This window comes from Corvus hawaiiensis, chromosome 11 (assembly GCF_020740725.1).
Source record: "Corvus hawaiiensis isolate bCorHaw1 chromosome 11, bCorHaw1.pri.cur, whole genome shotgun sequence".
Classification (NCBI taxonomy): Eukaryota; Metazoa; Chordata; class Aves; order Passeriformes; family Corvidae; genus Corvus; species Corvus hawaiiensis.
In genome coordinates this window covers 17,113,712-17,381,894 of record NC_063223.1, presented here as the reverse complement: position 1 = coordinate 17,381,894, position 268,183 = coordinate 17,113,712, and the positions used below count along the sequence as shown (strand labels likewise).

General features: G+C 50.0%; 16 protein-coding genes across 29 annotated transcripts; 9 read left to right on the top strand and 7 right to left on the bottom strand.

Moving 5' to 3' along the window:
• The first annotated feature begins 7,182 nt into the window (after positions 1 to 7,182).
• On the top strand, positions 7,183 to 19,712 carry SEMA3B (semaphorin 3B). Of its 4 annotated transcripts, none has more exons than XM_048315949.1 (18): positions 7,183 to 7,346; positions 14,063 to 14,190; positions 15,056 to 15,213; positions 15,295 to 15,357; positions 15,446 to 15,565; positions 15,640 to 15,733; positions 15,822 to 15,941; positions 16,271 to 16,416; positions 16,508 to 16,622; positions 16,699 to 16,768; positions 16,853 to 16,997; positions 17,106 to 17,325; positions 17,415 to 17,506; positions 17,680 to 17,721; positions 17,816 to 17,973; positions 18,085 to 18,140; positions 18,219 to 18,358; positions 18,447 to 19,712. In XM_048315949.1, the coding sequence occupies exons 1-18, from the start codon at positions 7,198 to 7,200 to the stop codon at positions 18,885 to 18,887; spliced, it is 2,457 nt and encodes an 818-aa protein (XP_048171906.1). In that variant the 5' UTR covers positions 7,183 to 7,197; the 3' UTR covers positions 18,888 to 19,712. The 4 variants fall into 4 exon arrangements, with proteins under 4 accessions (XP_048171906.1, XP_048171907.1, XP_048171908.1 ...); XM_048315950.1 differs by lacking the exon at positions 7,183 to 7,346 and adding an exon at positions 7,502 to 7,892; XM_048315951.1 differs by lacking the exon at positions 7,183 to 7,346 and adding an exon at positions 11,651 to 11,840.
• Positions 19,713 to 20,112: 400 nt separating this feature from the next.
• LOC125331670 (2'-5'-oligoadenylate synthase 1-like) lies at positions 20,113 to 22,351 on the bottom strand. The gene is made up of 6 exons (XM_048315953.1): positions 22,066 to 22,351; positions 21,602 to 21,896; positions 21,347 to 21,522; positions 21,023 to 21,264; positions 20,800 to 20,935; positions 20,113 to 20,715 (listed from the first exon to the last, which is right to left on the bottom strand). The coding sequence occupies exons 1-6, from the start codon at positions 22,258 to 22,260 to the stop codon at positions 20,212 to 20,214; spliced, it is 1,548 nt and encodes a 515-aa protein (XP_048171910.1). The 5' UTR covers positions 22,261 to 22,351; the 3' UTR covers positions 20,113 to 20,211.
• A 2,836-nt stretch (positions 22,352 to 25,187) lies between these two features.
• Positions 25,188 to 28,913, top strand: IFRD2 (interferon related developmental regulator 2). 2 transcript variants are annotated; one of them, XM_048316186.1, is made up of 12 exons: positions 25,188 to 25,221; positions 25,364 to 25,480; positions 25,573 to 25,657; positions 25,789 to 25,913; positions 25,994 to 26,151; positions 26,384 to 26,434; positions 26,777 to 26,946; positions 27,060 to 27,165; positions 27,392 to 27,529; positions 27,662 to 27,790; positions 27,865 to 27,960; positions 28,102 to 28,913. In XM_048316186.1, the coding sequence occupies exons 1-12, from the start codon at positions 25,194 to 25,196 to the stop codon at positions 28,180 to 28,182; spliced, it is 1,284 nt and encodes a 427-aa protein (XP_048172143.1). In that variant the 5' UTR covers positions 25,188 to 25,193; the 3' UTR covers positions 28,183 to 28,913. The 2 variants fall into 2 exon arrangements, with proteins under 2 accessions (XP_048172143.1, XP_048172144.1); XM_048316187.1 differs by lacking the exon at positions 27,060 to 27,165 and having other exon boundaries at positions 28,102 to 28,193.
• Positions 28,914 to 31,420: 2,507 nt separating this feature from the next.
• Positions 31,421 to 34,185, bottom strand: HYAL3 (hyaluronidase 3). Its single transcript, XM_048316086.1, has 3 exons — positions 32,219 to 34,185; positions 32,022 to 32,111; positions 31,421 to 31,870 (listed from the first exon to the last, which is right to left on the bottom strand). The coding sequence occupies exons 1-3, from the start codon at positions 33,113 to 33,115 to the stop codon at positions 31,517 to 31,519; spliced, it is 1,341 nt and encodes a 446-aa protein (XP_048172043.1). The 5' UTR covers positions 33,116 to 34,185; the 3' UTR covers positions 31,421 to 31,516.
• Positions 34,186 to 34,278: 93 nt separating this feature from the next.
• Positions 34,279 to 36,503, bottom strand: NAA80 (N-alpha-acetyltransferase 80, NatH catalytic subunit). Of its 2 annotated transcripts, none has more exons than XM_048316090.1 (2): positions 36,251 to 36,503; positions 34,279 to 35,070 (listed from the first exon to the last, which is right to left on the bottom strand). In XM_048316090.1, the coding sequence occupies exon 2, from the start codon at positions 35,060 to 35,062 to the stop codon at positions 34,343 to 34,345; it is 720 nt and encodes a 239-aa protein (XP_048172047.1). In that variant the 5' UTR covers positions 35,063 to 35,070; positions 36,251 to 36,503; the 3' UTR covers positions 34,279 to 34,342. The 2 variants fall into 2 exon arrangements, with proteins under 2 accessions (XP_048172047.1, XP_048172046.1); XM_048316089.1 differs by lacking the exon at positions 36,251 to 36,503 and adding an exon at positions 35,930 to 36,244.
• Positions 36,504 to 38,156: 1,653 nt separating this feature from the next.
• RRP9 (ribosomal RNA processing 9, U3 small nucleolar RNA binding protein) lies at positions 38,157 to 41,696 on the top strand. The gene is made up of 15 exons (XM_048316017.1): positions 38,157 to 38,237; positions 38,365 to 38,447; positions 38,715 to 38,833; positions 38,914 to 38,987; positions 39,101 to 39,142; positions 39,331 to 39,457; positions 39,651 to 39,775; positions 40,003 to 40,095; positions 40,195 to 40,295; positions 40,405 to 40,539; positions 40,702 to 40,764; positions 40,842 to 40,987; positions 41,083 to 41,162; positions 41,305 to 41,378; positions 41,469 to 41,696. Exons 1-15 carry the CDS (start codon positions 38,157 to 38,159, stop codon positions 41,572 to 41,574), a joined length of 1,449 nt encoding a protein of 482 aa, XP_048171974.1. The 3' UTR covers positions 41,575 to 41,696.
• A 114-nt stretch (positions 41,697 to 41,810) lies between these two features.
• GRM2 (glutamate metabotropic receptor 2) lies at positions 41,811 to 52,408 on the bottom strand. Its single transcript, XM_048315992.1, has 6 exons — positions 52,305 to 52,408; positions 48,804 to 49,424; positions 46,207 to 47,044; positions 44,445 to 45,508; positions 43,372 to 43,546; positions 41,811 to 42,868 (listed from the first exon to the last, which is right to left on the bottom strand). Exons 2-6 carry the CDS (start codon positions 49,260 to 49,262, stop codon positions 42,795 to 42,797), a joined length of 2,610 nt encoding a protein of 869 aa, XP_048171949.1. The 5' UTR covers positions 49,263 to 49,424; positions 52,305 to 52,408; the 3' UTR covers positions 41,811 to 42,794.
• Positions 52,409 to 54,734: 2,326 nt separating this feature from the next.
• Positions 54,735 to 94,192, bottom strand: TEX264 (testis expressed 264, ER-phagy receptor). The gene is made up of 6 exons (XM_048315692.1): positions 94,115 to 94,192; positions 93,133 to 93,200; positions 91,679 to 91,970; positions 86,104 to 86,325; positions 62,415 to 62,586; positions 54,735 to 55,567 (listed from the first exon to the last, which is right to left on the bottom strand). The coding sequence occupies exons 3-6, from the start codon at positions 91,955 to 91,957 to the stop codon at positions 55,254 to 55,256; spliced, it is 987 nt and encodes a 328-aa protein (XP_048171649.1). The 5' UTR covers positions 91,958 to 91,970; positions 93,133 to 93,200; positions 94,115 to 94,192; the 3' UTR covers positions 54,735 to 55,253.
• A 13,318-nt stretch (positions 94,193 to 107,510) lies between these two features.
• Positions 107,511 to 131,212, top strand: RHOA (ras homolog family member A). The gene is made up of 5 exons (XM_048315724.1): positions 107,511 to 107,618; positions 124,719 to 124,876; positions 127,598 to 127,718; positions 128,955 to 129,085; positions 129,946 to 131,212. The coding sequence occupies exons 2-5, from the start codon at positions 124,721 to 124,723 to the stop codon at positions 130,117 to 130,119; spliced, it is 582 nt and encodes a 193-aa protein (XP_048171681.1). The 5' UTR covers positions 107,511 to 107,618; positions 124,719 to 124,720; the 3' UTR covers positions 130,120 to 131,212.
• Positions 131,213 to 134,733: 3,521 nt separating this feature from the next.
• Positions 134,734 to 135,667, top strand: GPX1 (glutathione peroxidase 1). Its single transcript, XM_048316209.1, has 2 exons — positions 134,734 to 134,976; positions 135,089 to 135,667. Exons 1-2 carry the CDS (start codon positions 134,734 to 134,736, stop codon positions 135,437 to 135,439), a joined length of 594 nt encoding a protein of 197 aa, XP_048172166.1. The 3' UTR covers positions 135,440 to 135,667.
• Positions 135,668 to 140,130: 4,463 nt separating this feature from the next.
• USP4 (ubiquitin specific peptidase 4) lies at positions 140,131 to 180,587 on the top strand. 4 transcript variants are annotated; one of them, XM_048316191.1, is made up of 22 exons: positions 140,131 to 140,274; positions 140,400 to 140,557; positions 140,806 to 140,936; positions 144,375 to 144,501; positions 145,009 to 145,154; positions 145,352 to 145,413; positions 157,892 to 158,035; positions 158,678 to 158,795; positions 160,025 to 160,198; positions 160,803 to 160,961; positions 161,755 to 161,979; positions 163,535 to 163,618; positions 163,986 to 164,080; positions 173,008 to 173,199; positions 173,741 to 173,826; positions 174,699 to 174,914; positions 174,991 to 175,061; positions 175,388 to 175,503; positions 176,002 to 176,151; positions 176,823 to 176,926; positions 177,994 to 178,082; positions 178,204 to 180,587. In XM_048316191.1, the coding sequence occupies exons 1-22, from the start codon at positions 140,168 to 140,170 to the stop codon at positions 178,303 to 178,305; spliced, it is 2,856 nt and encodes a 951-aa protein (XP_048172148.1). In that variant the 5' UTR covers positions 140,131 to 140,167; the 3' UTR covers positions 178,306 to 180,587. The 4 variants fall into 4 exon arrangements, with proteins under 4 accessions (XP_048172148.1, XP_048172149.1, XP_048172150.1 ...); XM_048316192.1 differs by lacking the exon at positions 157,892 to 158,035; XM_048316193.1 differs by lacking the exons at positions 173,008 to 173,199; positions 173,741 to 173,826; positions 174,699 to 174,914; ... (4 more) ...; positions 177,994 to 178,082; positions 178,204 to 180,587 and adding an exon at positions 169,613 to 169,727.
• A 1,197-nt stretch (positions 180,588 to 181,784) lies between these two features.
• EMC3 (ER membrane protein complex subunit 3) lies at positions 181,785 to 187,002 on the bottom strand. The gene is made up of 8 exons (XM_048316195.1): positions 186,791 to 187,002; positions 186,651 to 186,708; positions 185,790 to 185,883; positions 185,020 to 185,124; positions 184,253 to 184,334; positions 184,022 to 184,101; positions 183,342 to 183,424; positions 181,785 to 182,032 (listed from the first exon to the last, which is right to left on the bottom strand). Exons 1-8 carry the CDS (start codon positions 186,943 to 186,945, stop codon positions 181,904 to 181,906), a joined length of 786 nt encoding a protein of 261 aa, XP_048172152.1. The 5' UTR covers positions 186,946 to 187,002; the 3' UTR covers positions 181,785 to 181,903.
• A 47-nt stretch (positions 187,003 to 187,049) lies between these two features.
• FANCD2 (FA complementation group D2) lies at positions 187,050 to 223,687 on the top strand. Its single transcript, XM_048315468.1, has 44 exons — positions 187,050 to 187,131; positions 188,330 to 188,419; positions 188,579 to 188,713; positions 189,312 to 189,379; positions 190,100 to 190,203; positions 190,708 to 190,771; positions 191,556 to 191,608; positions 192,579 to 192,657; positions 193,325 to 193,449; positions 194,796 to 194,883; positions 195,825 to 195,929; positions 196,621 to 196,721; positions 197,213 to 197,321; positions 197,893 to 197,928; positions 198,312 to 198,455; positions 198,721 to 198,855; positions 199,151 to 199,282; positions 200,411 to 200,518; positions 202,393 to 202,502; positions 203,023 to 203,083; positions 203,772 to 203,897; positions 204,701 to 204,774; positions 204,863 to 205,003; positions 205,965 to 206,065; positions 206,370 to 206,485; positions 207,886 to 207,994; positions 208,494 to 208,592; positions 209,524 to 209,633; positions 209,838 to 209,984; positions 211,101 to 211,217; positions 212,047 to 212,175; positions 212,371 to 212,486; positions 213,992 to 214,105; positions 214,666 to 214,793; positions 216,115 to 216,214; positions 216,943 to 217,065; positions 217,818 to 217,911; positions 218,464 to 218,535; positions 219,385 to 219,423; positions 219,872 to 219,946; positions 220,135 to 220,209; positions 222,625 to 222,771; positions 223,293 to 223,376; positions 223,464 to 223,687. Exons 2-44 carry the CDS (start codon positions 188,353 to 188,355, stop codon positions 223,551 to 223,553), a joined length of 4,350 nt encoding a protein of 1,449 aa, XP_048171425.1. The 5' UTR covers positions 187,050 to 187,131; positions 188,330 to 188,352; the 3' UTR covers positions 223,554 to 223,687.
• On the top strand, positions 223,577 to 226,029 carry BRK1 (BRICK1 subunit of SCAR/WAVE actin nucleating complex). Its single transcript, XM_048315477.1, has 3 exons — positions 223,577 to 223,729; positions 223,828 to 223,910; positions 223,988 to 226,029. Exons 1-3 carry the CDS (start codon positions 223,612 to 223,614, stop codon positions 224,012 to 224,014), a joined length of 228 nt encoding a protein of 75 aa, XP_048171434.1. The 5' UTR covers positions 223,577 to 223,611; the 3' UTR covers positions 224,015 to 226,029.
• A 100-nt stretch (positions 226,030 to 226,129) lies between these two features.
• On the top strand, positions 226,130 to 243,225 carry TMEM40 (transmembrane protein 40). Of its 6 annotated transcripts, none has more exons than XM_048315471.1 (15): positions 226,130 to 226,976; positions 230,716 to 230,770; positions 231,096 to 231,302; positions 234,259 to 234,315; positions 234,919 to 235,058; positions 235,623 to 235,776; positions 237,129 to 237,236; positions 237,748 to 237,801; positions 238,674 to 238,709; positions 239,728 to 239,760; positions 241,147 to 241,212; positions 241,495 to 241,566; positions 241,647 to 241,721; positions 242,400 to 242,462; positions 242,914 to 243,225. In XM_048315471.1, exons 4-15 carry the CDS (start codon positions 234,267 to 234,269, stop codon positions 242,931 to 242,933), a joined length of 870 nt encoding a protein of 289 aa, XP_048171428.1. In that variant the 5' UTR covers positions 226,130 to 226,976; positions 230,716 to 230,770; positions 231,096 to 231,302; positions 234,259 to 234,266; the 3' UTR covers positions 242,934 to 243,225. The 6 variants fall into 6 exon arrangements, with proteins under 6 accessions (XP_048171428.1, XP_048171430.1, XP_048171433.1 ...); XM_048315473.1 differs by having other exon boundaries at positions 226,130 to 230,359; positions 231,112 to 231,302; XM_048315476.1 differs by having other exon boundaries at positions 226,130 to 230,359; positions 231,096 to 231,298.
• A 1,712-nt stretch (positions 243,226 to 244,937) lies between these two features.
• Positions 244,938 to 267,157, bottom strand: TKT (transketolase). Its single transcript, XM_048315469.1, has 14 exons — positions 266,927 to 267,157; positions 262,062 to 262,179; positions 260,627 to 260,740; positions 259,860 to 259,957; positions 258,025 to 258,216; positions 257,099 to 257,217; positions 256,002 to 256,195; positions 255,309 to 255,473; positions 254,542 to 254,698; positions 249,949 to 250,079; positions 248,826 to 248,909; positions 248,564 to 248,657; positions 246,834 to 246,956; positions 244,938 to 245,231 (listed from the first exon to the last, which is right to left on the bottom strand). The coding sequence occupies exons 1-14, from the start codon at positions 267,031 to 267,033 to the stop codon at positions 245,044 to 245,046; spliced, it is 1,884 nt and encodes a 627-aa protein (XP_048171426.1). The 5' UTR covers positions 267,034 to 267,157; the 3' UTR covers positions 244,938 to 245,043.
• Positions 267,158 to 268,183: the final 1,026 nt, after the last annotated feature.

Sequence of the window (268,183 nt, the reverse complement as noted above, 5' to 3'; positions counted from 1 at the left end):
CCTTTTCCAAGGTCTGTCACCCCTAAACAACCTCCGGCTCCTCTGTCCTGCCCGACATTTACTTCAGAGGAAAATTCTGAGGGTCCACGCTTGGGAGTCCACCCACCTCCCACGCTGAGCTGCAAACCCAGCCCAGCTGCTGTGCATTGGCAGAATGGCTCCACACGCTGCTGGAAGGTTTTATTTGTGTTATGCATATCTCTCATAAATCCTTGCGAAGCCTTGGGCAGCCTGGGATGAAAGCAGCTTTGCCAGCCAACAGTGAGCGTCGCCATCGGGAGCAGAGGCAGAAAACGTCCCCTCGCAGCAGCGGCACCCTCTCGCCTGGACATCGAGGGATGTTAAATATTCAGTGGCAGCGCTGCCCTCACGCTCCCGGCAATCCCGCGGCTCCTGTTACTGCCGCTCTCCTTTGGCTGCAGACATACATCCATTAACTAATTTCTAATAACAGCAGCATGCGTAAGTGCTGAACCAGCGCTGGCTGGCACGCCGGGGGAGTGGAGGCAGCCAGGTTTGGCAGTGTGACGGGGGAGCCAGAGGCACCCAGAGGATGGGCATGGCTGGCCTCAAACCATCCGCTTAACCCTTTCCCTGCTCTGGTGAAAGCGGGCGCAGCCACGTGGCACCTGTGGAGAGACGTCCCGGGACGGGCAGCAACGCGGCTCACTCACCAGGGCTGTAAAAGGCGGCCAAGAGCTTCCGCCCTGTGAGCAAACACAGCACGGGTGCTGTGTGGGGACAGGCAGTGTGGCCGCATGGCATGGGGTGCAGCGGGGTAGCATGCTGGAGGACCTGTGGGAAGTGACTTGGAGGCTGTCTGCTCCTTCCCAGCCTCCAAATGCCCTTCTCCTTGTATTGGCACAAACGCAGCCGTGTCTACTTTTTACTGTGCCCTCTCTTGTCTGGTATGTGACGCCCCTCTCCAGTGTTCCCACTTTCCGGGTGGGCAGAGGACATGGGCTCCACCGTGCCAAACTGAAGCTTTGCAGAAAATCAAAGCAGTGAGGAGAAGAGGAAAAGAGAGCGAAGATGTCCCCAAAACCTCCCAAAGCCTGTCCCAGCATCCCGCAGTGGGCACACAGTAGCTGCAGGCTCGTGCAGCCGAGCTGGAGACATAGTGAGGAGCCATGAGAGGGGTGGGCAAAGACCCTGCTCTCGAGCCCCTGAGCCCTCTGGTCAACAGTGCTTCCTCAGGCAGCTCCAGCCAGTCTCCCCAGTGGCTCTGGTGGTGTCAGGGCTCCAGTGGATTGCAAAATTGCAGTCGTGTGGTTTTCTCCAGCTGGCTGGAAAGTTTGACGCTGGATTCCCGTATGTGAGGAGCCTTCAGGGGAGCACGGCACAGCACGGCTCATCCCGCCAGCAGCATCCTGCCTCACCAATGGCAGGGAGCCGAGTGCCGTGCCAGAGCCCTCGTCCTCAGCACACCTCTGTGGGGTTTGCCTTCTCACCATTCCCCCCAGCCAAAAGCTGTCCTGTTTCTTATCCTTCAGCTGTGCTTCGAGACTGAAGATTTAAGTGAACCCATAAAACCCCTCAGCCTCAAACATCCCAGCACGGACAAGGCCAGCCCAGGACCCAGGCACAAAGCAGTGGGTGCCATGTATGGCTGGGGCACGCTCTCCTTGTCACGCTCAGCTTCCTCCCCCGGCCCCTGAGCCGCTGCCTGCTGCTGCCTGCCTCTGCCCGCTGCTCCCAGAGCCCAGATGGCAGGAAGATAGGGCAGAGATAATGGTTAGATTTGCAGCCCAAGCAGTGTTCCCACCGCCACCACCGTGACCTCTCGAGCGAGAAGTCTCCTGGAGATTGCCCTTTCCAGGAAGATTCCAGTGGGTGCCTCCAGTGCCCATCACACATAGGGGCCAGCACACAGAGGGGCTCCAAGACCCCCACTGCTGTCTTGACCCCATAACCATGAAGTGAGTGAGGCACAAAAGGAATGCTGATTGTAAAGAGCAGAGGGATGCCTGTGGCCAGCAGCATGGGCTGGGTGGACTCCAGAGTGACACCCGAGGCCACGTCCAGGGCTGGAGCCTTCCTCCCCCCCACCCTCCCTCCACAGAAGCACCCCGGTGCTGGTGGCTTGTGCCTGGACATGGAGGTGGCGGGGAGCAGCTGGTGGCCCGTTCCCTCGCCCTTGACCGCAGCCTCCCTCGCGGCACATGCTGTCATGTGGCAGGGCACAACAACAACACGGGCTAATTGGTTAATGTGATTTCAAAACATGATTTGCAATTATAACTCACCAGAGAGCATTCAATGATCCCGCACATCGGAGAGTGGGTTTTTCTCCTTCGTTTGTTCCTGGAACCTCGAAACCAATTAACTTTACAGAAACCAGAAGCAAAGCGCTGCCCAGCAGACCTGAAGGGTGGGTTATCTCTGCCTCAATCACCTCTGTGCCAAGCCACAAGCTGGGAACCAAGGACTGGAGGACATTGGATAACCCTGATGCTTCTCCCTGCACCACTGAGGGGTTTGGAGGGACCTACACAGGCTCCCCCAGCTCCAACCCAGCAAGCACCATGGCTGCTTGGGAGCACTTGAGGGCAGGAGGATGCTCTGAGCCCTAAGATGTGGGAATAAACTGTTCCTGTTGGCATAGGGAGACTGTCCCTTCAGTCCTCTCCAGAGGTGCTGGCACCTCCTGGCAGCCTGCTCATCTCTGCCACCCAGGCAGGACAGCCATGTCTCCACTGTCCCCACTGGCAGCACCCACAGCCCCACCAGGGCCAGGAGCTTTGTTTCTGTGGGCTGACCATCCTGCAGCAAAAGCTTAAATGCCATTAAGGTAATTAAGCAAGGACTTAGCAAGGACTGTAATGCCTTTAAACGCAACTCAAATGACTTTCAAGCCAAACAAACCCAAGTAGCCATGATGCTCCTGAAACATGCAGCACCCAGTGCCCAGCTCCCCTGAGTCTTGGCTTGTTTCTCCAGTGTCCCCAGCTGCTGGGCTCTGTTGCTCCCCACATCCCACTGGAAAGCCAGGCATGTAGCCAGCAGTATTTTTACTCTTGGGTGGGCAAAGAGATGTTGGGTGCCATCAGCTGCTGGAGGGATGATCTGGCAACTATCCCTCAGGATGGTGATGCAGCTCCACTCTGCTGGGGGACCTCTGCTCACAGGACCTGAGTCTCTCTGGGCTGGGAGCTGCCTTCCATCAGCTCCCCAAGCCTCGGGGTCCTCCATCCCACAGGGAGCTCGGCATTCCACACTGCAGCCACCCAGGCTTCCTGAGGACAGGCAGGGAGCTCAGGCAGCTGCCAGAACCTCTGAGGAGGCACAAGGCGATGCCAGCAGTGCAGCATGAGGCAGTGGAAGGAAATGTGGGGCAGTGTTGAGGGGTCTCCAGTCCCTGGGGAGGGGGCTCTCCTGTTCATCTCCAAGCTTCCTGCAAGCTGTCAGGGAGCGTGGAGTCGGCTGGGAGGCCCCCAGGGGATGCCAGGCATAATGCCCAGGGCCTGGGCAGCAGGGTGGCAGATGGCTGGGGAGCTGGGGACCAGGGAGCAGGGGAGGACCGGGGACACCTTTCAGCCCAGACAACTGTAGCATCCTTGTTTAGAGTTATTTATAACTGGGCCAAAAACGGAGATGTGGCCACAGCTGTGTCCCTCCTCTCCCCGGGGCGCTGTGGTCAGTCCAGAGCTGACCAAGGAGCAGATATGGTCCCTGCAGTCCCCGTGAAAGGGCAGTCTGCTCCAGCTCCCTACGGAGGCACCCATAAGGCTGTCCTGAACCTCCACACTGGGGGGTGTGACTGTCACTCCCAGGGCCAGCCAGTCCACCACAGGCTCCTGTCGGGTGTGATCCAGCCATGAGGAGGAGAGAGGATAAAGGCCCTTTCATGGCCCATCAGGGAAAAGGATTCAGTGAGAGAAGCACAGAAGGACGTGCTGCTGCTCAGGACTGAGGCTGCCATGTCCCCCAGCCCTGTGGGGGGATGTGGGGTGCCCGCCCCAACCAGGGGGCAGCTGGGGAGTGCCGGGTGCTGAGTGTCAGTGGGCACCTCTGGGTCCCTGCTGGCATCACCCAGCCTTGTGTTTGGGTGGACTAAACCTGGTGCTGTTTCAGGCTGGGCAGGGCTGGCATGGTGGCCCTCTCCAGGGTTGGGAAAGCCCTGGGGCAGCTGCCCCTCTCCCTCCCCTCCGAGCTGGCCGACAATTGGCTGCCCGAAGGACGCCGGCCTTGATCCGCATCGCTGGCCGTCCCCAGGGCCGAGCAAACAGAGAGGAAAACAGCCCCAGCCGGCTCCTGCCATTGCCGGCGTGCAGCCAGCCCCCGGCACCCCCAGTGCTCCTGTCCCTGGGACCTCTGCACCGCTCTGCCTGGTGCTGCCAGGGGGATAATGGTACTGACCCACCTGCGCCGCAGCCAGGAGTGAGTCCAGGGGCTGCAGGGGCTGAGCCGGGAGGAGGAAACAGAAACCAGGATAAGCACCCACCGTGCTGGCAGAGGGACTGCCGCAATGGGGGAAGCGAGGCATGGCCAGCGTGGCACTGAGACCACTGGTCCTGGGTGTGGGGTCATCCCTCCTTGCCCAGTCCAAGGGTCAGCTCGCCCAATTCAGCGCTGTTTGCCGTGGGGCTGGGCCAGTCCCTGGGTCTGTGGGCCGGCCAGGGCCAGCCAGTTGGTGGCAGGAGGCCAGCACAAGCCCGGGGCACGTGCCATGACCTTGCCTAGCCGCCTCACATGTTTCCTTCACAGCCCAGTTCCCTGAAACCTTCCCCCACCAGTAGAGCATGGTGCTTCACAGAAATCCCCCCGGCACCCTTTCCAGAGCTCCCCTGTCGGAGAGGCACCCCAGTCCCACCAGATGCCAGGGGGATACCAGAGGCCAACTCCAGTCCCACCCCCTCTCGGCACATCCCACACCACTCAAAGTCCTACCACCTGCTCCGTGGCACTCCTGGGATGCCCACCCTGCCTGTGAGCAGCGGGACCCACCTGCCACCAGCACTGGGCTCAGTGGGTTGCAGCAAGCACAGATGAGGGCTGGGATGGGTATGGGGAATGCCATCACCAGCATCAGTGGCCACCGTGGCACAATGGTGACACAATGGTGACACAGTGGTGACACCATACCAGGAATGGGGATACAGGCCCCCAGCTGCCCTGCCGGCACTACAGCTGTCCCTGCGAAGGTCAGGCCGTGGGTGCCAGGCCACGGGCGGCTGCTCCAGCTCCGCCGGTTCTGCCCAGAGCGCTGCCCGCTCTCGCTGTGCCGCCGGCAAGGTCAGCGCGGCGCTACGGCAGCACCGGCCCCCGCCATCCCCCGCCGCCGGCCAGCCGCTCCCGGTTCCCACCGGCTGGAGGGACGGGCATGGTTTTGGTGACCCCACACCACCCACGCGGGACATGGCCGTCCCGTGACTCTGTGGGCTGGCGATGGCCCTGCCCGGGAGCACCGGGGAGCGCGGGGGGACCGGCGGCGAGCGCGGGGGGAGCGGCACGGCCGGACCGGTGCCCGACCGCCCTCTGCCGGCAGCCGGCGGCACAGCCGCGCCCTGCCCGCCCCCTGCCCGCTGCCCGCCCCCTGCCCGCCCCCTGCCCGCCCCCTGCCCGCCCCCTGCCCGCCCCCTGCCCGCCCCCTGCCCGCCCCCTGCCCGCTGCCCGCCCCCTGCCCGCCCCCTGCCCGCCCCCTGCCCGCCCCCTGACCGCCCCCTGCCCACCCCCTGACCGCCCCCTGCCCACCCCCTGACCGCCCCCTGACCGCCCCCTGACCGCCCCCTGCCCGCCCCCTGACCGCCCCCTGCCCGCCCCCTGCCCGCCCCCTGCCCACCCTCTGCCCGCTGCCCGCTGCCCACCCCCTGCCCGCCCCCTGCCCACCCCCTGACCGCCCCCTGCCCCCTGCCCGCTGCCCGCCCCCTGCCCGCTGCCCGCCCCCTGCCCACCCCCTGACCGCCCCCTGCCCGCTGCCCGCCCCCTGCCCGCCCCCTGCCCGCCCCCGACCACCCCCTGACCCCTCCCCGCTGCCCGCCCCCTGCCCGCCCCCTGCCCGCCCCCGACCACCCCCTGACCCCTCCCCGCTGCCCGCCCCCTGCCCGCCCCCTGACCACCCCCGACCACCCCCTGACCCCTCCCCGCTGCCCGCCCCCTGCCCGCCCCCTGACCACCCCCTGACCACCCCCTGACCGCCCCCTGACCGCCCCCTGACTGCTCCCCGCCCCCTGACCGCTGCCCGCCCCCTGCCCGCCCCCTGCCCGCCCACTGCCCACACTCCCTCCCCCGTGCCTGCACCCAGCCTGGCCCCACTGGGGCTTCCCCAGCACTCAGTGCCTTGTCACACCCATATCACTCCAGCCCACGTCCCCCCAGATCTGTGTCCCAGCAAGCCCTCTCCTCCAGCTTGCACCCCAGAACTCTGCCTGCCCCTGTGTGGGACAGCCCCAGTCTCCTTCAGTCTATCCCATGGGAAATGGTGGCCACGCTGCCTGGCACCTCTCCATTGGAGGTCACCTGTTTCCCGAGGCCTGTGTCCACCCCAGTGCTTTCCATGGAGCTCAACACGGTGAGGTGCCCTGGGGCTTCCCACGGCACCACATGGCACAGCACAGTGACCCACTGTCAGTTCTGGGACAACATGCTAAGAGCCCAGCTCTGTGGCAGCACTGACATCCCAGGATCATGCGTTCCAGCCCCTCTCCACCTGCACGGTCACAGCTGCCAGGATTGAGGCTGGGGCCTGGCACAGTACTGGCAGAGTCCCTGGCTGTCCTGAGCCCACCCCACGGCAGGAGTGGCTCAGCTGGTGCCGGCTGCCTGAGCACGGATCCTCATGGCTGGATGCTCTGCAGCCTCTGGCACAGCCATGTCAGCACCTGGCCACTGTCACAGAAGAAAAACACATTCCCTTGCCTCCAGATGGAATTTCCTGTTCTGTTTTTTTTATTACAGTGGTGCCCATTGCCTCCCATGCACTGCTGAACAGAGCCTGGCTCCCTTGGCTGTCTCACCTCATGCCCTCTTGGAGGGCAGACGGGCTGAGATCATCCTCTCTCCCTCCGGCAATGGGCTTGTGCCCAGCCCAGCCCAGCACGCTGCCCACTCTGTTCCGTCCAGCCAGCACTGTTCACCCCAGTGTGTCCGGCCACAAGATGGACTTTCCTTCTCCCTCCTGCCCCGGCTGAGTGGCTCTTATCGCGATAGAGCCACTAAATCCCCATTTCCCAGGATGCCGGGAAGGCAACAGGAGTCATGCGGCTCAAACCGCCCCAGCCCAGCCGAGAACTTGTTACACATTTACCCCACATTAATGAGGAGTCACCGGCTGCTCGGCCTTCGGACCGCGGGGATGCTCCGCAGGCAGCCACCCGGCCCCACGGCAGCTATGGGGGTACCATGGGGTGAGTCCCCCCAGAACGGGCACCACGGCAGCAGCCACATCCCCTTCCTCCCCCTCCAGCCCTGCTGGGCTGGGCTTTGCAGGAGCAGATGAGGCACTGAGACGGTGATAAGTGCCTTCACCCTGGCACTCCTCCAAGGCAGGAACAGGACCAAGCAGGCAGGAACGGGTGCTTGGGGACATCGGGATGTACCGCGGCTGTGATCAGGGATCCTAGGCTTGCTGGCACCTCTCCTCACTTTCCAGTGCAGGCAGAGGGGGTGGCAGCACCCCAGAAAGCCCTGGGGTCCCGAGGGGCTGTTCCCAAGCAGCCAACCAGGTCGTTGGGTGCAGAGGGAGGACACACGACACAGTTGCCTTTTGTTGGTGCCGGCCCCGGGAGCAGGGACCGGGGCTTTGCATCCCCTCCCTCCACCCCCGCCGCTGGCGGGACTGGCGCCCAGCACCGGGGATTTGGGGTTTAAAGAGCAGGCGGCAGCCAGAGCCCCAGCTTACCCGCCGGGCAAGGAGGCAGGCGAGCTCCGGCAGAGCCCACGCACCACAGCAGGTGAGATGGTGGATTTGGGGCACCGGGCTGGCCCACTGAGGGGGGCCATGGGGTTGGGGGACTGGGACTATGGAGCTCCGTGGGGAGCAGTGAGGTCCCTGCTTCCCCTCGGTGGGTACTGGGTGCCAGCGGGCTCGGACATGGTCCTGAGAGGGAAGTGAAGGCGTCACTGGGCATGTACCACCTCCTTGTTCCTGTCACCCCACAACTGAGCAGGAACCAGCAGCCCTGTCCCAGTGGGGGTGGCAGGGGTGAGCACCACCATGCTGGGAAGTTTCCCAAGCAATGCTCCTTCCCTGGGCACGGGTTTATGAGAAGGGGGGGCTCACCTGGTGGCCTCCCACCTGCTGCTCCTTCACAGTACTCACTGGCTCGGTCAAGGCAGGGTTTGTCCTGGCCAGCACCTGGGCGAGCTCCAAGGCAATCGGGAAAGGGGGTATCCTGAGGCTGGGCACGGGGCTGGGCAGGAGCGGGAGCTGGGCCAGCAGACAAGGCCCCATTGTGCCGTGCCGGGGCCGCTGGCTCGGCCATCAATAGCCCCATTATGCTCGGCGGCGGCCCCCGCAGCCTTCCCAGCCGGCACAGCCCCCCGGGAGCACCGTGGGAGGCGATCTGAAGTGGCTGTTGTGTTGGGGGGCCGGGGTGAGAGGAGAAGGGTGAGAGAAGAGGGTGCCAGCACTCTTCCACCACGGCCTGGCTGGGTGCTGCTGGGTGCCATGGAATGCTGTGCTCCCTGGTGCCACCAGCTTTGGGGGCAAGATGCCCAAGATGGGGAGCAGGAGGGCTCGGGGGGGCAGCTGGACACTCCTGTCCTCACTTCCCCACCCTCACCATCCCACCAGACATTGCCTGTGCCCAAGGTGGCCATGGCTGTACTGCTTTGGCCCGGGGCAAGTGGGCAACGAGGGGCTGACATCAGCCCTGGGTGTGGATGCAGCCAGGCCAGCAGGAGAAGATGAATGGATCCGCGTTCTTCCCAAAGAGACACACCCTGGCTAAAATTACTGACCCCATGGCAGGGACACCAGCCTATTTTTAAAGCCTAAGGAGCTGGATGCCGCTGGTTGGTGTGGCACAGGGCAGGGCCGAAGGGACATGGGCAGGGCAGCAGGCAGGGGGGCTCAGCCAGCATCTCCCGCTGCCCTCCTGCTGGGGTGGGGAGAGGGCTTCGATGGTGGCAGAAAACTTGGGTGTCCTGCTCCCGCCCCACGTATGGTTTTGAGGAGCTTCAGTGGTTTTCAGTGCAAGGCACATGGCCCCTCTGCCTGTCGCAGAGCCTGGCTGCTGGCAGACACGAAGCCAAGGGCAAGTGGTCACCTTGGGTCAGGAGGATAGGATCCTGTAAGACCAGGATCCCTCCCTTTCCCTTTGCAAAAAGCCATTGTCCTGCACCTGGGGGATGGACATCCCCCCCTTCATCATCACCCCAAAGGTTCACCATGTACCCCATGGCTCGGTCCCACAGAAGGGACACACGATGGCAGCACCCCAGATATGCTCAGGCACTAGGGTGCACACAACACCCCCACCCCCTGGGCAGCCCAGATCAGGCCGGCACAGGGTTGGGACAATTAAAAGGGGATTAGCTGGGCTACACCAGCATGGTGCTGCCAGGAGCCGGTACCTAATCCCGGCTGGAATGCTCTGGGGCCACAGGGGTCCCTGATGCTGGGGTCTCGCACCAGAGTGCTGTGTTGGGGGGTGGACACAGGGTCGGGGTGCATGTATCCACAGACAGGGTGTGAGCCTAGAGCTGGTGTCCCCTGTGACTTCGCCACCATGCTGTGCTACAAGGATGCAGCTGTCTCAGGCACGTTTGCTTGCTGCCAGACAAGCCCTCACACTTGGGATGCCATGGGCTCTGTCGCCTGCCTGGCACATCCTTCCCCTGCACCAGGAATGTGGCAGCCTCACAAGGCCTGATGCCATCCTATGGCCCAACACTATGTGCCACAGATGGACTCCCAAAGAAGTCCTAAAGCCACATCTTTAGTGCCATCACAAACCACCAACAGCTTTTTGGGGTTTCCAGATCCAGGGGATACTAGTTTGAGCAGTGTATCCCTGTGTCCAGGTCATGGGTGTAGGCTGGGGTGGGGATGCCTCACTCCTCCCCTGCTGACAAGTTGGCAGTGTCACTGGCAGTGCTAGCAAAGGCCACCCTGCTGCACAAGCCCGTCTCTTGGCTGGGGAGCAGTGCCGTGCCAAGCCCATGTGTCATAGAGATGCTTATGGCACCGGGTGTCATGACGCAGCTCACCTTGACCCTTGGGTTTTGCATGTCCTCAGCCATGATGGCTCCACCAGAGGCATGGGGGACCACCCTGTAGCACCCTTGGGGGAGTCACCCCGCAGGTCCCCACGGAATCACCAGAGCAAGGTACCATTCCCGTTTGGGGTGCAGGATTTGTACCCATCCTGAGGGCTGGTGGATGCCCATCCCAGCCCTTGTCCCTCCATGCAGGGTATCCAGCAGCCAGTGGTTCTGGTCCCCCATTTGATGGCATGGATACATCCCATGCCCTGCTGCCTCAGCCGGCGCAGGAGGTGCAGGAGCGTTGGCCGCTGCCTGCTGCCGCGCCGCCCCCGGAGCCCTGCGGGGTGCAGAGGAGCCGTTTCCTACCGCAAACACTGCTGGGGGCTCGGGCGCTGCCGGCAGAGCTACACACGCTTACCGGAGCCGGAACCGCCAGGGGAGATTTGGCCGAGGCAGCGATCCCTGGGTGCGGATCTGCCAGCGGCAGGGGCGGGATCAAAGAGCGAAAGCGCCAGCACCTGCTGGTGCCGTTGGCAGTGACACCCCCGCGCTGGCAGGGAGCCAGGCCACCGGCACCTGGCTGTGAAGCCTTCCGCGGGCTGGCAGAGAGTGCAGGGATGAGGACGGGATGCTAGTGGCGATGCCCATTCGAGATGGGGACTGTCATCATGCCAGTGCCCAGTGGCTCTGGTGCTTGCCCAGAGCACCCGGTGGGGCAGGAAGGGGTGGCCGGCGGCCGACGTGGCGCATCCCTCCCGCGCCGTTTTTTCCGGGATGGAAGCCCGGCCCTTCTGACGCTTGATGGTTTCTCCAGGCGGAGCCGCTGCCAGCAAGGTCCCCGCAGGGCTCCAGGGCTGGGGTGATGGTGACGTCACCTGGACACCTCGCCACGCTTGCTGGGAGTGGCAGCAGTTGGAAAAGTCCCAGCTGGGTGAAGGGAAACTGAGGCACTGTGCTGGAATAGCACAGGAAAGTGCCCACTGTGCAGGGCTGGGCACGACATCCCTGTCCCCACCATCTCAGCCTGCCGTCCTGGGACGGTAAGCACAGGGACGCCATGCCCAGCCGTGTGGGGGCCACCCAGCCCAAAGTCCTGTTGGTGCCTGGACAAAGTCTTACAGCAGAGTAACCCCTGCCGTACCGGTGCCAGCTCCTCTGCTGCCCCACCCGTCTCTTTGCTGTCTCTGTCCCCTTTGCTGCCCACAAAGCTGGGTTGGGCTGGGCTGGCTGCCACTCAGCACTGTGGCACAGCCAGGAGAAGAACGAGTGGTGGTGCTGGAACAGAGCCTGCCAACATGCCAGAGTACCAGGGCTGGCAGCACGAGGGTTACTGGCAGTGGGACAGAAGGGCATTGCCCGGGCACCCTGCCTGGCACAGCTTCTGCCTACTGCTGGCCTGCCTGCACGGCTCTGGCTTCCTGCTGAACTCACTGCCTGCCTGTGCCAGCTGCCTGCCTGCACCTGCCCTGCCTGCCCTGCTGCTGGCCCGTCCGCACTCGCTGCCAGCCCACCTGCACTCGCTGCCGGCTGGCACCCACTGCCTGCACCTGCCCGCACCCACTTCTGCCCGCACTCCTGCCTCCCCACTCACCCTGCACCTGCCTGCAGTCTGCTGCCTGCACCCCTGCCTGCCTGCAGCTCTGCCTCCCCGCTGATTCTGGACCTGCCTTCCTGGACTCCTGCACCCGCAGGTATGGACAGTCGGGGGCACGGGGAGAACAAGGCAGGTGTGGCCCCCAAGGCAGCTCGTGTTCCCCCCGCTCCGAGCCCTGCCCGCCGAGGCACGCGTGGCCCCGCTGCCGGCACCACTCGGCACTTGCTATTCTTGGCAGCGGCAGCTGGAAAATGGGAGGCAGCGGAGGAATTTTGTTTGCTCGGGGCTGGGCTCAGGCCAGACATCTGGGCTGCAGCTGAGCGGGGCGCGGGACCGGCCCCCCGTACCCCCGGTACGTCCCCGGCATCCCCCGGCACGGCCCCCACACCCGGGCAGGCAAGTGCCTGTCCCGGGGAGGAGGTAGCCCCGCCACCACTGGTGTGCTGAGCCACACGTGTGCTGAGCGTGGCATCCTCAGCTCTGCCCCGGGGGCAGCGGGTGTCACCGTGGGTATCCCCGTGAGTGTCACCCCGGTGCCAGCACGGCTGTGTGTGTGTTTGTGTGAGTGTCCGTGGGTGCTCGCCTGTGTGCCTGTGTATGTGTGAGGGTGCCCGCGTGTCTGCTGTGAATGTGTGTCCGCACACACGTGTGCGTGTCCCTGTGCGCGCCCCCGGCCCCGCCCCGCCCCGCCCCGCGGGGCCGCCCCGCTCCCTCCCGGCGGACGCGGCGGGCGGGGCCGGGCCGGGCCGAGCCGAGCCGGGACACAGGTGGGTGCCGGGGGTCGGGGAGCCAGCAGGGTACGCGGGTGGCCGGAGAGTGTCCCAGGATGGGGTCTCTGCGCTGCCGTCTGGGGGGGCTGCCCGTGCTGGTACCGTGGGGCTCGCGGCGGGGTTCGTGTCCCCTCTGGCACCGGAGGGCTGGCATCGGGGTTGGCACGGGGAGTTTCGCGGGCTAGATCCTCCAGGGTTGGCACCGAGGGTCTGTGGTGCTGCCGCTGCTGCTTGCCCCCCATCCGGCCCCCCGTGCCAGCCGGGTCAGAGCCACGCGGGTCCGCGCCCGGGGGTCAGCCCTGGCCGCTCGGCGAGTGCGGGGAAACGGGAGGCCCCCGGTGCCCCGGCACGGCCCTGGCTGGCGGCAGCCGTCGGGGCTGCCAGAGCCCGGCGGGTCCCGCGCCTCATCCCGGCGCCTCTGTAAATGCCATTAGCGCTGACCGCCTTCGTGCCGGGACACCGGGCAGCCAGACCCGGCACTGCGCCCAGCCAGGCCCTGCCTGCTGCCTGCCCCGGGCTCATCTCCACCGGCCAGCCTGGAGGGTGCTGCCCTGCCCGCAGGAGCCCCAGTCTATGCCATGTATATGTGACCCTCCAGGGCAGCATCCACCAGCTCCCAGCTCATGCAGGGCAGCAGAGCCTCGGGGATTGCACCGATCCCCGGGTCTGTGGTGGGGCTTTGGTTGTCACTGGTGTCCTGGTGAGGCCCACAGGGGCTGATGACCGGCATAGCTCAGTTTGTGCCTTGCACAAGGCACTGCAGCATGGCCAGCGGGGCAAGGTGGGATCTCTGTTCTGGCACAGTGCCCTGATAACCATCACCTCCCGGTCCTCAGGGGAGAGCGTGCTGCTGCCAGAGCCGGAGGAGCACTTCCCCACCTTGTGGTGGGCACCCGTCAGAGTGGTGGACACACCGGCATGGGCCCCTCTGAGTATTGTGGGCATTCACTTAGCCAGAGCCCCCCAAACCCTGCTCCCATTTGTATGGTGGTACAAGAAAGGCCAGGGGCTAACGGTGGGGCTGTAGCAGTGGGGGAAACTGAGGCATGGGACCCCATGACTACCATTAGGGACAGCTTGCCCAGTGCTCAGGAGCCCACTGACTATCCAGGGTGCCCTATCTGGTTGTCACTACTTGTCCTTGTCCCCATTCCTATAGGACAGCTCTGTGCTTGCAGGCAGGAATGGGCAGAGCCCAGCACCCTCCTGCTGATGGGCTCGGACAGGCATGGGCAGGGCTGGATGCTGCTTGGCTGGGCTGCCTCAGTTTCCCCATGGGCAGGAGCAGGAGGGCTGTTCTCGAAGCCCATTAGGTTTTGGGGCTGGATTAATGGGGGCCTAAAGACAGGGAGGGATGTGACTGGCTCGTGTCCCCTCCTACTGCCAGGTCGAGCCCAATGGGAGATCCCCTCATGCCGTGCCTGGAGTTGCCCTATGCCGATGGTCAGGGCTCTCCAGACACCGTCGGCAGCATCGGGGAGGGATCGCGGTCTGGGGGCTGTGGGGAGGGCGCTGTAACCCGAGCTGAGGTCTTGTTTCTCTGCCCCAGCCGCGGCGCCACCAGCCAGACCCCGGCCATGAGCCGCACGCTGCTCCTGCTCCTGCTCCTGCTGCGCGGCCTCGCCGCCGGCCGCCCCCCACCCGCTGCCACCCCCCGCCTCAAGCTGTCCTTCCCCGGTGAGCATGGGACACGGGCAGGGTGGGGGGGCCTGGGGTCAGGTGTGGGTGCACTGGTTACGTGCCAGCAGCACCCAGCATCGTCCCGAGGGCCGGGAGTATCCTGGGGGGCAGCGTGGTGGGAAGGGTGCAAAACCCCAGCACCGGCACGTCCCCAGCACTGCTGCCGCCCTCCCCGCGGGCTGTCAGGTGTTGGTACTGCCTGCCATGTTCCTTACCTGATGCCAGCCCCCCCAGGGCCACCTGCCTGCCCTTGGAGCCATGCCTGTGCTTGGGACCTCACTCCCAGCCCCCGGCATGTGCCGGCTCAGGTGCCCCTATCCCTGTGTGCACCACGGTGGCACTCCCTAGCCACAGCTGTGCCATACCTGGTGGGAATGTCGTGCCAGCCAGAGAGCTGGTGCCATGTCCCGGCTGGCCGCTCCTTGGGCTCCAGCACGGCGCAGGGGGCTTTGTCCGGCAGCAGGTCTCAGCAAGAGCTCTCCTCCCAGCCTGACAAAGGGCTGTTTGTTCCCGCCACGGTGAGATTAGCTCCGCGGGGCAGGGAATGGCCACTTCTCCCCTGCTGCCTGAGCGGGGGGAGCAGTGCAGAGATGGGTGCCGAGGGGCATGGGAATCGATGCTGGGTGGTTTGGGGATGAGTCTCAGGGGACATAAGGATGGGTGTGGGGCTGGATGGGGATGAGTGCTGGGCCGGCAAGGGCTTGGTGAACCTGGTCAAGCCAGTGGGACAGGTTTGGGGGAGGGGATGGCATGGCAGGGGGCCGTGGCCTGATCCAGGCTGCCTTGGAGCATGTGTCCAGGGCAGTGGAGATGGACAGGTAGTGGCGGGGCCGGGCTGAGCAGTGCCAGTTGGTCCCGGCAGAGCTGCGGGCTCGCCATGGGCTGCGCCTCTTCTCGCTGGAGCGCTCCTGCTGCTACGAGGCCCTGCTGCTGGACGAGGAGCGTGGCCGTCTCTTCGTGGGTGCCAAGAACCACCTCCTCTCTTTGGCCCTGGATGACATCAGCCAGCGGGACAGGAAGGTAACAGGGCAGGGGCAGACATGCTGGCAGGGCAGTCCCGGGTGCACCAGGTGCTGTGAGCATCCCCTTTTCCACCCGCAGATCTACTGGCCAGCTCCTGTGGAGTGGAGGGAAGAATGCAACTGGGCCGGCAAGGACATCACTGTGAGTGATGGGGCGTGTTGTGGGATGCCAGGGCTGTACCAGGGGTCTGCCCCAGCACCACCTCACCCTTCATTCCCTGCATCCCCAGGCTGAATGCATGAACTTTGTGAAGATCCTGCACCCCTACAACCGCACCCACCTGTACGCCTGTGGCACTGGTGCCTTCCACCCAGTCTGTGCCTTCGTCGAGGCTGGCCAGCATGCAGAAGTGAGCCTCCCCTGGCACCACCACAGCCCCCCGCTGCTGCCACCTGCCCACCTCCCATCCTTACCCCTCTCCAGGAGCCTGTTTTCAAGCTGGACTCCCACCACACTGAGGATGGCAAGGGGAAGAGCCCGTATGACCCCCGGCATACAGCTGCCTCTGTCCTTGTGGGTAAGGGAATGCTGAGCCCGGTACCGGGTGCAGTGTGGCACAGGGGTGCCGGGGGGTCCCCTATAACGCTTCCCTCGGTGCCTGCCAGGCGAGGAGCTCTACTCTGGGGTAGCCACCGATCTGATGGGCCGTGACTTTACCATCTTCCGCAGCCTGGGCCGGCGTCCCTCCATCCGCACGGAGCAGCATGACTCTCGCTGGCTCAATGGTCAGTGCTGGGGGCTGGGAGGGTTGGGGTGGGGGGAAATGGTGCTGGCATCCTGGCACGGCAGTGCTGCTGCCTGGAAGCATCAGGGCAATGACTCCTTCAGGCTCAGATGTACCCTATCCTTCACTGTCTCCAGAGGGTGACTTCAGGGGGTCCTGTGTCCCCTCCAGACCCCCGATGTCTGGTGGAGTCCCATCCACACTCTGCCTCTGCCTTGCAGCTGGGCAGGGTTGGTTCTGCACCCTCCCCTGGGACCCCGACAGGTGCTCCAGGGTCCCTGGGGAGCAGAGCTAGTGGAGGCATTGGAAGCATCACCCCTCTATCCCCAGAGCCCAAGTTCGTGGCCGTTTTTTGGGTGCCAGAGAGTGAGGACCCCGATGACGACAAGATCTACTTCTTCTTCCGTGAAACAGCGGTTGAACGGCAGCAGGGGCTGGGCAAAACCAGCTTCGCCCGCATCGGCCAAATCTGCCGGGTGAGAGCATCCACGGGCAGGTGGGCTGGGAACCCGGGTGCCCAGGTGCCACCTGCTGCTGCTGACACTGGTGTCTTCCTTTTCCTGGCAGAACGACATGGGTGGGCAGCGTAGCCTGGTGAACAAGTGGACGACATTCCTGAAGGCTCGGCTCATCTGCGCCGTGCCAGGACCCGACGGGGCAGACACCCACTTTGATGAGCTCCGTGAGTAAATGGGGATGTGACCCCCCAGTGTAGCTGTGGGCAAAACTGGCAGCACTGATTCCTTCCCTGCTTGCAGGGGACGTTTTCCTGCTGCAGACAAGAGACAAGCGAAACCCTCTGGTCTATGCCATCTTCTCCACCTCCAGGTCAAGCCCCCTCCCCAGTAACCTGCACATACCCAGTGGTGCCCCCCTTGCCCCCTCACATATTTCCCCTCTCTCTCCCACCAGCTCTGTTTTCCAAGGCTCAGCTGTCTGTGTCTACACCATGGCCGACATCCGCCGGGCTTTCCTGGGCCCCTTTGCACACAAGGAAGGGCCCAACTACCAGTGGGTGTCATACCAGGGGCGTGTGCCATACCCCCGCCCAGGCATGGTACGTGGTGTAGGGGCATCCCAGCTGGTGCCACCAGTGGGATGCCACTACCTGGAGTTGGGGGCAGGGGGTGTGATACCCTGCTTAGCCAGTGCTGTCTCCCTGCAGTGCCCCAGCAAAACCTTCGGCACCTTCGGCTCCACCAAGGACTTCCCAGACGAGGTGATCCAGTTTGCCCGTCACCACCCGCTGATGTACAACCCTGTCTTGCCCCATGGCCAACGCCCCCTCTTCCTGCAAGCCGCCGTGCCCTACACTTTCACCCGCATTGCTGTGGATCGTGTCACCGCTGCTGATGGCCACTACGATGTCCTCTTCATTGGCACAGGCATGTGGTGATGCCAGGGATGGGGCAGTGAGGGAGAGCAGGGGGATGCTGGGGCTGGGACCTGTGGCCTCATCCCTCCCTGCCTGCAGATGTGGGCACAGTGCTGAAGGTGGTCTCAGTGCCCAAGGAGAGCTGGCACCGCATGGAGCCGCTGCTGCTGGAGGAGCTGCAGGTCTTCCAGGTGAGGGTCAGGGCTCCACATCCCACCAGTCAGACTTCCCTGCAGCACCCTGTGTGCTGTCCATGCTCTGGGTTGTGCCAGGGCACTCCAGCTGCCAGGATGTGGGAGCCAGTAGGCTGCATGCCCAGGTTCCCCCCATGCACCCTTAACTCCTGCCCATGCTCTGTCCACAGGATGCCTCCCCCATCACCAGCCTGCAGCTTTCCTCCAAGCGGGTAAGGGAGGACCCCTGGGCATTCCTGTGTCCACCATGGCTCTGCCTAGCCCCATGCCACAGCATGGAGGTACTCAGCTCTGCTCTTCCCCCAGCATCAGCTCTACGCTGGCTCCACCACAGCGCTGGCCCAGCTGCCCCTGCACCGCTGCAGTGCCTACGGCAAAGCCTGTGCCGAGTGCTGCCTAGCCCGGGACCCGTATTGTGCCTGGGATGGCAACACCTGCACCCGCTATGTGCCCAACACCAAGAGGTAGGTGACATGCCATGGTGCAGTGCTGGGGCAGCCAGCCAGCCCCGAGGCCATGGTGAGGAGCACAGGTCACGGCGCTGCAGCCCCTGCTCCTCCACCACCTTCCCACAGGCGTTTCCGCCGGCAGGATGTCCGCAACGGTGACCCCAACGTGCTTTGCTCTGAAGGTGAGCTGGGACCCAGCCAGAGTCTGGGGACCACCCCTGCCACGGTGGGGGGCTGACAGCCAGGCTGTGTCCCCGCAGATCCCGGGCGAGACAGCGCGCCCCAGAAGCAGCTCTATGGGGTGGAGGGAAGCACTGTCTTCCTGGAGTGCATCCCCAAATCCCTGCAAGCCCGCGTTCTCTGGACATACCAGCGCACCCTGAACGATCCCCAGCGAGAGGTAGGCTCCCCCTGGCCAGGTGCCGCCGGTGGGACTGTGCCGTGCCGTGCCGTGCCGAGCTGACCGCCCATCCCCACGGGTGCTGCAGGTGCAGATGGACGAGCGGGTGGTGCGGACGGAGCGGGGTGTCCTGCTGCGCAGCGTGCAGCGCGCCGACGCCGGCCTCTACCTCTGCCACGCCACCGAGCACGGCTTCACCCAGCCCCTGCTGCGGCTCTCTCTGGAGGTGATCGGCGCCTGGCAGGCCACGGGCGCGGCGCCTGCCGGAGACCCCCAGCTCGCCGCCGGGGTCCCCGGCCGCAAGGTCTGGTACCGGGACTTCCTCCAGCTGGTGGAGCGCCCACCGCTGGGAGCCACGGACAAGGTCTGCCAGAGGCTCTGGAGCCGGGGAAGACCCCCGCCACCGCCCCGCACTGCCGCCGGCCCCCCCGGCCGCGGGCAGGGCGAGGAGCCGCGCAGGGCCCGCCGCCGGCGCACCCACGAGGGGCCGCGGGCCGAGCGGGGCCCCCGCAGCGCATCCCCCTGGTGACCCGGGGGTCGGCCCCGGGCGCCGGGCTCTGCCTAGGAGCGGGGCCGCAGGTGGGGCACAGCCTCGGCCGCCCTGCCGGCAGCGCTGCGTGGGCAGTGGCGGGGGGCTGCAGCTCCGGGGCCGCAGGAGGGCAGCCGGGCTGAGCAGCCCCCCGAGGGGCTGCCGAGTGCCCTTGCCACCGGCTCCAACACCGGTGGGGACCCAGCCGGCTGCCGGCATCGCAGAGTCACCGAAATATTTATTAACGACTGTTACGATGAATGTAAACCTGCAGGGCCAGGCAGTGCCCCCTCAGCGTGGCACTGCGGGAGGATGGCGCAGCAGGGTCACTCTCGGGTCCCAAAAGGGCTACAGGCAGGAGTGGGAGCACGGACAGGCAGGACAGGCACTGGTGGGACACAGGGGCCCAGCAGGAGGAGGGGGGCACAAAGGGGAGATGTGGGGGGGTGTAAAGGTGGCACCCACCGCCCTGGGTGTAGAACAGTGGCACAGGGGACCTTGTACTAATTGAGCACAATAAAGCAGATTCAGCCGCCCAGGGTCCCGCATCTGACCCAGAGCCCCAGGAAGCACTCGGGGGGCAGCCCAGTGCCCCACAACGTGGACCCCTTCTGGCACTGCAAGCCTAGAGGAGTCGGATGTTCGGCAGCACTGGAGGGCTGAAGGGAGACAAGACCTGCAGGGACATTGCCAAGGTTGATAGGTTTCCCCCAGGCTTCCAGCTCCCCGTGCGTTCAGCTCCACTGACTTCTGGAAGATGAAAACCAAAACTTACCCAGTGCCAAGCGGCAGCAATTAAAGCAGTGACCGAAGGTGACCTCAGAATCTGCTGCCTCCTGCTGTCTGCGGTGGCATCAGGACTGGCCACATCCCAAAGCTCTGGTGACACCATGCCACCAGTACAAACCATGTCCCAGCACTGGCTGCACCCCAGCCCTGACACTTGAGCCCCCAGTGTGGGCACAGGCAGGCACTGGTGCAGGCAGGAGCAGGCAGAGAAAGGAGCTGATTTTTTCTCCTGAGGTCCAGCTGGCAGCAGGCTGGCATCCCTGACGCCACCAGGCACCCTGGGCACAGGGAGCACTGCTTTACTGCACCTGTGTCCCTGTGCCATCCCAGCATCTTGTGGTATTGAGGTCCCCCCTCATCCCAAAGGGTTGGTGACCCCAACCCCTTGACCATCCCATGTGACACCTGGCACTGTCCCCAACAGAGCAAGCAGCACAAGGATCTACCAAATATTTATTTCCAGCATCACAGGGGGGTACACAGGGGCATGGGCTCGTGCTGAGGGCAATGCTCAGGAGGGCAAGCAGGCAGGGAACTAGGGGTGCTGGGGGCCTGCACCCCCCCGGAGCCGCAGGAGCATGTAGATTGTGGTCATGGGCTTGACATCGTAGTGTGCCAGCGTGTGCCGGTCCTCCAGCTCGCTGGAGCCATAGGTCAGGCGTTGCTCATTCGCAGAAGGCCCCTGGCGGGCCTGGATCTGCTCCTTCAGCTGTCGGACAGTGTCAGTGGGCAGCACCGTGTAGGTGGTGGTCCGATTCTTATCATCCTTGACAAAGATCTCCATCGTCTGGGGCTCAGTCTGGAGCAGCACCAGCGTGGTGTTGTAGAAGATGCCATGCATGGCCAGGGTCTCGGAGTCCTGGAGGATGATGTTGCTCCTGCCTGACTCCTGCTGCGCCAGGCGCTGGCTGTATAACGGGATGCCCCAATTCTGCTGGATCATTTCCTTCAGCTGCCTGATGGTGGTGTAGGGGCTGACTAGCTTCTTCAGTTTGGTGCCCGACAGCTGTACCACCTCAATGGTCACGGACCGGGCTGGCTGCAGGGACAGGAGAGCGGGTTGGCAAAGACAGCAGGGGCAGGGGTGGGGGACCGTGATGCTCACAGGCTCAGGCAGCCTTACCTGCACATCCCAGGGCTGGACATTTTCAAGACAGGGCAGTGAGCGGCAGTAGAAGGCAGCTGCATGCGCCATCAAGTTCCAGTTCTTGTTTTGGCCCAGGATCCCCGTGGGGTCAGCAGGGTCCAGGATGACAGGGCTGCAAACACAGAGAGTGGGCATTGGTGTCAGCCCTGGGCAGTGCCATGGGGTCAGTGGGCGCAGTCCTACAGGGCACGGTCCTCACCGGGGACTGCACAGCAACGCCTTGACATGGTTACCAATCTCTCTGTGCTGGAGCGAGTAGTACTTCTCCCAGTAGATGCAGATCTCCTGGTGCCGGCACAGCAGTTCCAGCACTGTGCGGAAGCCCTGAGCCATGACAAAGGACTCGCAGGAGCCTGTGGCCTCCTCCCAGGCATAGATGGTCAGCAGCTCCAGGGCATACTTAGGGGGCAGGTGCGCATTGGGGTACTGTGGATTCAGCAGCTGGGGAGAAGACAGAGATGGGGGTGAGAGCTGGCTGGGAGGGGTGTCTAGTGGGAACTGGGAAAGCTGGGCAGCCCCTCACCTCCTTGTACCAGTACTTGACCAGGCGCAGGAGGTTCTTCAGCTTGGCGGGGTGACGCTTCACAAACATCTTCTGCAGCTCAGTGAAGCAGGGGGAAAACTCTCCGGGCTGGCTGGAGGCACGCAGGAGCCTCACGTACACTTCTGCATTCGGTGGGGCATCCTCAGTCACCTGCCCTGTGGGGTGAGAAGGAGGGTGAGAGCCATCCCAGCACTGACAGCACTGCCTGTCCCTGTGCCAGTCTGCAGCTCTTACCCAAAGCATCATAGGCAGGCAGGATGTCCATATCAATGGACTCTCCAGTCGCCTTGGAGGTCAGAGTAAGGCTGAGGGAGCGCGGTGTGTTGTCAGGACCCTTGTACTTGGGTTTGCTGATGTACACATTGAACTGCAAGCTCTCCCTGCAGGCCTTCAGCCTTTTCATGATCAAATCCAGGATAAACTTTCTGTTCTTCTTCTGCTCCTGGTAGCTGTGTAAGCAGCTGAGGAAGAGCACCACATCCGCATCAGAGTTTTTCTTCAGAGCTGTGCCCTTTCCTGCTGAGCCACCCTGCAGAGAGAGACCCTGCTTGTTCAGCACCGCTGCTGGCACCAGGATCAGCTGCCACCACTCCTGGAGCTGGCAAGGGAAACTGAGGCAGGGCAGGAGCTGGAGCATGGGACAGTGGGAAGGATGGCAGCAGGGGTGTCAGCTGGCCCCCAAGCTGGGCAGCACTCACCTTGACGGTCTTTTGGACGTGGATTTCATCCCCAAAGCAGTTCCTCTTCAGGAATTCACAGATTTGCCCCACTGCCTCCTTCACCTGCATGGAGAAAGCTGTGCTGGGCTGCAGGGTCTCCGCGATCCAGCCATCCAGGTTCCTGATGGTTACTGTTCGCAGTCCGTTCGTGGATGCCACCTCGTCCACATCCATGCTGACAGCTGTGCCACTCCCGTTGCCCTTTTCTGACTTGCTACCTCCTACCTCTACTCCTGCCTGCAACACTCTGCGCAGCCTGCTGCTGTCTGCAGCAGCATTTAAACCTTCCCGGGCCACCGCCCCTGTGCGTCACCGCTGGGAACTTAAGGTGGCCCCGAGTCGTTCCCACGGACCCCTCGGGTGTCTCCGGTGCCACCACTGCGGGGGCTGGGAAGGGGACAGGAGTGGCTGCGCGGCACCCTGGCATCTAGCTCGGGTGGTGGTGGCAGGGAGACAGCTGCCTGCAGGCTGGCTCTGGGGTGCTGGGGACCTCGTAGCCCAGGTGCCTGCGGTGACACAGGGTCTCCCCTGGGTGCCCTGCTGGACAAAGGCAGAGCCCCACCGCAGGGATCCGGCACCAGTTCCATGCTGGCGGCTCAAGTGTCCGGGCTGGGGCACAGCCACTGCTGGGACATGGCTCATGCTGTGGCATGGGGTCAGCAGGGGCAATGGGATGTGGCCAGTGCCACCAGCTACCCTCGTGACACCACGGGCAATAGAATGGGGCTGTCACCAGTGTCAGCAAATGCCCTGGCATCACTGTAGGCAATGAGATGCAGACATAGCCAGTGTCACCGAGGGTCCTGGTGTCAACCCCATCAGTGGGACACGGCTGATGCCAGCATCACCAGGGAGGCTGATGCCCTCCCTTGCAGTGGGATGCAGCCGGTGCCAGGATCAGCAGAGCCCCCGGTGCCCCTTGATCCCGGGCGCAGGAAGCAGCAGGTAGTACGGGTAGGATGATGCTGCCCGTGCTACCTTAAGCTGGGAGTTTCAGTTTCTCTTCCTGACGCAATTTCGGTTTCTGACTCTGCCAAGCTGGAAACGAAAGTGGAAAGGAGCCCGCGACTGCCCTTCTGCCCAAATAAACTGGGAAGAGCCAAATAACAGAAACTCACACCCGTGATCTCGGGGCAGGGTCAGGCACTGCCAGGAGGATGGGCAGGGGCTGTAGGCAGAGGGGGAGTGTGCTCCTGGGAGCAGAGACTGGCAAGAATGGGAAGAGGAACAAGATAGGGAATAGGGGCAGGAGCAAAAAGGGACAGAGTCAGCACATGGGCAGGAGACAGGCAGAGGCTGGGGAGAGGAGGGAGGGAGGGGCAGGGACAGGGACAGGGACAAGGATGGGTCAGGGAAAGGTCAGCAGCAGGGGCAGGGATATGAGTAAGATGGAGATAGGGTCCAGCTGGGGTCAGGCACAACGATAGGGGTACAGATAGGGCAGAGGAGAGATGGGCAGGGACAGGGATATAATCAGGAGCAGGGACAAGGACAAAAGTAGAGATAGTGGCGGCAGCAGCAAATGGCCAGGTCAGGGATATGGGCAGGAGCGGGGATAGGTGTCCCCTTAGTGTTGGGTGACAACAAGGCAGGAATACAGGCAGGGATATTAGGAAGAGAGGCAGGGAGAGGACTAGCAATGGGGACAGGGTTACAGGCAGGGGCAGAGCTGTGGGCAGGGACAGGTGTCATGAGCATTTCACACCTGGCCCATGCAGCCTGAGGAGCAAGACCAGGACACCAAGATGAGCATGAAAGTAGATATCCTTTATTCACACCCAGGGGTTGTCCCAGCCAAATCGAAGCACCCCAAATGTGGTTCACATGTGGCTCTCGCACCCTTCAAGTGCTGGGGTACAGCAGGGCTCCACCAATTCCCTGCTGTCCCCATGGCTTTGCAAAGCCAGTGCAGTTCTATGGCGCTGGCATCCCTCTTTCCTCGTTCTGGATTCAGTCTCACTACCTCAAGGGGTACTTATCTGTGAGGCCAGATGATGGGAGGGTCTCAGGGAGGTCTTATCTCTTCTCTTTTCTCTTGTCTTCTCTTCTCTTGTCTTCTCTTCTCTTCTCTTCTCTTGTCTTCTCTTCTCTTCTCTTCTCTTCTCTTCTCTTCTCTTCTCTTCATCTTCCTGCCAACCCAGCCATAGCTACGCAGTATACAATGTAACAGGGGGTGTATAGATCTTAATAAAGGCCATACCATACTAGGAAGAGTAATTGGTACATTACTTAGGGAAGGAGATTTTCCTAATGAGATGCAGGCAGAGGCAGGGACTGAAGAAGGGATACGGGCAGGGATAGTAAGGAGCCAGGGGTGAAGACAGAGCCAGGATAGGGAGAGGGGCAGGGATGTGCAGAAAACCACGTTAGGAAAAGCCAGTGTCCATAAAGGAGACAGGAGCCCTGCAACTTTATTCGAATAGAGGGAGACAGTCCACTGGGCTATACCCCTATCGGGTTTCTCTCTCGGGGTTTCAGACGACGCAGACTCCTTTTATCCTAAACTCCCGGCTGCATGTTGCCCTCTTCCTTTCCCCATTGGCTGAGGCCCTAGGAAGGTACAGCCTTCTCGAACCGCCTACCGCACGTTCCGCCCTTGAACCTGTCATTTTCCCCTGAAGTTCCGAAGTTTAGCCTGAGTTCTGCATTAGGCTTTGTGCGGACCCACTTGTCTACTACCCCAAAGTTCAGGAGTCCAGACTGTCTGGGTTCTGTACCAAACCTGTGTGGCTTGAGGTTGGTAGAGACACTAAGACCCATTTCAAAGACATTAACACCCGTTTCTCCTAAAGACCCGCACCCATCGAATTGTTTGTAAAGATACCAGTACACATCTTTACTATCAGGGACCAGGCATGAAGACAGCGCCTGGACAGAGAGAGGGTCAGGGCACGGACACGGGCACGGGCACGGACACGGGCACGGACACAAACACGGACACGGGCACGGACACGGACACGGGCACGGGCACGGACACGGGGCTCGCGCGCGTCCGGCGGCGCACGCGCAGATGGCGGGGGGCGCTCCCAGGGGGCCGCGCGGCGGGGGCGGGGCGGGGGCCGGGCCCTCCCGGCGGGGGCGGGGCGCGGGGCCCGCGCGTGCCGGCCATGCCGCGCTCCCGCCGCGCCGCGCGCCGTGAGTGGAAAGGGGGGGGGGGGACCCGCGGGAGGGGACCGGGGTGGGGGGGGACACACCGGGGCCGCGTGTGACATGGGCGGGGTGACAGCGCCGAGGTGACAGCGCCGGGCTCACACGAGTCTGCTCCGCACCCCCGCAGGCGGCACCGGCAGCGCCCGGGCGAGCTCGCCCGGTAGCGAGGAGGAGGCCGGCAGCGAGGTGCTGAGCCACTGCAGCAGTGCCAGTGAGAGCGTCAGCCCCGCCGACGAGGGACCAGGTGAGCCACGCGGACCCCACGGTGACCCCCACGTGGGTCGCGGTGACCCCCACACGCGGGCTCCCCGGCTTCACGTGGTGCCGCCCGCGCAGGGAGCGAGGCGGCGAGTGAGCAAGGCCAGGAGGAGGAGGTAGAGGACAGGCTGAAAGAGCACATGGACAACCTCCTGGACAAGAGGTGAGGAGCGGCTGTCACCGCCGTGGGTGCTCCTGGCACGCTGCCCGCCCCTGCCAGCACTGCCAGCCAGGGGCAGGGACGTGCCCCGTCCCGGGACACCCCAGCCCGTGACGTCCCGCGGTCTCCCGTAGCGCCAAGGCGCGGCAGGCGGCACTGCAGAGCCTGCGCCTGGCCCTGTCCTCCAAAACCCTGTCCGAGTTCCTGCTGGAGCGCCGCCTCACGCTCACCGACTCCCTGGAGAAGTGTCTCAAGAAAGGTCAGGGTACGGGCGGGCGGCGGCGGCGGCGGCGGGGCCGGTGACCCGTGTCCGAAGGACGTCTCTCGTGCTGCCCACAGGTAAAGGCGAGGAGCAGGCGCTGGCGGGCACTGTCCTCACCCTCCTCTGCCTCCAGATGGGCTCTGGCCCGGAGGGAGAAGAGGTGTTCCGCAGCCTGAAGCCCCTGCTCGTCAGCGTCCTGACAGACAGCACAGCCAGCCCCAGCGCCCGGCAGAGCGTAAGGCCTGGCCCCTTTCCTCCTGGGGACATCTCCGTGGTGGGGAGAACCCAGGCAATACCTTTGGGGGCCCCCGCACTCCCAGGAGGGCAACAGAATTGGGTGCTATGGAGTGTGGTGGCACAAAGCAGGGGCAGCCCAACCCGGCTGTCCCTTGGCTGGGTGCTGGATCAGACCCAGCATGATCCACCGGGGCCTGATCTGACTGCGTTTCCCTCACTTCTCTTGCCAGTGTGCCACAGCCCTGGGCATGTGCTGCTATATTGCTGCTGCTGACCTCGAGGTAACTGTGCCTGGGTGTCGTCCGTACCCCTGCAGGAGGGCACCCAGGGGTTGCCGTGCCACCTGCCCTCAGCCCGCAGTGCCAGGGCAGCCTGGAGCTGAGCTGGGGTAGGGGTACAGGGACATCAGTGACAGCCCAGGCCCCTTCCCTGGGCAGTGTGGAGCTGAGCTGGGAGGAGGCCTGCGTTGCAGAGATGGGGTGTTGTGGGTGGAGTAGCCTCTCCTGCCCCAAGGGACTCCTGGCACCCCTTGGCATGGTGGGTTGCCTTTGGTCCCCAGTGCACAGCTCACCATGGCATCTTCATGGCAGCTGTGGTCTGACTGGCAGGTTTCTCTCCTCCAGGACCTGGTTTCATGCCTGTCCTGCTTGGAGGGCATCTTTAGCCCCCCCAGCACAGGCGAAGGGGGCTCAGCACCTGCTCAGCATGGGCCTCTGCACTGCAGCGCGCTCCAGTCATGGTCCCTGCTCCTCACCATCTGCCCCCCCTCCCACCTCAGGAGCATTTTGGACAAGTGAGTGGGGTGTGGGGTGAGTGGAGGCTGGTGTGGGGCAGCCAGCTGTGGAGCAGGGAGCCCCTGGGGCAGTGCTTGGCTTCCCTGACTGCCCTCGTGCCTGCCTGTCCCAGTCGCTGGCTGCAGCTGCCCCCACTGCTGACCAGCAGCAGCGTTGCCCTGCGCATCCTGGCCGGGGAAACCATTGCGCTGCTCTTCGAGCTGGCCCAGGACCTGGAGGTAAGGGGGGGGTGCTGTGGCACTGGAGCAGTGGGTGAGCAGTAACCAGGCAGCAGGGAGGGAGCTGCTTGACACCCTGCCCATGCCCCAGCCGAGCTGGCATTGACTGGTGTCACCAGCAGGCACCCAGGCAGAGGGGCTGGCCCCAGTGATCCCCCAGCCCTGTCCTGGCCATGGCAGTGGGCAGTGCCATGGACTTCCCTCTAAATCCCCTGCTTTTTGGCAGGAGGACTTGTGCCACCAAGATACAGAGTTCCTGTGTGCCCAACTCAAGGTCCTGGCTACTGAGAGCAACAAGTACCGAGCCAAGACAGACCGACGGAAGCAGCGATCCATCTTCCGGGATATCCTGCGTTTCATTGAGGTACTGGAGCCTGGTGCTGCCCTGCCACTGTGTGGCTGCTTCCCAGCTGCCTGGCCATTCCTCTCTGTGGAGAGCCAGGGGCCACATAGGTCTAGTGCCCAGATTATTGCTGATGTCCCTCTCTCTGCTCAGACTGGGGAATACCAGGAGGAGACCATCCGATTTGGCCTGGAGTGCATGTACCTGGACAGCTGGGCCCGCCAGCGCACCTACCAAGCCTTTAAGGAGTTGCTGGGCTCCGGCATCCGCCACCACCTCCAGGTAGGGGCTGGGCAGATGCACCAGGGAGTGCTGAGCTGGTGCTGGTGGGTGTTGACAAACCCCTACTCCCACAGAACAATGAGCTGCTACGGGAGATCTTCGGCCTTGGGCCCCCCTTGGTGCTGGATGCGGCTGCTCTGAAAGCCAGCAAGGTCTCCCGCTTTGAGAAGGTGGGTGCCACCTCCCAGATTTGTGCCCACAGTCCCCTCCTCTGCCACCATGGGCTCCAGCTGAGTGCCTGAGTGTGGTGGGCAATGGGGGGGCTGGCAGAGGGGCATCTCTAACCTATCTCTCCTTCCCTGTCCTTCCAGCACCTCTACAACTCAGCTGCCTTCAAAGCCCGCACGAAAGCCCGGAGCCGCGTGCGCGACAAGCGGGCAGATGTGCTGTGATGGGCAGAGGGGGGCAGAGCCCCCAGCCCACCTGGACTGCAGACCCAGCACTGTGAGGGGCAGGTGCCCCCAGCCCTCGGGCTTTTATTCATGTACAGCAGAGTATTTAACGCCTGGAGCTGCCCCGCTGGGGGCTGCCCCCTCTTTTATTTTTTTAACCAAAAATTAGGAAGGATAAAAGAAGAGCAGGGGGAGGTGCTGCCATGTGCCTGCTCTGTGGCTGGGGATCCATGTGGCACAGTGGGAGGGGGTCTCACCCAAGCTCCTGCAGCCCCTTTCAGAGGCAGGGCTTGTGTACCCCCTCCCCAGTCCTGCAGGGGCACCAGGGTGGCCTGGCACAGCCTGAAGGTTGGGTGGGAGGGCAGAGCCGTGCAGGGCTGCGGAGCAGCTGGTCATGGTGTCTGTGCTTGTGGCAGGCGTGTTCTCCCTGCCCTGCCATGCTGGGTACAGCCCCTGCCTCCCCAGCCAGCCTGGCACCAGCGATGGTGGCAGAGCGGTGTGGAGTGGCGAGCTCTGCCCAGCCCTGCCAGCTGCCCACTCTCAGCCCTTTTCCAGCCAAATGCTTTTATATGAAATAGTAATCTTGTGGGAAATGAATCATGGGAGGGGGGCCACTGCCCAGGTGGGCATGGGCCATGCCAGTTGGCAATGCCTGCCACCCTGGGAATGTTATCTATCATGGTGATTTTCTAAGACTTTGATTGTAAGAGGTAATTAAAAGGCTAATTGAAGTATGCCTTCTGCCGTGTTAAGAGGAAGGGCTGTCACTGGGATGGATGCAGGTCCTTACAGCCCACTCCCTTTCTCTCATAGTCTGGGACAGGGGCCGGGATTGCCCCTGTGCCCCGATGGGCAATGCTGCCAGGTCTCAGTGGGTGAGGCTGCCCGCTCCCCCCTCCTGCCCTTCGGTGCCCCTTCCTGTGGTGGCCCGGAGCCCGTGGTGGGGCCAGGGGCAGCTCAGCGGTGCCCGCCAGGCTGGGCACTGGCGTTGAGGCGAGCCCAGAGCTGCCTGCTGGCTGTCCGCAGCTGGTGCACGGCGTCCTCCTGGCTCTCCAGCCACTGGGCCAGCGCCCGCACCGACTGGCTCTGCAGGACTGCGGGAAGAGGATGGGGACATGCTGGAGGTAGGCAGCCTGGCCCCCCACAGTTCCCCGTCTCCCCACCCTGCCCAGTGCCACGTACCACTCAGGTAGATGGCCAGTGTGGCCAGGACCAGGCTCGACAGTGCCAGGAGCGCCAGCAGGGCCAGCAGCAGGGGGTGGCCAGGGCCGAGGCAGGGGCAGGGGCTGGCGGGGGGCACGGGGCGCAGGGTGGGCAGGAGCTGCGGGGGCACCGGGGATACGGGCCGAGGTGGCGGCCGGCGCAGGCTGCTGGAGGGAGCCGGGCCGTTGCCTGCAGGCAGGGGAGAGAAGGGGTCAGAGCCTGGCCACGGGCACAGCCGGGGCTAGCACAGCCCCCCTGCAGTGCTCTCACCCTCTGTGCCCTTGTGGCCGCCCGAGGCCCAGTGCAGGTCGCTGATGGACTCCACGGGGCGCAGGCTGATGGCTCCGGACTCGCTGTTGTCAGGATCCCCTGGCTCTGCCGGCACGGCACCCTCGGCCCTTCCCATGCTGTCTGCTGGAGCGGAGGCAAAGGGTCAGCCCGTGCCCTGCCCACAGCCCTACCTGCCGCGGGCACCCCTGTGGGACCAGAACCCTGCAAGGGGGATCCAGCCTTGGCAGCCCGGTGCTGCACCAGGGCGGGCAGCCAAGGCTGGTGTTCCCTTGGCACAGCCCTGCAGCCACAGTGGGCAAGCACTGGCTGTGCCCTCCTGGCCCCACCGCTGTCATCGGAGCAGTCAGCGGGTGCCTGGTGGCCACGATCCCGGAGCCTTGTTAGTGGGACTGGAATCTGGCCCTGGCTTGGGGGCAGGAATGTGCCACCCCCCAGCCAGGATAGCCCAGGCACTGTGGGACCGGCTGGGCCTCCAAGGGCCAGCTGGAAGCTGGTGGGCAGGTGCAGGGCAGTGCCAGTGTGTGGTGTGGCCTGGCTCGCCCCGCAGGTACTCTGCTGCTTGGGGGTGCACAGATGGAGATGTGGGGTGTATGCTGTGCCACGGGGGCCTGGTGCCCATTGCCTTAGTGGGCACGTCACACAGGACTGAGGGGGCTTTTTGGAAGTAGGCATTGCTCCAGCACTGTTTTGGGAAGCAACCATGCCTGCACTGGGGTAGAGGGAAAAGATTATTTCCTAGGTGTTTGTGTATTTTTGAGCAGTGGGCAGGGCCCACGCACTGTGCCCTTGGCAGAGCAGGGCAGGCTGGCACCGTGCCCACTCCCAATCCCTCCCGGGGTCAGTGGCGTGTCACAGGGCAGCGTGGCGCCGTGCTGCTGCTGTCCTGACTGTGTGTCACCCATGGGGCTGGCAGGCGTCAGGGCATGGGGGCCTCAGCTGGTACCCAGGGTCCCCTCAGACCTTCCCCATGGCCCTACCCTTGGCCGGGGGCTGCCCCATAGGTACCCACATCACCCCTGCACCCACTTCCCCCTGGTGGGGGGCACAGCTCGTCGCGTACAGTTGGTGCAGGGGGCTCTGCCAGCACGCTGCCTGCATCCTCCCCAAACCCTGCTGCCCTACACCTGCAGCCCTCCAGGACCCCCTTCTTCCCTGGGCAGGCATCTCTGCCCACAGCCCCCATGGCAGAGGGCACCATCTGTCTACTCCTTCCATCCCAGCCCCACAGTCTCATGCCGCCCGATGTTCCCTGGGGTGCCAGGGCCCCCACCAGCCCCAGGCCCACTCCCCAGTGTACCTTCTGCAGCTTCCCTAGGCATGGCTCCCTGTGCCCAGGCAGTGTGAGCGGGCAGTGAGGTAGTGCAGGGCCCCCAGGAGCTGGGCACTGGGTTCCCGGTGCGCCAACTGCGCCGCTTAAAATAGGACAGTGAGAAACACAGTTGGGGGGCGATAAAAATAGCTGTGGGGAGGGGGGCCTGGTAGCATGGTCAGGGCTGCTGGCAGCACAGTGGCAGTGGCAAAGGGACAGCAGGTTGTGGCAGTGCCCCATACCCCCTTTCCCAGGATAAAGGGGCTGTCAGCTCATGAGATCAGGACAGAGCCCGTGCAGGAAAACTGAGGCACTGTTGGACTCATCCAGAGCCAAACTGGGGTCTGTGCTGCTTCTCAGCAACAATGGCAACTGTGCCCAGCCTGGGGGCACCACAGAGTCCCCCAGCTTTGCCCGCAAAGAGCACGCCAGCCGTGCCAGGAGAATTTATTTAATAAAGTTAATCAGACCATAGGAAGTGCCAGCAGCAGCACTGCTGATGTAGGGGACCATGGCAGTCCCCGCCCTTGGTCACCAGCCCCACGTGCCCTGTGGCAGGCAGGTGTCAGAAGATGCAAGATCCTTGTGCCCATAGAGGCTGTGAGCATGGGTGGGCACCTGGCAGGAGGTGGCAGGGCTGAGCCGGACCCGCTGGGCACAGCCTTCACCTGCCCAGCCGCGGTAGCAGTGGCAGCGGAAAGCAGCCGGCGAGCCGGCACCGGGGCCGAGGTGCAGGAGGCTGCCCAGGTCGTGGGGCTGCCGGCGCACGCAGCGCCCGTGTCCGTGGCACTGCCCATAGCTGCATTCCCGGGCTGCTGCCGTCACGTTGGCCACGTAGGGTCCCAGGGTGGACACGAGGTAGTGGCGCAGGCTGGCACAGCTTTCCTGGGGAGGAAGCACCAGTGAGAACCCACCCTGGCACTGGAGACCCTCTGGCGAGCCCTCCCTGGTGGGCACAGGGGATGTGGCCATCCCGAACATCCCATGCCACCTCCTGCTGCCCACTGCCTCCAGTGCAGCGAGGGGCCATACTCACAGCTGAGCGGGAGTAGGACATGTCTCCCCAGAGCACAAGTCCAGCCGCTCCCAGTGCCGCGCTCTCCCCGATGGTGTGCACCAGGTCAGCCTGCCGGGAACAGAGACGTGACCGGGCTGGGGGACACAGCCTCTGTCCCTGTGCCAACCAGAACCCTCCATCACACCCACAGCCAGCTCCAGCCTCGCAGTGCTTACCAGGTGCAGGAACCGGGACGAGCGGCGGTAGGAGAGGCGGGAGTAGGCGACCACAGGCAGCAGGCCGTCAGCCCCGAAGGCGGCCACGCGCAGGGCCTCGCGCAGCCGGTGGTGCACGTAGCGGTGGCGCAGGGCAGGTGGCAGCGCCGGCGGCAGGTAAATGCTGGGGTAGAGGGCGGAGGAGGCGGCCCAGAGCCAGCCCAGATGGTTGTTACGCTGCACCTCCGCCGGCTGGCACTGCCCGGTGTAGTTTGCCTCCTTGGCCCAGTTGCTGTTGAGGCAGTCAGGAAAGCGGTAGAAACCCCAGAGCCCTCCCGGGCGCAGGGCTCGGCCCACCAGAAGTGTCTCCTCCATTAGAGCCTGTGCCGCCTGCTCAAATTCCAACTGGGCCAGTCGGAGCTGCTGCCGTGCCGGCAGGATGCCGTGCTGCTGCCGCACCCACTGCTCCGAGGCTGTCCGGTACATCTTTTTGGCCCCCCAGTTTTGGGCCCAGAGGGGCCTCCACTCCTCCCAGTCCACCACGGCCAAGCCATGGAAATCAGGTCGCAGGAGGAGGTGGATGTCCTCAGCCACCCTGTCGAGGTGGGCACCAAGAGGGACACGCTGAGGGATGCCCCCATTGTGGGGGACACCCTGCTGCGACAGGTAGGGGTACAGCCCAAACTTGTTCTTGTAGAAGATGGTGATGTTCTGGCCGGCAAAGTGGCCACCCTGGTTCTCCACGATGCCGTAGTCACTGAGGGGCAGCCCCACGCCAAAGCGGTGCTGGCAGCGGCCAGAGGGGATGTTCCACACCACGGCAAAGGGCTGGCCGCCTGCCAGGGGCTCGGGTGCTGGGCTCTCCTCACTGGCTGTGCCCAGTGCCAGGCAGGCCCACAGTGCCAGCACCAGCACCATCCCACCTCAGCAGCTGCCTGTGGGGCCGGCACCCTGCGAGGAAAGGAGAGCTGTGGGGGTGAGGCTGTGAGATGCACTGGGCACCCCAGCAATGCAGGCACTGCCACCCGAGCACATGGTGGGCTAGGATGGGCCACAGGGGCTGGGCTGCCCTGCAGGGATGTGCTGCCCACCCCAAAACTGGACAGGACTTGGTTACACTTGGGGGTTTCAGACCCCTCCTGCTTCAGCACTGCCAGCATTACCTCTGCCTGCTGCTCTCTGGTGCTGAGCTCCTCCTTGCACCACCACAGCCATGACACAGCTCTGAAGTGGCACTGCAAGCCACTGACCCTGGTGCCTGAGTTTCCCAGCTGGCTCCCAGTCCTGCCTGAAGTGGGGGCACCGTGACTCCCTGATCCCCGTTTCAGCACAGTGCCTAGCCAGGCTGGGTGACCTATTAAAAGACTGAGTCCCCCAAGAGATACGGTGGGACCAAAGGGGCAGCTCTGTCCCTCACAGCCCAGGCAGGGCCAGAGGGGTCTGGTGCCCCTGCCCAGTGCTGGCCAGCTGCCCAGAATGAGGGGATTAGGCAGGGAATGGGCCCAGGGGCCGCGTGATGCAGTAAGGGCAGTGCTAATCCCTCGTTGTGAGGCCGGACGCTCTCTCTGACCTTCCCGTTCCCATGCCTCTGGCCCTCACTGATGCCAGCTGCCTTAGGGGGATTTGGCCCCCCTTGCCATGCAGTGCAGGGGACCCGACCCTGCAGCCCCACCACCATGCCCTACTCCCCCAGTGCCCCCCCAGCCAGCCTGTGCCTCAGTTTCCCCAGGCTGCTCAGTGAGGACAGCTGTGGCCATGCTGGAGACCACCACACGCCGTCAGCCCCAGCTGCCCCACAGCACATCCCGAGTGGAGGAGACACTGGTGGGACTGGGAAGCACTCCTGGGGACTAGTGCCGACCCCACAGCCTGGGGTGGGCCTGGCTCCCCACCATGCTGGTGGTTGCAGAGCCCCAGCCAGGCGAGCTGGGGGCAAGGTGGGAGCAGAGGCAGCATGCCCAGGTAGGGCAGGGTATGGGAACCACTTCCCTGCCAGCACCACCCCCAGCAATGGGATCAGGGTGAACCAGGGAGGCTGGGGAGCTGGTGCCAGCCCTGAAGAATGGCAGGCAGTCAGGCAGTGCCGCGGCGGGCAGCTCCCACCCGCACTGCTTTTAATCACTGGCTCAGTGGGGCCACAGCCCCTCAGATGTCCTTCTTCATCCAGAAGATGGGGAGCCCTTTGGCATCACGGTGTGGGGTTTCCAGGAGGCTCTGCTTGCTGCTCTCAGCCAGGACACCCCTCGCCCAGATCACAGTCGGTGGGGGAGGTGGTGGGGGGACAGTGAGGGGTGGGAGGGGAAGCGGAGGAGCAGCGGGTACCCGTGGCCTGGTGGTGGTAGCAGTGGCAGCCCCAGAAGGGGTAGAGAAGAGCCGCAGCACCTCAGAGGATATAGCAGGGCTGAGAAAGGCCACGCTCTGCACCGGCTCACCCAGGACAAAACCCAGGTGGGCATAGAAATGCTGCTTGTCATGGGTGGTGAGGTGCAGGCAGCGAAAGCCCCGGGCCCGGGCCCACTGCTCGGTGGCCTCCATCAGCCGCCGCCCATAGCCCTGGCCCCGCAGCGCCCGGGCCACCACCACGCTCTCCACAAAAAGGTCATGGGGACGGGCGACCACGCGGGAGAGTCGGGCATGGCCCACAAGCTCGCAGGGCCCCTCCCGGGCAGCAGGGGTCTCGCTGGGGCCCCGGCTCCGCAGCAGCAGCAGGCAGGCAGGAAAGGCGTCCGAGGAGCGCTGGAGCGTGTGAAGCCGCGACGCCCGGCTCTTCCCCCACTCCTCGCCCAGCAGCTTGGCACAGGCTTCCAGGAGCTCCGGCCTCTGGTGCAAGGGAACCAAGCTGAGCTCCTCCGACACGGAGCCCATTCTTCTCACTGACAGGAAACCAAGCAGGTCACAGCTTAGAGGCAGTAGGGCACAGACCATGCGTGTGTTCCCCCCAGCCCGCCACTGGCCCCAGCACAGGCGCATTCCCCAGTAGCATAGCCAGATGAGTTCATGGAAGTTCGGCGGGTCCAAGGTCAAATGACAGATTCATGGCAGGGAAGTGGCACATGGTGCCAGCTCCGGGAATTCATGCCATGAGATCTGCAGGAAGGTCTGGCACTGCCAAACCAGCAGAGTGGCAGGAGGCACAGTGCTGGCCTTGCCTCCTCCCCAGCCCCTGCCACTAGCTCCTGCCACCTTGGCACCTGTCAGACCAGCTAGCTCATCACACGTGTGCTCAGTGTTGGGGTTCTGAGGAGCAGAGGGGTCAGAAAACCCCTATCCTACAGCGTGCTGTGGGGTCCCCTCTCTCAGCCTGGCAGTTCCCCTTGCGAAGGAGAAGCCGCAGGCAGAAGGCAGGAGGAACCACCATGCCAGTTTATTAACTACGATTGAGCAAACTGCCCCACTTCCCCTCTGGGGGTTGGGGAGAGCCTGAGCCTGTCCTCCCACACCCTAGGGTGCCCCCCAAAGTCATCCCCCTAGCTCCAAGACTCCTGACTCACAGCCCAGCCTGCACTGTCCCCTTCAAAGGCCAGACCCCACCAGCACTCCTGAGTGGGTGATGGTTTCCTTCTATCTGCCCAGCAAAGCCATACCAGGACTCCAACAGCACCTGCCTGCCACCCACCCTGCCTGCACTCACCCTGCCTTCACTCACTCTCCCTGTGCTCACCCTGCTCGCACTCACCCTGCTCAGTCACCCTGCTCAGTCACTCTGCTCACACCCACCCTGCTCACACTCACCCTGCCGCTGCTGCCGGCTCCCTCGCCCTGGGTGCCAGTGCAGCAGGAAGCAGCCCAGGCTCATGACCAACCACAGCGCCTGGTTCTGCTTCCCCGATGTGAATGACACGTCTGTCCAGGGCCCCGCCACTTCCCACGCTGCAACCCCACACTGAGCACTCACCCTGCCTGAAGACCGATTGCTCCAAACCACACAGCACCCACACGTGGTGCAGAAACCGAAACGGCATCACCCAGCTGATTGCTGCTCCCACCTCATGGCTGCACCTCCCGAACACAGGTACCCACCCCACCACTGACCATCACCGACCCAATACTCACCTCATTACTGACCTGTTGTTAACCTGCCATTGACCCCATCTCTGACCCCACCACTGACCCATCACTGATCCATCACTGACCCCATCAATGGCCCCCTCACCAACCCATCATTGACCCTATCACTGACCCATCTTTGACCCACCATTGACCCCAGCATTGACCCATCACTGGCCCATCATCGATCCCATCACTGACCCCATCATTGATCCCACCACCGACCCCTCTCCCTGCCCTTCTCCCCTTCGCACTCCCCGGCCCCAGCGCGGTCCCGCCCGTACCGTTCCCGTCCCCGCCGCCGCCGTCACTTCCCCCGCCCCGCCCCGCCCGGCCCCGCCCCGCGCCGCGCCCTCTGCCGGCCGGAGGACGCACCATCCGCGCCCCCGGAGCTGCCCGCCCCGCTCCGGGCTGCTCCCCAATTCCCGCAAGGACTCACCGAGCCTTGGCCGTGGCAGGACGGCGGCACACCCTACCCTGGCCTGCCCAGCCCTCCGCAGGGTCTCCAGTCCCAGGGACACCAAGCCCTGCTGGGCAGACCTGCACTGCCGCAGCTCCGCTCCCTTCTGGAGCAGGGCTGTCCAAGGCTGTTTTGAGGATGTCCCATCTTCATGCCCTCCCCTCCTCTACAAGCAGTGGGACACTGTGCGGGAGCTCTCCATCCGTCTCTTTCAAGTCGTGATGCCTACGGAGAGCACCACAAAGAAGGTGATGAAGAAGGAGGTGCCGGACAGCCTGCTGCCGCTGCTCTTTCACTTGCATGACCAGGACACGGGTGAGGCCAAGGTGGGATTCCCAACCTGGCCAGCCCTTTGGGCAGTGCAGTTTGGACCCTTCAGATGTGTCCCCATGAGCTCTATCTTGCTCAGTTCCTAGGCAGAGCTCCCCTCCCTGACCACAGCTGCCTTTCTGCTCCTGCTGCCCGGATGGATGGGGAGGTGGGTTCGTTGTTCACCCAGCTCCTTCCACACTGCCCCTGGCATGGGTTCTTGCAGCCTCAGAGACTGAGCGACAGCTCCACAACAGCCTGGGGCCACCAAGACCAAAACTTCGTAGCCCTGACAGGCTTCCAGCCAGAGAGGGTGGCTCCTCTCGTCATGCTCTGGGGTGCTGAGCCTGGGGGCAGCTTCACTCCCCAGCTGGTACATCCACTTGCACTGGCTGGGACAGGCTCTCCCTAAGCCTTTTTCCTTACGGAGACCAGTGCAGGGCTTTCCCACTGTCCTTCCCTGACTCCCGCTGTGCCAAAGAGAAAATAGATTGTTTGCGCATAATAAAATTCTGCACAAAAGCAGATTTTAGCTCTTTAGAGCATCACCTGTCCCAGACAGAGACACTACCCAGCATGGTCAAGGACAGGTCCCTGGGACTCCACAAAGGACATGGGACGGGACCAGAGGCCATGCCCGACAGTGGGGTCTGGTTAAGGGTCCCTGAAGAGCAGAACGAGTTGATCATAATTTCGGAAGCAGCGACCCATCCACTGTCCCCGTCACCACGGGGGGCTGCCCGCTGTGAGACTGGGCCCGAAGGGCCATGGAGGGCAGAGGAGGCAGCGCTGGGGACCCTGCCCTCTGACAACCGGTCCCGGCATGCGGGTCCCCGGCACGAGTGGCCGGTCCCTGCGGCAGGGACGCCCCTGCTCGCTCCGGGGCACCGGGACCGGAGGTGCGAGGAGCGACCGACACCCGGGGCTGGGGCTACGGGCCGAGGGGCGGGGCGGGAGCGTGACGTCACACCGAGTGACAGCGCGGCCGCCGGGCGGAGGCGGGGCAGGGCGCGCTTCCGGAACCGGGAGGCGGCGCCGCAGGGCCAATAGGAGGCGGGATCCTGCCGCCAACAGCCAATAGGCGCTGTCGGGGGCGTGGCCTGAGCCCGGCGGCCGGCGGGGGGGCGCACGTGCGGCGGCAGCATGGCGGCGGCGGCGGCGGCGGGCGGCCGGAGGGCCAAGGCCCCGCGCGGGGCGGCGGCACGGCGGCGTCCGCGGTCGGCGGTAAGAGCCGGGCCCGGCCGGGTTCGGAGGGAGGCGAGGAAGGGCTACCCTGGCGGGGTCGCCGCCGTGGCGCTTTCGCTGCGCCCGTCCCGTCTCGTCCCGTCTATCGCCTCATTTTGCTCCGCAGGCACCGGGCGCCGATGGGAGACGGTGGGCGACGGCCGGTCGGCCCGCCGACGAGGAAGTGTCTAGCGATTCTGAGACAGAGAGGTAAAGGCTGCGCTCGGGGAGTGCCGGTACCGTAGCGGGGTGCCGATACCGGGAGATGCCTGTATCGGAGCGGGGTGCCGATACCGGGAGATGCCTGTACCGGAGCGGGGTGCCGATACCGGGAGATGCCTGTACCGGAGCGGGGTGCCGATACCGGGAGATGCCTGTATCGGGGCGAGGTGTCTGACCGGAGGGGGTGCCGGTACCTGCGGGATGCCGGTACCGATGTGTGGAAGGACCGATGCTCACGCACACGTGTCCCTGCAGCCCGTTGTTGGGGCGGCGGCGGCGAGAAGCAGCGGCGGCGGAGGAGGAGGTGGACGAGACGCCGCAGGAGAAGAAGCTGCGCTTGGCCAAGCAGTACCTGGAGGAGCTCCGCCAGCTCGGTGAGTCCCGCCCGGCGCCGGTGCCCCGGCGGGGCGGCCCCGGGCGCTGAGCCCGACCCTGATGCACTGTCCCGCCGCAGAGGAGGAGCGGGCGGAGGAGGAAGAGGAACTCGAGCCGGCGGATCTCATCGGCGACCGGCTGAAGGAGGACGTGGTGAGCGGGGGGGCGAGTGCGGCCCCTCGGTCCCGGTGACGGCAGCGGGCTGTCCCCTTCCCGCGGGACCGGGGCTGAGGCCACCTCTGCTGAGCCTCCCGCTTCTTCCCCAGTTGGAGCAGAAAGGCCGGCTGCAGCGCCAGGTCGCCAAAGATGTAAGTGCCCAGTGCTGGGGGTGCCGGACTGCAAGTGCCGGCTTTGGGGACGCTAAGGCATGGCCAGCACCCTGCGGCCCTTCTCCCTGCTGCCGGCACCCTGGAGGAGGCAGGGTGCTGTGCTGGGGTACTCCCATGCCTGGGAAAGGGTCCTGGGCAGCCCAGCTCACATCCTCCTGTTGCTGCAGGTACGGCCTCCAGATCCAGCCAGGATCCGTGTGCTGCGGGGACACCAGCTGCCTGTTACCTGCCTGGTCATCTCTCCTGATGACAAATTCATTTTTTCTGCTTCCAAGGATGGCTCTCTAATCAAATGCAAGTGTTTACCTGGGGCTCTGACTGGCTGTTCCCCAGCCCAAACCCTGCAGGGACTCAGGTGTCCACTGAGGTGGCTTGGCCCTTGGCTATTCTTGGATTGTGCATAATTCCAGGCTCTGTGGGAGGCTCATTGGCACTTTTGGGTGTGGTGGGAGGCTCCCAGAGGGTGACTGCAATGCCTTTCCTGCAGGGGAGGTGGATAGTGGGAAGAAGCTGTGCATGGTGCCAGGGGGGAAGAAAGGCACAGAGGAGCGGCACATGGGGCATGCATCCCATGTCCTTTGCATGGCCATTTCGTCGGATGGCAAGTACCTGGTATGAGGACAGGGGGTGGAGAGGTGGCCATGGGGAGTGTTCTCCTGGGGTCCTGGGGGTAGGGTCTCATGCCCAGATGTGCCTTACCAGGTTAAAGCAGCCCCTACCCCTTGCTGGGTCAAGAATGGGTGCCTAGAACACCCAAAACCCATGGAGTGGGAGTGGAGGCAGGGGTGGGCTATGGGTCTCCAAGGTGCAGGTCTCAGGCATCCCCTGCTGTGTGCCAGGCTACGGGAGACAGGAACAAGCTGATCATGATCTGGGATGCAGCCACCTGCAAGCGCCTGCACATCTTCACAGGGCACCGTGACGCTGTCTCGGTGAGTTGGGGGCACTGGGCACGATGCCTGTGGGGCCAGGCAGCTGTGTCCTCCTTGGCATCCCTCACTGCTGTGCCGTGTCTGTCCATCTGTCCCCAGGGCCTGTCCTTCCGAAAGGGCACACACCAGTTGTACAGCGCTTCCCATGACCGCTGCGTCAAGGTGTGGGATGTGGCAGAGAATGCATACGTGGAGACCCTGTAAGACCTGGGGGAATCCCAATCACCCAAGGGGTGCGCCAGCAGCCGTGAGGAGATGAGGGGGCAGAGGGTCATGCTTGCCACAGCTCTTTGTCATCTCCTTCTCCAGGTTCGGACACCAGGACGTCATCACAGGGCTGGACAGCCTGAGCCGGGAGTGCTGTGTGACAGCGGGGGGACGGGATGGCACCGTGCGGCTCTGGAAGATCCCTGAGGAATCACAGCTTGTGTTTTCTGGGCATCAGTATGTCTGGGGTGCAAGAGGGGACTGTGGGCAGGCATGTCCAGCTGGGGCAGCAGTGTGTGGCAGGAGCACCCTGGGGATGCTGATGCCCCGGTGAGCCCTTGTCCCCTAAGCAGGATCCCAAAGCACACTTGTAACTCTGGCAGTTGCTTCCCTTCACAGGGGCTCCATTGACTGTATCCAGCTCATCAACGAGGAGCACATGGTGTCTGGTGCTGATGATGGGTGAGCACAGCGCCGGGGTGGTGCCTGGGGCAGGCAGGATGCCCCCTCAGCCCCCTCATCCCTCACGTTCCCCGCAGGTCTTTAGCCCTGTGGGGGCTGACAAAGAAGAAGCCGCTGGCGCTGGCTCGGCAGGCGCACGGGGAGCAGGACGCCCAGGGCCTGCAGCAGCCATACTGGATCTCGGCAGTGGCTGCCCTGCGCAACAGTGACCTCCTGGCAACAGGTGTGTGGCACCTTCTTCTGGCAGCTTGTGGGGGAAGTGTGTCCTGCTCCCATCCCTGGGCTGGGCTCTGTGACAGTCTCCTCTCTGTGCCCCAGGGTCCCACAGCGGCAGCTTGAAGCTCTGGAAGTGTGGTGAGGGATTTCGGAAGCTGGAGCACCTCTTAGACATCCCCTTGGTATGGATGGATGGGCAGGTTGGGAATTCTGGGGCTGGGCTGGAGGGTCTCTCAGCAGGGGCTCCCCTTCTTGAGCAGCAGGAGAAGCCTGTGGGAGTTCCTCACCCTGCTCTGTCCCTTCACCCTGCCCTGTCCCCTCCAGGTGGGTTTTGTCAACAGCCTCAAGTTCTCAGCAGCTGGTGACTTCCTGGTGGCTGGCATTGGGCAGGAACACCGGTACTGTCCCCCCTCCCTGGTGCTGCCTGGGGGTGCAGCTTCCCCCTCTTCTGGGTCTTGTTGGAGGGTGACCCCCCATCTCATCCACAGGCTCGGGCGGTGGTGGAGAATCAAAGAAGCCAAAAACAGCATCTGCATCATCCCCCTGAAGCAGAACACAACAGCTTCTAGCCCTGAATCACCTGGCAGCTCCTAGCCCCCTGTCCCTGGAGCCACTGGAGCAGGTCATTGTGCCCTGGAGCAGTGCCCCACATCCTTGGTGCAGCCACCACCCTGAGGTCGGTCGGATGAGAGTGGGGATTGTCACATGGCCCCTGATCCTGCTGGCCCCTGTGTCTTGAAGTGGCTTTGCCCTCTGCGAGGGTCTGTCCCCTTCTCTCAGGTTTGGCTGTACCTGAGCTCTGGAACAATCCATTTTGTAAAAAAAAAAACAAACACCAAAACCACTTTATTTACATAAATTACAAAAAAAAAAAAAAAAATCACACTCTTGTTCACAGAAAAAGTCTACTCTTAAAAACTTGGTTGGGCTCAAATACCTTGGTCCTGTTACTTGCCCTGAGCCTCCAACAGCCCCCCTAGGCTCTGCAGGGGCTGGGGTCAGCGGGCATTTGTCCACCTCTGCTCCTGCCCTGTCTCCCACAAAGGGATGAGAAGCGCCACACACAGTGAGGGAAGCAATGGGGGGCTTGGGCCCAGCCCAGCCACGCTCGGTGGCTCTCCTGAGGCCGAAACCAGGAGGGAAACGTGAACCTGCAAAGCACTAGGGACAGGGTGACGTGGTCCAAGGCTTGGCACAGGAGATGATGGGAAAGTGGTGTGGGCGATGGGGTGAGGGCAGCTCCATGTGTGGCACCACAGCGAGGGAGCGGGAGGTGCAGCGTGGATTGGCGCAAGCAAAAAGCAAGAGGTGGAACGTGGCTCGGCGAGAGGGAGTCGAGTTGTGCGCCGGGGCTGGGGGCGACAGGCAGGGGATGTGCTCCGGGGCTGGCTGCAGGTGGTGGTGGGTCTGCACCAGGGCTCAGTGCAAGGGACAAGGAGAGAGTGTTTGTGCCGCAGCTCAGTGCGAGGTCCGTGCGATGTGCACTATGGCTCAGTGCAAGGGATGGGGGGCATTCACCGTGGCTCAGTGCAGGGGGTGTGGGTGCACAATGGCTCAGTGCAGGTGATGCAGAGGGACGTGTGCCATGGCTCAGTGCAGGGTGTGGAGGACAGGGTACATGTAACGTGGCTCAGTGCAAGGGAAGGGTGACACGTACCATGACCCAACATGTGGGATGTGTAGCTCGTGCTGGAGCAGGGACTGAGCCTCCCGGCTGCATCTGGCACCTCAGTGGGCCATGCTGCGGGCACTGCTCTCCCTGGGGAAGCGGTGGGGGTGCCACGTGGCAGCACCACAGCCTGGCCCCCCATCCTTCACAAGGATGACGTCGTGGAGTCCACCACCTCGCGGCCATTGCACACCGTGGGCACGTACGGCGAGGCTGAGCCTGGACAGGAAGGCAGCAGTCAGGGCTGGGTTGGGGTCTGGCAGCAGCACCCCCCAGCATCCCATGGCAGCAGTGCTCAGAGAGCTGGGGTGGAGAGTGCCCAGGATGGCCGTGTCCCCATGGGTGCCCAGGATGGCCATATTCTCTGGGGCTGAAGTGGAGAGTGCCTGGGGTAGTGACAGGCACCTGGGGGCAGCTGAATCCCCTGGGCTGAGGTGGAGAGTGGCCCTGTCCCCTCAGAGCAATGACAGGCCCCCAGGAGCAGTGCCCCTCTGGCAGCTGTGCTGTCCTGGGAGATGAGGCATTGGGACAGAGGACAGCGAAGAGCCTGAGGGACAGGGAAGAGGACTGGGGACACCACATCCTCCATACCCCCCATTTCCCACTGTGCCGTACCCCACACCCCACTCTTCTGCAGGAACCATGCCAGGTGTGCCCACACACACCCCTCACCAGGAAAGGGGTGCTGTCCCCCAGCCCATCTCCAGCCCCAGCGTGCTCACCATGGGACTGGCTGGAGCTGGCTGCTGCCACACTGAACCGAGCGGTGCCCACGCGGTGACTGGCCACGTTCTTCTGCGGCTGGAAGAGTATGATGTGCAGCTTGGGGGTGAAGAGGCAGCCGAGGACCACGGTGCCGCTGAGGCTCACCGAGATGCACATGGTCGTGGTCTGGACCTGGAGACAGGGGTGGGCATCAGGTGCTCCACCCATCAGCCCTCTGCCCCGAGCAGGGCAGGATGAAGCCCGTACTGTGGCACTGGCCAGCCCCACTGGGCACAGGCTGCACCCTGCAGGGACATCCCACCCCACACCACATCCCTCTGTCAGGGTCATCCCCCAAGAGACCCATGGGCAGAGCATGGACACTGCCCTGATGGGGACAAGTTGCCCCCGCAAAGCAGGTGCACCCTGAGCAGCAACCCCAGCCCTGCCTGTGTGCTGCTTTGTGGCACTGCCCGGGGCCAGAGCCTGCACTCCCCCATCCCGGTGCCCACTCCCTCTGGGGGTGCAGGTCCTCTCTGGAAGCCCCTGACTGCCCCCACCAGCTCCTCAAGACCCATCAAGAATGTGTTTGGTTGTCCGTGCCAGGGGGCTTGAGGTGCTGCAGGTGCTGCAGGGCACCCTGTGCTCCCCAGTTCCTGGCACTGCTCAGCAGCCCGGGAACCAGGCTGGCCCTGAGGCTGGCATTCCTGCCCTGGGGTGTGGTGTCTGGATGAGCCAGGGGCTGTCTCATGCTTTCGTGTCACCAGGCTGAAGGATGGCTGTCATTCCTCCATGGTCTGGCTATGGGGGATCTCTGGAGTTCTCAGGGCCGTTTCCCATCCTCACCCTAGCAAGGGAGGGAGTGGGGCAGCTCCTCTCTCCAGGACTCATTGCCCCATCAGCCACAGCCCTTCAGGACCCTTCACTTGGTCCTGAATTACCCAGTGCAGAGGTGACCATCACCAGGTGTGTGGATGAAGACTCTTCCCCATGCCCACGCATCTCCTAATCATGGACCCTGCATGGCCCAAATCTCCAGGACCATTTAGATCAAGCCCTGTCAGAGCCCCCTCACAGCTCAGGCTCTTACACGGTAGTCGCTGGAGGTCACGTAGAAGATGGGCAGGAAGGCCAGCCAGATGATGCAGGTTGTGTACATGGTGAACCCAATGAACTTGGCCTCGTTGAAGTTTTCGGGACATTTCCGTGTCTTGAAGGCGTAGACCGTGCAGAGGACAATCAAGAGGACATTGTAGGTGAGAGAAATGAGCATGTTGGAGTCACGGTTGTTGCACTTGAGGGTGACAATGTACCTCTTGTCAGGCTCAGTCTCCTTGCCTGTGCCAGGGGTCTCCACCAGCAGCCAGATGATGACAATGATCAGCTGGCAAGAGATGAGGGCCATGCAGATGACCACCTGTGATGTTGGGCTTATGAACCGGGGGCGCTGGACCCCCTCCTTCACTCCACTGAAGATCCTGGCGATGCGATTCGTCTTGGTCAAGAGGGCTGAGTAGCAGACAGCGAAGGACGTGCCCAGCCCCAGGCGCCGGAGCGTGCACACCCCGGTGGAGGGCTTCGCGATGAAGATGAAGGTCATGCTGTAGCACATGAGGACCCCGGTCAGGAGAATGTAGCACAGCTCTCGTCCAGAGGCCTTCACGATGGGAGTGTCATTGTTCTTCACGAAGACTCCGATAACGAAGAGAGTGGAGATAAAACCCAGGCAAGAGATGGTGACGGGACCAATGGCCCAGACATCTTTCCAGCGGATGTACTCTTGGGGCAGCTCGTAGCAGCCATTCAGGGTCTCGTTGGGCCAGTAACCAAGACCACAGTCCATGCAGGTGAACTCATCCAGCAGGTACTCGTAGGGCTGGCAGGGGATGCAGATCCAGCAGCAAATGTCCCCAGGCTGCATGCTCTTGATCTCATTCTTCTTGCAGGGGTCGCTGCACTGGGACACGGGAATGGAGGTCTCAGCCCAGGGGATGAGGCTGGTGTCGAGGATGAGCCCCTCTGCCCAGTAGCCCACTTTCTGGTACCGATACCGCCCGTCCACGTAGTGGTAGTTGAAGATGTTGTAGCGCCCGATCCCATCGCCGTAGCGGTCAAATCGAACAACGCTCTCGGTGTCCTCTGGCCTGAATGGAGCTGCAGGGAGGAGAAGGGCAGACAGTCACCGCCTCGGGGCAGGAGAACACTCACTCCAGGCCTGGAGGCAGGTCTCATCCAAGGGTCATATCCCACCATGGCCACAGGTAGATGTCCAACCTGTTTCCTGCCTTCACTCCCATCCTTGCTGCCTATGTACATGTTAGGAGCAGGAAAGCAAAGGTGGAGAACTCCATCCTCACCTGCCTGAGAGCCCATCAGCCCCACCCAGCTCTGCAGGGACAGAGGGGGACTGTGCAGCCTCCACGGCTCTCAGTGACACCTGGTAGCTGAGACACCCTCAGCCCAAGTGACATATGACATGCTTCTTCTTCACCCCAACCTACATGGGTCCCTGATCATGGGTCCCTCCAGTTTAATCCCTGAAATGTGAGTAAATCGTGATGCTTGCAAGGACCCATGTTCTCAAGGGTCCCTTGTGGGGCTGGTCCCACCCAGCTGTAGCAGGATGGAGTTGGAGACCAGCTTTTCCACACCTTTCCACCGGGTACAGAAGGCCTGGATTGCCTCCCAAGGATGATGGTGGGCTGTTGGCACCTCAGGACAACCACAGCCCTGGGCATGGGCAGGCTGGAGGAATTGGAGGGTCTTGGGTCAAATTTGGGCCTCCTTCTTTCCTATCCTCCACCCATCCCTTTCCAGTTTGTCAGCCAAACCCATCTCCATTTTGGACTCACCATCAAAATTAACATTGAGTATAAAGTCCTTGTAAAACCTCTTGCCATTGACAGGCTTCATGGCATCACAGAGCTTGGTGGAGTTGGGGCACAATGTCCGGTGCATGTTGTGAAGAGAGTGAGCCATGGCATAGACTGCATTGACCACGAACGTGATCTTGGACTCTGGCTCAAACTTGCCTGTCTTGAGGGAGTACCGGCTACAGTCCTGCGTGTGGAAGCTGCACCTAAACTTCTGCTCCCAAAACTCCCGAAACCAGGGATTTCGGCTGTTATTGTAGGGGTGCAGGTCACGGAAGTAGGAAGCAAACTCCTTAATGGGGTAGGCTGCCAGCTCGATGGTGATGGCTCCCTCTGCCACTGCTTCGCTCCCAGCCACCACGCTCTCCAGGGCTCCCCACCCATCACTGGCCACCCACATGAAGGACACATTGGCTCTCTGGGCAGCCGCCAGCAGCTCCCGGGCGTCTTCACTTCGGGTGAACAGCACGACCACTCTGGCATTGGGCTTCTGCAGCAGAGCCCGAACCACTCCGTCATAGGTCTTCTTGTTCATGGAGCGCCCCACCTTCTCCGAGGTGGCGATGCAGATGTTGCGCATGCGGGCTTCTTGCTCAAAGGCCTCGATCCCCGTCTCCCCGTAGTCGCCCTCCGAGGCCACGGTGGAGACGTAGGTCCAGTTGAAGAAGCGAAGGATCTCTGCCATGGCTTTGGCTTGGTAGAAGTCTGGCGGGACAGTGCGGGCGAAGTAGTCGTAGCGGGACTTGTCACTGAGCTTGGCACTGGTGGAGGCATAGCTGATCTGTGGGATCTGGAAGAGCCGCAGCAGGTTGGCCACCTGCATGGAGGAGGAGAGGTCAGTGTCTGAAGAGGTGGCCAGCAAGGGACGTTCCTATGGGGGGACCCCCGCCCAACACCCAGTGTTGCACGATGCTCCCAAGCACAACCACTGGGCTGATGAGCAACCCATCCCAACCTGGAGCATCCTGATCTGTGGAGGGAATGGAGAAGAAGAGTGGATGGCACATTCACAGAGTGCCTCAGCCCTCAGACATGCTCATTTATCTTTTTTTTTTTTCGGTAGTATTTCAAGTGCTTCCCTCTGAATTTCAGGGCCAGGGAGCGGACAAAAACAGAAAGTCTGCCATAGGTGACCTGTGGGAGATGCTTGATGGCAAGAAGAAAGTCAGGATGCCTGACAGCCCCACAGCACAGGGGGAAAGGATTCTGGGGGTTGGGAGCAGGGGCAGAGTTACCCCACCAGGCTGGGGGATGCTGCAGAGCTGGGTCAGGGGACCGGTTCCTGCACATCCCGCATCGGGAGCTCCAGAGGGACTGGCACCTTCCAGCCCCTCAGCAGAATCCCTCGTTAGCTTCAAAGGGGAAAAAAGCCCCACTAATGAGGCTGTTAAAACCCAGGCTCTGGGGGCAGTAAGGGGGCCTCGGGTGTGCTGGCAGGGCTGCCAAGCCTGCCCACATCTCACTGCTCCCCAGGCAGCAGACGTGGCTTAATTAACATGGACAAATGATCTTGTCAACAAAGTCCCCTAATGGCAGAAGAAGGCCCCTGAGCACAGTGATACTGCTGCCTGTCCTCACCACTCATGGGAGCTGCCAGCCTGCCATGTCCCCCCAGTGACCCTTGTGCTCCCCAGCCTGCCCACATTCTGCCCCTGCTGACACCTACCCGCCCGGGGTTGGGACATGAGGACACCCTGGTTCCCGGCAAGGGAAGGGACAAGTGCCCAGGCTGGGCTGGGATGCTGCCTCCTTCACGCAGTCCCAGCCTCTTCCACCCCATAGCTGGGGGATGCAGGGGCTCCAGGGACCAGGAAATGCAGTCTGACACATGCTGGGGACTTATTAAATTTCAGCAAGCATGTGGCCCACTGGCCACCCCCGAGACTCAGCTGGTCCTACTGGCTGCCTGCATCCTAGGAGATGCTCTTCTCCCTGCTGGAAGCAGCCTCTGGGTCCACAGAGCTGTGGTTTTGGGGACTGAGATGCACCCCACGCAGGGTGACAGCCAGGTCTGAAGTTTGCGGTGCCTGTTCCTGTGGGATCACTGGGGACACAGGGACACTCGTCCTCTGAGCCCACCCTGCTCCAGCCAGGCAGCCCTGTGGCTGAGCCCCTCAGAGGTGCATGTCCCTTGCAGCACCTCATGGGCTGCAGTTTTGGGGGGGCAGGGGGGACAGTGCCCCCTCACACCGGTCAGCTCTGCTCTGCCTGTCACAGTCCAGACATGAGCTGGGCTGAGGAGCTGCACTCCCCGCCTTGACCCCAGGAGAGGAATCAACACCTGTCCCCAAGTGAGGCTTGGCTCCTACGGCTTATGGAGTGTTGGGGGACTCTCTCAGCCCCCAAGGGGACCCTGGGCACATCCCCTACAATCACAGAGAGATGGCTCGCTCAGGTGCCCGCCTGGCATTCCCTTCCCACTGGAGAAAGGGGCCGAGCATCACCGTGAGGGATGAGTGAGCTTTCCTGTGCCACGCTGGCAATGGTATCACTGCACAGCTGCCAAGGTTTTATCCCCTTCCCCCATTTCTGCCAAACCCCCAGCCCCACCTGAGCCCCTCTTGCCTGGGCGGTACCTGGATGGAAACATCACTGTAGGAGCCTCCAATGACGCCGGTGATGGCAGTGGGAACATCATCATGGACAGCGTAGGAGCCGTCGGGGCAGATGTGCTCGGAACCGTCCACCCTGGTAAGGGAGGCACGGACGAAGTCAAGGGACTGCTCTAGGGCGTAGGTGTCCTTGGAACAGGTGTCGAGGATGTGAGCACCCAGCTTCACCCCCGGCAGGATGCTCCCGTCCTTGTTGATCTCGTCCAGGGCGAAGAGCATGGCCTCCAGGCGCTGGATGCCCCGGTGCTCATTGATCTTGCCGCAGTCTTCACTCCCCACTCCTTTCTCGTGGACAGGGAAGAGGCCCCCAATCACCAGGTCCCCATCCATGCTGATCTCCTTCTTGCCAGCCATGCCGTGCCCAGCAGCCAGACAGGTGGCCAGGTGCATCAGCCCCAGCCAGGCGGCCAAGGGGACCGCCATGGGGTGTGCTGGTGCTGGCCGGGGGACCCACACCACCCCGTGTCACCCGCTGCCACCCGTCAAGGCGAGGGCAGGCAGTCCCCAGGCATTGGGTGGTGGGGGGTGGCACGGCGTGGTGTGGATGGGAGGGAGGTCGTGCCACCCCGGCAGAGCCCTCGGCACCTGGAAAAGCAAAGGGAAAAGCTGCTGGGGCTGCGGGATGCAAGGCACGTCAGGGACAGGGGCAGTCAGTGTTGCACGGGAGAGCAAGGGCATGAGCCTGTCTGTGCCCCCCACCCAGGGTGCCCCTAGGAAGAAGTCCCCTGCAGAAAGGCAAGGTGAGCAGATGCAATAGCTCCCACAGTGACCCAGAGCCCCCAGGACACACACAAGTGACACAGACCCCAGGGGACAAGGAGGGGCACAGAGACTGCCCACAGCATTTGCAGGGATGCACTGGCATAGGGGCGGGCACAGAGCTGGCCCCTCTGGCAGCACCGGGCAGAACAGCCTGCAGGGGGACGGCTTGACAGCCCTAAAATATCATGGAGGGGGAAAGAGCCAGGGATGTCGCCTGGCATAGGGAGGCCGGGCTGGGCAGATAGAGCCAAGGCCGGCTCCAAGCCGAGCCCCCGACCCACGCAGCAGCATCAGGGGTGCTGACAGATCCCAACCTCCAGCCAAGAGCACTGCCAAAAGCAGCCAGCCACGAGCCCACCGTGCCCACAGCACCCAGTGCCCACAACATTCAAACCCCCATCCCGTAGCCATGGAGCCCACCCACCCTGCTGCTGCCCCCAGGGCTGTCCGTGGCACCGGGGCTGGAGCAGGGACTTGCCACTGGCTTCACCCTCATACAGCAACGCGCAGGGCTCTGGCAGTCGCGGTGCTTCAGAGTCTGTTCTCTCACCACCGCCCCTTCCTTCCCTGTATACTAAATTCAGAGATTTCAGTAAAAGTAAGAGCCAGGTTTGCTGACTCCCTCTGCAGAAAGCAAGGAGGCGCGGGGGAATCAAAGGCTTTTGCAGCAGGCAGGCCTTGTTTTGGCAGAAGATGCAGTCCCCTCCGAGATTGGTTGTCTTTTCCCAAATCACGGGAGAGATTTGTTTCCCATTTGAAGCTGACTGCTGAAATCCCACAGGGCTGGCATTTCAGGGGCCATGGGAGAAGGAGACCCCTTAGCAGTCCAGAAGCCTCGGGCTGCTCTGGAACAGGAAACTGCAAATGCTGTGGCAGGACCGTGGCTCTTCCACAGCCCAGCAGTGCTCGTGGAGGCACAGAGGGTGGGAGGGGGATGCCAGAGAGTGCTGGCCCCCCTGCAGTTCCCTGCAGCCAGTACTGAGGCTACTGTCCCTGAGCAGGAGGAGAGGACACCTTGATGCCCCCATGCTGCTCCCAGACAGCTCCAGCTCATGATGACTGTGCTGGAGGAGCCCTCCAGCAAGCAGCTGGAGCTGGCAGTGATGCCCAGGGGGATGCGGGCAGCAGTGTGGCACAGAGCACGATGGGGTGGGGTGGGTAGGGTGACACATGCTGATCTCCTCCTCTTCCTCCATGCCCCTAAGTGCCTGTCCTCAGGTGCTGTCTGCTGCTGCTGAGTCCCCACCTGTCTCAGGGCATCTCCTACCTGACCTCACAGTGTGAAGGAATTTGGAGATGAGAGAAGGAAGGGTCCCTGCCTTATTTCAGGAATCAATGCTTCTAAGAGACCCGGGGTTTCCCCAAGCAGGAAGGAGGCCACAGGCACATGGATTATTGATGGAGCCCATCAGCAGCAGGCTGAGCCTGGCACGGGGGTCCGGTGGCACTGGGAACCCGAGTCCATGCAGTTCAGCTCTTTTAGGGCGGCTGACAGGACCCACAGATGAAAGGCACCTTCAGGCCAAGCTCCTCTGAAGGGCAAACCATCACCCACCCGGCCGCGAGCCGCGATGGACAGTGAGCAGGGCTGCCTCCATTCCCGCAGCTGCTCAGCTCGACTGGCGTAGTCGGGGGGATGACAGCCCGCGGAAACCCCTGGAGAACATTTGGGGAAGTGGAACACCGGGGAGGGCAGAGCCAAGTCCAGCCCGACGGCCACGGTACGGCAGGAAGCTCCCGCCAGCTGCGGGCAGCCTCTCCTCCCGGGCGCATCGTGAGTGGGGTGGGTGAGAAGGGGTCGTGTCTCCTCCGTGCCCTGAGCACTTCCCACGCCCTGCCAGGAGCCCTGACCCCTCCGGCACCAGCACCCCGGGGGTGTGTGACACCTGGGGCGTGTGCGAGAGCGGCAGTGCTGCGGGGGCGCAGGGGCAGTGTCACCTCCCGCGGAGGTCCCAGAGGTCCCACCGCCACCGAGCTCTGCCAGGAGCCCCCACCTCTCCCCTGCACAAGGGCTGCCAGCCCCGGTGCCTCGCGGGGCCGAGGCGCCTCCCCGGGGCGCTCCCCCGCCGCCGCGGCCGCCCCACATCCCGTCCCGAACGCGCCCCGAGATCCGGCTGCCCCGGCACACCCAGAGCTCCCGTCAAAGCCCCGGCTCTCCCCGGCCCGGGCAGCCTGACGGGAGACCCGGGGGAACAGCAGGGGCGGGGGTCTGTCCCTGCCGGGCCGGGCGGTGACCCCGCTTCCCTGCCCCGGTGCCGGCGGGCAGCCCCGGCTGGGGGCTGCGGCGGCGGGTCCCGCTGAGTGCCCACTACGGGGCTCGGGGCTGCCGGGACACCGGGGGGACGAGGACCCCCCCAAGCCGTTCTCCCGGAGCCCCGCGTCCTGAGCCGGGCAAGGGGGAGCGGCGGGAGCGGCCCCGGTGCCACCCTGACCGCCCGCATCCCCGGCGCCTCCGGTGCCCGTGCCGGTGCCGGTACCCGTGCGCGTACTCTGCTCTCGTCCCGCAGCTCCAGGAGCCCCGGCACGGGGCACTGGTCGCCGAGCCCCGCCGTGGCGCGGCCCCGACGGCTGCGGGGGATCGGCGGTCTCCGTGCCGCTCCACCGCCGGCGCCGGGGCTCTGGAGACAAGCGAAGCGCCGCCGAGGCACGGCGCGAACCGAGGTCACGGCGATGGGAGCGCCGGGGTGGGACCGCAGCCCTTACCTGGGCCCGGCGGACTGTGCCGGGAGCCGGTGCCGGTGCCGCGGCTGTCTCGGAGCTGCGGCTGCCACCGCCTCCCGCCGCCGCCTCTGACACTCCGCCAGCCCCAGCAGAGCGGAGCCGCTCCGCCCCCCGCCCGGCCCGGCCCCGGCCCCCGCCCCGGTCCGGCCCCGGTCCGGCACGGCCCGGTGGGCAGCGGCACCCCTGGGGCCGCCCCGACTGCCCCGCGCTCGCTCCGGCACCGGCTGAGCCGGGCAGGGCACCGCTGGGGCTGGGGCAAAGCCGGGGGCAGATAGCCAGGTGCAGGCAGGGAACGGGCAGGACATGGGCAGGAAAGGCAGGAACGGGCAGGACATGACAGAGAAGGCAGAAAACAGGCAAGACACAGCCAGATCCAGGGAAGGGATGGCCAGACTGAGCCCGAGCATCGGCAGGATGTAAGCAGGACGTGGCCAGGCAAGGCAGGACACAAGCAAGGCATGGTCAGATCCAGGCTGGGCAGGGGCAGGACGCAGCCAGAGCAGGCAGGGCCTGCTCTGCACCGTGGCAGAACTGGCAGGGCACAGCTCAGCACCTGCTCCCCTGGCCCCACAGCCCCCAGCTCATTCCTAGCCCAGTGAGAGGGGTCCCAGCCCCAGCTCAAGCTCCACAGCCACAAACTGGTGCCCCAGGGTTTGTTCCCCCCTTGCCTGGCCTGCTCCCCACTCCCCAGGTCCTTGGGAGGAGTCCAGGAGCCCAGCATTACCCCACTGCCCATCTGCATTCCACGCAGCCCCCGGCACTCACCAGCAGCCCAAGCACCAAGCTGGGGAAGGCTTTGGACCATCCAAAAATGGAGGCACTGGTAGGGTTACGTTCCAGATCTCCACCACTTGCCCAAACTCTTTCTAGAGCCATTCGGCTGCCCAGGATCCCACGGCATTGCATCCCCAGAGCTCCGTCACTCAGAGACAGGAACGGGACAGGGGATAACACAGGGGACAGGGGTGCTTCTGGGGCACTGCCCTGAGTAACCACCTCACCACCGTGTGCCTCAGTTTCCCCCCTGCCAGCTGCTGCACTTGCAGGCTGAGGGTTAAGGGCACTGCAGTGAGTCAGACTCACTCTGCTGGGCTCCCTTCCTCCCCGGCAATCCTGGATTGGGGAGGGATAACTCGGAACGTCCGTGGCAAGGTCCCCCCAGGAGTCCTGAGCAGCAGGACCCCAGATCCCCCCCTGCCCATCTCCTTTCAAGATTGTTAGCACAGACAGAGTGGGGCACTGGGGAGAGGAGGGTGCCTGGGCTGGGGGACCTCATCACCGTGGGCCGGGGTGGACACGGCTGAGGAGGACTGGAGATGTCTTGTGCCAAGGGATGCTGGCACAGCCGTGGTCCTGCTTCCCCCCAGCAGAGGGGTGCTGGCTCACACACACCTAGGCACTGGCTGCATCATCCTTGCTGCTGCTCCAGCGCTGTGGACAGCAGGAGAATGATGGCAAAGCCCCCTGGTCCCCAACTTCCGTGGGGTTAGGGGACAAGCACCGTCAGGATCCGCTGCCTGGCTCCAAGCCCCCGGGAGCCTCAGCCAAGCATAAATATTTCAGGGGGCTTGGCAGTTTTGTAATAACCAGCAACAAAGATAAACACTGGGAAGAGCAATATTTTTCCATGTGGGCTGGAGGAGTTTAATATTTTATCACTCAGAGCACAAAATATTTATGAACAATCTCATGTCAATCACTGGCTGAGGACTAATCATGACCTTTCCAAGCCAGGGAGGACACATTTCCACCACGAAAAGACACTCAGATCTCTCCTGCCCCTGGAACCCCCACCCCAAGTCCCAGGTTTGGGCTGCCACATTTGACCACCAGGAAACAACCCCTGGGCTCCTGGAGGTACCAAGGACACTCAGCAGGTGCTTTGGCACCTGGCATTGCCCTGTGGAACCATGGCCATGATGTCCAGACTGCTCCCTTGTCCCAAGCTGAGACACAGGGAACTGGGACCAGCATAGGCAGCCCTCCCTGCCTGCATTCCACAGCAGCAGGATGGATAGATGGGATGTCAGGAAGGCACAGTGCAAGCAGGCTGGTGTCCCCTGCTACAGGAGGAGGCCCAGCAGCAGCCCAAGGACCTGGCTTTATACTGGTTTTACTCTCCACAGGTTCCCAGGAGGAGCAGGGATGCCACCTCCCTCCAGCTCTGCCCAGCTCAGCACGGCAGCCGGGACCCTTCCTTCCCCACTTCCCCCGCAGCTTGCACAAGCTGGGGACAGACCCCGTGCCCTGCTGGGCTGCCCAGGCCAGGAGATAGCCTGAGCAGCAGGGATGTGGAGCCCCTGAGCTCAGTCAAGGGCTGTGGGGACAGCTCCCATCCACAGCCCACTCCCCACCCTGGGGCAGGACAGTGCAGCCGGCCAGAGGACAAGTCAGCAACGCACCAGCCACCACTGAGGAAAAGCATCCACTTTATTACAGACCCCAAAGCACCTGTGGCAGTGCCAGGAGGACCACATTTACACAGGATGTTTCCATTGTTCAGCAAGGGGAAGAGAAGAGAGGAACAAACCCAACCGACCCAACTCACAGCTCTTTGGTGCTAGAAAACGTGGTGGTGCAGCAGAGAGAAGCTGTGGGTGAGAGGGGCACCAGCAGAGACCAGAGGGGACATCTCTGACATCCACCACCATCCCGGGACACCTGAAAGGAATCTGCGACATGCCTGGACACACACAAATGGCAAATGCATTTCACTGCCCCTCCAGCCTGCACCTACCCTGCGCCACAGAAATCCCCCCCACCTCCCAGCACCCCCAAAAACAGTCAAACACCCTTTCTGCAAAGAGGGAGAGCAGGTCCTGAGGGGAATCAGCGACCAAAATCTCTTGGCTGGAGAGGAAGGAGGTGGGAAAGGCAACTGGTTCCCAATAACTCAGACCCCGGTGGGAGGTGAGGCAGCCAGGTCTCTCTTCACTCTTCTCCTCTCTCAGCAGCAATGGGCTCCTTGGTCCACTTGTCTGTGACCTCCTGGTTGCCCGTGTAGCCCACATCAGGCAGCAGGCCCGGGGCTCCCTCCCCATCCCCGGCGACCTCCAGGTCCAGCTCCTCGAAGGAGGAGCCGCTGGCTCCCGACTCGCTGTAGCTGTGCTCGCTGCGGTTGTCCGCCTCCTCCCGGCCACGGCTTGCTGGGAAGGGCAGCAGGATGGAGGTGGCCACCGAGGTGTCTCTGCTGTCAGTTGTGGCCTCCATGCTGATGGAGCTCGTCTCACTCATGGTGTCGACCCCTGGGAAGAGAGAGAAGGGGAAGGAGTGAATGCTATGGGAAGAAGGAGGCAATGGGGATGGAGTGCCACAGCCTTCGAAGCCACCAGAAGTCACAGTGGAGACCAGCTCCTACCTCTTGTCACTTCCTATGTCTTTGACACATGACCAGGCCAACAATGAGCTGAGCTCAAACTGCTCCCCGAAATCAGGAACCCCCAAGTCAGCACAAACAACCACCAGCTTCCAGCCATGCCCTGACCTCCTGGCCGCACCCTGCCCCCACAGCTGCTCTCTGTGCACACACCAAGGACCTGGCAAGCCCCTCCTTAGGGAGAATGCATGCCTGTCTCTGGCATGGCACCAGGAATGAGACAAAGAGCAGGAAGGACACTGTGCCGTGAGGGTGATGTGGAGCTGCAGCATTGTTGAAGCACCCAAGGGGATGATGACACAAGGGCAAATCTTCACATGTGCTTCTGTCAGAGGCAGATGTGTATGCCCAGCCTCATGCCAGGGCATCCTGGTGCCTTCAGCACCTAACAGCCTGCTCCTGCTCCTTCTGTGGCTCCCCCACAGCCAGCAGCTCTGGCAGCAGTGTGAAGATAGGCAGGGCAGCAGCAGAGAGGTCTCGGGATCCCAGAGGATAGGGGGAGCCTTCCCAGTTCACTCTGTGCTTCTCCACATGGCCTGGCTGCCAGCCACATCCCATTTCATGACCAAGCCCCCAGAGGCTGCCCATGGCTGCCAAGTGGACCCCTTGGTCCACCTGCCCCTCCTCAGATCCCTGCCTCATTAGCTCAATCGACAACACAATTAACGAGTCGACAAGGAGAGGAACGTGTCAGACTGAGACCAGCAGCTCAGTGCTGTTGCCAGAGCAACCAGCCAGGAGATAAAACCCTCCTGTTAAACATTAATCATTGTTAATTATGACATCACAGATCCACGTGGTTAATTATGACATCACAGCTCCACATTGTTAATTACAATACGTCAGCAAACAATGGGCAGGCTCTTCCATCCCGGCCCTCCCCGCCTCAATCTTCTCCCGGCCTGCCTTGTATCAGTGGGAAGTGAGCGCCAGGCTCTGTCATTTCCCAGCACCTCCACCCGTGCTGGGCTGGATGCCCCTGCTGAGGATCATGCCCCACACCAGGAGGGAAACCAGGAGGAGCCCCACTCAGCAGCAGCACTCCTGGACGACTGGGGCTTGCCACCAACAGGGCTGGGAAGTGACAGATGGGAGCCTCCCTGTGGTCATCACCATCCAAGATGGGAGAGGAGAGCCCTCTCCTCCACACTGTCTCCTGCTGGTGCAGCTCCATCCTCAGCTGCTGGCAAGGGACTGCCTTGGGCTTCCACAGGCATTTCCAGCCTCCTACAGCTCCTGCAGCCAGGGTGCCCAAGGCTGGGCTGCTTGCTCTCCTCCAGCTGTGTGCCAGCCACTGATCTCCTGAAGGAGACTCACCAATGAGGGAACTTTCCTTCCAAACATCCTTAAATCCTTTTTCTCTGTGCTGTTTTTCTTCCCGGCCTGGGCAGCTGCCAGCAGAACTGCTTGTAAATGGCAGTCCTCTGCCTCCTGAGCAGCATCATCCCACGGTCCTGCCGGCTGAGTGACGGCTGTTCCGAGAGGACCGAACAGTGGTAGCAGGATGAGGGGTAGCCAGAAAAGATCCACAGACACGCTGCACCCACTGCTTCATCCCACCTGGGTGGCATATTGGCTTCATCCTGGAAAGGAACCTGAGCCTCCACCCTCTCATCTTGGCAACCCTTTTAGCAGCTGGCACGAGCTGAGCCCTCGGCCGCTCCCCAGGCGATGCCAGGTGACCCCTCCCATGGAAAGGAGAAAAGAACCACTGCCCACTAACACGCAGTGCCTTTGCTGCAGCATCAAGGAGCACCTCGACACGGAAACTACATTTACTCTAAGTTAAAAAGGATGTTCTGCACGCTGCAGTGAGGCGCTCGCTGAAGGGGACAGCAGCCACTGAGTGGGCAGCAGAAAGGTGGGAGATGCTGTCCCACCTGACAGGAGCTCAGCAGGGCAGTGGGTCAGCAGGGAGCCTCTGGGAAGATGGAGAGTTGTGGGGGATGAAGGGGAGCGTGCAGACCCTGAGCCTTGAAGACAACTTAGGGTTTGCAAAGTCTTTAGTGGTGATCTCAAAACAAGAAATAATCTGATTTGGCCAAATTGGTGGCCTGAGGTGACATGGACACGTTCCCACCATGGCTTTATGACAGCTCATATCACACATGGTCATCTTGCGTCCCTCTAAGACCTGAGGGGACAGGAATGACACCAAGCCCCCCAAGCAGTGCCCTGCCTGCTCAGGCACCCCTCCCCTGACATGCCAGGGAATGTTTCAGCTCCGAAGCTGTCATGTAACTCCATGACACAAAGCAAAGAAGCTCCTGAGGAGAGGAGCAGCAGCTAAGGAAGAAGAAGACAGGGATGAAGCTGACCTACACGCTGCTCCAAGCCACCACTGCGGGAAAGCACTGCTGTCCTCACTCTCATAGCCACCTTCCTCTCCCTTGCTCCAAGGGCAACAATAAATTGAGTCCTGTTTCCCTTCAGCCAGGCACTTTGTCACTGCTCTGTCACCTCTGATCATGTTCGAGCAGCCTCAGCTGGCAAATTTGCCCATTTCAGCAGCCTCTCTCTCCTCTGCACAGCCAAAGGCTGGCTCTGGCATGGCCACTCAGCCTGGCCAGCATAAATGTCTGGGGTGGGCAGAGCTGCTGCTGCCAGGGACCCTGCGTGCTCAGCTCTGACAAGGGAATGTGGCTGTCCTAACACAGCCCAAGGAGGCCAGGAAGGCAGTGCAAGGGGCTCCAAGAGGACGACCAAAGCCCCGTGGGAGGGCAAGCAGGGATTCAGCTCTCATCTCCCAGGCACAGCCTTCCAGCAGCTGTTACACTCACTTGTCCATCCTTCCCCACACACCCATGAACCACTGCCCATTCCTTGCATCCATCTTCCCAAGGCTGGTCCTTACACCAGGAACCAGTCTAACACCCTGATCCAGCATGGCTTTTCCCTCTGGAACATACTGAGGTAGCAGCCATCCTGTTGAAACTCCCCCTTGACCTTGCTTCCCCAAGGACAGTACAGCCATCCCACTGCACCTTCACTCAGTAGGAACATGGAACCCAGAAGTTTTCATCCGGGAAACAGAGGCACAGTCGGGGGTGAAGCCATGCCAGGGTGCTGAGGAGTCCCCCAAAGGCCAGGGCCTCCTAGGAAGAAGGGATATCAAGCAGTCAACTCCAAGAGACCAGCCAGGGATGGGTGCAACGGGAACCACTGACCCCACACTGCCAGTGGTGGGGAGCTGGCTCCCCCAGACAGTTCAGCCCTGTGCCATACCAGGTACTGGCATTCCCAAATCCAGAATTAGGGAGGGCTCTCCTCCTGCCTCGCTCACACTGATGCCTCAGCAGAGCTCCACTCCTGGTGCTCCTGGGCCCTTTCCTTCCCCTTGTTCCATCAAATAGTCATCACCTTTAAATACAGTGTGCTGCCAGGGGGCACAGCTCCTCTGTCATTGCTGAAGCTCACACACAAGCCATCAGGAGAGGGGCTGAGGCCCTTCCCAGGATGTAGAGGCAGGCAGGAACAGGCAGGGCTGTTTGGAGGATGGAAGCAAGCACAGATAAGGCAGGACACACCAGGAAAGCTGCCCCTCTGTGGCACTGGGGCTCAGCGCGTGGTGCCATCAGTTGTACCTGAATGCTGTGGGACAGACTCTGCTGCAGGAAAATGAGCACCTGAGATTCTGGGCACAGCCACGTGCTCGGGAACCATCTGTGTTCATGCCAGCGAGGCTGCTTTTGTTTGCTTTCACCTTCCACGCGCAGCAGCGGGGTCACGCTGCAGAGCGCGCTGCCGGGAGGGGGCCGGGAGCGAGGGCCCGCTGAACGCCAAGCCGATGCCAAAGCCCCAGAAAACAATTAAGTACAAAACAACTAATTGTGATTGACACTGGCCCCCTGGAGACCCATCAGCCGCCTTCCTAAAATGCTTCCTGTCTTTCCCATGACCCTGACGATGGCGAAGAAGGGATGGAATCGGTGCAGAGGCAGCCACAGCCCGCAGCCCCTTCCTTGTGTGTTGAGTGTGTACATCCTCAGCAGAGCTGCAGCAGAAGGCAGAGACCCTGGAGCATGTCCCACAGCCTTTGTGGCCACTGGCTTCGCTCACAGCCACAGGCACCCCGCACTTCACAGGGTGAGCTCAGGAGCAAGGACAGCAGATGACAGCCTAAATGGAGAGATGTGCTCCAAGGTCAGGAGGCTCGAGAAAACAAATCCAAGCTTTTCTTACACTTCCAAGTCGCTCGGTACCGTCTGGCACCAGCCACAACAACAGGTGAGGAGAAACGGCAACACCTTCCACTTGGAACTTCTCAAGTCTTTAATTCAAGGAAAGCATAATCCAGCTGCTGGTGGGGAGTTTCATGAGCTGTGATCAACCAGTGCTGTGTTCACACAGAGCGTTAACTCAACACGATGCCCGCTCTGAAATCACACTCTATGCTCTTATCTCAGTATTTTGGGAGGGGGAAAGAGGGGGCTTCTTCTGCTGCCACATCAGGACTGACACCCCAAACCTTCTGTACACAGAGCATCCTCAGCTGCCTTTGGGAGAGGAAATGGGGCTCAGCACCTTCCCAGTCCACTCACCCATTGAGGCAACAGAGTATCAAAGCCCTACACCTGGATTTGTGCAGCTCAGGCACAGGCGGAGGAGCTGACAACCACCATCAGGGACCACCACCCTCCCCACTCTCCCAGGAGCACTGTCTGAACCTCCATCAGGGCAGGACCACTTGAAACATCCCCTCAAAGCTGAGAAGGATCAAGAAATAACCCAAATCCATGCAACTGGGGTTGAGGGGGGATCACGCTGACAGACAGATGGGGACATTGCTGTGCCCATCCTCCAGTCAGCAGAGGAAAGCTTGAAAACTGTCACAGACATCCTGGGATCTCCTGGGTCATCAAGATCTCATGTCCATCATGCCCATTGAAGGGGCTGTGACTAACTGGAGCTTGCTTCTTGAGGGACTGCCTAGGGAAGAAGGATAAAAAGATGGGAAAAGAGGTTTCTCTTTCTCCAACTCAAAGGTGATTGCACAGATCCCAGCACACAAAATCATTGGGAACGGACGACCAGTCTCATTCCATAAGGTGGAATCTTCTTGGGACCACCAAAGCCCTCAGGCAGGAGCTGCGCAAGCCACCCAGAGGCTTGCCACATCCTCAGCCCGCTCCAACAGCCAGAGCAAGGATGTGACACCTCATCAGATGTGGTTCTGCCACTGTGCCCAGCAGTGACAATCACAGTGCAACATCCAAGCCCAACTCTTTAGTCTTGCAGGCAGGGCCAACCTCACAGTTATTATTATTTTAAGTCGGGTTTATGCAGACTCAGCAGATGGCACTGCATCAGATTGTGCTGACAAAAGCTCATCTATGTGCCTGGAAGGGGAGGGGTGGTGGAGGAGCTGGCCCAGAGCTGTTGCAGGGGAGCCCGGCCCAGGGTGAGAAAGTCCAACGTCATTTGCTTTCTAAAACTGGGAAGACCTTCCTAGCCCTTCTTCCCGCTGGGCAGGGGAGTCCCCCACTGCAGGCATGCTGGCAGGGGCGTCCCAGGGAAAGCACCGAGACAGCTCGGGCACAGGGCAGTGGCTGCTCCAAGCATCCCTGGCTGTGCTGCGGGATCATGCACCCCCTGAGCAGGGCAGAAAGGAGCACACGCAGCTACTGAAGACACCACCCCAAACTGCTTTTGCTTCCGTGGATCCTGCCATCCCTCTCCAAAACCAAGGGGCGACCACAGGAAGATGTCAGAGCGAGGGGGGCTTTGGGGCACCTCTGGCCAAGCCGGGCTGGTGCCCCCAGCAGCCACCCTGACACAAGGCAGACAGAGAGGAGAAGAGCTGAGTGAGCACCGTGCAAACACGGGACCTGGAAGTGCTGGGAAACAGCTCCAATTAGACTCTTCACTGCAGTGCTAAATGGACAGAGCTCCCAGAAAGCAATTCCCAGGCTTGCTTTTATGCGATTAAGAATTAAAGCGACCCAAACCTGAAGATGTGTTAAAGCAAATGACCCGACTGCCCGGGAGGCGAGCACAGCCCTCATGGCTTTTTCATGCCCATTACACAAGCGTGAGCAACCTGTGGGGCAGGGGGAGGCAGTTGCCCCTGCCAGCAGCTGGCTCGGATGTGCTGTCCAGTGCCCAGGAATGCTTGGATAGCCAGCTCCCACATCTCGCAGGCATGGGAGCATGTGGGCTGGTGAAGGCAACTAGCATTTTGGGTTACTATAGCACTGCTGTTCTGCGCCTACAGCCATTGTGGTCCCTTCCTGTATGAATACATTCAGGCTCCAACAAATCTTGCTGAGCAGATGCTCTCAGGCAACTCCACCACCAGCTACAGCAACCTGGTATTTAAGCTCTTTGCAATCCCAGTATGTAACAGATGAAGATGAGATCAAGGAAGATGTATATGACAAAGAGAAAAACAAGCCCAGCTGCAACTAAAAGCTGTGAGATCCAGCTCTGCACTGACAACAGTGGGCCAGTGGCTCAGTGGCAGCTTGGCCCTTGTACCAAAACTGCAAGGGTTCCTGGGTGCTCCCTGAGGCATGGCATGGCATCTCAGGGACAAGACCCTTGGGGATCAGCCCAGGGCGAGAAGAAGAGGTGTGCTGAGACTCAGTGGCTGGGCACCAGGTGGGCACAGGCCAGTCTCTGTCTGCTCAGGCAGCAGGACTGGGGACACCAGGACCCCACTTCTGTGAGGGCTGATGCCAATCCAAGATGGGAGCCTGTGCACAAGCCACGGATACCTGTGATGTCTGTCTGGGCGTCCTCGGCCACAGCTGCAGCAGCCCTGCTCTTCCTCTCCAGTTCTTTCATTTCAGGCACGTAGAAGTCCCCTTGGCGGGCGAGGGGACACACGAAGTAGATGCGGTCCTGCTTGTAGATCTCGATCCGGGGGTGGGCACACAGCTTCCTCTCCTGGAAGACACAAAGTAGCCATGGGCAGGGATGTGCCCTCGCCCCCCGTCCCAGCAGCCCCCCACCACATTGACCTTCCCACCCGGCCAGGTCAGACTGGCCCTCTTTGCCCAGAGGCATGGAGGCCTAGTGAGGAGCAGAGGGTCCCAAAAATCACTGTGCTGATTTCCCTGCCACACCAGCCCCACATTCCAGGGCAGGCAGGTTTGGCCCTGGGGGTAAGCAGCCAGTTGGCTCCAGGAGGAGATGCTGAATACCCCCCCAGCTCAGCCTTGGTTTTGATGTGCTCATTTTGGGCTGGAGCGAGGGGCTTTGGGGACCCAGGCAGCTGCTTCACACAGACCTGCCAGATCTCTGGTTCCTCCCGGCAGCACGGCCCCACGAGCAGCACGGCCCCACGAGCAGGCGTAGCACTTCTCTGATAATTAATATAATCCAGAGCCGACAGCTCAAGCAGCTCCTTTCAGAACGTGAGGGCAGGGGGAGTGGGAGGTGCATCCCTGGCATTTCAGACAAGTCCCACTCCTCCTTTTCCTCACCCCACCTCCCCCTGGCAGTGCTCTTCAAGACCTCAGACCCCCAGCCTGTCAGGGACCCAGGACAGGGGCATGTCCCCCGGACCGTGCAGCCCACGCTGAGCCGGGGCTGTGGGGACTCTCGGGGTGCCGAGGCCGGGCCGAGGAGCAGCTGGACCCCTCTTGCCACCCCCTCCTCACCCGCCCGCCCGCCAGCTGCTCGTTGGCAGAGGGGGCGGCTGATTACAAGCCGGGTGAGAAAGGAGAGTGTCTCTTCAGCGGGTTTTCTTTTTCTTTCTTTCCCCTTTGCAAATCACTGACAGCTTTTATTTAACCCTGCAACCACCTTGATTATCTTCCTCCTTCTTCTCCTCCTCCTCCTTCTTCTCCTCCTCCTCCTCCTCCCTGCCCCAGCTATTCTCTTCCTCCTTCTTGCCCTGATTATCCTCTTCTTCTTCCCTAACCCAGTGATCTTCCTCCCTGCCTCAGCTATTCTCCTCTGTCATGGCCTGCTGTTGTGGCTTATTTGCACATTCTCCAGCAGGGTCCCCATCCTTCTGGGGCTCTCTGTAGCCAGAGCTGGCCCCACACCAAGAATGAGCTCTAAGGACACATCAATCATGACCTTACAAAAGCCTGACCCCCTTCTGCCCTGGAGATGGACTAACGTGATTTAAGAATCATTTATTTCCCAGACAAATGCTTGCACCAGGCAGGATCCACAACAGACGTGAGCCAACAGTGACCCTCTCCCCTGGCAGTTGGACCACCTGGAGAGCCACCTCCATGCTGCCAGGATGCTGCACAAGAAATACAGGCAGAAATCCCACATGAGCAGTTTTTGGGTCCATTTTCCCGGGAAAACTTGCAGCATCTGGCAATGCAGAGGCCCAGTTTGCAGAGACATGACCCCAGCAGAAGCTTCACCTATCCCATCCCAATTCCTTCCAGCCTGGCTTTCAGCAGTCCCTCCTCCAGCCGAGGAGGAACCACATTCCCTATCCCAGTGCTGCAGGGATACGCAGGGACGCAGGCGGGCTTCCGAGGCGCTTGGAGTTTGGAGTTCCCACTCGCAGGCAGGTGAAACACTGAGGCCTGCAGATCAAAACTGTATTAAATAAAAACAAGCTGGGTTGTTTTTAGCAGCAGAGCAGAGGCGGCTCATATCACTCCTGCTTTTTCAGCAACAACGCAGACAAGAGCCCGCCCCGCCGCTCTGCCCCTTGCTCTACCAACCACCAGCCCATCCGCCAACCTCCAGCTCGGCTCGTTATTTTAGGTTACTGCAACACACAGCAGAGATGGGTATCTCCAGGATTTGCAGGGTTTTTTTGGATAAATCCAGCTGGCCCTCCACTACTTCATGCAGACAAGGACAACTCAAAGGATCTTAGAGCAAAGAGACCTTCATTAACTTCCTGTGAGGTCCTAAATCCTCAGGGCTCCAGTCTGGTCTCCAAGACATCCCAAGCCCATCCTGAGGTTCCAAAAGAGTGGATCTGGGACGTGCCCTCTCCCTACAATCTACTCTAGGCTGCTACAACTTCCAATTACACAGACATAGTAGTGACATCCCCAAAACACAAACAACACCCCCTTCACCCATACAAAATGTGGGAATCTTGTCTTTTTAAGGAATAAAAATGCACACCTGAGTGAAGAGCAGGACTGGCTCTTGAGCCAAATGCTACTTCACAGTCAAGATTATCCTGTAAGAGAGACAAGGATGTTCCACCCTGCCAGGGTGGGAAGCAGCTCTGTGTCCCTGAAGCCAGAAGTGCCTAGGTGTCCAGCAGCCAAAGCCCATGGCTGGGGACCAGGTCGGTGGGACCACGCTGAAGTAGCTGGACACTCACTGTCAATACCCTCATTAGGGACAGCTACAGTACTTGATTTCTTCTCAATTCATCCAGGGCTTTTCCCAAGATGAAATGGAGGGAAACCAGAACCTGGGGGTGCTAATTTATGTCTATACAAATTAAGCTGGAAGCCAGGCTTGTGAGCTGGCCTCTGCTTCTGCGCTTCTTCCCAGAGACACCCAGCCTCTGGCAGGGCTGCTGCAGAGCTCAGCACTGGCAGGTGGGCTCAAGACAGGACAATATCCCCAAGAAGGAGCAAGGAGGTTGCAGCTGGGAATGCTGTCCCATCCAGCCTGGGACAAAGGGATGAGGCTGCATAAAGCTTGAGAAATGGGCAGAGGCAATGAGGTGGGGAGCCATGACAACAGAAATGGGTAAGGGGATCATCCAAAGGGGGTGGGAGATCAGCACTGTGATCATACCAAAGCAGATTAGGAAGCAAGCAGAGGCCAGGCAAGAATAGTGCAGCAAAAAGCAACCAAGAGGCTGGTGACACAGTGAATTTGGGATTATCCCAGTGGAGAGGAACACTGCAATGAAAAGAAACAACCCAGAGAGACTGGAGAGCGGAGTCCAAAGGCAAAGGTGTGGGAAGAGAGCAAATAAGCAAAGGCTCAACAACATGGCAAAACAACAGAGAGGCTCAACAGGCAGTGCTGCACTGCCACTGAGGAGGGAGCCCCTGCCTGGGTGTGCCGCCAAGCCAACAGATGGAGCAGCAAGGGGAACGTGGAGTGTGCAAGGCAGAGCCCTCCAGTCAAATCCAATGCAGTCTCACACAGGCGGAGGAGCTCAGCGAGAGGTGAACAGTGGGACACTGTCAGTGTCAGGCTGCTGGCTGTGACAACAGGACCAGTAAGTGGGGCAGGGAAGGGGACTCGTCCCTTTGCAAGGTCGTGCAGTGCCACCTCCCTCCTCAGCCTCCGCCAGGAGCTCTCCCTTCCTATGGCCAGCAAACATGGGGGCAGCAGCGCAGCGTGCAGGGCTGATTTCTATCCAGGAGCCTCCTCTGGGCACCTGAAACAGAGGATTCATTGCACATAATCCACACAGCCCATCGAGACACACAAATACATCCAGAGTCCCCAAGTTCAGTCCCGACAGGAACAGCAGCTCCAGCATACTCCTGCTACATTAGACCCACTGCTTCCCATGAAGCCAACTCCTTCTCAGCCCATCTGAGGAACGTGGTGGGCTGCTTCTCACCACCTTCTCGGGAGCAAGGCATTATGTAAGGGAAGACTCTTGCACTCCTCTTTCCCAGATGGAACAGCACCTCGCCCAGTCTTTAACCTCGGGTTCCAAATCCCCTACCACCACGTAGTGACTGCAGGATTTCCTCCATGTTGCTCTCATCCTAGAGAGGAATGGAGCATCCCCTAGCCTTGTGCATCAGAAAGGACAACAGGATTATGCAACAACCAGCATTTCGGGAGACCTTCCCCAGCAGCAGGAGATGCCACCTACTTGTCAGCACAAATTCCCCTCTCCCTACTTGTCCGTAAGGTCACAATGTCTGTCCATGATATGGCTTGGGCACAGCCTCCCAGGAGGAAGATGCCCCCACTTTCCTGGGTGAGCACAAGAGCAGTCCCAGGGCTACAGAGGACATGACAAAGTGTCTGAGACATGACCTGCAGTCATTAAAATCCCAGCAGAATTGTGCAAAGGCAGAAGGAGGTGGCAGGGGGCTCATGTCCCTCACCATGGCCCTCAGCACCTGCTGGGAAGCAGAATGTGAGCTGGGATGCTGCAGGGACTGGCTTTGTCACTCTCTCAGGTTCATCTGCTCAGGAATTCAAATGTCACCAAGTGGATCTGCTTCATCTCCCACTGCTGCAAGAATTCACCTTGTTAGGAGACCACAAATGAGCCTTGTGGATGCTCTCTGGATCCTCACCATGCATGGGCATGCTGGCAATCAGGCTCCAGCTGAACCCAGAACACTTCTAGGGTCGCCAGGAAGGCAGTGCGGAGGCAGCTGCTGTCCTCACCCCACTTCACCCCACAAGCTCCCTGTCACCCTTGACTCCTTACTGGGACCTCCTGGCATGGCTCACAAGGTGATGGTTAAGCCACACCAGCCCGCTGAGTCCCTACTTCAGGACTGACACTGTAGGAGCAGCTGGGCAGAGGTTTTTCATGCCACCACCAAGCTTCCTGCTGGAGCAGAGCTGGAAGCTGAGCTGTTCATGCTGCCCAGCAGCTCCTGGCTCCACTGCAGAGATGTCCACTTTGTACTCCAGCCACCTGTGTGCCATAGGAACAGAGCCATTGCTTGTGCCCATCCCTACCAGCACACCATCTGCCTGCAACACGTGAAAAACGTGCCTATAAATCCCATCCAGCCCTGGAAAAGTCACAGGGAGCAAGCAACTGGTCACCCAATAGATGCAAACCCTCTTCTCCCTTAGGGGAATCAGGCAGCCCTGAGTTGCCCTCCCCGCCACCAGCCAGGGATGAACCCTCCAGGGATCTGCCTGTGGGCACAGCCGAAAAGCTGGGACAGGCTGGAGCCACTGGGAAAGCCAACAGTGCAGGGTCCAGCCTAAGCATCGACTGCTCTCTGCACAGTGCCAATTGAGAGAACAACTTCCCAGAGGGGCCAATGGACATGTGGCCCAAGTCTGGCCAGCAGGGCCCAGACTCAAGGAGAAGCTGTGGGTTGTTAACAGGGATTGTCTCGACATCAGTTTGGCACAATGTGCCTGCAGCTGCCGCTCACCCCTGCTCTTACTGTGACAGGATGTGCTGCTGCCATCGCAGGGATGCCAAAGGGTGTCAGGCACATGGAGCTGGCTCCATCCACATCCTGCTGTGACGCTGGACCAACGCCAACCACATGAGGAGTTTTTCCATAGGCAGTTGGGGTCAGTCCCTTCCATTTATTACGCTGCCACACCTGAAGAAGGAATAGATGGAGGGTGCGAACGCAGAGGGGACTTGTGACCATCACTGGGGATTGCTGCCTCTGGGGGGGCTCACCAGCATCCCCCCAGCCAGCCAGGGCATCACCACAGCCTCACTGCCAAGAGCCTGGGGCTGCTCTGGGTAGTGCCAGCAAGTCAGCTGGCACCTGGCACAGTGCGGGAAGACCTCCGGGCGACCCACCAGCCCTGTCCTCACATGCCAGCAACTCCTGCCTGCTCAGACAACACAACTCCCCCACATCTTCCTTCCAGCTGGAGGCATCCGTCCTCTCCATCTCTCAATGATGGGGTCAGACGCTTCAGTCCCAGGGATTTTAAAGGAACAACAAAACTGCGGGGAGCTGAACGGCCCTAAATCGGTTGCTAAAATTAAAAGCTGAAACTGAGCCACCAGCTAGGACTGGGGGGAGCATGCTGTGTGCTACATCCTCCTCGCTTCCTCACACACTCCACGCTCGGTGTGTCATCCCCACTTATCTTAGAACACGGGCGCTAGGTAGTCCTCAGAGGCTTTGCAATTCAGTTTGCACAGCACCCAGCGCCCTTCGGCATTCTCCCAGTTCAGCCACGAGACAGACTCCTTGCTGGGCCACCCCTCTGTCCCCGGCTCAGACTGGGAATGTCCTTGTTTCCATTCCTCTTTGCTCAGACAGCAGCTTGAGGTTAAACACCACTTCAAATCACCCATCTGAGCTGATAAAAGCAAAAAAAAAGAGGCAGCCCTTCCTCCCAGGGCCAAGCATCTCCTGGGCTGCACTAGAAGTGGCGTGGACAGCAGCCTGAGGGCAATGTTGCCCCTCAGCTCTGCTCTTGTAAGACCCCACCTGAAATATTGCCTCCAGCTGTGGAGTCCCCAGCATGAGACAGTCATGGACATGTCAGAGTAGATCCAGAGACCACGGAAACAGTCCAAGGGCTGGAACAACTCTGCTACGGAGACAGGCTGAGAAAGTTAGGGTTATCCAGCCTGGAGAGGAGAAGGCTTTGAGGAGCCCTAAAGTGTGCTTATAAGAGATGGAGACTTTACCGGGGCTTGTAGTGACAGGGCAAGGGACAGTGGTTTTAAAGCAAAAGCCAGAAGGTTAGATTGGACATATGGAACAAATACCTTGTCCTGAAGGTCGTTAGGCACTGGAACACGCTGCCCAGAGAAGCTCTGGATGTCCCATCACTGGACATAGCCAGGTGTTCAAGGTCAGGCTGGATGGGGCTTTAAGCACCCTGCTCTAGTGAAAGATGTCCCTGCCCACAGCAGGGGGGCTGGACTGCATGGCCTTTAAAGGCCCCCTCCAAACCGAGCCCTGATTCTGGTCCTCCCTGCTAAGCCACAGCCTAACAATGGGAGACAGGGATGAAGCCTGGGTGCCCAGGGCTGCCCAATGAGGGGCAGAAGTCAGCCAGAGGCTGGGGAAGAGCCATCAGCCCAAGAGACAGCTGGGCAGAAGGGAAGACAGATTGCTGGAAGGAGAGGCAGGCAGACATGCTTTACACCAGTAATACCTCAAGCATCAAGGAAAGCCCAACATCTCAGCTTGCAGCTCCAGCAGGGTGCACATGGAGCCGGGCAGGCCCAGCCTTCCAGGGCGACAGCACCCGGAGCCAGCTCCAGCACACGGCACAGCCACCAGCACTGGGCTGCCAAGGGCTGTGGAACAGCTGCTGCTTCCCAGGCTGGAGAAACTCACATTTCAGAGGTGGTAAGACTGCTCCCACGCACGTGCACTTTACTTTCAAATCCTCTGGGGTGCGAGGTGTTTCAGAAACAGAAGGTGATATTATTGCAATCAAGAAAAGGCTGTTTCCGTCAGCCAGCGGGAAAAACGAGTGGCACCACCAGCACTACGGCAGCGGAAAGCAAAGTCTCGCCAAAGGATAACAAATCCTCCAGGTAGCAGAATACTGAGCCTGGCAATTAGCACCTCCAACGTCATCAGCATCCCTGCCTGCCCTCGGCTCACTTCCCCTTCCCACGGCAGGCCCCCGTGCTGCCTGCAACCAGGACACACCGCCCTGCTGACGTGGCAGTGCCATGGCTTAAGGACAGACAGGAGAAAACCACCCCCGAGATCCTCTCCGCAGCAGTGAGAGGGAGTGGGAGTGCGTTTGGACCGTGGGAGCCGTGAAACACCGGGCTTGATAGGTGGGAGAGTTTTTCATTTTCACCTCAGCGAAGGCAGCCCGCCATGCAATTTACACCTTGCCCGCCCGCGCTTCCCGGGCCGAATCACCCAGCTGCTCCCATGGCTCCTCCGGGGCAGGAGCTGCGGAGTGGCAGCTGCCAGGCACGGACAAACTGCGAGGTAAAGGAATGAGCCCGGGGGTGTTGGTGGGTTCAGGAGATCCCAGCGCCCTGAGAGAGCTGGCAGGGACCAGGCACAGGCTCCCACGTCATGGCTGGCAGCTGCTGTCAGAGTCATGAACACTTTTCTCCTCCCTGGGATGGAGATTCCATCCTGTCCTCCAGCAAAAGGGAATAAGCTCCAGCCCTTCCTCGCTGCAGGCCCTGACACACTCTTGGACTTTCTCCTCTTTCAGCACCCACTTGAGCTGCAAGAGAAATCCTCCAGCACACAAAGGAGCATCCATCAGCTTCAGATATGAACCAGGTAGCAAGTCCCAGCGAGATAAAACCTTTCAGAAAGGAGCTGCGGGGGGCAGTCAGAGCCCCCAGCATGGGGGTAGGACAAGCCTGACAAAACTGCCAGCCTAGACATGCTCAGGTACATTAGTCCATGTGCTTCCAGGGATGTATCATACTGCCCCCAACTACGGGAATGTCACCTGCAGAATAAAGAGCAGATGGTGCAAACAAACACAATTCATGGGGCTTGGGTCCCCCCTGGTGTTACAGTTATTTGGCAGTAATTAGTCCTGGAACAGAGAGTTTCAGAAGTAAAGGAAACTTTTGCATTAAAAAAGATTAATTTTCCTAAAGACTCAGTGCTTTCCACTCTCAAGTTCTGCCTTGCTCCTGTATCCACCATGGATAAGCAAAGCCAGCTGGGGAGATGGTACTCACCAGCTTCCCAGAGCTCCACTATATGTTCTCATACTCTGCCTCCTACCCGACCCCACCACATCCCATTTTCTTCTCCTCCTTCCCCATCACAACCACACATGAGTTCCCTGAAGGGGACTTTGGTTTTAACCATTCTGAAAGCTCAAACACCGGATTTGCATCATAAAACAAGAAATCTGTGTAAATCCACATAATCTCTCCTCTCCTGAGGAATCGGTCCTGGGTTCCTGTCCCAGTTCATAGGAACTCCACACAGTGGGAGCACACAGGTCAACAGCTGCACACGAAAGGAGGCAGATGAGACTGTGGCAGAGGAGGACCACAGCTGGAGAGGGCTGCCTCTGCTGCAGAGAGCAGATCTCCAGGGACCAACGCTCTCCTCCCAGCCCTCACAGGCTGCTTCTTCAGCATTAATCACAATGCTGAAGGGGTTGATGCAATGATCTCTGCCATCACGGATGACTGGAACAATGCTAAATCGCTTTGCCTGCTCTGTTGCCTTGGCAAGGCTGCCAGGAGCAGCAGCTGTGGCAATTTCTCTGTCTCTTGTCAAGGCAGGGCCTTTCAGGAAAGGGATCATCATCCAAGATCATCTCCTGTTGTCTTGCCTCAGCAAGGCAGCCCACTGCACTGCAGCCTCCCACCCTACATGGGACACCACACAGGTAAAAAGAGCCTCTTTAAAACTTGTGTCTTTGTCATGTTGCTCACAGGGAGAGTAAGTCCTAACCTAGAGTGACCTGCTCTGCCCTGCCACAAGACTTGTGGTGACAGATCTTCCATGGATAACTTGGAGATCTCCTCATCCAGGTGGACATTCCCAACCCACCTTGATGGCTTTTTCTCTTGGGCCACCATTCACTTGAGTACTTGCCCTTCTGCAACAGGAACGTCCAGACAAGCTGTAAGCTTGTGGTTCACAGCCTTCTCACACATGTCCTCACCCACAATGAGTCCTGTCATGAAATCCTCTTGCAGAGGAGTCAAAGCAACAGAAATGGAGCAGGAGCAGCAGTGCCTGGTGCCCACAGCACATGGGGGCTCTCAGTCTCCTGAGCCAAGGTCTGAACTGCCCCTTCCAAACCTCAACCCTTTCCTTTTGCTCTATGGATTGCAGGCATCTCTAGTTGTTCTTCCACAGCCTGTCAGTCACCAGGACAAACTCAGGACATGTGTCACATTAATGGCCCCAGGAGGAAAATGGAGGAGTGGAATAAATACCCTCCCCGTCCCTTCCTACCTCCTTGAACAACCTTGTCTTTCTGCAACGCCCCCAGTTCCCAGGCTTCATGGAATATATTTCACGATGAGCTAAGCTCAGCCTCACACCATCCCTTCACAGCTGAGAAAGCCAAAAAGGGAAGCTGAAGAACCTAACCTTGCTGAACTTGCACAGATAAAGCCACCAGCAGCCCAGGGCAAAGCCGCGATGCAACCGCCTGATTCCCAGACAAAATAGTCCTTCCCTTCCCACCCACAGGGACTTACTGTCAGGCTTATTGGCCTCATTTGGAAGGCAAGGAAGATCCAAAGAGGAAGATCAAGTGGGTTTCAGCCTGGTTTGCTGAGGAGGAATAGGGAAGATGATCATGACATCCATAAGCACATCTCAAATAAAACACGTTGGCAAATCTGATGTCAGAAAGCAAGTTTCCAGGACAGGAGGATCTTTCAAGCTATCAGCTAAGTGCAGCCAACAGTGGAGAAAGATTGTTTGAGCTCCTGCTCAGGGAAACCCTGAGCTCAGGCTTGACTTGGGTGACAGGGATCCCAACCAGGCTCTCTGCTGTAGGACAGACACCCCTGAGCCACTGGTCACCTTTGCTCACTGCTCCTCCTGCTCCTTCTTCCCTTGCCCCAGGGACAGATATCCCCATGTTTTAAAAGCAAGCCAGGGTCCGGGACAAGTTCCTTCCTGAATGTTTATAAAAGAACAAGAGGCATTTCCCCACGGGCCTCCAGAAAGCCAGCTTCAAACCTCGACATCCAAGAGCTTGCATCTCTCTTCCCCAAAAAGCTGACAAAGGGCAAAGAGCCAACCTCACCCTGCGGGATGACAATTCCTCCCGGTGAGCTCGGCTAATGAAGCCCCTGGAGCCCGCAGCCACCGGCGGTAACGACTCGCCCGAGGAAATCCCAGCGCACACAAACAGCGCTGGCGGGCACACAGCAAAGGCACAGCTGGGCGGGCTGCCTGCAATGCGGGAGGAGCTGGGAATGCAGGGGAGGCGAGCAGGGGCTAAGGGAGGCGAAGGGAGGCACTGGGCAGATCCGTCAGGGCCAGCTCCAGGTGTCCCCGAGCCGCGACTCGCCACTTCAGCGGCCGCACGTGCCCGCACCTCTCCATCGGCCCTGCTGCGGGCGGGCACGGCGAGGCGAGGCGAGGCTGCCTTTCCTCTGCAGCTCCCACTTCTCCTCCTCCCCGGCCCACCAGGGGCCCGGCACAGGTCCCAGGTGGCTCATTACCTTGGTCTGGAGAGCAGAGCGCCTGCTGAGTGTGCCGGGCGTGCGGGGAGCCAGTGGCTGGCGCTGCCAGCAGGGACACAAGCCGAGTGCCTCCAAAGCCGGGCTCTTCTGCCGGCAACCGAGGCAGCAGGGGAGGGCAGCAGCTGCTTTCACCGACCTTTGCAGTCTGGCAAATGCTCCTCTGCCAACAAAGGATCGTGAGTTTGACTGTGCAGATCAATCAAGAGGAGAAATCAAAGCAGTTAGGCAAGGACAGACCCAGCCTGACTCTGCCCTTCCACAAGGATCCCATATGTTCCCAGATGTGCTCCATGAGCCGGTAATGCTCCAGAGATGCATCACACCATTCAGCTTTCCAGATCTTTCCCTCCTGGGGAGCCAACTCCCCATCTGCACCACTGCTCTGCTCTCCCAGGCACCCCAAACCATACACAGCTCTGTGCAACACCATTGACCTCAGCACATCAGCCAAAGCTGCAGCCACCAGAGCTGCCCCAGATCCTCATTAGTGCCCTGAGACCTGGAGGTCATCCCTCCTCCTCCCAGTGCTGATGTCCCCCTCAGACTCTGGGTACCTGGAGGATGGGGAGGGCTTTGGGGGAGCATATCTACACCTCTGCCCCCATCTGCCCTTCCCCAAGCTGCCACAGCTTGCCACGGGCAGGAAGTGTACTCTGCCTGCTGCAGCGCTGTCCCAGAAAGGCTGCTGGGTCTTGGATAGCAAGAGGGGAGGAATTTGGACACTGGCCCTCTGCCCCAGGACACAGCAGAAAGCCAGAGATGTGCCAATGCTATGGGTCCCAAAGTAGGTCCCACCAGGAGACACGGCTTTGCAGGGGAACAGGTGGGAGATGAAGGCAGTGGCTTCTTGGGGTGGCAGGACCTGGGCAGAACAAATGAACTTTGAACTTGGCACCTAGAGGTGCGTGTGAGAGAGGAGGAGGAAGATGCAGGAACAGAGAGGAGTCGATGGTTGTGCTCCTCCGCTGTGAGCCCACAACATCTGGCAGCCCCTGAAGCCACTTCTGCTTTGCTCATTCCTGAACTGCTCGGCAGAGAAGTTCCTGAGCAAGTCTTTCTCCACACTGACCTCTTGATAAGCTTTTGCCAATTCACGGTCTGGTTACTGAATCGCTGGGAGGACCTTACCCCAAGCTGTGAATCCACACAGCGTGAAGAGCAGAGCAGCTGGCCCCAGCAGATGACAGATATCTACCTTCCTGCATGTCAAGGACCTGCCATCAGCTCCAGGCAGAAATAAACCCCAGAGTAAATGAGAGTAACCGGCGATCCAGTAGCAGGGAAAAAATGCAGGTGTCCACAATGGGAATGAGGACATGGTTTCTGTCCCTGCAGCCTTTCCAGAGTGCCTTACAACCTTATGGAGTGGGAACAGAGCCCATCAGCAAATGCATGAAGCCAACAGGCAGCTGCAGAGAGGGCCACTCTGTCATCAGCTATGGCACATTCTCTTCATCCCCCAGGGCCATGACACCCCTTCAGGTTCCCTTTGAAAGGCAATAGCCCCCAGTGCCGTGCTGGGACTGGGGCTCCCAGACCAACCATTCTCCCAGCTGCCTTAGAGTTCCATCTTTGACCTTCAAGCAGCACCTTTGCCTTAGAGTCCATCTCACAGAGCCGTGAAGGGAAAGAGACACTGTAGCAACTTTAAATGTACCAGGAGATTTTTCTGGTTGGTGGTGTGTGGAATGGGGGAACAGAAGCAGAAATTTCCAGGGGTCCTGTGATGCAAATGTGCCCATCCACAAGTTATCACTGTGATAAGCAGCCAGAGCCAGGAATGCAGAGCAGTTACTAACTTGCTCTCCCCACTGTACTCAGCTCTGCCACCCCTCTTCATCCCTTCGGGGTTGTTATAATTCCTCACATTAGCAGAAGATGCAGGTAAAACCATCTGTCTGTGAGTGAGCACCTGGTGGTCATTGTACAAGCCGCCAAAAAAAAAAATCATCCCAATTACTCCACAGTGACAGAAAGTCCCAGGCATCCTTCTGCTCTGAGCCTTTGAAATGTAAAGCCTCACTGTTTGGTGTCATTTAATTTGGAGCTCAGCCTCAGATCAGCAGAGCCTCACTGAGCTTTAGGAGGAAGCAGCCATGCAAAACACACATGTGCAAAATTCAGATGTCAGTGGCCTGGAAGACAAGCATACCCCAAGCCTCACCAGTGACTCCATTTTGTGGCTCCAGTGTCTCTCTTTTGCCATCCCAGTGCCAGAGGAGGCCGATTCTGTCTCAAAAGCTGTATGGAGACTCAGCTCCAAATCAGTCCTAGTTTCTCTCTGGTACCCAGGAGAGGTGACCTCCCATCATCATCTCCCCTCTTAGGAAGGTTTGTTCCTCTCCTCCATGCTGGAAGCACATCCTTTTAGGACTGCAGACCCAGCCTAGCAGACCTGGCAGGGCAAAGGCATCCTACCTAAGGGAGAGCTTATCTACAACAAATCCAGCAGAAATGCATCTGCTCAAGCCAGGCATGAGCCTCTGCCTCCTCACACTCACCACAGCATTGAGGAGCCCACGAAAGGTGAATGTTGGGTGGGCTGGGGTTGGACTAAAGGCACTGGTCCATCAGCTGCTGATCTACTCTTGAGGGTAATGGGTACCTTCCATCTCTTACCAACACTGGGCATTGCACTAAATCCTGAGAGAAATCAGCTCAAGGGTGACAGAGGACAAGCACTGGCTCGTGCTCCCCAGGGAGCTTGGCCCCCTCTGCCCACTGTGGTCTGACAGCAGGGGAACAAACACCTGTCCTTGCTGCCATGCAATTGGAGAGGTGCCAGATGACCCACCCAGAACACTGGACATGAAGGTGAAGAGAACTGCCATGATCTGTCACTCACTCGGGATGGAGCAGGGGAAGCAGTACAGGAAGCTTGGACATCCCTGCCATGCTGCAGACCTCTATCAGCTGCCTCAGGGCAGTTATAGTCTGGAGCAACCCCTTCCAGCTTCAGGCGTGAGTGGTGGAGTTACAAACTGCCAACATTTGTGTTACAGGCTCTGATTTTCCCTGGTATGGCTGAAGCACAGGCTGGAATAAGCTGCCACATGCTGGGGAAAAAAAAGGCACAAAAGGACTCCTGGAGCTGAGGGTTCACAGGCACCCCCCCCAAAAGACTGCAAGCCAATAATTAAGCATAGCTCAACCTTCCTCTTTCAAGGAGCTCATAGACCAGTTTGCAAGCTGCTCTGGAGCCCTGCAACAGCTGAGGCAGCTGGATACCATGAAGATTAACCCAGTCCTGGCAAATCCAGACGAGTTCAGAAGGCCAGGATTTGGCAGCCTGTTGGGACAACCCAAGTTGTCCTGACAATAAACAGCCAGTGGGTGTTTGCTCCTCAAAGCAGGATGGGATGTACTGGCTGTATGTAGGTCTGAACTGAACCACTGCACCTCTCCATACCCTGCACCCACTCCCCAAAGGTTGTGAGTCCCCCTACAGGTCCAGGCGGAGCAACAGCCACCAGGCAACAGCACAAAGAGAGGAAAAGCAAAGCTGAGCTCATGAAAGCCTCCCCAAGATGTGAGCAGCTCCACAGACCTCCACACCTGTCATGGTCATGAGGCTCTGGACGCCTCCAGCCTGCTGCCTCTGCCCAGGGCCACCAGCACACAGCAGCATCAACTCCAACAGCATCCACAGGGCAGCAGCTGCTGCAGGCGGGCAGACAAGACACAGGTTTGTGTGTATCTCCCTGTCAAACAAAGAGACCCCAAGAGACTTTCAGTGTGACCCTTTCCTTCAGAGCAAACAGCTGGGCTCAGCCACCTCACTGGTGCCCCAGCCACCGGTGCAGCCCCAAAGCTGTGCCTTGCCTACGGCACACACGCTCTAGGCATGAGGAGGAGCAAGAACTGATGTTGTTCTTTCGTCCCTGTGATCCGATCACCACCCAACCTCGTGATTCATCCATCCATATTTTGACTCGGTGCAGAAGAGAAATGTTTTCACTCTCCTGCCCTCCTCAAAGCAGGGCCTTTCCTACCATTTTTTACATAACTAGAATCGAGAAAGTGCAAGTTAGTCACAGCACAATGGTCCCTTTTCTGGAGGTAAAAATGCCGCTGCTTTCAAATGTATTATCTGCCTGCTCCACAGGTTTCAAAGTGGGAGCTTCACAGCCAGGGAAACTGGGCCAACAGCATTTGTTGGAAAAGAGCAATATTTCTGTGAAGCTGTTCCGCATTTGATTGGGTTAATTTTGCTGTTTCTTAAGCCTGGCACAGCTGGCAAGGTCTGGCTCAGAGGGCTATGGGGAAGAACCTGTCCAGACAAAACTCATTAAGACCCAGCTAAATAATCACAGAGAGGCAGATCAATCTCATCCTTGAGTTAATTGACTAGCTGTCAAGAAGGGAAGACCCCAAGGTTCAGGACACTGTCGCTGCTGGAAAGAGCTGGACACGTCTCCAATGCCTGACAAAGAAAACCTTTTGAACTGACTGCATCCTCTGGGATTCTCTATAAATACATCTGGGGAGAGCATATGAATAGATCAAGTCGATAAAGAGATCTGACAGAAAAGTACTGTAGTATTTTACTCTCCCCCCTTGCCCAAGGCAAACCATTTCAGTTCTTTCTCTTCCTTGGACACCCATATGAAAGATCCCCGGCTTCTCCCGTGATCATTAATCCTCACTGCAAAGGAGAGGGGGAAGCAAACCTTTTGTCTGAGAAGATTCATCTCTGTGATAATTTTGCAAGGGTGAGCAAGTCATTACAAGGCTGCTCTCCCAGCTTTCCAAAGCAGCAGCTCAGGAGGGTGAGGTGGCTTCCTACTCCCTCCTGGGACGAAAATGCCCCCAACCAGGACCACTGATTGACAGCCAACACTGGTCCAGGCTTTTGGTTGTTGGGCCATCAGGGATGCCCACACAGTTTGGCATGCATAGGAGGGCAGGCACTTGAAGTTCACTCTTCTTCCAGGAGCTGCCTTTGGAAACGCTCCTGAAAAAGGAGCTGGGATGGCAATAGGATCAAAATGCTGGATGTCACAGGAAAGCACCCATTGAGGCAGAGACCTGGGGCTGAGCTGCCAGATGGAGCAGCCTCGCCAGGGATGTGATGGAAGCCCCATCACCACAGGCTTTCAAGATGTAATTGGGTGCTAGATAACCACGCTCCCTTTCCCATGAATGGTTGTACCAGACTCTCTTTCCAGGTCCCTTCCAACCTGGCCTGTTCCCATTTTGTAATCAGTTAGAACTGGGAGGCCAAGTGGCAGGAGCCTGCATCCCACAGCAGCTGCTTCCCTGGAACCAGGACTCTCCTGCCTGCTGCTGGGACAGACTCTTGCACAGAGTCAACAAGAAGTTGAGGAAAACCCGGGTAATTTCACACATGCTACAAGCTGCAGAGGCAGGGAAGGAGCCTTTTAACTACCAAAGCTCAAATTTGGTCAGCAAACCTTTCCTGCTCAAAGCAGCAATGCTGTCAGAGCTGCAGTTTTACACTTGCCCCTGTGCAATAGCTGAATAGCAGAGCCAAAACAGAAGCTGCACAGTTTGCTTGCAAGAGGAAAGGTGTGTGCAGGCACAAGGCAGCAGAACTGCAGGAATGGCACCAGCACAGGCTGGGAAACCAGCACACACTGACTGGTGCACACTGGCGTGCCTGGCACAGGTCAGTCTTGTCAGCACTGAACACGAAGCACGGCCAGTGCGAATTCACCGCCCACCTGCAAGGACCAGGGAGAAGTTGACAGCAGAGGAGTAGTGGCCTGGGGCTGCCACATTCCTCTGGGGAAACAGGGAAGTGGGGATGCCTGCTGCGAGTGGCAGGAGACGTGACGCAGAGCTCCCCGTATGTTCCATCAGCTGCGCGGGAGGAGCGCGTTCCCTGCAGACACAGGTTAAACGGACCCGTTCCGCTGACCGAGCCCACCCCGCTCCCAAGGTCCCCACGGCGCTGAACGACATTGCCCACCACATTCCCTTCCACCTGGCTCAGCTCCCAGCCTGACGTCGTGGGCATCCTGCCCTCCCCACGCTGAAGGCGAGGTCATTCTCGCTTGCAGGACTGAAACATCTTTGGATGGTTTTGTCGCTAAAAATATTTAGTTACTAAAAGTCGCTGTGAATGCACGAGCTGATGTGATGTGACATCCAGCTGGGGGGTGCCAACCAGCAGTGAGCGGGCGGCCTCGCTGCAGAGAGCCCACTGAAAACCAGCTGTCAGTGCAGGTCAGCGAGAGATGAACGTGCCCGCAAAGGCACGGACACCTCGGGGTCCCTCTCTGCTTCCTGCCGCTGCATGTCACTTTTTGGACAGGCTCGAGCTGGAGCACCACGGTGCCCACGCCTGCTCCTCCTGCCCAGCCCAAGATCCAGAGCTTCACTGGCTCCTGGCAGAGAGCACACACCAGCCAAGGGCGTTCTCTGGTGCTTGTCCTCAACATCAACCAGGCTGGTGGACAACCAGGAATGGTCCATGAACAGTGCACGAGCTACAAGTGACATGACCTACAGCCCAGCTTTTCCTGGACTCTGTATCCTTACTCCAAATGCCTGACAGCCCAAGGCCCATTGGCCTGTCAACCTATCAACTCTGGTCTCGTCCTTGCCATCAACACAAGATGGACACATCAAATCCTCTATGACTCTCTAGGACTTTTTTCCCCCCTGTTATTATTTCATGTGTGAGGATCACTTACCAGCAGTGTCAGGTAACCTCCTGTCTTCTTGGGAACCCTACAGACCTACACTCAAGAGCACATGGGCTTAAACTGAAGGTCATCCCACCCAGCCAGGCAGCTGAGCCACCACCCCTATCCCCAGCACCCTCCCACAGTCACACTGGGGCATGGGAAGAAGGCATGAGAAAGATTGAGGGCTGCAGAAAGACACTGGCATATTCTGCAGGGTGACCCATTGATGCAAAGAGGAAGAACATAAACTGGATGAGTCTTGCCAGACCCACATGATGAGACACTGAGGGCAGCAAAGTCCCAGGTTAGTGGTGATACGTTCTGGATAGAGGTATCCTGCTCCTCCTTCTCTCTAGAGAGATGGACATATGGCTTTGAGTGGCCCTGGCTCAGCACAGGCTCCACCTCAGGCAGTAGTCTTCAGCCTCTGGTCCACAGAGCTTGCAGAAGAGCAAAGGAGTTCATAAGGAAAAATGAAGCTGTGACTCAAGAACACAGGACTAGACATCTGTTAGTAATTCCTAGACCTCTGGAGGAAAATTCAGGCAGGAGTTGATTGGCTGAAGCTGCCACTGTGATCAGCTCTCACACACGTGCAGACTGAAGCCTGAGCTGCTCACACACGACAAGCTGGCATTTAAAAATGCTTCATGCATAGAGCCTGAAATAAATAAACTAAATCATCCAGGAGAAAGAATTTAAGTGGAAAAACATCCCAATAATTGAGCCATTTTTGCAAATGTTTTATCTGCTCCCAACCCCCAACCCCAGCCTCCCAACACAGCAAAGCAAAAGGATGGCCTTTAAAACACAAACCACCTGGGATGGGAACATAGATCCACAGACCTTCATTTAAAACAGCTGGGAGAAAAGGATTTTCAACAGATCTGAGCAAAGGCAGCAGGCTCAGCAGCATAGCCAGGAGAGCCAGAGGGGAAAGATGAGTGCAGCCTCACAAGGGCACTGAGGCTCAGCTGCCATAAAGAACCACTTAGGCTCCCAGCTGCCCCCAGACAGAAAGGCATCCACGTTACAGAGCTGTTTGGGACACTAGGTAGGGGAGCAGAGTCTGAAGGATGGCACACATCCCAGATAGGTCAGCCAGGGAAAACCTCAGCAGCACCAGTGAGAAGGGAGGAGTGTTCACTGAGTATTTCTGTACTGAATTTGGGACAAAGTCAGACGACGTGGGCAGAGCATGCGGGTGAAATGTTTGCTCTTCCACGGCAAGATAAAATACATGGCTCACAGGCCCATTTTAACATGCTGAAGTCCCTGCTGACAAGCTGTCCACATGTCAAAGGGTGATCTCTGGCCAGCTGGAGATACTAAAACATCCCAGGAGAGACAGCAGCCTGTACCTGCCAACATTCAGTGGGTAAATAGCTGACTTGAACAAGCACAGACTGGCCAGGCGAAGACAGCCAAGGCAAAGTATACGGATGGCTGCAACTGGGCCAGATCACCAGGAAGCAAAGGAGATCAGCATAATTAATGCCAACCACTCGTTTACAGCTGTCAGATCCTGTTGGCAAATACGATTTATTTTTGTGGGGAGGGCGGGCTTGACTGATAAAACAAACCAGCACTCGTGCCATTCAATCAAGCTCAGAGAAGACGTAGGACTTGGCATCATTTCCCATCTTTAATCGAGGAACTACAACTCCATCAAAGGGCAGAGGCACATGTTTGAAGTTGCTATTAGCTGGCTCAGAACAAACCCAGGACTGGGGGTCTGTGGCAGGGGACAAGATCTCCACCAGAGATTCATGTGCCACAGCAGTATGACCATTGCTGAAATAAAGCATCTGTTTGAGCTACTGACAAGTCACAGAACTTTCTAAGTACAAAACAGGTCCAAACAAGAAACCAGAAATTAAGGCCAGAAAATATGGAAAGCACTAGAAAACACGGCAACTTTTCAAGCTTTGTATATTTAGCTTAGCAAAGAGAGAGGCCAGAGGTGACCTCATCCTAAACTGCCATAGCTGACAAGGGAGCAAAGCCTGCTCCAAGCTAATGGCCCAAGGAATAACACATTTCCCTGGCTGTAAACAGGAACAAGCCATGTCTTTCTAGCACCTTGTGGAGCTCCTTTTATGGAGAGCTGAGGTGTGGAGGAACACGACAGCGTCTGTCAGGCAGGAGCCAACCTGATAGTCTCCCAAATCTTTCCTAGCATCACTCAGCCACTGCTGCCTGAGATCTGCACTGCAAAGGGATGATTCACAAGCCCATGGAAGTGAGATACTTGTGATTACAGAGCCCAGGGGGAGGAAAAAAACTGGGAGTTTTGCTGAAGTTGAAGGACACCTTTACAAGACCATCTAAAGACATAAAACCCCAGTTTTCCAAGTTAGGCAGAGTCAGAGCTTGAGGTCAGTCAGCTGGTGCTCTGGAGGGTGCAAGGCAGCCAGGATGTTACTGGCATCCCTCCACTTCCACATCCTCCTTGGATGAAGAGAGCACAAAATTGACCCAAAAAACCCACAGAAAGAGGACAGGTTGAACGAGGCACTTCTAGGGCTGCAGTGGGAGACACCTGGCAGCTCTGCCTTGGATGCAATTAGCCACCTCTTCAGCTGCCAGAGGAGATCAACAGCCAGGAGGTCTAAGCCCACCCACCCAGCAGTGCCCACTAGATGCCAGAAAGGATGCAGAGAGATGCAGGGACACACAGCCCACCACAGAAAGCCCAGTATACCTAAACCAGAAGAAACACTCCTTGAAATGGCAGGAGGGGAATAACCCACTCCCAGAGCTGTCAGAAAGGGTCCCCGCCAGAGAAGAGCTTTCTCCTTTGCTCCCAGGAGTTGGGAGTGCCAGGTCTGACAGGCAGCTGTGTTGTGGGCCAGGAATGCACATCCCAGGAAAGCAGGGCACACCTGCCTGGAGGCAGGGAGAAGCAACATCAGAGGTTATTAGGGAAGAAATGCTTTTAAGGGACACTAAATAACCCCAGCCTATGCCTTAAATAACCCATGTTCAGAGTAATGAGCCAGCAGCCTCTCCTGGGCTCCTCAGAAGGTGATTCTAGACAGTAAGTCACTGCCAGCCTGCCATCCCTGGGGAAGGATGTCCTCTTACCTGCCAAGGATGGCTGCAGCCATTTCCCCACAGCTCCCAAAAGCCATGCCTGCACCCAGAGTCTCAGGGAAATGCCAGCTCCTGAGCTCACAAGAGCCGGGGGGGCAAAGATGTATGCTGCAAGGACAGCCTGAACATGAGACCTCCTGCTCCATGCCAGCCCACCTCCCTTCCACCCTTAATGAAAGGAGACTCATTATTATTAAAAGAATTCTCTTTGAAAATTATTGTTCAAAATTTGTTTTTAACTTTTCCTGTCCCTCCAAAGCAGCAGCAGACTGGGAAATACAAAGTCAAGACTGCTGAAAGCCAGCACCACTGCACCCTCACTGCTTGGGAAACATGAGCCACAAGCATTCCTGGTTAACTTCTGCACAGCACCAGCAAGCCCAGAGGGAGCCACACATCTCATCCACATCCACCAACCTTCAGGACTAGATGTCCCCAAGCTAACCTCATGGGAAGCCGTGGGAAGGCTTCTTTCAACTCTGCCCCAGACTTCCCCACCACCTCTCACTGTCCTCTTTCCTCAGCTGGACCCCAAACCCTCAGCTCCTTTGCCCTACACGCCCACCTCCAGTCCCCTTCTCCTCCCATTCCTCTTCTCTATTTTTCAGCCTCTCCAAAGCTTTCTCTGCCCTCCCTCCCCACCTTGCAACCCTCTTTGGCCTCCTTCAGCTTCCTCTCCATCTCCTGCTCTCCCACAACTTCTTTCTAGGACTAGGCAGCCATGTCATCCTCCCCCCACTTCCTCTAATTCCCTCTCTCCATGGGAGCCAGCATTTCAACCCTGCCACTGAGTCCCCCTTTCATGCCTCATGGCTTTTGCCATCCCACCTGCTGGGATGGGAGACCTGTGGGGGACCTGCTCTTGGCAGGCCTGACCCCCAGCTCTCATTAACAGCACCCTTCCCAAAGCAGGCACACAGGAAATAAATAAATAAATAAATAAATAAATAAAGCAAATCTGTCTCGCTACTCTCTCGGGTTGCTTAAGGGAGTTGGGCTCTGGGGGTGGGATGAAGGATGCTATTTGGAGAAGCTGTCTCCATGGCAACCCCCATTCCCACCACCGAGCGGGCACAGGTCACCTGTTTCCATGAAAGTTTCCCCCTTCCCTCCCAATCCCTCCACCCCAGGAAATGCCAGAACAGCCGCAGGGGTGCAGACAGTCCAGTCCGAGGGAGAAGCAGCAACGACACGAGAGAAGCAGCAGGGATGCTGCTGGCACGGCTGCAAACAGCCTCCCAAGTCCCCTGTGAAGAAAGAGACTCACACTGAGAAAGGCAGGGCATCCCCCGCAGTGCAGTGTGCAGGGAGCAGCAGCACCCACTCCCCTCTGCCCCACCTGGCATGGCAAATCCACCCTCTCCCTGCCTGTGTCCCCACGGTCATTGCCAGATGGGCAGGGGGGCCCTGCTCTGCTGCAGGACATTTGGACAGACGCAGGCACCCTGACCCACGTGCTGCTGGGACTGGGGCAGAGATCAAAATGTGTCCCCTCCCTCTGCACGTGGCTGTGGGCGCTGCACTTCCGTTTGATTTCAGTTATTTTAATTCGAAATCGGCCGCTCCCATTAAACACTCCCAGGTGCTCCCAGAATGACCCATGGTTCCCTTTTTAGCTCTAACAACTCCATCTCTCATGCGACAGATGCGCTGCCGGGACCTTTCCCCAACTCAGGCAACGTCAGCCCGGTGTCTCCGAGCGCTCCCGCGGCCAACCTGATGCTCCCGCCCGCGCCAGCCCCCTCTGTGCACGCCCGCGCGTCCGCCACAGGGCTGGCAGCAGCGCCCGATGCCCCCGCAGCAAAACAGCCGGCACAGCTCCAGGAGGAGACACAGAGGATGGAGTGAGAGGATGAGAACAGGGAACTGCTTCTGCTCTCCAGATCGGGGGGAAGCAGCAGTGGTGGTGTCACCTACTGCCAGTGTTAATGCATCTTCCACCAGTAGCAGCGGGCAGCTCCCTGTGGCTGGGGTGGACAAGAGGGTCAGCAAAGAGGCCCCAGCTGAAGTTCCAGGATTGGCACCCAGGCAGCCATCCTGCAGCACAGCGCAGGCTGGAGGGATTCACACGGTTCCTCCACAAGGCTGGGAGTTTCGCCAGGAAAAGCAAGTTTATAAATAGTGTGTTTCAACACGAACCAACGAAAGCGTCAGAACTCGACAGTCAGATAAGCTAAGGGCTGAGCACCGGCCCCTCCACAGCATCCGCCCCCACTGGGAAGGACAGTCCCTTCCCTCCATCATCCAGCTGGCTGGGACCTTCCTTGCTCTCTGGAAAGCCTGCATCTGGAGGTATCTGTGTCAGATATGCCGCTTAGGAACACCCTTGCCACGGCTGCTCTGGTTGCCAGAGCAAGGCAGCAGAGCTGGCTTCAAAAAGACCACAAGCAGCAGGGGTGGCCACTCAGGGGCAAGGGCAAACACAGCAAACAGCAGCCAGCTGCCAGCCAGGGCCAAGAGCAGCAAATTTCAATGTATTGCTTGAAAAGAAGTTTTCATAAGCCCACAGGCCAGAAAGTTTCTAACTTCTCCTCCTGTCCCTGAAGAAGACAGCTGCCCCACCGGTGAGGCTGGCACTCAAAACAGAAGTTCCATGACACGAAGCATTACACTGAAGGGCCCATACCTGCCAGATCCTAACAACAAGAAAGAGACTCAAGGGGAAAATCAGCTTTTATCTCTGCTTTAAGGAGAAAAGCAGCAAGTTATTAGATGAGAACTTGCTTCTCGTAAACACAAAACAGCAGAAAAGACACCCCTCTGCCCACCAAGCGAATGGAAGGACATCCCTGCTGGGGAACTACCTGCCAGATTGCAAAAGGAAGAGATCTTGATGGTGGTGCCCAAGGGAAGGCATCAAGAGATGACATGTCAGAGCAGCCCCATCAGCTGTCAGAAAGAGAAGCCTCTGACAGCCCACTGAACACATGCAACGCTCCTCACACCACACTCGCTAACCTTGATGTAAGTGTCAAGGGCTGGGTGGACACGGTTGACTGCCAGATGGATGGAGAGCGGCGTAGTGAACGGGAAGGTGGCCATGACCACGTGGCTGGGAGCAGGGAAGCTGAAGATCTTAAAGCCATACTTCTGGAACCGTTGGATCTGCTCTTCCGATGGCTTTGCGTCTCCCTCGCTCAGGATGCGGCCTATGGCGAAGCGGCACTTCTCTGGAGACACCTGATTGAAGGGGACAGACAGACAGACAGGGTCAGAAGAAGAGAGAGGCTTGAAACTGGCCAAAACCTCAATCTGCTGAGCATGGAGGCAGGAGATGGCCATAAAACAGTAAAAGCAATGGCCCAGCATGATTGGGCACACCAAGGCAGGTGCCTAGTCCTAACCCAGGCTGATCCAGGCCTAAATCATCTACACTCCTCCCAGCCTAAATGCACAGCCCAGTGGGGAAGGTGCTGCTCCTCTCCTTGGAGGGTAGAGGGACTTGCAGCAGAGAAGCTAAACCCCACCAAGCAGCTCATTCAAACATGTCACAGGTGACAGTCACTGCAGGAAATGTCTCCTGATCCTGCGTCAGAGACCCCACTGTCACCAAGTGGTCACTGCCATCCCCTTTTGCTGGACACCCCTGCAAATCATGGAGGGGGCTTAGAGATGGGATCACAGCTTGCCTGGTTTGCCTCCACCCCACCCCCGAGGAAGTCACCTGGCAGCCATGTGCACATGCCACCAAGCAGCATGGGCCACTGGCACTAAGCTGGAGAGAAATCCAGAGGCTGCTGGGTCCTTCCAAAGTAGGCACACTCAGTATGGTAGTTTTGGGGTGGGGAAACTGAGGCAGGTAAGACTTGCATGCAGTCACCCAGCTGTTTGTAGTAACACAAAGAGAAAAACATTCACTTCTATCCTGAACCCCAACAACATACAAAACCTAAAAGATGCTCTCCTTACAAATTTGAGGATGCCTCCCATGGGTTGCAGGGCTCTCAGCCCAGCAAGTGGGGTGCTCAAACCCCTGCTACCAGCACAATGAAGGCCCACGGGACTCCAGCCATCTCCACACCAAAGCTGACCCAGGCCAAAACTTTGATTTCTAGTTTTTAACAGAATCCCACCACTCGAGTTCAAGCTTACCCACAGCCCTGGGCAGGAATGTGGGAGGGGGCAGGACAACCCAGCCACTTTCCCTGATACAACCTAAAGGCACAAAGGTGTCACAAAACTCTCACAGGGACGATGTGAAGCAGAGAGAGGATGCACCAAGGCCAGCGTTTTACTGGTTCCCATGCCCATGCAACGCCACAAGGGGATCTGTGCTCCCTTATCTCATCCCTAACTTTGCTGCACTAAAGCTCACCAAAGCTGCCTCCTGCAGTGTAACTTCTCTCTCCACACTCCTTGCCCTGCCTTTCCCTTAAACACTTTTTGATGTCGCACGGCGGGACCGTTCCGGAAGGGGAACACAAGCAGCTGTAAATGGAAGGAAGAAAGCAGCCTGTGGAGCAGCATCCATCAGGCTGGGGACACGTCTCATGGCTCGCTCTTGCCCTCCTGCGCTGCAAGAGGGAGCTGCACACAGGCCTGTGCCCAGCATCCATCACTGCTCCGGGCAGGAAAGGAGAAGCAGATCCACCCCAAAGACAGCAAGAGGCAGCCGTAAATGGCATCCCTGGGAAAAGAGCCAGATGAAACAAGGAGATATGGAAATCTCGATTAAATTCCTTTAAACATTCAATCTCCATTTATGTCCTGAGCAAAGACAGTTCAACCCCAGCCCCAGAGCAACTGTTGGAAGGACTGGAGCGGGCAGCAATGCTAGGCCAGGAATGTTTGCTTCCTCCCTCCTCCTTTCCTTTTCACAGCAAGTAGCCCCACAAGGGCAAAGCCCACGTCAAGGGAAAGAGGGAGGGAGGGAAGGAAGGACAGAAGGAGGGAAGGAAGGAATGCTCCACTTAAAACTAATTTTTCCCTAACAGATTTGTCTTTTCCAGTAGGCAGGTGCTGATCAAAGCCTCTGTTCCCCCAAGCATCCTGACAGAGCAGTTCTGGAAATTATTACTTAACCTATCCAGCAGCTTTGCCGATTGGAGGAAAAGACATTTCTGCATTCACAGAGCATTTTGGCCTTATCTATCCAACACTTGAGCACGGGCTGGTTGCTGAGCACACAGACTGCAGGCAAAAGGCCCTGGCATGTGCCCACAGCTATACATGAGCAGGAGCTTGGCTGCAGCTGAGCACAAACCCACCCGCCACATTCAGTCCTTACTGAGGAGTTATTTTTGTTCCTGCCAGAGGTGGGAAAAGGAGGGACAAGTCCTCTGGGCTGCTAAATATTAAAGAAAAAGGAAAAAGAAAAAAAAAGTAGTTGAAATTAATATTAATCTTGTCCATTAAAACACATAAAATATTGCTGGCAGGGGTTTGGCAGAACTTGAGGAGCATCCTTGTGTGAATGTTGGAGAGCCAAGAGTCAGCAGGGAGCCCCAGGGACGCTGGTGGCAGCAGCTGCCCTGAGGCCTGGCATGACCCTGAGGCAGCCCACATGCTCCAGGCCATGGGGCTCCCCCCAGCCCCACTCCCAGCCGAGAGTAGCACATGGCTGCTGCTCTCCAGCTCAGCATTTCCATCCTCTCTCCTAGCCAGAGCTTCCTTTGACCATGAGTCCACCAGCACAGTAATTGCCACATGGCACTGGCTGGTCACCAGCCCCTTCCTGCCCCAGTTTTGGGGGCACCAAGCTCCCCAGGAGCCATGGCTGGGGGTGGCTGGCTGGCCAGAGCCCTCCAGCACTCTGCCAGCGACACTGTGGGACATAGCCAGCACGCTCTGCTGCCTGATGACAAAAGGTCTATTTTTGGAGACAAATCAACATCCGTCGCAAGTGGCCAGCTCTGGGAGGGGCAGCTCTGCCAGAAGGTGCTTCACCAAGGTCAGGAGAGCACTGAGAATGAGGAGGAAGAGGAGGAGGTCATCTCTTCCTCTCAGGGGAAAGGCAGCCTGGGTGACCGATCCCACCCCACAGAACCTCCAGGAATGAGGAGCCAGCAGTGCACACCATCTCCCATGCCAGCATGGTTCAGTGGATATGAGCACACAGGGTGCCCCACGGGATGCTGGGGTGCTCTGCACCTGAGCCAGCACGTCAGGTATGAGCGTTGCAGTCTCCAGCCAAGAAACCAAGCCACAGCTGGCCCTTTCTTCACCTGCCCAGAGGCAAGAGAACCATCTGCCCCAAACACATTTTCACTCCCAGCACCCTGCCTGGCCTGACCTGCCTGTTGATGACATGTGGATCTCTGTTGGAACCACTTCAGGAGCCACAGATCAGCCCGTGGAAGGTCCCACCAGCACCCCAGCTGCTCCAGCAGACCAGGTCTGACACTGTGCTTGTGGATGGCAGGCGAGGGGGGGCTCCTGTTACTATGCAGAGCTGCAGGCACTGCAGCTACATCCTGCACAGCCCCCCTGGATCCCAGCCACCACAGTGACTACAGAGACAGAAGGCTCAGGCCAATGTCACCTGCTCAATGTCATGAGCAAAGGCAACCCTTCCAGAGAAGGGCAAGGTCTGTGGGGCTGCCTGACAAGCCCTGGAGGGCAGGTTAGGCTCTTGCCACAAGGAGGAACAGCTGGCTTCCAAAACCCTGGCTGGCCACCAGAGACAAGGCCTGCAGCCCCACTGCCTTCTCCAGCCCCAGGGTGAAGGCAGAGATGCAGCAGCTACAGGAAGAGGAGAAAAAGAGACAAGATCTGAAAGGGGAGGCAGTTTGACTCTGTACTGACAGCCCAAATTTTCAGGTTCACGTGGAGTTACTCCTTCCTAGCCTCACCTGGTGCTACCAGGGAAAGCATTCCCTGTGCCAGCCAGGGCAGGAGTTACCACAAATATCCTTATCAGTATCTGTGGGCCTCAGCAGTACAGGCTTCTACTAGCCCAGGCTTCGGCAAACAAAGAGCCAAGGCACAACACCCTTGACACAATGGCAGCTGAAAGGCGGCAGGGCAACCGCAGGCACACGCACACCACACCCCTGGAGCAGGACAGCACTGGGAATGGACACTGAGCCCTTCCCACAGCACTGACTGCCTGCTCTGCGTCCGGAGACCACGGCAGAACAAGCAGCAGCATCAGGACTCTCAGCTCCAGGTGAGGAGCTCAACTCAAGGACACAAATTAGTGGCAGTGAAATGGCCGCTCTGACCACGTGAGTCCTGGCACCCCCAGGCGCTCTCCATGGCTCCTGCTCCAAACATGACACTTCCTCCAGACAAAAGTGTCCAAGCATGCCTAGTCAAACCCTGCCTCTGCCCAGCTCACCCTAAGGAGAGAAGTCATCTTTGCCATCATTCTTCCCAGGCCAAGAGGCACCATAGTGTCTTCTCTGCCTCCCATGATCCAGGTAAGTAGACACAAGTCAGGGCATCACAGGATGTAAGGACACAAGGTGGCTGAGCACACCAGGCTGCACTGTGCACTGCCAAGCTCAGTGCTTTCTCACCTCCAGTATCTTCCTGTCACAGCTCACTCAGCACTATGTTTTCATGGACAAGTTCTTCCCGCAAAGCAGGTCCAATCCTTGGGAGTACCATCTTGCAATCAATGAAACAAGGTTTCTAAAACAGGACCAGCCACCCTCAGAGCAGAAGAACTGGGTGAGGGCTACCAGCCCAAGCACTGTGCCCTGCACCAGCCCCCAATACACGTGCCCAAGCACACATGCACAGCTGCTGGCCATTCTGTTGTCCCTCCTCCCCACAGATTCCTCCACGGTCACACTAGCTACTGCAGAATTACCAGGGAGCCAGGCTGTCTGCCCCAGACAAATGCCCACATGCCATTATTTGGATACCCCAGAGTCACCCGGCATCAGCAGCCAGGTTCCACCCCCCCAACAAGTTCTGATGCACTTTTGTTTGTTCCTTGCCTTTAACTGTTCCCATGGAGTACTGGGCTCTGGCTGGCAGCCATCAGGCAGCGTGCTTTCTGCTCACCTCTCAGCCTGAGGAGCATCATGGAGCAACTGTTTCATCAGACAGGAGCCCTCAGCACGCAGCACCTGAGGTTTCAGTAAGAACTCTCAGGGGATGGAAGAACTACAGGGAAGCTCAGAAACACATGAGAGCACTAGAAACGAGAGAAGGAGTATGGATGAGAACAGACCAAGCTGAAGAGACCACCTGCTTTCAACCACAGAGCTTCAAGTCCAGAAGGAGCCTTGGCTGCACTTCCAGGGAACATGCTAAGGAATGCCTCACCTTCGGGTCCTGAACACTGGCTTCTGTTCCATAGCCAGATCTGTTATCCTGCTGATACCCTGTTCAGCAGAGGATATCAGAAGATACCAAGCTTTGCTCACCCAATGCCTTTCAATCAGGATTATGCAAAATCTCATCTGCTTTCAGGTGCCTTTCCCACAGAGGATCCTCTGTAGATCTGGGAGACCTTGTGAACCCCAGTGCTCACCTACAGAGGATGGGCTGCACGTGCCTGAAACACAATTAGGGAGCACCCCGAGCCGGGAACCCGGGTGCTGACCATGAGAGCGTGCTGGCCTCGCTGGGCACACCTTACCGTGTGAGGGTTGTCATAGTAGACACCGATGGAGCAGAGCTTCGAGGAGATGCTGCAGCCATCCGTGAAGAGCTGCCCGGATTCTCCATATGGGCCCACCCTGAACTTGTAGGCCAGTGTCATGTTGCCGACAGGGGGGGAGCCAGCACTCACAACCACCTCGGTGAAGAGCCCCGAGTAGACGACGAAACCGAAGATGGTCAGCAGCAGCAGCACGACCAGCACCACGATCAGCCCCAGCAGCACCCAGTCAGTCATGATGGACTCCTGGTGCACCATGGCTCCTGAGGCACTGGCAGCAAGAGCAGAGAAGAAAAAGACAGGCAGTCAAGCGATCTCTCGGGCAAAGAACTGCTCTCTAAAGTGATTTATTTGCAGCTAAATGCACTCTCTTCTCTCTTCCAATTCTTCTTATGTGTGAAGCTTAATAGAGTGGAAACCCCCCAGAAGCCTCCTGCATATTAGTCCCACATTGCATCAGCCTGTTCCAATTGGTCACCAGGTACAAATCATATTGCTTCAACGCCACTTGGGAATGAGGTGGTTTTGAAGGGAGGACAGAGAGGCATCACCTCCATCTCCTCAAAACTGTTCAAATCCAGTTCTGCAGCCAGGGGAGACCAAAAGCCACCCTGGGAGCCTGCATCATGCAACAGATAACAGATACACAGCAACTGGGCTAAGGATCAGGGAACCATAATAAAATAATTTATCATTTATAGATATCAGGCCCACTGTAACCAGGGCAGCCCCTTTGTCAATAAATCTAGAAGCCCAGACATTCCTGCAATGACCCAAATCAGGACCATACCAGTTCAGATCCAGATCCAAGCACCCAGAGAGGCTCAGAAGAAGCTGAAGACCCAGCTAGAAAAAGCATTCCCAACACACTCAGGTACAATGAATTACTGGTATTCCTTTTAGATGTCTTTTTTTAAACTAAAAGAGTTTTTACAACTTCAACAAAGGCTTCCTGTTTTGTTTGGCATCTTTTCTCTTGCGCTCACTGTGGGACACAGCAGCCTGGTGAATACCTCCTGCTTGTTTTCACCCACCAAGTGCAACCACTCTGGGGAGTTGCAACCCAAACCATTTCAGGAGAGTTGTTTGTGTTTTACACTCCCTTGAAACACAGCTCTGGTCACAGGGAGTGGTTGCGATGCCCCCCTGGGACTTTCACAGAAGGTAGGTTTGGAAGTGAGCGTCGAAGTAAACAGTCCACCTTTACCTCTGTGTGTTAGTAACACACTTTGTCCACAAAGAGTCGTTCACCGAGGCTGCTGCTTGTTCACTCAGCTTTACAAGAGAAAAGCCACATCCTGGTAGGAAGCGCAGGCGGCTCCGCTCTGCTCAAACCCAGCAGGCAGAGATACGGCATAACCAAGCCCTGCTGAGCCCAAACCGGGGGCCACGCTCCTGGGCTGGGCACCATCTCACACCATGACCCCACTCACCTGAAAAACCAGCTCAGCCCAGAAATGCTTCAAGACATCTGATCCACAGGGGTGCGGGATCTGTGGCGCTGCAGCAGGAAAAAATAAGTATCATTGCTTCCTCTCAAACTCACGGGGCCAAAAGCAGCAAAACAGCTGCGGCAGAGCAGCCGAAAGGCGCCCGGTCACCTCGGACCTGCTCCCCAGAGGAGCGGTATCCCGAGGAGGACCTCGGGACCACGCAGGCCAAGATTTCTTCCCAAAACTCTGTGGCTGAATGCACAGGCACCAAGAAACATGGAAATGGGAAAGGAACGGTGAAAGAGGACGATGTCCTGCCTCTGCTGGTGTGTCCCAGCCTGGCCGTCCCCGGGGACACCTGAGCCGCCCCGGAGCTGCTCCCGGGTGCCCTGGAAGCCGAGAGCTCCCGGAGGGATACACCTGTCCCCGCAGCGCCTCGGCTCCTCCCTGTAACCAACACAGACCCGCACTTCCAATCACGGCTCCGGTGAATTCCCCCGAGCTGCCAGCCCCACGCCCAGCCCCAGGGCCCTGATGGCAGCCGCCCCAGAGAGCAGGTTATTTTTGGCTGTTCTTCACAGTTCCCGTGGCTCGTTCCCCGCCGGCACTTGCAGGCACTGCCGGTTCCCCCCAGCCCTCCCCACGGGCCGGGGATGTCACCTCCCCTTTCCGGCCGGGATGTCGACCCTCCCGGTGCCCGTGCCCGGCGGAGGGTGGGAGTCTGCCCCGAACGGCCCCGCAGCCCCGGGTCCCGCCTGCCCAAAGGCAGCGCCCTTCGCACCGGCACCGGTGCAGCCCCCGCCACGGGCGTGCCCCCCGCCGGAGCGCTGCGGGACCCGGCCGGCGCCCTCCGGCTCCAAGCAGGCCGCGGCCTGGGGGGACCGGATTGGCGCGGCACTGCCTGCCGGGCCCCGCAGATCCCCGCAGAGCCGCCCCCGCCGCGGTGCCGGGCGGGGTCCCCGGGCACCCCCCGCGCTCTCACCGGGACTCCCGGTGCGGCCGGCCCGGAGCGATCCCGGCGCCGCCCCGCCCCGCCCCGCCGCCAGGGGGCGGCTGCGCGCCGGGCCTGGGGGCGGGGCCGGCGGGGTGGGCGGGGCGCGGGGCCGCGGCGGCGGCGGCGGGGCTGGGGCGGGGCTCCCCAAGGGCCGCGCTTCCCTGCGGGGGCCGCGGCAGCGCCCCGGGGGAGCGCGCCCCCTGGCGGACGGGCGTCGGCAGGGCCCGGCCTCCGGGCGTGCACGGGTTCGAGTCCCCCCGGAGGCTCCACGGGGCTCCGCACAGCTGCCGGCTGATTCCCGACCCTTCCCAGAGCCTCCCCGGTTGCCCAGCCCTGCCCTCAGCAGGAGGGCTGTGGATGCAGGGTTCCCAGACCCCTGCAGCAAGGCGGGGGACTCTCCTCTCCCCTCCCAGCCCGCGCACCCTCCAGGTCACTGCTGGTCCTGAACGCTGAACAGCGCCGTGTCCTACAGCCTGCTGGGCTGCGGCATCCCGGCACGTATCCCGGCACGTATCCCTGGTGGCTGAGCCTCTGGTGAATGGGCCCCTTCCCTCGGGCGCTGGACAAGCAGGTGCCACCCTGAGCGTCACGGCCCTGACCACTCGGCCTGGCCTGGCCGGTTGGGGCAGTGGGCAGAGCTGCTCTGCAGCACCCGAGCCCTTCCCAACAAACCCAGAGAGCGTTTTGAGCAGCTGCTCGCAGGTTCCATCTCCGGGGCTGTTGCAACCTGGCAGAAACATCTTGGCTTCTGCCTGTGTTCAGCCTTTCCCACCGCCCAGCTGGAAGGAAAACCAGCAAGACATCTCAGACAGCACTGCCCAACAAGGGGAGCACCAGGTGAGCCAAGAAGCAGCCTTCACACTTCCCTGAACTTTCTTCAGCCTCTTCAACCCTCTTAGCAGGGAAAGTTTGCTCTACCTTTGTTCATGAGTCACCTCCAGATGTAGCAACAAGGAGCAGTGGAGTTTGCTGCTGCCCCTCCTGCTGTGGTTTCACACCCATTTCCCTACATCCCAACCCCCTTCACCGGGGTTGGGTTTTTTGTTTGCAGAGGGAGCCCAGCCACTGCTTTTCACCAATGTGATCATTTATGAACAGCAGTGTGAAATACTACAATACATCAGTACTTGCCTTTCTTCAGCAGCTTCCTAGTGAGGATCTTGAGCTTTCCATAAACTGGAATTAGTTAAACCTCAGAGGCCCTCCTTATATTTGGCATTATAACTCTTTTGCAGCTGGAAGAAAATATTCCAGCTTGGTTACGTGTCTCGCCTGGAGCCATGCAGTAAATCACTGGTAAGAAGAGGAATAGAACTCAAAAGCCCTGCAGCTGCCAGCTCTGACCATCAGACACTTCTCCTTCCTCCGGCCCTAAAGTTCTTTAAATCTGCACACATTTAGTACATAACACATCTATTTCTCCATTACAACATCAAGTACTAAAGTTTGGGTCTCATTTAACAGCTCCATGCCTTCACTCTGAAGCAGCACATTGGGAAGAGGTGAGGCAGAAGGATGTAAAATGTGCTCTCCAGCAGGGCCCTGTGTGTCAAGGTATGGTAGGCACAGATTTGTGTGAGCCTGCCATACATTTCTAACAGGGGATGCAGATCAGCCCATTCTCATTTGAATTCTCCCAAAGTGGCAGTCAGAAGTGGAGGTGGGTTGTGAGCAGAAGCAGAAGGTGTGGGTGAGCTGCCCCACCTCTCAAGCTCCAGCCAACATTTTTTCATCAACTTTAGCCTCTCTATAGAGGGACCCCAGCTTCATCCCAGAATTAGCAGGCAGAAATGATGCTCAACAAGGAAGTCACCTCATCTCACTCCCCCAATACTCCACATTGTCTCAGCAGGGTACCTGTGCTGGGATATTCATCTCAGCCCAGTCCTTGGCTTCCCAGTTCTGCTCACACCTGCTGGACCCTCCATCCTCTGCTCCAAGACAAGACACTTCGTTGTCCTTCCTCTCTCAGTTGCTTTTACCTGCTGGACAAGGTGAGCAGAGCTTTGCAAAGGTCACTTCAGGTGCCCAGTAAGCAAATAGATGTGATAAGGATACTGATCACCTTGGGAACATGGCAAAACACAAACGGCTCTGACTAACTCTGCATGGAAATACCCTCCCCTAGAGGGGCAGGCAAGAGGCCAGAACAGATCACATGGCCCTGGGGAATTTCCATCAGCACAGACACAGATGGGCTCCACTCCCAAGTCCTTCCTGCCTGCCCATAACAGGAACTCTGCATTACTGTTGATGAACCAAGACCAGCACTTGGTCACTTGAAACCCAGGGAGACAATCAGCTGTGGGAAAAACTGGAAGGAAGGCAGCACAGGCACATGGAAATGCTCATCTGGTAGGTCCTCTCCAGAGGAAAGACACTGTAGAGGGCAGGCACTGTGCTGGCAGAGGGCAGGACTGGGCTGTCTGTGTGGACAGAGTGAGGGCACAAAGGGCTATTTGGATGCTGCTTGGTCCGGTAAGCTGGGACCAGGCCGTGGCTCATTTAAGTCAGTAAGGTTTTGGCCACTGGCCTCCCTAAGCACAGGGTTAGTGGTGCTGGGAGCAGGAAGCTTTCTGGGAATCATTCACAAAGGCTACACATGACAGCACAGGTTTACCCCGCCGCACAACGGATTCCACTTCTCAGCACCCAGTGCTGACACATACACTTTTAATATTTGCCAATGTGGAGCCTCTTGTAGGATTGATACATTTTCTAAACCATTCTTAATTTGTTGCAATGCAGCTGCTGTTGATAGGAAAACCTCAAGATGAGACCAGGAAGGGCTCACATACAACCTGGCATCCCACAAGGGCCAGGCCTGTGAAAGCCTGCAAACAGCATGAGGAACTTGGCAGCACTTCAGCCCTTGACCTTTTGGTACCTCTGCTAACACGAAAGAGGAGATGCACTGAAGGAATAATTATTGATCCATTGGTTTGCCCTCAGATTTAAATTAATTTCCCACTGCAGGACAGGAATGTTTCTTTCTCATGACAGGAATAAAAATTTCAGTGTTACAGAGTAAGAAAAGACATGTACACCTTTTCAGACAACCTTAAAAGTGTTAAGAAATTAAGCAAATTATTCTTATGGTTAACTGTCTATTTAGGTCACAAGTGCTAAACAGCAAACTACTTTCCCCCATGATCTATTAGCAAAAATGGTCTCATAATTAAATGCAGTTTTTAAGTTAAGAAAGAACTTTTCAGACAGACACAATCTTCCCTACCTTCTGCCTTTGGAAACCAGAAGGATCAAGTTTAGATTCTCACCTTGTGTTCAGATCCCAGTCCTGAACCACACAAACCTGGGAGTTGTAGGATCCAGTGGCTAAAACAAAACTAGCCACCAAACCAAAGAGAATGGATGGCAGTGACAGGCAAAACACTCAGTTATGCCAAGACATGGAGTGGCAGGACAATTACTTCTGTCACAGGGAATTTCCATGGATACTACAAGCAAACTTCCATACAGTTGTGGAAGAAAAACTTTTGTAGGTTGTAGCCTATGAGTTCCTCTTTTTGCTATCAAAGCCCTAAACATCAGATTGGAATTCTGCACCTCTGATTATCAGCTATTTAGCAAGATACTGAGGTGGTTTTTATTTAACAAATTGCAATGGAGCTTTCATCTCTTCCTTTCAAATGTCACATCACCTCTGGTAGCTACTGTGAATGACAAGCAGTCATTCAGACTCCCCTCCCCAAGGCCAGCAACTAAATTTGTACATTGCTTTGATTTTCTGTGAATAAAAGATCACTTACAAGCCTGAAGAGATGCATTATTCATCTTTGAACTCCCCTGAAAATAATTTAAAGCTGTTTATAGCTCCAGTCACTTGGAACTTGGGTACGCAACCTTTGACTCATGACCAAACAGGTCTGGCCAAATTCCTCCCTTGGTGCCAGGCAGGGACCAGTGCTCCAGAAGGATGTTCTTACATTGCTAGCAATGCTTCTCACAGACACCTGTGTTTGATCCAGAGGACAGTATCTCCCTTTGCCCATGCTGGGAATATTTGTACCTCTTACTGCAGTGTATCACGCACACACACAAAGCATGGAGCTATCCACTCCTTTTCCTGGTGAAAAATGTATTTTATAGGGACATTTGCATTGAAATATTCTCTTATTTCTCCTCCTGTGGCATGCCTTCAACTTGCATTGCCTTAGCAGCAACTGTGTACTTCCTTCTTTACCCTGAGGATTATCTTCCATTGTCTTCGAGCTACAAAAGAATACATACCAACAAACCAGGCCTTCCTGTCTTTTTTTTTTTTAACCTCTCTCTTGTACACGAAGTCTAGATTAAGTTTAGGTTGTTTTCTTGCTGAAAACACGAGATAGTTTACCCAGAGTATTTTTCCATTTTCCATCTAGACAGAACCAAGACGGGAATCAGGAACACACCACGCTCCGTCTCCCTGGGTTTGCAAACTGTGCTTGCAAAAAGTGCTGGGTTTAATGTGGATTTGTCAACAAGCTCATTCTCTACAGCAACTGACAATTTAGACTGTCTTCCAGAATTTTAATGAGGGATCCCCTAACAGGCTTCAGAGATCTCAGCAGGATTTTAAGAGCCTTACACGATGTCATTCTAACCAGAGTCTGACGCTCCACAAAGCAAAGCAGCCCAGTGGTAATGACACCAACAGAGTTTTCATGTCAATGGCTCTCCTTTAGTTTTACAAGAGTGACTGCAAAAGGAACAACAAGCAGGAACATTTGTTTCAACCTTAATTGCTAGCTCCAAAACCAGAAAATTAATTTCTTATAGCCATGTTGTACTCATGTTTTTAATGCACATGTATAAAGAGTGCTTTTAAAAACCTCTCTGGCAGCTCTCTAAAGAGTTACCATTGCAACAACAACTCCAAATTTAAAGTCAAAAGATATTTTTGGTTTAAGATTTTCATCTCCTTCCTGGCAAAAAACTGCCTTGCAAAAATACTTCATGAGACTCTTCTAACTACAGAACATCTGTGGGGAGCTGCTGTAAATCTGAGGAGGGGGAGGGCTTCCAAAAGGACTTTTAGAAACCCTGATTATTTATACTCTCATATTTCCCTTTCTTTTCATATTACCTCATGTTGTAGTGGACACACCATTCATAATAAAAGCTATTAAACACAGGTGATTTCTGACATTATTCCACCTCTATGTGACTTCCTTTCTCTCCTCCAAGTGTCATGGCCATCAGCTCAACTTTGCATATTTTGGAGTTTTTTTTGTTTTTGCAGGTAAATCAATTTCCCAAGATTTTAGAAGTTTATGAAGCAGTTCTGTCCTGCTACAAGTCAAGGATCAGTCAGCCACGTCCAGAGCAACCCTTACAGAATCACTTTGAGAGAGCAGGAGGGTCTCCAGCCTTGGGATACGGCCTTACTAAGTAAATTAAAAGGAGGTACTCAGCTGTAGCAGCTAACTCAGAGCCATCCACCACACGTCACACCCAGTTTGCTCCCCCTTGCCAGCACATTTCCCCTACATTTTCCTCTGTTTATTCCAGTACCAGCAAAGGTCCTATTTTTGTAAAGAAATGCAACACTGTGCAGAGGCTGGGGAGGGCCAGTCACACACATCCCACAAGGGCTTGTGCCAAAACTCAGAAGCCCAAAAGCAAGCCTTTTTCCCATTTAATTATGAAACCTCTGCTCCTCGCATACACGAGAGGAAGTTTTATGCCTCTGCAGTGTTTGCTCCTGTACTTTTTGCCTCTTGTCCAAAAAAAAAAAAAAGGAAAAAAAACCCCAACATGAAAGGACAGCATCAAGTCTGTCACTGAGAAAAGCCGTATTTTCCAGATAGATACAACCCTTTGCTGGGTTACTGAGGTTAAAATATTGTTTTAAAAAACTCTGCATGAAATTGAGAGATTAAATCCCAAGTTTATGCCTTGGTTTTCCCTTGGGAGGTTTTTGTGCAACTCTACATTAGTCTGAGCTGAGCTACCTGGAACACTTGGTCCAAGTGATCAATTTTAAACTCTTCTCAAATTGAAGAGTCTGTCAAGGCTCTTTGTACAGTCCTCACATTTCAGTATGAACAATTTTAGAGGAAAATGTCCAGAAATTGTCATTCTGAGTTGCAAAAGCTTTGAATCAACAAATATTTCAGTGTGTCAGGGACAGTTCTCTGGCAAATTTGAGTGTTATTTTTCCTGGAATAAGTGATCAAGTGAGCTGATGTGAGTCAGTCTCTGCTGTACACGACACACAAGGCTTGCCATTAGTCCAGACCAGATCAGAACATTAACACTTAGCTGGTGCTGGTGCATTGACCGAGGCAGAGGAAAGGCTGCTGGTTTCTAGCACCAGTTCCTGGGGGAAAGAAGAATTTGGGATTGGAGGACTGACTGGGGCTGGGAAGAGATTCCATTTCATACAGCATTTGGTATTACCTCCACATTTAGCCTTGTCTGAGTAACAATCCATCTTTCTTGGGCACAAAGCAACACACCAAACCCAGAACCACAACAAAGACAGTGCGTGCTCCTAAATCATCAGTTCAGGGTCTCACTACAATTTAAAATGAAGTCATCTGACAGGGATTATCTCTGTGGCTTGAGAAATAAATGACAATACCCTGGGTGGGAAGACATGCTTTTAATCTTTGTCACCTAACTGCTGCCAGAGGACAAGCATGGTGGAAACCAGTCCCCAAACATGTAACACAGACACCACATTTTCTCACTCCCCCTTTTCCAACAGCCAACGAATGAACGCATGTGACTCGCAGAAACTGGGGCTGAGCCACATTTCTGAAGGCAGAAAGACTGCATAAAGACAGCTCCAGCATGAAGGAGAAAAAGATCTTTGTGGCAAACTGAATTTAGCAACGTCACTGGGAGCTTCTGACTCAGCCCTGTTCTGCCCAGCTGCGCACTCCAACCACCACCACTCCACATACCTGCCAAACCAGCCCCCTTCAGCCCACTTGGAGCTCTGCCACCAGCAGCTGGACAGAAGATGACTGGTGCAGTTGTAAAGCAACATCTAATGAAGAAATTCTTTTTATTTCAGGGTTGTAATTAAGCCATACGTCGCAACACTGCCACTGACTGAGGCAGGAAGGCTGCTGATGGGTTGTAGCAGGAGAAACAGCAGATAGAATCAGGTTGTTATTCCACTTCAGACCAGTACACGTTGGCTTGAGTCAACCTCAGACCAGTTTAATGTAGCTGTTTCCTTGCCTGTTTCTGCTGCCTGGCAGGCCTCCCAGATAAAAGGGCTGCTTGCATTGCTGTGGCACAGAGGAGGGTGCTCTGGCTCTGGACACTGGCAGGAAGGTGTTGTCCAGTTTTCCAGGGACTCTGGTACAACAGAGGGGGACACTGCTACAGCAACAAAAGCTGCAAGATCCCGCTGCCAAATGTTCCACCTCCAAACAGCTTCTCAGGCACACTGCTCCCACCATCCCTGCAGACTGGTGACTGTGGTTTTCACTGTACAGGGACACAAACACTTCATACATCCACTTAAAGCAGAAGATTTAAGCACTTCCAAATTAGCTCCATCTCCTGTAAGTCAAGCTGAACATGTCCCTTCAGTGGGCTGCCCAGACAGCTTAGGCTGCTCCCAGGGGGGCACCTCTGCCTGCTGAGCAGCTCAACGCTGAGCTGACAGCTCCCTCCTCTGACAGAAAGGACTAAAAGCGGCCTAAAAAGTCTGTCCGAGTGTCCCTTGGAGCAGGGGACTTGAATAACCGAGGGATATCATGCATTTTCTCCCATTTTTTGCATGCAGGCAGGGAAAGTCTCCAGAACAGCTTCCCGGTGCTAGAGGACCCCGAAGCCAAACGCCAGCAGCGATATTGAAACTTCAGTTCTCATCCTGCCTTGCTGCAGCTGATTGGGGGAGCCTTACACAGCAGCAGGGCCTGGCCAGGACTTCCTTCCCCTTCCAGCTCTGTCAGCACACGCCAGGTGTCCTGCTGTGGTCCTTCTGTGCTTTGGCTTCTCCAGGATGCAGCAGGAGACAGCAGGAAGGCAGCAGAGCACAGGCAGTGTCCTGCTCAGGCAAGACTGCAGGCTCCTGTAGGTCACTGGCAGGTCTGGGTCTGTCCGTCCTTCCCACTCAGTTTCACACTGAGGGGGAACCCACTGGTGCTTCCCTTCTGACTGTGAGGAAAATATTTGATTTACTGAGCATTTAACGGCAGGATGAAATCCCATATGAAAACTTAGTCCCAGAGGGCAGTTATCCCTGATGTGCTCCCTCTGCTAACAAGGCAGCCTAGGATACTAGTAGAGTGTTGCATGTGCTGAATGTCTGTATCCCATGCTTAAGGCCAAGGGGTTTTTTGCTGGTTCTTGAAACAAAACTGGAAAAGAGGAGCACGGGCACTTCACAGAAAAAAACAATTTTGACATTCAAGTAAAATGTTGGGGAATTTTAATTGTTTCAGGATCAAGTTACATCAATATGTTCTCTTCAATTTACCCTTTAAAACTAAAAGGGAAAGGGGTATTATTTCACTTTTATTTCTAGCACAATTCACTAGAGCTCTTCCAAATATTTCTAAGTTCAGAGAAGAGGAAGAAAACAATCTCAAAGTGCCCCCAAAGAGTTTAATATTAAATGCCTTACTGTACAATTGAAATCTTCTATTCCCTTTCTATTCTATATTCTGTTGTTCTAAAAAGCATTAATATTTGTCTAATAGAGTTATTTCTGATTCCTACTAAACATCTCTGAATTTTCTCTGTTCTGCTCCATTTACAAACTCAAAGTTCTGGAATAATTTTGTTTTGAGCATAAACTGAACTTCACAGGTCTTGCTTGCTGCCTGTTAATCAAACTACATTTTTCCAATCGGGTTTTTAATTCAATTAAGTGTCTCTGAGCATACCACAAAGTACACTTACTGCCATTGCATTTTCTTGCCACAGCAGCTACTGCTCACTTAAAGCCAGCAAAATGCCATGTACAAGCTTAAAGCAAAGCTGCTGTGTTGGTGTGAAATAAACGAAATAATTCAGCTTTCAACTGAGACACAAGCTGAAAGAATTGTGTCAAAAAATAAATTACTTGCAACAATATAATAGTGAAATATAGGAAAGGTTTTCAGAACTGCAGGAGGAGCTGCTTGTGCCCTATTTGTGGAAGACAGGAAAGGTGGGTCACCCTAGGATTAAGGGATGAGCTTGTGCAAGTCACTGCAGTCTGGAGCTGTCGTGCCCAAGAGCCAGCCAGGCCCTCTGAGAAGTACAGCCTCCTGGATACACACGCCCAGGTAAGAATGCAAGATAAACTTTCAGGCAGTAAATTACATTCACCTCAGGAGACCAGGAGGAACCCACACTTGGACAGGGAACACAGACCACAGAGTTTTCTAAGGGCTTTGCTGTAGGATTTTAAGGAGTGCTTGCTGCACCCATGGAGGCAGAGGATAAGCTTGGAGACCCAGAGTTCTTGGAAGATCGGTGTTCTGCTGAGCCTCAAGGCTTTCCAACCAGGGGTTTTCCCAGAAGGAATACAGAGCTGCTTTCTCCTCCTGCAGTCCTGCAACAGGGAAGCCTGACCAATGCCACCTTGGAGGTGCCTGTGCCCCACACAAACCCATGCCTAGGTCAGACACTTCAGCTGCACTGATCTGGGGCTCATAGGCATCCTTTCTCCAACCACAGCTAAGAGCCTGCATTACACTGGAGGCCAGCAACTTTTTGGAGCTTCTGCTCCTCCTCTGCACATCACAGGCTTTGGATTTCCCTCTCTCTGTCAACAGGCAGTTCTCTCTTCCGTGAAAATCCTATCCAGAGCACAGGAATTCTCCCTTTCATCAGGGCTGTCATGACAGGAACCCGTCAAAGCACCCGTGAGCCCAGCTGCAAACTACCACCCATAGACAAACACAAGTGAGTTAATTGCTACAGCAACAGGGAAGGAGGAGGCTCAAGGACTGGCTTTCAAGGTGACCACTTCATTTAGGACTTCAGACAGGTGACTTGCCCTTCAGGATTCTTTGTCTGTGAGGCAGATCAAAAACTAACTTCATCAAGGCCTGCACTTGGCCTAAATGTGGTGTAGACTAGGCAGGGAGGAAGAGTGATGGCCTAAATGGAAGAAATAGATCTCCTTTTGGTTTGGACTCTGCTGGTTTTACTTTTTTTTTTTTTATATTGGCACCAGTGGGAGAGTTCCCATTTGCTTAATTAGGCCACATATGAGGAAACAGGAATGACACTTGGCATGTTTGGCTTGACCTGCTAATTTTCATCCTTTATGAATCTGAACTGCCTGGGTTCAGATAGAGTTCTTGACACTAGGAGCTGGATATCCAAATCAGCTGGGAGGGGTAAGTTGCTGGGGATTTTGGGGGGTTTTTTTGCTGGTTTTTTTGTTGTTGTTTTTTTTTTTTTTTAACAGCAGACACAAACCCACATTTTTATTGTGGTAGACAGATGCTTAACACTGCTCAGCTTATAGCTCTAGAACAAAGACAACATTGACATCATGTTTGGTTGGCAAACATTTCTAGATATTATTCCCAGCTCCTGACAAGACTTTAAAAAGCAAATTATAATGCAATTAACTAATGGTAAGTTATGGAAGGATTCTTACTAAATCATGTCAATGCTGTGGTGTTTGAAGGCAGCTCTCAGTTTCCTGGCACAGAAACTGCATTTACTCTTCAGTCAAGTGTACAGCTTGACCAAAAATATAACCCATGGTACATTCCCTAAGGGGAAAAAAAAAAGCAGCTACTGTTTCCTATTGTTTCTTCTCTGTTCTTGGTTTTTTTTCCTGATAGCTGTAAACACACTTGAAAGACTGTCTGACTTGAGTGGAATTGATTGCAAAAGGTATCTCTGCAATAAAAATGTCTGCAAAAGATATTCAGGGGTGTTTTAGCTGTTCATGGCACTCAGTTAATAAACCATTTTCCCCCTGTATGGGCCCTTATCTTGGCAAAAAATAAATTAATGGGAAGAGGAGGGAGGGACGGACTTATGTTTATGACCAAACCAATTGTTCCTGAATACATTGCTTTAATTCATAAATAAAGTCTCCACATGTCATGTGAGAAGAGCTGCACTTCTGCAGCACCTTCTCACCCTTGAAGGGGAAAACCTGCTGGGGTCCTGGCCATTGTGAAAATCAGGATGAAGACTGTTTTGAACAATAACACACACAAGACAAGAGAAGGTAGCAAGTTCACACTACACTTTCAGAAGGTGTGGTTTACAGAGAGAGACTGGGGATCCTCATTGCTGGCAGTAGGGCTTGTTGGCTACCCTGATTAAAATCAGTTTTGAATCCATTAAAGGCTACTTATCCACCAAATTGGGAAAAACCAGCTCCTGAAGTACTTTCATTAACATCATACCCAAATAGTGCCCACCTGAGAGAGCAGGACCTGGGGCCACAGACCCATCCAAATTGAGTGCTCTCCCCTGGGCAAGGAGCTACTGCTAAGAAAAGGAAGCACACACACACTGTGATCAAAACACCTGACAGTGTTTTGTAAACAAAGGCCAAATTTCCCAATGGATCATGAAAAAAAAAAAAAGTAGTAGGCCACAAGGATCTCTATCAAACAGTAATAAAAAAAAACTATGAAAAGAACCTATGGCCTAGAAATAACCGATTTCTGGTTCAAGCCCCACCAAGCTGGTGCCCAAACCACAGGTAATTTCCCTATGGACTTCAGGCAAATGAACTTCTGTCTCAGCATCAGAGGTGGAGGTGTACTGGTCAGCCACAGAATAAACTATCATGGGCCTCTGACTGTGCACACTGTCAGTGATCCATCAAGAACTGGTACCAAGCTGTAAAAACAATTTACCAGTTAGAATCAAATGTCTGCTTGATTAAGTCACCTTCCTTGCAATGCAGAGCAAGCCAGTCCCAGGGACTTGCTTACTGAGAGGGGCTTAGCAGCTGGCACCAGAGCAGTCCATGAAAAGGTCAGGTTAAAGTTAGCTGGCAACACAAGAGTTGTCAAATGAGGGAATGGGGATGGGGAGAAACACTTAAAATCACACACTGGAACAGCACCAGTTTCTCTTGGAGTGCCCAGGTTAAACAAGCCATCCCCAAATGCCAGCTAAAGGCTGCTGTGCCTGTTCCCAAGGGAACCCTGAGGGACAGCATGGGCTGTTTCTCATCAACCCTCTCCATACTACACTCCCTTTGCAGTGATGCCCCCCTGGGTCCCCTGAGGCCCCCCTGTTGAAACTTCTCAGGTGGGCAAGGAAGGAAACAATGATAGAGGAGTACCCTTCCTCCAAGGTACACTGCATCAACCACAGGGCTCTGCATCCTGGGATGAGGGCAATCCTTGCCATTAAGCTCATCACAGAAATGCTCAGGAGATGCTGTCAGTGAGTCCAACCCTTCCAGCCCCTGCCCTGTGCTGCCTGTGAGCCCCCCAGCCTCCTCCAGCTCCAATAGCTCTGCTCAGTGCCTGCTAGGAGCAGAGCTCACCTGCTCCACTGGAATAAACAGGCCCACAGACAAACAGGGCACTTTAACACCACTGTCCCCACCCGCCAGCCACCTTTAACAGAATCAATTAGGTTGTAAAAGACCTGAGATAATCAAATCCAACCTATGACCAAACTCCTCAATGTCAAGCACACCATGGCACTGAGTGCCACAGCCAGCCTGTCCTTAAACACCTCCAGGGACAGTGACTCCACATCTCCCTGGGCAGCCCATTCCAACATCTAACCATTCTGTGAAGAAATTCTTGCTAATATCCAACATGGTGCAGTTTAAGACTACCTCCTCTCACCCTGCCGCCAGTGACCAGGCAGAAGAGGCCAATTCCCACCCGGCTACAACTTTCTGTCAGTAGCTGTGCAGAGTGGCAAGGTCACCCCTGAGCCTCCTTTTCTCCAGGCTAAACATCCTCAGCTGCTCCTCACAGGACTTGCACTCCAGACCCTTCATTAGCTTCACTGCCCCTCTCTGGACCCACTCCAGCACCGCAACGCCCCTCCTGAACTGAGGGGCCCAGAACCAGGCACAGGACCCAAGGCATAACTCTACCAGAAGAAAGGAGGAACTGAACTGCCTAAAGGCAAACGGGGCATCACGATCCAAGTTCCCACCACAGTCACCTTTCCCCCATTTAGTACAGAGGGGCCGTGCCCGGCATCGATAGCTCCCCAAGGGGTAGGCACTGATGGGGCCGCAGGGAACCCAGCAGCTCCCGGCCGAGCCAGCAGAAAGCGCCCCAGAAGAGGCGGAGGCACAAACACCAACCCCACAGCACAGCCCCGCCGCTCCCAGCCCGCGCGGCGTAAATAGCACCGCCGCTTTTATAGCGGCCCTTCCCGGCAGCCCCCGCGCGCGGCCGCGCCGATTGGCCGCGGGGCGGGCGGCCGCGCGCGGCCGGGCGGGGCGGCTCAGGAGCGCGCCGCGCGCGGGGCTGGGAGCGCGCACGGCCCGCCCCGCCCCGCCCGTTTCCGCCGCCGCCGCCGCTCGCGCTCGGGCCTGTGGAGCAGGAGGCGGCGGGAGCCGGACCAGCGCAGGCCGCAGGTACCGGGGGGGCTCCCTACCGATCGGGGGGCGCGGGGGGGCGGATCGCCGGCTTCTCTTCTTCCCTTCCCCCTTCCCGCCGCCGTCGCCGGGTGGGGCCCGCCCGCCCCCACCGGGAGCCCGCGGCCTGCGGGCGGGGGCGGCCGGGCCCGACCGGGCCTCTCGCCGCCACCGCCGCGCACGAAAGGGGAGGGCTGGTGGGGGGCGGCCCCTCTGCGAGTTCCCGGGGCCGGTAACGGAGCCTTTTCCGGGCCGCGGGAGCGGGGGAGGGGAGGGAGGGGCGCGGCCCCGGGGCTCCCCCGCGGGAGCCGCCCGCGCCCCGCCCGGGACCCGGTGCCGCCGCCCGGCCGTGGGCGGTGCGGAGGGAGGCGGAGGCGGCGCTGCCCCCAGGGCCCTCGCGGTGACACGGGCGGCACCGGGGGTGCCCCGGTGAGTGGCAGCCTGTTGTGTGACGTCACCCCCGCCGGGGCCGCGCCCCGCCCGCACCGGGGGTCGCAGCCGGGGGTCGTCCCGGGCTCTCCGCGGCACACGGGGCCGTGCCGGGGCGCGTCCGGAGGGGTTGCCAGGGGTTTGTGCGCCGCTGAACTTTTAGCTTGGGGAGGAATCGGCCTTTGGGGCGAAACTGGAAAGTTTGGGCGCTGTTCTTTTGGTGGGGCGGCTGCTGCAGGCCGGGGAAACGCCGGGGGTGGTTTGACACGACCGGAGTCCTGTGCCCCGACAGCCTTACCTGGGCTGAGAACTGCCCGGTGTTAAACTACCCCTGCATAAACCTTTCCTGCCAGGAAACCCATTCCTTTGAGGGCGAGAGGAACCTCCAGACTACTTCAGTTGTGTTTGGGTTTTAAGAGTAAGACCCAAAGACTTCTCCTAGAGGTTTGCAGAGTTAGTTATTATGGACACTCAGGATGAAGTATTGTTCTCAGCCGAATGATACTATAACTACTTTGATATCCCTTTAAGAGGTGTCTGGAATGGGGGTTTGTTTGTTTTTAGTTGCTGCCTCATATCCAGCTTTTGTTTCTCTCCTGGTACAGTTCACCTGTTTGTTGCAGGGAAGCCTTCATGAGCAGTGGTTCCCACCCACCATTTCTCTGTGTGATACAGGATTTGGAGAAAATTAAACCCTAAGACCTTTCTGGGGAATGTTAAGTTTGTTGTTGCTTTTTTTTTCCCCCAGAGCTTAGCCTAAGTGTCAATTCTGCCATCTGTGTGACTTCGAAATGGTGAACTTCTCCTAGAAGCAAACTTCTGTTAATCTTTTTATCTCAGAAATCTCAAAAGTTAATTTTAAGTGCCCTAAATGTTGTTTGTGACCCAAAATATAGATTCTCTGATGGCTTTATTTGGGGATTTTTTCCCAGTATGGAAATATGAAGTCTTTCCCTCCCTGAAAAGATGGTTTGTGAGAATATTTGCTTTCTGTTGAAGGCTCTTCTGGTACATGTGTGCCTTCCTCCTGTCCTGTTCTGGCCTTACCCAGGTCTCCAGCCACACAGCACTGGCATTTCTCGTTCAAATATACAGAGTCTAATTCTGGCACTGATTTGGACCGAGGCTGCATGTTTAAAAAAAGAAAAACATTAGCCTTATTTCACTTTAATTAGTTCACTGGAATGTTTAACAGCATATTCACCATAAATCTTTGACATAAATTAATTTGAATGGGTGATGTATATCATTTAACACTAGACTACATGGGGTTTTTTAAAATAATTTTTCAAGACATGAATGCACCTTCATACAAGGGGCAAAATAAATTCTGTCACGGCAGAGCTCAGCTGAGCAGCTCTCATGTTATCCCTCCTCATTCACCAAGCTCACGCTCTGGCCGAGTGCCACAGCAGCCGAGCGCCAGAGGCAGGGAGTTCTCTGAGCCAGGAATTGACAGTAAAAACATCCTAAATGATCTTAACCGCCACCAGGATGTAGGACTGGTGATGGCTCTTCAGATAAGCAAATTCCAAATGGAAACGTTTTGGAGGGGTCCTGGAAGTATCATCATCTTTCCTCATTTTTCTTACAGTAACTCTTGGTTTTTCTGGTTTTTACACTTAATCTTTTTCTCTCAATGTATTTACATTGCCCAGAACCCTGTGGGCTCTTCTTCACACCATGTCTGTGGTCTGCTCTGCCCTAGACATTTCTGACCTTGGCTGCCTTTTCATTAGCCAGTTGTACCTTCTCAGTTTCTCTCATATTTTATTCCTTGCTGCTGTGGTATCCTCAGGTTCTTTCCAAGCCTCCACTCAGACACCATCTTTTGCCTTTAATACTAAATCTCATCTCTCTCATGTTCTGCTGTGTTGCCTTACAATGTGTCTTTAAATGCAGTTTGAACTAACGTGGAGGAGAAGTGTAATGGGTGAGTTTGAGGAAGTTAGCATGTTGATAAAGCACAACCAGTGTGCCCTTGAAATATTAAATTAATCCACGATGAGCTTGTCCTAGTAAAACACATAATAGGGGTGAAACTCTGTAATACAGAACAGTGCAGTGCAAAATAAATGCACCAAATGACAGCTGACCTTCATTCCCAGTGTACAGCTAAGCACCTGCACACACCTGAATGCATGGTGAAAATCCTCTGCTCCTCGCCTCTTGGTGTAATTCCTCTCCTGCTATAAATAGTGGGTAGCTAAATAGAAAGAGGTAGTTGCTTATTCCTTTTCAGTTAATCTCAAAAATAAGCAAAAATATCCCAAAATACTGTCTGTGGTACACTGGTTAAGTTACTGCTGCTTTTACAGTAACTACTGTTTGGTGTCTGGGTGCCTTCTGGTCTTGATGGGATTTCTGTTACCACTCATTCTGAACTGTGAATATAGTACCAAAAGCTAATTGGAGTTGGTAGAGTGACACTGCCCTGTCCATCCTCTTTTCTGTCCTTTTCCTATCACCATATCTTCATTTGGGAAGGACATTTGAGACTATCAAAGTTGAACTAAGATATCTATAGACCACCTTTTAATTAAGATATTTGCCATCCACACAACTAACAGCCAGTCCATCCTAACTGAATCATCTAATTAAACTAATCAGAAAGTTTGCTTTCTCTGACCACCCTTCATGACCAAGGTCCCTTGTAAAAGGAACAGATGGAGAGTTACAAGTATACCCAGTAAAATTGGGCAGTACACCAAATATGAGGTTTTGCTTCCTCAGGCTCTGACAGTTGTGGGTTTTCTGCTTGCTTTTTTATTGTTGTTTTTTAATCAGAAACAGGGCTCAATTCAGTCTCTTGCTCAGTTAATTAGCAGTGCTTTGCAACCATAAATAGTTCTGTCTCACCTGGCCTGAACTGTCACATTTGGAGCAGGTCGCTGGTGTGGATGTGTACAAAGGGATTCCTCCTCCTCGTCTTCGCAGTTGTAAGGAAGGTTGTCTTTATATGTGTCAGTGGTTTGAAAGAACTAGCAGCTGTCCAAGTACCAGTTCTCTCTGTTTGCATTCTTTGCTAGCATTTCATTTTTCTTATATTTTACACCTGGTGGCTCTTTGTTCTTCACCTCCTGTCTGCTCTGTTGAAATTGTGGGAAGTGAGAAGGCCGTCTCACAGTGGGATCTTGACTGGGTGCTGACCAAGTGAATTGGCTCATTTTTTGAACCTCAGTCCAAGAGCTGTTTGGAAAGGCTGGGTTCCATGTAAACCACAGCAGAACTAGGCTTCTGCACTTGAAATTGAAAATGTTGTTGGGAGGATTTTAAATTATACTGTGGAATGTTGACAGATGAGAATGAGCATGCAGTTTGGGATAAAGAAAGTGTTAGAAATAAGAATACAGCCTTTCAGAAAGTTTAAGTCATGAAGCTGACCAGAAAAGTAAATAAGAACGTGAACTCTGGCAAGTTAAATGAAAAATACAAGGACCTGCCCGAGAGACTCTGAGAAACATCATACTAATAGCAAGAAAAAAAAATTTCCAAGTTCATCAGAAACAAGAAAGGTGCTGGATTTTGGAGAGCCAATAGATGAAGAAGTGAAAGAAATATTTGGTGATGAAGCCGTGAGTAGAAAGTTAGATGACTTATGTGCATTCCTGTTTCCCATGGAGGAGTCCAGGAGTCCAAAGAGGGTCCCTGTGCCAGATATTCTCTTTATTGAGAACAGGACTCATTGGAAGATTTGTCTCTGCTTGAATTGTCAGCAAAGTAATTCATAGAGCAAAGTGATAAATAGAGTTACGAGGTGCCAAGACCAGATGGTGCTTGCCCAGGGGTTCCAAAGGAAATTTGGGCCTGAAATGACCAAATTACTAATTACGCTGTGTAACTTCTCAATATCTTGAAGCCAGAGAAATAGAAGAGGATTTACATGGTAGCAGTTCTTAAAGATAGTTCAGCAGGATATCACAGTTCAGTGCCTTTTTAAAAAATAAAAGACAAAAAAAAGCTAACCAGCTGGACTAACAACTTAGAGTAGCAGAAAGCCAGTGTGGCTTTTGCAGAGGAAATGGTGCAGCTCATATCTGCTGGAGGTTTTGAATGACTTGAGAAGCACAGAGAAGGGAGGTTTGGGACAAGAGAAGAAGAGGGATCTCTGTTATACCTCTACTGTTCAGCATATTCATAAATGATCTGGTGAGAAAGGTGTTAAGGAGGAAGGGAAGAAAAGACAAGAGCTGATTAGGAGGAATTGCAGCATGTCCTTCTGACACTGAATTACAGGCAGCAAAATGCCAAATGAAATTTGTTCCAGATAAATACAAAGAAGGGGGTAATCTTTGTTTATGCACTGATGGTGTTAAAGTTAATTATTGCCACTTAAAAGGAAGCTTGCCATAATTCAGTGAAAATGGAAGTTTAGTGTTCAACAGTGATCATACGAGTTTGTATGAGGGGCTTTGGGAAAGGGATAAAAAAAGGAAAACAGAGGAATAGCATCATGGCTCTTTAGTCCTCAACACACTGTTTACAGTGGGTTGGCACAAAGAAAGATGTGCTTTGAGATACATTGCAACTGGAAAAGCAAAGATGAGGCTGAAAAGAGTGATCAGAGATAAGGAATGGATTCCATACAAGGGGTGCTTAAAAAGATTTGAACTCTTTCTCTTGGCAAAGACATGACCAAGCACAGTCTGGTCTAGATCAAAAGTGATGGTGCCTCTCCCTCAGTCTGCACTGAGACCGCAGAATGCAGCACCACAGAGTGCTTTGAATGACAACGATTTATGTGGCTTCAGAACCAAACAGATGAAATCACAGGAGAGAACACTGTCAAGTGAGCTGTTGGGCACAAAGAATGAAAAAAAAATAATTACCCCCAAGCTGGCAACTGAGAAAATACACTTGCAGAGGTGTCAATGCATTTGCTCCTTCTTTTACTCCGAGACACCTGCATGTGTCAGGCAGTGTTGGGCTTGCTTGGTGTTTGATCTGAAGCAGTGCACTTTCTGGTGGGAGGAGAGGAGGAAGGAACACAGGTGAGTGTCAGTTGTGGGTACAAGAAGATGGTTGTCTGGAAAAGTTAGTGTTAGTTTTTCTTGTCCATATGTGTTTTACTGCCAGTGCCTGAAGACAAAGCCACCTCATCCAAGCAGAAGCCTGCCTTGCTCAGTGTGAGGTGCCCCACATCCCATCTGACATGCAGGAGGTATCTGGGAAGAGAGGACACCAAGAAAAATCTGGCCCAAATGCACAGTGGTTTGCAGATTACACACACATGGAAATCCAAAGATCTACTATAATTACCTCAATATTAAGCCCTAATCTCATTTTGTGCAAAGTAATCTTGGGACTCGGTATTGCTTAAGAGAAGTACTCTCGTAAGTCGTTGTGCCTACAGATAGCAAAGATGTAGTCAGTGGGAGAAAACGCACAAGAGTGTTCTGTGAGGGCCAAGGACAGCAATGGCAGCCACAGATCCTGAGGACAAAATCCTGCTTTCTGCCCCCAAAATCCAAACTTTGCCTTCAGCCTTGGAGAGGGACTTGTCATGGTAGAGGAAGACAAGGGAGAAATGCTCGAATTAGTCTTCTTCCCTGGGTTCTGAAATGGTGTTCATTTACTAATTATATAGCAATAGGGAGGTGAACAGTATAGGGGTGAACTTTGCAGGTAGTTGATCAGGAGCACCCTGCTAAGTTTGGTGTTAACAAAACAGGATGCATGATGACAGTGTTAAGACAGAGTTTTGCTCACACATATTGCTGGTTTAGTTTTTAAAAATTTTGACTTAAACATGCTTTAAAAAGATCTTTCAGGAACCTTCTTTTGCAGTATTTTTCTCCTACCAAGTGTTGAATCTGAATTAAATAACCTGGCTTGGAAGGGAAATGAAGGCATCTGTTTTGTTCACTCTTAAAAAACTGTGCAGGAAAGCCTTACAGAGGAAATAAGAGAAAAGCAGTAACTGAACATAGAAAATAGAAAACAGAGGCTCAAAATCATGTAAAGTAACTGGGAGGAAAAAGGAGCTCAAATGACTGTGAAATTATGGGTCTAAAAAGTTGAAATATGGTGAGGCCTTGCCATGTGTCCTGCTGGGAGGCCTGCCTGCCTTTGCTCTCGAGCTGGCTCATCCCCTGTACGCTTGTCCTTGTTTCAGGCCCCAGCTTTGCTCACCTCTCCTTAGGGTCTGAGAGAAGCATCCAGTTATTTTCTTCTGTGGTTGCGTCTCTTCCAGACAGTCCTTTTTCCAGTTCTCCTATGGTTGTTCCTCATGTGGTCACTGTTGTGTAGTTTAATCATCCATGTACCCTGCTCTGAGTCATTTCCAGTTCATTTATAGCCTTTTGACATGGGGAGGATCACAGCTGCACACATCAGAAGATGCAGTCATGCGATGGATTCCGACATCGTCGTAATGGTTTCTGGTTTGTTCCTTTTCCCCTAGTTCTTAATATTGGAATCTTTAAAATTGTAGCACTTCGGAGTATTGTGCTGGTATTTTAAAGGAATTAACTATATAACCTTTAAATACTGTCCTTGAGTGGCAGTGATCAGCTCCCAGTCCATCATTTCATATAGGAAGTGGAATCTGGTTTTTACGTTGCATATCACTTCACATTTTTCTCTTTCAAATTTTATTGCCAAGGCACAGAGCCTGTTAAAGTTCTGAAATCCATCACAGTTAGCCCTTGCCTTTATTACCTCTACATCTTGACATCATCAGTAAATTTTGTTGTATAGCTATTTTTCTTCGCTTTTTCAGGTCATTTATGAATGTTGAGCTGTGCAGGTTCCACGGGTGTTTTTCTGAGAGTGCTGAGCATTTCCTTCTGCCTAGTTTCCTATCTTTTGGCAGTTATTTACCTATACATAGGGAACTTCTGTGTAATCAGGTATTTTGATTATCTCATTAAGTTAAAAAAAAAAAAAGGTTGAATGATATTGCACACCTAATCTGCCCAGACTTGGTAATTGACACCTCTGTTTTGATACATATCTTAGCTCTGAAGATCTCTGGCCTGAAAATGGAAAGGGTTTATGTAATTTTTTTTCCAGAAAGCTCTTTATGTAGTGCAGCAGTTTGAGTTTGAAAGAATGCTAATATGCAGTAATAATGAAGAGAAGTAGGACACTCTTAATGATTATAATCCCATCAGACTAAGACATCAATCCCAGGTACAATAATGGAATAAGTAACAAAGCGTTCAGGAAGGAATTAAGGCAGTGTCACTCAGCCTGGACTGGGGGATATAGAAACAAGTGGTGTTAATTGTTTTAGTTTGATTCTTAAGTGCAAGTGTTCATCTTAGCCTTCAGTTAGCACTTGACAGTAATTGCATGTCATTTTCAGTGAGAAACTAAGCCAGAACAAAATCAATATGGTTCATATTAAATTTAGTAGAAAGAGGGTAGCTGTAAAAGGCAAGTAGAGGCTCAAGTGAGTCTGTGTGTAGTGAGTTGAAGGAGTTGGACTCTTGGGCTGTTTCTTAGCGGTCACCTGGAAGAAATGCGAAATGCCAGCAATGGGAAGTTTTCAGAGGCTGAAGAAGTGAGGAAGTGACAAGAAAAACCTCATCATAATGCAGAAAATGTAACTGACTGCTGGAGTGAGGAGCATGGTATGGGATTCTCTGTTATTCCTATTTTGAAGTCAAGATGGTCTGCACTTGAGTTAATGCACAGGGTGAAAACTACTGGGGAATGACCAAGCTGTGGCTTGTTTGCACTTGAAACGCAGCTGAGGGTGTGGTTCTCTGATACTGTGTGGATGGATTTAAGGCTCCTGCTCGTAGAGCTGTGCTGCAGCAGCCCTGGGGCATTTGGAGCTGTGATGGACAATATGGGATGGAAAGGTCCACAGTGCTGTGCTGCTGGCTCTTAAGGGCCCTCCTGCCTGACGCGCTTCGCCGTGACACCTCTACTACTTCGTTACTCCTTATGCCAGGAATAGACAGTCACTACTGTCAAAGGTGTAGAGGTAATTTAAAAAAAAAACCAACCAACCAGCTCTGTGTTAGGATGCTTCAGTCTGGAAAGGTTGTTAGTGAGGAGCAGGAAAAGGGTGAGTGGAAGCAAATTGTTCACTCCCTTTCCATTTTGGAGTTAGGAGGCAGTAAAAGAAACTAATAGGGACAATCTTGAATTTGAAGGAAGTGGCTTTACACAATGTGTAATTAAATTGTGGGAACTCCCTCCAACAGGATGTTGTGTGTGCTGGAAGTTTACATGGGTTCAAAGGGAGTCTGGACAAGCTCATGGAGGAGAAATCTATTTGAGGTTACCAAATTCATGGGAACCACATCTGACCTAGGGAGCTCCTGAGCTGAAGGCTGGCAAGCATGCAGGGGGAAGCTTCTTGTTCATTTTTCCTCTTCTCCCGTAGCACAAGAATCCCCAGTCCTGAGCTTGTCCAGAATGCCAGGCACTAAGGTGGAGAGACCCAACTCCTAAGTCAATGTACCTATTTCCGTGTGCGTAGACCTGTAGTTACAGGTGGTCTGTGAGTCTCTAGGTGTAAGTTTAGGTGCAGGAACAAGTTGGTCCAGTGGTCAGTGTCTGTACTGGAGCTGCTTGTGGGACACAGTGCTGGGTGTAGAGGGTTGCACAGGTCATGGTTTGGGTGTTTTAACAAAAGATAGTTTATGTGTTCCTGGGAGCACTTGGCAGTGCTGAGGCATCATTCCTGTAAAGGCATGGGCAGGTGCTCTGTACAGGGAAGGAGAGCAAAGCAAAGCGTTTTGCTCTTTCCTGCGGTGGTTAAAAATCAAGCAAATTTATTAGAATCCAAAACAATTTTCTTCTCTGAGAGGAAGATGAATTGTGTGTTGTCATACCGGATTTTTCCTGAAGAGGAAAGCAAGGGCAAAGACTGTAATTTGATAGGATGAATCCTACTTTGAGACTTCACGTGATATCTCGGATTAGACATACTGTGTCCGCATGACACTCAACACAGATCTAGTGCTGACGGCTGATTCAGGTTTCCTCCAAAACATTGCACTGGCAGGCTTTACACTGCATGAGGAATCTTCTGCCCCATCACAGCCATTGCAGAGACAGCATAAACAACACACTGTGTCCTTAACGAAGATGCACTGTATGCCCATGCCTATTAAACACCTATTGTGTACTTTTGGATAACTCTTAATGACTGTAAAAAATTCATCAGTCATTAAGGGTTCACTGGGGCTGGCAACCAATGTTGCTAAGACCTGATGCAGTTAAGCTGACCCTGTTCCCAGTTCTGGTGATGTGGTACAAAGAGGCTTGAGCTGGTTATTTGTGGAGTTAGCTGAGACCTGGGGAGGTTTATTAGCTGGGGGTGAACACAGCTACGCTGCCCCTGATTTAAAGCTGGCTCTGGAAATGTAGAGCTCTGTTTGCAAGGCACTTTTTCCAAACTAGTAAAACATGCCAGACTTGAGCCTGGTTGACACAGACTGAATGAACTGTTATCAGAAAGCTGAACACACAGCTTGCCCTGTCCAAAGACCTTCCCAAAGGACCTGTGTTCAGTGTTTAATCCTGTTGGATACTATGCTGACCTTCTGTGTCAGTTTTTCAATTGTACTTCAGTCTTGCAACAGAAAATTTCCATTTTCTCTGTGGATTAAATTTAACGTGCAACATCAGTAGCCTGCCCTATGCTTTGCCAGCTTTGGAACTTTTTTAAAGTGTTAGATTTCATATGTAACCCTCCCAAAAAACCCCAGCAGATAGCTTTTTCTCACCAACTGCTCCCACATAGTGCTGAAGTTAGAAATAGGTCTATTTTGCAGTACTGTCAAACTGCTTTATGTATTGGCTGCAGTAAGGAATATAAATATAACTATTTCTCAAAGGCCTTGTTAGCAACACTTTAAATAATGTGGCTTTTTGGTGCATGAGTGCAAGTGTCCACAAGCAAACTTGCACAGAATTAAGAAGATCTCAATCATTACAGTGAAATGTGTTGACTGTCCCCTTGATAGAGGTGACCACATTCGCGTTTTTAGTGTTTTTATTTCAGTGGTTTGGAATTGAACTGAGCTTCCACCCCAATAATGCTTGATTTGAGGTCATTTATGGTGTCAAGAAGGCAGATGACTCTGAGCTCACAGTGTGTCTGGTTTTACTGTCAGTGTGGCTGTACAGATCAGTTCAGATAATAAGTAAGTGGTCACTTGCAGCATGTTTTGGGGTATGTACTTCTTCCAGGATCCTTTAGGAACCCTGTAGCAGAAACATGGGTTGTATCTGACTCCTTTATGTGATTGAATCACGTTTTTCCTTAATTTTTTTCTTACTTTTCTTTCAGTTCCAAGGCTGTTGGCCTCCCAGTTTGTAGCTTCTCTAAGAGGTGAATTGGGGTCATAATTTCTCTTACTTCACAGCTATTGCTGTGTAAGAGCAGGGCCATCCTGTGTTGGTCATGTGGGGAAAAATGGCATGATAGCACACACTGGCTTACATGTGCTGAAGGAAGCTGATTTAAGGTAGCAGGATTAGCATTTCAGCAGCAAGCTGCAGTATTTCTGATATTGTTTATCACTAATGAGAAGTGAGCAGCGAAAAAGGATTACAGAATGTATAGTTGCTGGCATTTTCCATTGGGACTTTGGAGGAGGAGGAGGTTGAGATGCTTGCCTGCTGTTGGGAGATGTGGGAATCCTGGATTCTGTTCTAGAGGAGTGGTTACATCCTTCTGCCATTCTCCTCCAGGCCTGTTTGCCTGACCCCTCCCCATTCTCTGGTCATAGTCTTTGGACCGCTTCACCCACTCAGATGCTCTGTGTTCAGTCTCTTTCTTCACTGGCTGTATGCAGCTGCCCTAAAATCAGACCTGTTTGCTTCAGGGCTGATCAGACTCCAAATTGCTCTGCTAGTTCTCAGTTTTGATGCCAGATCTTGCTAGATGGCCAGAAGGCAACTGTGGGAAAAGCCTGCTCATCCCCTCTGCATCCCTGGAGTCTTTGGGAAAACTCTTTTCTTCCTCCCCCTCAGACTTGAACAAAAGTCTATTTTAAGGGTAAATGCAGGTACTGAGGCAGAGGCAGTTGAGGGACTGGGACAAAGTCAATTCTCCCCTGTGGTAGGTAGAGGGCAGGGCCTCACTGGTCAGGTTGGAGGACACTTGAGCAGGGTTTCTTCTTCTGGTCCTTTAGCCTGGCTCTTGTTCCTTCTGCTGCCCAGGGCAGGGCTGACTGAATGAGGGGGAAATGAAGCAAGTGAGAAGAGTGCCAGGCTGTAATTCACTCAGCAGCAAACTGCTTCAGTGCTGTCTAGAGGAGTCAGCAGCAAGGCAGTCCTTCTAAGAATTCAAAACCTTTACCTTCCAACATTTTGGTTTTAAGGACTTCAAAGATGAGGTGGGAAAGTATTTAAAGGATGTTCCCCCCCACACCCCCAGCATCCTTACTGCATGCTGAGCTGCTTCTGAACTGCTTCTGCTGAGTTCTTGCTGACATGCAATAATCCAGAATTTATTTTTTTTTTACAAAATTCTGCATTTTGCATCCTTACTGCATGCTGAACTGCTTCTGAACTGCTTCTGCTGAGTTCTTGCTGACATGCAATAATCCAGAATTTTTTTTTTTTTTACAAAATTCTGCATTTTGCAAAGGAGCTGCCTGTATAGCATAGAAGGCAACATAAAGTTACTAGTAGTTAATTGGTAATTGAAATTAAATATAGTTGTGATACCTTTGTGATGGTAAAGGGCTGTTTCTTCCATCAATTACCTTCTCCAGGATGAGATCCAGAGTGAGACAGACAAACCTGGCATGTTTGTTGCCAGCCTGTCCAACTTCAGAATGTCAACAGTGTGTCCACAATCCTCACTCATGCTGTGTGGCCTTGGGACCTGCAGGAGAGGAGGCACTGGAAAACTTGTTCCCTGGAAAAATAAATAGCATGCTGAAGAGGCAAATTCCCTTGCAGTAAACAGTAATACTTGGGGGGAGTATGTTTAAAACACGAGAAAAAATATTTTCCCCATTTCTAATTCTTCCAGAGTATTTGGTGGATTCCCTTAACAAGCAGGGCTTGGAGCCTTGGAGCGTCACCGCACTTAGAAACAGCAGCCTCCTGTAACAAGGGTATTAGGGTGGCAACTCTGCAAACAGGAGCTCCTTGTGTTGTAACCTCCTGTGATGTTAGTGGGATTGAGTAAATGATGTCTAAAGCCCCTGTAATACCTGTGAAAGACACTGGCCTAGGCTGAGGAAATGTCATAATTGAATCTCTTCCATTCGGATGAGTCACTTGAGTCGTGTTGTGAGAGTTTCCACTTTGAATCTAGCAGACTAGCTGGTTTTGAGAATCCTATAAATGCAAAGGTGGGAGGAGTGGTTCGTTTAAGAGTGGGGAAAATTGCAGATCTGTTGCCTTGCTGCAGAAGACAGCACAGATTCTCCTAGAAGATCACTGCAGCCATTCTGCTACACTAACTGGGATAAAATGTTTCTTGCTCAGTGTTCTGCATGCATCATCAGTGATGCAGTTCCAGCAGCTTTCTGGATTTATTGGACTCTCCCTGCTCTATGCACTGTGTAAAAGGATGAATGTGTAGTACTTGTGTTCAGTTACAGTGAGGTAGTAGTACTTGGATTTGGTCTGCTTGTTATACCCTCTCAAGTAGTTCATAGAGGTTTTTTAGCTCTAAATGTAGACGTGTACTCACTGATGAAAAGCTGTTCTGCAGCAAATACTAAATTGTGTGTAATGTGCATCTTAAATGAAACTCTTTAGGCCAGAAAAGTGCTTTGATTCCCACATACTGCTGGTACAAATTTGATGTATTTCCATGTTTCAGAATACTTAGGAAAACCAGAGCATGTCAGAATGCAGCAGAAAGACCTGACTGCTGTGAATGCTGTTAGTGTTGTCCTTGTGACACACGCCACTAAGATGTAACTCCATTCTAACAAGCCATTTTTTCTCTATTGTGCTACCAAGATGTTGCTTTTCTGGATCTTTGCCAGACCTGACAACCCCTTACAGCTGCCCACTGGAGAGGAATGTATTTATTTTAGCTAAAAATAACTAGGTGAACGATGCTGGTCTGTACACGGAATCCTCTAAATTAGGAAATTCAGGGAATTCCTAAATTAGGAAGTGTTCAAAGTTAGATGAGGCTTTGAGCAACCTGGTCTAGTGGAAGGTGTCCCTGCCCATGGCAGGGGGTTGGAAGGATGTGGTCTTGAAGGTCCCTTCCAATCCAAACCATTCTGTGGTTCCTTGATAATGATAAGTAGAAAGAAGTGGTTGTGATGTTTGGTAACTTTCTTCCGAGGTGGATGGAGGCGTCTTATCTAATGATCAGAGCTGACATCCTGAGGCGTCTATATCTACCCAGCGTTTATAATCTGGGCTGCTTCTGAAAATTGGAGATTTTAAGTGGTGATCTTTGCATCCTGAATTGAGTTTTGTACAACACGCTTGTTCTAGAAGGAATTGTTCTGTGGTAATGCTGCAAAAGGTGAAACTAAAGTAAAAAATATGAGGATGCCATGGGTCCTCATATCCATCCAAAAAAATGATCATGTGGTTGATGCTTTTTGTGACAGTCCAGAAGGATCCTCTAGAAGCTGGTGATGAGGGAATTGTAATTACCTAGGTTTTCAGTGTACTAGATGGAAGGGACAGTTTGGCAGGTTTGATGTGTCCTGGTGACTGTCCTGCACAGAACTCTGAGCAGGAGAGCCTCCTGGGGCGGGTCCTGAGCAGTGGGAAGGAAGTGGTTGAGCACACGCTGCTGAAGGGCATCTTGTGTCCAAATGATGTCAACACATTTCAGGAAGCATTCAGGCAGAGAGTTTCATGATGGGCTTTTCTCAGGAAAAAGATACTGAGGAGATTAAATAAAGCTCCTGAAATAATTTTTATACACATCCATAAAATTTTCAAGCTTTTTTAGGGAAGGATTTGTAGAAAGGTCTACATTAAATGATGTGTTTGGAGGTGTTTTTACACAATTGTTGTTTCTTTGTAGACCTTAGACATAGGTGTGCAGAGGGCCAAAGCATAAAGTTTAACTGGCAAGGAACACTTAAAAAATAATCTGAGAGATGGAAGTATTTAGAGGAAGATAAAGGAAGAGTTGATCTGATAATCCATTGAAAAATACAGTTATCCGTAGGTGATGCCCAAAGGTCACCTACCCTGGGTGCTATTGCAGGTAACTCAAGGCTGGGCCAGTCCCAGCCACTAGCACAGAAGGGAGAAGGAGGGAGGATAGCAAGGAAAGACAGATTATCCCATTCCGGCAGCCGCCCACTGTGTCTCCAGGGCAGTTTCATCAATGGCCTAGATAATTATCTGGGAATCATTACTATTAAACTTGCATCTGACAGACTATGATTAAGCTGGAGGGCAGAGCTAGAACCTGAAGGTAGAATAAAACATCAGTCAGCGTAAGGATAAATAAAAGCCTGGCAATGGATATTCAGCTGTGTGAAGAGAGAACTACTCACTGTACAGCCATCAGAATGAAAAAAAGGCTGTGAACTATCAGGAATTAAAAGCTGACTGTATCAACAGTGTTGTGTTCTGGGGAGGGGAAGAAGAAAGAAAAAGACTCACAATTCCAGACTGGTGTTTAAGCAGCAGGGTATCTCAGAAGATCAATGAAATTAATCCTTCAGCTTTGGGCACTGTTCATAGAGCCCTAGGAGAAATACTGGATTCAGCTTTTGGGCTCCAGGCTTTGGTAAATTTGTGCCAACTGGACTCTGCCCAGAAGGGAGCAATGGGAAAATGTAGGAAATATGATTTACAGAGAAGGCTTGAATAAACTGGCATTGTTTTGCCTGAAGACTAAATGAAGGCATATATTCTCAACTGCGCTGGGGAAAGGGAATAATCCATTTCCTTATGGCCACGACAAACAGCATAAACAGTAATGGGCTTATATTACATCAAAGAAGGGTGAGGGTAGACATTAAGGGAAGTTCTCTCATAGTAAGTATTGTGGAGCACAAGAGTAGATGACTTCAGAGGTTTTGTAGGACTTGAAGGGCAGATTAGCCAAAGCTGACATTAAATAGAAGTAACAAGTAGTTGATCTTGACTTGGTGCAGAGGACAGATCATTACCAGTTCTGTAAAATTCAAGTACTACCATTGCTAGAAAGTATTCAAAACCATCTAAAACTATAGAAAGAAAACTTCTATACAGCTTGGATCATTAAAAACCTTCCACAAATGTAAAAATTACCCCAAGTCCCTACGATAAATAACTTTAACTTGTGTACATACATATTTACAAGGTTAAAGAAACTCACTTTGGAGATGGACTTGGATCACTTGAGCAGAGGTGTCTGACAAGGCTGTCCTTGACCCTTGCTGCTTGGTGGGTTGAAGTGGTTCTTCTCTGTACCTGGAGCAGAAGTGCAGATTCTCTGTAATATCCACTGCTTCTTCACCACCTCACAGTACCAAAGTCTGCTTTTAGATGGTAGTTTTACCTTTTTACTTAATTTCATGAGGCAAGAGAAGAGGTGAAAAGGATAAAATATTTTTGCTGTGTCCTTTAAATCTCTCCTGTGCTTCTTTGAGGCCTTCTCCCCTTGCCAGCAGCCCTGGTCATCCTTGTAGAACTTTGTTCTGGATTTGTCATGGCAAAAATTAACTCACAGGGTGCTCCCTCTGTGGTATTTTGGTCATGCAGTCATAGGTATTGTGGTGGCGTTGCTGTTTGCTCCATTTCCAGGAAGCTTCATGGGATGACTAAGTGGCTTCCCCTGGAGTGCCTTTATGTTATGGAGAAGAAAGTCGTTATGGTTCTGTCCTCATTGTACTCCCTCGTAGCCAGGTCACTCCCTAAATCTTTTGCTTGTTCCTGCATTGGTCACAAATAAATGCCTGGAGAAAAGAAAGAAGAGAGCAGGCACATATATAATGCTGGTTTTGTTTGCTTTGCCAGATCCAAAACAACCATCTCCTTCGGCCCCACCCTGACTCCAGGCTTTCCCTAAACCTTTTCAAGCTTTTGTACTGTCTTTTTGAGTGGAGAGATGCTTTTGAGCAGGTCACGGATTTGTGTGGTCCTGATACAGATCAATACATTGCTCAGCAGAGATCTGTGAGGAGCACCATGGGCGTCTCCACTTCTAAGTACCCCCTTTACTTACTGCAAACTGACAGCAGGCTCTATTAACCTGGTAGTGGTGATGCCCAGGAAAGTGGATTGAGGAGTGAGATGTGTATTGCCAAAATCCTTTGCAGAGTGGTGGTTGTAATCTGAGCAACTGGTTACCTTAAGGTCCTTCTGTTGGTGCTCCTCGGTCCAGCTGACTGGCATTTTGTTGTTAAGACAGCTCAATGTGATAGGAAAATGTTACTGCCCTTAAATTGAAGCATCTTGTATACCATTACCTGGAATACACTTCTGAGAGGGTACCCTGGGACAGTGCTGCTAATTTACTCGTTATCTCGGGGTGCTCCTATCTCAGCCTTCAGAACAGATCAATAAATCTGGGCTAAACCAGGCCCATCTCCTCTCCTCTCTATTATTCTTGCACGTAGTGGGCTCACCAGTGTGTTGATTAGTGCTGGGGTGTGTTTTTTGTTAAAAGGATGGGAATCTGAACTCACCCAAGTTCAGATATGTCTGTCTCTCCAATGGACATGTAGAATCAGTTTAAAAGGTCAATTTAAAAGCGTTTATTAATTATTAGCATCTCGGTTAAAAGCTGTAGCAGTTGAATTAACAATTTGTCGTTTTGTTTTTCAGCTATGGCAGCCATTCGAAAAAAGCTGGTTATAGTGGGAGATGGTGCCTGTGGAAAGACCTGTCTGCTGATTGTATTTAGCAAAGACCAGTTCCCTGAAGTGTATGTTCCCACTGTCTTTGAAAATTATGTAGCAGATATTGAAGTGGATGGAAAGCAGGTATGTGAACCCTTCTCTAAGAGCCAGAATGAGCTGGTGTTTGTTCAGAATAGCATGGAAATCTCTACACTTCTTCAGTATGTGGTTAGCACATGTGCTTAGTGCTTATGTTGTAAATATATTTTTAAATATTAGGTATGTTTATGTGGAAAAAAATACTGGCCTTGCTAGAACGTGCTCATATCCAGTGTCTGTTTAACAAGGTGCTTCTAACCTTACACAAGCTGAGGTTCTAAAAGCCATGCAGTCAGTCCGAGTAGAATGTTGCAGCAGCTGGGAGCGGGTGGAGCAATGCAAATATGCTGAGGGCATGGGGCTACTGGCCTTTGGAACAGAGTTCCTGTTTTGATAGGGACCTGGTATTGTAATTAACAAAGACTAATTCCTGGAGAGTTTTTTTTTTTCATACCCATTCCTGGCAACATGCAGCATCCTTCTGAGAACAGATGACAGACAGGTTGATCAAGGGGGTTGATTTTTGTAGTGTACATCACCATCATCTGTCTTGCTTGTCTGAAGGAACACAGTTCTTAGCAGCCAAGCGTAGCCACAGCTCACTGAGCTTCATCTTTAGTTTGTACTTCAGTAAATTAATCATTAAAATACTTCATTTTAATTTTAGTAAGTTTGAAAGTCAGTTTTTAATCAGTGGGACTCTTGAGTCCTTTTGTTTACCAGACGTGCCAGACGCCTGCTCCAAGGGGCAGCTGTAGGTGCTGATCCCTGGGTAGGTTGCCTTCTGCACTTCTGTCAGCAGCGTGCTGGGTGATGTGCAAAATTGTCACTTTCCAGGATACTGCAGAAGCACACAAATCAGGAACTTTGCACCCTGAAAGCTCAGCTATTTACAAACCCTGTCAGACAGCCATGGCCTGTGTCTGTTTGGGTACTGTAACCACACAGAGCTGACTCTGCCATGGGAATGCAGGTCAAGCATGTGGCAGGTTTTGGTGCTGAGGGTGCTCAACTTCCCTGTTTTGTCCCTGGCTATGACATTGCCTTTACTCTGGGCTCAGGTACAGCCAAGACATTTTTCAGTCCATTCTAGTTCAGATGCAGTGACTGATAGATGGAAATCGCTCACTTTCAATCCTGACTGGAGAAAAAGAGGGTTTTGAGCTAGTTTTGGACTTGATGTTAAATTTGATTTCCTGCTGTTGCAGGGATGGGTTATTTGTGGATTTAGTAATGATAGTTCATGCTTTTTGAGTCTAAAAAGAGCTTTTCTCTCCCATAATGTGAATCATTAAAAAAAAATTTACTTTTAGACTAATATTAGGACATGTTTTTTCCCCAAGTAACAGGTTCTACAATTTCTATATTGTATCTTAGACTCTAAGGACTATTGTTTGAAATATGCATGATATCCATTTCTCTCTCTTGTCACCAAGTCAAACTTCCTCATTCCCTTCTGCCTGAATCTCTGCGTCTCTGAATGAGTGAACAAGGAGTCATGCCCTATCAGCTATATGCAGCCAGTACCTAAAGAAAAATAGCATGAGCAGCTTGAGCAGTATCAGCTGATTTTATTTTTGTAACTACAGGATATATTTTACCCAAGCTCTTGGTCTTCAGAAAATTTGATTACAAAAGTTTGTAGGAGAGCCATACTTAAGCCTCTTCTGTTTGACAGCCACTTACCTCTGTCTTCCTAGAAAAGCATTACCAGAAATGTCCAGAAGTCATACAAAGACAAAGACGTGGTAGGAGATGTGTTTTCTAGGCGCTGGTTCCAGTGTCATGTGACAGAACCATCAACAGACATCTCTTCAAAAACATGAACATTTGCCACAGAATTCACATTTGCAACTGCAGAGGTGACTCTGAGAGAAGGAGTATTTCTGACTGAAATACAGAAGATTATTTTTGTATATGTGTGCAACTTACGGCTTTGTCTCTTCACAATTTAAACAGTTGCATTGCACGCGCAGGCTCGTGTTTGGGTTCCAGTTCTGCCCATCTGTCTTTATCTGAGCTGCTGTGGACTTTTTTCCTGGGATTTTTGAATGTAAGAGTTTAAAGAAGAAGGAACCCACTCCAATGTGAAGGCAGACTCATCAGAGAATCTCAAGCAAGAGTATACCTAAAGAGCTTGATGACAGTTTTGAAAGTTCTTTGTTTTAAATGTTGGCTGTTCCTTCTACAGTTTTAAACAATCTTATTGGGGTGTTCTCCCCTACCTCCAGCAAAAGTAGAAATACCGAGAACATTAAGTACTTTACTTCCTTCTTAGTAACAAGAAGCTTTACACACAAATCAGTTTGGTTAAATTTGTGCACAAATAAGAACAATCTTGACCTTTCTTAGTCACTACAGGTTCCAGCTATGAACCCATTGAAAATGTGCATAATCCTAAAAAGCATATATCTAGTCCACTTTCAGTGAAAACTGGTGTTTCTGGGATGCTTGTCAGAGAGTTTCCCAGCCCTTTGGAGCTGATTCCCTTCAATTCTTCTGTCTTTTCTGCTGGTAGCTTTTATGTCCTTTTAGAGAATTGACAGTGGTCATAGGTATAAAGAAAAGACTCATAAGCAGCAATAAGTTAATTTTTGGAGTTACAGAATGTAAAATTCCTAATAGTTCTCCTGTCACAGGAGAACATGTAGTCTCCTCCTTTTGAGTGGTATTGACTGAAATATTTTATTCACTCCTGTTGAGTTCCTGGCTGCTGAATCAGAACTTTCCTGGTGATCTGACTGACTCCTTATCTTCATTTTTCAGGTTGAGTTGGCTTTGTGGGATACAGCAGGACAGGAAGACTACGATCGACTTAGACCGCTTTCTTATCCAGATACTGATGTTATACTTATGTGTTTTTCAATTGATAGTCCTGATAGTTTAGGTAAGTAGATCTCTAACTGAGTCAGAACCACTTCTGTGTATCAATATATTCCCCTTGGAAGTTGCACTGTAGAATATATTTTCCCTTGGGAGCTTTCCTAGTTTCAGAATTGGTGCTGGTTTGAGTGTGTAGTTTTCAGACATTAAGGAATTCTCCAGCAACGCTGAGCATCACGAGAGCTGCAGCAGCACTCTGTGTTTGCCCAGATTGTAAAAATTCTCTTCCCTCTCCTCCCTTCCTGTTCAGCAGTATCTGAGCGCCAGGGCCCCTGGGAGCGGTGAACTGCTTTTCAGGTGTGCAGCATCTAGAGGCCAGCACACCTGAGCCCTCCAGGTGCAGCTGCAGAATTGATGGTTTGGCTGTAGTGCAAAAACTGGCTTCAAAATCCTTGTCTAAGTTGTTCTTTCAAGCAAGAAAATATGCCATAATACATAATAGCGAATGTCTCTTCAAAAGCTGAATGGAATTTCATGAAGATAAAAAGGGGATATGCAGCCTGCAGGTACATCCACTGGTGAATCTCAAATGTCTAAGAGCTTATGAAAGCACAGCCAGATGTTTTAGGCTGTTCAGCACTTCCTGCTGTATAGAATTTGTCAAGGTTTTGCTTTCAAAAGCCCTCAAGTCCTCCTTTCACTAAAAAAATAAAGTCATGTAGGGATGTGAGGAGGAGTTTTCTGGTGTACGAGAACAAATTCATTTGCTGCATGTAGGGAGAAATGGAAGATTGAAAATTACTTACCCCCAGCCTTTGTTTCTGTGTATCTGTAATTAATGTGTTGAATGTTTCTGCTACAGTAAGGGGAGAGCTATGGGGGGTTGTTTTGTGTTGCTTTATAAGAACAAGTGAGGCTAAAACTTAGGCTTCAGTGTTGTGCCCATCTCTAGCTTCTGGAGATAAATAAAATGTTTCTCTTGAAGCAAAATATTCCATAAGTTTCTACTCCAGAATTCTGTATGCTGTTCTTCGAAGTCCCTTATGCTAACTCTTGTCAGGTAGCTGCTGAGAGAAGCCAAGATGTTATATGTCCTTCAGCCTTCAAATTACCACAGACAGGCTTTCCTTTTTTGGTAACACCAGAACAGGTCTATTTACTTCCTTCTGAAGAGTAGAGAAAAGGGCATCAGTGTGGATTATCAATCTATGACGACTCAGGCAGCATGTAAAAGCTTTAAAATAAAACTCTCTCCAGAAGTGGGTTTTTGTACAGTTATGCCTCTATTTATTTTTTTCAGAAAACATCCCAGAGAAGTGGACCCCAGAGGTGAAGCATTTCTGCCCCAACGTGCCTATCATCTTGGTAGGAAACAAGAAGGACCTGAGGAATGACGAGCACACAAGACGAGAGCTGGCCAAAATGAAGCAGGCAAGTTCAGTTCCCTTCAGAGTCTTAAAATAAATGGCAGAAGTGTGTGGTGGTTGTAGCAGAGCATTAAACAGGCACCCACAGCTGGCTGCTGGTTTCTGTGGGCTGTGTGATCAACACTAACCCATGGCAGACACCAGGGAGTATCTATTGCCTTTAACTGAGTGGGGGGTTCTCGTATTTAGCGGTTTAGTTCTAGAAAAAGGCATCCTCAGCCATGCAAATGGCTGTATTGGGTTACTTACAGTCAGCTTCTCTCACTGCTGGAGAGATGGATCCCTGAGGTACAAAGGAATTGATGAGGAGACATGAGCACATCAGTGCACACACTCCGGAGCTGTTTTCTGTTTGGTGTGTTCAGGATGTGACAGCAAACACTTTCATTGGTGGGTGTTCTGGGGTAATAACCACAGGTGCTGTTGCTCATTCCTGAGCATATCACCAGGTTTCATTTTCTGCTTGAGCCTGAAACCCCCAGCTTGGCTATGGGACTGCAGATGCTCTGCTCTGTCCCGGAAGTTTTGCACCTGTAGCATAAACATTGGGGGGTTTTGTACAAAGACTGAGGCATTGACTTGGGGATTTGTTCATAGGCTTTTTTGCAATGGTAGCAAAGAATTGCATAAATATTTCATCAGAAATAAGCAATCACTTGCTCAAGTTTCAAAAAGTCTTGCAGCTTTCAAGCTCAGAGATACCAAAAAACTGATCGTGTCCTCTGGCATTGCATTTTTAACTAACCAATTCATTACATGCACTTAATCCAGAAATTCCTTTGCATTTGTTGGGAAGCTGGGTGGGAAGGGGAAGAGCGGTGTGGGTTTGGGCTGTTCTCACCTGTTGCTTTTGTGCTGTTCCAGGAGCCTGTCAAACCCGAGGAAGGCCGGGATATGGCAAACCGCATTGGTGCATTCGGGTACATGGAGTGTTCGGCAAAGACCAAAGACGGTGTGAGGGAGGTGTTTGAAATGGCCACTAGAGCTGCTTTGCAAGCCCGGCGTGGCAAGAAAAAGTCCGGGTGCCTTCTCTTATAAAGCGTGGCCAGAGGAAGATGGCCAAAGCAGCACCCTGCACTTGAGTAATTTTGAAGTGCTGTTTATTAATCTTAGTGTATGATTACTGGCCTTTTTCATTATCTATAATTTACTTAAGAGATTTAAAAATCGAGTCATCTTGCTACCAGTATTTAGAAGCCAACCATGATTTTTATAACAATCTGCATCAAATTCATCTGTGCACCCAAGGTTAACCTCAACATTCCTCTAACAAACCTTTTCTGCACTCACAGGATATGCCAGGCGCTAATTGAAGACAATTCTCTATCTTCTTTCTTCTCTCTAGAAAGAGAAAAAGCTGTCAACACAGAGGATTGGTCTGTAACTACTTTATAACTAACGTCCTATTCTAATTGAGTACAACCGTTACATGGCTGTATGGAATCGAGCGTAGCTTCAGTGCTATCACATTTAGGAAGATCTGATTTTCATGGCTTGGTGTAAAACATTAGTTCGAAAATGTGATCACTCTGAAATGACCAAGTCCCATTCAGCTAAGGAAAAGTGAGGGTTCTGTGGTTTCATGTTAGTTACCTTTTAGTTACTGTGTAATTAGTGCCAGTTTAAATGTATGTTACCAAAAATAAATCTATTTACCCCAGCTTAGATGTAGTATTTTTTGTATAATTGGATTTCCTAATACTGTTACTTGTAACCTCTGCGTTAAGGTGTTCTGGGTTTTTTAAGAAACTGTATTTGAAAATAAAGTCCGATGGAAAGCAGCTGATCCTCTTCCCCTGTTCATTTGTAAGAGTCTGACCCATTTGAATGATTTGAGTGGTCTGCACACCCAGGAGGAGTTTTTTCCATGACGTGCTGTAGGGATGAGTAAAGACAGCCTGCTCACACTCAAAGCTTCTGAACTGTTCAGTTGCCTTAAATTCATTGCTGGACCCAGTTTCAAAACTTCAAAAAAAAAAGAAAGAAACTTTTTGTGTAAGTTTGGTTACCATGTAGTGATCAGACTCCTAACCTGTGAACTTCTTGCTGTTCTGCAGCCAACTAAACTCTTTCTGTATTTTCATTTTTCCAAGAACTAATAGAATAAAGGCAGTTTTCTAAGCTCCCTGTATCCTGGTGTCTGTATTCCTCACTCTGGGTTTTTGTCCCAGCGTCTGACAGCCTGAATCAGAAATACCATTTTTGATAAAGCTGAGAGAGAATTCACTGAGCAGTTGCAAGTGCTTTAATACTTATTTTAATTTCCCAGCAAGGGATACCTGTCTGCTGCTCGTGGTGATTTTCAAACACTGCAGCAGAGCAGAGGTGCAGTATCCCACCTGGCCCCTGCAGGGAGCGGCAAAGCTTCCCAGGAGCTTTTGATACTCAGACGAGATGAGGGTGCATGAGTTGAGTTGGATTTGTCAGTCCTGAACATGGGACTAGAGGAGCAGGAGGAGGCTGTGTAGGAGGAAGGGAGGAGCAGATGCAGTGTTGCTGAGGGAGCACGTGATGGTTTGCAGCAGCCGGGCTGCGCTGGAGCAGCGGCAGAGGTTGCATGGGGCAGGGTGTTTGCCATGGCATTCCATGAGGGATGCCTTCAAGCCCTGCAGCACGGGCTGGGCTCGAGGTGTGAGCCCTGTGCTGCACCCATGCTGGAGAGCAGATCGTGCTGCTCCTGGGGAGGAAAGGCCAGGAACAGCAGTGGGCATCGCCATGCTCATGCTGGTATTCACAGCAGCTGCTGCCGAGCTGAGGGCCTCTGGGCTGGGCTGGGCAGGAGGGAGTCCAGTTGCTGATGACAATCCATGTCTGAGCACCTGGCTGCATCCCATAATGGTCTACAAAACACCCCTGTCACTTTTTCTTTTTTTGGACAATTCCTGATTGCTTTTCCTGCAGCAAAGGAGAAGCAGACCCAGTCATAGGAGTGCCCTGGTCTGGTCCTTGTCCTTCCTCTTCAGCCACAGACATCCAGAGTGAAATGTCTGACAAGCCCAGTGCTGTCACCCGCCCCACCCTTCCCTCCTTCCTCTCCTGGGTGCTTGGCCTCCCCCTGCAGGGTGACTGGGTTGAGCAGAGCAGGAAGTTCTCAGCTGCAGCTGTGGGGCTGCCTGGGAGCATTTCATTTGCTGGCCTGTTGACAAGTTTAGTTGCTCATTTGCGGTTCCCTTCTTTGGGGGGGGCGTTGCAGTTGAGCAAATCTGGGGGTTTTCAGTCTTGCAGGGATGTGTAGTTGCAGTTTGCTATGGCCACAGTTACAGAACAGCTCTTGTACAGGGGTTTGGAGTCAGGTTGGCTGTTCCTCAAAGCCTGTGGCTGTGTATCTGCTGCTGTTCCTCAACCCAGCAGTGACTGTTATCCCATTTAGTGACTCTGAGCTTTTGCTGACCTACACCATCAACTCAGTTATCAGTCCTCAGCTTTCCTGCCTTCGAGGGCTGTCAGCCTGGCTCTCTCTGGGTTCCTGCCACATCTGTCACCTCTGGAAGCTACATTTGCTCTGGATGAAACTGAGTTGAGGACACAGATGGCCAGACCTGACCTGGAAAATGAAAGCTCAGCACTAATGGAGAGTGATCCAGGCAGGCAAGGAGCTGTGGAAGAGGCAGGGGAAAAGTTAGGAGCCAAGTGCCAGCCCCCAGGGCAGGGGAGGGAGTTCAGTACCAGGAGTGGGAACATGATGTAAGCAGGAGGCCAGAAGGTGTGGGTTTGTGGCCTTTGTGATTACTCTCTGCTGCTGCTGTTAAACAGCAATTTTTTGACCTTGTAGGGCAACTGTCACTTGTCACACACCTCAGAAGGGGTCCCCTGAACCCATCTAGTCCTCCTGGAGCTTCTGGCACTCCTCTGGATTCTGTGCAGGCTGCACAGGATGTGTCCAGGCACAGGCCATAGCTCTGAGCTAACAAGGAAGTTCATTCCGTGCCTTAAAACTCGCTCATCAAGGAAGGGAAAGCCCTAACCTGTGCTTCTCTGGAAAGAGCTGGGCCCCAGAAGTAAACTCCCCTACTCAGAGTAATTCCCTGGGACCAGACAGAGGACTGAAGGTGCCAGTCTGAGGTCGAAAGTGGCAGTAGAGATGTGGCCCCGCCCTAGAGGTCACCCTGAAGGGAAATTCCTCTTCTTCAGGATCTGTGGCTCGCGGTGCCCGGGGGTGGGTGAGGAGGAGTCTGTGTCGACTGTAACCGTCGATTAATTCAAGAGCAAACATGGATCATGTGCCTCATGACATCAGCCGCTTTCCAGCTCTGATCTCCTGCCATCACTGCTGCAACACACTGCAAGTCCCCAAAGATGCGAGATAATCAGGAAAGTCCCCAAAACTTGCCACGGCCAGGAACTGGAACTATTCCAGTTCCCGGTCATGGGGGCAGGTGCCAAGAGTGGCCCAAAGCAACCCCCCCAGAGATCCTGCAGTCACCTGAGCACCCGGAGCAGAGAGGCAGCATTATGTGGTGCCTCTTAGTGACAGCTGGCATTTCGTGACAAGTCCCTGCTCCCAAGCATGAAAGAGAGCAGACAGCAAGGGGGGGTCTGAGCGCATCCCCCCGCGCGGGGGCCCAGGCTGCCTTGGCTGGGGGCCAGGGCTGATAAGCAGCTGTCTGACCTTGGGCTGTTGTGAATGGAGCTCACTTGGCGCAGATGCTGGCAGGAGCCTCAGCAGGGGCTCCCTGCTTACCCTTGGGAGCTGCACTGGAACTGAGGCCCTGGCTCTTTGTTCTTGCCGGGCTGTGCTGCTGCACAGTTCCTCCTGGTCCAACCCATGGACATGGCCACAAGGCCTGACCCCGACCTGCCTCTTCACAGGGCGCTCTGGGGGAGGGTAGAGGTTCACAAAGACCGGTGGAGGGACAGCTGGGCCACTTGGTGTGAGTACAAGAAACAGCCCAGTTCACTTAGGGCTGCCTTGAATCTGTAGGGAAAAGAGCAGTCAATACTGCATGATGTAACACTCCTGAAAACAGACTGAAGCAGTTAGGGAAGAAATGGAAAAGTCAAGGATGGGGAAAAGCAACCCCTGAAGTTGAAGAAGGAGCCTCCTTCTCTTTATCTAGTGAGGATATACCAAGCTGTAACCCTGTGTGTAGACTTCACCAGCCTCAAAGAGGTGGGAAAATTAACTATTGGAGTCTGAAGAAGGGAATTTGTTGCCCCTCTTTCTTGTGCCATTCCCGTTCCTCTTCCTGATGCACAAACTGAAGGCGTTTCTCTCCCCAAAGCCATGCTCGGCGGCAGTGGTGTCCTCGGAGGATGCTGCAGCCTTGGTGCCACACTGTGCCACCCCTGGACGCGGGTGGCCGTGTCACTACGAAGGCTGGAACTCCTGGGACCACTCTTGTGTTTTACTGCTTTTCCACAGTGTTTCTGAGGATCCGCGATACTTCCCTGTTAGCCAGGGATTTTAAAACCACCCCGCTCTGCGCATTTCACTGATCAAAGCCCCCCGAGCCCTTCAGAGCCGGCCCGGGCCGACTCTCCGCGCCCCGCCAAACGCGGGGCAGTGCTCGGCAGCGAGGGGCGGTGGGGCGGGGCGGGGTCGGGGGCGGCTCCCGGCGGGTCGGGGCGGGGTCGGGGGCGGCTCCCGGCGGGTCGGGGCGGGCGGGGCGCGGCGGCGGCGGGAGTGGGGCCGCGCTCCCGGCAGTGCGCACCATGGCGGCGGCGGCGGCGGGCGGGCGTGCGGCGGGGCTGGCGGGGCTGGCGGCGCGGCCGCTGGGCGCGGCGGAGCCGCTGTCGCTGGGCTCGCTGCGGGGCAAGGTGCTGCTGGTGGTCAATGTGGCGTCGCTCTGAGGCACGACCACGCGCGACTTCCTGCAGCTCAACGAGCTGCAGCAGCGCTACGGCCCCCGCGGGCTCCAGGTCCTCGGCTTCCCCTGCAACCAGTTCGGTCACCAGGTAGGGCGGGCGGCGGGCCCTGGGAGCGGGGCTGGGGAGCGGGGAGGAGCCGCCCACCCCGGCCGGTGTCTCACCGGCCGCGCTCGGGGCGGGTTTGCTTTTGTTTCCTTAGGAAAATGCCACCAACGATGAGATCCTTCCCATGCTCGAGTTTGTTCGTCCTGGCAACGGGTACAAGCCCAATTTCATCATGTTCGAGAAGTGTGAGGTGAACGGGAAGAACGCGCACCCCCTCTTCACCTTCCTGAAAGAGGCGCTGCCCTTCCCGCACGACGATCCCTCCTCGCTGATGACCAACCCGCAGTACATCATCTGGTCCCCGGTCTGCCGCAACGACATCGCCTGGAACTTCGAGAAGTTCCTCATTGGCCCCGACGGCGTGCCCTTCAAACGCTACAGCCGGCGTTTCGAAACCATCAAGATCCAGGACGACATTGAGTTGCTTCTGCAGAAGGTTCCCTAGAAAGTTCTCTGCCCTTTCCCCTTGCTGTGTACCTGCCTGTTTTTCTCGCAGGGAGCTGCTGCTCTGGCAGAAATCCCAATGTCTCATGCAGGTTTTGCTTATGATGGTGCATCTTCCAAATCCTTGAAGTGTGCTTGATGTTTTCAAAAGTTGCATGGGAATGTTTGGGAAGCTATGCTGGGGCAAGCAGCTGTGATTCTCTGAATAAAAAAATGTGTACTTTCTTTAAGGCTGTGGCGTGGTAAATCTGGGTGAGTTGGGTAAAACATGGTGGGTGTGTTACCTGTTTGTCAGCCCATGTGGGTGCTCACAGGGGCAGACTTGGAGCACTTGAGCACGGCCGAGCAGTCAGGCTGAACTAAACCAGGGGCATGGGCTCTGCAGGCTGTGAATCAGTACCGTGTCCTGCCCCACGTGTAACAAGCCTGGCAGAGGGGGAGGGCACCAGGGAACAGACAGACCTTGCCCCACTGCTCACTGGACCTCCCTTAAGGCTTCCCTGCAGAGGGAACATGCTGGCACATGGCCAGGGGATGATTTTACACTGGCTGATGAATTCCCAGCGTGGCTACCAGCAACAGGCCACAACAGGCTGATAACTGCTGGGGCAGGGAGATGAGTGATCCTGCAGCCTGGGGGGACCTAGACCAGGAGCAGCACCCACTGTCCCTCCCCTTGTCCCAGAGGCACTGCCCCCTCACTGGCTCTACCCCATTTTGCATCAGTGGTGGCCCAACACAGATCCTCACATGCTTGCCCAGTCCTCCATGAGACCTGAAGCACCTTTGTGCATCCCCAGCACCTCACGATGCAGGGAATCATGTGACAAAACAGTTCATCCATGTTCCCAGTGCAATACCACCCCATGCAACCACTTGGCCTACAGAAGCTGTGCCTCAGAGTGTCCTTGTTGCCCTTTGGGCACAGGAATTGTATATGACACTCCCAAGTGCACGTATGCCCGGAAATATTTCCTTTTTCTTTTCACTTCTTCCCTGACAGTTCTTTGACTCCTCCCAACCATGGAGCTGAGAATTACTTCATGAGAGGTTGCTACAATTGGACCCGATGATCTTAGAGGTCTTTCCCAATCTTAATGATTCTATGATTCAATAATAATTCTGACATATTGTCCCTGCTCAGCAATCCTGGTTTTACAGACTACTGCTAAATGGCTAGAATTAGGATTGGTTTCCCGTGGGAAATCATGAGCCTGTGCCAAATTTCACCTGCAGTCCTTCTGCCCAGTAGCTCAGCTCCTTCTACAGGAAAATTTTCACTCCTTAAATGGCTCCGTGAGCACATTTTCATTACAAGCCACTCCTCACAAGATCTTGTAGCACTGAGTATAAACTTGGTGTGGACTAACCTATAAATGTGGTTAGGACTGAGGAGTCCTAATCCAGACTAGAAACTTGGGCTCTCCAAGGGAAGGCATAATGCTTTCAAGCATTAGTGCACTGTTTTCACAATAAAAACACTCAGGATTTGAGGGTTTGGTGCTTTTTTTTTTTCTTGCTTAGAGCTTTTCACTTCACAAATTCACAGTTGCCTTGTTACTGTACCTATGTCCAAGGATCCCTCAAGGTTGAGGAGAGACTGGGTAAATCCCCCAGCCAGCACCACCCCGCTTGCTGCTACCCCTGAGTCATCGAGCTTTGAACTCAGATTGCACAATCCTCACCGGGGTATTTCTTAAATCCCAGCACAGCTTCATAGAAAAAAACAGGATGTTTTCATCAGCTATTTAAGCTTTGCAGCAGACGATGCATGGTGTAAGGGATTATTTTTTCAGTTAGGTCTACTTCCCTCATTAATGCAGGATGTTGAAATAGGTGGAGAGTACAGGGGATCATGAGCAGCAGGAACTCAGGGCACTGAAAAATCTTTCTCAATGTGAGCTGTGGCACTTCCTCATTCCTGACTCACCAAACTTGAGCCGTTTGAGAGGGGCCTTCTTTGTTCCCAACCAGTCTCTGGCTCAGGCCAAGCCCGACAGCTACAGGGAGCAGACCCCAACACCTGCTGCTGTTCCACCCTGCCAAAAAGGGTCTCTGACCAAGCCTGCTGGTCAGAAATGCACCTTGCACTGTGCATATTCTGTGCCTATGGCCAAAGGATTTATTTACCTTCTGGCTGCTGGGGCTGTGCTAGCAGAAAAACAAAGCAACAGCTCCAGAACAGCTCCAACCGTGCCAGAAGCAGTACAGTGACATGATTCCAGGGCAAAAATGAGCCACGCCAGCAGGGAAACGAACAATCCCAGTGTAAGCACACCAGCAGGAACTCTGCAGTGTGACTGAAAGCTGCCCAGCCTTGTTATTCTCAATCTCGTTTCAGCATACCCTGGAGCAGCTGGCTCTGGGGTCCAGGGGGCTGTGGCACAGAGGGCACAGTCTGGGGCTCTCTGGCAGTGACAGGGATGGTGGAGCACGGCCCCCACACAGGATCTCACACCTAAACCTTGGCTGCTGTCGTGGTGAGAGGAGGTGAACGTTTCACCACAGGCAGCAGCTCTGTGCTGAGGGGAGACATGAAGAATCCCAGGCGATTCCTCAGGGATTATAAACCAGCCCAGCTCTATTTCTGTAATTTCAGAGAGAAACAGACTGACTCAGAGGGAAACCTTAAAATAAATAGCACAACTGGTTGCTTCTGTGGCTTGAGGAAGTTGTCCTTTCATCATGTCCCGTCTGTCACATCTAAACTCCTACACTATTTTTTCCTACCTCTACACTTTAATTGCAAACACTTAATCCCTCTGTTAGTGTTCCTGTTTTGCCATTCTTCTGCACATCAAAGTTTCATATATTCTCTCTTTCCTAGAAAGTGTTTGTCCCCTACTTCTCCCCCCTCCCAGTGATTTATTTCCTTCCCCCTTTAGCTGCTGATTGTTGATAGCTGCCAACTTCTTAAATATTTAAACAAGTTCAAATATTTGAAGCTGCCAGGAGTGTTAACTAGTTCCAAGGAAAATTATCCTTCCTGGCCCTATCTCCCTCTCCCAGATTCCCTAGAGTTCTGCCCACAAAACTCTGGGCTATCTGCTGAAATCCTGTCTGATGAGATGTGGTGTTCAGATGTGTCTACTCAACAGAAGTGCCATCATCCTGAGTCTGAGACCTTTCTTACTCAGCCCGTTCAAGGTTCTTTCAGCTATTTAAATTCCCTTTCTCCTCGGCAGCTTTCAGTCACTGTGTTTGACCATTGCCATCATCAGGCGGGTGGGGAACACCTGCCTCCAGCCCTGTGGTACTTGAGGGTGTTTTGCTTCTGTCAGTGCCACTTTCACACTCATCAGGATGAGCTGGAGATCAGGGCAGGAAGTCAAGGGCTGAAAGGAAAGTGCTTGAGGAGACAGGAGAACACAGACACCTCTGTCTACAGTGAAACTGCAGCAATGTAATTTCCTTGTACTGAATCAGAAAGGCCTGAATTAAAGCATTTAATTGTTTACCACACTTTCTATGAGGAGTCAGTAATTCATTAGCTGAGTGAGGTCAGCCACACAAACACTATCTCAGAATAGCTGACTCATTTTAAAAACACACCCAGCCTTGCCATAATAGGGTGTGTTAGAGCCCGAAGGGGCCCTGCCCTCTGAGAAAAACTGAAGTAACAACACTCAACTCTTACTGGAAGGAGAAAATGGTCCTTTCAATGTTAACTGAATGGACTTGCCCTGCTGTCAGGAAGATAAAAGGCTTTTATCATGCTACCCTGGTTGCTGCGGCAGTGCCAGGCTGGCAGAGCCCACCTGCCCACGCTGCTCCCAGAACGCTCCTGGCACAGGCAGTCACAGCACCCCCACATCAGCCCTGCCTGTTTTTCACCTAGGGTGAAGGGATTTCTTTGGTGCATCCGTTTAAGGCAGGTTTTTAAAATTCTTCCCAAGTCCCCACCCTTCTCAAGGATAGGGTGCCTGAACAGCACAGGCCAGGCTACTCGAGGGATCAGTGCTTAAATCTCCTTGAGCAGTTCTCTCCTGAGACAATTCCCAAACTGCTGAGCACTCCCCAGTCGGTCACACAGACCCGTTTTCCTGTTTATTCCCGTAACAATTCGAAGTCCAACGCCCTGACTGGTTACTCCGTGTGAGAAAATGGAGCGTCTAAAACAGAAACCACAGTCCAACCAAATGGTTCTGCCACATGTTTTGTCAGACACTGCCCCGGGAGAGAGAAAAAGAAAATCTTTATGAAGAACTAAATGTTTCAGCTTGGGTTCAATCTTCACCGAGCCATAACTCAGGGAGGAGAATCTAGGTGAGAAAGTGAAGTACACGATGTCTGGAGCCTAGAATAGTGGGCTGGCACCAGCCACCCTGAGCAAGTTTGGGGAAAGCTGGGCTGGTGCTGCTACAGAGGCAGAAGGGAGCAGAGCGTTCGCAGAAGTGTTTGTATTTGAGAACTTAAAGAGGCCGACCCGGGAGCCTCTCGACCACGAAGCCCCCTCGTCCATCCCCGCGGGGGTGAGTCCTGCTGCTCCCCGGGCTCTTGCCGCGGCCCCCGTGAGGACGCTCAGGGGGCAGCTCCTACATCCCCCAAGGGCCCTCGCGCTGCCGCCGCAAGATGGCGGCCGCCGCCATGACGCGCGCGGCCCCACCCACCCCGTCACGGAGCGCGCGCGGGCGGGGCGGGTCCGGTCCCTCCCACTCGCCCAGCGCGTGCCCGCCCGCGCGCCCGCGCGCGCTCCGACCTCCGCCCGCGCCGGGTCTCGCGCACGGACATGGCGGCGGCCGCGGCCGGCGGCGAACGGGCCCGGCCGGACCCGGCGGAGCAGCGGGCGGAGCTGGGGCCGCTCCTGGCCACGGCCCTCCGGCCCGGCGAGTCCTGGTGAGCACACCCGCGCCTCCTCCCCTCCCTCCCCGTCCCCCTCCCCTGCGGGCGGCGGGGCCTGCGGGCCGGGCCGGGCCGCGCCGCCGCTGAGGGGCCGCGCCGGGCGGTGCCGTGTGTTGCAGGTACCTGGTGGAGAGCCGGTGGTTCAAACAGTGGAAGAAGTATGTGGGCTTCGACAGCTGGGACATGTTCGGCGCGGGCGATCCCAACCTCTTCCCGGGCCCCGTCGACAACGCGGGCCTGTTCCCGGGGCCCATCGACAACTCGGGCCTGTTCGGCGGTGAGTGCTGCGGGCAGCGGGGCCGCCGCTCGGGCTCGGCTGCGGAACTTCCCCGCGCTGCTTTCGCTTTCGAAGCCGAGCGCTGCAGAGGGCACGCACCGCCCCGCTCTGTGCGCGAGGGGACCGGCCGGGCTCTGCCTGCCCTGGGAGCGCCGGTGTTTCTTGGTGTCCTGGCAGTACATGTGTGGGTCTGGAAAAGAAAACGCGCTGTTTGATGCCTTGCTGTCTTCCGTCTGTCTCCGTTTTAGATCCAGAAAGTCAGAGTTTAAAAGAACACCTCATTGATGAGCTGGATTACGTGTTGGTGCCCACCGAAGCCTGGAACAAACTAGTAGCGTGGTACGGCTGCATAGACGGGCAGCAGCCTATTGTGAGGAAAGTAAGTATGGCTGAATCAACTTCTCCTCATCCTGGCTTCAGCTTTTGATCTCCATCAAACTTAGATGGTTGATTTTGCCAGATGCCAGTTAAGGCAAGGTTCTCAGCAGCTCTTTGGAGATAATAACTTGAGGCCTTTTTGCCTTGTCTGAAAGAACAACTTGCCTGTATTTCAGCTGAAATACCTGAATGTTGAGGTGTTCTGAGTTAATGGTTTATTTGGGGGAAGAACCCTGAACCTTGTTCTGGTTGTGATTCTTTGGACCAGTACAGTTCTTTTATATTGCATGGAATAGTTTGTACTTTGTTGTCATGTGTAAGTTGTTAGTCAAACTTGTAGATCTTCCAGGACAGAATTGGTCTTTTAGTAAAGATGGATTAGGGACTTCCTCTAGAGTCTAAGGTGATTCTTGTTTTCTCTTCCAAAACTGTGTGATTCTAAAATCTTTATTAAGAGGTGGGTATGTGGTTTTGTCCTGTAAGTCATATTTTTGGTTGACAAATGCAGTCGTATATGCATTCTGGGTATATAACCTGTTCTGGAAGGTGAAATTGGCAAGTTGCTTGGTTTTTTTTTTTTTTTTTCCTGGAAATGTGCATAGGTAAAAGATTTTTTATTTTTATTTTAGTCTTAGGTTTTTGCACTGACTAAATAGAGCCGTGCCAGTCTGTGGAGCCCATTAAAAGACTGATCGCTACACCAAGTGTTGATACAATGTTCAGAATTAACATCACTTATGTTTAAGTAGCACTATGCTGTAAGTAAGGGTTACTCCAAGGTGTGCAAGACCTAGGAAAGTGTGTCACCAGAAGGGACGTAAGATCAGGAAGTGCTTATCAGTGGCACTGGAATGTTGTTGTTTGGTGTGGGCTAGAAATTATATGTAGTAAGAAATTCTGACGTCTTCAGGACTGTTGAGTGAACCCAGGATCACCAGGTGACCTCAGGTTCACTCAGCTGAGTAGACAGAACTCCCATGGAAGCAAGAAGTAGGGAAGGAGAAAATAATTACAGCATGTAAAGGAGATGTGGTTTTAGAGAAACGTGTAACTTCTTGAGGAGTTGCAAGTCTGCACTGAGAGGGAGGATTGGTACTGTTACGATCACTGCCTCTCCAAGTGAGGAAGCTTTCCTTCATGAACTGCCTAACTGCTTTCACAAAACCTGGCATGTTATTGCACACTCCCTTTTCTGAAAAATTGGAAAGTTGGCAAGAGATTTGGGAGCTGTTGGGGAAACGCTTGGGCTTAACTGCATGAGCCTTCTTTTTGTGGGATGTCTGGTGCTGCTTTCAGTGCTGTAATAACCAAGGGGGTAGAGCTTAGAGCTTGTGCTGGTTTACAGCCCTAACATGTCAAGTTATTCTGGGTCCAGTTAAGTGTAAATTTTTAAAGTTTTGAATTACTATGAAACTGTCAGTCTCTCCTGTTAACCTGGTAACTGAAGGGAGTTTTAATATTTAAGAAGATGCTAAAATATAGCAGAGTAGTAGGTTTGTGGGATGTAACAGCCTCTTACAAAAATCCAGAGTGGGTCAGTGAGACATAGAAGCTGCAGTACTGCACTTGAGTAGAATGTGGGCAGTATCTGGTTACAGTATTCCCCAGATAGCATTAAAAGTCAAGCACTTAAACTTGTGGTCCTTGAATGTTCTAAGCCTTTTCCTAAAGATGGTTCAACTGTAATTCTTACATTAAAATATCCATAAAAGTAGGATCTGGGAAGCAATTTTCAGGCATCTTTATAGCTTTAAAAGATATTTCTTCCATCTCTGTGTCAGATGATCAGAGCCAAGTACAGGAGGATTAGATGAGATTTATTTGTTGTTCAGGTTTCTTTTGATAGTCTCAAAACATGTTTTTGGGCAGTCATCTATAGAGTCCCACTGGAAGTGTATTAATGTGCTTCCTCAGCGGCTGAGTTATGCTGAAATTGCTGTCCAATGGCATGACTTGAGTTGTACTTGGGCAAAGAACAAGGAAGCTGGTCAGATGCTGTTTAAAAGACATCTGCAGGTGATTAGAGTCTCCATTCCTCCATCCTAACGGACACAATGATCTGATCAGGAACTTCTTGGAAAGAGTTCTTTGATTTCTGAATATGGTTCTTATTTGTTTCTAACTACAGAATACTGGAGAACAGGAAGTCATGTTTAGTGACATTTATTCTGAAAAATAAATGGAAAACTTTTGATTTGGTTTCTTTGCTTTCTTAAAAAGAAGTCTGCTCTGCCTGTCAAGAAGCTGTTTAAACAGGGAACTTTACTTTCCATTGTAACAGCAAAGTACTGAAGATCTTCCCGAACGTGTTTGTGAATTATTTACCTTTAAAGCACCTTGCATATCTAATACAACCTTCTAAAAGCAACAATCCTCAGAAGATGGAAGCATAATTTAGTGGAATTGTCACTATAAGTCTAGGTCTTAATTCTTTGTTTGTTTCTAAAGCTGGGTAGTTTTTTCTGTAAAATGTTAGGTGTAGATCATACCAAGTCTGGTGTCACATGAATAAAATGGGATATTTCAGTTGGAACGGACTTAATCATCTGGTACAACTGCCTAACCAATTCAGGTCTGACTGAAAGTTAAAGCAAATTAAGGGCATTGTCCAAGTGCCTCTCAAACTCTGTTACTCTTAAAAATTATACCAGCTTTTTCAATGAAATGTGGTCTCAATTTCAGTGGCTTAGTAGCTGCCAAGAACTCTGGAGAGGATTGAGGTGTGGGTTTTCTTTTTTTTTCTTACTCCTTCTGTTACATTGCGGTTGTCTCATAACTGGCCTGTGAAATGTGCTTTTCTTTCTGGCATAATGTGTTTTAGGGTCTGTAGGTGATGAGTGGTGTCTAGTCTTAGGGAAACCTTTCAATAAAAATATGCTGGAAGCTAATGGCATGGGTAAATATACCTATTGGAATATTCTCTCAAATGCAAAATTGATTTGAAAAGTACTCTGAAATAAAGCAGTGTCATCAAAACAACTTCAGAGGTACTTTTCTGTTCTTGCTAGGAGAGAGTAATGAGACACATTCTGTGTACCATGCAGAAAAATAATGCTTTGGTTTGCTTTCTTCTGATAGAAGAGATTTTGCTCCGGTGTTCCAGCCTGGTTTCCTTCTTTATATAAAACTTAGCCAAAGACTAGAGGCAAAAGGTAATTTTTTTCTAGAATGCTTTGTGTGATCAAATATTTTTCATGAGTAGTTAGCTGACACTGTCAGTTCAACTGTGATGATGGATCTTTGGAACTTTGCACTGTGGAAGGAAAGCACTGGGAAACAAAACTCCCCGAACAAGCTGGTGCCTGAATCTAGGAGTGAGTTCGTGTTCAGTTTGTGGCTTGCCTTGCAATACTGCAAAAGGCTCACAGTATTTAGAACTGTGTACTTTGGAGAACTGCTCAGTATTGCAGCTCTGTGTTGCTTTGTTCCCTGTGTGCAGGTGGTGGAGTATGGGCTGTTTGTGAAGCACTATAAGGTTGAGGTTTATCTCCTGGAGCTGAAACTGTGTGAGAGCAGCGATCCCAACAATGTCATCAGCTGCCACTTCAGCAAGGCAGATACTGTTGGTAAGTAGTTCTCTGATAGATAAAGCTGTGCTCTGTGGGTGTCTCAAGACGTAATCTGTGCCCTCCAGAACCTCCAGACTGGAGTAAACCTGACTTTTCTCTCTCTCTCATTGCTATATTTTTCACATGTAAAAATGCTGAATGTCAGCTGTCCTGTATCTACATCACTAAACTGAAATGGGCAACTTGACAGTAATAACTGAAAACTTGAACCTGTGTTTTCAAATGAACAGAAGTTGGCCTTTGGGCAGAAAGTTCTCAAAAGTGTATTGCATGTTATTGATTTGAGGGCTTGACAGCCTAATACATGATTGAAAACAGAAGTTTTTCATTCTTTCAGACTTCATATTAGACAAACTGTATGAACAATTGTAACTTCCATAGTATGTTTTCTGCTTGAACGATCTTGAAGGATAAGTGATGTACCTCCTTGCTAAAGGAGTTCAGTGTTTTTTCAAAAGTACTCGTGTTTTAGGAATTCTGGTGTTTTTATTTTTTCCTCAACAGCTACCATCGAGAAAGAAATGAGAAAACTATTTAATATCCCAGCTGAGAAGGAAACCAGGCTATGGAACAGGTATATGAGTAACACTTATGAGCAGCTCAGCAAGCTGGATAGCACAGTGCAAGATGCAGGGCTCTATCAGGGTCAGGTAAGGGACATAACTTTTTCTCTCTCTCTCTTTTTTTTTTTTTTTTTTTTGGTCTCGTGTAGTGCTTTTGCTGATGTGTATTTTTTTTCACTTGCCTTTATGTACTTCGAGCAAACATTGACAATGGGATTTGCTAATGCTTTTGCAAAATGTCTAACAGACTTGCAGTTACCTTTATTACCTGCACTCTCTTTCAGGTTGTTTTAATAGAAGTGAAAAATGAAGATGGCACGTGGCCTGGACAGCACTGCCTGGCAAAGTAAGCAAGCATGTTCTAAAGGTTTCTGTTATTTTGTGCAGCTTGTTTGCTAGGCTTTAGTGACCACATGTTCTCTGTGGAAGCCTGGTTATCACTGGCCGTTGTGGCTTGCTTTGTTCTGGTTATTTTCAGGGAGAGAAAATCTCAAATATAAATATTCTTCAGTGGTTCTGCTGCTGGTTTCTTTTCTTAGCAAGAGTCTGTGTTTTAAAGCCTGTTTCAAACAGGTTGTATGAGGATTAAATAGCTTCAGGTTTCTGTAGTGCTTAGGAGACGAAAGTGCTATTTGCATTGAACTAGTCTGCTTAAAAAGCTACCTCTGCACAGTTAAACAAATAACCTGTCTTTTGCTGTTGTAGAACAAAAGGGATCTCGGAGTGTGTTTCCAAACCTGCCAGTAGTGAATGCTCAGAGTTCTGGTAGTTCCCCCTTGAAAAGGGTGTAGAAATAGCTGACCAACCCCCTCCCCCCACCAAGAGACAATTATAGAAGCCTGTAAATATGACACAGATTCTCTCAGTGCCGTCTGATTTAGAGAAGAGATGGGTAATTGCAGGGCTTAGTGAAATATTGTGTGTATAGAGTGAATGGTGTAGAATGGTAGTTGCTTGTTCATATCAAGTCCTACTGTAGAAAATAGAATTTGATGACTTTACCTGTCTGATGGCCCACTCAGTTCCATCCCAGGGGCCATCAGACTTGATATTGATAAAGAAAATGCTTTTCTGTACAATACAGTTAACTTACAGAACTTGCTGCCAAGTGCTCTCATTTGAAATCAAGATGCACTAGTGTTAAACTTGAAGAATTGATCAGATAGATCAGTGGAACCTATTTCGAAGCAGTACTTTGAGAGATCACACTGTGTAAATGAATCAGGAAAATGCCCGTGGGATTACAGAGAACTTTCTGTAGGAGTATCATGTGAGAAGCAGCTAAACATTCATATCATGTACCTGGTTGACAGTCAGTATGGAAGAAGCAGCTGTGCAAGACCAGTCATAACCTTTTGTTTCCACATGAAGCAAAGCTGAAAAGGAGCTGTGTAGCATTCTCAGGCCTCAGGGTTGTCCTTTGTCAGCAGCTAGTCTTGATATGTAAAGGCTTTGATTTAACTTCTAGTGATACATAAATGAAAGGGGTTATTGGTATGCAGATTAATATTTTCTAATGACATAAAAATATTTATTTACTATAACATGAAACTTGTGCAATTGTTTGACTTGGTGCTGATAATGGTGGCTGAAAGAATTGTGTTAAGTGATACATACAGGATTATCTGTTCTTTTGTACTTTGTATTGTGCTTTATCCTATCTTAGGTAAACTTCTGCTTCAGTGGTCTATTTCTCAGCTGCGGAAAATACATGGGGAACTTAAATATTTGGAGTTTTTTTTCTGGACTGCATCACTTTAAATACTGAAAGCTTATGAGAGAGTTTTACCTGAATTTAGAGTTTTGATGACATACACCAAACAGGATATAGAGCTCTCTGCTGTTGATAGAGAAATGGTGAACACCTGCCTCACTGCCCAAGTGCCAGAAGAGGTTGTGGAAAGCTGGGAGTTCATATCCTTCCTACTCACAGAGTGTGTGTGCAAATGGGGCGGGTGGGTTCTGTGTCATCAGGATTTTTCCCCTCCACTTGCTGCTTGTCAGAGGCACTGGCCCCCTACCAGAGGAAATAGCTTTTCCACTGGTTTGGCAGCCGTCCTTGTGTTTCCCCAGCCATCAATCTGGCTGACATTTTACAGGAAAAATGCTCTAAAACTCCACAGCAGTCCTTGGGTGGTATGTTCAACCTATGCTTGGCCACTGCTGTTTGTTAGTTTGCTGCTCCCTAAAGAACAAATTACTTTCTTCTTACTGTAGTTTGAAACTGCTTTTACTTCTAGACAAGGTTTCAGAAGAGAGGTTGGATTATATTCATTCTAGGAATTTCAAAATTAGAGGCATACTTTGTTTCTGAAGCAAGATTTTATCAATGACTGCAGAACTTAGTACTCTTGTTACTTACAAGACTCCCAAAATAAAGTCCTGAGATAGCAGAATTCCATTTCAGCCCTAGCACACTTTTTTTTTAATCTTGGATATAGTTTTCTTAGCAAAAGCAAACAAGAAGTTATGTTAGATCTTTAAAAATGACACCTTTTCCATCAGGTATTGTATTTGAAAACTGGAGTGAAGCTGTATTTAGCATCTGCCTGGTAGCTATCTCTCTCCCATTGCGATATGCAGCACTAAAATACCTTTTGGTTCTTCGGTTGGAGCTAGAATTTTCCTGCTGTTTCCTCTTCCAGCTCCTCTGTTTACTCATGGCACTGTGTGCTGACACTGTGTGATTTCAGAGGACTCCTTCAGCAACTGGGCTAAATATTTTGTGTGCAGTTGTCTTGGGGTGACTTTATGATGTGTATCCCATATCGCTGCCCTATGCCCAGAAATTAAATTTTGTGCCTTTCTATGCCTTTAAACTGAACCTGAGAGGGGGAAGGAAAAACTGAGTAAAACTTTTTCAAAGCAGTTTGCAGCTTGTTCAAGGTCACACAGAGATAGAGACTTTTTTTCAGCTGCGGCAGGAGAGCGAGAGGGAAGGGAAGCGCCCAGTTTGCTTTTCCTTTCCAGCCAGCTTTCGGCAGTTTTTTCCCCCAGCTCCTTTTCCTCTGGAGAGTTGAACTTTTGTTTTCCTGGGACTTCATTTTTTTCCTTTTCTCCTGCTGGACTGTTTCAACATCAGAATACATTGGGAGGACTTTCTACCGAGGCCTTGGCCCTGGAGGTGGGCCCACCACCCCGTCCCAGCTCCAAGGAGGGGGAGAGAGAGATCTATGGAAGGACTCTGAAATTTTCCCAGGTTTCTCTCAGCAGATCAAGAGGTTTTATTATTTAGCATCATTATTCCTTTTCCTGTGTGTTTGTTAAATAAATAGTTTTTATCTCTTTCACTTTCCTGCGAGGAAGATTTATTTTTTCCTGAACCTGGTGTGGGAGGGATGGTTATAGCCTGCCTTCTCTCAGGGGATATATTTCTAGATTTGGCCAAACCGGCACAAATGTAGCGGCGCCCAACTGCGTGGCTCGAAGGAAAGTGAAAAGCCTGTGCTAATTACATTTTGGTTTGAATTTACTTACTCTGTGCTGGGGTAAAATAGTCACCATGTTGGTTGAGTTCATAATGTTTCTCTGGCTTGATGTACTCATGTCTTTCTGGTCCGTAGACTTGTTTAAGGTACTAGTGCCTTTCTGGTCCCTAGGCCTATTTGCCTATCTGCAAGCCGGTCTGATCTTATCCTTGATAAGGAATTTTTGCAGAGCAGAGGCACGAATTTGGATTTCTATTTTGCTGTGCTCAGTGATAATGATTTATAAGAAGTTGACAGAGGTACAGGCAGCTGTTTGAAGTGTGTATGATATGTGGTTTCTCCGTCCTAACCCCAGTCCTAGCTTCAGTAGCCTGTTTTGGGAATTTATTAGTAATTGCACCCAGATTGTTAGAAGAGGAGGAGATGGGGTTTCCCTTCCCTTTAAATTTGATAGGTTATCTTTTGAGAATACCATCCAGGGGAAATTGAACAAAGACATCATCCTCCTGGTATTTAATCTGGTAATCTTCCTCTATATGATTCGCAGCTTCTCTAGAAAAAGAGCTCACATTTCCAGGGTGACTGCCAAGACACCTGACCCAGCGGTGGAAAATCCTGAGTGGTGTGGGGAATGGGAAGATATGGGCCAAATCCTGAAGAAATTCTCTGACCCAGTGGTTTGCAATTTCTCCCCTGAACAAGTTCAGAAACCAGCTGAGGTGGCAAAATATCTGAAAGAGAAATACAATGACAATTCTAATAAGAAAAAGCTCATTACAATATGTTGGGCTTTGGCATATGCCTATCGCACGCTGCAGCAGGTAAAGGTAGAGGGGCAGGAAGATGAATCAGCAAAGCCTGCAGACACCCCAGTCACTCAGACTGCAGCCAAACCAGACAGCCAGCCCAAACCAGATGGAGGGTCTAAGCCATTGACAGTGGCTCCTGTCACGAGAAAAAAGCACACAACCAAAACTGATTGCCCAGCGAAAGATGATGATGATGATGCAGGGGAAGGAACCTCAAAGCCATCAACTGACTCAGGCACAGAAACCATTACTGAGTCCATGTCCATAAAGCACAGCTTAAGAAAGGACTGCACCCGAAGGTCTGATGAATCCATAATAAGTTGGATGGTCCGTATTTGGGATGCTGCAGGTGATGATGTAATGCTGGATGGTGCTGAAGTGAGGCATTTGGGATCCCTGTCACGTGAGCCAGTTATCGACCAAACGATGATAAGGGGGGCTGACTCTGCCAGTCTCTGGAGACGGGTCTTGAATGGTGCAAGGGATAGATATCTGTGTGAAGATGATCTCTATATGCAGCAAACCCAGTGGAAGACCATTGAACAAGGGATCCAGTGCCTGAGAGAACTAGGGGTGGTAGAGATTGTCTTCACAGATGACCCAGGATTGAGGAGTCCAGACCGGGTCAGAGTTAGTCCATTCATGTGGCGAAAACTCACGCGACTTGGGCCACAAGAATACGCTTCTGCTATAGCAATAATGAAACCGAACTACGCTGCGAGTGAGACCGTGCAGGATATGGCAGTAAAGCTCCGAGCATATGCAGATTCCGTGCATGGCCCAACACATGCAAGAGTCTCAGCTGTGGAAACACGTATGCAGAAACTGGAAGATAAGATAGAGAACATGCACCAGGAACTCAAGGAGGAGATCAAAGAGGGCCTTCTCCAAATCTTGGCAGTACAGAGCAGAGATTCTGATACCAAACGTGGACGCTCCCAAGAGAGAAGGTACATCCCACGAAGTGAGCTGTGGGATTTCCTGTGTGACAGTGGGGAAAACATGAGGAAGTGGGGTGGACAGTCTACTTCTGCTCTGGCAGCACGAGTGCATGAATTGAAGGAGCGCAAGTCTCAGAAAGGAAGTTCTACCAAAAAGGAAGTAGCTCCAGTTGCCTGTAGCCAAACTGCCGGAAATGATGGAAAAGACGATGACATGTCCGATTCCCATGAAGGAACCTCTAAGGTGCAGGCTCAGGGAAAGAAGGATAACCAGGCATAGAGGGGCCCTGCCTCTAGCCAGGTAGAGGCCAGGAAAAACTGTTTTTTGGACTGTGTGGATTCGTTGGCCTGGTACATCAGAACCACAGAAATATGATGCCTTGGTTGACACTGGTGCACAGTGTACAATAATCCCATTGCAACATGTGGGGGTAGAATCTGTTTCTATTGCTGGTGTAACAGGTGGATCACAAAATTTGACCTTGGTGGAAGCTGAGGTGAGCCTGACCGGACATGAGTGGAAGAGACATCTCATTGTGACTGGCCCAGAGGCCCCGTGCATTTTGGGCATAGACTTCCTCTGGAGCGGGTATTTCAGACCCAAAGGGACTCAAGTGGGCTTTTGGAATAGCTGCTGTGGAGACAGAGGGCATTAAGCAATTGGACACTCTGCCTGGACTATCAGAGAGCCCATCTGTTTGGAAGAACAAAGAGTACCAATTGCTACCTCGACAGTGCATCGCCGACAGTACCAGACAACTCAAGATGCTGTGATTCCTATCCACAGGATGATCCGTGACCTAAAGAGCCAAGGGGTGGTCAGCAAGACCCACTCACCCTTCAGTAGTCCCATTTGGCCTGTGCGCAAGTCTGACGGGGAATGGAGATTGACTGTGGACTATCGTGCCTTGAATGAAGTGACTCCACCATTGAGTGCAGCTGTGCCGGACATGTTGGAGCTCCAGTATGAGCTGGAGTCCAAAGCAGCGAAGTGGTACGCCACTATTGACATTGCTAATGCATTTTTTTCCATTCCTCTGGCAGCAGAGTGCAGGCCTCAGTTTGCCTTCACCTGGAGGGGCGTGCAGTACACCTGGAACCGACTGCCCCAGGGGTGGAAGCACAGTCCCACCATCTGCCATGGACTGATCCAGACTGCACTAGAAAAGGGTGAGGCTCCAGAACATCTGCAGTACATTGACGACATCGTGTGGGGGAGCACCACAACAGAAGTGTTTGAGAAAGGGGAGAAAGTTATCTGGATTCTCCTGGAAGCTGGATTCGCCATCAAGAAGAGCAAAGTCAAGGGACCTGCCTGAGAGATCCAGTTCCTGGGAGTGAAACGGCAAGACGGATGGTGTCAGATTCCCACTGAGGTCGTCAATAAGATCACAGCAATGTCTCCACCAACCAACAAAACGCAAGCTTTCCTAGGTGCCATAGGTTTTTGGAGAATGCACATTCCCGAGTATAGCCAGATTGTGAGCCCAGTCCCCCCAGGGAGTCCTCTTTACCCGGTTACCTGCAAGAGAAACGATTTCTTTTGGGGCCCTGAACAGTGACAAGCCTTTGCCCAAATCAAGCAGGAAATCGCTCACACCGTAGCCCTTGGCCCAGTCAGGACAGGACCAGAAGTGAAGAATGTGCTCTACTCTGCAGCCGGGAGCCATGGCCTGTCCTGGAGCCTTTGGCAGAGGGTGTCTGGTGAGACTCGAGGTCGACCACTGGGATTCTGGAGCCAAAGCTACAGAGGATCTGAAGCCAACTACACCCCAACAGAGAAGGAAATCTTGGCAGCCTATGAAGGAATCCAAGCCGCCTCAGAGGTAATTGGAACTGAGGCACAACTCCTCCTGGCACCCCGAGTACCAGTGCTGGGGTGGATGTTGAAAGCAAAGGTTCCCTCTACCCACCATGCCACCAATACCACATGGAGTAAATGGATTGCTCTCATCACACAGCATGCCTGTATCGGAAAACTGAATCACCCTGGGATTTTGGAAATAATCACAAATTGGCCTGAAGGTGAAAACTTTGGTCTCAGTGATGAAGAAGAACAAGAACAAGTGACACGTGCTGAAGAAGCTCCACTGTACAACCAACTGCCATCAAACGACACACGCTACGCTCTTTTCACTGACGGTTCTTGTTGCATCGTAGGGATGAAACAAAAGTAGAAAGCAGCCGTATGGAGTCCCACACGACGGGTTGCAGAAGCTACTGAAGGAGAAGGTGGATCAAGCCAGCTTGCTGAACTCAAAGCTGTTCAACTAGCTCTGGACATTGCTGAAAGAGAGAAGTGGCCAAAGCTATACCTCTACACTGATTCAGGGATGGTAGCCAGTGCTCTATGGGGATGGCTGGAAAAGTGGGAAAAAGCTAATTGGAAGCATAGGGGAAAACCAGTCTGGACTGCTGAAGAGTGGAAAGACATCGCTGCCCGAGTAAGAAAGCCAGCTGTGAAAGTCTGCCATGTAGATGCCCATGTCCCCAAGAGTAGGGTTAATGAGGAGCACCAAAACAACAAGCAGGTAGATCAGGCTGCAAAGATAGAAGTGTCACAGATAGACTTAGATTGGAAACATAAAGGAGAGTTGTTCCTAGCTTGATGGGCTCATGATGCCTCAGGTCATCAGGGCAGAGATGCCACCTATAAGTGGGCACGAGATCAAGGGGTGGATCTAACTGTGGACAGTATCTCCCAGGTTATCCATGATTGTGAGACATGTGCTGCGATCAAGCAGGCCAAGCGGGTGAAGCCCCTGTGGTATGGTGGGCGATGGTCCAAATACGAGTATGGGGAGACCTGGCAGATTGATTACATCACACTGCCTCAAACCCTCCAAGGCAGGCGCTGTGTGCTCACAATGGTAGAAGCCACCACAGGATGGCTGGAGACCTGTGAGGGATTGGTTACGTGAAAAGGGACATAGAGATTCGGGATATACAGATTCTTTGCAGCTTACTGATCTGAGAAGCTGGCTACGTGAGAACGGTCACATAGGCCCTTGCAGCTAGCTGAGCAAGGTCTCATAAGACAATGCACCACACATCCTGTGTAACCACTGAAGTTACAGAATATTACATGTATCTTGTTCAATAATTGAACCACCATTGAGTCTTACTGCTGAACTATGGGTTTATTTGCAGAGCCAGCAAGGTTAGGTTTTGGCAGTATAAACAATAGACATCTGTGGTTAGAAGGCCAGGGAAAAAAGCAGAACTGCTGACCACGAAAGGGGGACTAAGGAGGGGTTTAGAATCAGCTTAGTCGACGTGAACCACTTAGAATGCGCCATTACGAATATGCATAAAGCCTATTATTGTTAGTATATAAGGAGTTCTGGTACAATCAATAAATCGGATTCCTGCTGATCACTCATATTGAGCGTCTGGGTTTCCCCTCTATCGTGACAGAGACCTACCCTGTGCCTCACGCTACTGCCCGGAACACCATCCTGGGTCTTGAAAAACAAGTCCTTTGGAGGCATGGTAGCCCTGAGAGAATCAAGTCTGACAATGGGACTCATTTTAAGAATAGCCTTTATTAACACCTGGGCTAGAGCACATGGCATTGAGTGGGTGTACCATATCCCTTACCATGCACCAGCTGCAGGCAAAGTGGAACGGTGCAATGGATTGCTGAAAACCACCCTGAAGGCACTAGGTGGGGGAACTTTCAAAAATTGGGAGCAGCATCTGGCAAAGGCCACCTGGTTAGTTAACACTCGAGGTTCCACCAATAGAGCTGGTCCAGCCCAATCTGAATCCCTGCATACAGTAGATGGAGATAAAGTCCCAGTGGTGCAGGTTAGAGGTCTGTTAGGAAAGACTGTGTGGGTTAATTCTGCCTCGAGTACAGACAAACCCATCCATGGGGTTGTTTTTGCTCAGGGACCTGGCTGCACATGGTGGGTAATGCAGAAGGATGGAACAACATGTTGGGAGATCTGATTGTTGTGTGAAAACCACCTGTAACGTGGAATGCCTGTATACCACTGCTTGCTGAGTGTCACTGTCACTGTGCATAGCTGTGTATATATATATATGTATGTATTAATGTGTGTGTGTAGAATTAGAATATATTAGGTTAGGCATTGAGCCAACAATATGGGATAAGGGGTGGAATGTCTTGGGGTGACTTTATGATGTGTATCCCATATCGCTGCCCTATGCCCAGAAATTAATTTTTGTGCCTTTCTATGCCTTTATCCTGAGCCTGAGAGGGGGAAGGAAAAACTGAGTAAAACTTTTTCAAAGCAGTTTGCAGCTTGTTCAAGGTCACACAGAGATAGAGACTTTTTTTCAGCTGTGGCAGGAGAGCGAGAGGGAAGGGAAGCGCCCAGTTTGCTTTTCCTTTCCAGCCAGCTTTCGGCAGTTTTTTTCCCCCAGCTCCTTTTCCTCTGGAGAGTTGAACTTTTGTTTTCCTGGGACTTCGTTTTTTTCCTTTTCTCCTGCTGGACTGTTTCAACATCAGAATACATTGGGAGGACTTTCTACCGAGGCCTTGGCCCTGGAGGTGGGCCCACCACCCTGTCCCAGCTCCAAGGAGGGGGAGAGAGAGATCTACGGAAGGACTCTGAAATTTTCCCAGGTTTCTCTCAGCAGAGCGGGAGGTTTTATCATTTATCATCATTATCCCTTTTCCTGTGTGTTTGTTAAATAAATAGTTTTTATCTCTTTCACTTTCCTGCGAGGAAGATTTATTTTTTCCTGAACCTGGTGTGGGAGGGATGGTTATAGCCTGCCTTCTCTCAGGGGATATATTTCTAGATTTGGCCAAACCGGCACAGCAGATCTTTATTCCATGACTTTGAAGTGCTTGAGTTTGCAGCAGATGCCAGGCTTGCAGAGGAGCCCTGAGGATGTAACATAAGTTACGGAGGCTTTTGCATGTAAGAACTTTCTAAATGAGCATCCATTAGGGCTTCTGCTTTGTCAGTTAAATGGAAATCCCAGCTTACCTGGCTCTGACAAAAACCTTTTGTCACAAAATTACTATGTTATTACTGGTTTTGTAAAGGAGGAGGACTGACTCTACTTTGTGCTCTGAGGGTGGCCTCAACTGAGTGGAAACACTTTTTCTATTTGATTTTCAACCACTTGAAAGCCTTTAACAATATTTTTCCAAATTGTTTAGCTTAGAAGGTTTTTTGCTTAACAACTGTATGAATTCAGAGTGATCTGATTTTGTCCTCTTTATCCATAAGTCTCCAGATTTCTCCTCACTTGCCATTTGTGTGGGTTTTTGACAGGTTTTGTAGCAAGACAAAGCAACTGTCTTTACATGCAGATGGAGACAATGTGCTTCAGTATTGTGAAGATGAAGTTGTGTTTCAGTGGTAACCCACCGCGTCGGCCAGAACATTTTGGAAGGTTCCAAGTCACAAATATCAAAGAAGAAATAACTTTATTCTCTTACTTCAAAGGAAGGTCTTGTGGCCTCCATTTCTGAGGGAGCAGAAGTCACATACTGTGAGAAATGGCAGTGGAGGGGCAGGTGCCTTTGACCAGTTAAACTCTGCACCTTCCACAGAAACCCTTTTTGTGGCATTGGGGATAAATATTTGGTGTCCAGGTGTTCTGTTGTCACCTCTGTGTGAGAATGAGGCAGTCTTCTCGAGAGCCTGGAGTACTGTGGGGTCATTAACAATTGCTTTCCAGCCTTCAAGTGGGAAGCTTTCAGAGAAAAATGTTTTTCTTAGCTGCTCTCTGTGCCCTTCACCTGGAATCAATGGCTGCCTTTGTGAGCATCTTGTGAAACGAGGGGAAGCAGCTGTCCTTAGTAAATCCTTTCTTCAGTTGTTACACATAGATGAGTAACTTCTAAAATGTAGCAATATGTAGAATTTTTTATCTTCCAAAATGTATTTGATTTCTGTTTTTTTAATCTCCTCACATGGAAAGCTGTTAACCTCTCTTGTTGCTTTGCTACTTACATGAACCTTCCCAATTTTCTGGCAGGAATTCACTCAAGAACCTGGATGACTTTGTATGTAGACTTTTCCCCACTCTGTGACTTGTATCTCACCTTTGCTTTCTGATCTTTTATCTTCCTTTGTAATTCTTAGCTTTTTTTGTTTGTGTAGGATGCTGTTGAAGTACTTGGAACTCTTCAGTTGCCACATGACTCTTGCTGAAGCACTGTCTCTATGCTTCTATTTGAAATCTTGAAATCCATTAGGAGGTTGTCCTCCTTTTCCTTTTTCACCAATAGATTTTTTTCTGTTCTCTCTCTTGGAGATCAAACAGCTTTCAAGTCTAGCATTTTCTAGATTGCTCCACTTTGCTTCTAGATAATTCACTACTTCAAACTTCTAAAATGTGTTCTTAATGGATTTACATGCTGATGTTAGCTAAATTCTTTTATTCTTGAACCTTGAAACCCACACTTAGGAGCATGAGTCTGATAATTGTTTAGTCTAGACCTTCTGTTCTCCCATTGATCTTACTTTGGTGTCCAAGTAATCTTGAAGTTCCATCTCCAACATGTAATGACAGGAGGTTGTGTATTGTCCCAGAAATGGTTATCTCAGTTATTCTGGTAGATCTCATGCTTTCTAGGATATTTTCCAGTATACCTTTTGGTTGTGCTGGCAGGTGGCTTTTTTAGCATGCTGCGGATTTTGACTGTGTTCGAGGCTTTTTCCAATTTCATCTGGAAGCTCCTGTTGTAACTTGTTTACTTCTGTATTTATTTTACTGCTATTATATTTCCAAACTGGTAAGCCTGTCCAGCTGTTATGCCTTGTCATGGCCATTATGGCTTGTTCATTGTTGTATAGTTTTGTCCCCACAGAGGTTTTCCAGCACATTTTTTTAGTACTATCTGAACGATGAATATGCATTTTTAGTTTCTATCATTTGAAAAGGAGGGCCACATTAAAGAATAATAAATGGACAAGCTGAAGCTTGAGGGCTCTGTCCTCTGCTGGCTCTCTGCTCTGTTTTGGGGGTAGTAGCCACTGTTGTGTGGCTATTGGTGACCTGCACCTTTTTGCTTTTGGATTTGTGTGTTTATTTGGGCTAAGGTGGATAGACTAGACCAAATCCCAGTCAACTCTTACTATAGAGAAATAAATTAGTGTTAAAATAGTTTATTTAAACTTATTAATATCGTACTATCTTGCAGTTTTGCTTTTTTTTTTTTTTATTTTTTTTTTATTTGGAGCAGCTATGACGGACACTGTTGAATTTTAGTGCCTTGTTGGTTGTCTTCCTCATTAATGTTGTGTTTAAATAGATGGTCTGAGTTTCAGCTAGGGAAGGACTGACCTGGTCACTTTTTAATGCATCTAGAGTGTTTTGAGGTCTTAAGATTTGGGGGTTTTTGCTTGCTTATTTCAAGGTGGTTTACTCATAAACTTAAAGCTTGCTTCCCTTTTACTCACACTGTCTGAATTGCTACTTATTTCTGTCTGGGACCCAGATTTGCCTTTAAGCAATAATTGTTGCTCCTACTTCTGATACTTTTTTCCTCATGTTTCTGTTCCAGACAATTGTTTGGAAGTGTGATCAAACAGATCAGTAAATTCTGTGTGGGGTAACAAACTGTAGCTCAGCAAGTCCTTGGAGTTTTGCGGGAGATGGGGCTGGGGATAAAAAAAGTAGTAGCACTGTTTCTACTTCTTTTTCCTTTCTCCCAGATCAAGCACTGCAACTAGCAGAAACTTTACTACCTCTTCAAAATCATCAGCAAGTTCTTATTCCTCAGTGTCTGCCACTTCTGTCATTACTAACGGTGATAGCAGTAACTCCTATGGACTGAACAGCTCCCATCTGGGCAGGGGGTAAGAGCAGGAATGTTCTTTTTGTTTCGTCACCCTTTATGTGAGTGATCCCATGCATCCTTGCGTGTATAGAAAAGGAGTGTGATGGTGCCCTAGAGGAGTTCTACTGCTCTTGTGTACCTGTTTACCAAACTTTGCTTTTTGAAACCACTGCCTTCTGCTGTTCCTTGCTCACTTGCGAAAGTAGTGCATGTTCCAGAGTGTACTAACTGCCAGAGCATTGCCTGTTTTTTGAGGTGACTCGGAGCATGAGGGGAAGGGATTATATTCTTTTGTCTATGTGCCATTATGGTAGAAGCCTTTCCAGGTACAGATCATAATTTTCTTATTATTTCTTAAAGTGTATTATATAGACACTTGCTGCATTAGGGTGGTGTGCTGTATGCTTACAGACAGAGGAAATGAACGTGTTATGAGCCGTAAATTAATAATAGACTTTGTAAGGATTAATGTTTCCAAAGTTAGCACATACACTTCATGTTCCTGGTATTCAGCATTAGCCCCTACGAAGCAGCAGAAACGGGTAGCCTGGTTAAAAAATTTCAGTACACAGTTTTCTGACTTGTATTTGATGTGACTTCTAAGTAGCATTGAGACTCAACAAACTCATTGTGGAGTTCACTGTATTGTCTTTTTTTCCAGAGGTTCTGGATTTGTCTGTAACTCTTACAACTGCAGGGACAGTGCTTCCCTGTCACAACCTGGACTCTGTGGACTCAGTAACCTTGGAAACACCTGCTTCATGAATTCTGCATTACAGGTAAGAATTAGAAAGAGCCCTCATTAGAATTAAATAAAAGATCAGTCTCATAGATATTGTGGATTAAAATCTGTGAAAAGAAAAGAATATATTTATGTGGTTCCATGAGGAGACTGCACCTCAAAAAAAAAAAGCCAGACTGAAAAATCAGTTCATGTTTAGTTTGGCTTATGTTTAGCACATTAGTACTATAAAACTTACTACAGTATTAGGGACTGAATCTGAAATATGTGGCATCTGAAATGGCCTGAGGACGTTGTACAAAACAGATGCCTGGCTGTAACATAAGGTCCCAGTGCTGTCCCCTGCCAAAAATGGGCTGGCATGGAGGATGTTTTGACTTGTGTGGGCTGCACAAGTGACCTGAGCAGGTCACTGCATGCAGTTCTAGGCCTGTGTTAAAGATTCTTGAAAAATTAAGGGCATGAAAAGCCACAGGAAGGGTTCAGGTTCATTGTGCAAGGTGTTAAGGTTGAAACAGTGATGCAAAGCTAATAATTATTTCTTTACTTTTAAACTTAATTTTCTTAGGATTATTTATTTGATTTTAAAGAATGCAGAAACTTGGTAGGGTTAGTTTTTGGCTAAGAAGTTCAGACAGAATATGAGACAAATTGTATGAACTTTGATTTAAGGAATGGGCAAACTTCTGCTGTGGTACCAGTGGTGTGAAATTACTTCAGTCACTCTGTGATGGCTTTGAAATCTGGAACAGGTCTTAAAATAACTGTAATGCATTATGCATGTGGTATTCAGAACACCACAATAAACTTGGACTGCCCTGCTTTTTGTTCAACATGACTTTATTTTCAGTTGTGTCACTGTAACCTTAAGCCACTTTATGTTTTCTTGGACTTAGCTAAGAGACAACTTCAAAATTTTTTATTGTCAAGGTGATTTAATTCAAACATACTTCAATCTTAATTTATCATGCAAACTAGTCATGTTAAGGACCAATTACTTTCTTTCTTGTATGTACAGTTGTGCTTTCATTTTCTAGATATCAGTCTTCCAAATGCAGATTTCTGCCTTAATATTTTCTTTGGTTTTTTTTGTTTTTGTTTGGTTTTTTTTTTTTTTTTTTTCTTTTTTTTACTAAACATGTTCTTGAGTCTTGCCAGTTTTGTGAACTTGGTACACGTCCTGATGTGAAAGTTGGTTTTGTGGTTTTGTTGTCACACGTATCTGTTGTCCTGTGAAGTAAATTAATTTTCCTAATACTTTTTCAGTGCCTGAGCAATACTCCTCCTCTGACTGACTATTTCCTGGAAGATAAATATGAAGCTGAAATAAATCAGAACAACCCACTCGGGATGAGGGGAGAAATTGCAGAAGCCTATGCAGATCTCATTAAACAGATGTGGTCTGGGAGACAGTCTCATGTGGCCCCACGTATGTTTAAAGTAAGTGTGCCATGTTCCTGTAGCACAACTCTGGGACAGAAGAGACAGTGAAAGCGTAACATATTTTGATGTAATGAAGGCAGTAAGGACAGAATTGCTCCAGTGTTTCATGTTTTGCATGAATGCTTTTTAGGGTACAGGGAGGAACTTGCCAGTGAGTAGTGCCTTCCTCAGAGTTGGCTACTGCTTTTTAATGTTACTTAGTAAATGACCTGCCAGCCTGAGAGCTGTTTACAGATGAATCAGAATGATCTTTGCTGCAAAACTAGGCATGGTCATATGAATTGCCAGCTGTGAACTTTGGTTAGTGAGAAAAGGTGTGCAAGTCACAAATCCAAAAAATTAAATTAAAAAGTGAAGAGCAAAATGCATCTCCTTGTCTATAACTCTGTTTATTGGTGTAATGTTCTCATTGCTTCAGTGTGAAGAGCTGCTTTCAGCTGAATTACTGAAAGTAGCTGGGGAAATTGTTCTGGCACCTTTCCCTGCATTAGCATCCAGTTCACCATGGCCTGCTGCCAACAGAAGGTAGTGGGGAGCTGGTCTCTGCAAAAGCCATGACCTGAGTGTTTTATATCCCCTCCCTTTTGCCTTCGTGTTTCAGACACAGGTTGGGCGATTCGCTCCTCAGTTTTCAGGGTACCAGCAGCAGGATTCCCAGGAGCTCTTGGCTTTTCTACTAGATGGCTTGCATGAGGATTTGAACAGAGTGAAGAAGAAGCCCTACTTGGAGCTGAAGGATGCCAATGGCAGACCTGATTCGGTACAGTGCCCTTTACTTGAGGATAGGGCCCAGTGCTTCTTCCCAGGGCATTTAGTTGGGTTCTGGGATGCTTCCTGGCCTTCCTGCTCACAGGCTGCACCAACATCCTTCCTACAGAGCAGTGTCCCTGGCACAGGAGAACCTTGTCATGCCTTGGGGCACTCTACCTAAATAGAGAAAAGTAATTCTCTCATGAGGTTTACCTGATAGAGGGCCAGTAAGTTTCTTGTGTTCAGTTTTCTTCCTGAGACTAGATTTCTCATGCTAAGAGCATGCCCTTTGGTAAGGAGTTTATAAGTTGTCTTGTGAAAGTCTTCAGGGGATTGTAATTTGTCTCCTTTTAGACTTTCTTTGTGAAATATGGCCATCATTCTCCAAGAAGAAAAACCTCTTTACTTTTTTCTTGAAATCTGTAACTGCAGTTGCCTTTCCAAAGCAAGAGGCAGCACTCCATTCCTCCTGGGGAGTGGAGCATATCTGGTTGTCCTGAAGAGCAGCATGTGACCCTGTTACTGTCCTCTCAGCTCCATTCATGCTTCTGGCATTGTGTGCACCAAGGAATGCCTGTTCAAACTCAGCTAAAATGGATAGATTAAATTTGACTTGATGCAAGGCCTTAATTTCACTGAGAAGAAATCCCAGTTAGGTTGGACATTGTGGTAGAGCCCCTTCCCTATGAAATTGACCTATCAGTATCAATTTTCCAAGTTTTCTTTGGTCCTGGTGCTCACCATGCTGTAGAAATCTTTGCAAGAAATAACTTCTAATATATTTTTTAAAATTATTTTTATAGGAGGTGGCAAAAGAGGCATGGGAGAATCATAGGCTGAGGAATGATTCCATCATTGTGGATATTTTTCATGGTCTTTTCAAGTCTACCCTTGTTTGTCCCAAATGCTCCAAAGTTTCTGTCACCTTTGATCCCTTCTGTTACTTAACTCTCCCACTGCCCTTGAAGAGGGACCGTCACATGGAAGTTACCCTGGTATATGCAGACCCACAGCGCAGACCTGTCCAGGTGAGGCATGTTGAAGACACACAGTTCTTTAAGTCATCTGAGTTCTTTTAGGTTTTAAAGTTGAGGCTCTCAAAGTGATCTAAAGGACATTGATGTCCACCTTTGAGCGAGGTAGTATGGGTTTTTCAATGAAAAATCTGGCATGTGAAATCAAGTGACTTTGTGAAAGCTTGGCTCATGAAACTAAGGTCGTGGTCAGCTGGAAGTGGCTTCCTGTGGTGAGATGACCTGTTTGATGTGCTGCTCCCTGAAAGCAGCAATGTGCTTGCACTGTCATGTTTACCTTGGAAAATGTAAAGATGTAACTTATATTGTGTGCTGGGGCTTACAGCATCACCAGCCTGTCAAAGGAGGGGACTGTCCCACTCTGCTCTGCACTGTGGCAGCCTCACCTCAAGTGCTGGGAGCAGTTTAGGTCATCACAATATAAAAAAGACATGACTCTGTTAATAGAGACTGTCCAAAGAGAGCCCTGAGGATGGGGAAGGGTCTGGAGGGGAAGCCTTATGATATCACTGGGTTTGTTCAGCCTGGAGGAGACTGGGAGGAGAGACTTCATTGTGGTCTTCAACATCCTCACAGAGGGAAGCGGAGGGGCAGGTACTGACCTGGTCACTGTTGTGACCAGGGACAGGACCCGAGGGAATGGCCTGAAGCTGAGTCAGGGGAGGTTTTAGGTTGGGTATCAGGAAAAGGTTTTTCACCCGGGGGTAGTTGGGCACTGGAACAGACTCCCCAGGTTAGTGGTCACAGCACCAAGCCTATCAGTTCAAGGAATGTTTGGGCAAGGCTCTCAGGCACATGGTGGGATTCTTGGGGTGTCCTGTGCAGGGCCAGGAGTTGGGCTTGATGATCCTTATGGGTCCCTTCCAATTCAGCATATTCTATGGTTCTGTGATTCTAAATGGGTAAGGCCTTTGAATTTCAAACAGAATTGAAAAGTGATTCCTCATGGGGAAAAAATAGAAAAATGACATGTTTGCTTTTTCAGCCTCCTCAATAGACTGGTTTTAAATGTTCCCCCCCACTTCATTTTCAAATGGACACACACATCCCTAAAGTAGCCTTGTGCTTGCCACACATCAGAGAAGCACAAGCTGGGGTGCTCAGGCAGAGTGACTGGATGTCCTGATGCAGTTTTGGAGGAACTGATTTGCAGTATTTTCATATCTGTCAAGATTTTTGCCTTGACCTTTAGTAGTAATGAAGAGAATGGCTCTAAGATGTTTTTTATCACAGAAAGAAACAGCAGTTTTATGTTCTGAGTAAGCTGCTGTGTCTGGTGATTTTTTTTTTTTCTGGGTGTTACTACTGCTGAGCCTGATCACAGCAGAAGGCCAGCTGTTCAAGGCTTTCATTCCCTCCAAATCCCTGCTTTGTAAGGTAAAGCTGAGATCCAGAAGACATTGAAGTGTGTGGTTATGACCTTGACTTCAGCAGAACTCCTATAAATTAAAGATTAAGGAGTTTTAAGATTTTATTTCCATTTTCTTGCTCTCTGCCTTGCATGGGTTTGTTTTGCCTGGTGTAAGCATAACATTATCTTTGTTTCTAGTACCGGGTTCTGGTGCCAGTGATGGGGGCCATCTCGGATCTGTGTGAATCACTTTCCAAACTCTCTGGTGTTCCTGCAGAAAATGTAAGGATAAATGAAGACAGTAATTTTGATAAATGTTTGTTTTTCTTGAAGCATTTTGGTGGCTTAGCTTTTATATGGGTGATAAGCTGAACTTAATGGGTTAGTGACAAAACTGTAACAAGTTAAAATGCTGTTCTTTGCTCCTAGAATTAAAAAGATGCATGAAACAGTCTGTTTATTCTGATAGTTCCATTGCAGTAGAGAGGTTTAAGAGAAGGGACAGAAAAGTAAAGTACAACTGATGGTGGTGTGCTGACAATTGCGATACAGAATTGGAACACACTGTTGCTTGAATTTAAAGGTAGTTTGCCTAAATTTATGTAAGCTTTTACTGTAATCACTTTGCAAATATCACTTGCTGTCCTAGATGGTGGTGACAGACGTGTATAATCACCGATTCCACAAAATCTTCCAAATGGATGAAGGTTTAAATCATATCATGCCAAAAGACGACATCTTTGTGTGAGTAAACTGGGAAAATGCCACATGTGAAGAATATTGCAAAACATTTGCTTTGGTTTCAGGTTCTAAAACCCGATTCCTGTTCCCTCCCAAAACCTAAGGCTTCTTGTAGACCTTCTGCATGACTCAGCAGTAATGCAGCACTGCTCTTACCAGCAGATAAGCATGTGCAGTGTTCAGTAGGTATTTTTCTAACACAGGAAGTTACGGCCCTTCAGTCATAATGAACTTTTAGTTTGGTCTGTGTTATGCAGTTTAGAACTTCCTACAAGCCTCTTTCAGATATAACTATGTCTGGATTACAGTCATGCTCTCACTGACATTTTTAGTTTTGCTCAAGCTTGTTGTTCTTGTGTTTTCCAAATCAGCCAAAAGCCTTGGGTTGTTATTAGGATAGTATGAAGTCTAAGGTGTTGTACTCTGCCTTTCCAAAATCCATCATAGCTGTTAGAGCACCATGACTGGGGGTTCTGCATAGACTCTTGACTGGTGCTAATCACTGTATCTAAATTGTGGTTGTGAGGGCCTTGAGCAAAGCTGAGGATTTGGTTGCACTTGATGTTCTACCTATGTGTGGCGGGTGAGGTATTTCCAGTCACCTCTGATATCTGGTGAGGTGAGGAGAGCAAAAGTTGTGTTCCTCTATTGCAGCTGAAATGTGAGAACATTCCAGTGCAAGAATATTGCTGCCATGAAATTGTTGGGTCTGTGTGCAGACCTGCACTGACATTCTGTGGTGCTGTGTGAACCTTTCACAGGGTGGTTTGCTGTGACATACTGGTGCCATTTGTCCTGCTGTCTGTTGTGACCTTATTGCTGAGACGTAATGAAGAAGTTTTGTAAAAGTTTTTGTCATCTTGTTGTTGTCTTCAATTGTGTGACCAGCTAGGATGCCTGGGAAGGACGTTTGTCTTCTGTGAAGTCTGTTTGGGAGGGTGTTGTAGAGTGTTAGTTTGTAAGTCTGTCTCTTCAGCAAGTAAAACATTTTAAAAACAAGAAGCATGATAATACAGTGGTAATTGCAAAAAAGCCCTGCTTTCATACAGGCATAGCATGTTGTAAATCCCTCCACAGAAAACAACTGTCTGAATCAGGTCTGCTCTGGGGTGTGGGGGGAAGCATTGGCTGAACTGCAGCTCCCAAGTGTATTTTCCTTTGCAATTGCCACTTCCTTTTATGTGAAGGACAACTGTAAATGAGGTGCTGCTGTGATTCACAGTGAGTGAACTGAGCTGGGTTAAAAATAGCCTTCCAAGGAAGAGGAGAGGTAGCAGGAGGAAGTTTTGCAAATCCTGTTTTTCCACGTACACCCTCCAAGATCTTTTCAGCGCTGAGGGGCAAGAGCAAGCAGCCAGGCACCAGGGCAAGAATAAGGAAAAAGCTGCTCATAGGAAGTCCCTTTAACGGGTAATGCTGCCAGGAAAAAGATATATAAAGTAATATTCTAACTACAGCTAAAAACCAGCATCCTTTTATTGAAAGGAAGTCTTGTCTCAAAAAACCAGCAGAGAAACACTTGTTCATAAAGAGGAATGTTTTTTAAAGGCAAATGCATAATTACTTCTAGTGTGGACATTCTACCTGCCTTGTCTGGTTATAAAAAGTCTGCTGTTAGGCGTTCTAAGATTTAATTAAATCATTCAAGAAATGTAATAGTAGTGTGAAGGTTCTTTAATTCCATTTTGTTTCTATTATTTTTTTGTCCTGCCGGCTTCAAGAAGTGTTTTCCATTAGGGAATGTACTTGTAGTCATGGATGTACATCTCTGCCTTCTGCTTCTTCCAGAAAGGATGATTTTACAGTTAAAGAGGAACTTGTCAAGTGCTGCTCAAGCTGTCGTGTTTCTGGCAGAAGTTTTGGACAGTGATGTGGCAGATCAGGTTTCTGCCCTCCTGCAGGTGCTGTGTGATGTGTGGCTGGGGAGTGTGGTATGTGGTGGTTGTTTGTTCAGACTGCTGCTGCCAATAACTTCAGGAGTTTCTGATATCTCAGCAACTTCTTAGATTACAGGCAAATATCTTCCTGTTTATTAAAGGGAGAAATAAAAAATATTTTAAAAAATCTAAGTCTTTCAGAACCTTCCACCTTTAAAGAACGAGCTTGTTTCCACTTGAAACGTTGAGAAACATTTTATTTCCCCAAAGTCAATGAATAAGAGTTTCTCACTAAAAAGTATATTTTTCTTCTTAAATTAAGGCCAATTCTTTAGAGAAGTGACAGGAAATGACTTGCTGCTTATGACTTTAAGGATGCTCTGTATGCCTCCATAGTCCATGACATGTTCAGCTTGGAAAAGGTGCTCCTGCAGTGGTGATGGAGCTGTGGGGTGTATCACTGGTTACACTGAGTGATGCATCTCTCTCCTGTTCCTGAAAAAAAACTGTATCAATTAATGAAGGGGAACAGATGCCTTTTATTAGAAAGTACAACAGTGGTAGGGTTTTACAGTCACAGTATTTTCACCCAGAATTCACAATTGAAATAAATAACCTAAAAAAGACTCAATAAACCACACTAACTAAATCAAACATTTGTTTGCACTACATTTATACTAGATATTGCCACAAAAGAAACTCTTAAGAACACTTTCTAGAGTGTTGGGCTGACAAGATAGCAATTGCTTTTTAAGAAAGGAAGAATCCTTCCAGAAGCTGCTGGCCTACCATGTTTTGAAAAGCTGATTTTTTCCTAGGATTTGTTTGAATCACTTAATGGCCTTGTGTGGTAAGACTAAAACATACCAGCTTCTAGGAAAGTCTAGGGAAATAGAAGTTACAGAATGGATGGGGTTTTTAGCAGCATTACTTACATTATAAATCAAATAGGAAAGCTGCATCAATTCAGGTTATTGGGCTCTGTGCAGCAAAGCCAAGTGAGAGCTGTGTCAGCTGTCAGGTGGGAAAAACAAACTCGAGAGGGATTATCTGGTAGTCCTGGCACCTTTTGCAGCGTATGTTCTTAGGTTCTAAATGTTAACCTAGATGTGTTTCAAGTTGACATATGATGCAACCTGGGATATGACTGTGTATCATTAGTTAATTCTTTTTATTCAAGGAAAAGATGTTTCCTAGAATCAAAGTGTCTTGTATTTAGATGATACTTAATGATACTTGCTGTCTCATGTACATGAACTCTTTTTTAATTCATGTTTTATTGATCCTGTCCCTTTTATATACTCACTGTGTGCTCTTATTTCCAAGTAATGTCCGGTGGCGAGACTTCCCCGTGGGAAACTGTAATGTGTACATCTCGCTCCTTGTTTTCAGTAGTTGCAGTTAGATGCTATGTTTCTTTCACTGGTTAGAAAACAAAGGGAAAACTACCCAAACCAGAGTTAAATCAGTACAGCATATTCAGAAATAGATATTTCTTATGTGTATTTCCCCAGAACTTGTGTGCATTCCCCATTGCATTACATTTTGAAATTACAGATGGCTCTGTGGGTCCTATTGGTTTTTGAGGTCTTTTTCTGAAGGATTTTGTTGCCTAGTCTTTGAATTGGGGTGAGCTCACGGGCCTTCTCTTTTGTTCTTCCTGATAGCCACACCAGAGTGAATTCTGAGAGAAGCTGTGATAAACTGAAGACTGCATCCTTCCATTTAAATAATCTTTTTAAAAGGTGTAACAGTTTCCTCACCTGAAAAGCACTCCTCCCTTCCACTGGCAAAAGCAAACCAAGGTTGTTTTAGTAATCATCTGTGGTTGTTTTCTGGACTCTGAGAATCCAAAGAATGAGTGAGTAATGATAGGGCAGTACAAAGCCCCGGGGCTCTGAGTTCATGAGCAGCTGCCATCTGATTGTTCCTTTGTTCCTTGCTCTCATTTGTCCCCCTCTAAACACGACATTGCTCTGAGTCCAGCAGATCTTCCACCTGTGATCACCTTTGTGGCTGTCTCCTGTAACAGAAATCAGTTGTTTCAGTGGTTCTAAAGCTGTAGGATCTGGTTGTAACTTAAACTGGCAGTTCTTGCCTTCTGTACGTTTCTTAGCATCATCTTAAGTCTCAGGACTGAAAAAATTTAAATATAAATGTCAGTCTCTTACAGTGTTTCTGCAGGTTTGGTTTGCTGAGAGCAGTAGCCAGGCCTGCCTGTGACAACAACACCCCTGTGGTTTCACAGACTTCTGATTTTATTGTATTGTGCACTGGCCAGCTGGCAACACACAATTCAAAATTTGGAAACTCCTAACACTGCAGGAGATATGAGCTCCAGCAGGGCTGTGATTATAAAAAAAAAAAAAAAAAAATTAAAATCATTTCTTTTGTACTGGTGTCTTGCTTTTGACATCAGTGTCTGTTGAGTCTCAGCTTGTGATTTGAGTCTCTCTTGGTTTGTTATTGAGGAGATCATGGATTTCCCTGAAGTGCTTGGGTTGGAAATGTCACTGAGCAGGAGCTCTCACAACACATTGCAGCAGGAATAGAGCAGCTGGAATGGGCCTTGGCTTTTCTGAGCATTTGCTTGACCGAGGATATGGTCTGCAGACTCAGATATTGTAGTCCAGACTGTGCTGTTGGTGAAATTTGGGAAATGTGCAGTATGTGGGATGTATGGAATATTGGGCTTGCACCTTTTATGGGTTATTTCAGTGGTGGAAAAGACTGGGGGGTTTTCCTGTTTTCACATAGGGTTATGAGAGAAGACACATTCAGCCTTCTGGTTTTTGCAGGGCATCTTGGACATCTTGAGATGTGTATTGTGTTTTAATGTGCCACTGAAGTGGTGGGGAATGCTGAATCTGGGGGAGTGAGAAAGGGGCGAGAACTGGACTCCATTTGGAACTTGAGCTGAATGGATTGCAATATGGAAAACAAAGGTGTGCCCTGGATGTCTAAGATACATTTTTCCTCTGAGCTGCTCAGTTTCTAGTTCATCAGTTCTGGTGTATTATCTCACCTGTTGTGCTCTGGGATAGTAAAACCTCAAAAAGAATAAATGCAAATACCAGTGGGCTTCTGGATGCTTAGGTGACTTTAAGTAACTTTGCAATGCATCCCAAAATGAACCTGGCACCTTTTACACAAGAGGACAAAACTTTACATTTTCTTTTCCAAGTCAGCTGAAAGGGAAGGAGAATTTGGGAATTTTGAAAATTCTCCAAGCCTGTTCTTTCACAAGGCTTTGCACTTACCTCTTTCTCAACTTGACAGGCTTGGAACTGTCAGGTAGTCCTGGTGCAAGCTGTGTTAATATTTAGCATCAGAGAAGAGCTGAGCTGCAGAAGTGGAGGGGTTTGGTAGAAGCCTTGAAATGATATCAGTGACCTGGCATGCAGGGGCAGTGCAGCCAGAGAATGGTGGGAGTATCCCACTTCTCACAGTGTTGGAAATGATTCTCTCCAAGCATGTTGTTCTGTGGAAGGACAGGGAGGTCTGTGGCAAATGATCAGAAATCACTCCTGTAAAGGTGGTCTGCAAATCAATTTGATGACAGTAGTTCAGTGTTTGTGCTGAATGCTCTCATTGCCCAGGCTAAGCAGAGCACAGCATTCAGCACACAACCCAAACACTTGCTATTTCTTTTCCTCAGGTTCTGGGAAGCCCAGCCCCACTAGGATCTCTGGCTCCCGCTCCAATGTAACCCCCACACATGCACCATGCTGGTGATATCCCATCACCAGGGATCCTGCTGGAGCTTGGAGCCGGCCTACAAGGGCTCAGGTAAGTACCACATGAAAACAAACTCCACAGCCCATTTCAAGGGTATTGCTCTTAGTATTTCTTCTTAGTTCTTAGGAACTAAGAAGAAAAATATTCTGATGGATAAACTAGATACCCCTGTTCTCTTAGCCTGGCTAATGGGGCATATTACATAACATGTAATATGTAAACATGTACATTTTATGTTGATAAAAGTTTCACAAATTGATTTGCAGGTCACCTTTAACCTATAAAAGTGTGCATATTTGAATAGGATCTATTCAGTTTGCCATACATGCCATGTTTTCTGCCTTCTCTTACAACATGCTGTGTATTACATTTAGATGAGTTCATGGTCTTGAAAAAACATCACTGGCTGCAGAGATGTCAGGTTTGTTAATGTGACTGATGCTACAGCAATTATTGAACTGAGTTAATGAGGTCAGCAGACCAGCAGGTCCAGTAGTTTTATACAAAACATTTGAGATGTGTGAGATCTTACAGCAGACTGATCTGTGAAGTTTGTTCACACTTGCTAAAATTGGGGTTTTCTTGTTTGAAATGAGGGTTTGCGTCCTTTCCAAAATGAACTTGTATTTATGTAAGCCTTGTATAAACTTCCTGTGTGAATTCCCTCATCATTTTTAATCTTGTTCCTCTGCAAGACTGGCAAAATCCTTTGACCAGGTTCTACAGGGCAAGCTATCCATTATCTAAGAAAGTTGCATTTGCAGTCTCTTACCTCTTAGTTTACTTTTTTGTGTGTGTTCTGGAATTAAGAAAGAAAGGAAACAGCTTAGGAGCATCTCCTCTTCCTAGAAGAGATCAGAACGTGTGCAGATGTTTCTCCCAGGTTTCTTCCAATCCTGTGTTTTATTCTCATTGTCTGCTTCTGACCCTGTTGTGGTATCTCAGCAGCATCTCTGGGTTGGTGTGCAGTAGTAACCCCTTTCAGGCAGATCTGTTAGGCAGCTTCTGCAGTGGCATTTTTTCCTGCCGTCCTCCATTCTCTTTCAAAATAGACTTCTCGGTTGTTGCTGGGGATTGAATTGTGATCCACATAGTGTTTTGCAGCAGGAGTTAATATCACAGATCCCCACTCCTGTGAGGGAATGTTTCAGTAACATACAACTGATATATTAGCCTGGTGTTAGCTCAGAGTATTTTTTGCTTTCAGTGTCCTTCAGTGTAGCTGCGGTCCTTCATAGCTTTTCATCCTTCTGTGGTTAACTTTATTGTGCAATGGAACAAAAGTTACCTCGTTGCTCACTGCCTCCTTTCTGAATTGAAACTACAGACCTGAACCTTCATAATGCTGATAAGGACTGGTCAACTCCTACCCTATTGCTTAGCAGTTTCCAGACACTTTCCTGAGTTGTCATGAGTTATAAAGGCAATCAGCCAGTATCTAGCAGTGTGGCAGCAGCTGAACTAATGTTTCTGACTTCTAAAACTGTGTTATGTAGTCTGGAGTGGCATCATCTTCATGTTCTATTACTTCAATTAAGTTGTAATATACAGAATTACAGGGTATCGTCCAGCAATTCCCAGTATCAGCTCTACAGCCTTCCTTACACTGTACATAAAATACTTTGGGTTTGGTTCTTTTTTTCAAGGGATAGCTGTTGCTATGATCATATGATCTCCTGATCATAAAGGTGACAGATCTTGATCCTGATACATCTGCTTTTAGTACAAGTATGTAAAAGGTGTTCTGAGGTGGGGTGGGTAGAGGGGTACTTGAGTAACCAGATGTGTTGTGGTGAGAAGTGTGTGAGATGCTCTCTGCAGAGTGTTATAGGGTGCTGCATGCTGGTTGTTTGTGATGGATGACCCCTGCCTGTGGGAAGAGTCATGGGCTGGGCTTCATTCAGGTGCATGAGGGTGGAGTGTAAATGGGGCTTCATTAATTGCTGCTTGCAGAGCGCAGTGTAGGTGGTGTGAGAGGAGTCACAGGAGTGTCATGCACTGATCTGTGTTATAGGAGTCCAATTTAAGATTCTCATAGGACCTGGAGTTAATCACAGATATATTCCGGGACTGAGTATGGCCTTTTGTGGTTTAAACAGTACTAAGTGAAATAATTCATCTCTTTGTTGTGTTGTTTCTCAGGAAACTTTAGGAGGTGTGAACTGTATGCAGTGCTTGTGTCCAGCTGAGTAGCATTGACAACTTAGAAAACCTCAACAGCTGCTGGTGTTGGACTCTCTTATGCTGACTCTGTGTTCTTGTGTTCTTGGTGGGCTGGGACTCTCTGGAAGGATTTTTTCCTTCATGTACTCTACTGACTCAGTGCAAGCCCCAAGCTGGGATCCTTTTTTGTTTTAGTAGGATGAAGTAGAATGACAGCTCTGAAATTTGTTCTCCTCCCTGCTCTGAACACAGGAATAAAAAATGTTTCTCAGCTCTTAAGACAAGGGAAGTGGCTTGTTTAATGTCAGAGAATTGTTAGGAGTTTGGTGCATTCAGATATGTGATTGTGGTCTCGGTCATTATGTGTAGTGACATCTTTGATGAAGTCTTTCTTTCTCTTTCAGTTTTAAGATAAATGTGGGACAGGTGACTCACCAAATTAAAGAGCGGTGTGACTTGGCATTCCTGAAAATTAATCTTTTGTAATGAGTAGGCCTGAAGCAAACAGTGTGATAGTGTTGGATCCTGTGGTTTCTTTTGCCTCTGACAGCTGCAAATACCTCATTTGCTGTTTCACCTAGGGCACAAGCTGTGTCACAGTCTCCTCACTGTCCTCTCAGGCTGTTTGTTGTCTTCCAGAATTTTTCTTGTTTGTTTACTGTCCTTGAATTTTTCTGTGAAGCAGATGTTTCCAGACTCTTGGTTTTATGAAACATTAGCTGCTCAGTGATGTGAGTTCAGGCCATAAAACTGTTTGAGAGGCTGGGAGAATGCAAGACCCAAGGTATCAAGAGGATTTCTTTCTCCAAGGGGAACAAACACTGTCAGAGGGATTTCAAAATACATTTAGTATTTTTCACTGGTTGAAGCACTGTGTAGTTGTCAGGGTAATGTCTTGGGAGGTGACTGGTAATAGGAGTTTGAATTAGGAGTAAAGACAGAGGGAAGGTGGCAGTCAAGTCGGTTGCAGGTGTGTGTCCTGTGCCACTGTGAGCCATGGGGAGTGTTCAGGAAACTGCTCTGTAGCATGAGGACAGTACAACCCTCTGGTACTGTTGGAGAGACTTGCTGGCCTGACTTCACATTGGTCCTACCTGTGCTGTGCTTCTTGGCAGTGGAAATAACTCACTGAAATACCTGTCTTTCAAACAGGTATGAAGTTTGCAAGCCAAGTGAGGATGGCTCAGAGTATGTTACTCTCTCCATTTACTTTCGGGAAAAGACAATGAGGCAATCCAGCAATACTTCAGGGACTGTGCTCTTTGGGCAGCCACTGTTAATATCTGTGCCGAAACACAGGCTCACCGTGGATCACCTGTACACTGTGGTTTTGGAGCAGATCAGGTAAGTCATGGCTGTATCTTTGAATCCTATGCCAAGCTCTAGAGGTCGCTTATTCAATTACATTGTAATAGGATTACTGAATCCTTGTTAACAGGGAGAATTTTCCTTAATTTGTGTGGGATGTATAAACCAGGATTTGCATTGCATTAGTGTCTGGAGGCCCCAGGGACATTTCAAGGTCCTGGTTTTTTGGGTTTTGTAACAGATATTGCTGGCTCAGCCTTGCAAAAGGAGTCAGGAGCAGAACTCAGGGCTTGTTTTCAGGGCTCACAGATGGAGCCACCATGACTTACTTTAGCCTTCTCAATATACAGCCAGTGAAACATGGAACAAGCAATGAGAGCAGAGACTCAGGGAATTGTTGTTTGACTCATTCTGAGGGCTCTTGGTGCTGTCATGTAAATGTAAGTGGTGCTGTACAGGGTGGGTTCTTGTTTGTTGGAGGGGACTGGGCAGCAAGAGCTGATGATAGAGGGGAGTGCTGCTGTTCTGATGCACAGCTGCAGTATGGTTGTGTGTTAAATGTGTCCCTTCTCTTCAGCCGCTATGTGAAACTCCCTCTGGCAGAATACTCCTCACCCTGCCCAGACAGAGGAACCTGCAATGGCTCCAATGGTGTGGTTGAAGGTAAAGCCCTTCACTTTAAGCTTTCTAACAGCATTTGGTTTGTGCTGTGTGTATTTGGCTTTAGCTCTAGCAGGTTATTTCTCCCCCGTGATTTAACCACGCTGTTGTGCTGGGCATCTGTGTGGTACAGGGAGAATCTTGTAGACCATTTCCTTCCTAGGGAGATCAGATGTGCATAAGCAGCAGCTGGAGAACAAAGTGTGGATGTGCATTCATCCTGACCAGTGTTAGGGAAGTCCTTGCTTACTCAAGGTGTTCAGAGGCAGCCCTTCCTGATATGCCCTTTGGTGATGAAAACTGGCCTGTTAGGTCACAAAGACACATTGTGGAGAAATTTTTCTGTTGGAGGGCATAGAATCACAGTCTCATTCCTAGGCTAGATGCTCCCTAGGAAGCTTTTAATGCTGATGGCAAATGCATGTTTCCCTTTCCTGTTTGAAATTATTCACTTGTGTAGCCCTGAGGGTAATAGCTGGAATAAGATAAATGGGGAAAAAAACCTGCCCATTTTCTCCTAAGAATGGAAATAACTTTTCTGGCAACTTACATATTCCTTTCTGTGAAGGCACCCAGCTGCAGCCTTGGTGATTCTCTCTTGGGGATGCTTCTTAGGGTGTGCTGTCAGAAGGTGTCATTGTTAACCTACTGCGAACTGAGCGCTCTCCTAAACTGGCATCTGCTAAAGGGAAAAATACAGCTTCAGATGGAGTGGTTAGCAAGCAGAGGTTTCTTTTTCTGTGTGCCTTTTCATTGCTTTCCACGTAACTGGTGTGTGTTGTACAGGCTGATGCAAACAGCTGTCCATGGGAGGTGTCAGGCCAAACTTTCACTGAAACCCTGTAATACTGTCCTTGTTGGAAATTTTTTTCCAGGTGACATTGAAGAGATGGAGCATCAGGATGGCGGAGAGGAAGGCAAGGAAAAGCTGACAGAAGTTGATCCCTGCCATTCTGAGGGTTGTATGCAAGTGGAGTCAGCAAGAGACCTGCAGCCTTGCAAGAAACAGCATTTCACTTTTAGCCTTGTGAATTCCTCTGGGACCTCGGAGATAAACTCCATTGTTGAAGGAAAAATCTTAAAACTGAATGGTAATTATTTTCTTGCTGGTTTTTTTTCCTTCCTTCTTTTTACACCTGTGCAATAAATGTTTCTTCTTTCTTGTAGCTTTTGCTGCAGTTGCTATTGACTGGGATTCTGAGACACGGAGGTTGCTTTATGATGAACAGGAGGCACAGGTTGTAGTATGGTCTTTTCATAAGTAATCTATGTTTAAACTTGCATGATATTTAAAAGGTGACAGTAAACAGTGTTCTGCTGGGTCATCTTTTGTAACAGAATAAGCTGTTTTTACTCTCATGATAAATCTCTAAACCCAAGTGAGGACGTATATTTTCTCTTATGGACTATTTAGCACAAGAAAGGAGTGGCTGGAAGCTGGAGAGGATTGTCTGGGTGGGGAAGGAGGTGCAGAAATAGGCAGTGTGGGGAAAGTGAGCATGTAATTTCTCGATGTCAGAGATTACAGAGTACATGGAATTGAATAAAGCATCTCTTTCACTAGGCATTTGAAAAACATGGAAGCATGCTACAGCCACAGAAGAAGAAGGCTGTAGTAGCCCTCAGAGATTGCATAGAGCTCTTCACTACTATGGAAACACTTGGTGAACATGACCCTTGGTAAGAGCCTCTGCCTGCCTACCTTGTCTACCATAAAATGCCTAAGTGTTTGAATTTCCATGATTTGTAATGGGATTCTTACACTTTCCCAGGTCTGTCCTTTTGTCCTCATCTTTGAGAAGTCTATCAGATCTGTATTAAGGCATTGACTCAATAGGCTGTGGACATGGGTTAATAAAAAGTATTTGCTTCCTGCCCGTATTTAAGGAAGAAAATGTCAGTGGGAATGTAGCTTCCAACGATCAAGCTATTTTCAAAAGTTATTTTTTGTACAACGTGCAGTTAACATACTTGCCATAGGACATTTTGCCTATAAAGTGAAAGCAAATTGGAGTTTGGAATTCCCTGAGGCAGTGTGCTCACCTGCATATTCCACAGGCAATGTGCCTTCTGTAAGGCAGGGACTGCACTTGTGCTAGTGAGGCATCTTTAATGGAAGGCCAGAAGCTTTTCTTCTAATGCAGTCATTAATTTCCTTGCTTGTTACTCCTTCCTCAGGTACTGCCCTAACTGTAAGAAGCATCAACAGGCCACGAAGAAGTTTGACTTGTGGTCTTTGCCCAGGATTTTGGTGGTACATTTAAAACGCTTCTCCTACAACAGATACTGGAGGGATAAACTTGACACTGTTGTGGAATTCCCCATCAGGTAGGATTCTTCCCTCAAGTTAGGAAGAACTTGAAGAACTTGGTCAGGAAAGAGGTACTTCTGATGTTTCTGTTGGCTGGGCTTGCTGTTAAAGCTGTCACTGGAACAGGTGTTTTCTGGGTTTGAACTGGACAACTGGCGTGAGTTGAGAGGGGTTAGTATTTTGGGGGGTGGTTTTTGTTAATACTGTTCAGTTTTATACATCTCAAAGAGCATTAGTTACTAGCAGGTGCTGTTTCTTCTAAAATTTGGTTAAGCCCATGTGATTCAACCAAGAGAACTTCTGTAGCAATTTGAGCAAATTTTTTGGGCAGAGCTGCACTTGTAGTGCTGAGTATTGCACCAGTACAAGACAAAAGCCTGCCTTGTCCCTCTGCTTCTGCTTGCCAGCATCCTCCTGTGGGATGAAGCATATCCCTTACTGTTCCTATCTCACTCTTCATGCCTACACAGGGACACTCCAAACTGTGTTTTACTCAACACCTCCCTCTAAACCTTCTGGCAGTGCTTGGTGTGTTTGTCAGGACCTGCCCTGTGTGGGAGGGGTAACAAGTCTGGTCTTCCCACTAACCACACCTGGCCCCTGAGCAGCAGAGCAGCACTGGTGCCATGCTTCAGTTCCTAAAAAGTGATGGTTATGGGTGTACTGATAGGTTTGTGTTTCCTTCCAGGGGTTTGAACATGTCCGAGTTTGTCTGCGACCCAAGAGCAGGCTCATACGTGTATGACCTCATTGCAGTTTCCAATCACTATGGAGCCATGGGAGTGGGCCACTGTGAGTAACTGCTGCTGTTGTCCTTTGTGTGCAAGGAAACGTGGCAGAGGGGTCATGGGAGGGCTCTGCATTGGGACTCCTGCAATAGCCCTCACCAAAGGTATCTAGTCCAAAGCTTACCTGTGTTCTGTGTGCAGGCGAGTATCATATTGGGATCCTGTTAGGATATGGAGGGCAGATAGGTAGCAGCACTTTGGCCTGAGGTCTGACTGATGCCTGTGGGACCCTGGTTTAGCTGTCATTAGTTTTTGTGATGGTGTTCTCCAGTTTATGAGTGGAGTCAAGATTTATCAATGCTGAACTGAAAATTGAGACACTGGCTGACCATAGAATGTCTCCACCTTTGCATTGATAAGGACTGACATAGGGAAAATGTCATTTCACCAGGAGAAAAACTCATTTATATTCAAGTTTGATACATGATGAGTCTGTGTTTTCTGTCACTGGTTTTGCTGCAGCATAGATGAAAAGTGTCTGTAGGTGAGTTTGCTGTATCAGGTGTCCGTGCAGAGCCATGCTGTAGGTAACACTTGTAAAACCACCCAGAAGCAATTTACCCAGAGAGGATGATGAACTCCTGAAGGGAGCTGAAGGGCACATGTTCTGAGGTTGGAGATCACAGTCACAGAACTCTTGGCTTGAACAGATGTTGAGGGACTTGTAACTTCCTTCTTGAGTGAGAACTCTTGCAAGTGCTAGATCAGATTCCCTCAGCAGCAGAAAACTTCTCTTTCAAGTGAAAATGCAGAGTCTTAAACTGTGTGTGTTTGGGAAAGCTCTGACTCAAGGGCAGTGAACAAAGCCTACAACTGTTTTTCCCTAAGTTTCTTTTCCATGTGTCTCAGCTGTTAGGGATAAGCCTGGTATATGGAACCTGGTCCTAGACTAGCTGGGCCAGCGGGCACGTTGTAGAAGATGTTCATGCTGGTTGACTAGGCTTGGGGTAGGTAATGCCAAAGCTGGCCCCTGGCCTCCCATGCACACGTGGTTGGAGTCCTGAGTGTCCCAGGTGTGCCTTCCCTGCCAGCCTTCCCCAGAATGCTGAGCTGCAGTTTCTCCCCCGACAGACACTGCCTACGCAAAGAACAAGGTGAACGACAAGTGGTACTACTTTGATGACAGCAGCGTCTCTGTGGCTTCAGAAGACCAAATAGTGGTGAGTATTTGGCTTGAGGCTGTTCCAGGTCTATGCTGAAAGTGTGGTTCCCTGCTTTGGGCATGACATTCCAGCCAAGCTGTGTGGATGGTTTCAGATGGGTTTTCTTTTTGTTCGGTAGACAAAGGCTGCATATGTGCTGTTCTATCAGCGCCGAAACAGTGAGGAACATTCTACCCCCTCTGCTCCCCAAGAAGAGTGTGATGGCATGGACACCAACTAAGCACCACCTCCAGCACTCGGCCACCATGGTAGTAGTTGCTCTTGTAAAGCAATGCCTGAGGCGCCTGAAAATTTTTCTTCCTTCTGTAGGGGTCAAGCAGAAAATCAAGCACTGAAAGATTCAGTGCTGGGGGTTGCAGAATAGCACTGAAGAGCCAGGACTAGGTGCTGACACTTGGGTATTTAGAGGCCAAAAATAATATATATTGGAGCTTCAATAAAGTTCTTTTTAAAATCTGGCTGAGCTGTGTGGCTAGAGGCAGGGGTTGGGACTGTGGTTCTTGGGCTGAGGGTTGTAGCTGTGGTTGGGAGAGGACAGCCTGAGCTGGAGGCCAGGCACAGCTGAGCCTTGCAGGGGCCCATGGAGGAGAATGGTGGGTACGATTCTGTGAATCGGCATTGGGGCTTCCTGCCAACTCTTCTGGTGTTGCTGTTGGGCCCTGCCTGTGTCAGGGAGGCCTCCTGCACCCTTTCTGGAGCTTGGTTCAAATCTTTGTACATCTGGTCTGTTGCAGTCTCTGCCGCTGTACCTTGGTCCCCCTGGCAAAGCAACAAAAGTTTCTCTTGCTTGCATCCTTCCACTGATAGGTTTGAGGCTCTCCTGGGCAGTTTTGACTCAGCATTTTTGATGTGAACATTGAATCCAGTGATGCAGGAATCTTGGCCAGAAGTGAATCATACCTACCTATGGTGTGGCATATGTGCAGGCTGATCCCCATGGAGATGCAGGACACAGCTGCTCTGGCTCCTGTTCTTCTGCAGAGAAAATAACATCCCTAACACCAATGATTTCTTGTCCTTTCCATCTCCTACACCCCTCACTTCCAGGCTGCTCTGTAAGCACTTTTCTGCTGCCAGCATTTCTCCTATGGTTTGTGCAGTGACAACATTTTTATCCTTTTTTTGCTCATTTATGTCTCCAGCCAAGCTTAGCACTGTGTCCCCAGAGCTGTCACCTGTAAGGGTGACAGCTCAATGCAATGGATTGTGTGAGCTTTCAGCCTTTTCTCTTGCAACTTTGGTTTTTTTGGACTGCTCTTTCAGCTCTCTTCCATCCTTGAGTGCTGCCTTCTATATTTTCACCTGATCACCTTCTGGGGGCTGCAGGTGTGATAGTCCTGTCCCAGGTCCTGTTTGCCTCTGCTGTTCAGTGGTTCTGCTCCATCCTTTTGGCACAACTGGCAAATGCTCTTCCTTCTGTCCTCCTTTACTGTCTGTGTTGCTTTTAGGACTCGAGTCCAGCTTTCTTCTTGAAAAGAGACTCCTGTGAGTCTCACTGGAGAGCTGGTCTTCCATGTGAAAAATGGGAAAAAATTCCAGACCCTTAGCCTGTATTTTTTAGGGGAAGATCTAGCTCAAGGTAGTGAACCAAACCGGGAGGGTTTTTGCTTCCTGGATCCAAGTGTGTTGGCAGAATAAAAGGTTGAGACTGGCTATCATCTGCTTTTTGTTCCCCCTGGAATATGTGCTTGCAGCCACTGTGGCTTCAGTGCTGACCATCACCACCTCTTCTGGTGGTCAGCAGTGCTCATCCATTTAACTCCAAACTTGACAGCTCAGCCCCACCTTTCTGCAGCTCCTGGCAACAGGCCCTGTAGGACATCACAGTGTGCCTGTCCCTGCATCCTGGGAGGGCAGCACCAGGAAACCCTTTGCCAGGGCACTGGAAAGTGATGGAGAGGAGGAGGGGGCATTGTCTCTAGCCAGCATGCTACTGATGTGATTCTCCTTTGTGGAATTTTGCTTTCAAAGCATTAAAATTTGAATTTTGAGATCACAATTGCTTAGTTGCTTCTGCTGTTTCATTTTTTATTTTTATTTTTGCAACTCTTAGTATTGCAATTTTTTTCCTTATTACTGAGGGGAGCATGCAAAAGGCAATTTTTTAAGCTGTAGCACTGCACTGAAATTACTCTAATCAGCATTTTTTTGTTTGTTTTACCCTGAAAGTAAGTCACGTGGGCATTCCAAAATGGGGAATAGAGGAAAGGGAGGACAGCAAAAGACCTTTTTAAAATGAAAATGAAATAGCCTTTGTTCTCCTCCTTGTCTCCCTACCTGTGCTGACACTGAGAAATGCATCCGTGGGGCTCAATCTCAGATGCTGAACAGACTGTTGTACTGCAGAACAAGTGGCCCAGCTCTGCTTCCTCTGCCTCTGAGCTGCTGGGCTTTGGCTGGTGTGTGTGTGCTGTAATACCAGACTGTTTTTTAGACTAGCACTTTGTAAGTGGCTGGCTCTGTTGTACAAAGAGGAAAATTAAAGAGTGGTTTGCACTGAAACTGGGTTCTGTTGTATTTTCAGCTTTCATTATGTGGCCTAAGACTGCTGGTTGTGGGGATGCCTGGTGCTCTAGGGGTAATTTGGGCTGGGGGAGGGCAAGTCCTGCAGAGCCAGTGCCGATCTGGGAGAAGATCAGCTGTTGAGGGCACAGTTCTGCACAGCTGAGGCTTCAGTTTGCTCCAGGGTTGCTTTTTCTCCCTGCACTGCTGGGGTTGCTGGTACCTGTGCTCTAGCAAAGCTGTCCTTGCTTTTTTGTGGCACTGGGCAGCCTCAGCTATGGTTTCATCCTTCCTCTTCCTCTGCAGATCCCTGAGAGGTCCTGGTCTTCCTTCTGTCCATTTTCTCCAGGGTGTCAGGGCTGCCTGTACCACTGAGGTAGTTGTCCTGCAGTCTCTGTAATTTCCTCCTCAAGGCAACCTGAACACATTTGTGAGAGCAGGCTGGAAAAAGCTGAGGCAGTGCAATGGGCCTGTGTGTGGGATTGTCCCAGTCTTGCAGGCCAAGGTGGGCTGTGAAGCCCTTGTGAGAAGGTTTGAAGTCTTCATGCCACAATTACAGTCTAAGAGCAGAGGAGCTTGATCTCAGCTGGAGCTCCTGAGGGTTAATGAGCTTTAATGTAGAACAGCAGCTGCTGAGCTTTGCTGTGAAGGGCTGACTCCAAAGCATGGTGTGAAACCCATCGTGGGAAGAAGGGAAAGCAAAGGGGCAGCTTCCCTGTTCACTGGGAAGATGATTTGGTGAGAACAGAAAATCAGTGTCACAGTCCTGGCTCAGCTCCTGCTTTGAAGAGGGATGTGCAGTTTTACCCTGAGAAAAACTGGTAAAGAATAAAGAATGGGGGAAAAAAATAACAGCCCCAGAGTATGGAAGAGCTTCTTTTTACGAAGCGTTTTTCCATATTGGGACTGTTCTCCCTGGGGAAGAGGTCTGAGGAGCTTCTGCAGAAGGACAAGCCAGGAACAGTTGCTCCCTGTTCTCTGCAGTCCAAGGTGGGCAGCTTAAAGCATTCATTATCCCCACCTGGCCCAGTAAATAACAGCCAGGCACCCTTTGGCAACACCCTGCTGTGCATGTGGCAGGCAGGGAGGGGCTGTGTGGGCACTCAGGTGCTTACAAATGGACTTGGGAAGGAATAAATTACTGGGGAAATAGTGTGAATGTATCCTTGGGGTCAAATCAAAGTGAGGGCACTGCAGTTCTGAACATGATGGTTTTCTTTTATTCTCAGCCTTGCTAAAATACATTATATAGTTTTAGATAACAGATTTCTTTTCAAGTAACTTTTACAAGAAGAGACAAAAGCATACTCTCAAATTCAGAAGATGGAGGTCTGAAGTTCTTCCTTAAACATGCCTTCAAAATGGAGGTCTTTTGCCATGAGCTCTTCTTCTACATCTTCTAAGGCCCACTGATGATCTGTCAGTTCTAAGGCTTCCCATTCCGTCTGCATTGGCAGTGAACAGAAGTAGAGAAGGAAAAGCAACACGGGATTAGACAAGAACTAGACAAAGCAGTGCTTTCTTTAACAACTGCTACAAACACCAATTTCTATGAAAAACCTGGCAATCCTGTCAACTCTGAAATCAGTGATTTATACTTAATTAGATGTTAGTTGGTCAATACAAATTGCATCACAGAAATCAGAAAAACTACATTATCTACTTTCTGCCAACCCTTTACCCTTCTGGAACAGTCCACTGCTTCTGTAACAGCCAGCCCTGTTCTGGTGGGTCAAGTGCTTTGCAGTGAGTTAATTCTTTAGTTCAGAGTTACTTGATAACAACAGGTAAAAAGCCAAAAATTTTGCACCTGCTCACAGACTTGTGCACAAAGCCTGCAAAAAAACCACGTCCCATGATGCCCAGCAGAGATTTGTATTTCTTGGCCAGAACATTTGTGCAATATGGGCTTTTCCCCTTTTGTTTCTGCTGGAGCATGCTGTGGGTTTAGGTCCCTGCAAGGCTGAATGGCAGAAGTGCTGCAGAGCGCCAATACTGGGTGGGAGTCAGTACTGGCTGGAATTGCACCTCGGTGCTGACTGTGACAGAACACCCACTGCTCCAGCACTGCTGCCAACTGCAGCCATGCTCTTCTCTGGCTGAGCCTCTGCCTGGGTGGTGTGGGATTTTTTAACCAGGAAGGTTACTGAAAACAAACTGCAGGAGCAGACCATCCCACCTTCCCAGGCAGCAGGTTATGTGTGGCTAAACCTCTTCTGCAGTACGTAAAAACAGAAACCGAGTCTGTCCTTTGTGCATAAACCTGGGCTGTGAAAGGCAGAGGCAGGCTAACAAGCAAGTGCCTATGGAAAGTGCTTTAGGAGAATTTCAAGACAGTCAAATCCTGTGGATTTTCCACTGAACTGACTTGCTTACTTGATTCTCTTACCCAAGTTCCATCAGGTGCCTGCTGGACTCATGCTCAGCTGCACTATTAACAACTTTTGCAGAGCCAGTTTCTGCTTTGGAACTATATCTCAAGGTAAAAAAAAACCCCTTCCTCAGCAAAAGCAGAGGATAGAAAATAAATTCAGCTTTTGTACTGGGAATGACTGATCTGTCAGGTTTACTGCAGGGTATTCGGGCTCTGCCAGACCCAGAGCAACTCCCACAGCTTTCATAAGCTGTCAGCTCTAATTTTAGGAACAGGAATCCAGAGCAATTCCCTTACTTGACACAGGGAGAGGATGAGTTACATGCAGCCTACGACCCTGCAAGCTCACACAAACAGGAATGCAGGTGGGAATACTGTACCTTAAATGCTTTGTTGGTATCTGCTGGCATGGCCATTGCTGCCCCTGTCATTTGTTCTTGCATCACCCTGGACTGATCTGCAGCTAGAAATGAGAAATGAGAGGTTGATTTGTGTGTTACTAAACAGCATTCCCTGGAGCATGGTGCCACTGGGAAGGTTTTTATCTATAGATGAGAACATTGCAGCAACACCCAAAATGCAATACTGCTGTGCCAGAAGGAGTCCTGACAAGACATCTTGCTCCCACCTGCTACATCTTAGCCAGATTTACATAAAATATGCAGAAAAGTTGAGGAAAATAGTTTTCTACATTCCCAATGCACATCTGTCCAGCCCCACATCTAACATTGAGAAATTTTTACAGTTTTCCTTAAATAAATAATACAGAGAATAGAAATAAAACAAGCCTGAGCACAAAAGTTTTGCACGCTGATCTGATGGGAAAGAAAGCCTGGGCTAACAACCATGGAAGTTTATGAGCCAGTGTCTGGTGCAGGAGATTTGGGTACTTGTTGCAGGTGCTGTCAAACCTAGCCCAGGGAGAGTAAATAATCTCACCGAAAGGAGAAAGGCATTCAAGAGCTTTTTGGCTGGAAACTTAGAAATCTTTTCCCCAGCCTCCCTCAGATGACGTCCCTTGGAAGGAGAAGCCAGTTCCCAGAAATGACAAGCGCCTCACCATTATCTTGGCCCAGGATGAGAGTATAAATGCTTCTGAGTCCAAACACATTCAAGAAGTACCAGGAAGCAGAGCTCACCCTGACAAATCAGAACAAGCACGGCTGTTGTCAGTTCAAAGCTGGCACATGACCTCATTCCAGCAGCACACACAGACCATCCAAGGGTTATTAACACATTCAGCATTTTCCAAGTGGGAACTGGACCTTGCTTGTTGAGGACAGGGGCTTACCAGGACGCGTCTAAAGTGAGCAGCTCAATTCCCTGCTGCAACATTGGCTTAAAACGCAGCGTCAGAGGAAACGGGACCTTTGCTGCAGGATAGAGAAGAAAAAAAGCCCAGCTTCACAAAGTGACACTGCACAACTGCAAAGCACAGGGCAAAGTGAGCAGGTAGTTCTTTTATTACATCTAATGTAGTCTGAGTGCAACGTGCACAATAAAAAGTTAATTTGGATTTTTGAAAAAGCTGCAGTTCTGTATTCATTTTAATATGAAAAGGCTTTCTGAAACTATCAAATGACCAAACCCTCACACATATTACTTCAGTGACTGTGAAAGGGAATGTCTCTTGTTAAAGAAACAGTTATCACATAAACAGTAGGAAAAAACCCCAGAACTACGAATTTAAGTAAGTATTTTTGATGTGTACACTCCACACAGTAACCAACTCCCTAGACAGGTTCAGAGGAAAATCCACTCTATCAACCTGAAGTTTAGGCAGTTTTAATAAAACACTGGTTTTGTCACTACAGTTGTTCCCGAGCTATTTTCTTTGAGACCATGACCAATACTTTGAAAACAATTTCTCCTCCCCCTTTGCAATGAGACAACCAAATCTGTGCAGTTCATGGAGTGAAGAGCAGCAGTGCCACAAGCCTAATTTATGCTGCTTCTAACTGACTGCTCTCAGGTTGAGGAGAAAATCTCTGATGCAGCTTAGACCCTCAAGGTCTTCTTCAGAAACACAGCCAAACCCATCTTATTCCAGACACTTACTTGTGACAAATCCTGAAAATGTCATGTTGATCCAACCACCAATGAGGATCATAGGCAGAACATTGGTTACATTCCCTTTCATCATATCTGTCAGCATGGTAGGATCTGCAAATCATAGATGGGATGTGAAGTGGCAGCATATCACAATAAAGAGAAACAAGTCATTATGTGTCAGCTAATTTAATTAAGAAACTGCATGAGACAACAGTCCTATCCCAGTATCTATAATTTTCTATTGTTGACAATACTTTGCAAAATGAGATGAGCAGCCAGTGTTCTGGTGGCTGCTGCCACAGGGGTGTTGTGTTCTGTGCTGTGTCTGACCCCATCCCTTGCCCCAGATCTCTGAACTTGCTTGACCGCTCTGTGAGCTGACCTGGGTAGAAGAAGGACAACAAACTCCTATTTTGCTGTATACATTACTTAAAAATAAAATTGCTTTGGAGAAGATCATGCAGGAGCTGGAGCAAAACACTGGCAAAAGGAGTCGAGTGAGAGCAGGACTTCCCATGCCTGGATACCCTGAGGAGGTCAGGTCTCCTGAGATGCTGCAAGCAGCTCAGAGCTGAAGTTGAGCAACATGAAGTGGCCTAATGTGTTGTTACCCAAGAGAGGAATCTCACTCCTGCCCCCCGTCCCCAATACCCAGCTGAACAGTCCCACCCCTCCCTCACCCTGCCTGAGCTCCCTGCAAAGCTGATTCACCTTCCACCCTCGGCAGACACTGACAGGTTTTTCTACCTGGCTGCAGTTAGGGTACCTTAACATACCTGTCATTGGTGAAGGAGGCACTACCTTTCTTTTTGTTTTCTTAAAAAATCCATCCTCGGGGTTATTAAAAAAATATTTCCGGGACAGAAAAGACTGAAAACAGAAAAAGACAATGCCAACACCGTAAGAAGCAGAAGGACAGAAGCATTAGTTCTTGCTCAGACATTCAGACATCTTGTGAGTTCTTTCACAACACACCTTTCTTGGATAGCTGCCTCACTGCCCATGTGTTCTAAAGCTCCTCACGTTTCTCTGCATCCAGAGTACCAGATCTCTGGCTTTTTGAATTTTTTGAACAAATTATAAGAGTTCTCTGAAGAAAAATCCATGTTAATTAAAGAGCTTCTAGTGTTTTGTGCAAATTCTTTGTGCAGGTTGAGCACCAATTCTGATACATGGAACACTTTCACTCTCCCAACTGACCTCTGGATTTCACAAAACACACACTTGGTACCAACACAGTCAACATGAGTGATGGACTTAGTTTAGCAAACATTTCAGCTGACATTGTATGCCCACCTCGTTATCCCAGGCTTGTATTCCATCCCTGTGTGCTTGCTAGCAGATATTAAACACGACAGTTTGGAGGCACATCTCATGTCAGCATGCAGTTAAAACACCGAGCAGTGACAGCTAACATAAATGTCAGGGAAAAGACATATACAGCGGTCCTGTGTCCAAGATTCCTAAAATCTGCACTCCTGGACACTGCCCTGGCCCAGGGGTGACCCGGCAGCGTCCGACCCCGCGGGCCCTTGTGGGCTCTGCTCGTACAGCGGCACTGCTCGGACAGAGCCCCGCGCTTTGTGCTGCTTTCCCAGTCACCCTCTTTGTAAAGCCCCAACCGCGCAGCTCCGTACCTGCTTTGGAATGTATTTTCCATTTTCCCGAAGGACTCTGCTCCGGATCAGGACTTGGCTGGAAGACAGACACGTGGCATTAGCGGGCCGGGCCGGGCCGGGGGCAGCGAGGGGCGGGCGGGGGTGAGGCGGGCCCTGACCTGTCGGACACCTGCTCCTGCGTGAGGCGCTTGTCGCTCTGGAGCAGGATGGACACGTAGTGCCGGATCATGCCCACGAAGAAAGTGATGAAGACGATGGGCAGCACCACCCATAGCCGGATGTTGGAGTCCAGCAGCAGCTCGGGCTCGCTCATCGCGGCGGTGCCGCCTCGGGCCCGGCTCCGGCCGACCCCGGGCCGCCGCCGCACGCCCCGTTTCCGCTTCCGCTGCCGGCACCGACCCTTCCGCCGCCGGCGGAACGGCGTCAGCGCGCGCCGCTGGCGGGAAACTCGAGCGCGAGTGGCGGGAGCGCCGTGAGGGGACCCGCGGGGCGAGAGACGGTGAGGGGACAGTGGGGTGTCCTGCCCTGCCCGGAGGGACGGGAGGTGGGCTCGGCTCAGCTCAGCTCAGGTGAGGTGCGCTGAGCTGAGGAGAGGTGAAACGGCCGCCTCAGGCGCTGGCCAGCTTTTGGCAGTGGGTGCGATGGAGAGGGGGCTCTCCGGTGGCGGCACAGCCCACCTGGCTGGGCTGTCAGGCTGCGCCTCGCACCCAGAACAGAATCACAGCATTGTTAGGGTTGGAAGGGAGCTCTGGAGATCACCCAGTCCAACCCCTCTGTAAACGCAGGGTCACCCAGAGCAGGTGACACAAGAACGCGTCCAGGTGGGTTTGGAATATCTGCAGAGACGGAGACTCCACGCCTTTCCTGGGCAGCAGTTCCAGTGCTCTGCCATCCACAGCCTAAAGTTTTTTCTCATGTTGAGGTAAAACTTCTTGTGTTTTCGTTTTGGCCACTGCTCCTTATCCTGTCACTGGACACCACTGAAGAGAGTCCGGCACCATCCTCTTTCAGAGGCACCTGCCTTTCAGATACTTATACACCTAAAACAGCTGTGAAAGACTCATTGCACATTTGTTTTTTAACTGTTCCACTTCCATGCTGATATTTAAGTAACTCATTTTACTAGCCTCTGCCAAGCAGTTGACATTTAGTGTGAGATGCACACACATCTTTTTTTAATAACCTTTAAGTTTTAAAGGTGAGTCAAGATTTTTTTTTTTCTTTTTAATCGTTGTCACCCCCCAAAAGAGGATGGGTTAGATGGAGGTTTGTGCTGACAGAGCTCATTGGCCTGGTTAGGGACACGAACAGGGTCAGTTAATGTGGTTGGGCTCATGAACACTCAACTGTGAGTCCTTTGTTGGTTTGTCCAGGCATGTGGAGAGGGTCTTGAGTTTAGTTTAGTGGATGCAATCTCATAGTTGCTCACTTTGCCCAGTGTTTGAATAAAAGCCCAAACCTTGTTTTATGAGGAATTGCATTTTAGAAAAAGTGATGTATTGTGCTATTTAAATATGACAAGCTCTAAAATTTCAACCTGCACAGCAGAAAAATGTGGTGTGATACTGGTTACCCAGGCAATCTTTCTTTGAGCACTCTCTGTTTGTGTTGCATTCTCTTTTGCTATTCACTAATACATTCTAGATCTGCTTAAAAAGAGATTAATTAAACACTTGTCTTTTTCCTGCATTTTTTAGGCAACAACAAAGGTTTTGTTACCATGGTTTCAAAAAGGAAATTGTCGAAAGTTGATGCCTCTGAAGAGAGCTGCAAGACAGACTTGCCAAGTAGGTGCTTGGGTATCATCTTACTGGGGTGGAGACCCACTAATAGAGGCAGCAGCTCCCAAGCAGGGACAAGGCCAAAATGGCAGTTTTGATAATGCTGATTGTTAATGACACTGTTGATTTTTTATGTATTTGATGTAGCATGTTTTGTTTTCTCAGAAACTAAGAAGTCACGGATTTCTGATAAGGAAAACGCCTCTGCCTTCTGTGGATTGGAGAATGAGGGAGTCTTTGAAGAGCTCCTTAGGACATCAGGAATTGTGCTGAAAGCTGGGGAGGGACAGAATGAAATAGGTACGAGTTTAACACTTGCTCTTTCTGCTTTTAGATCAAAACCTGCAAGGATGGCTGGTACAAAGTACCAGTGTGTTTTACTTGCAGGACAAAAGCGCTTGAGCTAGCTTGTTTCAAAGTTCAAGCAAACCTTCATCTGGCCTCTTATTTATTATATACCTCTTGCTCCTGCTGAATTCAGTGCATCACCTAAACTCATTATACCAGCTCTTTGGGTGTAGACATGCTAAGTCTAAGGGCTTCTGAAAGATTATTGGAGGTATATAGAAAAATATTAGACTGTATCTGTGATTACAGTACTGAATTGCAGAGGCAGGAGCTCTGAAATGGGAAAACAAACATGGCATTGTTGTCTTTCAGCTCAGACAAGGCCATCAGGAACTCCTGTATTCATTATCTTCAGTGCTACTCTCAGCCCTGACTAGAGAAAGCAGAAGGGCTGATTCCACTGAGGCTTTTGCCAACTGGGCTTCTCAGTAGAGCAAATGCAGAAATGTTGGTGGATGGGCTTGAGAGCTTGTACTTGGTGTAGCTGTTGTGATGCTGTATGGACAGACTGTGTCTTGTTCTTTATTTCCTTTCTAAACTTTCTCCTTAGCTGTTGATCAAATGGCTTTCCAGAAGAAGCTCTGCCTGGCCCTGGAGAAGCACCCTACTTACCCAGCTGTAAGTAACTTTGGCAGGAGCCAGCTTTAAAGCTGTTTGCTGAGCAAAAGATGCAAATGCAGCTGCCTGTCCTTGCTAGTCTCATACAAAAGCATGCAACACATCACCTTATCTTGGATTTCTGTGGTCCACATTTTCCAGTTCTCTCAGTATTGCTGTTCCAGCCTTTTAATCTCTCTGTCCTTCTGACTGTGCCCTGTCAAAGTAATTTTCATTGGCAATATTATTCAAAAGACAAAGGCTCTTACAGGAGACAAATCACTTGCATCGCTCTCTGGTGGAAGCTGGATTTGGTTTTGTGTTAGGTGGAGCTGGCACCATTAAAACTGCCATGATGTGGTGCTCCTCTCCTGTCAGCAAGTCCAGGGTGAAAGTCCTGAGGCCGGTGATTTGGCTGCAAGTGTTTTTTGGGTGCAGCTCTTGTCACACTAAAGGTTGCTATCTCAGCTGAACAGGAAGAAAGGCAAAGCCCTTTAAAATCAAAATAAAATGCGAGACTCTCGCTTTAGAGTTATTTTGCAGAACAATCAGTGTTTCCTTCTGGAAATGGTCCAGGCTAGCATTCACTTATTATCCAGCTTTCCTTCCATCACAGTTTCTGTTTGCAGTTCCCTGGTTAGCTCTTCCTGGTTCTCATCACCTGCTTGCAAAATGCATCCTAAAGGACAGCAGTTGACTGGGGTGTCCCTTCAGGATGGGTAACTTCTTTCTGCTTTGCAGGTTGTGAAGCAGTTCATCAGCGGCCTGGAATCTCACATCAAGGACAGGAACCAGTTCAAGAACTGCCTCTTGCCCTGCACTCCTGTACGGACTGAGGGGTCGAGGTAGAGAAAATGTATTTTGCCTTCCCCTTCAGTCAGAGCTTGTTATGTCCTGGGACATTGACCAGAGTGGAGGGAAAGGCTCCAGCTGATGCACACCAAGGCAGGGTGGCTGGTCTAGTACATTGCTTTTTAATAGCAGTGAGTTTAGTGTTAAGTCACAGAATTTACTGTCTGGCCCACGTCGGACTCCATGGTATTTTAGGGGAAGAACCAAATACTGTGAAAAAAATTTGATTGGGCTGGTGAAGGTCAATTCCTTTTTGAGATTTTTTTTTTCCAGGAGATACAGCTTAACCACAGACTTTCACATTTCTAGTCTTGTAGAGAGTGAGCTGGTTCAGAGCTAAAGTGCAGTTTTAAATCTTTTTGTGTGTGTCTGTGATTACCATGTGTTACCTTAAGTCACTGTGTATAGTTTTTTAAAAAAACAGTCATGAAAAGAGCTACAGCCTGTTCTCCCAACATATTTTTGACACAACTGTGGTGGAATCTTTCATCTTGCAGGAATCTGGTGCACTCGTATTGTGAAAGCCTCATTAAACTGCTTCTTGGGATTAAGATCTTACAGGTATGGGCACCTTAGCTTGCTCTTTACAGTGCTTTTGATTGTAGGGAACGTTTTGCTTATGTAAGTGAAGGATTAATAGAACTGGTTTTGAGGGAGGTGAGGCTGCACCTGGAACAGTGTCCAGTTTGTTGTTTCTGTAGGGACACAAAGATGCTTAGGGCCTGCGACACATGGCAGACAAGCAGAGACAGAGGGAACCGGGTTTGTCCAGTCTTAAGAGAAGATTAAGGGAAATTTCGTGGTCTTCAAATACCTGGTTGCAATGTGTAGGGAACATAGAGCCAGACTCTTCTCAGAGGTGAACAGGGGCAGAATGAGAGCTGATGGCTCAGGTCGACCATGGGAAATTCTGATGAGATATAACCACTTCCACTGTGGAGAATATGTGTGGGTTTTTTAAGTGCTAGAATTGGGCACTGTTTTCAAACTTATCTAAAAGTTGATGCTTTAGTTTCCTCTGTGGTGAAAAGCAACTCAGCTGGGTCTGAGAAAGAGAGGTTCACTGGCCCAGAAGAATTGTACATCCTGCTCATATGCTCTGATTCTGTTGGGTTATGTGGGTAGTTTATACCACCCTCTGAGAAGTGGTTTTCACTTCTTAGGCTGTGTGCCTCCTTTCTGGCATTAGGCAAGAGATTTCATACACAGGAAATACTTTTATTGAGCCTTTCAAGTATTTTATTCTCTGTGTATATTTCATCTTTTGTGAAAGGTCAGTTTTGGTGGCAATACCACAGCACAACCAGTAACTCACCCTAACACTGTCTTTTTGCCTTTCTTTCAGCCTGCTGTCATAACACTGTTGTTGGAAAAGATCCCTGAATTCTTTTTTGACATGTGAGTATAAACTGGCTTCTCTCTGCCTTGAAATGAAATTTCTTTTGGACAATCACCAGCTGTTTGACTTTAACTGTTACTTCAAATTTACCTGAATGGCAGTTCGCACTGATGTGGGTTTTTCCTTCATACTTGTGTAAAATAATCTGTGAGGTACCATGACCTTAAATCTGTGGGTGCATAAAGCAGAAGACAAATTTCTAGAAGCTGAAATGCAGACACTGTGCATTGATTGATTGTGCTTTTTGCAGCTACTGACACAAGCTTAGGAATTATTTCAGCAGAGGGACTGAGTGTCTCATCATTTAAAAAAAAGATGGAAGTGGCTGCTTGCAGAGTTTTAGGAGGCTGTGAGATGCAAACAGATCTCCTTTTAAAAGTACAGATTGTGTTCAAACAAGGGAAATTGAAAGAACATCTGTTGGTTTTTAAAAGTATAACATCATAGTTGGAGTGAGACATCTTGAGGTGTAAGGCACACACAACACAGGCAAGACCTGACCACTTCATCTCTTCTTCCTGTGCCTTGGATGCTCACCACAGAGTTAGTGGGGCAAGCCAAGGGGCAGAATGAAGCTGAGGCTGTTCCTGCTGCAGTTTTTGTTCCACTGCTGGAATACAGGATACAAGTGCTGCACAGGGGTGTAGTCTAAGAAATTGTCTCAGACTGAAATCTTGTTTGAGGAGGCTTTAACACAGACAGTCACAAGGTCTGAACCGTTTTCACCCAAGAATTCTAAAGGATCTTGGATGCAAAAGTGATAAGCTGTTAATTGTGCTGTGAATCCTTTGGGAATTCTGAAAAATGGATGTTGTTACACTTGTCTCCTATCAAACTGTAAGAAGAGTGAAGTTCTTTCTGTGTATTAATGACCAGTTAAGAATGGGGTTAGTTGGTCTTGCTGACCAGCAGCAAAGCTTTTGAGTCTGTAGGTCTGACTAACCTGTGTGTCCTTTTCTGCTGTTTCAGTGTGGGCACCTTTGGAACAAATTTCCCCCGGCTCATTGTCAATCAGTTTAAATGGCTTGACAGGCTCCTTGACAGCCAGGTGGGTACCAGAGGTGCAGTCACATGGATGCTTTTCCCAAACAACTTCTGGAATGCCTCTCAGGCGGGATTAGATGAATTATTGTGCTAATGAGAACTGATGTTATTTTTGTATTGGTGGGCTGAAGGAGAGATTTAATTTTTTTCTGTTTCGTTATGATTGTCTTGAGTGACTTCTGACCTTCTTTTACTATTTTTCTTCTTTCCTTGCTCTAATTAATATTTTACATAAATTTATATCTGTGCATGTGTATTCACACGGGTGACCCCATTTTAAAGCTGTTGCTGGCAGGAAGTTACAATCCCCTCTTGTTTAATTCTAACAAGATACTGGATACTTGCAAGTGTGTGGGGATTAATTCTCTGTTCCTGCTCTGGTGATTCTTTTCCTTCTTTCCCTAAGTCAGTCAGTCCCTGCGGGTTACTCTCTACTGGAGTACTAAACACTGGGAAGCTTGTTGTGTTTCCCAGTTTCCTCTGCTCACCAAGATCATGATATCCTCCCTGTAAAATACCATTGTTCCACAAAAGTCTATGCTCTGCTTCATGACTTCAGCAGGACAGTGAGTTTGGGACAGTTGGCATAAATCCAGGCAGACGATGCATAATATTGTTGTTGTGCTGATGGTGAGATCTGTGCATTTCACCAGTGCTCCTCTTGTCTGCAGGATCTGGTCAAGAAGTTAATGCAGATGGTTAGTGTCTCTCCAGTACCAATCCAGCACGATATTATCACCAGTTTACCTGAGATCCTGGAGGATTCCCAGCAAAGTGAGGTTGCCAGAGAGCTCAGGTACAGATGATTTGGTTGGGAGGGTTTGTTTTGTTTTGTTTTTTCCCCCTTGCACTTAGTAGAAAAGGACAAGGTGCATTAATGAAGGTTGCTCTGGGAATGACTGAAGTATTAGGACAGCTGTGTGTTCCTGTTAACTGCAACATTTGGGGACACCTACCACTGGCTTAGGACATTCCATTTGTGCTGTTATGCTCTTAAAGAGAGCACAGGCAAAAGACATTGCATTCAGACAATGCTCCAAAACTGCTTTTATCTAAATAATTGTTAAACTCTTGACTACCTGCATACAGCACAGGTAGAATCCAGTTAAGTACTCACTACTTATTCTGGATCAGTCTATGATCAGTCACTGGGATATTACTCTTGACAACTTCTCATTTGTCTTGGATTCTGCTGTGGTAAGAATCAACATGGTTTTTATTAATAAAAAAAACCAACCCAAACCACACACAACACAGTAAATGTGTGCAAGAAACAGAACTTTCTGGCTATTTTATATACTTTTCTCAAGCATATTTACTGACCCAAACAACTGGGGGACCTAATGCCAAGAGTTATCCTCCCAGGGAGCACTGCCTTAGGCTAGTCCTTACATCTGTCTTCTTTAATAATGTATTCATTTTACTTAGTAATTTGAATAGTCTAAGTGTTTCTAATTCTTATTACTACACAGATGACTTGCATTTATGCTGGTGTTAATTATCTTTTCAAACCTGTGATCACTGTTGCAGATTATTACTGCAAGCAGTGCGTCCTGTTCCTTGTACCCTCTCAAATTGTGACTTCGTTTTCATTCTCAGTTTACTGCCTCAGCTTCTAGATAAAAGAACTCCACGCATTTTTTCTATGCTAATCAAACTCCTCAGACTTCTGTTTTCTCTCTTCGTGTATTTTGAAAGCTGAGATCCAAACAGTATCAGCGAGGCATACTTATTTCCATATTCTCAATAGCCTCTACCCATGTCTGATGTGGAAAACAACTCATTACTTGTAATGAATTAGGGAGCATAGACAGAGTTACCAGGATGCTGCAGATGAGGTGTTTTTCATCTAACACAATTTAAGTACAACTTCTTGCTAGAGAAAGTTTGTAAGAAATTGAGATCTCAGCCAAGAATGATTACATGAGTTTTGGGAAAGTCCATGAGGCTGTTAAAAGACAGGTGCAGGAGCAATAATTTAGGGAACAAGTTTTCCATAATGCCAGTGGCATATGTTGTTGTCAGTTTCCAAGATTTTTTTTTTGCAGTCACCACAAAAACTACTGGGATCACACAATACACTAAAGATACATTCTTGGTTTTGTTAAGAGGACCATTTGTTTTCTTTTCCCTGTGTATCAGCTGCTTGCTAAAGCAGGGCAGACGGCTGACAGTGCCAATCCTGGATGCCCTTTCTCGTCTGGATCTTGATGCAGAACTTGTGGCTGAGGTGAGAGCTTTTACTGAGCATTTCGGCAGACCCCAGCCCCTGCTTAGCAACACGAGAGCTGGAACTGTTTCTTCATTCCAAGTATTTTGTTAAATCTGACTCCTGTAGGCCTTCAAAAGTCCTGAGCTCCTGAAGTTGGAAAGAGGTCAGAAGCTAAAGCTGGTTTTTGAAACATGTGAGGGGTTCAGTGAAGAGCAGAGAGAAGTTTTCTGAATGCGTACTGTAACAGCCAGAAATTTCAATCACAGCTGTTTTAGCTAATGCAGAAGCACTTTGTCCTGCTGCACTAAATTTTTATTGCCTGTTTTAAACCTGCTTATTGTCAATATTTCATCTTTTTGAAGTACGGTGACCAGACTAGATTGTTATATTCTAAGGAAAGGCAGAAGATTGGTGATCAAATAATTAAATAGGTTTTCTCTGCAGAATGCTGATAAAGGAGAAGAGATGATGATGTGCCTTGGCTGCATTGCTGTACTTTTTGGAGTTGGGCTTCTTATGAATAAAATAAAATTGGTTCATTTGAGTGCACTAAATAGTGTTTTTACATAGTCCCAAAATGCTGGTGCTGCATAGCAGGCTGCATGTTGTCCATGCTTTTCCCTTTTGAAAGCCAGTTAAAAAATGATGGAGCCAAGCTCTTCTTGTTGAAGAGGGGTAAGGGGCAGTGGCCACAATAGGAGGTTTTGGTTAGACATTTGGAAAAACAAGTTAGGGTCTGCAGCATTGACATAAATTATCTAAGAGGTGGCAGGGACTGGAGATTTCCTCCATCCTTGGATATCTTCAAGACTCAGCAAAGCCAAGGTGAATCTGATCTAGTACTGACAATATTCCTGCTCTAAGCAGAAGGCTGGACTATAAGGATTCCTTCTCACGAACATAATTGTGTTTCTGTGAAGTGTTGTCTTCCAGCTGATGGAGTGTTGCTCTCTCCTCAGGTGCGACAGTCTGCCATGACCATTGTGCCTTCTGTAAAACTGGAAGATTTGCCTGTAGTAGTAAAATTCATCCTCCAAAATGTCAAGGCAGCAGATGCAGTAGAGGTACAGTATCTTTTTCATAATGGGAGCGTGTGTTTTCCACACCAGTGTGTGTTTTAACAGAGGGAAGTTGCTTCACACACAGAGATGAATGTTTTTAATGTTTTCAAGTAAAATTTTAATGTTGCCAGGGATCAAAGCCAGCCTGGATGAAGTATCAAACACACTTTTTTTTGTATGTTAAGAAAGCCTCAGTCTAAGCCAGATGAGGTTTGTGATCTGCCCAAACCTTTCAGGGAGACCCTTGTAAAAAAAAGTGTGCCTATCACATGGAAGCCACTCTGTGCTGGTACACTGCAATTCAACAGCAGTCAGATTGATAAACTTGCATGTCCCAGAATTCCTGAGGCTGCCATATATCTTGCTCAGCTGCTAAGCAGAATAAAAACAGTTCACAGCAACGTAAAGCAGATATAGGTGAGAACTTCGCAGAGTAGCTTTAAAAAAATTCTGCTTTCTGTATGCACCTGCAGCATCATGACGCAATGTGAAGAGAAAAGTTTTGCTGGTTCATTTTCTAAGTTAAAAAAAAATTAGATTTGGACATGGTTAAGTACTTGTGAATCTTATAAATATATGAGGTTTTTTGTTTGTAATTTTAAGGTTGTTATGGGAAATTGTTTTATTTTCCTCGGCTTTTTCTGTTCTTCCCTCATTTGTCACAGTGATTTGTGCATGGATTTGTGCTTTACAGGTGATTTCTGATCTTCGTAAGAACTTGGATCTGTCATCGTGTGTTCTGCCCCTGCAGATGCACAGTTCCCAGAAGAAGATTAAAAGCCAAGTCCAGGCCAGGTACTTAAATAGGTTTATCTGATTCTCCAAGGGTAGGACAAGACAAGAGAACTTAAACTCTTCCTATTCTGGTCTCTCTGGCACCATTGGCTACATACATGAGTCTAATTTATCCTGTGGAAAGGTAGAGACACCTTTATTCCTTCCTGCTTGGTACTAATACAATACATTTGTCAGTCTTTGCCCAGCCAGCTTCCCCTGTCGTGGATTTAATTCCTTTTGAGCCAGCTGCATCCATGTCTGCATGGGAATAAGCAACTTCATCTATAATGATGTTGCTACCAGTTCATCTGTTTTAAGTTCCCTCCAGTATGTTTTCCATTGATTCTGCGACCTCTGTTTGCACCCTCTTGTGTCACTCCCTATCCTTGACAGAGCATTCCCTCTGGACAGTGTCTGCTTTAAGTAAGTGGTGTGACTTCTGGGCTGCCTTGTTCCTTCTGTGACAGTATTTGCAGGGACTGAGTCTCCTCCTTTCTGATAATTTACAGTTCTTCCCTGAGCCAAGTAACTACCAGCCAGAATTGTGTGAAGCTACTTTTTGATGTGATCAAGTTAGCTGTGAGATTTCAGAAAGATGTCTCTGAAGCATGGATTAAGGTAAGATACATGCTTCAGTCCTTGTTTCCTTATTTATTTGGGCTCCTTGATTGAGCCTGAGCCTTTCTTGTAATCAAATGTGATATCAAAAGACAAATGTTAGCCCTTCATTTTATTGATACATTTCGTTCAGCGAGAGAGGAAAAATGTATACCCATGTATTGAGACTGAGCTGTGTGAAGCCTTAAGGTGCTTGAAAATGTCCTGCTGGAAATCAATATTGGCTGGTATTGTGCCAAATTTAATTTTAAATTACATTTCAGAGTAAACCATGAGACTGTTTCTTGTTCTCAGTCTTTCATTACTCAGTACCTCAGTTCCTTTCTCAATCCGGATGTTATTTGAGAGTGTCTTTGATCAAACTCAAATTTTAGCTATTTTTTTGAATGCTTTCTGGATTCTCTGTTGTTGGCAAGATCCAGTTTGCTGACTTGGATAGGTATCCTGTTGTAGAGGAGAGAAGTCTGTGAGCAGGGTGTCACAGACTTTTGGTGTCTACCTTTTTTGATTTGGTTTTGGAATATAGTATTGTACTGTAGCTTAACAGCTTGCTTGGTTTTTTTTCTCTCAGGCTATTGAGAACAGCACATCTGTGTCTGACCATAAGGTAATACTTCTGCTCTGGGACTGTCCTCTTCTGCTGATGTTCTCAAGGCTTTCTTCATGGTTGTAGATTAAGAGATTTTTGTAGTTGGCGCAGAAACTGCCAGTGATGTTTCATGGGTGGTTCTTTTGGTGTTGGACTTGTTCTGAGTATAGCAACCATCCATTTTCTTCGTAACCCTTGCTTCATCCTTCCTAATATCAAGGGACAGAGTTATCTTGTTTTAATTCTGTCCTGTTGGACTCACAAGGTTTTTCTGCAGTTGTGACTGTTGGGACTTTTTGAGATCTTTTTTTGTTCTCAGTTTAGACTTCAGGTTTTGACTTGGAGTTATCTGGACTGTTTAATATTTCAACATAATGAATAGTGGTTATTTCCTCTAAAAGGTTCTGGATCTGATAGTTTTGCTGCTAATCCATTCTACAAACACCAGGAACAGGAAGCAAACTGAGAAGGTCTTGAGGAGCAAAATCCAATTGGGCTGCATGCCAGAGCAGCTGATGCAGAATGCCTTCCAAAACCATTCAACGGTCAGTGCTGATCCTGCTTTGGGGCTCTCTCTTTTCTCTCTCAAAGATCTTGGTCAGATGAAGATTTAGCCCTGTGCTGCATTATTTATACCTTTCCAGTTATGTATATGTACTTGTCTTTTCTAATTTTTGGTCCAGATCAGTGTCCCAAGGCACATGTCCTCTGTTGTAACTGTCATGTGGTTTTCTGAAGTTGAGCTTTCCTCAGCACTGGATGTGTTGAAAACAAGCAACAATAATCTCTGTCATGGTGTCTGTATTTCAGGTTATCAAAGACTTCTTCCCTTCCATCCTAGCCCTTGCTCAGGTGTTTCTGCACTCAGCACACCCAGCTGTGGTCTCCTTTGGCAGCTGCATGTACAAACAAGCTTTTGCAGCCTTTGACTCCTACTGCCAGCAGGTACAGTGTGATGGATGGCAGCTGTTTTATTTGGGCTTGCACTTTTTTCTAGGATGTATGTCATGATCCTTTAGGGGACAGGGTTTCAGGCAGTTGGAAGCCTTTGGAGAGAAGTCTGTGCCAAAGAGTAGGGCAAGAAGAAGATGGGGAACAATCACAGCAAGACTGGTAGCAAGGGACTCAAGCACAGAGACTGCTTTGATTATCTATACTTGATTGACTTAGTTCATATGAGCAGAGCAAGGCAGACATTTTCTGTTTTTCACTGTGGTTCCTTTGGTGGCTTTTTCCTTAGGAGGTTGTGACTGCTTTGGTGACTCACGTATGCAGTGGAAGTGAGACAGAACTGGACATTTCTCTGGATGTGCTCACGGATTTGGTGGTGCTGCACACATCCCTGCTGATGCGCTATGCCACCTTTGTGAAGGTATGTTCTGGGTCTGTACTAGATTTTGGGTCCTTTACACCACTTCGCCTCAGATCCAGAATACACCAGTACTTCTCCAAAATAGAGGTATTGGAAAAGCTTATACCTGTAAAGCTTTTCTGTCTGGAGAAATGCAGTGGTCAGAAGTGAAAGGTATCTGTTACCAAAGTGTGAGCTGTAAGATAGGACTGTATGATTTTTCGACAGGGGAAATTAAGATAGACAATTCCTTTTAGCTAGACGATGCTTAAATTGCAGGTGTGGAATGGTGCCTACAATGGAAGGAAAATGATGTCTATTTACATCAGCTGTTTCAGAAACTTGGCAAAAATCTGCCCCCTTTGTGGACTGCCCATTCTGTCTATTGAAAGACTGATAGTACTTTAGCCAGTATTTGAATCCTAAGACAAAATTGCTCACAGAGATGGAAGAAGACATGTCCTAAAATTTAAAAAAAGGAAGTACTTAGTGGGGAGAAAAAAAAATAGACTACTGAGTTCTAAGTCTGATAAGCAGCGTCAGACCTGCCCAGTTGCCTACTTCCAAAAGTATTAAAAGTGGAGATTGAGGGAAGAGCTAAACAGCAAGGCAAGCATGTCACAGTACTTTCATTGAACACTCCCCATCTGTGGTGGGTATGTAGCTTAAGGACAGCTTGTATTTAAGAGTCCTTGAACAGGGTGGGTATGGGTATTCCCACACCTCTCTGATACTTTGGTGCTCCCTGTGATTTAATTGTACACTATGGGAAAACTGTTTACTTTTTGCTGTTTAGCTGGTTGATTGTTAAATGAAAATTGCTTAATTTCTTGCTTGTCAAATACTTTGAATCCTGTGACCAAACCTGTGATAGAAAATAGACAGCTGTCACTTGTCCTGAGCACTCCTAAAATGCTTATGGTAGCCAAATTGTTCTTCCCATTCAGCCTCTGATAAAATGACCTGCCATAATTAAGGCCAGAGCAACAGTTTGGCATTTATATTTGTTTAATTTGAGTGTAGCTTTTTCATGTGTGTACAAAAAAGGTAATGTTAATTATCTTCCCTGAGGCTGGCCATTCATGTATTTTTGAGAATATGGAAAGGGATTCTTGATACGTCTGAGCTAGTTTGTGGCTTCTCTTATAGACTATTTTAGACTCTACACAGAAACTGAATCCATGCCAGATCCGGAAGCTTTTCTACATCCTCAGCACTTTAGCATTCAGCCAGAAGCAAGAAGGGAGCTACATTCAGGTAAGCAGAGACACAACAGAAAGTCATTCAGGCTGTGCCTTCGTGCTTTTGCTAGGTTAACTAAATACTGGCCTCATCTATGAACAGTGATTGATGTCAGGACGTCCTTCATCTTAAAATTCTCTTCTCCCCAAGTGGCTGCAAGTCAACTTATTCCCACCCTGATATCAAGGGCTTATCACAGTGACTGTGTGCCTCTCGTCTTTCCCAGAAAGGTCCCCTTCTCTTGTGCATCTAAGAAAGGTTAGAGTTGTTAGATGTGTTGTTGGAGGGGTACTGATGGTAGTCCCTAATCTAACCTCCCAGTGAAAGTGGGACTGTCACCAGCACGGTGTCATGTTGATTGTTGCTTTGTCCAGCTGAGCCTTGAAGGCTTGCAAAAGTGTAAATTCAGCAGCCTCCTTGAGTGGTTCCGTTTCTCCATCACTTAGAAGCCTTCAGAAAGCACAGTTCAGTGTCTTCCCTGAGATGTTTGTATTGATTCAGGCACTTAAATTCTGTACACCAGAGACAACAGAGACTCTTGTCAGAGGAACTGAACTTCACAGTGCAGAGGACTCGGCTGGGAAGTAGTAGAATTCACACCTCTCATACCTATGGTTTAAACATGAGAAGCTGTCAAACCTGGTCTGTCTAAATCCACCTTCTTCTTGCACAGGATACCTTGTGTGACTCAGTTGCAGCATAACAGTGGTGGTACTGGATACCTTTGTCTGGATTTCTGAATCCTTGAGCATAGCAGATAAATATTCAAAGATATTTATTTCACAGCAGAGATGTCTGGGTTGAAAATCTTCCCATTCATAAAGTTCAGCTCTTAGAAATTAGGACTATTTGTCTTTCTTTGAGTCCTTGTGTAGTTTGTAATTGTGGGTATGTTTGCACATGGTAACTTGAGACTGTAAAGGAAAACTGCTCTTCCTCTGATTGGTCTGTGGCATGTAAAACAGCATTTCTATAGTCATTTTGGGCCTTCCCACTCACCCTGTTAAATTTGAGCTCTTCACTGCCAAAATTCCCAGTTGTATGGCAGGTTTAGCTCCTTTCTGAACTACTTTCCTCAGTGATTTCCCCACCTCCCACCCCAATGTGTGATTTGTGAAAATTGCCTTGGCAACACACAGTGTGACTTTGCAGCCCAGGAGGACTTGCCATCAGGATGTTCTGCCTGTCACCCTCAGAAGTTGTGAAAAGAAGGGGAGGAGTGTCTAGAATTTATTTTGAGCTGACAGTTTGTAACTGTGGAGATCCTGGGTTGGCAATTTGACTCTATCCTCAGTGATGGCAAAGACTTTAGGGGTAGGTCACCAAAGAAATCAGTATCCTGAGAGACAATTTCCTCTTTGCCTTCTCTAAGGGCACTTCTAAACTTCTCAGACATGAGGATCTCTGCAGGTGACTTAGGCATTTGTCCTTGCAGTGCACAGTTTGTCTTTGGACCTTCACCACAAACTGCTCCATCCTTCAGCCTCCTGAAGCTGACAGTGTTTTGAAGTGCACCTCTGCAGCTGCTGTTAGGGTGTGACAGGCTCCAAGACCATCTGCTATTTTTTTAACATACTCTTCTATTAATTATAGGTGAAACCTGGACCGACTACGTGTTCTGTGTAGTAGTTAGAGCAAAGTCAAACCAAATCACTTTTCATGCTGTTTACAGCCTTAGTTGGAGCTGTGACCAGTATTTTCATAATAAAGGAAATGTCAGAATCCACAGGGACTCAAATTCATTTCAGAATTTTCATACAGCAAAGCTGTAATCTCAGTAAACCATCCCCCTGTAGCCCTTGGAGATGACATTGAGTGAAGATGCCAACAGAACTGTGAGTGATGCACACAAGTACCTCTGTGGTGACATGGTCTGTGTCTCTTTCCAGGATGATATGCATATGGTGATCAGGAAATGGCTCTCCAGCACAGTTCCCAACCACAAACAAATGGGGATTATTGGTGCTGTTTCCATGATAGGCAGCGTGGCATTAAAAAGGTGAGAGAAAATGTAGCAAAGATGAATTTAACGTGGCTTTCAGTTCAGGCCTGGAGTGGAACAAAGACAGGAGGGCATTGCCTTTGAGTTCATGCACATCTTGGGCAAATCCAGGAACTTAAAACTCTCTTCTGCATACTGTGGTGTTTGGTATTTCAGCCTGTGCAGTGCTGCTCACCTGCTGCTGGTCTCAAAGGCATCCCAAATTCCTTGTTAATGCCTATTTGTGGATGCCTTGACCAGCACGAGCAGGACCTACTGCTTGGAAAAAAATTGCACACTGGTGGGCTGACTACAGACCAGCTTCTGACTCTAGGCTGAATGACCTGAGGTGCTCTGTGTATGAATCCAGGGAAATCTAAAAGAGAAGTCTCAAACACCACCAGGTCTTTTCTTAATGTGTTCCAAAGAAATCTTTTTCCTGTGTAATTCTCCAGTTTCTGGAGAGAGAACCTTGTGTGTGTGATGGGTCACCTGCTGAGTCTTGTGCCACAACAGCAAGGTTATCAATTGCTTCCAGGAATGAAGGAGATGGTGCTTCACTGGAGAGACCAGAGCTGAACAGCGAGCGTGATGGGCAGGTGAGTACCAAGAATGGGGCAGTGTGGGAGACAGGGAGGATATGGTCAGCAAGGAGGGGTGACTGGAAATGCAGTCTTATCTGAAGTACTGTGTGGATCTGGGAGTTAATTTTCCTGAGCCTGGGATTCTTGTACATTGACTGCAGAGCCAAGAGTCTATTAAAAATGGTTTTGGAGAAACAAAGGCACCCCCTGGTGTTGCCTCTGCTAGACCAGGACAAGCAGCACTTCAGCCATTTAGTGGAAATCTTCTCTCCAGCTGTTATTTCAAATACAAAGAAAGAAGCAGGACAATCTGCTTCAGTGAGCCAAAGGATGACCATGGCCATCCTCTCAGCTTTGGTAACTGTGCCTTTCAGGCCATCCAGAGAAAGTATTTCTGCTGTACAGGATTGGCATAGCAGCCTTTTTCCTTAGTTTCTGTTGAAGAACCTTCTTCTCTGCTGGCACTCTATTTAAGGGTGATCCTGGGCAGACTCTTTTGTGTCATTTCATGGCAGAGGACTCTTAAAGGCCCGTTTTCCTTCTCAGAGCTGTGTCTCTTCAAGAACATTCATCATGGGTTGTCACTCTAGAGATGAAGCTTTGAATATGCCTCACAATAAATTAATGTAAAAAGGACTTAAGGTAAAAGCTTGAGTTGGATCACTTACCTTACCCATTTCTGCACTGTTTTCTCTCCTTTCAGCTGTCTACCCTGCTGGACCTTGTGGGCTTCTGCTGTGAGCAAACACCAGAGATCCGGGCTCTGTACTATGATGAATTTGCCAGTTTGATTGAGAAGCAGAAGGGCAATTTGGACTTGCAGCTCCTGGTACGTTGCAGAGCAGTTTGAACGTAATCACTTACTAGAATTCTTCAGAAAAATTATGTTTTTTCAAACATTGGCAGGATAGAGTCAATTTGAGGATTTCACTCCAGTCTGGAAATTTGTTTTGTTCTGTGAGAGACTGGTCAGATACAAAATCCTCATCCAGCTCTCTTGGCTTTTTCTCATTATGGCAGATTCCTCATTGTGCTTTAACAACTTCTTTTATGTGAAATTTTACATGACAGTGGGGAAGCCTTTTAAAGGAAATTAAGTGACATTTCAGAGCATGCTGTTCCTATTCATAGACAAAAGTAGAATCTGAAAGAACTTTAAACTTAGTATTGAAATTGGTTTCTGGGTCAGACTACTAAGACTGTCTGATCCCTAAGATCTTGGAAGAGCCACAGTCATTTATGGTAGTAAATAAATAAATGGTATTTATGGTGATAGGAAAAGGTTTGTGAAGGCCCCTGGATAGCTCTTTCTTCCTGCTGGGAGCTCCTTTTACATGTGGGCTGCTTTCCTCTTGCAGCCAGCTGCTCTGCCTCTCTGCATCACTCTGGAACTTGTAGTCAAGCCCACATCCAGAGAGCGGGGAAGAAGTTGGTTGTGCACACTTAGCATTGTTTCCTGGCTCTGTCTCTAAAGGCAGCCCTTGGCTATCTTTGCAGGCCATGGGGCTTCATGGCTGTGACTGTTCCAGGATACTTTTGCTTGGCCTTATCTTATGCATCTTCCACTGCTGCTGTTGGAGCTTTCTTCATTGATCCCCTTTGCCGAGCAAGTTTTTTTTCCTTTCTTCGTAGGACGAGTTTGGGAAGAGTTTGGTGGAGGACTTTCCCAGTGACTTTGTGGTAGATCTCAGCCCCACAGTGCACGGGTATGCTAATCACAGCTAAAGCATTGATAGTGTTTCTGTCACTGAGAACTGAGGTTGCCAATAAGACCTTGTCTGTCTTTCCTTGCAGTTCATTCTTGTTCCCAGTGAAGTCCTTGTACAATCTGGATGAAGATCAAAGTCAGGAAGCAATTGCCATCAACCTCTTGCCATTGGTGTCACAGAGTGAGCTTGGCAGGGTCACTGCTGGAGCGAGTCACCAAAGTAAAAGGTACTTTGACACTTACATGTGGGATGACTGCAAAGGTAAAGGAAATGTTTTCATTTGTGCACTTCAGGTGCCCGATAAGGAGCTAGTCAGAGAATTTACCAGTTTCCAGTGTTCTCCTCCTTTTTTTGATGTTAAACATACTCAGATAGATTTAAAGGCATAATCTGGTTGGGAGCTGGCAGTCTGTTCTGGCTTAGGCTGTTTAGGTGATCTTGGGTGAGTCATGCTGGTAGACAGTGCTAAACCCACAAATATGCAGCCAAAAATGAAATATGACTGAAAAATAAGGACATTGTCTTTGGCAAATGGAACAGGAAGCATGTAAGATATACAAAAGTCAAGTAAACAGTATGGCAATCAAAGTTAAAAGGACCATAGGACTCATAGAATTGTTAAGGTTATAAATGGCTCTCTTTTTTTTATTTGCACCTTCACATTCTTTGTAGTTTATTGTCGTAAGATTTTGTTGACATTTTAGTTGTGCTTTAAAAAGACGTGATCATTTTAAAATGAGAGAAAATACAGCTAACTTCGCATGCATCTATGGAAAAAGGTTGATTTTCCTCACTCAGAATTGGAGCAGTGGCACACTGCAAAACATTGAAGGAGGTTTCTCCACTGCTTATAACTCTGTTGTGCACAATTTCTTACAGATCCTTCTGAACTAGTCAACTTTGGTTTCCACCAGAAATAAATCTGACCCCATTTTTTGTTCATTACAATAATTTTTCTTCCCTTGTTTGCTTTTTCAGAAAACTCATAATCACCAGTTATTAGTTTGTGGGAGTTTTTTTCTAACCCACATGGTGCATTTCTGCTCTGTGTTGCTGGGACTTGCAAGAAGCAAAATAGAAGGCATAGGCAAGGTGGCCTGGGGAGGACACAGGACATAATGGAAAAGTGATGGGCATTCTGGAGATACATAAAACATACTACCCACTCCATTTCTTTTTTCTCCCAGGGCAGTGTCACCCATGTGTCTGTCACCCTGTTTCCGGTTGCTGAGGCTCTACACTGCAGAGCAAAACAGTGGAAGTCTGGAGGAGATTGATGCCTTGCTAGGTATGGTAAATGGATTGTCTATAGAGCCTGGCTGCCTGCCTTGTTCCTTTGCCAGATCTGTACGGATTTCCTCTGGCCACAGGAAGGATTGTGCATTTTGTGAAGGAGGCTGAGATGCTCTGTGCCCACAAAGTGGAAGGGAGTCAGGGAGACAGTTGTGCTGTCTGAGGATGGAGTGGCTGATGGGCCTTACTCCAAATAGCCACTGGAACTGCTACAGGCTTTGATAAGAGACTTGGTCTATGCAAAAGCCAAAGCATGAGTAGCACACAGTCCAACCTATACTTTTCTTGCTCTGTGCCAGGTTGTCCCCTGTACCTGACTGACCTGGAGGTTGAAGGGAAGCTGGAATCTCTGTCCAAGCAAGAACGTGAATTTCTGTGCTCACTCCTGTTCTATGCTCTCAACTGGTTTCGTGAAGTGAGTAGAGCCTTGTCTGCAGGTTCTGGAGTGGAGGGATGAGGGAAGCCTTGGAGAGTAGAGGTTGGTCAGCCAGGAGAGGGGAAGCCAGAGGGGAGAGAATATTCTGGTCTTCTAATGTGGTCTTTGTCACCTAACAGAAAGGTTGTGCTCCACTTCCAGAGAGGCTATAGAATTTCCTTTCTTGGGGATGCTCTGTACTCTCTGTTCTATACCTCTGAGAGCTGACAGAAGGGTAAAATGCAGTACCTTCATGCAGATTTAGACCATGTATTTGCTACATCAATGGTCAGTGGGATTGTTCCCTGCTGGAGTTACTCTGATAACATGAGAAGGGCAGATTTGGTGCAATTCCACATTCCCAGTCCTCCTGCTCTTCTCCCAGGACTGCCTCTTTCCTGGCAGACCTGGGAAGTGCCAAGGGGTCTTCAGAGCCACAGGTATCACAGAACCTGATGTTGTCTGCTAATTCCTCTTTTACAATTAATATTTTATCTATAGGTGTTGTCATGTTGGAGTGAAAGCTCCTCTGGACTCGGGCCTAGAGGGAAGCCAAAGCACAGGGGTTGAATTAAAACCTTTAGATAAGCTGAGATACATGAAGTCATACCGAAGTGAAATAGAAATACAGAGTTTTAACTTTTAGTAGAAATATATGCTAAGTGCCTTAAACATTAAAAAGCTGCAGCAGAGAACTTAAACACAGTTTTTATTGCAGCAGTGTTACCTTTTCACAGAATTTCTTTACTTTAGACAAAATATAGATAGAATTATACTGTTCACATTTTTTAGATAGAGTGTTCACATAAACAATAAGAGCTGATAGAAACTATATAGGCAAATCTGTGTAATACCTATGTAACACTTGTGTAAGGCTTATGACTGTTAGAATTAGACCAGGATAGGTTAAAAAAAGAAAGACTAGAAACGTGTGTTAATTTTATTAGTCAATTAACAAATATAATCCACACTTCTGTAAGAAAGAATTGGAGAAGGAACTAGAATTAGAAGAAGCTGTTCTGCCTGCTGTTTGCCTGCTGTTGCTGCTTGGCCTTATCATGTAACCCCTTCGAACTCTGCCTTCAAGAATCTATGAGACTATGAAATAAAGAACTCAGCAGAACAGCAGCCTCCTCTGCTCTCTCACCCTCTTCCGAAAAGGAAGGGTATCCCATCAAAAGCTCAACATTGTCCTATCTCTTTTTATAGATTGCACCAATTATATCCATGTTCTTATGGGCTTCTGAAGGGCTTTGTTCATGCCATCTGAACCTGGTCACACAGGCCACTTGTGCTGTGTCGTGTGTTCATTCAGGACTTGAGAATGTTATTCAGAAAAGAAAAAGTAGCAACGTGGGTACAAATCTCCCTAATTCAGTGAGCTTGGTTTGTATCTCTAGGTTGTAAATGCCTTCTGCCAGCAACAGGATGCTGAGATGAAGGGGAAAGTTCTAACTCGATTACAGAACATCACAGAGCTGCAGAATGTGCTGGGAAAATGCTTGGCAGGTGAGTACGAAACATTTGTACATTTTGGGCCTGTACCAGCTGTGAAGTTAAAGGAATTGTTTTAGACATCAATGGAGGAAGCATATGGTAACACACACTGCAGTTTTACAGTGGCCTAAAAGTTCATGCATGGACAGCTATAATTTTCAGTTTGTCCAAATCCAAACTGCTCTTCTTAATCACTTCCTCAGTGAGGAGCACACAAATTACACACTCTAGAGTCACGAACTTCTGCAGATCCCCAAGTACTGACACACCTTGTCCATCTCCCAATAGCCTGCCCAGATCCCAGGCACTCTAATCTGCTCCACTGCTCCCCTCCTCACTGCTATTCCAGCTCACTGCTTGATAGCAGACACACAAACTCTTACACAGGCACAGACTTGACATTTTCACCAGGACAGTGAAATATATGGTACTTTCTTTAGATATGTATCTGGCCTGTATGTTGTCATTCAGGAGCTGAATTAACACAATTTCTACATTTTGGCTCTTTCAGTGACCCCTGGCTATGTCCCACCACCAGCTACCTTTGACTCTGAAGCCCCGGAGGCTGCACCATCCATTAATGCTGCTGGTCCAGCCAGGAAAAGGAGTGGTAAAGATAATTTAAAATGTTTAAGCAAACAGATGTGATGGGGGTTGACTGGCAGATTGCACTGCAGCCATTGCACTTGTGTGTGCCTAAAGCACTAAATTCTTGGCAATGTCAATCTAGCTTGAAATTTTACCTCATCAACTCCTGTTGCAGCTGAAGTGGAGATGGAAAAATATCCTACACCAAACAGGTGTTGGATGGTCTGTCTCCTTGGCTAAAGCTGATGCATAGCATTTAACAGTGAAAATCCAGGGCTTTCATTGATTGCTTTCACCTGCCAAAGTACTTTCTGCAGCATTAAGTTCTGTCTTTGATGGGTTTGTGGGATCATCTGGTACTGAATCTGTGGCTTGAGCTGCCTTGCAAACCCCTGAGCTTTAGGTTGTACCTAACCAATGTTTTGGGAACCTTGTCATGGCTCTGCTGCACAAGGAACTCTTTCCTTCATCCTTTCCCATTGCTAGCTCCCACAGAGAAGACGCAGAACTTGCCTTTCAGTTTTCAAGCTGAAGCAGATTTGCTTTGTTCTTCCTGTTTGTAGTTCTGTTTCTAGAAAAGATTTATTTCTAGTTTAGATTAGCATTTCTTGGGAACATGTCTGCCTTAAGCCAAAGTGGACAAAAATTCACATTCCATTCAATGAGAACAACTGGAGGAGGCCACAGATCAGAATGCCTTTCCCTCCAGTGCCACACCTCTTGTGCAGGGTCTGGGCCTGTCATGTAGGAGTGTGTTTGAGGCAGAAGGAAAGTTTTGACTGTCTTCTGCAGACAAGAGAAGGATCCATCACTTTAGATACTGCACTTTGAAAGAGCACTTCTTCTATGGACCTGTGCTCCGTGCTTTCTTAGTCCTGGTTAAAATACAGCCTGTGCTGTCCAGTGCTGAGCACAGTGTAGCCTTTGATTCTGAAGTTGCCTCTCTGTTTAAGGAAGGAAAAAGAAAGCTGATGGCAGCAAAGCTGGCTCTGCAGATCGTTCTCAAGCAGATGACAGTTCTGAGGGAAACCAGCCTGATACTGAGCTCTCCGAGCTGGACAAGGTAGGTGTATAGCCCTGGGGACTTGCAAGGAAGACAGAACAGGGAAGATGCCATAGATGCATAAACAAAAGCTTTGAGACAGGGGTTGTTCATTCCAAAGTTAATCACAGTCAGTGGCTGAATTCTGCTTTCTGGCACCTGCCTCCCATCAGAATTTTGAAAATTGCCCCTGCAGAGGCCACTCTCCTGCCATTTCCTTTTCAGACTGCTGCTGATAGAGAGGCAGGAAATCCTCTGGCACAGCTGCAGAGCTATCGCCCGTACTTCCGAGAGCTGGACCTCGAGGTGTTCACCGTGCTGCACTGTGGGCTGCTCACAAAGTCTGTCCTGGACACAGAGATGCACACAGAGGTGAGTGGAGCAGCCTGAAACCCACACTGGTGAGGCTTTGTGTAATGGCCTCTCTCAGAGGCCTTGGCCCTCTCTGTTCCACTGAAGTGCACAACAGGTTGGTGTTAAGATGTGTTGGTCCAGGGCTGTGAGCTGGGGACCAGGAGAGCATTTGGCCCCAAGTACTTCAAGGCACTGAGAAAAAAAGGACTTTCCTGAGAAGAACTGGTATGTCATGTAGCAATGTTAAAAACAAACTAATGTAAATATTGCATAAAAGGAGAAAGATACTGTATAACATGTCTAGCTCTAAGAAGAAGGGGGGAAGAAAGGGGCTCTAATATTGAGCACAGGTAAGCTATGGGGTGGTAAATACATGAAGTACTGCCTATCAAAAAGAACCTGTGGCATAAAGTAAAGCCTGTATTGCAAAAACTCAAGTGTCTCAAGGCATCAGGAGATCCTAAACAGCACAAATGTGGGACTGGAGTCATGGAGGTGCTCTCAGTGAGCAGGTTCCCGTGTATCATCTGGGAGCTTGTATAAAACTGCATTGCTATGGCTGTGGAAAATAGAAGTGCTCAATTTTGTTACCCTCCTTGTAGGCAGGCTGAGTCCATCTGGAGTCTCATTTTGTCAGGCTACAGTAAATGCATAAAATGCGAAAAGGCCATGGCAGGCTGGAGCACAGCCTGGTCTGCTCTTGCAGGACAGCTGTCTCTGTGCATGCAGGTCACAGGCCAACTGGAAGTCTCTTGGGCCATGTGGCATTATTTCAAATTAACTTCTTGGCTGTTACTTGGTGAATTTTGTGACTCTTTGGGCTTAAACCTCTTTTTATCCTCAGGAGCTTATTTTCAATGTCAATGTCTATAAATCTGTTCTTCCTCAGTTGTTAAGTTGTACTGACATTGCCTCAGCTGTTTAGAGCATCAGGATGGCTTTGTCCTTTGAGTAAGTGGAACCAGTGCCCCATACCTGCCATGAGGGAGCCATAAAACCAGTCATCTACCAAATAAGTCCCTCCTGAGGTTAACTAATCCAGGAGACATAACTGGAAACAGAGAGGGTAAACTTGAGCTTCAAGGCACTACCGTTACATCTGCGTCCTGGGATTAACTGTTCTTTTCATTGCAGGCTTGTGAAGTTGTGCAGCTGGGGCCTGCTGAGCTTTGCTTCCTTCTGGATGACCTGTGCTGGAAGCTGGAACATGTGCTGCCCTCGGGCTCCACAAGGAGGGTGCCCTTTCCAAAGGCAAGAACAGCAGCACATCAGGGGCCTCCAGGGCTTTCCCGAGAAATGTTTTTCAGAATTATTTTCATTTGGTAGTTGAATGGAAGTGTGACACCCAGCTCTGTGCTAGAGCAGCCCTTGCTCTTTCAAAAGAGACTTGTGTACACTGCTTTTGCTGAAGTGTTTGCAGCATCTGGTTCTCTGCACATCTCAGGAAAGGGTTTTTAACTGAGGGAGTCTTGTAGCCTCAAAACTCAAGTGACCCTTTTCCTAGCCCTCCCTGGGGAGACTGGCTGTGCTGTTCAAGAAGCAACCCAGGTTATCCAGGCCAGATGGCTGCAGCAGCCAGCAGAAGCTGCTGCATCCATGTTTCTGCTTTTTCTGCATTGGAAATCCCCCTGAGTGCAGGGACTCCTTGCTGACGCCTTCAGGAGAAAAGTAAATGCATGTCCCACTGCATTAAACTGAGAAATGCACTGCAACCTGATGGGCTCTGTCATATTCATTGTTCTTGTTTTTCTACCTATCTTAATTCCCATGTGCAGAGACTGCCTTCACTTAGTGTTTGAGTAAAGTGTTGAATTCTCTGATCTTAAAGGTGTTTTCCAGCCTAAATGATTCTCTAACAGAGCTGTGTGTCACATCAGTTTTATCATTTTAGTCAAATGTTACGCACTTGTCTGAGTTGGTGGTGCTTGTTCAGCAGAAGCCATCTTTCCTACCCTGTGACCTCCCTGACCCTGTATGACATCAGGAATTGCACTGCTTGGCAGCAGTCTAAGATGTAGCAATTGAGGTTATTTTCAAGAAAGGCTGATGAAACAACTTTTAACTTTTGGGTTTGCTGCAGGAAAGAGGCAACAAGGATATTGGCTTTTCCCATCTGTGTCAGAGATCCCCCAAGGAAGTTGCTACGTGTGTGGTTAATCTACTAAAGCCATTGTGTAAGCACATGGAGAACATGCACAACTACTTCCAGGTCAGTGGGCAGCAATTTTGACCAAAAAACCCTCAAGTTTTGTCTCCTGTAAAGATATTTTCCATTTTGTTTGGGGGAAAAAGAGTCACTTTGTTTTCTTGAGGTTTTTTAAACATGGAATTTATGGAAATGGATTCTTGTGCCATTATCTTTGTTTGGAATAGCATTTAATGAATTATTTGTTCTGTATTAAAGGCAGCTGTACAAAATCAGGGTGCAGAAGATGAACCAGGAGTGAACATCCAGGAGCATCAGCTGATGTCCTCTTGCTACCAACTGCTGTTACTGACTTTTCGCTCCTTATTTGCTTGGTGAGTTTAAAAGAAAAGTCCATAGCTGTACCCATTTATTGCTTCCTCTTCTTGTTTCTTTCCTTTAAAGTGTTTGCACCCCGTGAAAGGCCTGCCAGTTATGTAAAACAACCCACTGGAGTGGGTGGAGACTTCTAAGCACTTCTTAGTTAAGCCAGGCTTCATTGCCTGATTGTGAGCTGCGCTAAAGCTGTAGGCGATGAAGCGCTGAGCTGGGTAGAATTCAGTCAATGGGCTTTTGGGTCAAGATCAGCATAAGAGTTATTCTGGCACACCTAGCTGTGAAACTTCCATTCTGCCTAGGGATCCTGGAATTTCTTACCCATCCTTTCCCATTTCCTTCCCCTCATCCTTTGCTAAATTGTCACTGCCAGAATCCTGAGTGATAGAAGAATTTCTTCTGCAAAGGAAAAGGATGAATGTGCATTGGCAACAAGCCAATGCTATTGATGCATTCAAGCTGGATTCACAAATGTCCAACTCGGAAATGCTTGTGCAGCCTGCAGACTTCTGCATCTGTTAACATAATCCAGGATAGTATCATAAAAGTTTCTTTCTAAACCCCAATTTAGATTTGCATGTGGAAAGCATTTTACCTTTGTTGTACTTCATAAACAGTAGTAACTGCATAAAAAGTCAAGTCTGAGGTCTGCCTCTCCTGTTGGCCACTACTGGAACCTCAAGACCACAGATCCACTCCTGACTATTCCCAGATTTGTCATTCTTTCTTTAGCCAGAGTGAATGTTGGTTGTTCATGAGCCCATCTATCTTGTAAATCAGAGAACCTGGTCCACTTTGTAACAGGCAGCTCAAGCTCAGTTTTGCTGTCCAGTATAAAATATTTCTGTTTTGCTGTAGGTCAGACAGCCATATACTGGGGTGAGCTGTCCATCCACTACATTCAACAAATTACAGCTCCTTTTACATATGTTTAGTCAAGGCCTCTTATATTACCAGTTGTTCGTTAACTTGTGTGGTACAGGTGCACTTGAGCATTACCATTATCAAGCCCACCTGTTCAGTCTGTAGAGTTGGAATGTGGATGTATTTGAGCTTTTCTAGCATACATACCCTCACAGACACTGTGCAAGAAATAATGAAGATCTTTAGAGTTTTCCTCCCTGTTAGGCTCCTACCTGTTGTTCAGGAGGTGACCACCACCCACAATCGCTGCATTCGGACAGCAACTGTCATTATACATCCTCTTATTTTCAGGTCTCCATAGCTTTGGCTTAGTATATATGGACCTCCAGTTATGGGAAATGGCCTCTCCTCACCAAGCTAGAGCTATAGTCTAACTGAAAAGTTAGTATTGTTTGTGCTCAAGGCTTTCCATTCCCATTGAGTTTTCAATTTTTTGTGTCCCTTTATAACTTTCATACTGCAGGACTCTGCTTGAGTATCCAGCTCCTCTACTTTTCATCTTGCCAAATATGCTTAGATATGCATTTGCATCTGATAGCTCTTCTAATCTGATGTTGAACTGGATTATTTTCCCCCTCAGGAATGGTTTTTCTCAGCATGAAAATACTGACTTGCTGAGGTCAGCTCTCCAGGTGCTTGCAGACCGGCTAAAGCCAGGAGAGACAGAGTTTCTTCTTCTTGAGGAACTGATAAGGTAGAATCTATTTCACAAGGCTTGAAATGAACAGATTTCAGGGATTTTTCCCCGTTTTGTGTGGGCATTATGGGTAAATGTGTGTTTGGGAGCTCTCATAGAGACTACACTCACTTCAAACAGAGCTTTGTACTTAATTGAATGGCAGTGTAGTCAAACCTCATGAAAAGGAGTAAAAAATATAAAATGTAAAAGACGCATGAATCTGTGGATCTCATTTGTTTATATGCTGTTTGAGACAAGGAGATTAGTAGGATTCACAGAAGGAATGACTGTGTTCTGGAGAGTTAAAATGCTTACAGGTACACTAGGCAAAAGCAGTATATAAAGCTGTTGCTAGACTTAGAGTGGCTGGGGCTTGAGGGAAGTTTCTCAGTGACTGAATTCCTATGTATTAGTGGCTGATAATGCTTTCTTCAGAAGGGCACTGCCAGGGACAAAACACTGGGATAGGGAGACTTGGATATGAGATGGTGTAGTGCTTCCTTTTTATTTATGTGTGTCTGAGACATTACCCTGTCTACGCTGTTTTTACCTTTTCCCTTTCCTGTTACCCTCAGTGAGAGTTTTCAGTACCTCCTGAATTTCCAGCAGAGTGTTCCCAGCTTCCACTGTGCCTACATCCTCACTCAGCTCCTGATTGCCATCGCTGAGAAACCCATGTCTGGCTGGAAGAAGGAGAAAATGGGTAATGTGTGAAGAGCCACTCATCTCAGATTAGTTTTTTTGTGGTCTTTGGCCTTTTAAGGGAGAGATTTCCTTTTTGCATCCTGGTAATCTCACTGGGTGAACAGTCCTAGCCATTAACGAAGGGAACAACTGTAAATATATCGGAACCTCTTTGGTATTTGTTCTGCTGTGCCTCAGTCACATGCAGACAGGCAGACTCCAGCTCTCTTAGCTGGTGTTTTTAAAAATGAGAGCTTCACAGCTTTTAGGAGTTCTAAGCACGAGCCTGCTGTTCAGTGTTGGTACCAGTTTAATCACTGGTTATGGAGGTGACTCATCACAGACTTAATCTGATGTAACTTCCTACTGTAAGTACAGATGTTTGTGACAGCTCATTTCCAAAATTTATGGAAATGAGCTGCAAATACAGCTGTTACTCCAGGGCAGAAAAAGGAAAACCTGTAAGTTCTTAGACCCATGCAACAAATGTTTTCAGTTAAGAAAGTTCCTCTCATGGATTGGGACCCATTATGTAAGATAAACAGCAGATAAGGGACAGACATGGTTGTAGGGAATATACAAGAAAACTACTTGGTCTCCACTTCAGCACACACTGAAATTAAGACTCCAGACAGTTGCCTCTCTCAGCCATTCCTTGTCATACTAAGACACCTCTAGAATTTGTCCTTCTCCAATCCCCATAGCCACACAGAATTGTAAGTTCCCTCTTTAAAGGCTATTTTACTATTTTAAACAGTCCCACTTTGGGAGAGCTACTGACTGAGTGTGGTAGGGAATAAGATATTTTAACTAATCACTTCCTGATTTTAAACATTTCTGCAAGAGATAAGCGGGTTTGTTTGCAGTTTTGATTTCAGAAATCTGTAAACTTTAAACTTGTCTTTTCACATTTATTATTATAGTGCTGTGGCCAAAGGGCCAAGTCACTTGTTAGTGGAATTCCATTTTTAGAAATGGATACCCTAAGGGTTGCATATGGCCTAATTAAAAGCAAACACATGGCACACTGTAGGAACTGCCAAACAAATAAGGTTTAACTTAAGTTTGTCAGAAATGGCCAGAGGTGGATCATGGTTCTGATGTGAACAGGTATTCCAGACCAGGGACACACTGGATGTGCAAATATTTTGTTATCATGATATATATCCTTTTGGCCTTGCAGCTTTTTAGGGAAAATGCATTCTGACTTAGAAAGTTCAGGCACATGAGGAGTAGTGATATTGTGATCTTTCAAAAAATCATTTGAACACGCTGCTTTTATATGGAAGAAGGAATTTTTTGGATTCTTCTTTCACTAAGTTATCCCTTATATTCCACAGCTTCTCTAGCAAAGCAGTTCCTCTGCCAGTCCTGGGTAAAGCCCAGTGGAGACCGAGAGAAGGGCAGCCAGTTCAACAGTGCCCTGCACACCCTGCTCTGGTAAGGCTCAAGCCATTCCCTCAGGCAGGCCAAGACACTCTTTATTTTAATGATTACTGTTGCTGCAGAGGAATGGCCCCTCTGAATCACAACCCTCATGCTTGCACAGCTTGGCCTAAAGCCCTGTTTTTACACTGTTTCTAAAGCACAGTTTCTTTCTTGGTTTGAAGTGTGAGGTCCAGCTGAGCACCTTTCCTCATCAGGTCCTCTGTCACTTGTGTCAGGAAATTCTCATCAATGCCCTCCAGGAGACTCCTGGATTGCTTATGCCCTGCTGGGCTGTCCTTCCAGCAGGTGTCACAGTGGTTAGTCTGCCATGAGGATCAGGGCCTGCAACATGGGGGTACTCCTGGCTGTCTGTAGAAGGCTTTGTTGGCTTGTTCCTGATACAGGTGGCCTACAGCAGGCAGCCATTTCAGTGTCACCCATACTTCTTGAATGTTCTCTTTCATAAAGGGCAATTCCACTTCATCCTCTTCCCAGCCTGTCCTTCCTAAACATAAGAATGAGGAAATACTGAATCTAGGTACGTTTCAGATCATGGTAGCTTTTAATGACATCACTGTGAGAGTTCTAAGCAGTGCTTTGGGTTTCCTGCATGTGATTACCTTCGGCAGGGAAGAGCTTGACAGTTTTAGGCCACATGTTTCAGGTAGGGTGGTGTTCAAGGCCTTGTCGTGTCATTCTGCATAATATCTACTGATCAGCTATGCTGGTTTTGGATTTAGTGTCTACCTGGAGCACACAGATAACATCCTGAAAGCCATAGAGGAAATCTCCGGTGTTGGTGTTCCTGAACTGATGAACTCTGCCAAAGATGGATGTTCTTCTACTTATCCTACCCTAAGCAGGTAATTATAACAATAGAAACCTTGAATTCTATGATATGCATAATGGCAATTTCTGCTTTTAAATACTTAGTTTTCTTATTTTGGGGCCTGTTATGGTTTCATGTTGGTACTGTGGTGGCTACTCTGGACACTTGTAAACATTGTTTTGGCACTATGCAACAGGGTAGCACATGGTAGCTTTATGCCAAAGTGGAATGTCCCGTGCTGAACATGATGTTGAGTTTATTGCTGTGAACCATTTTAACTGGAAAATGAGCTGCTGTCTGTCATCAGGTGTGTTGTCTCTGTGCTATTGTGGTGGTATAAAGCACTCCAAAAGTCACCCTCAGAGGCTGGGGGTGGCTGTAGGCAATCCTGGGCTGGTATGCAGTGTGCAAAAACGCACTCAGGGTGCTGCTGCCCCTGGCATAGGAATGTGGAAGCAGGGATGAAGAATGTTCCTGCACTCTGAAACTTCCAAAATCATCTTATGCTGAGAGCTACAAGCCTTCTATTGTGCACCCCCAGAGCTACAAGGAAGCGGTGGTGTCTAGGTGTGGTTCATACCGGGGCAGTGGTAGTGACTTCCCAGGATTCTCCATCTGTTTGGGCAACTGGGCTGGGCTAGACATGGTTATGAGTCTTAATCCTGTGATTTCCTACTGAGAAGGATGCCCAGCTGGGCAACATTTGAGTTTTCCCCACCATTTTGGTGACAAGCAGCCTATCTAGATACTCAGAGCTGACTTGCAGTTTTTTCATTTTCTCCATAGGCAGACATTCCCAGTTTTCTTCAGAGTAATGATGGCTCAGCTGGAGAGTTCAGTGAAAAGCATCCCAGCTGGGAAACCATCAGACTCAAGTGAGGTAGGAAAATAAATGCACTGGACTCTCTGAGGGGAACAAAGCTCAAGTTAAACTGGACAGTACAATAAAGATGTATAACTTGGAAAGGAATTTACTTCTGAACTTTGTGTAGGAAATGCACTCAGACACCTTCATTCATCAATGTATATCAACACTGATATACAGGGGGACATATAAGGAGCATCTTTTTTTCCTGATTTGCACCATGTCAAAAATGTAGTAAATCCAGCAGAAGCTGTAACCAGAAAATAGGCATTAATGAGCAAATTACTAAACTGTGCAGTTGTTCTGCACGTCTATGTGGGAGCACAACATTATTTTGCAACCAAGAGCTGCTCTGAGAGCAAGGAACTGAGTTAACTCCCAGCACTTAAAGCCACAGGCCGGAATTGCCGTGGAGTGTTTTTGCTGTGATACATATGCTTGTGGTGAAGCTTTGTTCCTCTCTCTTCAACAACAGCAGTGCTTTGGGTACAGCAACTGCTGAAAGCACATCCAGCAAGGTGAGAGGAAATGCACCATCTTGGGTTATTGTCCCCTTGCATCCCATAGGTGCAACTGGAGAAGCTGCTGCGCTGGAACATTGCTGTGCGGAATTTCCACATCCTCATTAACTTGGTCAAGGTGAGCTTCTGGTTGTCCTGCCTTTACCTTCAAATTCCCAGCAAGGCCTGGTGTTCCCAGGCTCATGAATACTGGGGAAAAACGTGAAATGTGACTGACTAGTGGAACAACCTGAGGGTGGTAATTAAAGCCAGTAATAATCTGTGCCCAGTCCCACTGGATGAAATATTTCCCTCCGTCAGTTTTGGAGCTGGTTCTTTGAGTGTCTGTGAGTGTGATACTGTTTGGGGCAGAAGGTGATAGCACAGCTGCACTGTTCTTCTTGGGAAGGTTGGTCGTTGTTTATTTTTACGTATCTGAAGGGATAATTGGCAAGCCCAGGTTTTTCAAGTCCAGGTTTTTCTATACAGCAGCATTCACTGGAGCCCTACCTGTGCTCCAGATGCCTTTTGAGAGCATAAAGGGTAGAGCTGGACCACTTAGCTCAGTTTTGTCCATAGTTCAGTTTAGTCCATAGCAGCACCAGGGTACCTTCACATTATTTTGCCCATCTCAGTTTTGCTTTGTTCATTATGTGGTTATTTGCCCATCAGCTGGGCTTGGGTCTCTTGGGTCCCAAACTGTTAAGAACTTTAGACTCATTGAGATAATTTTGTGCCATCTGCAAAAGGTGCACCTTAGACCCCCAAACAGCCATCCTGTCAAGGGCTTCCACCTGAGAGCCACGACAGTTCATGTGCTTACGTGATGTTCCTGCTGAAAGTTGAGAATGGATGTTGCCTTAAAGCAGAGTTCACACATTCACAGGGGTGTGCCATGAAAGGCTGTTTTCAATTGGGTGCTGTTGCTTACATGGTTTTTTTAGACTTATGGACTGATCTGACTCTTACTTTCCTCTTGTCCATGTAGGTGTTTGACAGCAGGCCTGTACTCAGCATCTGCCTGAAGGTAAGCAAGAGTTCAAAATAACTGAAGAGAGCAGTTTAAGTACCAGCTTTTTTGAATCATTGCCTCCAGTGCAGTAGAGTGGGTACTGGATTCTCTGGAAGAAGCAGATACTGTGTTCCTTATACTTTGCTATACATATATATGCATAGTGATTCTAACATCTTGCATTTAGTTCAGTTTTATTCCCAGGTGCCTGGTGGATTAAACCAGGGATGTGTACAATGATGAGACCTTGTCCTTCTAGCCTCTCTTTGCAGTGATTAAAGTGGGATGCTTTACTGAGCCTATATATTCCAGTACAGCCTTCACATGAATATAATGTTCTTCTAAGCAAGAACAGTCTCTGGGGTAGCTTGGAAGAATGTATCATTATCTCATCTGACTTTGTGATGGTTCTTTGATAAGGAGTTTAAATTTGCTGTCTGATATATTTATCACTCTTTTATAGTACGGCCGCCTCTTTGTAGAAGCGTTTCTGAAGCTTGCCATGCCTCTTCTGGACCACAGCTTTAAAAAGCACACGGTAATCCTGGGGACAGAACTGGCTGCAACCAGTTGGGAATCATGACTGATATTTCCTGCATACACACATCTTACCTCTATATCATAACCCTTTGAAAGGATTGCTAAGACTAATGCTGTTTCAATATTCTTGTTTCTCTCTGGAAAAGTCCTTTGAGAATGATTTGCTTGTCTACTTATTTATTGCAGGATGATGTGCAGAGTTTGCTGAAAACCTTGCAGCTGAGTACCAGGCAACTTCATCACATGTGTGGCCATTCCAAGGTAAGATAAGTTCCAATTGCAGCACAAACTCCTGTCCTAAGGATGGTATTATTTCCCTTCCACTGCTTTTCCAGGGCACAGGCAGGTTCTACTTGCACACTTCCAGCAGTGTCTGTGCAAACAAAACTCTGAGAGAAGGTGAAATAGCCTTGTTTAATAGCCCAAAAGTTGAAGCATTTATTCTGGAAGTGGCTGACTTGGATGTTAGATGAGGTTGGCATAATATTTTTTAGGCCAGAGGTTCTGGACATTTTTGGTTGTTGGCATCTGTACAGGGGGTGTTTCCAAGGACACAAGCTAAGACCTTAGAGACCTTGAACAAAGTACAGATGCCAGACTGATAATATAGGAGAGAAGCTTTGCCAGTCACAGGAATCAGCAACAGGAGGCAAATGGGGAAAAGCCCTGCTCAAAGTCCTCTTGAGGTGGCTTTTCTGTTGTTACGTTGGCAAGGGCAAAGGGAGAAGGAGGAGGGTGGTAACACACTGCCTGTCTCTGTAGGAGACTTGGGGCAGGAAGGAAGGAGAGGATTAGAACTTTGCTTACAGTGTGGAGAGACAGTGCTTGTTGCAAGAGAGAGTCACACAGAAGAAGAAAGAACTTCATGTGTGCTGCTTTGTTCCCAACTCCTAAAAGGTTCATGAACACTTGTCCAAGAAGGGAGCTTTACCAAAGTAGTTGAAGGTGGAAAGCCAGCTACCAGCATGGCTCCCAAGCCAGATTTGCTACCCATTTAGGCCAGAGCTGGCATCCGGAGCATCGAAATGTAGCTGAAGATCAGAACATGCTGTTGCAGCTCTCAGCACAGGGTGAGAATTGGAAGCTGGCACAAACCCTGACAATGCTAAAAAGTCCTTCTTGTGTTTGAAAATGAAATCCTCATGCCTGCTTTAAAGTCACAATTCACCTTGTAAGCAGGATAACAGCACTGCAGCTTTCCATGTCATGTTTGTCTTTGCACTTGATCAGCATTTTCAAGCACTGTGTCCCCTGGTCCCTGTTAGCACAGAGCTGCAATTAGTGAGCACCCAGTTCTGCCGCTGCTCTGGTACAGGTCTCTGTGCCAAATCATTTTGCAAGAATGAGAAGGCAGAAACTGAATCTGGGGCAAGTAAATGTATGCCATGAATGCTCCATACTTGTTTGAAGAGGAGCTGACAACCAACATTTGTTAAACCAACCTTGATTTCACTTTCATACAAACCTCATGGATTCTCACTGACCCGTTGTGCTGTGTGACCTAAGATTTGTCACTCTCCCTCAATACGTGTGGCTTTAAAGAGCATTACACAGCAGGCAACAGCAATCAGCTTCCCCTGTCATTTCCCCTTTCACACCAAGCCTCTTTTCTATTTACATATCTAACCCTGGGCATGTGGACAGTTTCTGGAGACAGATTTTTGCCAATGCCGTGGCACTTTGTTGAGTCTCCAAACTGCCTGCACACAGCTGGGCAGGTTCCAGGGCCCAGGGAGCGCTGTGAGTGTTGATTGTGTCATTAGCAAGGGTTTTGCTGTTTTGGTTCTGATTAGTGCTGATGATTGCTTGGTCCTGCCTGTTACACAGGCTAGAGAACAGCTTGCTGTTGGTAATCAGTTACCCATTCCCTGTTGGCAGAACTTGAAGCAAAGCAGTGTCCCTCTGCTCAGGCATGTTGAACTCTTCCAAGAATGCAGGTGACCTGAATTCAGAGTATATCTAATGAGAACATCTTAATCCCAGAATATTACAAAGTATTCCTATGAAAGAGGAAAATACTTACGTACAAAAGAATTGTGCAGGTTTTGGCAGGTTGACAGGCTTTCTGGTTTAGCAATGACTGCAGAATCTGTACTGCAGATTGAAGCCTAGCAGGAGGAGATGCTCACTCAGAGCTAAATCTCTTACGATACCTGGCATAGCTGCCCTTCCTCTGGTGGTTTTTGCTTACAGCAACTCCATCTGTTCCTCCTGTCCTAGTTCTCCAAAAGCCAGTGCTTTTTTGGTCCAGAGAAGCTGAGTTTGGAGATTATAGTGCACACACATGCCGTGCAAAGGAATTGCATGAGGCATTGAGCAAGAAAAGATTGTGTTGGAAGTGGTGTATTTAACACCTTTTCTCATTTTTTCTTTTCTAAGCTTAGGAATTCAGCAGAGGAGTTACTAGCCTCTCTCTAGAATTCATGACAAAAACTGAGGCTTCTTTTTTAATCTGAGTGAATATAGATGTTTGGATTGTTACAAGGGATCATTTTAGACAAAATACTGATCTGAGCTTTATTTTTTAACAATAGCTGTAATTTGGCCAAGAAGTGATGTAATCTGGCCAAGCTTTGTGGGGTTCATGTCCATCCCACCTGGTAACCGATGGCTTTTAAACAGCCAGAACACTTAGGCAAGAATCAGTCCTCATCAGATTTTATTATTGTTTCATAGATTCACCAAGACATTGGACTGACCAACCATGTGCCTTTGTTGAAGAAGTCCCTGGAACAATTTGTGTACCGAGTGAAGGCAATGCTGGCATTCAACCACTGCCAGGAGGCTTTCTGGGTCGGCATCCTCAAAAATCGGGATCTTCAGGTGAGCATCACTGCCCTGCCTGGGGCAATTAAAATCTGGGAGAGAACAATGCTCATTTTGTCCCGACAACTCTAAATCTCCCCTTGTGCATGGGTATAGCCAAAAGGCCAAATTCAGTGTGAGCATAGTACAGTCATGTCTAGTGCAGGAGAAAGAAGCATTTTATTTCAAGATTAAGAATCTTCATCTCTAGGCTCTTGCACTGAAGGGTCAGATTTGATTGTAATGAACAGGTATGGGGATTTTTTGGCTGTTCCTTGGCAAGAACTTCATTCACAAGAGGGAAGAGATAAAGGTTATTTGAACAGGTTCCCACACTTTCACGTGTGGCTTTAAAAGAAGCCAGTTCCGGCTCTTCATCTTCCACTGTAGAAGCAGGACAGTTAAACAAAACCTGATTTTTTTTTACTCTAAGTCTTTTTATTTAAGAAGACAACAAAATGCCCTTTTCTTCCATCCCACCCTGGCATGCTTTGGCCGCTTCGCATACACTCAGTCCAGATCTTTCGCGTTCATCTTAGGGAGAAGAAATTCTGACTCAGGCCTCTGAGGAGAGGGGCTCGGATGAGGACGAGGAGGACTCGGCGGAGAGCCCCACTGAGGAGGTACAGCAGGGGCTGCCGGGCTGCGCCTCTCGAAGGCGGCGGAGGGCGGGGGTGCAGCTCCGGCGCTGACGGCAGCGCGTTCCGCAGGAGCCGAGCGGCAGCGACACGGACGGCGGCGAGGAGCGCGGCGGGGAGCGCGGCGGGGCCGGCCCGGGGCCCTCGGCAGCGCGGCCCTGAGGCGCCGGACGGGCGGGCGGGGCCCGGCTCCCGCGCAGGCGCGGCGGCGGCGGCGGCCATGTCGGTGCAGGAGGACCCGGTGCAGCGGGAGATCCACCAGGACTGGGCCAACCGCGAGTACATCGAGGTGATCACCAGCTCCATCAAGAAGATCGCGGACTTCCTCAACTCCTTCGGTGAGGGCGCGGGGCGGCGGCGGGGGCTGCGGGCGGGGCGGGCCGGGCCGGGCCGAGCCAGGCTGTGCCCGCGGTGTCTCACTGCCGCCTCCCCGCAGACATGTCGTGCCGGTCCCGGCTGGCCACCCTGAACGAGAAGCTGACTGCGCTGGAGCGGAGAATCGAGTACATCGAGGCCCGGGTGAGCAGCGGGGCGGTGGGCCGGGTGCGGGCTGGGCCCGGGGCCGGCCCTGGCTAAGGCTTTTCCTTTTCCTGTAGGTCACCAAGGGGGAGACGCTGACATAGGCCCGGGGCGGCCCCGGCCCCCGCCGCCGGAGCACCGCCGCCCCGCACCCTGCTCGGGGCCCGCCGCCACCGCCGCCGCCTCTGCTCGTGTTGCCAATAAACCGCTGTGCTCCTGCCCTGCCTGCTCTCTGCCTGCCTGCCTGGGGCCGGGCCGCGGGATGCCCGGCTCCCTGCCACCGTCCTGGATGTCCAGAGCCTGCCCTTCCATCTGCCTGACCCACGGGGTTTGGGCACACATTCCTTCCCACGTGTGGTGGCCGTGCCACAGGGGCCGCGGGCCAGGCTGTTGTCAGCTCCTGGAGGCACCTGACCGGCCTTTGGGGTGCTTTGTGCTCCTGCTGGGATCACAGCAGAAAATCTGGTGATCCCTGTGGTCTGGAGGGTGTCTCAGCCTTCACATGTGCACGTGTCAGGGCAGAGTGGGGACAGCAGGCTCACCTGGCATGGTGCACATGCCACAGAAGAGGGCCCTTTGCCAGCACCAGGGAAGAGGTGCTTCTCCTCTCTGCGAGGCAAGTGGCAAGGAGAAGGAAGTCTCTCAGCCCTTCCCACCACTCCTCTATTTATCTCAGTTCTTCAGTGGGCATCTAGATCTGCAGATTCACTGTTCGTATTTAGCATTTGTTGGGGAGTCCATGGAGTTGGTGTCAGCAAAGGTTTTATTGCTTCCCAGCAGGCTTTAAATATCTTGATATTTTCTCCCAACTGTAATCATAGCTTTTTCATGATGGCAGTGTCATGCCTGCAGTGTTTACTGTGCACCTGGGTTACTTAATGTTTGTTATGTTTTTGAGGCTGTCTGACATCAGCTGGTTCCTTGTTGATGTAGGTCCTCCTCCAAGCTCACGGTTTTGTTCTCCATAGGAATCTCTGTGTTTTCCATTGTTTGAATAAGTGCTCCTCCAGCCTTTCCCTCAGCTCTTATGGTGGTTACTGTCAGGTTGGGCTGCACACCAGTGAGGCTGGGCTGCTTTTGGAGCATTGTACCTCTGGAAATGAGTGCTTTGTAGCAGCCCTGCAGTGGAGTGGAACAGCCATGGGTCACTGCCCTTAGGTGTAGGGTCCATATCAAATTAGACTGTTGTCATATGAAAATTGATAGATGGAATGAAAGCAGCTCTCTCTTGGCTCCAAGGTGGCTGCTCTGTAGCCCGAGTACGTCAAAAGTACTGCCATGGCCCATGCACTGCTTACTGTGGGTGTGCTGGAGTGGAGTCCTGAGATCTCCATGGTTGGAGATAACTCAGTATTTATCTGGAGAAGGCCCTGAACTATCTGGGTGTTGAAGTTGGCCCTGCTTTGAATGGGACAGGGGTGAGGCAGAGACCGCCAGAGGTCCTTGCCTAAATTATGCTAATATTCTTCAATTCAAGGAATGGTAGACAGGGTACCAGACATCCCTGGGACTGGGGCTGTAACTGGGCTGACCTCTTAACTCGAGATCCATTGCTTGTTTCTGTTCCCAGCTAGTAGTGTGGTGTGTTTCAGATCCCGTCCTGGTCTGCTGTCTGGCTGTTGTAATGGCTCTTTTTCCTCTGATACCAGGATTTCTCAAAGGAGTAGGTTTTGCCATGCAGTTGGTGGGATCTGCTGGAAGGTGCCACTCCTCCCAGGAGATGTGTTCTCGCAGAGCCTCAGCACTATGGGATCAGCCTGTCTGGTTCATGTCCCAGCAGGGATGCTGAGCAGCTCACTGCAGTACAGAGTCTGCCCTTTTCCTTTCAAGGAGTCTTACTAGTTCCCTAAGGAACCAAGTGTTGTGGTTGGGTGCTGCTTATTCCAGGCCATCTCTGGGAGGTGGGGAAGCCTTCTGGTCCTCAGGCTGAGACTGCTGCTTCCAGCAGCTGCTGTGAGGTGCAGCCTTGTAACAGATGGAGCTTTGCTACATTTCATTATTTTAAATACTGGGGAATTCTGTTTGCCTTTTTTTCTTTGTACTGTACTTTGGTTTTGGGGTTTTTTTTTTTTCAGAATATGATGCCCCAGGAACCTACATTAAACTTTTCTGGAGTGGATTTGTGTATTCTAATTTAGATGACTGATTTATGTGGCGTGTTAGCGGTGCTGTTCTTCCCACCACACATTTGATGTAGCAGGAGATGGCAGTATGCTCTCTGTCCTCACAGCATGCTGTCCTCGTCTCCTGAGAGGGCTGGGTGCTCTCCTTATGGTCAGCAGAGACCTGTTGGTGGTCTGAGACCTTTTCCCAGAGCCTGAACTGCAGAGAAGCTGGTTTGAAGCCTCTTACGAAGGTGCCAGAATTGACCTAGAGAGGCTGAGCCTCGCTTGAGAAAGGTTTGCACTCTCAGATGACAGACAGTGGGATTGTATTGCTGACTGGCTGCTGGACAGGCAGAGAGGCCTCATGGAGTGATTGGAGCAGTCCAGCAGTCCTCATTAGAGGCTCCAAGGTTTGGGAATGAGCAGTAGTGTTTTGATCCTGGGTGGGGGACAAGGTGTGTTGGCATCACGCTTTGTGTGGTGTCAGCAGAAGAGGGATCTAGAGCTTGATTCCAGCTTTGCGTAGCCCAAAAAGGTTGTAGTCTCTGATCCAGAGCTCATCTTTTAAGATGAATGGATTGGACCAGACTTCTCAAATAGTTCTAGCTTTTAGTAAATACCCTTTGGGCTCTCTCAGTGCCTACTGCGAGCAGAGCCTTGATTTTAGGAAACAGTTTTAAAGTCAAATGTACTTTCATCCCCTTTATGTTGCAGGTGATTGAACCTGGTGATTCAGTGAGCTGAGGGGATCTTGAGAGTGGAATGTTTTAGGACACAGCCAAGTTGTTGAGGGAGAGCTGCACTTTGATCCTAAGAGCTTTGCTGAATTTTAAAGATCCCAGAAGATGGTGTGTGCTTGCATCCTGGTGCCAAGGCACCGACAGCAGTGGATGTCACTGGAGTAGTTGTTTTACCAAGAGGAGATTGGCCCTGCCCGCCTGGGATTGCTGCTGCTCCCCAGGTCAGTGAGATGGCAAGGTCACAGGAGTATGGGAGGTCTTCATATTCCCTGAGATTTAGTGTCCAATATCCAAAAGCTGCCAGCACTACTGCTCTGAGCTCTGCCGGTCCTGGGACCTGGGACTTGGCCTTGGAGTACATAAAAGCTTTAGGGGGGCTGTACCATGAGCTCACCTTTCCACTCACCTTCCCCATCCCTCTCTCCCTGTGCAGTCTGACACAGCCTGTGTGTTTTCATATCACAGAAGTGTGAAGCCAGAACTCTCTTTTTGGGGAGGAGGAGATTATTGTTGGGTATCAAGTATGAGAATAATACCCTATAGAAACAATGGATAGATAAACTCTTGAGTCCTGCTGACTTCAGAGTCAGGCCTGTGGGAGGTCTGATTTTCACCTTGGCTGGGGGATGCCTCAGCCAGTTTGGTCAGTGCTGCACAGCGCTGCTGGCCCAACCCCAGCCCTGCTCTGTGAGTCTGCCTGTGTTGCCCCTGTGCCAACAGGTAACCCCACCAGGTAACCAACGTGTGCTGCTGTACCTTCGTAGACTTTTCTGCTTCCTGGCCTTGCCATCTCCTGGCAGGCACATTGCTGACAAAGCTGTGAGGGCAGGTCTCAGCCTGCCTTGCTGACAGGGTTGCAAAATGGATTCCAGGACCAAACCCATTCCGCAAAACATCAGGATTAAATACCAAAATCCTTGGCATTGCCTGTGTGCTTAAAAGTGCTGAGGAAAGGAGCTTTATCAAGAGGGACGGTCAGCTGAAGCTGGGAATTATCCCTCAGGCTCCTTTCACTTCCCAGGGAGCACGTGTACTCCTGTGCCTGTGGCTCTGCTTCCATGAGGTACTTCCAGCCCTGTTGCTAGACCAGAAGACTGGGGATAGGAAGGGAGCCCAGGGAACTGGGAGGACAAGGAAGAGGAGAGAAGCAGTTATTGAGCAGGGTTTTTTGCATTTCCATCATTACCTGTAGCCATTAAGGGGAGGATCTTGTGCTTGTCTCAGTACTGGAATCACTCACTCTTCTGCCTCATGAGCTGTTGATAACAGCACATGAGGAGGTCAGTAATCCTCCAGGAAGTGAGTGATACATCCTGGCCTTTGATTTAGCCTGCTCAAACAGGCCTAGTTCTTAAACTTAGTGGGCTTTAGCAAAGATTTTACTGTGTTAATTTGAAATACTAATACAATGAATTATTTATTATGGCAAGTAATTCCACAGAAAAGTACAGAATGAGAAAAATTTTCCAAAAGATCTCAGATACAACATGATCTACTCTCATATGATTCCACAAAAGCTTTCATGGCTAAACCTCAGGCTTAGTTCCAGCCAAAAGCAAACATTTTTCACATGATTTCAGCATACCAGGGTGTTAATGGTTCAGTGATGGTCTGGAAGGTTAGGGAGTGGGTTGTTCTCACTGCTTGTTGCTTTTTTCTTCTCTCTTAAAAGTCTCATAGTTTAAAACCAGAAAGGTAGCTGTAAACTACCTGTAGCCTGCAAAGTGCAGCTGACAAGTGAGGCATAATCCCCCTGCAGTTACCTGAGCTTCACAGGCTTACAACAATTGTTGAAGCAGACTTTAAAGGAAAATAAGCAGCAACTGAGTAAATGCAAGGAGGGAGTAATTTAACCAACCCATTGGATGAAAGGGTAGGGCAAGAGGAGTCATGGGAATGTTTTAATCTGTCAGAAATGTGATGACTCAATGAGCAATTACTACTCTATGTACCATCACTGGGCCCCTCCTACACTCACTTAAGAGTATTTCTGCACTTCTCATGCAACCTGCTTGTGTGACAAATCCACACAGACACTGCACCCAATTAGTGTCAGGCATAAGAGCTGCTCTGCCTGTGTCTCACCTCTTTAAACCCCTCCTGGAAGCAATTTTCCCAGCATACAAAGAATAAATCACTGTTCTCTTAAATCTCTCAGAGGACAGTTCCCAAATGAGGGCCAAGTAAACACATGTAATACATGATAAAGCATTCTAATTCGTTAGATAATATTCTTCCCAACAGTAGATGCAGTGTATTAGCTGCTTTAAGTGTTCAATGTTACATGTAATTAAAAATGTCAGGGTAGGTGAGACAAGGCACTTGAATAGGCACTTGTAGAAAAATAGTGGAACACCTTGCTTAAAAAAACCCAAACCCCAATCCTTTTCCCCCTCTAAAAAAATACCAAAACCCACAGCAAACAGCTGAACAAACTGGAAAAGAAAAATAAATGCACACCTACTTACAGGAAGTATAACTTACTTTACCTTGTGTCCCAGTCTTTCCAGGAGCAGCAGGAGATGAGGAGGCTAGGAGAGCAGAGGGAGGGAATACAATCCTTCCTGGGGCACTGCCTGCACCAGGGTGTAACCGTTAGCTGAGTTTGACAAGTGACTTACATGACCACACCTTGTGTAATCAATAGCCAGTGTGCTACCAGAGTGTCCCAAGGAGTCTCCTTTGACACTGGCTGTCACCCTTCACACACATTTTCAGGTGACCAAACATCTGCTGCTTTATTCTGCTCTGGTGCACCAGAGGGATCTGCCCCCTCCTTTCCTACTCTCATGTGATATAGGCTGTCTGGGTCAGAAGCCATCACCTGCCAGTGGAGGAGCAGCTATCCTGAGCAGCCTGGGGTGGCTCCAGATAATTGTTGTGCTGAAGAGATGTGTGTCAGAGGTGGCTGAGAAGGGCTGGAGGGGAGCACCAATGACCTTACAGTGGGTATAGGATGAACAGAGCCAGAGGCTTTGTGTTGTCAGCACCCTCTGTGGCTGCTGGGGACAGGTGGGGTGGAGGGCACATTTCCCTTTCCTGTCATCAACGCAGCTACACAGGCATTCCCCCTGTGCCTCGCTGGGATGCCCTGAGTAGGAGGGCAGCGTGCCTGGGCTTCCAAACCCCTATCATGGTGTCCCTGCTTAGCTTTACGAGAGCCCAGGGCCTCTCCAGCAGAGTGGGTTCTATGTCACCGGTGCCCCCCTGATGCCCCAGGGAGGCCAAACGAGTGGTCCTGGGTCTCCAGCCTGAGCAGGGGCTGTGCCGAAGCAGCCACGGGCAGGAGTGAGGGGTCTTGGCTGCTCCAGGTTATTGAGGGTCATCAGTGCCTGAGACAGGCTGGGAGCTGCCCAGCTCCTCTCCATACCAGCGGGCTCGGCCCTTGGCCGCCTTCTCCATAGCTCAGGGACATGGGGACACACGCCTGGAGTGTGACCTCCGTAGCCAGAGGACGCCGCGGAGCCGCTGGTGCTCACCCTGTGAGTCAGGGGAGGCCACGTGAGGCCCCAGCCCCGGTGCCTTCCCGCCCACCACCAGCACAAGCCAGGGCTGGCACTGGGATCCCTGACCCAGCATCCTGAACTGCCGCACAGCCTTGAAGGTGAGTGCTGGGGATGGGGTGTTCAGGAACTTGGGGTCAAGCCTGAGGGTGCTTGGGGGCTGTGTGCTGGCTCTTGATACACAGCTGGCTTGTTGGTTGCTGTCTGAGGCATCAAGCCACTTTACAAAAAAAGGGTTCTGGTGCTGTGTGGGTTACAGGACTTCCCTATAACCTCTCTTCTTGACTCAATTTGAGTCTTTTTTGACTCGACTTCCCCATCTTTTAAATATTTCTTTCTCTGAAATCCTCACGGCAAGCCCTACACTTTGTGCATAGAGAAAGATTTGCCTTAATTTTATTCAGACTACAAGCATGAACTTTTCTACCTTCTGGTGAATTAATTTTCTGCCCTTCAGAGCTTTGCAACGACCACAGAGAGGCACATGGTGTGAAAGGAGAAACACAAGCCAGGTAATTTCAAATATTGCACATCAATGCTTATGGCAGAGCTGGAAAACGGGCAGCAAACCCCCTGGGCTTACAGGTGTGGGGCTGGCAGCTGTGCAGCCACCGTGTCTGGGCTTGCTGTGAAAGCCAGGAGAGGAAGGAAGTGCTGGAGCTGCGGCAAGGAGTGGATGGGCTGTGCCTGCTCCTTGCTCACCCCCATGGGGCCAGTCAGAGCGAGCCTGGGGAGCTGCCCTCCCTACGGTGACATGCACTTGCTGTGCCTCTCTACCCGCCTGTGTTCAAGGAGAGTGAAAAGTCTCAGTTTTGCTACTTCTGTGTCACATTTCAGCTATATTTGACAACAGGAAGGCAAGCAGAAGGGTAGCAGAATTATTACCACAGCCTGAGGAGACTGGAGCAGGAGCAGTTTCAACCTGAGCTAGTGTGGATCAGTTTTTGTTGTCTCACTGGAAGAAACCCAGCTTTCACCACAGCCACGGCCCTCCAGGACGTCTTCCCGTGGAACCAACTGCTAGGACCAGCCTAAGACTTGCAGGTGTGCTTTAAGAAGTTGGTTTGGTTTGAGAGAAGGGCATTGAGGGACTTTGTTTAAAATAAAATTTAGCAACGTTAGGTGTCAGCATATAACTTAAAATGAAAGGCAGAAGTAGTTTCAAAGGGAAAAGGTTTAGGTTTGTCTGATTTTTGAAGTCAAAACAACCTTATTTTACCTTATTTGCTTTTTTTTTTGTTTTGTTTTGTTATTCCATTGAGCAATTTCCCTCAGATATATTTCATCAGCTAGGCAAAATGTTGCTGTGTATAGAAGTTGTTAGCCTCACTTTCTAAATCTGACTCTGCACACAAATTTTATTCTAACATTTTAAAAAGACCTCACTGCAATTAAATTCTGATTTACTGTGGGGAAAGGCAAGGTGAGGTCTCTTGTTCATGTTACTCCCCAGTGAGCTCATGGCCAGGCTGAAATGCCAGTATATCATCATCCTTCTCTCATTATGAGGTATAATCAACTAAGTCACTTTTAAAACATACAATAATTAAGCACCTATACTTATCCTTTGTTTAGATCTGATTTTCTTTCCGGGAGAGCCACAGGGGAATTAACTGTGCATAGTCTAAGAGAAATTAGGAACCCAACTTCCTTGGTTAATGTAAATCTTGGTGACTGACTGGGCAGAGCTGTGCTGGAGGCACAGAAAGGGAGATGGGAGCAGATGCCGGTTGCTCCTGGATCCTCTTGTGGCATCCAGGTCTTACCACAGCGGGATGCAAAAGCACATTAGGCAGCTGTGTTTCTGTTGCTGGAACAGCTGAGCAGTCTGGTCATTTGGGCCAGCAACTGAGCAGTTTTAAAGTAAATCAGTCTGATAGGAGATGAGAATGACGTTGATGGTGCCTGCCCTGCCTTCAGTGTTGAATCTGCACTTCCTGAGTGCGTGGCAGGACAGGTCGGGTAGTGCCCACCTGCTCACTTTATCTTGGGAATGATAAAAAGCTGGGATAGGGCAGTTGCTGTGACAGGTTCCTGTCAGGGCAAGAGCAACCTGCCTTAAAATGCCACTGAAAGTGGCCTTCACTAGGTATTAGGAACCCCAAAGACAAGCCTCCTGAGTTTCACTCTGCAGTAAAATATCTGGATATTTATAAATTATAAAATTTTAATTATAATTAAATAATTAATTAAATAAATTTAAATATAATTAAATTATAAAATTATAATTTATAAAATTTGAAATGGAATTAGTTGGGAAAAAAGTTTCTATTTAAAGTACTTTTGTTCCTTTAGGCCTGGTATTTTGACCCTGTGGTCCAGAGAGAGGCCTAAAGGATTTCGCTTAAACAAGCAACTGTTGCAAGGTCTAAGTTGAGCGAATAGGAAGGCAAGAAAGAGACTGAAAAAGGCAGAGATACATAATAGCTGGAGATACACAAGTGCATAGAGCTGACTTTCTTTATTGAGTGGCCAAGAACGAGTCTGTCCAGGGTGTGGTGTTCTGGGTTTCTGCATTTCCACATCAGCCGGTGGTTACCCAGCAGAGGGGACAGATGCATTTCCTGCATTCCCTATCGGGTGCTCACAGGCTCACAGCTCCCACAGGGCTGCTGCCACAGCTACAGCTGGACATAACTCAGGGGAAGGGAAAGATCTGTAGATCTTTTGCATAGATTCATCACTGGAAATAATTTCAAAATGTTCTTAAAATATTGTTTTCTCACAGTACACTTTTGAGGCAGGTAAGCCAGGTTTTCTGAGCTGAGCCTTTGAAAGTGGTTGTGTAATTTTCCCAGAAGTCTTTTGAAGTCTGTTTGTGTCTAATTTCCTCTATCTGAGAACTGACACCCTAAAAACTTGTTCTGTTTGAGTGTTTGCTTGTGTGTTACAGTATCCTTCTGAAGATATTAACTGACCTGTTTTGGGGTTTTGTATTAGAATATTTTTTGGACTGATATGATGGTCTCTAGAGAACTGAAAGTGCCAGTAGGAAAAGAAACACGTTTTCCTCTGGAAAATCTCAAGGATACACTTAGTTTTCAAACTGCTTGATTGGAAGTGTTTTGTTGAATTGATCCAAAAGTCATATTGTAAGAAAAAGTGTGGAGGTATAAACTGTTTTCCTATTGTGCCCTGCATAGTGAAAACTGTGCTTCAGGCTCCCCAAAAATCTTTATTTGCATATCTCATTACAACTGGGGGTTAGTTGCAATGTTGCACGAGGGAGATGCATCAGTGCAGGATGCCTGGACCACACTAGGTAGAGGCAACAGTTCAGAACCACAGCCACCACAAGAAGTGTGCCATCAAAATATTTCAGCCTCAGCCCAAAACTTCTGTGGCAAGTTTACCAAAACAAAAGGAAATATTGTATTTTGGGGATGTCAGAATGTTTGTTTCTGTGGCAAATACTGGTAATTAAAATGGGATCAACACTTAAAAATTTGTAATTCATAAAGCTAAAGTTAATGGAAATTTCCTTTTCATGACAACTTGGAAAGAACAGATGTTGAAACATCAAAGTCTTCTGTGAGACAAGAATTCAAATTTTTGTGGGACTTTCCTAGGAAGTATTTCTGCTATTTTTCCTGGCTGATACATGTTAAGTATTAGGATGTCAGAGGTACAGGATAATTGTTCTATTTCGTGAGTGGAACAGGGCCTATTATGTTACTCACATCTGTGGTAAATAGTTAATTAGACACCTTGGTAGCTTTACAAAACAACAATGTGAATGATCAAGTCTGACTTCTTTTTGTTTTACCCATGATGATCAGACTTTTGTTCTTTCCTAATAACCAAAGGCCAGTAGGACTCACTCAGAGGAGTCAAGAATTGGGTCCCAGGGGGGTACATGAATCATGATGTGAAACAGAGAAGTGATTTCAAAACTGAAAGGCCCAGAGAGAGATGCTGTGTTTGCAGAAAATGGAAGACAGAAAACCAGGAAGCTTGGTGACCTGATTCTAAATGTGCTTTTTTCTCCCCTTTCAAACAGGCACAGCAATGGAGAACTTGGATGTCCCGATCCCAGATCTCAGTGAAGAACAGCAAGGTGAGGGAAGCGCACAAAGATCGAAGCTTTGGCTCATGCACACTGCACAGCAGTGTTTTCCAGGGTGGGCATGAGTCAATGAAATTTATTTCCTCTGAAAACACACCCTATCCATCTCCTTGCTTGTAAAAGAGAGACCAGCAGTCAATTCCCAGCTCTTCCACAGGCTCCTGTTAGGCTTTGTGCACATGCAAGTGGGAATTTAGATACATGAAGGAGACTGCTGTGCATTAAATGCCTGATGAGCAATCTCAGTACCTTGATATCCAGCCCTTGGTGTCTTTGTGCCTGTCTGTAAAGCAGCATGGTCAGAATAAGCACCTGTTAAATAGCTAGGAATGCTTTGGGAACACTTGCCATGCTTCTCTGAGACAACAGCATCCCAGAGAGATCAGTAATTTGTATGGACTGTTGACATTCTTGTACGGTTTTGTGGCAGACTGAAATGCTTTACACAGTACAGCACCACTCTTTCCTGGGTACTGGTATTGGGCTGTGTGTTAGAGCCTGGTGTCTGCCACCACACCTGCACTGAGCACTGCAGGAACACTGCCAGGCAATTCCCTCTACTGCTGCACAGTCACAGGCTTGTTCTGCTCACAGACATTTTCCAGAGGGTTTTTGCTGCTGATGCCAAGTACTTGGAGAGCCATGAGAAAACGAACCAGTCCTTCTGGGAATCACTTATAAAATGCTTGGCCACCACTGACCCACCTATCCTGAATACTGAAGAGAAGAACAATGTAAGTTATCAAAGAAACACTTATCCTTGTTATGCAGACACTTTTATACTTTTCTGCTATACTCTGGGGAGAAAGAACATACAGTCCCATTATCTGATATGCTGAAATATATTAAAAGGTATAACAGGGAACTTAGATTAATGAGGTTTAGGCCACTGCTTTTTCTGCTTTTGCATTGTTCTCTATGTGCAAAAAAACCTGGCTCTGTATAAATTCCTCAGGATCAGTTCAGCTCACTGTGTTTCAGGCAGGGACATTTTGCTGTAAGATCCTGCAGCAATTGTGTGGCCATTTTCAGACCCTATAGCTGTATTTCTCCAGCTCTCTGAATAGTTAACTATTGCCCACCATTCTGTTTTTCCCAGTTGATGGCTCTGCTCTGAGTTGCTGAATGGAGTTTACATTCTCTTACCATCTTTGGCTTTACTCTTTGTTCCCAGTTTCCCCTTTGTATAGTAGGAGCAGGGGGTTACCTCTGCCACAGGGTGAGATACACTCATTTGCCCATCAGGGAGTGCTTCTACAGCCTGTGTTTTATTTGCTATTTACTTACCTTCTTTTCAGCTCCTCAACAGCTGTGATGTTCTCCCTGGAGGCTGTGCTGCCTGCCTGAAAGCCATAGAGGAGAAAGGAGTCAGTGCAATGGCTCTTCTTTACCTTTTGCTGAAGACTTCCAACCCATCTGGGTACAGGCAGCTGCCCAGCTCCAAGGGAAAAGGTCAGTCCTACCTGTCTTCCTGTCAGCTGTTTTCTTAAAATTACTGCAGTGCCAGTGGGACTTGACAGCAGCTTGAAAACTCTGATATGTGCTTGGAAGTGATTATTAGTGAACAACTGAACTGTCTGAAAGTATTGCTGCAGGAAAGGCAGTTAGGTGGTAATGGGAGCCAAAGTTAGTATTTTACTGTAGTCTGACTTGGCTTCTTCTGGAGGAAAAAGACCTTGTGTTTAGGGAGAGAGTGTGTCCTGGGATGATGTGCCAAAGAAGTTTCTCTGACCTGAGAGAGTTTTCCCTGACTTTTTTGTACAGACTGTTATGCAGCCAGCCAGGACCCCTCTGAGCTCTCACAGTGGTAAGAAATCAGAGCTGAGCCACTGAAAATAATTTTGCAAATAATTCCCTAGCAGCACATATAAAACTAAAAGAAATGGACAGGGGATGGCACACTGGGTGCTGAACCTGGCAACAAGATAAAAGAGACTTATTTGCCTGGTTGTGCAGTAAGAAAGTAAGGGCAGTTTCACAGGGTCCATAGTCATTGTCTTTAATAGATGACAGAGCAGCACTCACTTAAGATGACCCTGAATTTAACTGGAGACCCATAAGGACATCCTGTTCCTGCTTCTGCCTTGATTAAACATGTTCCTGAAGGGGAGAGACCTCCCAGCCTGGAACACAGCCCAGCTTTGCTCATCTGTCAGAGCAGGAATGTTGGTAACAACAAGACCCTTTTCCTGCCCTTGGGCTGTGAGCAGCCTCGAGGAGCTGGAGGGGAAGGAATCCCATCTAGCTGCCTGTGCCCAGATCCTGCACCTCCTGATGCAGAGATGCTCAGAGCCCCAGCCCTGAGCACAGAGCTGGGTGTGAAGCTGTTCAGAGTCACCCCTCTGTTGGGGTCCTGGTGTGGCCTGGCTGTGAGGGCTGTGCTCCTGTGCCACGAGAGGGAGCTGGAGCCGCGGCGTCGGCACAGGCAAGCCTGGCAGAAGTAGCCCAAGGCAAGGTGAGCCAGAGCCACTCCTCTACAGCTGAAGCATCGTTCAGCTGCAGCTGCTGCTTCAGGGAGTGGGAATTTGCGCAGGGGTAACATTATGAATAATTAAACGCCAGAATATGAAACTTTAGGTGTCTACCACAACCATTTAAGAAGGTCTAAACTGTGGTGTGTATGATGCTTTCATTCGATGCTTTGTACTACCCTTTGTGTGCAAAAAACAGAGCTGAAATTAGACAAACCGTTTGATTTCCTGTCATGCAACCTTTAATAAAGTATTGTGAAATCTGTAATTGTAAAAGAGAGAAAATGTAGTTGCTGATAATGTTTTTTTTTGTTTCTCTCTTTATAAAAAAAGATGAAAAATTGAAACTCCTGAAGAGATTGGAAAGGAATTTTATATATTCAGAAGAGGAAAAAAAGTCTGAAAACTCATCTCATGAGTCCATGGATGAAGATACACAAGGTAAAGAGGATTTATTTTATTTTCCCTGATACATAACTTAGTCTGACTGCATGTTTGTGAGGTTTGACGGAGGAGATGGGCAGCAATTCAGTGGCAATTCTGCATAGCTCTGAATAAAGTAAGAAATCGTGCAAAAGAGAGGACATAGAAAATCATCAGTACCTGATTCATGATCAGCAAAATAGTGGCTGCCTACCACTCTTGTGGAAGTTGGTTTCAGAAACACAAAAATCTGCTGCAAGATTCCTTCCCCAAATGAAAGATCATAACTTCTCACTACAGCCCTTTATACAAGTTACTCCAGTTTCAGGTTTTGCTGAGTTTCACCTATTCAGCCAGCTTTGAAGAGAGCTGTGAGGTAAAAGCAGCCAGTAGTGATCCTTGCATTTCAAAGCCTTGATTTTTACCTTCATATGATTATATTATGAGCAAACAACTACAGTGCTGTTGTTTCTGATGCTGCTAGCACATTTTTCTTTACTCTGATGAACAAACACTTTCTCTTCTCCAGACAGTGATGAGGAAGATTTAGGAAGACAGAAGACTGAAGGCCAGTTACTTGGAGGTAGGAGAAAGTAACAACAGTATTGCCTTTAACTAGAGGCAACCAATATAAACCAAAAAAAGGATAATTTTTTGCATTCTTTAGTTTGGCTGTTGAGCAAAGGTATATTAACATGTGTAGATGTAGGAGAAAGACAAGTCAGAATTTGCCTATAGGAAAGACATTTCCTACAAGATGAAGCTCATCTAATGCTAACACTCAGCCATGCCCTGTGCTCAGAGCTGAACCAGGAAAGCAGCAAAATCTGCTGTTGTGGGAGGAGTCCTGCTGCCTGGGTCTGCACAGCTGCCACTGAAATGCAGCAAAAGGGTTCTGTAAACATCTGTCACAGCCACTGCTTACAGGGTCTGCAGTCAGCCCACAGCACTGACTGGAGATCATCAGCAAGCATCACCTTGTTCCTGAGGCTTTTCCTTTCCTCCCAAAGGAAAAATAGAAAATAAGTACAATGCAGATGAAGAAAATGTGCTGTGTCAATACACAGAAATAACTGTAGAACTATGGATGTAAAAAATGTAAAGTGTTAATATTTTAATTAATGTCTTAAACTGAGTTCAGCCCAGATGTAAGAGCAGCTCATTTAAATTGACCTTAGGAGATCTAATCTGTCTTACAGGAGTCTGATTCTACCTGCCTCCAGATATTTGGAGAGATGGAATATGGGGGCGGGGGGGTAATAATTCAGTCATTTCCCACTTTTTGACTGCATAACCTCCAGCAGAGCCACCCTCTCTCAGGAGTTAGAGTTGGTCTCTTCCTTGTCTCTGTTACACACCTGCACTGATTTCAGGGAATTGTTGGGCTGGCACTGGCACCAGACCCACACACTCACTGCAGGTCTTAACCTACCTCATCTGTGTGTCATGTTTTAGGAATACCAGCAGAGGTGGTTCCCTACAGAGATTCAGGTAAGCACTCCCAGCTCACCTCATCCTGCAGTGTCTTCTTTCTGACCTGCTGAGGCATTAAAAAATAACTCCCTGGCTGTAAATCCCTTGGTTTCCACTTAGCCTGGTGCTGGACCTGGGCATGGTGCAGACATTCTGTTGCAAGGCTGTGGTGGTGGCTGGCTGGCAGCAGGTGATTTGTACAAGGTGTACTAGCAGATTAACCCATTTTTGTGGGCCTGCCAGGTTCTCACAAGATCAGCTACAGCAGTCATCATCCTTTTTAGGGGAAAACCCAGCAGTTCTGTTGGGCAACTGTTCAGTCTTAGCCAAAAAAGCTAGAGGCAGTTTTTAGCATTCCCTGAAGCCTGGGAGGGACCTGGAACCTGGTTTCTGCAAGCAGTGATGCTTGGCTCTGAATGCATTCCTGCCTTAGCTCACAGTACTCCCAGCTGGAGGTGCCAGGTGAAAGCCAGATGTCAGGCCACAGAGCAACAGTGCCAGCCAAGAGGCTTGCACAGACAGGCAGTCTGAAGGCAGATTTCCTCCCACCAGACACTGCTGCATATCCCCAGAATGTTTGTAAAAAGCCCATAGCAGGAAATTGCCAATGGCTTAATTGCATTACTGAGCTCATCCCTCCTGTGCCCAGGCCAAGGCCACAGGATGAGTTAGGAGAGGCAAACAGCCCAGTGGAGCAGCCTTTTGAGAGGACATCTGGTCCACTTCTTTCTGTGCAGTGGAGAAGATATAAATTGCAGCATAATCCCTTGGGGGGGGGTTTTGAGTTACCAGTCCCCAAGGAGCCACACAGAACACCAGGGCAGAGGGATCCATTGCAGTGCCATATTCTCCCCACACTGGCAGGTGCAGAAAGTGTCATGGTACTTTTTCAGTTGGTGTTTGGCCTCTGCCACTTTCCCCGGGTTTTGTTGTAGATAGTTGGTTGCTCACTGTGCTTCTTGGTGCAGAGTATGGTGGGAAGCTGTGTATTTGTATTTTTTCCATCAGAAATAACAAAAACGATACTGCTTTTCAGAGATTGCCAGAAGAGAAGATTCAGATGCAGATGGTGAGTACAAACATGCAAACAAAAGTTTATCTTGTGGATGCTCTTTCAGGACTGAGTTTTGCTTAGCGATGAGGGTGATACCAGCTCCTTGATGCCTAGGGATTATCTAATCAAAAAGTAGAAGGTTGAAAATGGTATTAACATGGAATGCTTTAATAAAAGAAATACTGTCCAAGTCATTCCATGATGCAAAGTTACAGGGGGCTGTTGCATTTAGGAAGTAGAGTAATACGGGACAGACACTTGCCAAGTGTGAATTGATGTTCTGCTAAATTCTTTATCTATGGATCATTCATACAGCTGCAGAGTTATATCTGTGAGTCAGAATAATGCAATGCTATGTTATTAATAAGAACATAACTGAGTTTGCCCCCAAACCAGAATGTGATCAATCCAGACTGCTCAAAGAGTCAAAAATGTGATGCCTGTATCAGGTGACCCAGAATAGAATTTCTTGGCAAGGTTTAGTTGCTCTGTGGTTCAAAAGCACCAGAGCAAAAGTCTACGGCTCATGTAAAGGCCACTTTCAGTACTCACCTGTTACATCTTTGGAGAAAACTCACTGCCAGGCAGGGGTTGCCCGGATGCACAGCCCAGTGTAGGGGAAATCAGCATCTGAAACTTGTGCTGAATCATCTCCCAAGGGCTTGGGTGCAGCAGATGCCTCAGGGGCTGCTCACACCACCAACAAAGAGAAAAGGAAAAAACTGCTGCTTTGAACCCATCCTTGGAGAGATGGTAAAATACTCAGCTCTTTCTGGCAATACAGTTGGAGAAAGAAGAGAATTTGGCAACTCTGCTCATGACAAAGAGCAAATTGCTCTGTGTTTAAACCTCTAAAATTCCTCTTTGTTCTTCTGGGTTTTTTTGGTTTTTTTTTTTCTATGCCAGTGTAGCTGTAGGAGACTCATTTCAGCATCAGGTCTTATTTTGGGAGGTGCAGAAGTACTTGACATCAGGTGTAAGTAGAGAGACAGTTCTCACTCCCTCAGTAGTGAAGGGGATTTTATTATTGTAGCTGTGGTTGTGCAAAGCACCCAGGAATCGAACTGAAGCTCCCTTGTACTATGGCTTCACTCCCCCCTGTCATTCTGAGACTATGGATTGCCCCAGAAGAGGCAGAAAAGACCCAGAATGCTTTAAAACAATTCAGTATTGTTAATGCAGCCATCTGGTTATACTTTTTTTTAAACTCATTTTTAAAACCATGCTCTTTGGAGTGATTTTAAAATTGCTAATTTGATCTTTCTGAAAGGCTCGAAGCCCAACAAACAGTTTTACATATATTCTGCTCTGACAATCTATTTCAGATACAAAAAGGGAAATAAACTTTAAACTCCTTAATTTCACAGTTCCATGGCAATAAAAGACATCTCTTTTTTGTAGCATATGAGAAGGAGAGCACTCGCCCCCCTCAGTGGACAGTACGGTGGATGGGCATACGGAAGGATGGTAATTGATTTATTAAATCAAACTGATGTCAAACCTGTTGAACCTCAGTCCAAGAATAAGATCTCTGGTTAAAAAACCCCTTTATTTTTCCAACATGAGTACTTTGTTGAAGTGCATCAAGGCTTCTTGATGAAAATCATTGAGGCTTCTCACAAAGTTGAGCCTAGTGCCTGAGAAATCTCGAGGAGATTATTTCCTTCCGTGAGTGATACTCTGTACCTAAAGGTGGATTCAGAAGGGCCATGGCTGCAGTTGTGACCTAATCTTCCCTCTCAATTTCAGATGAATTCTTTCATTTTGTCATTCTTTGCTTTGCAATTGGAGCTTTACTAGTTTGCTACTACTACCACAAAGGTAAGGCAAGCTTCAGTAGAAGGATAAATTGTTGCACTCTAGAAAAAGGAACAAAACTAACATTTATTTTGTTGCCTTAGACTGGACTATTTCTCTTGGGATTGGTTTAATCACCTTTGCTTCCCTGGAAACCACTGGGATATACTTTGGTCTCGGTAAGTATCCCTGCAGCAGCAGCTGTGTCCCTTTGCTAAGGACAAGGTCACACAGTTGCCACAGGGCCATAAACCCATAGGAGTTGAGATTCCGTAACTCACCAAGTAACTCTTTCCCCAACATCTCCCAGTTACAGGGGGGCTGCAGACAAGCAGCCTTAGTGCTCCTGAAGGGAGTGGTTGACTCATTTTTCCTTCTCAATGATCACAAGACCCTGAGTCACCTTTCTGCAGCAATGGCCGAATGCTGCATTGCCATGACAACGTATAATTTTAGCAGCAAGGCCCATCTTCCCAGATCCACTGGATAAGATGTTGTGCATTCCGGCTGCCATGCGTTCTCCTGGGACTGAGGATGAGCTCGGGGCAGAACTTGGATGGCAGCAGCTACTGGAAATACTAAAACCCGGGCATTTTGGCAATCCCTAGGGATGGTGTAGGAGAGCTGCTACCAGCAGCAAGTTATAGCTCCCCAACCAAGAACTCGTCTCCTCTGTAATCTCGTGTTAACATGGTGGGAGGTTGTGGATGGTTCTCATGACTCAGTCTGATCTTTGTTATTAGCGATACTGCAGATGTGCTTGTTTAAACAAGTGTTAGTGTTTGGGTTTTGCCATTTTTCTATTTTTTAATGGTTTTTTTATGTTGCTTATCTTCTACATTTGTTTTCACAACCAGTGTACCGAATTCGGAGTGTCCTTGACAGCTTTGTTCCTCTGATTGACAGATTCAGGCCAAGAGGTAATAGTACTCTTTTTACTGACAGCATCTGTCTTCCCTGGACCTTCCTGAGTACTTTGGTTGGGTCAAGAATTAAGACCAACTCATTTAACTGGCAATTTCCAATCTTACTGCCTTAAAAAAAAAAGGAATATTTTACTAGTTCATTACAGCTGCTTGGGTTTGAAAATGAATTAATCTTGACTCTTTCCTTGTGGCAGAACATTTTCACATTTTTAATACTCCACCCTGTATGGGGTACTATTTCCTGGCAGTGTCTGCATAAGAATTCTATAGCTTAAATAAAAAGTCCGGGAGTGCAGGGAGTCTTCACTTGTTGGGTCTTCAGACTGACTCCTGGCTCACATGCACGTTTATGGACACAAAACACAAAGAATATTGAAAAGCTGCATGGATACAGCACAATCTGAACACAGCAGTCCTGACAGCTGTCTTTTTCTTCATCCCACAGGTATGAGGAAAGCTGCCTAGGAGGAGTATTTCAGGAGGGTTCCCCAAACCTGACTGTCCAAATTTCCAGTGCTAAAGGAGCTGCTGTATGAGGTGAACCTAACAAACCAATGGCCAATGTGAAATACTGAAATGTGAAACCTCTGAAAAACATCACTCCTTTCCCTCAAAAATAAACCTGAAACGGGGATACAGGGCCCCACTCTGGATTCCAAAACCGTTTGTGGCTCAGCAGAGCTTGGAAGACAATTGAGCTGTAGCTTTGTGTTTAATTCCATTTAAATATAAACACATTCACCTTCCCTCCTCTAGGCATCTGTGTGGTGGTGCATCTGTCATTCATAACAAACCATGCTAGTCTACCTGTGCTGCACCAAAATCAACAGACCAGTGTTGTCCTGTGCTGCTTCTGGCTTAGGCTCTGGCTGTTTCTGTAGGAATTCTGGCCACCTCCTCCTCCCCCCTGTGCTGCCCAGAGCAGCAGGGGCCGGCCCTGCTCTCCCAGCTGAGCCCTGGCGCTGACGAATTGATTGTGGCAGAATGCGGAGCAGTGGGCGGGCAGCGGTTTCACCCGAGGAGAGCTGGGGAGATGTTACAGGCACTGACAGAGTGCTGCAGTAATGAAAGTATTAACACAGCAAATTTCATCTTTTCTTGGGGGAAAACAAAGTGCTTGATTTGACTCATCCTCCAACCTTTTTCTTTCTTTGAGTAAAATAAACATGGAACTTTGACTTTCATTTTATAGGGATGTGTTACACATTGCAAGGATGTAGGGCTAATGCAATCATAGGAAGACTGCAACAAAAGGAGGTATCTTTAAATTTTTAGTAAAAATGTAAGGTCTTCATACCCACAGAATGATGAAGGCAAGAAGTTGGACAGAAAGAGCCATAAACATGGACTTGTAAGGAAATGTAAATCTGAAAGCTGTAAACCCAAACAGCTCAGAGTTTTACAGGAACAATTTCAAGCCTTGCTCAGAAAATTAGAAAGGTTACTTTTTGTTGTATATAATTTGAAGCACCAGTGTCAATCACTCTTGCCTGCAGTTCCAGCTGCACTGCCAGAAACACCAACAGTTGCACTCAGGCCTGCACCAACACAGCACAGCTGCCACCCAACCCCTCAAGGGCTAAATTGTGCAAGAAGGATGAATACAAGTTATTTCATAGTATTTATATTCTCATTTACATGTACTAGTTACATGTCTTTGTAGAAGTATTTCACCATCCCAAAATACTCTACATTTTGTGTTAGTCTGCAAATAAAGTCTTGCTCAGACCACTGTAGCCATGTTAGTGGCAAATAGCTTTTGGGTGAACTGAAAACTATGCAGAGTCACCCTGCTCTGAGGAAAAGGGCTTTTTTAGTGTCCTCTGCTGTCTAATGCCTTTCTGAAAGGCAGTGTGTGGAACAGTCAGGATGAAAAACATGTTTCAATACTTAATGTTTCAAATTTGGTATTCTGCAGTCAGCACTAAATTTTTAATTTTAACAGAAACTGCTTAAGGGTAAAATACGCAGAACATTTAAGAACAGCAAAACATTTAAAAAGTCACCTAGTGCATCCCACCATGCGCGATGAACAGCTCAGCCACTTAGAGCAGTTCACATGAGAAGTCAATTCTCAAAAAAAAAGGCAACTTACACGTTGACCTGCATCCTCTTGGGTACCTGGGAATTTCCTGCTCTTCTTCCAGATTCTTCTTTAATCCATCTCAGCACCAGCTGCAAGTTCCTATGAAGAGTTTCAACTTCTTTCACTGAGCTTGTGCTCTCTGCACTACCATTCAGCATGTCCTACCTGAGCCCAGGGCTCTGCTGGGCCCTACCTCCCCACTTGTGCCCCAGGACCTGGAACATCCCATCCCACTTCAGCATCATCCAGCACATTGGGTACTTCCTCCTTGCCTTTGGCTTTAAATGGCTGGGGGCAGTGCAGAGAGGAGGGACTCAAAACATTCAGGTATTACCCCATTACACCAAACCCCACAGAGAAAAGAAGAGGTTAAGCCCCAGAAGGTTTTTTAAGCTGGTATTTTTATTAGAACTCTCTACATAAAGCACCTTTGCCTGCCTTAACCTCTCCCAACGCAGCTCTTCGTTACACAGCACGAGATGCTTCGAGCTACTCCGCGTTCCTGGATTTGGACACGGCCGCCCTCACCGCCTGCATGATGGCATCCTTGTCAATGCCAAACATCCTCAGCAGCTCCGCTGGCTTCCCGCTGCGGGGCACGTGGGACACAGCCAGGCGAGTGACGGTGACGCCGGGCTCGCCCACGACAGCGGCACACACGGCCTCGCCCATGCCACCTGCGGAGAGAGGGCAGACAACGGCACTGATGGAGTGTCCGAGCAGGGAACAGCCACACTGGCTGTGTGTGTCTGAGCAAAGGGCCCTGCAAATTACAGCCTCCATTCCCAGGCTTAGGAAAACACCAATCACACGTGTCTGAGTGGGCCAACTGTGAAATGAAAACGTCCCTGGAGCAAAGGCACTCTGAGGACGAGCAGGCTCCTGTTTCTTAGGTACTCAGCCACCAGCAGCAGGATGCACCTGCCTCTCAAGGGCACAGGACTGTCAGCAAGCTCTCATCACCTCAGCATCAGCCACCAGGAACCAGGTTTAAAAATACACTTAGACTGAAGAGCATTACAAGTGTACTTAACATGCTGACATTCCAACCAATCTCATCAGCACTTCAGAGCTCCATCTTTTCACAGTGCCTGTACGTGCCACTGGGCACCTCTCTGGGTTATGTAATGTATTCACAACCTTTGCTCAGAGCTCTGCTCTGACTCACTATCAGTCACAGGGACAAAGGATGCAACGGGAACTGCATGGAGGCAGGAGAGACACTGGAAGCAGAAGTACTAGGGAAGAAAAAACCAGGACTTGTGTCAAAAGCACGTACTGTGAGACCTGGTAAAAGAGGCCCTTTAGGTGTTATCCTTCAGCCAGAGTGTATCCAGGATCACAGGGCTGCCCACAGCTCCAGGCACGGTGGAATTTAACCAAACTGAGCCTCCAGCCAGAGGCACCTCTGTGGATGCAGCTGGTGAGATGAGTGTGATGGGGCCTGCAATGCACTCAGGGTTGTGATGCACAGACACCTGGCCTGCCTGCACCACAGAGCACTGTGCCAGCACAAAGCCCCTGTTCAGCACCTCACAGTTAAGACTGCCATCTTGCAAACCTGCAGTAAAATACTTGTCCAGAGCTGAACACTAAGCTGGAAAATGATGAGGTTCAGTGATCTATCACCATCCATAGTCTGGGACAAAGGTATGGTGCATCCAGCACTCATGGTAGAACCAGCTCACTTCAGGTACCCTGGCGATTATATCCCCTGGCGATATCCCACCTTAAATTAGGACAATATTCTCATAACTGTAGTTACTAATTTCTGTTAGTAGGTATCTATGATGGTGGAGAGGAAAAAGGGAGGAATTTATCTCAGAGTAACTGTGGAAAACCTACAGAAACTGCCCAAACCATCTGATTTCAAGCAACCTGGAGCCAAGCTTTTGGATGCACAGCAATGGTCTCTCTTGCAATTTCACACCTGCAGAGCAGCTGCTGTACAGCCATTCAGAGAGCACTGTGCAGAACCCCTGCAGCACAGCAGGAATTTACAATTTCACTGGGCACAAATGAATCCAGACTTCACTTGGACCAAGTGCACAAAGGGCACACAAGGCCAAGTTAGTCAGAAAGGCAGCCCTGATTACCCCTTACATCTCAGGAACCTCTCAACCCTCAGTGTCACTTTGTAATCCTAACAGCACCAAAAAAGGCTGAAATGTCTCTTTTGCTTTAATGGGATGACAGTATCAGGTCCCGTACTCCTCTGTCAGGTCAGAAACTGGGAGCTTCCAGCCTCTGAGGGCTGTGACTGCCCAGACCCCACTCACCTTCATGGTAGTGGTCCTCAACAGTGATAATCCTGCCCTTGGTTGCTCTTGCACTTTCAAGTATTGTCTTCTTATCCAGGGGCTTTATAGTGAAGGGATCAATCACACGGATGTAGATTTTTTCTGCATAAATAAATGAAATTATTTGCAACAATGAATTGCAACATGCAAGACAATGCCAGTGGTACGGGCAATGGCTGTGATCTCCTAGACCATTATGAGAACTGCCCACATGAACTCCCAGGTTCATGCACCTATGGCTCATCTACCACAGAACCCAGCCAAGCCTAATTTTTCTATGTATTCTTTCTCCGTGCACCTTGTGGAACAGTGATATCCATTCATTCACAGACATGATGGAGGAGGCTTGGATGAGGGACTCAAGGTTACCAGGAGCACCCATCAGCAAAAGTCATGTAACTGGCTTTCCCCAAGTAAGAGCAGAATTCAGTCCCCAGAAAATCCTCCTTATTCAGACTGTCAATTGTAATTTTTTTCCCAGACCTTTATTTTACCTTTAACTTTACTGTCAAGCCAAGTACAATTTCCACCTGATTCTTCAGTCTGTAGGCATTCTGAATTCTTTCTTCACTGCAGGCTGCCACATCTCAGGTGTGCCCATCTGAACTCCCCGGCCCCACTGGGGCACCCTTAAGGTTGGTTGGCATCACACCCAGAATCTGCCCTGCCCTCGTAAGGCAGGCCCAGATGGCTCATTACAGCTACACACAAATGGCAATTGTTTATAAAGAATAGCGATTATGTGAGGTTGTCTCTGACCCTGGCTGGCTGAACACTGGGCTGACTCCTACACATGAAGAGGCCCTATTGTCACAGTTTTGTGACTGAAGGCTCTTTAGTGGCCAATATATTTTGGGTATTAGACGCTGCCTCTGCACTATGGGATTATCTCTCCAGAGGTGATTACTCAGACTTCAAGATCAGCAGAGCACTGTAAAGCATGGTAAATGTAGAAAAATAACAATGGTTCTGAAAACACAACTTTCAAAATGCCCTAAGCTTGGTGACTCAAGGTCATGTCAAAGTATCAGTCCACCCAGATACGGCACACAAAGCTCCCCATAAGCCACAGGCACCATTACTGTATTACCTCCTGCTATTTGTAATCTCTTCCTCAGCAGAGGCCCCTGACTCACAGATGGGTTTTTGATGGTTCCTTTATTTCACTGAAGGATTATCATTGCTGTGGCATATCAGTGACTTGAGTACTGCCACAGATTTGTGCCCCTTCCAGGCTAGTTCAGAGCTACTACATTCAAAGGAACCCAGGTTATCAATGAGCCCAGCCCAGGGCCAGGTGCCCACGGGCACACAGGTGACGGGCTGCGGTTTGGGACCTGGCCCCAGCCTGTTTGCAGCCGATCGTGCTGTACCTGGCCCACCCAGACCAGCTGCCACTCCTGCTTCTCACACAGGGTCCCCAAGCCTCTGCCCACAGGGCACTATCACAGATCAGCAATTCTAAGGAGACCTTGATCTGATCTGTTTGACAATTTTCATGGCCACTAATGCTGCTAAGCCAACTAAAACCTCCTCCTTTAGGCAAGACTGGCAGCTGCACGCTGTGTTGTACTGTATCAGCTAACAGGTGACTGACTAGCTGTCTGAACAGTGTAATTAATGTTTACCAGTACAAAGGGTCAGCAGTTAGGCTGACTGGTATTGATTTTTTTTCTGTGTTAAATTACAAAAAGGAAAAAAAGCCCCACCTTTTCTTAGCTGCTCTGCTGCAGCCAGTGCTTCATGCAGAGTGACTCCTGCTCCAATCACAGTCACTTGGTCATCCTTACTCTTCAAAACCACCTGCAAGAAAAAATCTCCATGTGTTTTTAACACTAAATCTTACTGGGTATTTTTACATTTCTAGAGATTTTAATGAAAAGATCAAATCTTTGGCATTGCAATACTTTAGAGGGAAAAGGGCGTTTCCAAAAGGAACACTGTGGTTTTTTTCTGATTCTATTTATTTACCTTTGCCTGTCCAATATGGAAGTCCTCATTGTTGTTGTAAATGACAGCGTTTTCAGGACGACTAGTTCTGATGAAACAAATGCCCTGTTTCCAAAGTAAACATGTTAGAAGTTAGGAAAACAGAAAAGTGTTGACATTCTAGTTGATAAAACCTACGAAAAAACCCCCATCAAAATGACTTTTTCTATTTGTCTGATGTTCACCCTTCTAAGTTACCTCTGGTTCTTATAAGTAAGCCCTCTCTGTCCCACCAATTCCCATTAGCCCTTTGTGGCAGCTGGTTGCTTCAAACAGTACAAAACACTTCACCTCCTCTTAAAGCACACTGATAACTTCTAATTTCCTTTCTGATTCCAAGATATTTATTTCTCTTTTGTTCTCTTGGGGAAATGGAGAATCCTACTCGAGTTAATTAGACTCTTAGAACTGTACCATGTATATGCTACTTTACTCTGTCAATTTTAAATTAGAGAAGAAATGCTGGGCTGAAAGCAAGGAAAAATGCATCAGTTAAAGTTCAGATGCCCTTCCAGAAGAAGCAGAAAACTTGTACTTTAATCTCTTCTTCACACTCCTTTCTCCATCTCCCATCTTTTTTTCCACAAACCACTCACCCCATTTGTTACACACCAAATTTCCACACTCCCTCATGGAAAACCTGTAGTGGCAAGATTGAAAGTTTTCAGATCATTTGCTCCTTTCTCAAAAAAAACTCCTATGGCAGCCAATGGAAGTATCAATCAAGGAGATGATCAAAATCCTCAATATAAATTTATCTTTCCATATCCAGCTTCAAGTCTGACCCCAGAGATAATGTACTAGGAGAGCAATTTTAAATTTACTAAAGGCCTAAGGGAGTTACTCAATATAGATTCAAACTGCATTTGGTGTGTAATCATTTACATCTCCGCAAATCTGACCCACAGCATTCCAGACTGTTCATTCTGCACTAGCCTGGACAGAATGTCTGTAACCTTTCCTTGCAAAGAAAACATCCCACTGCCACGCTGGAGCCTCCGGAAGAATTTATGTGGGTAGAGACATGCAAGAAACATGCCAGAGGCAACAAGAGTAGTACAAAAGACAGAATTATTCTCTGGCTCAGAAATACTGTGATGCAAACCTTGGTGTTGGCAGCTATTTCCACTGCTTTTTCAGTGGCTACAGCATCACTGGGGTAAAACACAGTGGAATTGGGAATAGCCCGGAACATGGACAGATCCTCCAGTCCCATTTGAGATGGCCCATCCTCACCTGAAAGAATTAAAGCAGGGTTACAAAAGAGCAAGTGCACATTTTTGACAATCACTCAATACAGAAGTGAGGTTCAATGTAAACCAGGCAAAAAAAAAAGGAGAAAAGGATAAAATCAGGCACACACACAACATGCAAGACTACCTGCTTGAGAAAAGAATCATCTTCTCCTTAAACTTGGAACCATCTAAACAGTAAATAAGGATAGAAAGAGACTAAAAAGAAAGAAAACTGGGATTAAAAAGAAAAAATAGGAAATAAAGTATAACAATAAAACAACACAAAAGGAATACAACCAAATAGGAAGGGTACAGATACAGAAAGTGGGTCACAAGATTTTTGAGCATCTTCAGATTTACATGTGCTGAGGCAAAATTTATACTTGTCAATAAGTGTTCCTACAGACATAAACTGCTGGAAATGTGAAAGGAGAATTGCATGTGTCCCATGAGAAATGGAAAGTGCAATTGGTGCAACTACTCTCAAATTCTTAGGCTGATTTCAAGATTAAATGAAGGGTATGTACGTATTTTTTAATACTGTAAAAAGGTCTTTTAAGGAGCAGTAGAACATCTGTGTTGTTAATTTAACAACTCAAGCGCCTCGTGGCATAAACTGCAGATCTATGAGAAAGAATCGTTCGCCAGGACACGTGCTGGATGCCATGATTTTCCATGGTTAAAGAAACAACCACCACAACACCCCCCGCCCCCAGTGACCTTATGTAACGGAGCTTTGGGAATGGCACTGTTCCAAACCAACCATGCACAGAGCTCTGAATCCAGTCATGTCACAGCCTGCAGCAGCAGGGCAAAGAGCCTTCCCACATGCACCCGCTACCTGTTATTCAAGAAGGACGAGTTGGCGAGGAAGGAGGAGAATATTTTCCTAAGAGCAGCACAAAATTCTGAAGAACTTTAAACAGGTTAAAGAAATAAGTCATTGAACTCTGCCACTGCATATTACTAATAAAGTAAGCACCAACCAGGAAGAGGAAGTGTCTCAGCTCTCAGTGATGACATGGAAAAACCCTCTCAACATCACAGTTTCTAAATGGCTGCACTCTGAATGAGAGGGATCCCCAGTGGGAATTTTCCTTTCCTAAAATGCACCCACACAATGAAGACATAGAAGAAAAGTGAAATTATGAAGAATAAAATTATCAGGTGATAATTTTAAAAACCTGAATCTAAATCTTATCCAAGGTGGAGAGTTACTACTCATGCTTGTCCTGCTTTTGCTACAATGGTGCCAATACCACCAGCATTCAAAGCTCCTCAATTCAATTAAAAGTAACCTACAGACTAGCACCAAGTTGAGTCTGGCCCCAAGTCTTTATGAAAATCCCAATTTATATGGTTTTGGAGTACCACAGATCAAATGAGAGTATAATTCCCAATTACATCTGCAAAACCTACATTTAAAGCTTAATAAAAGAAGTGCTTAATATGAACAGTAGCAAATGTCCAGGATATAAAACAGTCTAATCAATTGATATTTATATTTTTGACACCTGTAAACTACGATTTCTTTTTCCTATATGTTCAGTTTGAAAAATACAGATTTTTCCATTATTCTCTTATGATGTTAAAACTTATTTAATGTTTTGGTCCATCAGCAGCTATTGGTCTAAGAGTGAACTTAGTACAAGTTCAGAAGGTCATTGTGAAAGTTATTTCTCATAAATTTAAAGGGTTCAAATTTCAGTGCAGCAGAAGCCCAGGTCTACCTAGAACTGCATACATAAAACTTCAATTTTCACCACAGATCCAGATTGGATTCTGAATTCCATGCAGATTTGGAATTCCATGCAGGCCCAAAATTCTAATAGGAAGTACACTTCATTCATACCCTTTCATTTAAAATTGAATTTTTTAACTGCTAAAGGATTTCTCTGAATACCTTTCTTTATAACTCTTTATATAAGTTGCAAAACTTTGGGTTAAAATTCTGTTTTGAAAATCAAGTTGAGGCTTAAATGAGATTTGTACCTCAAACAACTTTATAAATCCAAGTCTGCACTTCACAGTCACAGCTCCCAGCAGAACATTTCATGTGCTGAAATTTGAAACTTGGAAGTGTAGTTCTAGGAGACAATTCGGGTAACCCAAAGGAGTTTTATCTTCTTAAATGAGCAAAGACCAAACCTAATTGGCTTTTGCACCAACACGCTGCTTGCTAAAAGTCTGAAGGGGCAAGGACTGATTTTAGTAAGAAAAGAGGCTTGTAACAATCCTTCCCTCAATTACATACAAAAGGCATAATCTGATACACACTATATACAGTCTCTGCTCCAGAAAACCATACTGCTACAAGTTCACTTTGAGGTTTGGGATGAGATCACACATGTTTATGAAGCATCTTTAAATCTTTACCAATATTACAGGTCAAATTAACTATTTTGTTTTAAATGAAAAAAAAAATCCAACTCTACTCCAAGCCTTACTGCCAGCCAGAACTATTAAATCAACTGAAAAATTGATGTATGCAGAGAGCCTTAATTTACTACCCCTGTCAGCTCTCCTTCTCTTTCGCTTTCCCTAGAAATACCTACTAGTTTTTCAAGCATGAATGTCTACTTGCATTTTCCTTCTTGGTATGCAAGTCTGTTCCTGTTTTCATGGGTCATGTCTATGCATTTCAAATAAAAAATAAAATTCTCTTCCTCCTTCAAACCAAAGCCAACCCCAACATGATCTGACGTATTCCAAACAGTTATGGTGGGAAGCCAAGACCAGAGAAGGCTCTGCTGGTGAGGGCCCTCAGCCAGTTGGTTGAGATGTGCTGGCTCAGCTGCCTTTCTCTCCCTGGCAAACCCTTTTCCCACACCTCTCAGGTGGATGGACTTGCAGGACAGGGCCTGGAGGAGCAAAGTTCCTTCTGCAGTAAGATATCCCAGGTTCGGCTGGGAGAGTTCATTTTTTTCCTTAGCTGGTACAGTGGTGTGTTTCATATTTAGGATGAGAATACTGTTGATAACACACCGATGTTCTGGTTGTTGCTGTGTGGTGTTATCCTAAATCAAGGACTTTTCAGTGTTCTCATGCTCTGCCAGTGAGGAGATGGACAAAAGGCTGGGAGGGACCATGGCCCAGACAGCTGACCCAAGCTGGCCACAGGGACATTCCATACCACAGAATGCCATGCTCAGCATATGAACTGGGGGGAGTTGGCTGGAAGGGGCTGACCACAGCTCAGGGACAGGCTGGGCATTGGTCAGTGGGTGATGAGAAATTGTATTGTGCTTGTTTTTTGGGCTTTATTTTTATAATTACAATTATTATTAGTAGTAGTATGTTTTACTTTGTTTCATTTATTAAATCATTCTAAACTCACAGGTTTTTTTCTGATTCTCCTCCCAATCCCACTGCAGGGACAGGGAGTGTGTGAGTGGCTGGGACGTACTTGGTTGCCAGCTGGAATTAAACCACAACAGATCAGGCTCATCAGCTCCTGAGCAATCTCAACATACAAGAGTCTATGGGAGCTGATGAGATGCATCCCAGAGTCCCAAGGGAATTGGCTGATGTAGCTGCCAGGACACTCTCCATGAAAAGTCACAGCAGTACCAGGTGGAGCCCTTGGTGACTGGAAAAAGGGAAACACTGCACTCAGTTTTAAAAAGGGGAAAAGAGAGGATCCTGGGAACTACCAACTACCACCCTGTGCCTGGGAAGATCCTGGAACAGATTCTCCTAGAAGGTGTACTAAGGCACATGGAGGACAGGGAGGTGATCCAAGACAACTACGGGTAAGTCCTGCCTGACTTTGAGCAACCTGGTCTAGTGGGAGATGTTGGAATGAGATGACCTTTAAGGTCCCCTTTCTATGATTCAATGTTCTGAATTATGTAATGGCTTCACAGTTCCTGTTTCATCAGTACTTGAGAGGTTTTGGATTTTTTTAATCACCATATCAACAATTTCAGTAGTGAAAAATACTGGGATAAGTTGAAGTAGTTATTTCAAATGTGTGATCTCTAAAGTGTTTTTGAGATAGATAGACAAGAGCATCTGTGCAAGAACAGTATCATTAGTTTCTCACTTTAGAGACTGGGAAACAAAGGTACAGTAAGCACATGACTATTCTCTCCACAGAAGAACAGAAGACATCAGCTGCAAAGATGAAATGGAACCTAAACTCCTCAGTTTCAGTCCAATCCCTTTATATCAGTCTTCACTTGTACAGTAGAAAAGCTTGTAGGGAAAAGTCCTATTTTCATCAGGCCAAAGAGGAAAAAAAAGCAGATGACAGCTTGAAATTTTTCTCATTCTTTCTAAATGTGACAATGTGTCCCACAAAAGTGGATTTGCAAATACAACTTCGTCCTGTCGATGCTGCTACTGTTACACCACCCTAGCTGTAATAAACCTTTCCTCCACAGAGCAGAATCCATTTGACTGCTAGACACTTATCACTAAATGGATGGGGACTGCTGCTAGGAGGGTGTGGGTGCCCTTACCGATGGAAACCCCGCAGTGAGAGCCGCAGAGGTTGATGTTGCTCTCGGAGATGGCAGCCATGCGGATCTGGTCAAATGACCGCGAGAAGAAGGTGGCAAAGGTGCTGGCAAAAGGAACGGTCCTGTCACGAGTGGCACAACCAACTGCAATGCTCACCTGAAAGAGGGACATTGGACAAGAACAGTGAATTCATCATTTATCAGTTGTTTCCAGGACACCATCTGTGGGACTTCTTGCCCTAAAAATTTAGCAAGAAGCTCTCAACACAGATTAAAAACCTCTGTTTAGTCCTGCTTCTAATTGCTGGTGTTCCCAGAAAGGGAAGGAGGCAACTCAGCCTCCCAGTGTCTATCCTTCAGCATCTCCTCTGCTCCTTGCTTCAACTGCCAGCTGTTACTGTTATTCTTACTGGCAGCTTCTTTTCTTTATCTACTTCAAGCAGCCATTCACAGATTTTTAAGACTTATCCCCTCTTTCTTCTCCTGGATCAAAGGCTTACATTCTCAGTCCAACAGACATGCTCTTGCTGTCTCCAGCAAACAAAAATCATCATTACTAAGAGGGAATGGATTTACCTGTGTTATTTGGACTGGTATTTACTAAAAGAGCCCTTCTTTAGCAAAATGGAAATTAAAACAAGGTTGCTAAATTGGTTATTGCTACAATTACGTCATACATTTATTTGAAAACAATTAGACCCTGCATTTTAAGGGGACTCACACTGAATGGTTATACTGATCTTTCAATAAACCAAGGGAGCAGTTACCATGTTCTGCTCAGCAATGTAGCACTCGATGTATCGACTGGGATGTTCCTTCTTGAAGAGCTCTGAGAAGGTGGAGTTCTTTGTGTCGCCATCCAGAGCAATCACTCGATCATTAGCGTGGCCCAGTTTTGCAAGCGCAACCCCGTAAGCTTTGCGGGTGGCCCACTGCAAAAGGGAAACACACCAGGGCTGCTGTAACTTGCTGCTTCTAGAGGCTTTTTTCTCTTCCTATTTCATTGTTTTCAAATGATAGCAGTATCAAAAGTACATACGAGAACGGTGACACACAGAACAGTAAACAAGCCCACAATGAAGCATTAGAAAATACATCTGTGCTGAAACTGGCAACTCCCCATCAATCCTGCTAGGAAATGTTTAAAACCTTGCTTTCCAATCATGGAAATTCACTGAACCTCAAGGAGTTTCTTCCATTTCAAATGCACATAAAGTAGTTTAGAAAATTGATAATGATCATGAAATGAAGAACGATTTGAATCTTCATATTTTAATGTATTTATATACCCTTTCAATACCCAGCAAGTTGATTGTCTCTGTCACACCACAGAAACAGGTGTTTGCCTACTGAGAATAGGTGGGTAGTTGAAATTGTGGCAAGGGATAACACACCTCCCATCCAGTTAAACAGTCTCACACTTTGAAATATCTGACAAACAGTGGAAAAGAAGGGAATACCTTTTCTCCCACTTTATAAGTTGGTGGAGATGGCATCTTAATGTTTCTAATATTTACTATAGGTGCATCTTCTTCTGGAAGGGCTGGAGAAAGCTTTTTCTTGTTTTGGATCCTGTCATCTATTTCCTGAATGACTTGTTCAGCCATATTTTTCGGAAGGGGCTTTCCATGCCAGCTTTCCTTATCTTCAACACCTGTGTATTTCAAAAAAACATTACAAGTAAGAAAAGTATAAAAACAATTTAGGTTTTTAGCTGCAGATTTTACCCAGATAAAAGTGCAACAGAGTATGACAGTCTAGTATTGTCTTCCAAGGAACAAATTACTTGAGCAATTACAGTGGTATTCAACTACATTACGACAAACACATTTAAACAAATAGGAGGAATTTTACATAATCAAATAACATATATTCCAAACTTGTGACAAAATCCCAGCATTTTCTACTGAAATTATTTGTAAATTGGCACCTAAAAGACCTGGTCCCTAAGTATGGCAGGAAGCAACCAGTAAATCAGCGTGAACACCTCCCATGAAATTTCAACAGTTAGGCCTATTTAAACAAACTCAGTTAAGTTTGAAACCACAGTTAACCAGGGTGTCCAATTCAAACAAGACCTGATGTTTTACAGCTTTATTTTAATAGCTTCTGATGACTCTTACCTGTGCACCTGGCACTAACAGCCAAATCACATCTCTGGCTGACACACTGCTTTTCCCTAAGTCACTGCAAATAATGAACTTTGCTTGCTTATTCAATGAAAAGGGATGAAGATATTCACTGCTGTAATTAATATTTATCTGGTCAGAAAGGCAAGCTCACAGAGTGCTGCTAAAAGCTGTAGCTAAAGGGAATCACAGCAACCCTTGACACGCTGAGTGTGCATTTATTCCATCCCACGGACACAACACTCCAGAGCTGGCACACATCTCACTTGATAGGACCAAACCAATTTTCTCAGCAATGACGTTGCTGAGAGGTAGAGAAGTTGAAAGACCTTCTGCATGCTATTCCTCAGATGTGCAGGTTCCTTTACTGCAGCACTAGGTACCTATCACACCCACATGCATATGCAAAGCAGTCGTTGCTTTATTACCTGATATGCCTTTGCCTTTAAAAGTCTTTGCAATGATGGCTGTTGGCTGATGTTTGGCCTGGCCAAAGGCTTTGCAAAGCTCCTCCACACTGTGTCCATCCACGATGATGGCATGCCAGCTAAGAACACAAACAGATCAACTGTTTCTAAAGGGTTTTAGCATGTGACACTCTCTGGTAGTCAGCAATAACAATAACAAATACTAACTTCATTCCAGAGCAGTGTCTTTTTAAGAGACCCAAAGTATGCCAGAAACACGAACTAGCATTTATTTGAGACCATAAAAAATAGCACAGCCGCTTTTTTATAATGCAAAATGAGTCACAGGGGGATCAACAGCTATGAGCAAAATTCACAGCCCACAGATAGCTACATTTCTTCAGACATAATGGCCATTTTTAATCACAAGAGCAAATCAAACATCTAGAAATAAGATGAAAACTGACAATAGATGTTGATTAAAAAAACCCCAAACACTCTGGCATAATTTAGTTTCTATTGTATCTGACAATTTTTTGGCATGGGCTTTGCATCTCCATAGAAATATGAAACTAAATGAAAGCCAATACACAAAGAATTCTCTTACAAGTAATGCTCTCCATGCTGTTTTTTTCTGATCTACTTGTTATGATAGGACATGTGGTCACAGTTATAAATCTGAATTTAATGTGATAAAAACAGTTTTAAGGCCCCTAACAGATTTATCTGAGCAAGCAGTCCTTATTTTTCCTCAAAACCAACAAATTCTGCCACTTTTAATATTCCTGCTGCAGCCATAAAGTCGACCAATATCAGGCATTATGATAGACCACCTTCCTTGATGATGGAATCCTTTAGAGCTGAAAGGTCTTTTGAACAATTCTGAGAAGCAAATAAACATACATTTTCAAATGAGAGATTATCCTGAACTTCTCCTACTCACATACCCAAAGGCCTCGCAGCGTTTCTGGTAGATTTCAACGTGATGCTGCAGAGGAGCAGGGTCACTTTGTCCAAGACGATTAATATCAAATATAGCAACAAGATTATCAAGCTTGTAAAAGCCAGCAAAGGCCATTGCCTCCCAAACAGAGCCTTCAGATAACTCTCCATCTCCAAGCAGACAGTACACTCGATAGCTAGAAGAAATTAAAAATGAAAATAAATTAGGTTTGATGTGTAAGCACTACTAAATCAAAACTCCTCCAATAATTCATAGTAAGAATTCACATCATTTTTCTATCCCAAACTCAGTTCCCATTGTTCACTGCATTCACCTCAGCTAAAGTTATGTAACCCTGGACAAATCAAATTAAAATAGTTCTGAGCTGTTACATGTTAGAAAAATAAGATGAGAAATACTGCACTCCTTTCCAAACCTTTGTCTCTAAAAAATCAAGTCTTAAGCCTCTCATTGCAAGGCTTGATGGAACAAACCCATTGAACACTGTCACTGTGACTCAGCAAGATCCTGAACAATGCAGGGACAGTTACCTCTGCTACCTCCTTCCTCCCATACACCCTCTGGGAGGACAACCAACAGGAATTATATCAGGAAACTCTAAATTGTGGATGAGCTCAGCAATGGATTAAAGCATGCTGCATAACAAATTCAGAGTTCAGGAAAAAGATAACCAACATGCTATGACTTTGTAGACTATTTCTCCAACCACTAAAGCCTTTTATTTAGGTAAAACTCAGTGAGCAGGAGTACTGCCTCATCTCTACCAAATTCAGCCACAGCATTTGTCTTTTACTACCACTCTTTTTCTGGATAACAAAACTTTGTAAATGTTTATTACCCACTAAAATTAAAAAAAGAATAGTAAACTAGCCTTCAAATACATACTTTTAAAACAAAATAATCGAGATGGCTGTCAATGATTTTTTTTTACTCAACATGAAGCTAGAACAGACTTTTGATCTGATTCCCACCTGCCTTCAGCTAAATGTGAACTCCTTGCACTGAAGCTGCTCCCCAGTGCTGCACGCAAGACCACCTTTTCCTTTTGTCATGTAAGCACTGGTTAGATTTTTTCCACACGTAGCATCTGCTAAACTCAATTAAAATCAGCAAGTCATCTTTCACAGAAATGATTTCAAGCTAGTGAAGTGTAGGACACATTAACTGGGCAGCCTATGCTCAAATGTACTAGAACTGTCAAATAAAATATATCAACTGCATCAGGCTATTTTCCTCCTCATACAGATTTGCCTTTAGACATCTTCTTTTCTTGTGCACAAAACAAATGGCAGGAGCAGTCATTTTTGTCTCTGTGGAGTCGAGTGCCTTTCTGATATCATTTTGGAGCCCTACTTTATGATTCAATTATGCTATTATTGACCATAACAGTTCCTTATCCAACGTTCTCCATTATTTGTCATCTGACTTTGAACAGATATCTCCAGCTTGCACTTTCCTTCTAAAGGGACACATCCAGTCTCAAAATGGCTATCAGTTACTCTCTGGAAGTTAGAGGCTCCTCCAACAACTCACTGTCTTCTCTGCTCAGGAACATCAGCTTGCAATGCTGTCAGGTTACAAAAGAAAGACACTAATTGTTGCTAATCTTTAAACCCTTGGTAGTTTCACTGGTAACAGCTTTGTAATTATCATTTAAAACCTGAATCTGAAATTAGATTTGCGAATGGAGAACAGAATAAAGGAGAATTTGTCTTATCTATGTATGTATGATCTATCTATCTATCTATCTATCTAATTCATTTTAACAAAATTTTCCCAGTGAATGCCTACAATCATGAAATATGAAGATGGAATTACCTGGCTCTGTCAAAGAATTTGCCAGTGTATGCCATTCCACAAGCAGCACCAAGACCCTGCCCAAGGGATCCAGTAGCCACATCAGTGAATGCTTGTCTCTGAGAATAAAAAGACAACAATTACTTTACAGTTAAGAAACAGAGGAAGTAATTTCCAGTGTTAGAAGAAGATGGTTCAACATATATCAAAATGCAGCTTCTCAGCCACAACAATGTGCAAGTCCTTCTAAATCTTGCCTTGAACCTCTGATTTCCCTGCAATGCAGGTACCTTCATGATGACTGTCACAAACTAACTGGGCTCTCTGAGAGGGAAAGGAATTTCTCAGCTATGCTTCAGATGGCAGCAGTTAAGAATTAATGATTTTGTGTAAAAAAGAATCAATTGAAACAACTGGCTGGGAATGGAAGGACCAATGAGGTGACCAAACTGGATATAAACTCTTGAAATACCTCAAAGCTGCTTAAAAGACAAGTGAAACCTGGATGGAACTTTATATAAACATTTATAAAATGGAAAACATTGCCATGCAGGACTGTAGGGGAACTTTACTACAACAACAAAGGTAATTTTTACATGCTAGTTCAAACACAGTTCAAATTCAATTTCAGCTGTGAAGCCATGAATGCCATCATCCTTCTTTAGACTTCATAAAGAAATCTCTATCTTTCCTGTACTGTACAGCTGGCAACCAAAATTGCTGTGAAATACATGCACTTATTGTTTCACACAAAACATAATTTTGTATCAAAGATTATGAGCACTCACTGGCACTGGGTGTCCTTCTAGAACAGAATCAATTTTCCTCAAGTTCAGTAATTCTGCTTCTTGTAGAAAGCCAGCCTCTGCCCAAACAGAATATAAAATTGGTGCTGCGTGACCCTAGAGAGAAACAGATATTTTAAACAAAGAGCAAGTTTCACAAATCCCAAGTATCAGGACAAAACTCTACAAAGCTGACAAACCCTGAAATCAGGTTCTTGTGTGCATTAGGAAGGCACAGAGTTATTAAACAGTTTTACAATGTACACATCCACACTGATGCTTGTTTCCAAGTTCTCCATGCCCCTGCTTAGAGCACCCCAGCAGGATGAGTGGTGTTATCCTGCTAGAACTTCCTTCGATACAAATGTACTCAAGATTGAATGCAATGAGTGACAACAGGCAAAGTTTTAAGCTTTGTACACTTAGACCTTTGTGGAGCAGTCATCTTCCACCCCCGGAACCATCTGGAGTCAAGAGCATGCAGAGGTTTGAAGCCAATTAGCAACTCTGGACAGAAATCCTGATTAATTAGAGAGCTAAAGCAAACATGAGGAAGTGACTGTCTCAGTGCTTCACCACCTCAGCATCAACTGCTTGCTTCTCACTCAATTCCTTCTTTCAGAATGGCCACCAGAAATGGCAACAGTTACATCCAGCACAAGGACATTCACCATGGCTCCACAGCACTACTGTGAGCCACCACTTGAGGAATTCTGCCTCAGAGATGGAACGTGCCTCACTGGAGCACTTCATCTGCCACGTTTTACATCGTTATGTGTTCTGAAGGCCCCTCACCTGCCTTTTTGTCATATGAACAATACATCCCCGTGATTTACAAAGGCACTATGTAACAGGGGACAGAAGCACTAACAGCCAGCACAGACTGGGCCTTTAAGTGTTTTCTGACCCACAGTGGCTTCAGAAGTAGCACTGACTTTAATATCATACTGGCACAGTAGGAATGAGAACTACAAACTACTCACTAACCTGCCCTGTTTCATGTAATGCTCCCTGAGAAGCTGGCAGGAATTAGTGCCCACTGTGATGTGGCTGCAGGCAGAACAGCAGGGCTGCATTTAACAAGAGAGCACAAAAGCCAACTGCAACTGCCTCATTAGAAAATTGGTTATGCCAAAATAAAACAGACCTGATCGATTTTATAGACAATATAGTAACATTTATTATTTAACATAGTGAAGTTAAGACTTACCAGGACACATTATACACACCCTTTTAAACTGTTTTTAAGTTATGCTACAACTTATTTCAGCCAGCTTTTGTCTTTCTGAAGCAGACAAATTCCAGGCTCCCAAGTATTTCCAACAGACTTCTATGCAGATGTAAGTAAGCACAAGTCAAGAAGACAATTTAATCCACAGACAGACAGCTCTTTGCTACAGACTGCAACAGGACAGCAGAACAGTAATTATTTATTTACCTTTGAAAGAACAAACCGGTCGTTGCTCGCATTTCTGGGGTCTTGCACTTTGTACCTCATGGTATGGAAAAACAGCACAGACATAATCTCTGCTGCACTGCAACATGATGTAGGGTGGCTACAAGTCAAGAAGACCCAAGATTACCACTTGTGTTATAGTTTGCTCAGGACTGTATCTTTAAAATATCACTTTATCAGACCCCAACTCCTCAGCATTAAACCACACAAGTCTGAAGTGTCTGATACCCCACCCCTGTGCCGTTCCCCAGTGCCAATCACTTGTACTTTGAGACAAGGGGAGCCTCTGATTTAGTTGAAGTGGATGTTCAATCTAGACCCTGCTGACACAGCTCAAGGACTTATCTTTCAGAGCTCTCCCTTCTTCTCCATGCCAAGAATCACCACCTGAAGGGGTGACTGAAGCACAAGGACCTGTGTCAGTCTGGGCCTGAAATCAGACTCCACTGATTTATCTGGCAGCAGAAATTCACACCAATGCAGAGGAAACAAGGACAGCTTTCCACAGTACTGGAGCCACTCACTGAGTGGAGGAATGAAAAGCATCAGGACTTGTTCAGGCTCTGATGCACATGCAGGGATTGGTAATGCAAGATTAACTTTTGCAGAAAGTTCTGGAACATTTATAATTGCATAATTTAGGAACCATCTCACTGTACCACATTAGAACTGACAGAATAATAATTCTGATTTCTAAAGAGGACATTAAATAATGCAATTCTTGTTTTCATCTTCTACTGAAACTGGATATGGAAATTTACTGTCTTCAGTAAACACCCAGATACACATTGTAAAATACTAAATTGCTTAATCTTTGGCTAAGAGAGGAACCAACACTTTCTACATTTACATCTTTATGAGTTTGAAATATTGTATGAGTTGGTTGATCAAACATTTTGAAGTATCTGGGATAGCCTTTCCCTATCCCAGAACAATCTGGGATAACATTCTTCAACAGCAGCACGAATTCATACTTTAACTTGCGTTAGGAATACACAGGCCCATTTCAGAGGCAACTGGGCCATAAAGTACCAATAAGTGAATATAAAGTTATGTGAAGAGGGTATTTGCAAGTGGCAAATATGGAGATATTCCACGTCAAGGTACATATTTCATCTGAAGTGCAATAGAAGAGCACAGAATTACTTTTATTTATCTACATTATTGTAATTTATGTAATGATCACTGTAGTTCTTATGCACCTGGAAGGAGTGGCACTACTTGACCACTTGGGAGTACCAGCCTTGGCTTTTCACTTGCCATAAAGCTTAAAAGGGGTAAGGAGGCTCTTTAAAAACCTTTCTTGAGTGTGGAAAATAGTATTTTTCAGATTCTACTGGTGTAAACAGCATCATTTTTGACATCAGCCGTTGCTATGGAAGTACAGGAAAGTAAATGATGAACAGTAAGAAGGTTGAAAATGCAGCTTCATCTCACTTTCTCTTCTACCAACATTTACTTTTCCTCTTTAGCAGGATATTCTTAAAATAGTTGATCCTACTTGTAGAACAGGACAAACTGACTATGAAAGTGTCACTTTTGTTTCCCACATGTACATTTACCATGCATGTTAGGATTAGACAACACTTTCACTAGAACTTTCATCAGAATATTTTCTTTTGATAGCAATAAACCTTCCCACCCAACATCCCCAACATAACTGTAATAAGAGAATAAAAACATGCAAAACACTAGCAAAATACAAATTATGGTTAGTGTCCATCCCTTAGTAAGTACTCACACACAGGGAACCAAGAGAATTAGCTTTAAACCATGGTTCAAACATATTAGTAAATATTTATGTATTTGAGTTAATCAATAAGCCTTACATGCTTGTTTAAAGCTTTCATTCCTTTAATTTTATTAACTTTATACTTAACCATACTTCTATGAACTCCTGGTCTTGATTAAAAAAGTTTTAAACCACCTAAAATGGTAGCGTGTGGAAATAAAAAAAAGTAGAAAAATTTAATAAATTACCTGAAAATTGGGGAAAAAAAAATCTTGTTAAAACTGCAGGTTAATTAAATGAATTTCTACTAACAGAAATAACAAAAAAGCCTTAACTTTGAAATACAGTCCTTCAGTAGGAAACCAAACCAAAGTACCCTAGAATACCAAAATCCTGGATCCACATAAAGCCAGGGTAAGATGATGACTCCAAATTAGCTTTGTGGGGTTTTTTTATTACTCTGCATCAATTAATATTTGTTCCATCTACATGTGTCCACTCATTTCAACTAGAAAGGATAGTGGTAGAAAGCTAAAATGGAACACTGAGTCAAAACTAAAAAAAAAAGAAGAAAAAGTAATCTGCAACAAGTGATCACACCACATATTATGAAACTTAACTGCCTCTTAAGAAACTCTTGCAACTTCCACTTTTAAGAATGTATCTATCCTGCTCTAGGAAGCCAAGGCACTGTTTCAAAACTGCAGAAATTTATCATCAGCTACAGGAGAGACTCTACTCATTTCAATGGAAATGTGTGCACTACTTATCTAAAAGAAAAAGCTCTTCCACGCCCCAAAGCAAGTATGTTCAATCTTTACAACTAACTTAATAGAATTTTTTGCCCACGTAAGTAATTTTGAACACAAATTTTTTTTCCAGTTCACTGAATTTTTCCACTCCAGCTGGTGAAGTACTCAAAGTGATGTGTTTGAGCAACTTCAGGATTAGACTGACTTAGCTCTTGTCCAGACAAAGGCTGTACTTCCTTTAACAAAAGGTAAAACAAGTAAAGACTGCAAGAACTGGTGTGTCATATTTACCACACCACCACTTGTGTTGCAATACATGTCACAGTTCACAGAAATTACTTCCTTGAAAGTAATAGGCAGGTTCTGTTTTCTCTGAAGTGCTTTTATTGCAAGTATTTCCCTCCAATTTTACAAACTACACCTTTAACAAACATGCATTTCCTTAACAAATCAAAGCCATCATGACAATTCACTTTTTAAATTAACTAAGCTTCTATTTAAACTTAACTTGCATTCTAACATCTTTTCCCATCCTCAGTGCACACCAACAATTTAAACAAAGTACATTGTCTCAGTTTTTGGAAAACATATTCATAATGCACAGCTGCTTTAGAAATGTCCATGCTTTGCTTAACTCCACAACAGACTGAATGTCTTTTGGGCACGTTACCACACCACCATCTTGACAACCAAATCTTATTAAGAAAATATATTACTTGTCAACAGAATCTTCCCTCAAGAGCCCATCTTTCACAATCTGCTTGTTATCAGGTTGTGTAATAATTTCAGACTACACAACTCCAATGGCAGAATAAACCAGAGGGATTAATGAAATGCCTTTGTGCAAGAAGGAGTCAGTGTTGTAGCAAATGTGAACCAGGGAATAAAAAGCTTGAGTAAAACTACTTTTGCTGTCTCTTCATCAATATGGTGAGAATGGTTTTACTGGTGAATTTCATGGATCGCGGAAGAGAAACAGAGGCTGTAGTGTGATCCTTACTCTTAAACAGCACATCAGACAAAACAGAGATTTTATCTGTTGATTAGACAACTGATACCATACATCCCTGTGGCCTGCTTAAAATACATACTGGAAGCTGAACACAGAAGCTCAAGCTCTACAAAGCACAATTTTTCACTTCCACACAAACTTGTGTAATACTGTACACTGTAGCTCTGAAACAAATCAAGAACTAAAAGGACAATTGTTGGGTATCCCACACTTCTCTCTCCAGACAGGACCCAACAAGACACAGATTTGTAAAAAAGCACTGCTCTGACTGGCCGAGAGGTTTCCCGCGTCCAACACCCCATTTCACAGGAAGAACCACAGCAGCGCTTTCATTTGCTGTCTGCAAACGGAACGAGTAAAGTTCAGCTTCGAGAGCCATGTGAGGCAGCTCATGCCAGGCACAGGGTGGGGACTGTAAGGCAATTCAAAGAAGCTTTATAATATTTTACACACCACCCTCCTTCACACAAACCTCAGCATCCAAGCGATTCCTTCAGATTTTTTTTTTAAACACTGCAGCTAGTTTCAAAGAGGTCCAAAGGAGGAAATTGCAACAAGATGGGATATATGTGAAAAAAAATCCAGCACTTTATATGGAAGCATTCATATATTATTCAAGCAGAAAAAGTGGCTTTAATTTTACATGACTAAAAGCGGATTGTTTGCAGAGATTTTTTTTCCATAGGTAAAGCACGATCAAAGAAAGGATAACCCTGGAATCTGCACACATCAGAGCCCACACTAAATCCTGTCCAGAGGCCTGAATAAACTGCCCATTGGAGACCGCGGGCATTGCACAGATAATCCCACTTGGGCTCACTTGAAATTCTGTGCAGAATTAGTTCCAACTGACGGGCACGCAATGAAAAAGAAGCCGCTTGCGCCTCGGGCACAAATTCTTTGGTTTCCAGTCCTGCACCAACTTAGCATTCCCGGCCTCTCTCCCAGTCACAACACCCGCCGGCACCGGCGACCGACGCGGCCCAGCCCGGGCGGGCTCTGTCGGCGGAGCCCCCGGCCGCCATTTCCACACGTGCCCCCTCCGCATCCATCAGCTCCGGCGGTGCCGGGGCTCCGGGCGGATCAGCCCTGCCCGCTCCCCATCCCCGCGCACGCCGCCCCAGCGCTCCCGCGGGCGGCACGGCCGGGCCCGCAGCATCCCCGCAGCGCGGGCGGGAAGCGGACCGCGGGACCGGGGGCTCTGCCCCCGGGGCACCGAAGCATCTCCGGGAAGCGGGAGCCCGGCACGGCCCCTCGCAGCACCATCCCGAGGCCGGATGCAGCCCCGGGATGCGGGAGCGCGGCTCCGGTGTGCGCCCCAGGGCGCTGCCCGCCCGCCTCCCTTACTCACCCGGAGCCGGCCGCGGTCGTGGCCTTGATGGAGTTGATGCGGAGCCGGTTGGCCGTATCCTTCAGCGCCTGCAGCGTCTGCTGGTCGGGTTTGTGGTAATCCTCCATGTGGGCGACGCGGGAGGGCGGCGACGGCTGAACCTGGGTTTGAGCTGGGCTCGGCAAGGGCTGCGGCAACGCGGCTCACCCGGACCGAGCGCGGGGGCGCAGAGAGAAGGGCGGGGGCGGGGAGAGGAGCGAGGGGGCGGAGAGTGGAGCGGCCACCTCCCCCCTCCGTCTTCCCTCCCGCCCGCGGGCGGGGCGGGCCGGGCCGGGGCCGCTCTGGGCGCTGCGGGGGCCCCGCGGCGGCCCCGGCTCCTCCCGCGGGCGCCATTTCCGTCGCGCGAGGCCGTGCGCGGTGAGGCGGCGCTGAGGGCGGGGGAGCCGCGCTCCTCTCTTACCGCCGTTCAGGGAATCACAGAAGTGTTAGGGCTGGAAGGGAGCTCTGGAGACCGCCCAGTCCAACCCCCCTGCCAAGGCAGGGTCACCCAGAGCAGGTGACACAGGAACGAGTCCAGGTGAGTTTGGAATGTCTGCAGAGAGGGGGAGTCCACACCTTCCCTGGGCAGCTGTTCCAGTGCTTCCACCCCCCGTAAAGAAGTTCTCTCTCATGTTGAGGTGGAATTTCGTGTTTTAGCTTTAGCCATTGTTCCTGTCCTGTTGCTGGGCACCATTGAAAAGAATCTGGCACCATCCTCTGGGAACCTGTGTTTGAGATGTTTATATGCATTAATGAGATCCCCTCAGTCTTCTCCAGAATAAACAGGCCCAGCTCCCACAGTCTCTCCTCATAAGAGATGCTCCAGACCCCTCATCTTTGTGGCCTCCACTGGACCTCTCCAGCTGCTCCTTGTCTTGTACTGAGGAGCCCAGAACTGGATTGAGAACTCCAGGTGTGCCTCACTAGGGCTGAGTAGAGGGGCAGGATCACCTCCCTCGACATTTTGATTCAACCCCTGCTCTATAAAGCTGTTGCTGAGGGTCTCCACCTCAGCCTGTTCCTGTCTAAAAGAATGTCACAGTACCCCACAGCTTAACAGGAACCTTGTTCTTCCACACAGTCAGGAGAAAGAGTAGCAGACTTGCCCCATGTGGCTTCCTGTCAGGAAATAATTCATATTTCCATAATATATGTTTAAAAATGTGATGAATACAGAGACTTTTGCATAAAATATTGACTTCACCAGCCATCAATCAGCCAATACGTTTTCTCTAGCAA

Excerpts from the sequence above, each read along its gene's own strand:
- SEMA3B (XM_048315949.1), top strand. The coding sequence starts at position 7,198 with ATGCGGCTCAAACCGCCCCAGCCCAGCCGAGAACTTGTTACACATTTA. Across the intron at positions 7,347-14,062 it reads AGCTATGGGGGTACCATGGG|CCGCGGCGCCACCAGCCAGA; the intron begins GTGAGTCCCCCC and ends TCTCTGCCCCAG. Across the intron at positions 17,974-18,084 it reads TATGTGCCCAACACCAAGAG|GCGTTTCCGCCGGCAGGATG; the intron begins GTAGGTGACATG and ends ACCTTCCCACAG.
- LOC125331670 (XM_048315953.1), bottom strand. The coding sequence starts at position 22,260 with ATGGATGTGGACGAGGTGGCATCCACGAACGGACTGCGAACAGTAACC. Across the intron at positions 21,523-21,601 it reads GCCTGCCTATGATGCTTTGG|GGCAGGTGACTGAGGATGCC; the intron begins GTAAGAGCTGCA and ends CTCACCCCACAG. Across the intron at positions 20,936-21,022 it reads GCGTTGCTGTGCAGTCCCCG|CCCTGTCATCCTGGACCCTG; the intron begins GTGAGGACCGTG and ends CTGTGTTTGCAG.
- IFRD2 (XM_048316186.1), top strand. The coding sequence starts at position 25,194 with ATGCCGCGCTCCCGCCGCGCCGCGCGCC. Across the intron at positions 25,222-25,363 it reads CTCCCGCCGCGCCGCGCGCC|GCGGCACCGGCAGCGCCCGG; the intron begins GTGAGTGGAAAG and ends GCACCCCCGCAG. Across the intron at positions 27,791-27,864 it reads GCATCCGCCACCACCTCCAG|AACAATGAGCTGCTACGGGA; the intron begins GTAGGGGCTGGG and ends CTACTCCCACAG.
- HYAL3 (XM_048316086.1), bottom strand. The coding sequence starts at position 33,115 with ATGGTGCTGGTGCTGGCACTGTGGGCCTGCCTGGCACTGGGCACAGCC. Across the intron at positions 32,112-32,218 it reads CGTCCCGGTTCCTGCACCTG|GCTGACCTGGTGCACACCAT; the intron begins GTAAGCACTGCG and ends TGTTCCCGGCAG. Across the intron at positions 31,871-32,021 it reads TGTCCTACTCCCGCTCAGCT|GAAAGCTGTGCCAGCCTGCG; the intron begins GTGAGTATGGCC and ends CTTCCTCCCCAG.
- NAA80 (XM_048316089.1), bottom strand. The coding sequence starts at position 35,993 with ATGAGCCTGGGCTGCTTCCTGCTGCACTGGCACCCAGGGCGAGGGAGC. Across the intron at positions 35,071-35,929 it reads GAGCCGGCAGCAGCGGCAGG|TGAGAAGAATGGGCTCCGTG; the intron begins GTGAGTGTGAGC and ends GTTTCCTGTCAG.
- RRP9 (XM_048316017.1), top strand. The coding sequence starts at position 38,157 with ATGGCGGCGGCGGCGGCGGCGGGCGGCCGGAGGGCCAAGGCCCCGCGC. Across the intron at positions 39,458-39,650 it reads GGATGGCTCTCTAATCAAAT|GGGAGGTGGATAGTGGGAAG; the intron begins GCAAGTGTTTAC and ends CCTTTCCTGCAG. Across the intron at positions 39,776-40,002 it reads CGTCGGATGGCAAGTACCTG|GCTACGGGAGACAGGAACAA; the intron begins GTATGAGGACAG and ends GCTGTGTGCCAG.
- GRM2 (XM_048315992.1), bottom strand. The coding sequence starts at position 49,262 with ATGGCGGTCCCCTTGGCCGCCTGGCTGGGGCTGATGCACCTGGCCACC. Across the intron at positions 43,547-44,444 it reads TGACCTCCAGCGACTACCGT|GTCCAGACCACGACCATGTG; the intron begins GTAAGAGCCTGA and ends CCCTGTCTCCAG. Across the intron at positions 42,869-43,371 it reads CAGCTCCAGCCAGTCCCATG|GCTCAGCCTCGCCGTACGTG; the intron begins GTGAGCACGCTG and ends CTTCCTGTCCAG.
- TEX264 (XM_048315692.1), bottom strand. The coding sequence starts at position 91,957 with ATGGTGCACCAGGAGTCCATCATGACTGACTGGGTGCTGCTGGGGCTG. Across the intron at positions 86,326-91,678 it reads ACTATGACAACCCTCACACG|GTGTCTCCAGAGAAGTGCCG; the intron begins GTAAGGTGTGCC and ends CCCTTCAATCAG. Across the intron at positions 62,587-86,103 it reads CCCTTGACACTTACATCAAG|GAGAGGAAGCTGTGTGCCCA; the intron begins GTTAGCGAGTGT and ends TGTGTCTTCCAG.
- RHOA (XM_048315724.1), top strand. The coding sequence starts at position 124,721 with ATGGCAGCCATTCGAAAAAAGCTGGTTATAGTGGGAGATGGTGCCTGT. Across the intron at positions 127,719-128,954 it reads TGATAGTCCTGATAGTTTAG|AAAACATCCCAGAGAAGTGG; the intron begins GTAAGTAGATCT and ends TATTTTTTTCAG. Across the intron at positions 129,086-129,945 it reads AGCTGGCCAAAATGAAGCAG|GAGCCTGTCAAACCCGAGGA; the intron begins GCAAGTTCAGTT and ends GTGCTGTTCCAG.
- USP4 (XM_048316191.1), top strand. The coding sequence starts at position 140,168 with ATGGCGGCGGCCGCGGCCGGCGGCGAACGGGCCCGGCCGGACCCGGCG. Across the intron at positions 145,155-145,351 it reads CAGGGCTCTATCAGGGTCAG|GTTGTTTTAATAGAAGTGAA; the intron begins GTAAGGGACATA and ends ACTCTCTTTCAG. Across the intron at positions 174,915-174,990 it reads AAAAATCTTAAAACTGAATG|CTTTTGCTGCAGTTGCTATT; the intron begins GTAATTATTTTC and ends TCTTTCTTGTAG.
- EMC3 (XM_048316195.1), bottom strand. The coding sequence starts at position 186,945 with ATGAGCGAGCCCGAGCTGCTGCTGGACTCCAACATCCGGCTATGGGTG. Across the intron at positions 185,125-185,789 it reads GCCTCCTTCACCAATGACAG|ATCCTACCATGCTGACAGAT; the intron begins GTATGTTAAGGT and ends TATGATTTGCAG. Across the intron at positions 184,102-184,252 it reads CTCACTTTAGACGCGTCCTG|GGTGAGCTCTGCTTCCTGGT; the intron begins GTAAGCCCCTGT and ends CTGATTTGTCAG.
- FANCD2 (XM_048315468.1), top strand. The coding sequence starts at position 188,353 with ATGGTTTCAAAAAGGAAATTGTCGAAAGTTGATGCCTCTGAAGAGAGC. Across the intron at positions 198,856-199,150 it reads TTGACTCCTACTGCCAGCAG|GAGGTTGTGACTGCTTTGGT; the intron begins GTACAGTGTGAT and ends CTTTTTCCTTAG. Across the intron at positions 203,898-204,700 it reads ATTTGGACTTGCAGCTCCTG|GACGAGTTTGGGAAGAGTTT; the intron begins GTACGTTGCAGA and ends CTTTCTTCGTAG.
- BRK1 (XM_048315477.1), top strand. The coding sequence starts at position 223,612 with ATGTCGGTGCAGGAGGACCCGGTGCAGCGGGAGATCCACCAGGACTGG. Across the intron at positions 223,730-223,827 it reads GGACTTCCTCAACTCCTTCG|ACATGTCGTGCCGGTCCCGG; the intron begins GTGAGGGCGCGG and ends GCCTCCCCGCAG. Across the intron at positions 223,911-223,987 it reads TCGAGTACATCGAGGCCCGG|GTCACCAAGGGGGAGACGCT; the intron begins GTGAGCAGCGGG and ends CTTTTCCTGTAG.
- TMEM40 (XM_048315471.1), top strand. The coding sequence starts at position 234,267 with ATGGAGAACTTGGATGTCCCGATCCCAGATCTCAGTGAAGAACAGCAA. Across the intron at positions 241,567-241,646 it reads TTGCTACTACTACCACAAAG|ACTGGACTATTTCTCTTGGG; the intron begins GTAAGGCAAGCT and ends TTGTTGCCTTAG. Across the intron at positions 241,722-242,399 it reads TGGGATATACTTTGGTCTCG|TGTACCGAATTCGGAGTGTC; the intron begins GTAAGTATCCCT and ends TTTCACAACCAG.
- TKT (XM_048315469.1), bottom strand. The coding sequence starts at position 267,033 with ATGGAGGATTACCACAAACCCGACCAGCAGACGCTGCAGGCGCTGAAG. Across the intron at positions 260,741-262,061 it reads ACCGGTTTGTTCTTTCAAAG|GGTCACGCAGCACCAATTTT; the intron begins GTAAATAAATAA and ends GTTTCTCTCTAG. Across the intron at positions 257,218-258,024 it reads AAACGCTGCGAGGCCTTTGG|CTGGCATGCCATCATCGTGG; the intron begins GTATGTGAGTAG and ends TTGTGTTCTTAG.